Here is a 288,358-nt window from a genome sequence, read left to right on the forward strand (position 1 = left end):
CAGTCCTAGGATAGCAGCGTGTGGCAGGTCAGAGAGAAGGCGCCTTATGCGAGCTCTGTGAATGTCCCAGTCCTAGGATAGCAGCGTGTGGCAGGTCAGGGAGGAGGCGCCTTATACGAGCCCTGTGAATGTCCCAGTCCTAGGCTAGCAGCGTGTGGCAGGTCAGGGAGAAGGCGCCTTATGCGAGCCCTGTGAATGTCCCAGTCCTAGGATAGCAGCGTGTGGCAGGTCAGGGAGGAGGCGCCTTATACGAGCCCTGTGAATGTCCCAGTCCTAGGATAGCAGCGTGTGGCAGGTCAGGGCTGAGGCGCCTTATGCGAGCCCTGTGAATGTCCCAGTCCTAGGCTAGCAGCGTGTGGCAGGTCAGGGTGGAGGCGCCTTATGCGAGCCCTGTGAATGTCCCAGTCCTAGGATAGCAGCGTGTGGCAGGTCAGGGCGGAGGTGCCTGTTGCGAGCCCTGAGGCTCATTACACGTACAGTTGTGCATGGTGCAGGTTAGAATACAGGTGCATTGTGAGAGCACAAACAGAAGAAAGAGAAAGATAATGACAGTTTTCAGCAGAGTTTACCTTTAACACACACAAGTTGTAGATTTGTAGGGCACCCGGAGTACACATGCCCATCCCCACCATGGTGCTGCAGAAAGCAATACCTTTTTGGATACTAAGGACCTGATTCATAGAAAAGTGCACATTGATCCTGCATAGTCCCCGTGCCAAAATGACTTTGCAGGTCCCTGCGTGCCAAAGATTCTGTGCGCGCTCCGCGTGTTCATGGAACTTTGACCAAAGTAACTCTATGCACAAGTATCGGCGGGCACACTCACGACACGCCCCCACACAAAGCAAATCCAGCCATGTATAGCAACCCAGGAGCCCTCCTCGTCCGCAAAGTAATGCACCCCGGCAATACCGTGTGGGAACCCCCCACACAAGGCAGCACCCTGGCAACACTGCGTGGGGTCCCCTGTAATTATTCACAGCACCGCGTCAATATGCGTACCATGTATCATAAATGTAGTCAGTCCCTTGTAAATCTGTGTGCGAACCCTGCTAAACCATGCCTGCAGCCCCCTACTCTGCATATGTGCACCCCTAACTGTGATCGACACACCAACTGCATGCACGTACCCATAAATTCCAGATCAGGCCTTACCTTTGCGTGGTGATTCCTATGCGATTGGGGCCTTGCGCCTGCTTTCACGTGGAGGTGTGATTGGAATTTTGCATGCTGATTCCCCGATGTGATGTTGCGCAGTCAGATCCATGGATACGCTTGGTTTTGCGTGTTTCTGGGAGTGCGATGTCCTCGCGCAGGCCGTCCCTTGGCGGCACGCCCATGTAATGCCTTGTTCTTCATCATTCTGCGTGGAGAATGGGCAATATGCATGTTCCGCCCCCTATTTAAATCTATGTGCAGGCTCGACCCACACTCTGCGTGGAGTCTCACACAAGGTGCTCGACTGCTCGTAGACCCATGCCGGACCTGCGCGGAGTCCCGCAAGGTCCCAAAATTCCATGAATCAACAGAGGCGGGTTTTGCATGAAGAATGGCCAACAAAGTCCCTATTTTCCCCCAAAAGAATCCATGAATCGGGCCCCAAGTGTGAAAACGTCACATTTCGACTCAGTGCTTTAAGTGGTCCGGGGCTAGCAGACTTGTCCCAGCCACGCTGACACCTCAGGCAGTCCATGTAGCGGCTGCACAGTTACACAAGCTAATTGCAGGGATCAGCTCTTTGGATTAGCAAAAAAGAAAATACATTGCTTTTCTAAACCGAAGTGCTGACACCTGCACGCAGCAGGTGTAACTGTGCAGTATGGGCTGCCTGATGTCTATGTACTCTGAAACAGGAGGAGGGCTGGAGTAAATAATCATCACCCAGCCTGAGTACAAAGACATTAGCAGCGGGCAGCCCTATCATTCAAGGAGCCCGTGGTGAAAACGTTGAATGAAAGGGCTGCCTGCTAGCTGGGGCACACTGGTGTCAAGGTGTGCGCCCAGCCCCTTCTTTTTTGTTTGTCTCCATCGGATAGAACACATTCCCCATGTGCACTAAAATCGCGACATTCAATAATTGCACAAACAAACATAGCACTTGGCTTCGGATGAGGGGTACAGTCAGTCGGTTGTTATTAAATTATAGGCCACATTTAGGAGGAAATCCCCCTAAGAAGAAAACACTTATGTAGAGTTTACCTGCATTGACATGCCACCATGATGGACGCACACCATGACTGAGTGCAACACTGAACATTAATGGGTGGAGGGTTTGGAATAAATCGCAACCACTGGCATTGCTCTGGGCAACCTTCTGGACTATCACAGACTACATGCAAATCAGGCTTGGATACACCCCAAAAGAGCAGCACAAACCAAACTATTAGGTCACATACTTAATGCACGAAACCACAAGCAGCCACGTGCATGTTTCCGCCCTACTGGGCATCATCCGTGAAGTGTAGCTTGGGTCTCTAGGTGCAGTGTGTACAGAGCCCACTTCTGTGTATACTGTCCCACCTTGGGTGACACATGCATTGGTGAAGATTGACAGCTGCATGGCTTGCAATGAATCACCATAAGAAGGGTCCAAGGAGGTTATTGCCGGTGGCAGAACAACCCCTCTGCACCAGGTCTTCATCAGGTCCCACGCCATCCCCAACCCCTGACTTGCCTCTTTGGTATACACAGTGTCTGGGTTTACCATAGTAGGCAACCGGCCATGTTGATTAAATCAATGGATTTTGCAGTAGTAGGAGGGCAATAAAGGGCTTACCCAATTCCAGACACGTTTCTTTGATAGTTGAATCTTACTATTTCATAGGAAACCAACAAAGGGTTTCCCTGATTCAGGTGAAGTTGTTTTGCTCAATTGATCTTGCTACAGTAGGAAACCAACGAAGGGCTTGACCAAATCCAGCCAAGTTGCTTTGCTCAACGGATCTTAGGTAACCAATAACGGGCGTACCCGATTCTATCCAAGTTGGTTTGCTGAAAAGATCTTAGGAAACCAACAAAGGACTTACCCGATTCAGGCAAAGTTGTTTTGCTCAACGGATCGTACTATAGTAGAAAAGCAACCAAGTTCTTACCCAATTCCAGCCAAGTTGGTTTGCTGAACGGATCTTACGAGACCAATGAAGGTCTTACCCAATTCCAGCCAAGTTGTTTTGCTCAATGGATCTTGCTGTAGTTGGAAAACAACAAAGGGCTTAACTGAGTCCAGCCAAGTTGGTTTGCTCAATGGATCTTACAAAACCAACTAAGAGCTTACCCAATTATGGCCAAGTTGGTTTGCTCAACAGATCACACTGCAGTAGAACACCAACCAAGGGCCTACCTGATTCCAGCCAAGTTGTTTTGCTCAATGGATCTTGCTATAGTAGGAACCCAACAACAGACTTACCTAATTCCAGGCAAGTTGGTGTGCTCACCTGATCTTAGGAAACCAATAAAGTGCTTACCCAATTTCAGCCAAGTTGGTTTACTCAATAGATCTTAGAAAGCCAACAAAGAGTTTACCCAATTCCGGCAACTCAACGGATCGTACTACAGTAGAACACCAACCAAGGGCCTACCTGATTCCAGCCAAGTTGTTTTGCTCAATGGATCTTGCTATAGTAGGAACCCAACAACAGACTTACCTAATTCCAGGCAAGTTGGTGTGCTCACCTGATCTTAGGAAACCAATAAAGTGCTTACCCAATTTCAGCCAAGTTGGTTTACTCAATAGATCTTAGAAAGCCAACAAAGAGTTTACCCAATTCCGGCAACTCAACGGATCGTACTACAGTAGAACACCAACCAAGGGCCTACCTGATTCCAGCCAAGTTGTTTTGCTCAATGGATCTTGCTATAGTAGGAACCCAACAACAGACTTACCTAATTTCAGGCAAGTTGGTGTGCTCACCTGATCTTTGGAAACCAATAAAGGGCTTACCCAATACCAGCAAATTTGGTTTGCTCAACAGATCTTAGGTAACCAATAAAGGGCATACCCGATTCCAGACAAGTTGGTTCCCTGATTTTTGGGCAGCTCCTAAAACCTTGGTTAACCCACCTAAAAACTCCATTGGGGAGAATTAGAATGTGGTGGAAACTGCCCCCTGGCATCTCATGTGCGAACAGCTCGACCACAGAGATTCTGGTACATGTGTTCTTGGACTGCACATCCCCAAGGAGGAGAAGGTCGAAGGCCTGGGGGGGAGCGGTTGCCCAAACCCTGCTGACCCAGGGGCTAGTACTGGACTTTCCCAGGCTCCGCACTTCAACGAGCAGACCCCTTTCATAAGACGAGGCATGGAGCAGTGCCTAGTGAGGCACAGGTTGCTCATGCATGTTATAACTCCACAGAGATCTGCCCTATCCCCGGGGGATAGAACAGAACACTACCACCTAATTCTGCTCAGAGTTGTGTTGCACGCAGAAGTAACCAGTTCTTCAACAAGCTTGGCAATGGAGACTGCATAGAGAAACTGCCAAAGCCTCACATACAGTGTAGCAGCTGTCTAACTGATAAATGTGTCTTCCAATATACAGACATCTTTTTTATAAGGGTGAGTATTGTGACCAATCAAAACAGCAGAATTCAACTTCCATTATTCGCATAAAAGCGTTTCTTACTGAATCACTATAAGACATGTTTAACATTTAAAATTGTAAACATTATGATGTCCCATAATGCTCTTTGCTTTTATGCAAATGGTCAGGAGATACTGTGTTGCGCAACGTGGCCGGGGGCCAGGCACCTTGGCCCCACCCCATCCTCCCACAGCCACCATCAATGTTGGATTGGGGAGCAAGCACTTCCTTGAGCCTGCAAAAAAGTGCCCCCCCCTGCATCCTTCTCCTGTGCCACCCGCCACTGCCTTCATACCCCCGTGTGCTGAGACCATTGGCATTTCCAGAAATCACAATTTAGGGGGTGCCACCAAGGGGCACTAACCGAACTATGGACGGCAGAAACAAGTACGGGCAAACAGACCAAATTAGTTTAAGCAAGCATGTTAGTATAGGGTCTATGTAATTTCATTGTTTTTTTCTGTCCACAGTGGACAAAGAAAGAAGAACGCTGCAGCCGAACTACATTAAAACATATGGTATGTATACCTTACACCACCTCCGTGGACACAGGCTAACGGCATGGCCAAACATCCCTGCACCGTAGAATGCAGCTATAGCTATGCCATTCCGGTATAGCAGTGCACATAGCCGTCCACATTGAAACCCCTGACATACCTCAACACCTCTGCCACTAGCATACAGCGACCAACGAAAGAAATGTTGGAATAGCTGGGCACACATCGAATCTTCAACAATAGCGCTCTATCCTAAATCACCAACAGCGCCTGTCCACGTGCCAGACCTTTGGGCTGCTTAATGGAGCCTAGTCAGCCACCTAAGTCCTAAACCAGTGAAAAAGCACAGAAGCATCTCTTAATCTAAACGTTTAGAACCTCAACCACATTGACTGCAGTTGTCAAGGGCATTCCAGCCACAAAGTGCATTGAGGCCATACAAATGAGGAAAAAGCGCTATATAAATAACCAAATACAATACAATAGAATACAATACAAGGAGGAATTCATAGATTTTTTTTATTGGTAGGACATTTTACTGCAAGTGTCTGTGGGGGGAGACCCCACATGCCTCCCAATCAACCTACCTATATTATTATCCTAACCTACACCCCACATATATTTGTGGTAAAATGCCGTGGATACACACATTTTTCCTCGACGGAAAAGCCTGCGATGGAATCTTCCTTTCCCGTTAGTATATATTAAAAGGTTGACATTGTTTACAGAAAATTGGTCTTGCAAGTGTTGTACTGTGCCTTTTTCAGTCAACGCATATTTTGTCATCATGCATTGCTTTAGCTGTAAATGAATGAATGAAAAAGAATTAAAACAGAAATGAACACTCTTCTCCCCACACTCATCCCCTAAATCAGGTACTTTCACCCCACAGTATGCTGAAGTGCACCTCAGCCACACTTGCACATTACAACTTCAACAAGAGAGCGCAGCGCTCTTCATTAGAGTGCAAAGTGAGTGCTGAAGCAGCCTTGCCTTTCGGTATACACATCCCCTGTGACAATGTGTCCCAACAAAGCCTTCTCCACCATCACAAGCTTAACAGTGATGACAATGATAGTAATATCACATTTGTATCCAGTGCATTTAGGGAAATAACCCCACCACCCCCTCTAAGTAATGTAATAGGTGTTATTTCAACCCAATTAAATGGTAATGTAATGTTGTCGTAATGTGAAGTGGTGCTGTCTAGTGCATTTCTGTCCTTATGTGGCAGGCCGGTGGTGTGTGGTTCTGAACAAATAGGACTGTGTTGTTAGTGGGGTAGAGGGAGAGGCAGGTGGGAAACCTCTGGAGCTGATGAGCACCCCCACAAACACCCATGTCCTCAGTGCTGGTGCGAATGAATATGCCCTGATGCGGTCACACTTGGCTATACGTTTTATCCAGAACTTAAAACTCAATGGGCCTTTTTAAAAAAAAAATATATTTGCATTTATAAAGCGCACAAACAGCCCTTGGGCATTGTGACGCTGTTACAGAAGGCTTACTTAGTTACATAAGTGCTTATAAAACATACATGGTAGTTAGAAAGGTAAGTGAGGGTAGTTAAAGGTCTTCGTTACAGTCAGGTGCAACCACTAGCCCCCTGATGCAGGGCGGCTGCTCACAACAATGTAGAGAGTACATTCAGTGGGCACATTGGAGGATCCATACCAGCCTTATCACCAGTCAGGCGGTATTACTGCCGGGATACCGCCCGAAGCTAATAAGGTTACCGCTACTCGGTCTGACACAATTTGCACTGGATCGTGAGTTGCGCGGGGCAGTAAATCCCCATTCCCATTGGGGAGCACTATTACCACCAGCGGTAATTCTGCCGTTAGCAAAAAGCTGCAGGTAAAATGCCATTTTCCACCCAACTCGTGATTTGGCAAGCCTTTAAATGCAGCGGTAATACCGTCACCACTGCATTTATGGGCTCAGGCTAAACTTGTGATGAGGTCCAAAATGTGTTATATAAGTGGCGGCTGGCGACATTTTGAACTGAAGGAGCATAACTGCATGTGCTCATTACGAGGATGCAAGCGTGCACAGCTTGGGAACCCAAACCAAACAAAGCGGGTTTGGGAGGGAGGGGGGTGGCTATCCCCGAGCACATCTTTTAAATAGTAAATGAAAATGGTGTAATTTCCAGCACTTTCTGTGAAAAACTGGACAAAAAGCCAAACAGTTTGCAGTCACTTTTGTATGGTTGCACAAACGGGTCAAGTTCCCCAAAAAACAGTGTGTGGGGATTCATTAACATACCAATTGAATGTGGTGTCATGAGAAATTAGCATATCAAGGTGGCCTCTGAAAAAAGTGGGGGGAGCGTGTCCACCCGCGTGTACCCTCGATTTGAACCCTGGTTGCACATGAAAAAAAAAACAATAGATGCAAGTCACAAACATTGCACAGGAACATTTTGCAACACATATTCATGATGACTTTGCCCACAGAATATGCTAGTATATAACACCTTTTCATGCTGACTGTTCCCATACATGTCCATGCAGGCTGCACCAATATATGCCAGTATTACCATAAAAGGACTCCTAGACAGTAAAAATGCCATGCAACAGAAAGAAAGTATACCAGGATAGGCCACTTTTGCATGTCATTACACTTATGTTTGTGTTTACCCTTGATGCAAGGTACGAAATAAATATGACACAAAAAGAATATATGGGCAGACTGCAGCCACCAATGTAAGCCAGGCTAGCCACATAATAACACTCATTATGTTTGCTTTACCATTGATGTCAATTAAAACATTTCATGCCACTTTAAGAAAGTAAATGCAGTTTGGCATTCCTGATGTAGGCCTGTCTAGCCATTTAATAACACTTAATAAAGGTGACTGCTCTCCACAAAGCGAACATGCTGACTGCCAGGGGAAAACTCCTTTGCTGTCAGTCAGTGTGTTTATGCTGTATTTACAATAATGAGAGGGGATGGGGCCAGCCTTCTGACTCACCGCCTCAGATATGTGTCAATATGGTTTCCTCAATGGGTACCTTACTGTCCAGTTTTTCTTAGATGTCGGTACTTCAACAGGTGCTGTTCTTCTGATAGGTACTGGACAGAACCCAACTGCGGCTCTCTGCTGGTTTATTTGCTCATCATACGTCACATATTTCGGCGTGAATGTTCCTGGTACTTCAAAATGGGCGGTTGGAGTGTGAATCGAGCTTGGCACCTCCTCTACACCCGCCACCCCCACCTTGGTGATTCATCTATCACTTTCACTTCTTTCTTGGTATCCACCTTTATTTCATCCTTTGGATCCACTTTTATTTCGTCCTCTGGGCCCACACATAGAGGTTTGAAGAAATATATCTTTAGTGTCCATATCTTTATGACTCCCTTCAAGCTTCCTGCTGTTCTTACGTGCTCATCTTTGTCCCACGTCATTAGTTGACATTGTCCACTTGGACTACAATAGATCAATTTTCCCACATAATTTCTATGTTTCCTTGAATATCTAAACTTTGTTCCTTCTGGTGCATAAATGCTGGATTTCACAAAGTCTCTTATTTCTTCATCAGTCAGGTCTTTGGGTTTCCATCGTGGTTCGCCATCAATCATGATCTTCATCCCTATGGCCTTTTCTGGCACTGAGTGATTATTATCATGATAACACAGAATCCAAGCAATATCATCACTAGCAGGGCTCCTAGGAATTTGAATGCATCTGCCATCCATTGCGGAACCCATGAAAATAGTGATCCAAACCTACTGTCGTCATCCACTTCGTCAGTTTCATCAATCATCTGATTATGTAGTTTTGTCAGCATACCTATGGCCTCTGTCAATGTTCCATTTTTGTCATAGTGAGATGGTATGAATGTGCAACATGATTCTCCGATTTTTGCACAAACACCTCCATCCATAGCTGTGATCATGTCAAGGAAATGTCTGTTCTGGAGAGTCATGAGTTGAATCGCCCTTAACTCTTCCTTGATTGCATTTAATCCATTTATTGGCGTGTTGATGGTCTGCAGTAACTCCCATCTGGTTATCTGCAATAATTTAGTATTTGCTCCAACCTGAACTCTTGGCATAAGAATTGTCATGAACACTGATGAGGTCAAGCTGAACAGCCTGTGTTCATACGGGATTGCATGAAAAGCTTCTTCTGATTTGACAGAAAAGTAATTCTCTCTCTTCATTCGGCTGATCATTTCCACAGATCTCTTTTCCCTCAGGTGAGTGTCTGCTTTTGGGAAACTGTCAATATTCAGATCACTTTTTGGAATCACCAGATTCAGCAGCCTGATATTTGCTTTGGATCCACATGCCCAATAATGATCCATGATCACTGCTGTACCATGTACCATTCCTGGAGCGTCAAAAACTCATCCACATTTCTGATTCTCTCCCATTTAACTTGTGCCATTATTCGTGAAGCAGAATTTTGGACTCTCCAATGGCACTATCTGTAAGGGTCCTCCTCTGTCCTCGACCCATGTCAATAGTTTTGCAAGTCTTGGCCATAATGGTTTGCTTCCAATTCGTACTATGTCAATAGTGGGCTGGTAACAACCGATGGCCATCCATGCTCTCCAGATCACTACTCCTTTCTCCCATCTGTCTGGTGAAAGCACTGTTCCCCAGATGTGCACTTGGCCGCTGTTCTTCCAACTCTGAGCTTCTTCTGGAGTTTTTCCGTGAACATTCAGTTTTTGATTTGTCTCTCTTCTGATCTCTTCTCCTTTAACTCTAGGCTTCTCATATCTGATCACAATGTTCTTTGTTTTTCCATTGTTTCTAGTTTTTATGTCTTGGACATAATCGTCTTCATTTGGATCTGTTGCTTCAGCTGCCCATTTCAGTGAAGCAGTTCCCATGAACTGGCCTCTGGTCTTGCACATTGCTATGTGTGTGTAACGCTCACCTGATTCTCGCAGAGGCGCCGGTCTTGACTGGGCGACTACCGTATCTTCAAAGGTGATGTGTAGCACCCGGTTGGCTCTTTGGGCTGGACCTCTGTGCACTGTATGCCTGACGTGTAGAGTAAGATGTCTGCAGATAGAAAATATGGGGTTAATGAACTGGGGTTATTGGGGTGTCCCTATCTCTTTCCTCTTCTCCTCTCCTGTAGACCCCCAAAGGTTAACGCTCTCACCTTAGGTAAGTGAATGCCGAGCTCTCCATCTGCCTCGGGGCAGGGTGCTGTAACCAGTTTCTTCACTGGATAGGTAGCGCAGGCCTCTTGACCTCAGAGGTCTGCTGTCCGTCGTTTACTGCATGAACGGTAAGTTTCGAGTCATTCAAATGTCTTTAAAGTCTTTAGTAATGATGTCTCTTGTTTTGCAGGGTTCCGGCGATGGTGGATGACGGGCTGAAGTGAGTTGAAGATGGAGCCCGTGTGATGAATAGAAGCGCCTGGAAGCACGTAAGTAAGCGCTTGTTGCCTGCTTCACTATGCGCTCTAACTGTCTTTTTATTTTGCAGGTACGAGTTCGGAGCGGCTGCAGGGTGCCGGAATACCCACTGGATTAGATGTGGAAAGGAGTAATGGCACGTGAGTATTAAAGTTCGCCAATGTCTTTAAACGCACCTTGTTTTGTCTTTCAGATGCCGGATGCAGCGCCGAAGGCCTCCGGAGCGTACGAAGAGTTGGTAAGCTTTTGTCTTTCAGATGCCGGAATGCAGTATGAAGACCTCCGGAGCGCACGAAGAGTAGGTAAGCCTTTGCCTTTCCGATGCCGGAATGCTAACCTGTTCTTTCTTGTCTTTATAGGTGTTGCTGAAGACTGGATTCAGGATGGTAAGCCTTTGCCTTTCAGATGCCGGAATGCAGCGCGAGGCGTTGGTGACAGCCGATGGATCAGGTAAGTGAAGAGCTGTCACTGAAGACCGTAATGCTAACCTGTTCTTTCTTGTCTTTATAGGTGTTGCTGAAGACTGGATTCAGGATGGTAAGCCTTTTTCCTTAGGCCCAGGACCGGATGCAGAAGACACGATGAGCGTTCTGCTGCAGAGGTTGCAGAATAACGCAAAGCAAGATTCATCCACCGGGTGTGGTTTAAATAGCCTCCTGTAGTGCTTAGGTGTCTCCTTCCACAGCCACGCCTAAGTAAGAAAAGAGTTCCTGGTAAGAAAAGAGTTCCTGCCTTCCAGAAGAGTTCCAGTGTTCTGAATCTAGGGAGTGGCTCCAGCCCCACCCAACAGGAAAAGTAGTTCCAAACAGAAGAGGATCAGAGGCTCAACTGGCAGGCAAGTAAGCAGCATGGTCTGCTGAAGGTAAGTCCACCCAAGCATTATGAGCCCGGCGCTTCCAGCGCTGGGACTGGGCATATTTATGAGCCTGGTGCCACTGGCGCCAGGACTGGGTCCAAAAGGTCCCAATTGGGACTGGTTGGCACTCGGAACCTGGGTTATGGATCTGCTTCCAAGGGAGTTGGGAAAACCCTGACCTTTTGGAAGCAGAGATCATGACAGTACCCCCCCTCAAGGCCCCTCCCAAACCGGGCTTCTCCGGGGGTTTTGGCTTGTCAGGAAATGTTCGGTGAAATCTTTTGATTAGGCGAGGAGCGTGGACATATTCAGCAGGTTCCCAGGATCTCTCTTGGGGGCCGTAGCCTTTCCAGTCAATTAGGTAGAATAGTTTAGATTTGGAGATCTTGGAGTCCAGAATGCTTTTGACTTCAAACTCGAGTTCTCCATCCACTAGGATAGGTTTTGGAGATTTGGTTAGTCGGGTTTGAGGTTGCACGGGTTTTAATAGAGAGACGTGGAAGACCGGATGTATCTTCATGTGCGGGGGCAAGTCCAACTTGACCGCTACTGGGTTTACTATGGTAGTGATGGAATAGGGACCAAGGTATCTTGGGTTGAATGTGCGTGGCCCTTTTAGAGATAGATATTTGGTGGATAACCAGACTTGATCCCCTACTTGATAGTGAGGGGCTTCCTTCCGATGTTGATCTGCTCCTTTCTTGTATTGTTCTTTAGCCCTTTGAAGGTGAGAAACAGCTTCCTTAAAGGCTTGGGTGATTGTAGAATGTAGGTAGTCTACTGCTGGTGTTTCAAGATCTTGGAGGGGATCCAACTCCGAGGTTCGAGGGTGACTGCCGTACAAAAGAAAAAATGGGGTTTTCCCAGTTCCCGAATGGACAGAGTTATTGTAGGCATACTCGGCTATCCAAAGGATATCTTTCCAAGTTTTTTCAGTTTGTTGCAGCATGCAGCGTAAATACTGTTCCAGAGTTTGATTGGTCCTCTCGGTTTGTCCGTCGGTCTGAGGGTGGTGACTGGTCGATAGTCTCACATCAATTTGAGCCGACCGACAGCAACTTCGCCAAAAATGAGAAATAAATTGACTACCTCGATCCGAAATTAGAACCGAAGGAAAACCGTGCAGTCGGACGATGTTTTCGAGAAATTCTCGGGCCAGAGTTGCTGCTGTTGGCAAGCCTTTGAGCGGAATGAAATGCGCCATCTTGGAGAATAAGTCCACGATTACTAGAATCGTATTGTATCCGGAGCATGGAGGTAGATCGGTGATGAAGTCCATAGAAAGCGTATGCCAAGGGCGAGGCGGGATGTCAATAGGGCGTAAGAGGCCTGCTGGTCTTTCCTTTTGACTCTTGTTTTGGGCGCATACTCCACAGGACATTATAAAGTCTCTGATATCTTTTTTCCAAGACGGCCACCAGAAGTAGCGCTTGATCTTTTCTGAGGTCTTGGCTATACCGGGATGACCTTCCATTAAAGAGTCGTGATAACAAGAGATTACTTTTTTCTGTAAATCTGTGCTGGGTAGGTATAATCGTTCTTGGAAATACAATAAGTTGTCCTTTACTGCAAAGTCCTTTCCCTGCAGATGCCAATTCTGTATGTCTGCTGGAGTTACAAGTTGCCTGGCTTTATCCTTAACTTCCTCTATGGATTCTGTGGCGATTACACCCAGAATTCTTTGTTCGGGAATGATTGGTACAGGTTTAGGGTTGACCAAGTGTTCTTCCACTCCCATCCGAGAAAGGGCATCGGCTTTACCGTTCTTTGTACCAGGTCGATAGGTCATTATGAAGTCAAACTCGGCAAAGAAAAATGCCCAACGGAGTTGTCTAGAGGATTGGGCTTTTGCGGTCTTCAAATATTGCAGGTTTCGGTGATCCGTAATCACAGTAACAGTGTGTCGGGCCCCCAGCAGATAATGCCGCCAAGCCTTAAAGGCAGACTTGATAGCCAGAAGTTCCTTGTCAGTAATCGTGTAATTGATTTCAGGAGGCGAGAATTTGCGGGACCAAAATGCCACGGGATGCAACTGATTGGTTAGCGGGTCCTTTTGTGATAGAACTGCCCCCATGGCAAGGCTTGAAGCATCAGTTTCCACGATGTAGGGGAGTTCGGGGCGAGGGTGTTTTAAGATTGGTGCAGAGATAAATTTAGTCTTCAAATCCTGGAAAGCTTGTTCCGCCTCGGTAGACCATTCAAAACGTTTGTTTTTCTTTAACAAGGCAGTGATGGGCTGCACTATTCGAGAGAATTCGGGGATAAACCTGCGGTAAAAGTTAGCGAAGCCTAACATGCTTTGCACACCTTTTACGGAGGATGGTGATGGCCATTTGAGAACATCGACCTTCTTTGAATCCATACGCACTCCGCCAGGTGATAATATGAATCCCAAGAATTCAACTTCAGTCACGTTGAAAACACATTTTTCCAACTTAGCGAAAAGTTTGTGTTGACGCAATCTTTCGAGGACCATTTTCACGTGTTTCCGATGTTCAGATTCCGATGAAGAATAAACGAGGATGTCATCAATGTAAACAACAACACATACATCTATGAGCTCTCTGAGGACATCGTTCATAAAATATTGAAAGGCGGCCGGGGCATTACAAAGTCCGAAGGGCATGACCTGATATTCAAATAGCCCATACTTGGTGCGGAAGGCCGTCTTCCATTCATCGCCCTCTTTTACTCGTACCAAGTGGTAAGCTCCTCTAAGATCCAGCTTTGTATATATGCATGCTTTTCTGACTTGGTCCAGGAGTTCAGGGATCAAAGGTAACGGATATCTATTCTTAACGGTGATCTGGTTCAGGGAGCGATAATCGATACAAGTTCTAAGGTCTCCTTCCTTTTTTGGAACAAAGAACAAAGCTGAAGAAGCAGGGGACTTGGAAGGACGAATAAACCCATTTGCCAGGTATTGATCCAGGTATTGTCGAAGGTGAAGGTTCTCAGGCTCGGTGAGGGCATAAATTCTACTACAAGGAGGAGTAGATCCAGGTATCAGGTCTATCTGGCAGTCATAAGACCTATGAGGAGGTAGAGAGTTAGCCTGAACCTTCCGGAAAACATCTTGGTATTCTAGGTATTCGGGAGGTAACTGGGGAGTCTCTGAAGAAATTGCGGCCAGTGCAACACCAGGTGGAGGGTGACAAGTAGAGACACATTCTGGAAACTGGACCGTTCTTGCTCGCCAATCGATCAGAGGATTGTGTTTCTCTAACCAAGGTATTCCTAGAATAATCTGAAACTGAGGGGCCTTGATCACATCGAACACGATCTTCTCATGGTGTCCATCTTGACTTACTAGCGTCACCTCTTGAGTGGTATGCGTTACTGGCCCGGAGGCTATCTCCGTACCATCCACCGTAGTAATGACGTCCTTTACAGCCTTGGGACAAAGAGTTAGATTCATCCTCAAAACCATTTCATGATCCACATAATTGCCGATGGCACCGCTGTCGACGTAAGCTTCAATTGCATGTAATCGATCCGGATTATCAGGGCTAATGAGGACCATAGGTATCACGAAATGCGAGGTCACGGAACTGGTTTTCACGCTCGGCAAGAGGACCTCTATTCTTGTCGGGCGAGGTCGTTTCCCTGCTCAGAGTTTGTAACTTTGGTAACTGCAGCTCCTACTGCCTTCTTGGCAGGTTTCACCGGACAGTCTCGAAGAAAGTGCCCTGAGTTTCCGCAATATAGGCATAATTGCAACTGTTTCCTCCTTTCCCGCTCCCTTTGTGTTAGAGGACCTTTCAGACCCCCTATTTGCATGGGTTCCCCGGAGTCTACTCCTTTGGAAGGAGTTGGCGGTTTGGAAAATACTCGAGCATCAAACTTGGAACGATCGGCCTTCCTGTTCTGCAGCCTGTGATCTATTTGAACGACCAAGTCTATATAATCCGAACAGTCTTGTGGGGGATTCACTACTTGGGCTAAAACGTCTTTGAGCTCTCCACGTAGACCTCTATAAAACAGCGTAATCCTTTTGTCCTCAGGCCATTGAGTTTCCACTATTAGTCTATTGAAAGATGCAATATAAGCCAAAAGGTCTTGATTACCCTGTCGCAACGAAAGAAGCTCATTGTCCAAGGCCTGCCCCTGTGAATGTCTTGCGAACAGTTTTTCCATACTAAGCTGAAAGGCTTGAAAATCATGGAGAACCGGATCATCTTGATTAACTAGAGGGATCGACCAGTCTGCCGCATTGCCACTAAGGTACGAAAGTACAAAAGCTACTTTTGCTTGATCAGTTGGAAAGGCTGCTGGCCGGCATAAGAAGTGCAACCGGCACTGATTGATAAATACTGCAAACCTCTTTGGGTCACCAGAAAATCGTTCGGGCGGAGCCAGAGGTACATTCCCAGGTAGGTCGATCTGCACTGGATTCATAGAGGATGTTGAAGGAAGATTTGCCCCTGATGCGGGTAACGGGGTCTGTCCGGCTTGTGACTGTAGCACTTGTCTAGCAAGATTGTCTGTTCTCTCCTTGGAAATAATTAGTTCCCTTCTTAGAGCATTCGTTTCCTGACGAGCTGCATGCACTTCTGCCCTTAGTTCCCCAAGTAACCGGGCTAGGGGGTCAGCATCCGAGGTTTCCATAGCGCCTGGGCGAGAGTTTTGCGGTAGGCTTTGCGTTCTGTAACGCTCACCTGATTCTCGCAGAGGCGCCGGTCTTGACTGGGCGACTACCGTATCTTCAAAGGTGATGTGTAGCACCCGGTTGGCTCTTTGGGCTGGACCTCTGTGCACTGTATGCCTGACGTGTAGAGTAAGATGTCTGCAGATAGAAAATATGGGGTTAATGAACTGGGGTTATTGGGGTGTCCCTATCTCTTTCCTCTTCTCCTCTCCTGTAGACCCCCAAAGGTTAACGCTCTCACCTTAGGTAAGTGAATGCCGAGCTCTCCATCTGCCTCGGGGCAGGGTGCTGTAACCAGTTTCTTCACTGGATAGGTAGCGCAGGCCTCTTGACCTCAGAGGTCTGCTGTCCGTCGTTTACTGCACGAACGGTAAGTTTCGAGTCATTCAAATGTCTTTAAAGTCTTTAGTAATGATGTCTCTTGTTTTGCAGGGTTCCGGCGATGGCGGATGACGGGCTGAAGTGAGTTGAAGATGGAGCCCGTGTGATGAATAGAAGCGCCTGGAAGCACGTAAGTAAGCGCTTGTTGCCTGCTTCACTATGCGCTCTAACTGTCTTTTTATTTTGCAGGTACGAGTTCGGAGCGGCTGCAGGGTGCCGGAATACCCACTGGATTAGATGTGGAAAGGAGTAATGGCACGTGAGTATTAAAGTTCGCCAATGTCTTTAAACGCACCTTGTTTTGTCTTTCAGATGCCGGATGCAGCGCCGAAGGCCTCCGGAGCGTACGAAGAGTTGGTAAGCTTTTGTCTTTCAGATGCCGGAATGCAGTATGAAGACCTCCGGAGCGCACGAAGAGTAGGTAAGCCTTTGCCTTTCCGATGCCGGAATGCTAACCTGTTCTTTCTTGTCTTTATAGGTGTTGCTGAAGACTGGATTCAGGATGGTAAGCCTTTGCCTTTCAGATGCCGGAATGCAGCGCGAGGCGTTGGTGACAGCCGATGGATCAGGTAAGTGAAGAGCTGTCACTGAAGACCGTAATGCTAACCTGTTCTTTCTTGTCTTTATAGGTGTTGCTGAAGACTGGATTCAGGATGGTAAGCCTTTTTCCTTAGGCCCAGGACCGGATGCAGAAGACACGATGAGCGTTCTGCTGCAGAGGTTGCAGAATAACGCAAAGCAAGATTCATCCACCGGGTGTGGTTTAAATAGCCTCCTGTAGTGCTTAGGTGTCTCCTTCCACAGCCACGCCTAAGTAAGAAAAGAGTTCCTGGTAAGAAAAGAGTTCCTGCCTTCCAGAAGAGTTCCAGTGTTCTGAATCTAGGGAGTGGCTCCAGCCCCACCCAACAGGAAAAGTAGTTCCAAACAGAAGAGGATCAGAGGCTCAACTGGCAGGCAAGTAAGCAGCATGGTCTGCTGAAGGTAAGTCCACCCAAGCATTATGAGCCCGGCGCTTCCAGCACTGGGACTGGGCATATTTATGAGCCTGGTGCCACTGGCGCCAGGACTGGGTCCAAAAGGTCCCAATTGGGACTGGTTGGCACTCGGAACCTGGGTTATGGATCTGCTTCCAAGGGAGTTGGGAAAACCCTGACCTTTTGGAAGCAGAGATCATGACAGTGTGATAGTTCAACAGCTACAAAGATCTTTGACTTCCCCATGCTGTAAGGTAGGAGTGCACAAATAAAGCATTCTTCCTCAGAATTTTGTCTTCCAACTTCTTTCATATGTTGGTACCAGATGTTATTTCCCAATTGTGCGGTGCTGTCCAGGTAGTCGTCTAGTTCGTTATTATCTTATTGTGTGATTCTCTTTATTCTCAAGGGTTTCATGTAGTTTGCTATCATTATATCTTTAATTGCATCCATATAGCTTCTTCTTGCTGGAGGATTCTCAGGCATCTCCATCCATGGTCCAGGCATCTTCATATGTACCATTTGAGTAGGAGAAAGTCTGGAAATTCTTTCCTTATCCTCTTGCTTTTTCCTGGCTCCAGTTATGAATGGCCATATTGATTCTGCTATCATCTCTGCACGTGATAGTTTTTTAGGACTTGTACTTGTTCTCTTCATTGGATCAGAAGTGCTTGTCAATGCTGTCTCTGTTTGTTTGTTCCCCAACTCCTTTTGTCTCTTTAAAAGTTCAGCTTCCCCATTTGTCTTTTCACTTCTCTTGTGGTGGGACTTCTCATCGTTGATTGTCCAACCTTCTCCCATTCTTTGGATTGTGGTTCTGCAGTTATTGACACTAGACCAGGTATATGTGCACTCATCATTTGCGTGTGCGTGTCTTTCATTAATTTCTTCGTATGCTTACTCTGTCGACCCTGTCTCCGGCTTTTCAACTTGCTAGTTATCAAATGTGTGTGTGTGTCATTGTTAATCACATCCATTTCAAGTTCACTCACTCCTCTGTCAGACCTTCTAGTGACTGGAATGATTATGTAAGGTATGGGTGCCTTCGTGGGTGTCATGCGTACATTATGTGCACCAATAAAAAATGCAATTCGAATCGTCACTGACTGTAAAACAATGATGAATACAATGCATTGGTACATGATTCCCCTCTAGGTTAACCTACAACACTTAGCTCCAGAACAATGCATGTGTCTCTCCTCCTGAGGGATGACAACATTACTACTTTGGCTGCCCATCTTGATAATTTAAGGAAAGAAAACAAACGCTTTAATACATTCTAGGTAATATTATCTCAGGATTCTGCTGTCTCTGCTCATAGGTTGCAGGTACTGGAACAATTGTCCTTCTTTGCCTGAATAATAGATTGTCGCTTGTCTCTAACACAGTTCTCTTTTATGCATACGAAAATGTCAAAATAAGGTAATGAGTTCAGCAAGTCTCTAGTTTGCGTGTTCAAAATAGACAAGCTCCAAGTCAATGCCTCTTATCTGTTTCACTCCAGAAGACATGTTGTGTTTTTGTCAGCATAAACAAGAGTGAAGTCTTTGGCAACACCTTCTCGATCTGTCCATCAGCGGAAAGCTTACAATCTTCTTCGGAAATTCTGATGATGATTAGAAAGTTCAACCTGCCTCACAATACCATACATGAGCATGCTTATCTGTGTAGAGTTCGCTTGGTCTCTGATGAAAGTGAGGATGTCAACACCGGCAGGCCTACCCATAAGCTCTGGAAAGTCCTCAATCAGGCAGAAAAACACTTTGCTTGCTAGTCTGTATTTTCTGGTGACAGGGACATTTGTCTTATCTTCCCTGTAAAAAGTAACTGCTCAGCAATCACAATGAGCAGCTTCTGTGATTTCGTTGAGCTTGAAGAGCAACCTGAATTATGATTCCGTTCAGGATTATACTCAAACGTTCTGTGTTTGCTGGATCGCGAAGAAATGTCAAGACATCAGTGTGTCTCCCAACAAGAGCTGGACAATCTTCAATTAAGCGAAAGAATAGCACGCTGACAAGTCTATTCGCTGCTTCTTGTGCTTGGCACATTTGTCTTGCATTGCTGTATTCCTGAACCAAAAGGAACTGCTCGGCAATCACAATGAGCAACCTCCTTATTGTCTTTTCATTTTCAGGATCTTGAAGGAATTCAGTGATGTTAGTAAGTCTTCCCACTAACGACGGGTACAAACTGAATACTAACTCGAAATATGTTAAAACGTCCTTAGTGATGTCACTGCTGTGGGACACCATAAGTGAGTCCAAATAAGGCTCCTGCATGGGAAGAATCTGGATATTGTATTTTCTTCTAATTAGTGTGTTCTTGATCAAAATTTGGCATATCTTTTTCTCAACAAGGCTTCCGTGTGCCTCAGACCAAAGTTCAAAGTCAAAAGACTCTGTTATGGCTTATACATGCAATTGTCTTCTTCACCCTGCAACTAGGATGCACAGAGTGTCCATGTTTATGTACTTATCCCCTTATTTAGCTCAGAGGAAATGTCCAAATTGAAGCCACAACTTTGCACAAAAGTTCTTTGCCTTTGCTTTGTTGGTCATGCGTCCTTCTTCCTCGTCATGGATCTCGTATGCACGTGCTGTGGTTCTTCCCCGTCGTCTGTAGTCTCCACGCATTGGGGTACAGCAGAGGGCCTTCTCCGTTGTATGGCTTGATGTCACCCAGGATATCCAAGCTCTTCTTCCTTGTAGCTTGACTGCAGAGGGAGTGATGTCCTCCACTCTGAATGGTCTGTTGAACTTTGGCTCGTTCCACTTTTTTCTTGTGTGTTTTCTCAGCAGGACCGTGACCCCAGGGAACAGTTGTGGTAGACGTAAACCTTGAATTTGGTCTGTTGAAGTATCTCCTTCTGTGTTCTGTGCTGCCCTGCACCCTTTTTGGCGTTGCTGCAGCTGTCCTGAAATTACAGTAAGACAAGATGTCATGCAATTCAAGTAATTTTGCATTTCTGATCCTAAAACCTCCCCTGTCACCTGAGCATCACATCTAGCTCTGTCTAATGGTGTCAATGGTGTGTGCATCCTTCTGCCTGTTGCGATTTCAAGCGGCGTAAGATGGTGGTCAGAACCAGGCTGGTTTCTGAGCGCATACAGTGCCAGTGGAAGGCAGTGCAACCATCCCTTCTTTAGAGTATGCTTCAATTTGGCTATCCTTTCCTTTAACAAGCCATTTAGCCTCTCGCATATCCCATTACCTTGGGGATGATACATGGAAGAGTACTTGTGCTTTATACCAAGCAGCAAGCTAATCTGTTTGAATACTGCATTAACAAAGTGGGGAACATTATCTGACCTCATGACCTCACACACTCCCTATCTGGGAAATACCTCCCTCATGGTGTCAATGGTGTGTGCATCCTTCTGCCTGTTGCGATTTCAAGCGGCGTAAGATGGTGGTCAGAACCAGGCTGGTTTCTGAGCGCATACAGTGCCAGTGGAAGGCAGTGCAACCATCCCTTCTTTAGAGTATGCTTCAATTTGGCTATCCTTTCCTTTAACAAGCCGTTTAGCCTCTCGCATACCCCATTACCTTGGGGATGATACATGGAAGAGTACATGTGCTTTATACCAAGCAGCAAGCTAATCTGTTTGAATACTGCATTAACAAAGTGGGCAACATTATCTGACCTCATGACCTCACACACTCCCTATCTGGGAAATACCTCCCTCACCAGAAATGTGGCCACACAGGTAGAGTCTGGGTGTGTACATGGACCTGCTTCTATCCATCTAGAGAATGGCACACCACAACAATTAGATACCTGTATCCGCTACATACTTGAATCATATCGACATAATCGACATTGAAGTGCTGAAAAGGTCCATTGGGCCTTGCGATGACCCCTCTAATTACTCGTAGTGTATGGCCAGCCGTGAACTGTTGGCAGATTATACAGTTGCTAGATTCTCTTTTGTCATGTGCGCTGGATAATGCAACTGTGCCACTGCTATTTTCAATCGGGATATAGGCATCACCGGTTTACCAGTGCTGCCTTGTCGCCACAAGCTCTCAGAGGGGTTTAAAGAATACCATTGCCACTTCCAAAGATTTGTTTCTTCCTGTGGTGCCTCCCCTTGGAGTTCCATTAACTGGGTTTGCCCCATGCTACTATAACCTTCAGGTTAGCTTCGTGCAACAATCATTCTCTCATGCACATCAGTTATTTCCACATTCACTATCATTTCGTCCTTGGTCGCCACCCGCTTGGCTTCCATGTCTGCTGCTTGATTTCCGCGTGAGATAAAATTGGTCCCTTTCCTGCGGGCGGCACATTTCAAGACCACTATGCCCACTGGTAGTTGTAGTGCCTTAATGAGCCTATCCAATAAGGCTGCGTGCTGCACTGGCGTGCCATCCGCTCGGAGGTAGCCCCTCCTTTTCCAGCGCACAAGGCCTGCATGCACTGTTGATGTCACATAGGTGGAGTCACTGTACACCGTCACTTCCTGGTCTGCGTGATTCTCGATAGAGAGGCTCAACACCAACAATTCTTCAGTTTGTGCTGAATAATGAGCTGGTAATTGTGCACAAATGAGTGCTTGAAATTCTCCATTTTCCGTGTGCTTCATCACAGCGGTGCCTGCATATCTTCGCCCGTCATTTTGATCGATTCTCGAAGAACCTTCAACAAAGAAAATTTCTCCTTCTGCCAATGCATTTTGTTTCACTCTGGGAATCTCATCATAGAATTATGCATAGTTCGTGCAGTCATGGATTGGCTCTCCGTCAGTGACTTGCTCTGCTATAAACATAGCTGGGTTCACTATCTTACATCGAATTATCTTAATCGATGGATTTGATATGATCACTTCATAAGCAGAAGCTCTCTGAGATGTCAATGTGCCTTTCAGTTTCTCTAGGATTGCAAATAATGCATGCTCGATGAACAACGTCATTGAGCATCCCATCACAGTGGTTGTAGCCTTCTCTATGAAGAACACTGTGGCAGCCAAACTTTGTTCACACGGGAAGTGACTTCTCATTACTGGGTCTAAAACACTGTAGTATGCCAGGGGCTTGTACCCAAACGTGGTCCTCTGTGTGAGTACTTCTGTCATAACACTGCCATTTGTGTTTGAAAACAGGTAGAATTCCTCGGCATAATTGGGAATTCCTAGAACTGGTGCCATGCAAATGGCCTTTTTGGGTTCAACAAACCCTTCTTCCATGTTTGCAGTCCATTCAATTTTTCTTTCGTCACCTGTGCTTGCCTTAGGGCTTGTAATAAGGGCTTGGTATAGGAGCTGTAGTCAAAGACCCATGCCCTGACATAATTGCATGATCCTAGAAAGCTCTGCATCTGTTTTATCGTTTGTGGCTTGGCTGTGTTTAATAAGGCCTCAGTCCTTTCAGGGGTAACCCTTTTCCCCTCATGTGAGATTAGCTGGCCTATGTACAGCACTTCTTGTTGACAATATTGTAATTTCTCTTTGTCAACTTCATATCCTTTCTCAGCCAATATAGTCAATAGCTGAATAGAATCGTGTCTGCATGTTTCCTCTGTCATGCTGCAAATTAAGATGTCATCCACATATTGCAAAACAACACTTTTTTTTAATTTGATTTAATTGTATAAAACAATTTTTACGAAACAAAACAAAGCGAAACAACACTTTCTAATGCGATACTGCTTAAGTCGTCTGTAGGACTCTGTTTAAAATTGAAGGAGACTTACAGTACCCCTGAGGTAACATTGTGCTTTTCAAATGCATTTGCCTGAACGTGAATGACATCAAATCATCTGAGTCTTTGTGCAATGGGATTGAGAAAAATGCATTTTTCAAGTCAACCACCGTGAAATATTTTGCCTCAACTGGTATATTACATAGGATTGTGGACGGGTTAGGGACTAGGGGGAACTCGGCCTCTACAATATCATTTATTGGCCTTAGGTCCTGGATTAAACACCAAGACACTCCTTTTGATTTTTTGATAGGGACACTGCGGTATTGCATGACGACTCTGACGTCACTAAAATGCCCTGCTCCATCATAGCAGAAATTGTCTTGAAAATCCCTTCATCTGCTTCCCTAGACATGGGATACTGTTGTGCTTTTGGTAAAATTGCTCCTGGCTTCAATTTAATCTTTACTTCTCCGACTCCTTTCAACAAGCCTACATCATAAAGGCCTGTAGTCCACACTGAGACGAGTGCCTCTGAAATGTCGTCATCAACATATTCAGGACGTTTTTGTGCCAGCATCATTCTCTGGGGCACCTCCCTTTTGATCATTTTCACCCAGTAAATTAGATTAACCTCAACTGGTGTTTCATCTATTCCTGTATGCTCTTCAAACAGATCGTCATCAGTGACTTCAGTCAATCTGTATCCTTCCTCAATGGCGATTACTGCGCACCATTGTCTGCCTTCTTCATCACAACCATCAGTCAAAGTCACTTTTGCTTGTACTATAGCTGTGTGTATTGTCAAGGGAAACACTCTTCCCTTTTACTCATGCATAGGTATTCTTTGCCTGAATACAAACTCATTGGGGGTTCTCATGGTTTTGTCTGCAAGGCCTGGTAGCCCGCTATTAGTATGCATACCCCATATGGGAATATTTCGGGTTCCAATGGAACAGCTCTCATGGCCGTTTGTCCTGTGAATGCTCTAATCATTTCACATACGTTCAAATAATGCATTCCTGGAGTTGAATATACTATGCCCTTCTCCGTGAATGAGATTGTCATGTTTAACTTCGTCATTAGGTCTCGTCCCAATATATTTACTGGGGTCTGCCGTTAATACAGTAGGTGGCATGTTCATGTCACATTCTCCTATAGAAACTGGAAGTTCGTTTGAAAAAGGAACACAACTTGTTGCTCCTGTGAAGCCCTGAGTATTTATGGCATCGCCAGACAAGAAAAACTTTCCTGCACGTATACACAAGCGTGTTGCACCTGTGTCAACTAAGAAGGAATATTCGACATATATAACAACATCCACCCTTGGTTCCTCGTGAGGGTTTGGTGTCACTGATAGGATAGAACAAATCAGGTTTCCTAGTGAGCTGTCCTAATCCATATATAACTTTGTCCTATGCTGAGTGAATGGACTTCCTCCATCACCAGTGTTATTTCTCATTTCAGAATTCAGTACCTGTCCTGTACTTGTTGTCTGTGATAGTTGCATAGGCGACTGTTGGGACTGTCCTTGTGGAAAACTTGTCATATTCTGAGGTTGCAGGTTTTTCTGTGCTCTTGGCGCTTGCTGCTGCACCGTGTGATTTTGTGCAATTCCATTTCCACCCTGCTGTAAAAATGCAGGTGGATTCACATTCCCTACTCTTGTTACTTGGTAGTTTTGCACCATGCCTTGACTTCTGCATGTGTGTGCTATATGCCCTGTCATCCCACACGTCCAACATATTGGCGGTGGTCTGATTATTTGCCCATTTGACATATCCTGGTTGCCGTATTGCAGGTTTTGAAAACCTCCTGATTACTCTGGAAACCTCCCTGATTACTGTGCCACCCTCTTCCTCAAAAGCCTCTCCCTCTAGGGTAAAACCCGTTATTGCTTGGATCAACCTGCCTTTGGTTGTTGGCCTGCTGTATGCTCGATCCGTCTGCGCTAGTTATCATGGCCTCGTCAATGGCATATTTTGACAATTTTATCTTCACTAATTTTGCCTCTTCTGTTTTTCGTGCAGCCTCTTTTTTGCGATTTTTCTCTTGCAGCAGCCTGCAATAGTGAGCTATGGTCAACTGTATTTTAGACCACAGTTTGGCCTCAATTCCTACCAATTCCTTGAGCTGCACCTGTACCTGATATAGCAGCCCTTGGCATAATATATGGTAAAACACGGATATGGATTTCCCCCAAGATCCGCAAGTTTCCAGCACCCATGCGTCTTGAAAATTCTGAATGTAAAGCAAAGGGTCCTCTGACTCCTTCATTTTACATGTCATTATAGCTCCCATGTTTGAAGTATCCGGGTATAGCAATCGTAATGCTTTGCATACCGTGGCTCTGCAGTTGTTAAATGGCGCTCCATCATGTGCAGTATTAACTGTAATCACGCCTGGGTAACCTGCACGTGTCCACACATCATCAGCTCTATCACCAATTATGGCAATTAAAAGACCCTTAATATACCCTACAGCTAACGTGTTCCCTCCTGTCATTTTATCCAGCTCATATATCAATTTTCCGGTTCCCGAGGTTAACAATGGAAGCTTATGTTTCAAAATGTCTCTATCCATGTGTGGCCAAGGTATATATTGTGGCCTCATTCCCCCTTTTTCTAGCAACAGGAATTGTAACACATGGCACTCCTTTTCTTCCCTCATCATTTTCCTATCCACTGCAGGGGTAATATTCCTGCATCGCCGTCTACCTGGCAATGTCCTTAGTCTGCTCACATAGGGTAGTGGAGACACCCCGCTCTGACTATAAGATACTCCTTTGTGTCGGTCTGATTGTGTGGCTGACTCTGATGCCTTAGGTGCAGATCCACTAAAAGCATTTTTTGCATCTTCTCTCATCTTCCTTTTCCTCATAGTCCTCTCTTTCTGCATCTGATATTGTCTGTGCCCAACTCGTGCAACTCCTCTCATCTCCCTCGTTCCTATTTAGCGTCAACCTATCTAGGGACAGCTCTCTATTCCTGCTACTTTGGGATGTGTCCTCAGTGTCATACAAGTGAGTGCTCTCCAGACACTCGTCATCTCTTTTCCCTTGGGGTACTTGTTCTAACCCCATTTCATCATATATTCTATCGATCATCTCTCTGATGCTTCTGGTGTCGAAGTCATCTTCCAAATTTGCCCTAGACGTGCCTGGTACTGAGTCATGTTCAGAAAAGAATTCTTCTATGTCTTCCCAGTCTACTACTGGATTGGGATTTTTAACCTCCCTTTCCAGATTTCAAACGGGGCGGGTGGGGCAGAAGGGGTTTCACCCCCCTCTGTGCATATGTCAAGTATCCAATCTAACAGTGGCTCTTGCTCCTTTTCCTTTTGGTACATCTTCCAAAGCTCTAAACTAGCTAGGCGTTTGTCTAACTTTTTGCCAGTGTATGTGGTGTGCAAATATGTCGTCATGTGTTGCAGGACCGTATTAGATAGCGATCCGCCCCGGGGCCATGGCATAAACATTTTGTGGGCGGTTCCGTTAACCCATTCTGCACTGTACTTTTTCAGCTTAGGTGCATGTTTTGGCAACTGTGTGCACAAGCGTACTAACAGTGTAATGTCTTCCATGCTTAAATTTGTTTATCTCCTCCTCATATAACACTTTGTAATATTTTACGTTTCTCAACCAAAATCAACAAAATGAGCGAGCACCAATCGTCGCAAGCTCCAATCCCTTTTTTTCACAAAAAGTTTCTTTTTACCTTTTCAAAAAACAACCATCAATTCATGTCATACAACATCCTGGCTATATAATCGCACAATTTTCATGCTATTTCCCCCAAAAATGTTCTTACCTCGTGATGTCAGAGAAAAAGAAACACACAAGACAGACGTGAAAGACTAGACAGACTCCGGCCGGCTACATAAATCTCATGCCCCTATCATCATTCTGACATGGAATGTAAGCCCATTTATTTCGAAAATGCCTTTTTTAATCGTTTTGGTCTCCTATAGCGTCCTATTTTTTCAGGACTTTAAATGCAGGCTTCTTCTAGTGCTATAATAAAGCGTAGGTATCTGTGCGTATCCTCTGTCTCGGGTATCCTCTCGCTATCTCTCTCTAGCTCAGGTATCCTCCCGGTATCTCTCTCTCTAGCTCGGGTATCCTCCCGATATCTCTCTCTATGGCTCGGCCACCCTCGAGTCAATATTCCTTTCCCCTTATATATACATTATACTCTTGCTCTGACGTTATTTTTGTCCCACCTCCCTATACCTTCCCTTACTTGTTCTAATGCATGCACTTTTTGTCAAATTATTTAGTCATTTTCACTCACCGTTCGCATTTTTTCCTCTCTGAATGCTCGGGATCACCGCCTTCAATACCACCTCTCCTTGCTGTTCGTCTGATTAGCTGGCCATAGAAGTGGGAAGGGGTTTGTGGGGGAAGCTCAGGTTCCTTCAGACCTCAACCTGCAGGGTTTTCACTTAGACTATCCACTATCTATGGGGAGCCTCTTGTCTACTTAGCCGGATGGCAAAGGACTCGTGATATTGCAGAGGACCTAGAGTTACTTATGTCGACGGCCACTGGGTGTCTTAGCTAATTGATAATCGATAACCATCAATATCTTTTTTTATTTTTATTTTTTTATTTTTATTGTGCAATAGCCAACATTTGACTTCTAACACATTTACAACAATACAAAAGATAAATAGAAAAAAGAATAAAATAAAATTCTTCAAGCAATTTACAAAATCCACATCAATAATATCTTCATCTTAAAAGAAAAATGGAATAACAAACAGAACACAAACTAGAAAACAAAAGCAGACTGTTCTCCCAAAGAAATCAATCAATCTGTTGGTTTCACAGAAGGGAGTTCTCCCATATAAAAAGCAAGTTAATTACACAGAATCCATTAAGGACCCTCCATAACAGATTTGGCCAGAGTGACACTAGTTACTATGATCTTAATCCATATGTAGGCGAGACTGGATCACCGATTAGATTAATTTCTCTCAGAGCTCTAACAAGTTCCATGGAAAGAGCAGATTCATGGCAGGAGGATAATCTCCCCCAGAAAGCATCAGAATCAAGCCAGAATAACTGATGGACAAACCTGCTAAATCTTCTGACCCTCATATTCCAAGTACCCTGACAATTAGATAATAGATACTTTAAGGACTGTAAGACCTTGATTGAGCACTTATCACAATGTGGGTCGTTTTTTCCTTCTCTATCTCTAGAGGCCAAAATCTCTTGGGTAGGAAGTAGATTTAGGCATAATCTAAGAAGAGATAATCCAAAACTCAGATCGGGTGTTATTTTTAGATAAGCAGGAACCAAGGAAAGAGGCTTATCGACCATAGAGAACGAGGCAGATCTTGTTGTCCTCTTCATACTGTCAATTGTATCAATCCAGTCTCTTTGTTTCAACTTTCGTTTAACTCTGTCTGGATTTTGGAGCAATAAGGTCAAATCACAATCCTCTCTCTCTAGGATTTCCAGGCATCTTTGCTTGAATTTAGCAAAGAATAGATTTTTACCCTGATTTAATTCACCTGCAATTTCCTCAAAAAGTGAATTTTTAGGAGCATCTAGAGCTAATCTATATAGGTTTAGCCACTTCCATTGAATCTATGATCTAAAAGACAGCAGGCCCAATTCATACCGAAGAGAGACTATTGGAACGCAGTCCGGGAGTCACAGGGTACGTTTCCATAACCTGGCTTCCCAGGAATCCCACTCGAGGTCCAATGCTAATATGTTATATTCACGACCAAACAGAAGAATCAGGATAACTTTCCCTATATAGAATTTCACCAAAGGGAGAATAGAAAATTTGCAAAACTGGGATTTGATTTTTCTCATTTGTGCTCCCAATTTTACAACTTTCAACTCCAACAAGCGCACCAAGTTGCCTTTCGTTGGAAAGGAGCTGATTGAAGCTCCCAAGTACGTTAACTCCGAGACTACCTCAATTGGAAGTTGATCCAGGGTCCAGACATACTGTTTAATTATCTTTTTCGGATGTTTAAATCTGATTATCTTGGACTTAAGTGGATTAATAGTAAGGTTATTATTTCGGGCATAGTTTTCTAAGGCAAGCAAAAGACACTAGAGTCCTACTTGGGAATGATCAAGAACTACAACATCATCCGCATATGCCAACCAATTCAATTTTGTTTTTCCTAGTAGCGGAGATATTAGACCTATTCCATTCATTGCCTCAGCCAAATCTGTCATAAACAAGATAAACAATAGGGGAGCTAGAAGACAGACTTGACAAACCCCTCTCTTTGCAACAATCGGATTTGTCAAAAGGCCTGATCTACGAGCCTCACCTGCATGGAATTGTTGTGATGTAGTTCTCTCAGTATTGACAGGAGAGTAGGAGGCAAACCCCAGTCATCTAATTTTTTCCAAAGAAGATCCCGGTCTATCGTATCAAAGGCTTGGGGGAGATCTAACCAAGCACCAAAAAGTGGTGGGCCACCTCCTTGGACAGACGGGGAGATCAGGGTGCTCAAAACCAGCCCATTTAGAGAAGTAGATAAACCCTTCCTAAAACCCGATTGTTGTCTTGGGATGACACCCATTTATTTTGCCCATGATTCCAATTCCCCTAAGATGAGGCCTGTAAAAAATGTACTGTCTGCATCTAGGAGGAAAATTGGACGATAGTTGGCAGCTAGCTATCTATCCCCCTTTTTATAGATTGGTATAATTAGGGAATTTTTCCACCATCAATATCTGCTACCAAGTGTGTAGTAGGACCCCAGTTGGCCCATAGGATTGGGGGTTACCAACAGCACTTTAAGATGAGTAGCAGCACCCTTGAGATGGATGGGGATGCAGATTAATATTCTTGCATCAAATCAATAAAGACAACTCGATAGTTTGTCAAAGGGAGTCCGATTAAAGACAAGTACAAAAAACGGGGAGTTTATGAATATCAGCAATCGCTCGATCTTCCTTCTCTCTTCAACTCCAATTCATTTTATAAAAAGTACATCATTTATACCAAAAACACATCATCACTGACGTGTAACGCTTAAAACTTAGCATGCAACTTGATTGTTTCATGGAAGGTAACTTCAAAATAGGTACTATATCTGTATATGATAACGGGGAGTGAGGATTGGATAAACACTGTCAGGTGGGACATCTAAGACCTTCCTTCAAAATGGCTACTGTAGACATAATTAAAAGTACGATGTCTCATTGGTTCTGTTAACTACAGGACCCTAGATTACTTGGTCCACTATGATTGGGTTGGCATCGTCCCCACTCACACTTTACCACTTGCTTAGCAGCATGCAGAATAGCTGGCCAGGTCCAGGGAGTTTGTCTGCTACCCCCAGCTTCCCTCCAATTATTGCTACAATCAATCATCACCTCAGTGGTCGTGTGTCAATTATTTCTTTGTGGTTGGCCTTGAGACTGCTTATTGGTCTGGAAACGATAAGGCATCTGTGCATGGCACAGGTCCATGGGTAGGTGTGAAAGTTTCATCCCTTCTTGCTCGTCTGGTCACGTGATTTCGACACTGTGAAATCATCTTAATCTTCTTGCAATTTCATGTATTTGATTTAATTCTGCCAGCCGTCTGCCATCTGTGGCTTATCTTGACCTTTCTGAACAGGATACTCTGTTCGTCTTCTCATTAATTGTATCCACTGTTGGTCTATTTCAGCCGATACAACCTTGGCTTCTTGGCATGATTTACCTTCGTCTGAGTTTCTCTCCATCTTTAATTCTTGATTTGTTCACTGCAAAGCTATCCTCTTGAGACCTTTAGTAACCTTTGGTTGATTCTGCTCTATATGTGAGTCAGTCCGGGTTCTTGTGACGTCTTCCTTCAGTATCGTTTTAGCTTCTTCAGGGATTGCATTCTGACAATCATCATTCTGTCTCATGTGTCGATATGGTTTCCTCAATGGGTACCTTACTGTCCAGGTTTTCTTAGATGTTGGTACTTCAACAGAAGCTATTCTTCTGATAGGTACTGGACAGAGCCCAACTGCATCTCTCTGGTGTGAACATTCCTGGTACTTCAAAATGGGCGGCTGGAGTGTGAATCGAACTTGGCACCTCCTCTACACAATAATGGATTGTAGAGGAGCAGCTGAATGCCTCTGTAGTAAGTCCCGCCCCCATTCTTCCTATATGCTGCAAACCAGTGATTGTGCCAATTCAATGGAGAGCCTTCGAGAAAAGGTATCCATTAAGAAGAACCTAAATGATGTACCCCCGAAGAGATGACAATCTCCCGCAAGAAGTGCCCCAAGGAATATGAGAATGAGAGAAAGAAAAGCTGGGGACGTCACAAGAAGTAAGCGTGACACACTGAGAAGAGTGGTTGAAGAAGAAGATGCATAGACCCTATAGAATCTGATGACGAAATAAAGAATCAAGTAAGCTTTCATTTGCGCAATGAAGATTGCACATGCGGCGAGCACTGCAGAAAACACAAGTCATTTTATAATTGTACAGATGCAGCAAAGCAAGTAGACTAAGGGCCTCATTACACTATACATTATACCGGCACCGCCTTGGTGGAAAGGGGAATTACCGCCCTATTCCAAGGTTGGTGGGGCGGTAATCCCCCCTTCCCCCATTGCCCTTCCCCATTCCCATTTTTGCCCCATAGGGCATAATGGGAATGGGGAAGGTGCTAATTACGGCACCGCAAATTGCAGTACCGTAATTAGCTCCCTGGTCCCTTTGCAGGTTTGTTTTTAACACCTGCAAAAAGCAGGCATTAAATTCTCCAACCTGCAAAGGGACCTCGTAGTAAGTCGGTAAGGGTTTACCGGTACCGGTAAAATACCGGTACCGGTAAACCCTTACCGCCTACCGTGTAATGAGGCCCTAAGTAATCATAAGGCTGGCTATACGTAGTGAATAGACTGCAGCCGGTGCCGCCATTATATATAGATTCTGGACATTCAGAGTCACCACTTTAGTAAGTTCAAACTCACTGAGAATGAAGGATTAATGGCTATGTGTGTGTCGCAGCAAATAATTAGTTGAAGAACGAAGAGAGACAAAGAAGGGCTGTCTGACCTGGTATCAAAGGCTGAAGCAGCCAAGAACTGGTTATCTGTTCTTAAAAACATTAATTGTGTGTAGCTGAACCAAGGTACAGAGAAAGAACACCATGGTTGCCAAGTTCTTCATTTAATACAATTAAATGCTATAAAATGGGACGATTTCCGGTCTCCAGTCACGTGAGCTGTGGATGAAAATAGAAGGTGGGCATGCTGCTCCAGACAGAAGATAGCGTGTGCTCACACTCCCCTATATTCCCAGGAGGGAGAAGCTACTGCTAGGCCAAGTTCAAAGACAATTTTATGTCAGAAGGCATGAGCAATGAGAGATCTGGGCTAATTGGGTGGGGAGACACAGTCAAGTCCACCCACTGGCACCTCGGTTACCAGCATACATGCTCCTAGGGAATGTTCTAGAAGGGTACAAGTGTGCAAACCAATTGTAGAAAGCCATATAATGAAGGGACTTATAGTTTGAGAGCCGCCATTGCCATACCATGCATCTTATAACTGATAAAGAGGACTTGCACTAGGAGTGGGCATAAGTTGTCCACCTGACTATAGAGACCCAATCACAACCCGATCCCTTATAAAAAAAAGTATACTTAGACGTTTCCCTTAAACCAACCACAATTCCCCGTAGGTTTTTCTTAGTTTGGCACGTAGTATGATGTCACGTATGAAACATTTTTAATATATAAGAGTTGTTTTTCATGAAATGCGTTGAGCGAGCTTGTGCGACGTCTGTTGATGTCCGTTGTAATTCCCTGTTTTCGAAAATTGATAATAAAACAGTCGGGAGAGACTTTTTTGCCAACTTCCTTAGTTGGTTTTATTGTTTGGTGTTAGAGTTATTCTGCATCCCATCCATCATACGACGTGTTACCTAATTTAAGGACCGAAATGGTTCACTTGGCAGCATGTCGGTTGGGTGGAAATAAGATCTGTCAACCTGCACACTCCAGAGTTTCGGACGATCGAACATCCTTCGCCATCTAGCCAGAAGATTGCAGGGCTTCCTTTGGAAAGTGGCTGATATAGAATTCTTGCAAGAAAATTGAGACAGTGGGCTGGGTCCCTCTTTGACGAAATCCCTACCTGGTTTCCACGGTGCTTTGCAGACAGAAGGCGAAAGTGGTCTATTGAAGAAGTCGATACGGAAGCCCTCGAGCTAAACAAGCAAATGGTGAGTAGATTGAGGGGATGGAAAAATAAGGGAACAGGGTTTTGGTAATTTAGAAAGTAATGGAAAGTAACTGTCATGACTATCTGCGTTAATCCTAACGCGATGCCTGACCCCAACATTGTGGCTCCTGCAGTCCACTGCAGTGTGTGCAGCAGTCTAGTCGCCGCGCCCCAGAATGCTTTGCAACGTTTCCAGGCCGACACGCCGAAAGCTTATCTGCCTGCTTATCCCGGACAAGGAAGCGTTGCTACTCTCGAAGGAGCTTGCGAACGCTATGTGAGTCCGTGTCAGGGAATCCTTTTCTCCTTCTACTCAGACTTACCTTTGGGGCATATATTCTTATTGCCACTTTTCTATTGAAACTAATTGATCTTTGTTGTTGTTTATGTGTGTTTACTTTAGGACGCTTCATTGTCTTCCCTATCTGGGGTTCTATCAGAGCCACCCAAGCCACTCGCCTTGGGAGAATTTCTTTCCAACATCCGCCTTCGACCGGTGTGGGTTACTAGGGTTTCCTTTGGTAGGCATCCTTTTCTCCTGAAGCATTTATAAGAATTTTGGTTTCTTGTCTTGCGGGCTTATAGTTTGTTTTTGTCATCCAGACACAACACCCTGTACTCTCATCCCTCCTGAACCTCAGTCATTCATCAAGCTAGAAGGGGTCTCTGTTTATTCAGGGTAACTATTGTTCTCTACTCCCCTCTTGGAGGTTAGGTTGCTTCCAATTACTCTTGAGTGTTTGTTCATCATTTTTGTTGTTCTACACCCTCCAGTGTATCCAGTCTTTCAGTTCATACCGGATCGTCGGTTACTCTCATTTCTAAATCTTGCTACCATCAGATCCCTTGGTAAGGGTTTCGCTTCTAGAAATGTCTTTTCCAGTACTAGGCAGAATCATTTCTAATCACTTTGTTTCACTATTTCCCTTTAGCCAGTCTGATTCTTCTGCTCTGGATCCTATACTTTAAAGACACGCCTATTCATCACCACACTCCCTGGATAGCATAATCTACTTCTACGTGACGGTTTCAGGAGTCTACGCTCACTAGCAGCTCCATAGGGTTTTATTCCCCAAGAGGGTTTCCCTGGGAACCTCCCCTTGCCCTGGCCTTTGGGCCGGGTCTTTGGGTGTTTCTCGGAGGGAATTCTAATTGTCATCTGAAGCTAGATCATCCTTATCTGGGCACCCTTGTTTTCTACATCCGTAGCTGCTATTCTTGCTCCAAATCCCCAGGTGAGAGAACTTTGTTTCTATGTTTTCCTTACACAGGACACTTTTGATTGTTAAACAGTAAAGTATTGTGTTCATTCATAACAGTAACAGGAAGTAATTAAAGTAATGAGAAGTAACAAGAGATTTTCATTTGTGTAACGAGAGAGAGAAGTGCCCAAGATTCCTAACCCAAGGGGTTTTAGAAGAACTTGTCTCACACTCCCATCAGAGTAAAATAGGCTACATGCAGGACATGACCGCATAAGGAGGCAAGTTAAACTCTGTAATCAGGGTATTGATTAGGGGCAAGACTAGTCCGCCTGTTTATATGTCTGTGTTGAATTAATGTGCCGAGGAGCGACATGTAAAATTATGTGAAAATAGAAGTCAAGATAAGAAGTCATATTGTCTATCTAGGGAAATTGTCGGTACCGACCTAGAAGTAGAGTGAAATTATTGAAAATAGGGGTTTTGAGCTGCAATTGTTGGAGCACACTAAGTATTGACAGTCAATTGAGACTTGTCACAATGGGAGGCATTACCCATTTAATGCATTCATGTAAGACACTGCCAGAGCATATGCCCTAGCTCAAACTGTATAGTGCGGGATGGGTGAAAGGCACGGCAGACAAGATGTTCATGCCATGGTTGCAAGGGGGATCGCGGTCAAAAGCAGTATTGCAACACATGACCACATACCTGCATGCTGCGTACACAGGGAAGAAATTAGAGAAAATGATAGCTATTTTAGAGCTCTGGAAAATGTACCAGGAAGAAAGAGAGGATATGCCACCTGAGAAGTGGATGCTTAACCAATGTAAGGAGGAAGGCGCAGAGCCTTCTGCTCCACTTGCCTCGCTTGAAGTGAAAGTTGTTAGTACACAAGATGAAGGGTTGTACCCATTAAGGGAACTGAAAGCAGCGACAGGGTATAGTAATCCGATATACAAACCGCCTTCTTATAGCAGTAACGATAGCCCAGAGGAAGGCAAAAGAAAAGAGGAGATCTTTAAAACCACATGAGACAAAGCGGAGAAGAGTGAGATCTAATATATTGACAGAGATAGAACAAGAAATTAAGAGATGGAAAGGAGAAAAGGAGAAAGTTGACAAGGTAACGCTCATACAGAATAAATGGATGGGAGGGCAGAAATTACTCAAGTTAGAAGGAAAAAGCTTTGAGGAAGTTAGACAAAAGGAAGATAAGGATGAACAGGATCGAAAAGACAGGGATTGAGAAAAAAGATTAAAGGAAGATGAATACAAAAGAAAGAGCAGACAGAAGCAAGAACAGATGTATCTGGAAGAGCAACAAACAAAAGAGGAAAGGGCCAAAGATCAAAGAAAGTATGACAACAGTCAGAGAGCAATGGAAGAACAGGACAGACCAGAAAGGAAGAGAGAAGAAGAAGAAGCACTGAAATTAAGGGACAAGAGAGTGCAATGACGAAATGAAGAGGAAGAAAGGAGAGCAGGAATAAGAACGGAAGAGATAAGAAAAAAAGAAAAGGCGAGTGTCAGATGGGTAGTGAGAAAGCGGTAGTGAGAAAGCGAAGAGAATTAGATGAAGAATTAGAATTTAAGAGGAGACAGCAGAAGCAGGAGATTAATCTTACTCAAAAGAGTTGATGGAACCAAGTCCATAAATACAATAGGGCAGTATAGAAGAGTTTCTTCCATTAAAGGGAGCAATGTCAGGGTACCTAGGGTAGCCTTAGATGAGAACTTTGATAAAGGAAGCATTGGAGGTAAGATCGATAAGGCCTATCAAGAGTTAAGGGAGCGGAGCAAATCGGGAAGCCAAGGGAAGGGACATCAATCCCTAGCATTTCAGTTGCAAGGTGAGGGAGAAAATTCCTTTAGTTTCGAACATAGGGCCCTGTCCTTAAGCGGACTGACCTTAGACAAGGGTGAAGGGGATGGAAATCACACTAGTTGGGGACTAGACATATCAGATGAAGAGGGAGAATCCTTCCATGGGGAAGAGGGAGGAGGTGCATGTGCCCCCGAGGGAAGCCTGCAGATAGTAAGGAAGTGAGATGGTCCGATTTAGAGCAACCCAAGGATAGGACACCAGATCCCATAGCATATCCAGAGTGACTTAAAGGACAATCGTATAGCGAGAAGGGAGAGTCGTCACCATATGTGAGCAGGCTAATATCATTGCCAGGGAGGAGAAGATCAGGGACTATTGTCCCCACTATGGCTAGGCAGACGATGGGAGCCGATTGCGGATCAGGGTTTACGCAGTTTCCTTTATTGGAAAAAGGCAGAGCAAGACCACAGTATATTCCATGGCCACAGATGGATGCAATTATGTAAGAACCTGGATTTTTGATTATAGTACGTATACAAGACCCCTTTTGCAGGCTTTAAAGAAAGCACAGACAAACAATTAGAAAATAGAATGGACTGGGGAAATGGAGGCAGATTATGCTGAGGAGTTTTTCTTATTCTCGCACATGAATGGGACATTCATGACTGCAGTGCTTAGACAGAGGACTACATTGAGGTACAAACCCCTAACATAAATAGTGGGATTATAGACCCAGTTATGAAGGGACACTTTCCTTGCGAACAGTCATTGGCAACCACTGCGTTCACAATAGATACATCCACAAATATTGTAATGGGCTGCTCTATGATTGCTTTTTGTAAACCATACTTTGTTTGCCATTTTAGAGAAACCCAAATGCACACTGACATCTCAGAGAGCTTCTGCATACAAAGTGATAATTTCAAACCCAGCAATCAAAATTGTCAGGTGTAAAATACTGAATCCTGCCACATTTGTATCTGAGCCAGTGACTGAGGCAAGCATGTGCATGATTGCACGAATTATGTAGAGTTTTATGATGATACACTTCACGTAAAAGAGAATGCATTGTCAGGGGGGAGATTCTCTTTATTGATGGTTCTTCGAAAATTGATCAAACTAGTGGAGGAAGGCATTCTGGCACAGCTGTGATAAGGCATAGAGCGAATGGCGAGTTTGAGGTTGTAGCAAGTGCAAGACTACGTCTCACTTTTCATTGCAAGTGGCAGAATTAGTAGCACTCATTGTCACACTTGAAAATCACAAAGACCAGGAAGTGACAATGTACAGTGACTCCGCCTACATGACGCCAACCGTACATGCACGGCTAGTGTGTTGGAAAAGAAGGGGCTGCCTCAGAGCGGGCGGCACTCCAGTGCAGCACGCATCCTTATTGGACAAGCTTATTAAGGCACTACAGCTCCCAGTAGCCATAGCGGCCGTTAAATGTGCCACTCACAGATTTTATCTCTTGCGGGAACAAAGCCGCAGAAGCAAAAAAGGGTTGCCTATTCACAAGATATTTCAAGTTTTGATACTTCAGATGTAAAGGAAAAGGTAGTCATGACTATGGTAGTGAAAGAGGAATGTAATCATTTATCAAGAACTCAATTGATGGAAATTCAAGGAAGTGTACCACAGGAAGAACAGGAATAATGGAAACAAAGGCGGTGTTCTTGATCCCCCACTGTAGCATTATGGCGACAGGACAACACTCGAAATCTGGTGATGCCAGTTGCATTACTAAGTGTAGCACTTGAACAGCTGCACTATCCTCCGCATGTAACTAGCGAAAGTCTTGCTGCAACAATTGCGGAAGACCGGTTACCGACAAATTTGTTGCATTTTAAGTAGTAAATTGCATCGTATGTCAAATGTTTACTGCTGGGCATACACTGGGAATGATTAGAGGAGTGATTCCTCAACCAAATGGTCATTTTCAGCATTTATATATTGACCATGTTGATATGCTGCAAGTGTTTAGTGGATACAGGTATCTGATTGTGGTAGTGTGTCCCTTCTCTAGGTGGATCGGGGCAGGTCCGTGTAGACACCCTGACACCACTTGCTCAGTGAAGTTTTCAGTATGTGAGGTCTTTCCAAGATGGGGTGTGTGTGAGGTACTCAGATCCGATAATGGGCCACATTTTGTTAATTTAGTATTCAAACAGATAAGTCTGTTGTTAAACATTAAGCACAAGTTTTCTTCTGCTTATCACCCGCGAGGGAACAGAATAGGTGAGACACTCAATGGCCTTCTTAAAGAAAGGATTGCTAAGCTCAAGCTTACACTGAAAAAAGGTTGGCTATATTGCCTGACCTTAGCTTTATATGCCCTAAGGAATCAGCCTGGTTCGGACCACCACCTTAAACTCCATGAATTAGGGACAGGACGGCAGATGAGAACACCTTTAACTCCTCCATCGAGGAGTAGAAGTGATGCCCAGAATATAGTAGAAATGTTAGGAAATTAGCTACGTGTGTATTTGACATGTATGACCGCTAGTATCTCTGTCATTTCAGATCAACTCAAGCACCAGGAGGGTCGGTCTCAGAACACAGATGAAAATCATTCAGCAACCTGACCTATTGAACTTTTATCAACACTGAAAGGATCTGTTGGTGACACTGTTCCAATAAAAAACTTCACTAGGAAGTGTCACAAGCTGCGCTTTAACGGCCCATACATTGTGGAAAATGTTACTCCGTCAAAAGTAAAAGTCCAAGGCAGACGAGCGTGGATTGACCTGAACGACGTCAAGCTACACGCCAGCAAGACCGCAGTACCCCCAATGATAGATTCAGAAGCAAGACAAGAAGAAGAACTTCAGCGTGTGCAGACTAAATCAATGACAAAGAAGAAGGATGATAAAACGGATATTTGATAAATGTAGATTTGCAGTTGGACTGTAACTCCCCATGGACACTCTTTATAGATATTATAGCAGGAGTGCAGATCTTTGCCAGGAGTTACGGGAATCTTTGAAAATGAACTTCAGAGAAATAATGATATATCTCTATTATTCCTAAACAACAATATTTGGTTAACAATTGGAACCGTAAACAGTATCCTGATTTATTTTATTACTGAATACTTGTTTGGCTGAGTTTAATGGTCCTCCCAGAAAGTGATGTTCATCGTCTTGTATTTGCTGTTTTTGTGTTTATTCTTCAAGCTTATCCTGCTCTTGTCAGAACAGATGTGGACATCCACACTTTCATACAAGATCCCAAAAATGGCATTGCAATCAGATGATTGCTTATAGCAATAGAAGAGCAATTACTACAGTTACCAAATATATTACAGTTATCTGAGTAAGGTTTTTTTTCCTTCCATAAATTGCAGTAAAAATGAGAAATGTTGAAGCCAATGTAGTTTTGGAGAATGAACAAGCTCAAGAGATTCCAGAGTGGCATACGTGGTGGGGATTAATATGTTGGTCCGCAATAAACATATGCACAGTTCTGCTTTGTGTCCTTCTGTTTCTCAAGATTGACCTTTCTTTATTATTTTGATCCAGAAAAGGCAGAAGACCCTTTGAGTCTCCCCACTCCAGGGACTAATGTTGATTTATCCATTAGGAAGGAGTCAAAACTCTTTGTGTTGTCTCCCCACAGCAGAGCTACTTTAGAGTTGTTTCCATGGGCTGCTAACATTTAGAGTGGGAGATACAGGAGACGTATAGAGAAACCAACAATGGGATAGACACATATCTAGATAGTACAGCACACTTTGGTAATAACATGTGGTATCAGCACATAGAAAAGGTGGGAGAAAGATTGTCTAAGGAGAGTTGCTATGTTTGTACCCTCATACCTTATGCCATGGGGTCTTCCAAATTATTCATAGAATCTCGCACTTTGCCAGACAAGAGGACAGTTCCAAGGGAAAACAGCATCCTTGGTGTGGATAAATAAAGAAACATCGCCAAGAGAAGATAGTTATGTGCAAGGTCTAAAGACAAGAGGGAAAGCAGAAACAATGTATCGGATAATTAGATATGAACAGGCTGAGATGAGTGGAGCAGGGATCAGGTTGGAAGAAACCAAGATGCTAAATTGTAAAGGCAAGAATACAGAAGAAATACAGAGATGTTGGGAAAGACGTCAATTGCAAATCAGTGGAACAGTGCTGACTCCAGACAGATGGGCTGATTGTATGCAAAGCAGCAGCATTAACTTGACAGTACACACCAGTTATAGACACTGCAAAAAATGACTGCAAGAATCAATGGTAAAAAATTGTGAAGTTGCTGACATGGGTTGATGACAAAGGAGAACCATTACAAATACTACCTTTAAAAAGTCCATCCTTGTGTTTCAGAAATAATGGTACAAGGAAGGAAGGTTGGAGAGAATCACCAGTGTGGTTGAATTTCTGATGTGCCAGGCATGAAAGATGGAACAGTAGTCTTGATGGACTATTATTGGGAGTGTGGACCCAGAGCCTACATAAAGCTGCCCAAGGACTGGGGAGAGATGTGTTCCCTAGTGCTTATCCATGTTCCAGCATTAGTGATTCCAAAAAGTATCCTGAACATTGGAGAGTTTCCAAATGCAGATGCCCACTTAAGGAAGAGAGGATCACTCAAATTCCTCAATCAAACAAGGAGAGAGAATTATTTCTCTGCTAAATCGATAGAACCTTTTGATCCAATTCCATATGAGCACAGACTGTTCAGCAAAACTGCCTCAATCTTCACGACTATCTTTATGCCTGGGATCCAGACGATGGCCAATGCGAAGTGGTTGCTAATAACTAGCTGGGAGCACCTGAAGACTACCAATACCACCATGAAGGGATTCAATGCGATCAAGGAAGAATTAAGGGCCATAAGACTGATGACCTTCCAGAACAGATATGTCCTTGATATTATCACAGCAATGGATGGAGGAGTTTGTGCCAAAAACGGGCCATCATGTTGTGTGTTCATACCTTCTCACGATGACGAGGATGGGACCTTGACAGAGGCCATAACGTTGCTGGCGTATCTGCACGATCAGATGGAAGATGAGACAGAAGACATTGCGGATGATAGTTGGTTCGTGTCCATCTTCTCATGGGTTCCACAATGGATGGCAAACATTTTCAAGCTTCTTGGAGCAATACTGGTGATGATGATGTTTGGATTCTGTGTGATCGGGATAATAATTACAAAGTGCAAGAAGACCGCAAACAAAGCAGTAGGAATGAAGATTATGATCGATGTTGAGTCAGGGTTTTGACCCAAGGAATTGACAGATGAAAAGATCAGAAGATATATAAAGGCCAGCATCTTAGCACCTGAAGGAACAAAGTTCCTACATCCAAGAAACCACAAGAAGTATGTGGGACGATAGTTCTACTGCAATCCGAATGGCCAGTGCAGCTACATGACCTTGAGTGTTGATGAACATGTAAAATCATCAGGGTCCCTGAAGGGAGTGGTGAAAGTCTGGAATCCGAAGATGCACTTCATCATGAGAGGATGTCTGGACGTAAAGATCGATCAAGGTGTGGTTGATGGATCAACCAAAGGGGGGAGTATAGAGGAGCAGTTGAATGCCTCTGCAGGAAGTCCCACCCCCATTCTTTCTATATGCTGGAAACCAGTGATTGTGCCAATTCAATGGAGAGCCTTCGAGAAAAGGTATCCATTAAGAAGAGCCTAAATGATGTACCCCCGAAGAGATGACACTCTCCTGCAAGAAGTCCCTGTAGGAATATGAGAATGAGAGAAAGAAAAGCTGGTGACGTCACAAGAAGTAAGCGTGACACACTGAGAAGAGTGTTTGAAGAAGAAGATGCATAGACCTTATAGAATCTGATGACGAAATAAAGAATCGAGTAAGCTTTCATTTGCGCAATAATGATTGCACATGCGGCGAGCACTGCAGAAAACACAAGTCATTTTATAATTGTACAGATGCAGCAATGCAAGTAGACTAAGTAATCATAAGGCTGGCTATACGTAGTGAATAGATTCTGGACATTCGAGGTCACCGCTTTAGTAAGTTCAAACTCATGGAGAAAGAAGGATTAATGGCTATGTGTGTGTCGCAGCAAATAATTAGTTGAACAACAAAGAGAGACAGAGAAGGGTTGTCTAACCTGGTATCAAAGGCTAAAGCAGCCAAGAACTGGTTATCTATTCTTAAAAACAGTGATTGTGGGAAGCTGAACCAAGGTACAGAGAAAGAACACCATGGTTGCCAAGTTCTTCATTTAAGACAATTAAAAGCTATAAAATGGGCCGATTCATGGTCTCCAGTCATGTGAGCTGTGGATGAAAGTAGAAGATGGGCATGCTGCTCCAGACAGAAGATAGCGTGTGCTCACATCCCCCTCTATTCCCATGAGCAAGAAGCTGCTTCAAGGACACGTTCAAAGACAATTTATGGTAGAAGGCATGAGTGATGAGAGATCTGGGTCTAATTGGGTGGAGAGACATGGTCAAGCCCACCCACTGGCACCTGAGGTACCAGTTTACGTGCTGCTAGTGAGTCAAATGTTCTAGAAGAATACACACGTGCCAACCAATTGTAGAAGGCCATATAAAGAAGGGCCTTATAGTTTGAGAGCCAATGGCATACCGTGTATCTTATAACTGATGAAGATGACTTGCACTAGGGGTGGGCATATGTTGTCCACCTGACTATAGAGAACCAATCATAACCAGATCCCTTATAGAAAGCATACGTAGATCTTCCCCTTAAACCAAACACAATTCCCTGTAGGTTTTTCTTAATTTATCACATAGTATGATGTCACATATGACAAATCATTAGTATATAAGAGTTGTTTTTCAAGAAATGTGTTGAGCGAGCTTGTGCAATGTTTGTTGATGTCCGTTGTAACTCCCTGTTTTAGAAAATTGACAATAAAACAGTCGAGAGAGACTTTTTTGCCAACTTCCTGAGTCGGTCTTATTGTTTAGTGTTAGAGTTATTCTGCATCCCATCCATCGTACGATGTGTTACCTAAGTTAAGGACTAAAAGGGTTCAGGATCACCATATGCAATGTTAATATCAGGTTACATATCTTTATAACAATCCCTTTTATGTTGAATGCACATATACTGACACTTCCACTTTTTCTAACAGCAAAAAGAAGCACACATTATTTTTTTTTTTGGGCGGTTCCGCTCTCCAAACCCCCGCTTCCCAGGCCTAAAAACCCACCTCAACCATTTTGCAAAAAAATGTAACCCTTTACCTCACCCACACATATATTCTCATTATGTGTTTTCGTTATAAAAGTTTCAGTATAAAAGCATGTCTTCATAAAAGTTTCATTATAAAGACTGCATACCTAATATCGGTGTGTATAGGCCCATATTACCAAATTACTGTGAATGTAAGCAGACGTCCAACACAACAACCTGGACTATTGTACATCACTTGGGTTAAACTGTAAACAGGACATCTCGAAGAGTCCTAAACCCCAAAGTGCAGATATCCAGTGCTTGCCAAGTGTCTGGCCATAGACTGGAAACAGCAACTGCCCAAGACAAGTCCAACCAGAAGACAATCAGTGGCTGTACCACTTCATGCTTTTACACTTGGACAATATGCGCCGGGATCTTCACGTTAATAGTTCACTTTGAACCATTGTACAGCAACCCACGCCTGCCATTCACTCAGACCCTGAATATCCTCCAACCATTTTCACCACGGGCACATCACCATCCACTGCGAGTCGCTAAGGGCCCTCTGTCAACAGCTTTAAATGTCTGGAACCCACTCCTGCCCTCCAACACCTTACACCTCTCCAATGCCTTGCACCAACACCTTCATGTTTACACAGTGCCACCTTCCAGCAACTCAAGTCTCCAGCATTCTCCAACACCATCAACCTCAAGCAAACTAGCAACTTAAGTTTCAAGTACCCTCCTTCAGCACCCCAACAGTGTGAGTCTCAATAATCCTCCTCAAACATCTAATATCCGCATTCAATGCATTTCAACTCTCTAACAGCACATTATGGGCCTCATTACGAGAATGGAGGTAATGAAAAAAGGAAGGCGGAATGGTAATACCTGCATCGTTAACAGATCCGGGGCATTACGACTCGACAACCTGCCAATACCTCCACCGCCGTACCGTGCCCCCTCATACCGGCATGCGCGCATACACACACCCCTTAGTGGAGCAAATACCGGGATGCCGGTAATAGGAGGACATCACAACCCACGCGGGCATGCAATTACCGGAATCCCGAAGGTGGTAATTAGGGCCTGCAGGATGGCGGCCATACAGGCATTGTGGACCACCCGTAAACAGCAATCTGCAATCAAGCCGACTGCCACAAGTGCACACAATCACCACAGGTGGAGTCAATGGAGCCTGGCCCAGTATAAAAGGAGTACAACCACACACCATGCCCCTTCCTACACCAAAATGATACCACTAGCTGTTGCAATCATGGGGCTGGAGGACATGCCTATACTGCTACAACTACAGCAACAACAGCAACTACAACAACAACTACAGCAGCAAAACAGGCAGCACAGAGGAGACGCAGGAGGAGAAGGAGGGTGAGACAGGGCCAGCAATTACCACCAGTGCAGCCAGTAGTCCCTAGTAGGCAGCCACCAATCCCTCACATCAGACCCAGTCCATACAATCTAACCCCTGAGCAGATCCACACTCTGTACTGGTTGGACGGGACACCATCACCACCTTAGTGGACATGATACACAATGACATTGTCAGCCTCATAGAAATACGCACTGCCATCCCCCCGCTACTGAAGGTGGTGTCTGTGCTCCACTTCCTGGTCACAGGCACCTACCAGCACACAGTGGGGCAGCTGCATGGCATTTTACAACCAATATTTTCACGCATGCTGACCCAAGTGCAGGATGCCCTCCTGAAGCACGCTAGCACCCACATATCCCTACCACAGACTGCCCAGGAGATAGCCGACACCAAAGTAGGCTTCCATGCACTGGCAGGCATGCCCAATTGTGTTGGTGCCTTGGACTGCACCCATGTAGAATTGGTAGTCCCCCATGCCGTAGAGGCGGTGTACCGCAATCGCAAGCAATATCCCTCCATCAATGTGCAGATGGTATGTGACTCCAGCAAGATCATCACACATTGCTGCGCCTGACTTCCCGGATCAACACATGATGCCATGGTGCTGCGTAACTCCACGCTACCCCGTCACACGGAGCGACATGCTGGACGACGTGCCTGGCTGCTTGGTGAGTTTCCTAACTGGCCCATGGCAGTGCATGGGGGTAGTGATGTGTTGGGATGCATACTCCACCTGTGTGGGAATAGGGGGGATGCATACTCCACTGGGTGGGAATAGGGGGGGATGCATACTCCACCTGGGTGGGAATGGGGGGGATGCATACTCCACCTGGGTGGGAATGGATGGTGAGTGGAGAATGCATGCAGAGCTAAACACTCCTGACCTGAACCTCCCAACCCCAACATAACACATCACTGGCACACATTGGACCAATTACCTATATCAATGACAACATGTAAGACGCACAGCCTGGCCACCATGGGTATGTCAAGCAATGCATGACTAAATATGATTGCAACTGTGTCAATGTGGCTAGTGTGACCATGCACAGTGTAGTATACACAGCAAAATGGGAGGCAAAACATCATCATCCGCATCAGCATGCAAGAATTCACCCTGCATCATCTGTACTACACCATCCAGACTACCACACCATATTGCAGTATAGAATGCATCTAAATAATATTTGTGCTTACGTACAGGGACATGTGCATATCGACAGCAAATAGCTGCGGCCATGACTGAATCCTGAAGGTGGCAGCTCAGAGTGACTCACATAGACCTATTTGTATTCGCTTGCAGGTGATGGAGGACATCCCTTGAAGCCGTGGCTACTTACCCCTGTGCGGAACCCGCAGAACAGCCATGAGGAGGAGTACAATCCGTAACATACCCGTACCCGTGTTGTGATTGAGCAGACCTTTGGCCTGTTGAAGGCGCGGTTCCGCTGCCTAAGCAGGTCTGGTGGAGCACTACTTTATACGCCTGAGAAGGTGGCAAAGATCACCATGGCCTGTGTCATACTGCACAACATTTGCATCCGGAGACATGTACCACTGCCAACTGACATTGACATGCATGCACCGGGTGAGGATGATGAGGATGAAGACGGAGGAGAAGCAGCACCCCTGCCAGTACATGATGCGCAGGATGGCCGTGCAGTACGCCAATCACTGATTGACGAATACTTCTGACCCACAGGGACTTTGATAGATATGTGTCAGTGACACATTGTACACTGTGTCCATGAGGACATGCACACAGGGAATGTGGGGAGTTGGGCACTGTACACCATCATAAATTAAATGGATACACACAAAATGAACAATGTCCAGGCATTGAATGATTTTAAACACAACAGGTGCATTGATATCAACTGCAGAAAGTGCACCCCCCCAAACCCCCAGTGAACTCCCAAAACCCCCCCAGTGAACTCCCAAAACCCCACCGTGAACTACCAAAACCCCCCAGTGAACTCCCCCTAATACACCCATATGCCGAGGACACCATCTGACCCACTCCCATAGTTGTCCCACACAATTTCCTGGACTTCTTGATGTCCGGGCAGCATTTCTGAGTGCCTGGCACTCCGTCTTGTTAGACGCTAGGGCTGGAGGGTGCATAGGAAGTGGGTACAGAGGAAGTGGGTGTGGTGGATGGGGTGGAAGCCGTGGTGATTTGCACAGCTGGTGCGGGTTGTGGCTTCTGCATGTGCAGCAGGATGGAGGTGAAGACCAGACTGTCTCGCATCATCAATGCAGAGGCATTGACGGCGGCTGTGTTTGCCGCTATGGTGGCTGTGGTCGCCGCTGTGGCCTGGGCAATCTCACGCCTCGTGTCCTCCCCATCCACGACATATTGTCGGAGAAGGTCCACCATAGAGTCCTGCCTAGCCTCCATCCTCGCTAGCCGTGCCTCAAGGTTGGTGGTGGGAGCAGCAGTGGTCAAGGGAGCTGCAACCGGGCCTTCATTGGCAGTACTGTCCTTGGGGAGGCTGCTGAGGTCTGAATCATGCAACAAGGGATCTGCACTGCTGCAGGTGGGTGAGGGCTGAATGTGGGGTTCGGAGGGTGGACACAGGGCTTGGGGAGTGTGGACATGGCACATGGGTCAGTCCATCCTGGTCCACAAACTCCTCCACTGCAGTATCTATGTTGCTCTGTGGGGCAACAGCCTCGCCTTCCACTGGTGTAGCCAGCTCTGTGTCCACGGTGTCAGGGGTTGATGTGGGCCCCTCATGTGTGGCCATGGCCTGGCCACTCGCCCTGGGTGTTGGTGTGGGCTGCGAGGCTGCTTCGGAGGTGAATTTTTCAGTGGCCGTTGTCTTCGGCCGGGACGTGGATGCCCTTGTGGTTGGTTCCTCACTGGCATCTCCTCCATCGGTGCCTGGGGGGGTAGAAGAGATGCAGGGTATCAGTGATGGTGTTACATGCAAGATGCATCATGTGGTGCTGTGGAGTTTTTCATTTATCATGCATTCATATTTTACAGGTGTGTCACACAGGGTAGTATGAAGGGGCATTTTGGCATTTGCTGCATGGCAGGTGGCATGCCGTTGTATTGGGGTTTGTGTGATGTATTACATGGGCACGGTGTGTTGGCTGTGTGTTGGTAATGGGATTGGCACTCAGCATGCATTTCAGTGTGGCAGGGTTTGGCCCTCCATCTGGACAAGGATATGTTTATGTGTGTGTTGGGACATGCATTGCCTTGCCTGGGCTCTCTTCCACATCACTTGTGCTACGTCATGGTTTTCCCCTACTGGGATCTGCAGGGTCACTCACCTCCATCGCCAGATGTTGCGGCACCCGTCTCCATCTCCCCGAAGCCCTTGATCGACTCCATCTGTATAAACGTGCTGCACGTCTCCTCCCAGCGTGACAGTTTGGCAAGTGAGTGGGGACCCCCGCCTGTGGCCATGACCTCCCTCCTATTGCTGGCCAGGATATTCTGTACCGTGAAGCGGAGGTCATCCCACCTCTTTTTGCAGTCTTTCACTGTCCGTGGGGTGGTGCCCACTGCCGAGACCTTGCGAGCTACCTCCCCCCAGATCTCCTTTTTGCGCTGCTGCACCTCCCATTTCAGGTCCTGCAGGTTGATCTCCTCTGCATGGGCGGCAAGGGTGTCCACAAGCATGTTCAGTTCATCGTCTGAAAAACGCTTTTTGCGCAGACAGGGGATTGTTTTCCTAGTAGCCTTTGACATGTTGAAGGGATTGGCACTGGTCTCTCCTGAGCACAACTGGTGGTTTGGGAGGATTGCAATAGATTGTGTTTTTAAAGATGGCCGCTGGCGCATTTTCCGTTCCGACGCGATGACGTTACTTCCAGGTCCGGTATTACGAGCCTGGTATTAGCATGATGTTATTACCGGGTCGGAATTAAGGGGTGCCTCCTAGGCGGAGGCGTTATCGGCGGGTCCTGTGATGGCGCTATGGGGGGTTGGAGGGCCTTTAGCGCCATGGCAGTATGGCCATTACCGGCATGGGGGTTCGCGCGTGCTCACGCACTAGTAATCACCCGCTATTAGCGGCGTCATACGAGCACGGACCCGCTAGTTCCTCCATGCTGGTGATGACCCCGTTTTTACCGCACTTCTCGTAATGAGGCCCTATGTCTCCAACACTCTCTCCCAACATCTGTAAGTCACTAGTACAACATCTTAAGCCCCAGTACCAGCCTTCATAACATTGAGCCTCAAGCACACACCTCAAACCCAAAGCTGTGCCAGTGGTTATGAATTATTTGAAAACATCCAGCCATCATCTTTCTGCTTTGCTTATTTGGCAAGTAACCCCAAGTTATTGTTTTTGTTAGATGGGAGAAAGAGGGGAAGGATGTGTTACAAGTCAATTGTAGTTTTTTAAAAATGTTAGAACGTAAACAGCAGCAGCAGCTCCATGACATCACTCCTAGAAAAGGCCCATTTTATTATTTTATTTGGTCCTTTATATGTTGCTTAGTGCCAGCCTCCTCCAGCTTCTAAGCACTGCAACAGGAACTGAACCCATGTTGCACTGCATCCCCTTGTTCCCAAAACAAGTGTGTTGCCCCTGAGCTATCCTTCCAAATATATATTTTATTTGCTTGAGGAAGTAACAGATGGTTTACTTCAAAGAGGAGGGCGATTTCATGATCTCAGCTTGCGTCTATCTAAAATGTGCCCGTGATGCAGGTCTGGCAGATCTGGGACAGGTCACAAAGTGCCAAAGCAGGATTGGTGGCAGAAGCCACTGGGGGCACACCCCTCTCATCACAGGCCCGCTGGCTCACTGGATGTACAAAGTAGACAGCGAGAAACATTGATGAGATTTGCATTCCTGCTGTGCTTTCACTGAGTACTGCAGGCTGCTCTTACAGTGTTCAGTGCCTGGTGTGCTGAGATCACAGTAGATGCATGTTTGTCCCACTTAGTGAAACAGTGTTCCCCTCCTGGTGTGCTGGGAGCACAGTAGCTGCATGTTTGTTCCACTTAGGGAAACAGTGTTCCCCGTCTGGTGTGCTGAGAGCACAGTGGCTGCATGTTTGTCCCACTTAGTGAAACAGTGTTCAGTGCCTGGTGTGCTGAGATCACAGTAGATGCATGTTTGTCCCACTTAGTGAAACAGTGTTCAGCGCCTGTCGTGCTGAGATCACAGTAAATGCATGTTTGTCTCACTTAGTGAAACAGTGTTCCCCTCCTGGTGTGCTGGGAGCACAGTAGCTGCATGTTTGTCCCACTTAGTGAAACAGTGTTCAGCGCCTGGCGTGCTGAGATCACAGTAGATGCATGTTTGTCTCACTTAGTGAAACAGTGTTCCCCGCCTGGTGTGCTGAGAGCACAGTAGCTGCATGTTTGTCCCACGTAGTGAAACAGTGTTCAGCGCCTGGTGTGCTGACAGCACAGTAGATGCATGTTTGTCCCACTTAGTGAAACAGTGTTCCCCGCCTGGTGTGCTGAGAGCACAGTGGCTGCATGTTTGTCCCACTTAGTGAAACAGTGTTCAGCGCCTGGCGTGCTGAGATCACAGTAGATGCATGTTTGTCTCACTTAGTGAAACAGTGTTCCCCGCCTGGTGTGCTGAGAGCACAGTAGCTGCATGTTTGTCCCACGTAGTGAAACAGTGTTCAGCGCCTGGTGTGCTGAGAGCAAAGTAGATGCATGTTTGTCTCACTTAGTGAAACAGTGTTCCCCTCCTGGTGTACTGGGAGCACAGTAGCTGCATGTTTGTTCCACTTAGGGAAACAGTGTTCCCCGTCTGGTGTGCTGAGAGTACAGCAGATTCAGGTTTGTCCCATTTACTGAAACAGTGTTCCCAACTTGGTGTGCTGAGAGCACAGTAGATGCATGTTTGTCCCACTTAGCAAAACAGTGTTAAGCACCTGGTGTGCTTAGAGCACAGTAGCTGCATGTTTGTCCCACTTAGTGAAACAGTGTTCCCCGCCTGGTGTGCTGACAGCACAGTAGATGCATGTTTGTCCCACTTAGTGAAAGTGTTCCCCGCCTGGTGTGCTGAGAGCACAGTAGGTGCATGTTTGTCCCACTTAGTGAAACAGTGTTCCCCGCCTGGTGTGCTTAGAGCACAGTAGCTGCATGTTTGTCCCACTTAGTGAAACAGTGTTCCCCGCCTGGTGTGCTGAGAGCACAGTAGATGCATGTTTGCCCCACTTAGTGAAACAGTGTTCCCCGCCTGGTGTGCTTAGGGCACAGTAGCTGCATGTTTGTCCCATTTAGTGAAACAGTGTTCAGCGCCTGGTGTGCTGAGAGCACAGTGGCTGCATGTTTGTCTTCCCTTTTGTTCTGCAGGGTGGGCCCTGAAGGAGACATTACTTCGGGTGATGGAGAGAGGAGGAGGGAGAGGGCGCTGCTATCCCCATCAAAGGCTGCACAAGCTTGGTCCTTTCAGTTGCGATAAAGTGAAATGAAAAGCTATAATTTTCACCTCGCAACATAGTTTAGTGTTGGTACTCTCTTTCAGGTGTTGAGAAGTGCAGGTACTCAAATGCTAAAAAATAAGAAGTGCAGGTACTAAGGGCCGGGTAGGACCGGCCCATTTAAAGAGCTGGACACGATCCATAGTGAGCCACAATAACACCTCCACCCGCAACGACCAGCAAAGACGATGGCAGCAGCACTGGTGAAAGAAAGGGAGGTGGCGGCAAGCAATGCAAGCCTACATTCAGTGAGCTGGACCTCACAGTGCTTGGTCATAAGGTAGGAAAGGAGGCACCAAAGCTGAACATTGAGCTGGAGGGGTACATGGCCAGGGCTTTAAGTGGGCTGGAGCCAGCCAGGGTTGAGCCCCCCCCCCAGTCTCCAGAAAGGGCTCCCAAGCCAGGGAGCTGTCGGGGCCAACCCCAACTAGCCCCAGCCATGCCGACACCTCTGGCAGCCGTGTAGCTAAAGTAATGCACAGTTACACAGAGTGGCTGCAGGTGTCAGCACTTTGGAAGTACTTACATCTGCAGACAGCCGGTGTAAAAGTGGCTTCGGCTACACGGGCGCCAGATGACTCTGAACTCCTAAACAGGACGAGGGCTGGAGGGCCTTTTAAACGAGGCTTCATGATGCCTGACGATTCTTTACTCTGAAACAAAAGCGGATACCCCCCTATATCCTGCCTCATCCAGCAGGCAATGCCTTGTGACCAATCTACTAGTGGGCCCTCAGCAGGTCCAGCATCAGGCGGACCTGGTCCACTCATGCAGTCTCAATACCAGGCCATGCCAACTCCAGCGACAGGAGGGCATCTCCGAAGAGCACCAAGTAGTGTTCAAGGAGACCCAGAGAGCAATAGAAGCACACGCCAAAAAAGGTCAGCAACCGGCATGTTTGGCGTTAGGGTGGAGAGCCTTGCGGACGCCATTGCCATTTAGAGTCCAAGAATGCGAGGGAGCACAGAGGCCTCCACGCATGACTGCACCCGTCTACCTGACATTATGGAGAGGACCCTCTCGCACCTGCAGACATTGGCCTCTCGTCATCAGACACCCCTCCGCAGAGGAGTCCCCCAGGGGAAGCCCACCAGCGCATTCACATAGAATGTCCCAGCATCCAGTTGCGTGCCCGCCAGGCAATGGAATGCACCCCATGCACTCATCTGTCACTCTACATTGTGACATGAGTACTCCTGGGCTTTCTGGGAGTTGGGATGGAAGAGGGAGGGGATTGCTGGAGTGCAAGAGGGAGGCAGGGATGTTAGGGTTGTTGGGGTACAAGAGGAATGGGGTGTTTCAGTGGAAAAGGGGGAGTTTCTGTGGTAATGAAGGATGTGGATTGTTGGAGGAGGGAGGGGGTGTTGGGATGAAAGAGGAAGGGGTCATTGTTGGGGTGCACGGGTGATATCAACTGGTGGAAAAAGCCTTGACAAGTTGTGAAAGAGGGAGGGGGTGTTGGGATGAAAGAGGAAGGGGGCATTGTTGGGGTGCACACATGGGTGATGTCAACTGGTGAAAAAAGCCTTGAAATGTTTTCAACATGTATTTTTTTATTCCACTGCAAAGCATGTGAACCTTGTGGTCTCACATATCTATGACAATAGCAATGGTGAATCGCATTATACACGTGAAATCACGCTAGTGCCACTGCACTGCATGGTCATCACATGTGCTAAACATTGCTGTGTTTGTCTCCACCTTTTCCCCCCTCACCCTCCCACCTATGACTCTGCCCTCAGCGACCTCCACCTGTCCATCACCAACACTCTTGACATTCTTGCCCCAGTCATGAGGATAACACCTCGTACGACACAGAACTTGCGGCCCTGAAACGAAAGTACAAGGCGGCAGAACGGAAGTGGCTAACCTCAGGCTCTCTTCTGACAAACTGGCCTGCCGCCTGATCCAAATGCAATACAGACTGGCCCTCCGTGCAAAGAAAGAGCCCACATACAAGCACAGGTCTATGGCGCATCTAACAACATGGCTGAACTTTCCAAGATCTGCAGGGAACTAGCCAACCCTTCTGCAGTCTCCTACTCTCCTTCTTCCCAGGCCCTGTGCAATGCACTGGCCTCTGACTTTGCCACCAAAACCCAGGACATCCTGACCACCCTTTCTACACTCCCTCACAGCCCATCCCACACCCCTCACCTTCTCCCCCTCCCTTGTCCCTCCTCCTTCCTCCGTCTCTCCTGTCACACCTGAAGAAGTTACCAGAGTTGTCCGCTCCATGAAGGTCTCTTCTAAACAGATCTCCCCTTGCTCATCCAGGACCATCAAAGATATCATTGGCTCTCTTGCCCCTACTCTTGCTGATTTCTGCAATCACTCTTTTGCCACTGGATCTTTCCCCTCCCCCTTAAGCACTCCCTTGTGCGCCCACTCCTGAAAAAAACATCCTCAGACCCTACTTGTCCTGCAAGCTACTGCCCTATTTCCATCACCCCTTTCATGGGGAAGCTGCTTGAGAAGCTGGCCTTGCCCCAACTCAACTTTCACTCTGTACTTGATCTCCACGACCAAGATTCTGAGCATCGAGAGGCACGGAAACTGCTGTTCTGAACACCCGTGAAGAACTGCTCGCATCTCTGGACTCCAACTCCCAGCTGTCCTCATCCTTCTCGATCTCTCCTCTGCCTTTGACACAGTCAACCATTCCATCCTCATACAAAGGCTCCACGATACATGGTATCTCATGGACACGGGACTGGCTAATCTCCTTCCTCACTAACCGCTCTTCCAAAGTCACCCTGGGCACCTTCTCCTTTCCTCCTCCCCTCCCCACCTGTGGTGTCCCCACGGGTTCTATACTTTCTCCCTGACTCTTTAACATCTGCCTTGCTCTCCTTGCAAGCCTCATTGCCTCTTCTCCAAATTCCAGTGTTACGCAGATAACACACAGCTCTTCCTCAGACTCCCTGTTGACCCTCTTGCACCCTCCATCATCCCTGACTGTGTTCACTGGCTCCCAGTTGCTGCACGGGTTAAATTCAAATCCCTCTGCATTATCCACAAGTCTGTCTCTGGGCCTGGCGACCACACTATCTTCAACTTTATCTCACTAAATACTCTCCCTCCAGACCACCAAGTTCCTCTGGCACCATGTCTCCGTGTGTAAAGCGTTTTGCTAAACAGAGAGCAGGTGGTCGTTCACTTTCCTCAGCGGGCTCCCTCCTATGGAACAGCCTCTCCCTCGGCGCCTTGCGCAGGATCTTCTCAAATTGCAGAAGCTCCTTAAGACTTTCCTCCTTTCTTCCTCCTTCCCTTCTTCTCTCCACTGCTAATCCCACAGTTGCTGCAATCGGTGCCTTGGGCCCTTATGCATCCTCGGGGCCCTGAACTCCCACACCAATTCTGTCTAGCTCCTGTCTACCCACAGCACTTGCATCTCCACACCCTCTGTCCTGGAGGTTCATACTTAAACCTCCCACGGCTAAATTCTGTATAGCACTGAACATTACTAGCACTTCAACTGTGGTCACCCTTGGGCTCGGATTCCCCAGCACTTACCCACTCTTCCCTCTCCCTTGCTGCACTTGCACGTTCTGAATACTCATAATGCATAGTAGATTTGTCCTTTCTACCTATTTCCCCACTCTGCTCTTAAATGTTGTGTTCTAATGTTTTTTCCTTCCCTTGCTCCCTCCCTGCCCTGTGTGGGCTTTGAAACAGTATTTTCTTATTGTATAAGCGCCTAACAAGCAAACAATAAATAAATAAATAAATACATTGTAAATATACTTCAGGGTCCACAGGTGATGTGGATGGCCGGACGCTTCCTCCACTGCTCGCTGCCCCATAATCAGCATGTCTCTCACCTACCATCATCATCATCATCACTGTTCCGTCATATGACTGCATTGTGGGGCAGGGGCATATTGTTACGTATGCGTAAGTCATGCAGCATGCAACACACAATGATGACATGGCCAACCTACTGGGGGGAATACATGAGGCCCCCAGAAGTCCTCTATGGTCATCTGATGCAGGCTTTCAACATTCCAATGGCTCTCTCGATGAAGGCCTTGTGTGTCTGCATGCCGGAGTATATCCCCTACCCTCTGGATCTCGGGAGCGAGGGGGTACAGAATGGAGTCATCACTCATGGTAGGAGTACATAGCCTGCATCACTAGTATGCATGGGGTGACATGTAAGCATTAGTTCATGTCCGTCATCAGCCCTAGACAGACTTGCTGGTAATTCCTCATGGATCACGCCTTTCTCCCCACTACCCCCATGCGTTTGCTGACCTAACATGTCATCTGTGGCCATATAAGCGTTAAAGGCACTGTTACGCAGGACCATTGAGTCATGTGTCGATCCTGGGAAACATACAAAAGAATGTGCGATGGTCATGTCCACATCACAGGTGAGTTGCATGTTCAGTATGTGCTGCTGTTTCCTGTTACGGTACAAGTGTTTGGTGGCATTGGTTGGCGCCATCAGCACATGCGTGCAGTCTATGGCCCCATTGATATTGGGGAATTGGCTACACTGTAGAAGCGTCCCGTGATGGTGTAGGTTGCCTAGGGGTTTGCTTCCAGGACTATGTGTGCTACAGCATGACGTGGTAGGCCATTAGGACCTGTTTGAGGACAACTGTGGTTTGGAAGCTCCTGGGGGCTAGGAAATAGAGGACTGCAGCCAACTCCGGAAGAGGCGGGGTGGACATGTGTATGTTGATGTTGCTCTGAATGTTATCCTGAATGAGCTCCGCCGTGTGCATGATGGTGTGCCCGCTAAAAGGGGATGTTTGCATGACCTGCAAATCAGTTAAGGTCCATGGGGAGAGCCCGGGCCTGGGTGCTGGAGGCCTGTAGATTTTCCTGCCAGCATGCACTGCCCACTGCTGCATGACCCCTGCATTCTTCTGGGTAGTGCCCCCGCACCCCCAACCTGCATGGTGATGTGTGTTGGGAGTGGTTGGGAAAACAGGCTTTGTCTCCTTGCTGGTGACTGTTGGCGCCTGGGAGGGAATTTCCTTCACATGGTGCTAACTTACGCCTACTTTTGGTAATTGCCTGGCCTTACACATACATTATTTCATGCAGTATCAGTAGTTGTAATCATGCAGTGTTTTCCACATCCGTTAATGGTATGTCTCTGAATCTGATATTTACCGCAGACGTGCGCTTACACAGCATACAGGAATTCCAGACACTATCTACCTGTTAGGTATGCATGCGGTATTGTACGGGTTAAGGTTGTAAAGTGCTTTATTTTCCAGCCACCATGCTATGGTAGCCTGTGTGATAAACCTGTAATGCTGGAGATTTTTGCAAACATGTTCTTTCCTGCACGCTGTGGCTTGCCTCGCACATATATCTGCAGTCCGTTGTTTGCTTGCTTTTCCCTTAGCCAGTGTGTACTTGGTTGGACCAACAAATCAGCGGCTGTTGACTTAGCACTATACCTCCTCTGTGTTTGTGTGAGACAACCGTGCCAGCGATGTGCAAATACTCTGGGGCCGGAAGACGTATTCGTTTTCCACTCTACAAATGCACGTAAGGAGAAAAGAAAAAGAGAAACAGTTCAGAGAGAGTTGACAATCTCAAGCACCAACCGCATGTGTCTGTAGCCAAAATGCAGCAATGTTTCTTTCTCTCGTAAGTGTAATCACGTAACCAAATGTATACACCTTATTGAACAAAGTGTGGAGTTATCATCTTTCTGCCGGTAAGAAATGGAGCTTTCATGTTGTTTCTAGCAAACATGGCCTCTCAAAGACTCCAGAATAGCTATCTCAGGAAATACCCAGTGGACAAAATATGAAATGTCTTATTTTAAGGAAATTATACTTGCCTGCATCTTTCAACGGTGACAGCCCTGTACTTCGGAAACTTCTTTAAAACATCAGAAAAGATGCAATCGTGACCCGTGGTGTTTTTTTTGGGGGGGTACTTTTGACATGAGCACAATTGTTGAACTCAGCAGTGTGTAGAGCAAACGGAGTCTGAAACCTGGACTTGTCGAGCAGTGTTTACAAACCACGGCTAATGCAGAAGATTTTGCATATGAAAAAGAAATCCATGTCTAATGATTAAGCCATGCTTGTGTGTTTCTGCTCAATGCAAACCACCTCAGCATGCATAAGCTGCCCAACGGGTTCTCTCTACTATGGTGTAAGTGGGAGCTGGAGCGGATCCAATGGGCTCTCTCTACTATGGGGTAAGTAGGAGCAGAGAGTTCCCTTTGCTGGGATTCTTGTGTACAGGGCACTTCCAGGAATGGCGATTGTGTGGAGTTGTTGGCTAGTGGTGCTGCTGCTTCTGCCGTCTCTAAAAGTGGAAGCAAGCAACCCCAAATACCAATCCTGAGCTATGATTATCTAGCAACAAAAAGCACAATCCCAATACTTTCCAAACTGGTGTAATCAGAATTCATTTTAACCTCTGTCATTGCTCTGGGCAACCCTACCGATAATTGTTCTTCGTCCGCCAGGCCCTTTCAAAAGGGGACAGATCATATGCAAATCAGGCTTTGTCCCACCCCAAAAGGGGCAGTGAAGCCCAAACTACTTGGTGACATCCCTTCTGCACGAGACCACAAGAATCCCCAGACATGTTGTGAAAATATATTTTACATATTACCGCCTGATAGTAAATGTTGGCATAAGCATATTTGCATTGCAGTGTAATATGCATTGAATTAACCTGAAACAGGCTGACTATGCTGCCATTTTTGAGTTATCCGCCATTTTGATTGACTCCTGCTTTCTGTCCCATGTTCAGAATTTGTGTTGTTGGCTTCAGCAGAACAAAATGAACTTTGTGCTGTTTCATGATGTCAACATAGATAAGAATGTTGAAGCTGCTAAGGCGAATTGTTTATCCTACACTGAAGAACCTTGGAGCTAAACAAGAGCCGTGCTAATCAGTAATTTAGATGTCATCTGTCCCAACAGTGCCTTCCCTGCTCAAACAGCAAAGTAGAATAATGAATAGCTGCATGTGCTTTTCTGCAGAAATCCTTGTTTCTCTCCTTGGAACTAACTGACTTTAAGCTTAAGAAGAAATGGTAGACAAATATAAGCAAGTAAAATGATGAATGTTACCTTTGTGTCTTTTATTTGGAAACATGTGAATTGTTTGATGGAAAACAGCGAACTATACAAAGATGTTAAAGCATGAATTAGTTATGTAGTTAGGTCACAAACCCTAGGTAATGTATTACATAAATAGGGGGTGAACGATGTGGCCATGGCTGTGAAGAATTTGTATAAATATGTGCATTTGTGGAATGTTCAGCCTCTCTCATCTCACAGTGTCTGCTTGCACACGCTGCAGGGTGTTGAGAGCCAAGCAGCTGTTTGTTCATAAAAGTACAATTGTCACTTTGACCTTGTGACTGGCGTATTTCTATTATGTGGTAGTAAGCCTGGATATTCTTTAATATTTCAATGTTTTGGCCTTGTTGTGCCTCACCAGTGAGAAGTAGCTTCGGTCTCTAGGCCCAGCAGGCATGGGACCCACGTCTGGGCATACCCGTCCCACTCGAGGTAACTAAGAAAAATAAATGAGGTGATGGCTGGAAGGTTTCAAATTAATCTTAACCTCTGTTATTGCTCTTATAATTCAAACCACCCGCACTACGGATTTTGAATGCATGCCAAATATTTCTAAAGGTTGCTGTGAAGGTGGTGGTATGAGTACGGCTCCCCACTTAAAACAATGTTCAGAAAAATAAACTTTGGAATTTCTCTGACATAATTTGAAAATGTTTGCCTACAGACCAGTGGGGTTTAGAGACATTATTAAAGAAAGAGTGCATGAAAAATATCCCCCGATGTATTCCGGCCACGATACCCTAGCAATAAGGGGCCCTTAAGGAAGCTGTGTGCCTGGTGGAAACACAACATGCCGGGCAGAAAAATGCTTGCATAACAGAATCAACAAGCAGTGGCCATGGCAAAAGTTTGGGCGTTTGTGTAGGCATGGCAAAGGCACATGCAAGGTACTGTCATAGTCGTATTAACTGGCTATTGATGGTAGCAGGTGCAATAGGATGCAAGTACCTGGGCATCTAACACCATGCCTGGGAAATGCCTAATACTTCGGCAGAAGCTAAAACTGTTGGTTTTGCCAAAGCTTGTTTTTACAGGACTTCTGGGGAGGACATGCACAGTGCTTCTAAATTGAGTAGCTGAAGGCATACTGGGTTAAGCCATGTTTATTAAACCCGTAACACCTTAACAGCTCCAATTAAATCATTCGTAAAACCAGGCATCCTTAGCGGGTTCCGCGAGCGCACCTCGTAATGAGGCAGTAAGGGTTTAACGGGGCCGGCTCCTCTACCGGCCCTGTTAACCCCCTATCGCCAGGGTCGGAATGACCCCCATTACCTCTATGAAAAGACTGCTTTGAAAAAACACTGGCAGGCACTTTGAGTGCAAAATATGATCGTACGGCTTGATTAAAGCAAGCTCAGAAAAGTCCCATGAGGAGGTGTTTTGGGTGGAGAGGGGCAGCAACTCGGTGGGAATGGTTGTCGTGATTAGAATAGACATGCACATTCACTGAGTGGGCAAATAACCAAACAACACCAACAAGATATGCCCTTTCACCCTATGTGTGCGCTAATAAAATATCCATGCCAGGCACTATTAGGAACACTGAGCACATATGATATGATATGATATGGCATTTATAACGCGCCTATACACAAGTGTTTCAAGGCGCGACGAGGCAAGGGGGGAACAAAGGGAGGACAGACAACGATCCTACTAGGCCAGGTGTCATTCAGATCGCGCAAGTGCATGGGAAGGTGGGGGAAATGTGCACGGGGGAAGGGAGAGGGGAAAGTGCAGTACATGGGAAAGTGGAATAAATAAGATAAATTAGACAAATAAAACAGTCAGCTAGTGGCAAGTGCAAGGAAGTGCAGACATAAGTGCTGATAGGGGGACTGTAGGGATACAGAAAACGGTCCCCAGGTGCAGGGGTTGCCAGGGAAGCAGTGCAGGTGGGCAATTGACGGGGCCTGGGGCAGAGATCAGGAAGGGTGGCCAGGTAACCATTGCAATTTCAGTCAGGAATTCAGCAGGGGAGGGGAGGAGAGAAAGCAGAAGCAAAGAGGAAGGTTTTGAGGTGTTTCCAGAACCGGAGATGGTTCTTCTTGAGTTTCAGGGAGGCAGGAAGGCTGTTCCAGAGAGAGGCCCCTGCCGAAGAGAGTGAACTGCCACCAACTCGTTGCTTGGAGAAGCGACTGACCCTGAGAGAGTTGGAGGCAGATGAACGAAGAGCTCGAGAAGGAAAATATTTAGGAAGAGAGAGTTGAAGATATTGCAGCCCCAGACCCCAGAAAGCCTTGTGTTCAATGCAGAGGATTTTGAACTTAATCCTCATAGCCACTGGGAGATACGATCCCTGGGCTTGAGGCCAAGGACACGTCTCGCAGTCCTGTTCTGGATAAGTTGCAGAGGGCGGAGAGTGGAGGCAGGCAGATTTAGATAGAGGCTGTTACAGTAGTCCAGCCTGGAGAGGACCAGGGCTCTGGAGACAGTGAGCTTCTGGGGGAAGGAGAGGAAAGGAAGAATACCTCTAAGGAGGTGCAGCTAGTAGTGTGACTTCTTAGAGACGTCAGATATGTGAGGGGAGAAGGAGAGTGCAGAGTCGAAGATGACCCCAAGGTTTTTAGCCTTGCAGGTGGGAGTGGGAGGAGGGCCAAGCGAGGCCGGCCAGAGAGCTGCAGGGAAGGAGGGAGTGGGTGTGCCGATGAATAGAATGTCAGTCTTACTGGCATTAAGGCAGAGGTCGTTGGCGGCACACTATTCCTGGATAGCAGACAGACAGTCAGAGATGAGGAAAGGAGAGGAGGAGGAGGCTGAGGGTAGCCTGAAAATGTGCTAGGTATCATCCGCATAGCACTGAAAGTTGGGACAGAGAGCAGCGATGCGGTGGGCAAGGAGTGCCAGGTATTGGTTGAACAGCCAGGGAGAGAGGTTAGATCCTTGGGGGACACCACAGGTAGAGAAAAAGATGTCAGAGAGGAAGGACCCAAGTTGGACCTGGGTCGATCGGAGAGGAAAGAAGTCAGGGACGGTAGAGCCAGACCAGTGATAACCAGGTTGTCACGGAGACGGTTGAGCAGGATGGCATGGTTGACAGTGTCAAAGGCAGAAGAGAGATCAAGCAGGATAAGAACGCAAGGGGTGTTAGAGTCGAGGTTGGTGAGCAGGTCTTCATGGATGTTCAGGAGAGCATTTTCCGTGCTTCTGGCAGCTCTGAAGCCAGACTGATGGTCATGAAGACAACCAACAGATTCAGTGTGGAGATTGAGCAGGGAGATGGCCAGTTTCTCTAGGAGCTTGCCCAGGAAGGGAGTGATGAAGATTGGGCGATAGTTAGCTGGGCAGGAGGGGTCGGCAGAGGGCTTCTTAAGAAGAGGATGCACAAGGGAGTGCTTCAGGGGCGAAGGGAAGACTCCAGTGGTGAAGGAGTGATTGCAGAAATCTGCCAAGGCAGGAGCCAGGGAGTCAATGTGGTCCTTGATAGTTTTGGAGGAACAGGGGAGAACCTGTTTCGACAAGACTTTCATAGATCGGACGTGTCTAGAAACCTTGTCTGAAGAGAAAAGGGGAAAGGCAGAGAAGGAGGGAGGAGGGGTGGCTACACAAGGGCCAGAGGAAGAGCAGGGAGTAGCGGGAGGGGGACGAGAGGAGGAGTGTGAGGACAGGATGTCCTGAGTTTTTCAAATGAAGTGAGAAGCCAGTGCCGTGCAGAGGGCCTGGGAAGGGACAGGAGAGGTAGAGACTGTGGTAGGAATTGCCAGTTCCGTGGCAGATTTTAGTTGTTAGATGCCGAAGAGACGCAGTCTTGGATATGAGCTCTCTTCTTGGAGAGGACGGAGAGCCGTTATTGCCTTTGCAGCAGGACGGCAGGCCAGTTTGTCAGAGGATGAACTTGAAGCACTCAGTTTCCTCTCGGCAATCCTACACTTGCATTTTAGGGTGACGAGGTCTGAGTATTACCTGGAGTTACACTTGACTTTGGGCTTCAAGCGGATTCTCATGACATTCTCATGTTGGATTGAGCCAAAGATTTGGATTTAATATCTAATAGAAAGAACGCCCTGAAGAGGACCTCTGTGGGAGGTCGAAACACGTGTTGACAGTCAAATAAACAACTGTATACGCCAATCTTGGACTTTTTTTGTTATAGAGAAAATAATTTAGGGGGTGGCGCAAGTGATCCAGACCATTGGTTGTATTTACCTTAGATGCAGCCTTGTCCAGCTGTTTACATTTCTGCCAATTTCGTCATGCTAATAAAAAGCCTAGAACACAGGTGCTGCAAGCCTGGCGCTGTCACATTCTGACAAGGTGTGTGGTGGCCATTGTCAGCTCCACTTTGCCTCACTGCACAGGGACCACCGGCCCCACTCCTGCCATGCCTCCCCTGTCCTGTGTGTGGGTTGCCTGGTCCATGGCCCATGCCTGCCTCCACAGACTCCAAGTCCAGGAGGAAGCCACGGTACTGCCCCAGGGACCGGGCTCTGCAGTTGTGTCCAAGCTTCCTACCCGCACTGTGTTTTCATCTTCCAGCTACACCCTGCAGTACTGCCACCCAAAAGCAGCCACCAGCCACAAGCAGGTACTGCCGGTGCCTTGCAGGTGGACTAGAGGGACTCGTACATCAGAGAGCACTGGAGGGTGCAGCGCCTAATCTTCATTACGGAAGCGATAAAAACAATGTTTGGCGCCATCAGCTGGCCAGTGGCCTAGGCAGCTGCCTAGTCTGCTTAGTGCTTGCACCGGCCGCCGTCTGTGTGGGGAGGTCTCAAGGCTATTTCACTTCACCTGTCAGCCATCTTTTACAAGTATGAAAAGACAACCAATTAACGTCCTCCAAATCATTAAAGGCGGAGTCTGCCTGCCTAGCATGCAATATGTGCCCTGCAGGCTGGACACAGATGTCTGCAGTGTGCAGTTAACTGACTGAGCTATCTTACCGGATGGTCCAGTATCCTTCCCGAAACACAATCCCCTGCCTGCGGTACAGGCACCCTTCTGAAACGACACAAGGCAATCCCTGTGCTTGCCAGCCCAGCCCTTCTGATCCCAGCTGCTTTGAGGGGGGCCTGTGAGGACTGAGTGATGTCTTGGAGTCGCTAGCTCTCCCAAAGAAAGTTTCAACATGATCCATTGTTGGAGCTTCATTTCAAGGTGTCCTCAAAAGATTGCGGCAAGGCCATTGTGCTGTGTTCAGCAGAACAGGGCAGTGCGTCATGCATGTATGCGGTTGGCCATGGGTATTAGTTGTATGTCTATTTGCTGGGTTTTATAGCACAGGCCTAGCAGCGAAGCCTTGTGGCACAGTGTGCAGCAAAGGGCAACAGTAATGGGGGACAATATCAGGGACACCTTAGAAGGATAAACTATTAGGGGTACACGTGGAGGTCATGAAAAGTGGGGATAACAAGGGGGGGTACAGGGCAGGGCTACAGTAATGTGGCACAATATCAGGGACACCTTAGAAGGATAAACTGTTAGGGGTGCACGTGGGGGTCATGGAAAGTGGGGGTACTGAGGGTTACATGCAGTGGATACAGTAATGGGGTACCCTATGACACCTTAGAAGGATAGACTATTAGGGGTGCACGTGGGGGGTCATGGAAAGTAGGGGTACTGAGGGTTACATGCAGGGGATACAGTAACGTGGTACCCTATGACACCTTAGAAGGATAGACTATTAGGGGTGCACGTGGGGGTCATGGAAAGTGGGGATACTGAGGGTTACATGCAGGGGATACAGTAATGGGGTATCCTATGACACCTTAGAAGGATAGACTATTAGGGGTGCACGTGGGGGGTCATGGAAAGTGGGGTACTGAGGGTTACATGCAGGGGATACAGTAATGTGGTACCCTATGACACCTTAGAAGGATAGACTATTAGGGGTGCACGTGGGGGTCATGGAAAGTGGGGGTACTGAGGGTTACATGCAGGGGATACAGTAATGGGGTACCCTATGGCACCTTAGAAGGATAGACTATTAGGGGTGCACGTGGGGGGTCATGGAAAGTAGGGGTACTGAGGGTTACATGCAGGGGATACAGTAACGTGGTACCCTATGACACCTTAGAAGGATAGACTATTAGGGGTGCACGTGGGGGTCATGGAAAGTGGGGATACTGAGGGTTACATGCAGGGGATACAGTAATGGGGTATCCTATGACACCTTAGAAGGATAGACTATTAGGGGTGCACGTGGGGGGTCATGGAAAGTGGGGATACTGAGGGTTACATGCAGGGGATACAGGTTGGGCAGGGGAAGTGCTCAGTTGAATCCCTAGGTCTGCGTCACCGACCCCCCCCCCCCCCCTGCCCTTCGCGCCTTTGCTTCAAGTTGATAAGAACTGTGCCATTGTGGCAAAGGTGCATTCTCCCCGCGCTGTTTAATCGGGTTCCTTAAATGTTATCTTGAGCTGGTAGCCCTTAATGAAGTGGTACAGCCTGATCCAATTCACTGGAGGTTGGTGAGGCCAATTACCGGCTGAAACAGCTTGAACTTCTTGTAAGCAGGCACAGGGGAACAATCGTGTTCCATCTAAACACTGGAAAGTTCATTTCCACTGACGTGCCTTCCTCAGGTACAGCGAGTTTCCATTTAGACAGCATGGGGGAGTGTGAGGCGGCCTTGCCCCCCCCCCCCTCCTCCCTACCCACCCTTACAGTGTAATACAAGCATCACCATAATGTGGAGACACAAAATAGGTTCAACACAGACTCATATCAACACGCAGGGGCACTCGCCACCCTTCAACTACATTGCCTCACACGATAAACCGAACCCCCACGGCCCTCCATGGCATAGACGAGCCAGGCCGCCATCTCACTAGGACTGGATATCCACGCAGGCCTTTTCTTACTAGAGACCGTCTATTGACCGACATCTGAGGTCCGGATATGTTGGTGCTACCACGTGACAGTGGCAGATTTAAGGCACAGGGCCTAGAGGGCAAAAATGGCAGAGAGCTCCAGGTGGGTGTGTCATGGAGGCGGAGCCTAGAGTGGGCGGCGCTGCATAATGATGAACTTTAGGGAGAAATGCTACTTTTTTAAAGTTGTGTTTTTTTGCAGTTTCCTGTGTTGGGAGGTCTAGGTTTAGCTAGAGACGGCTGGGCCTCCTTGCTAGGTTCTGCTGTCACTGGTGGTAATATTGAAAGATCAAGCCTGAAGCTAATGTTGGAAATTATAGGGTTCAAGGCAATGGGAGGGGACATTACAGGAGGTGATATCCCAGGATCATTCCTACAGCACAGAGAACCATTTTGTGCATGGCCCAGGTGTTCTTACCCCAAACACTGGAATTGTCAGTGAACATCACAGACTTAAAGGAGTTCAACCTTTTAATCTCAAAACATTCCAGGGGTTACCTTTTTGTGGGTGTTGCGTGTGGCACTTGAAAGACCCCTTAATTCCAGCCCTCCATCTCCATATCTCCTCCAGATCCACAGGGCCCTGTTGCAGGGCAGTGAATGGAAATGGAGAGGGAATACGGGTATCTATGTGATCACCGCGCAGCCCATAATGTCGACTTTCAAAAAGCCGACTTCCATTACGGCGCGGCGCAGTTATCACATAGATCACTTTAACCTGCGGCCACAACCCGCCTCCTCCTCCCCTCCCTACTTACCTTTCGTGGCACACTTCTGTGTGTGCTGTCGACTCATCTCTGTCCCTGCGGCGTCCGTTCCTCCCACTTACGTGGGGTGGAGCTTGGGCTGCAGGGTCCTTTTTTAAAAAAAGCCTTTTTTTAAAAAGTTTTTTTAAAATAAACTTTCTTGTTCCCCACTCTCCATTTAATTTTAATGGAAGCGGGTGATGCCCACACAACCCCTAACCCCCAACCTCCTTTACCCCAAACAAGGAGAGTAAGGAGAGCGGGGGGGACCTGCAACCCCCGCTCTCCTTAATCGGTGTAATGGGGGTCAAGACTTTTGTTCTGCGCAAAGGCGCAGTATCAGTAATGTCGCCACAATCAACATTTTTAACCGATACTGGAATAAGGTCAGGATAGTGAGGAAGAAAAGTAGAGAAGGGGCAGGTAACTTGAACCGTGATTGGACAGGAGAGTGGAGAATGAAGGAGGTCAAAAGCATGAGGGAGAGATTGAGATTGAGGTAAGGTAGATGGCCTTATCAGGGCTTGGGTGGAGCAGTAAAAAATGCAGTAGTAAAAGCATTACTGACGCATTTTTACCTCTCTGCCCAATTTGTGCTGCGATAATTGTGCCGAAAATGTTCCATAGAGTCCTATGGACTCAAAATAAATGGGTATTTGCTGCGGTACCACAACATGAGAACCAGCGATAATAACGCTAATTGTGTTGGGCGGTATCCCAGTCAATTTTCTGCCGGGATACCGGCCAACTCATGAAAAGGCCAAAAGCAATTGAACTGAGCCAGGTGAGGATAAAGGGGTGAATGGGCACAGAGAATGAACGAGGGCAGGAGAATGGGGCAATAGTTAATAAGGCACAAGAGTGAGGGGATGTGCAGGGTGAAGAGGATGAAAGGGAGGGGAAATAGAGAGCGGGGGGTACAGGAGTGTAAGGAGGATGGGGAATAATGGAGGCCTAAATAGCCAGGGAGAAATGAAGAGTGATGGAGGGCAGGAGGAAGGGAGAGAAGGGAGGCAAGTGAGTGAGGAATGGGCAGTGGAGGGGCAGCAAGGTAAAGGAAACCTGTGTGAAATGGGAAAATGAGGGAGGAAAACATTGAGTGAAGGAGGGCAGGTGAGTAAGAGAGCGGTACCTTTATAACAAAGAACCTTTGGCAGAAATGGAGAAAGAAAAGGTGAGAGGAGAATTATGGAAATGAGGCAAGAACAGAGGATGACCTAGTGTTCAAAAAAGAGCAGGAAAGAGTGGGATAGTAGAGAAGAAATTGCTAGCAAGGAAACAAGGAGGGGGAAAAGACTGCTGTTTGGGAGAAAAGGGAAACAGAAGGGAAAGGAGTAAAGTGGGAGCAGATTTGTGATGTGAGGTGGGCAGGTGCTTGCCCTAACTGCCCACCTATGCGCAGTCACAGCTGCAATATATAAATGAACAGGTAAACAATTAAAATGCAGCCACTTAGATAAGAATGTATGCTCCACCAGCAGCCCTGGGTTCAGCTTTGTGTCACCCATTTCAATAAACAGTTTACAGGCTGATACTCCAGACACAGGGGTGCATGGGTAAGGACTGTTGTCCCTTAGACGGTGCAATTGGTAGGAGATAATAAATGGGAGGTGAGTATAACACTGCATGCTGTGTAAAATAATGGCTCAAATGGCTCAAGCAGATGACCTTATATTGAGTTCTCCTTTACTGTGAATACCTTTTTTCAAAGCCAATGGGCCTCATTCCGAGTATGGGGGTAAGGGATACCGGCCACCGCTAACGAGAGCGGTGGCGGTAATCCCTTACCGCCATACTCCGAGTTCCCTTTGCGCCATGGTGGTTTTAACACCTGCTTTTGGCAGGTGTTAAAAACCATGGCGCTAAGGGACCTTGATGTTAATTACGCCACTGTAATTTACGGTGGCGTAATTAACGCCTTCCCCACTCCCATTATGCCCTATGGGGCAAGAATGGGAATGGGGAAGGGCAAATGGGGATTGGGGAATTACCGCCCCGCCAACCTTGGAATGGGGCGGTAATTCCGCCATCCACCAAGGCGCTGCCGGTCCGGGTACGGCGTCAACCAAGGCGTTAATAGCGCCATTGGTTAGCGCCGTACTCGGAATGAGGCCCAATGATATTGTTTTTAGGTCCACATTCCTTTGCAGGCTGCTACCGCCATTGTGCCTTCCAGATGGTGAAAATAAAGCTACTCATGTCTTTTTGCTTGATCTATTTCTATAGCACTGTGTGTAATGCCAGTCTGGGTTTCTTATGTGATGTGTGTGCTTTTCAAGGCATTGATAGACAAACAAATATTTTGTTTTGGAAACCCAAACCTTAAACAAAAATGTATGTGACCTACCACTGGGATGATATGTAGTCAAGTGCTTAAATCATATCCTGGGTCCAAATACTGATTCCACCACTTTAATGAAAAGTGTGATCCTGGGCAAATCATTTAATCTCGCTATGCTTGACCTGCTGACATTGGGTGTTGCTAGAAGTGATTTAGTTCACAAGTCTTGCTTTAAAAAAAAAACCTCATGGTTTACTAAACTATTGAGTTGTTCTATATTTATAATAGTGAATATTTATATATTGCACAGCAGATTATTCTATTGGCTCAGACGTGAACATTTCTTTTAACGTCTTTAGCAAAGGTATCCTAGAGTACCGAAGACTGATGTCACTGCTTGTAATGTTATCTACTGTGATGTCACTGACAACCTTCCTGGGCCTAACATCGTGCCCCCTGCTCTTGAGGACCTGCAGAGCTGTATCCCTGAAGGCAGAGCCTTCTCCAGTATGGCTGCCATGTGAATCGCGAGTCAACATAAACTGTAATCCCGCCTGGCAGGGGATACAATTGGCTCTTCCCACCTTATCATTTGGAAGGGCCACGAGCCGGCAGGTGACACCAGCCCCCACAAAGGGCATCCTTTAAGAGCAGGTTCTTGCCTCCTGTCTGGCTCTGTCCGGGCCTGGAAGCGGTCTACATGCACCGCTCGATCCCTCTAATTGCAGCATGCGACTTGCCATACTGAGCTGGTAAAATACTCCTTCCCTCGCTGTCGACCCACGCCCACCTGCATTACTGTATTCGATCCTCCTGGTCCTCACCACTGTTCAGCCTGTGTTCTCTAATAATGTTTTCCCCCTGATGCGGTCTCACTGATTTATGCTCTTCCTAATCTCGGTTGCGTGCAAGCCTCCTTCAAGCGGCTCCTTCCACCTGGTGCTCCATTGTGCTCCCCGATCCTACACCTCTCCATAGGTGTCTTCCACCCTCTCCCATCCTTGTTTTCACTACTTTGTTACAGTGCACCTTTGGCACCGTCTTTACTGACTGTTCCTGTGATCTTTCTGTTGCAACCCTACCACTGCCTCTCCTTAAGTGACTCCCTGGATGTCTTCACCTCTCCATTCATATTTTCCTTCACTAATATCTGCATTTTTCTTTTGCCTGTTCATTGGCAATCAAATCTGTCTGTTGTGAACTTTTTAAGCCTGACTTAAACACTGCATTTTGCATGTATGCTGCAAATTTCAAACCTGGCTATTTGAATTGTGCTGGCCTTACTTAATTGCAGCATTTTACTTATATTTTACAGAACTCGATTCTGCCTGTTCTTAAATCTGTTTACCCTAGAATTATGTTCTGGTAGCATCCAACAGCACATCCTGCTGCTAATTTCCTCGATTTTGTTAAAATGCTACGTTTTTCACCTATTTGTGAGTTTAAAATATGAGCAATATTTGTTAAATACCGCAGCGTCAATTGCCGAGCCATTTTCCTTACCTGACTGTCCTTCCTGATGCCCACTTTACTGGATTTGCCCCCCTATCTCGCTCCCCGCTGCCTTTGTAACCGAGGCTGAATAACATTTGTTATACTGTTTCTGTGTTGCATATACTCCTCCTCACCTGACTTACTGCAGGGCCCCTGGTGAGTTCCTCGTGCATTGTGCATTCCCTCTATCGGCTCTCCATCTCCCCCTCCCTTCAACCATGGTTCTCTCCATCTCTCCCATCTATTCTAACTGTTTCTCTATTAGCTTTCCTACCTCTCTCTCAAAGCCTGGAAGGAAATCATTTACGAAAGCACTCCTGGTCTCCAATCCAGGACTTCCCATTGCTGACACCTATGTCAATGCTGCCTCCAGGCAGACTATCACTGACAACCTCTTTACTGTCCCTTCTCCTGACCTATGGACTCCCCATATGGTCTCTATCCTCTCCCCTTTTCCTTCCTCACCGATTAATGGTGGAACCAGATGGGAAGTTCTCATGGCACACTTATCATCATCTAGGTGCATCATAAGTGTTTACAAGAACGGCACTATCATGGCCCAGGATTCTCAGCCCAACCTCCTCCTTCTTGACAGGTGTCTTCTCTCTCTCAGTAACATCCTCCCTTTTCTTGCCACTCCTCCGTCTGCTATCCCTCTGGCCTCTTTGTCCCCCCGTACACCCGATGGATGTACCTCATCCCCGTACCTCGCCTCAGAAAACCTTTAAAGGTGGCAACCATCTTTACTTAGGTACTCTCAATTCTCGCTCTGCTGTCAAACACCCCTCTGACATCTGTCACCTCTCCTTCCTCTGGGCTACAAGATCCTCTCCAAGCCCAGGTCTAACCGGACTGGAGGTGGAGTAACCCTTCTCTTCCCTGAATGCATCCCTGCTTCCATCATACCTGCTCAATCCTTCTCTTCCTATGAATGTCTTGTCTGCAAGCTTTGCATCTCTCCTTCCCTCTCACTCACTCGTGCTACCATCTACAGGACTCCTGAGCCAACCTCTCCCTTCCTTTCAGAGTGGGCCAAACTTGCCTCATCCCTTCTGACCTCTAGCTCTAAGCTTCTCCTCCTCAGAGACTTCAATATTCACCTGGATTCTCCTGATGCAGCCCCTTTACTCTTCCACAACCTCTGCAACTGTTTCCCTCAGCATTCTTCCTTCTGGCCCAACCGACTCAGCCGGGCTCACCTTGGATTCGCTCATCTCAGCTGATATCGTCTCTAGCCCTTTCACTGCTCCTCTCTCCTGGTCTGACCACGCTCGCCTCTCCTCCCATCTGAAGCTTTTGGGCTCCCCGGTTAAGCCTTGGCCCGCACTGCCAGTCTCCTTCTCCATCATTCGACTGATGAAGTGAGTGTCAGTAGCTGCCTTTGTCGCTTCTTTCACTCCCCCCACTCCTACAATTCACTCTCACACTAACTCAGCTCTTGCTAACCTTCATCACTCCATCTCCAACACCCTTGATATCCTTGCCCCTGCCATGAGGATCTGCATGAAGCCGGCTTACAGTTGCAATAGTTGGTATGATTCTGAACTGGCCTGGCTGAAACGCAAGTGCAATGTTGCGGAACGGAAATGGTTGGCTTCTAGCACATCTTCTGACAAAGAGGACCGGCGCCTGCTCCAAAGGCATTACAGACACTCCATCCGCTGCAAGAAATGGGCCCATATCCAGGCCCGCATCTCTGGTGCCACAAACAACACGGCTGGACTTTTCAAAATCTTTGAGGAAATTGTCAATCCTACTGCATTCTCCACTTCTACTCTTCCTTCTGTAGCCCTCCGCATGGAGTTGGCTTCCCATTTTACAAACAAAACACAGGACATCCTGTCCTCTCGCTCCTCAACTCCCCTCCCACCTCGCCCCTCATCCAGGTCTTCCCTGGCACCCCTTTTCCCCCTCCTCTACTCTTTCTCACCCAAAGCACCGGATGAGGTCACCAAGACAATCTGCTCTGTGAAAGCCTCCTCTAAACCAGTGCTTCCCTGCTCCTTCAGAACTAGCAAGGACAACATTGCCACCTTCGCTCCCTCCTTGGCTGAGTTCTGTAACCACCATTTTGCCACTGCTCCTTCCCCTCACCCCTCAAGCACTCCCTTGTACATCCCCTCCTAAAAAAGCTGTCTGCGGACCCTTCCTGCCCAGCTAACTACCGCCCGATCTCCACTACCCCCTTCCTGAGCACACTCTTGCAGAAGTTGGTCATCTCCCAACTAATCCATCACACAGAATCTGTTGGCTGTCTCCACGACCATCAATCTGGCTTTAGAACAGCTAGAGACACGGAAACTACTCTCCGGAACACCTGTGATGACTTGGTCGCAAACCTCAACTCCAAATCTCCCTCTGTCCTCATCCTCCTCGATCTGTCCTCTGCATTTCACACGGTGAATCATTCCATCCTCATAAATTAATTCTGTGATACATTGGGCGTCATGGACCGAACACTGGATTGGCTGACTTTTTTCCTCTCCAATCGGCCCTCTCAGGTGCAACTGGACCCTTTTCCCCTTCCTACCTCACTCTTGGCTTGTGGCATCCCTCAGTAGTCTATCCTCTCTTTATGGCTTTTCAACATTTACCTTGCCCCTCTTGCCCACTTGATCTCCACTCTCTCCTCGTTTCCAGTGTTATGCTGATGACACACAACCTTCTTCTTCCTCCTCTCCTCCCTCTCTCATTCCAGACTGTGGGACTGCTATTCAGTCCTGGTGTGCTGCTAATGATCTCTGCCGTAATGCCAGTAAGACTGAAATCCATCTCATTTGGACACCTACCCCCTCCGTCCCACCTACACTCTGGCTGCCTTCCTTGGGCCCCCTCCCCTTACCCTCATGTGAGGCTAAAAACCTAGGTGTCATTTTCGACTCCTCTCTCCTTCTCACCTCATATTTCTGACCTTGCGAAGAAGGCCAACTTCAGCTTCACCCCCTCAGAGGCATTCTCCCTTTCCTCACCTTCCCCCAGAAACTCAATGTCTCCAGAGCTCTGGTTCTCTCCAGGCTGGACTACTGCAACATCCTCTTCCTTAATCTTCCTCGTTCCTCCCCCTGTCCTCTTCAACTAACCCAGAATAGGGCCGCAAGACTTATCCTTGGCCTCAAGCCCAGGGACCCCATCACTGCAGCCCTACATTCTCTCCACCGGCTCCCGGTGACTGCAAGGATCGAATTCAAGACCCTCTGCATCATCCACAAGGCTTTCTGCGGCCAGGGACCTCTCTACATCCAACTCTCCATTAATACCTCAGTGCTCGAGTCCTCCGGTCCTCTAGCTCCAACGCTCTGCAGATCAGACGTTTCTCCAAGCAGAGAGTGAGATAGGGGGGTAGATCTCTTTCTTCAGCAGGAGCCTCCCTCTGGAACAGCCTTCCTGCCCCTCTCTGGCTTCAGCCGGATCACCCTTAAGTTCCGGAAGCTTCTCAAGATATTCCTTTTCTCCTCCTCCTCCTTCCCTCTCCCCTCCCCTGCTAGTCTCCTCCTGCCGCTGCGACTGGTTTGACTGTTCCCTTATGAGTCTTACTGGGTTGAGGCCCTCCCTCGACAAGTATTCCCCAGCACTCCATTTTACCAGCACTTGCCCTTGGGCACTATTCCCTGACTAGCCTACTAAGGTTGGTCCACCCCCTTCTGAGGCACTAGCTGATCCCAAACCCTCTTTCCCCTGGCACTTGCCCTCCTGGGCTCTCCTCAGCACATGCCCTGCCCCTGGTCACCCTTCCTCTTGCACTTCTCCCTCTTCACCTTCTCCCTATCCCATCCTTTCATCCTAAACTCCACCTCCCACTGCACTTCTTGTTAATGCACTCGCATGATCCGAATGTCACAAGGCCTAGTAGCACTGTTAGTTTTGTTTTCCTCATCTGTCCCTCCCCTTTTGTCTTGTGGCGCATGGAAACACGTTTTGATGTATAGGCACCATACAACGTTCAATTAATAAATAAATACTGATCATGTCAATCCATATTGTTCAAATTGGGGTTCTGCATATCTTTTACTGGACAGGTCCAGAAGACAAATTTGAACATATCATTATTTTGGCTGTTTTACTACACAGCAACATATTTCTTTCATGGCATTAAATGTGCACTTTGTCTTGTGTGCATGTTACAGGCTGCCCTTTTCTGGATGCATATTCAAACCTTTTCATACCACCCCCCCTTGTAAAAAAAAAAAAGATTCTGATCCCCCTACCTAGCCTTTGGGCTGAGGCTCTTTAAAATATAAGCAGATTTTCTGCTTCATTTATATTCTATTAAAACAGTCTCATTCATCCTTTTTTATAGTAAAAACATTTATCTTAATCTTATTTGAAAGAGTCTGGGGGCCCCCCGTTGGACATCCTTTGGGCACCCTAGTTTGAAGACCATTGCCTTAACTGAAGACTTTACATGTGTGCTTGGCAGCACGTTACAGACTGGCTTTGATAGCCCCCAGCATCCAGCAGTGTTAGCACCTCTTTGCCTTTCACTATGGTTTCATCTGCATTAGTGCCTTGCTGAAAGAGCAATTACTAACTTTTCAGTGGCCGTTTAGTGTTTCAGCTCGCCTCTGGCTGCCTGCCCCGTGAGATCAAGGGCATTCCTTTGTATGTATTCTTATTTAAGCAACCCAATGGTGCCACAGACTGTGCACACCCCTCATGACTGTAGGGATGGGAGGGGTGCCCAGTCACATGGAAGGGGGCCCCCACAAGCCCTCACAAATGGTTAGCCGGACCTTGTGAGTGAGCACTAAAGCTACTTTTTGTTATTCCAATGTGCCTGACTGCCAGCAAGAAGGGTGGCGGGCGTGTGTGTTGTTCTGTTATGATGAGATGGGAAGGTGTCGGATCAGGAAACAGCAGGACCCACTCACTTTTTGCCTGTCAGCCTAGTGCTTAGTCTGCTATTGCTAAGTGACCCAAGCTATTACCACCCCAAATATACCCAGTTACGACTGCTGTCTAGCTCACAATGAAGGGTAGGTGGGTAGAAGCAACATATCCTGCTCAGGTCCTCCTGTGCTCTGCAAGACCGAGGCAGCTTGTGGGTTACCCTCCACAGGGCAAAGATAGAAGGTCTGCCACCTACCGCCCCATGCCACCTGCACAAAGAACACCTGTGCTCTATGCCCAGGGACAGGGGTTTATTAAGAAGGGAATGGGGAATGACAAGATGCTATGTCTCCCCTCCCGTTTTCTTCTTGCCTCAATCACATAATAAATGTGAGTTTAGAATTCACAATGGTTTATTTGTCGGGAGGACTTCTTAGTGCTGCTATTTCCACTTCAACAACTTCACTTCTACTGGATACACCATGAGAACAGTCACCTTTGTCTAACAGTACTACACCTCGTTTAGACTACTACAATGCTGCATCCACTGACAACCAGATACACCACCACAGCTTCGGTACTTTGGACTTCTAACAAAGCTTCAGTGTTTTGTACTTCTAGACAGGCTTCGACAAGATATACTTAAATGTATTTCAACACCTTCAGGTAGGCAAAGCACTCTTCCCCTGAATAACTTTCTTCCCCTGAATAACTCTCTTCAAAAGCGGCAGCCTTTTTGCCTCTATTGTCCGTCTGCCACAATAACAACCTGTGTTTGCCTTTAAGACTCACTTCTCTCCGTCTTCCACAGTTTCTGGCACTTCAGGTTGTGTCTACTTCAGAAATAGTCTTCACAAGTAGCCAGTTTCCTTTTCCCAACTTTAGCTTCACCTTTCTGCCAACTATCAGCCCAAGTAATTACCCAGAAGCCTTGGTGACACTCTCTTAGCTTCAGGTAATGTTTGCACACGAGTCTTGGGACAATTGACTGTTATTAACTTCACAGTAACAGTTAGATTGCTGTTAACTCTGACAAAGGCTGGTTTCACTGTTAATTGAATTTTATTCCCCTATGTTATTTGAACTTCCGAACAAATTGAAGTTTCAAAGTTACCAGCGCTCTAAAATGTTGATGCTTGCTACACAAGCTTGTGCCGTAAATCGGAAATGTGGTCATTTCTCTTTGAGCCCAGAACTAAAATTGTATAAGATCAAGGTGTTGCCATCTATCACCTAAAGGGGTTAGAACTGGGGTCTCCCTACATTCTTGGACTGCAATGCCTTGGAGGGCCTTTTTTGGAGGTAGCTTCTGCATTTACCGAATGGAGTTCCTGCAGCTGTTATCTGGTATGAGTTAGGGCTGTCTTCCATTAAATTCTATCTTAATTGGAAGAATTTCTCACTGTTGAAAAACATCCACTGTGCAAAGGTAGGTTTAAACTGGTGGTTGCTAAAAGAGCTGCTGCTTAAGAAATCATGCACTGCCTTAAACACATGGGAGACAGAGTGCTATGCGAGTTGTGAGAGGTACGGCATCTCGAAAGATACAGGTTTGCAAAGTCCAAGTACTTTAAAAGGAGACTTAAAGAATGGGACTGGATAGACACAATCAGTAAAGTCAGAATATATATTCTATAGGCTTACTGAATGATGTCAGGCCAGTCGGAACCTATCCCGAATACTTGAAAAAGTCAGCTGGTAGATCCTGGCAGTTTAGGGTGATGAGGCTGTGACTAAATTTGATTCAGACTAATGAAATTCTGGGTGCCAGGAAGAATGATCCGAGAATGTTGAGATTGTTTCGATTTTGTCCCTTGCTTGAAGAGGTGGAGACTCTGCAACATATCATACTCCATTGTAGAGCTTTGGAGGCAAGGTGCATTGTTTACTTTGGTCATCTTATTCAACACTATGTCCAGGTCTATACGGAAAGAGTGTGGCAGCTTATTATGAATTCTTATGGTCGTATCGACTGGATGGTTGCCACAATTCACTTTTTAAAAGAAGTTTTAGAACCATGCAAATCGATTACCTAATTTATTTTGTTCTCCATTCTTTTAGCTCTTTATGGTTTTCTTCTGTTTTTCTTCTAAAAAGTTTGTTTTAACCTGTATTCTTTGTATCTTTTGCATTTAAAAAAAAACTTTTTTATGTTTTCTATTCTTGTTAAAAGTTACTTTGTTAACCAAATAACAATAAATAAATAAATAAATTACTGTATGAAAGTGAAGGATATAGTTCATTCCTCATTTGGAAATCACAATTAGGCACACTCAACCACTTCTTGATATACTTATCACAAGTTAACGGTTTTAACAACTGTGTTATCAAAGTTAGGTATTCGGTAATGGTCTTCTCAATGTTCACTCTCCTTAATTACTGACACGCAACCACTCCTTCAAGCAGTAACAGTCTTTTAAAGATTGAACAATGGATTTAAGCAGTGTTTGCTTTCTACGCAAGTAAAAGGACTTTCTTTTATATATGTCAGTGCTACATTTCCATTATTCAGGTATTTCAGCTTCAAGGAACACCTTCCACTTGCTTCAAACGATACACGGGTGAATAGAGAACTGAATACTGTGGTCGGCAATGCTTGTGCAAGGTATTAGAATGCTGCGTTTCACTCACCGGCTTCTTTAACACTTGCTCTGCGGGTTGCACTGCTTTACCGACTTCTACTACAATGTCTACTACTTCTGGCTTCTTGGGGACTCACACCCTTCCTCTGTGAAGGAGTCTCCAGTCCAGCCACATGTTTATGGAGCCCCTGCTTCTCACCTCAGTCTCCAGCACGTTTGCTGCACAGCCACCCCGGCAAACAGGCTCACATAGGAAAAGACATCTCTCCTGCACGCCTTCCGCTGCACAGCCTGTGCATTTCAGAGTTTGGGGGAAGAGGACCCTATCAGAACAAGCAGTTGAAATCTGCTGTATCCACATTCCAGCGTCTCTCTTGTTTTCCCACTTCTGCTTGGTGTGCCAGCCTCCTGCCACCTTCTTTCTGCTACTACTGCTACAGCTCGCACTCCAGTCACAGTTCCAGCTCCTTCCAATTGCCCCCCCCCCCCAAGGGGGCCTTTTATGCCTCCCAGGTTCCTTCAGGTGTGGGCTGTTGGGCTTAACTGCCTGACTACTGCAACTGCATGCCTCTTCAGCCCTCTTCCTCATCCCAGTACTCCTGGGATTGTGGGACTTGTGGTCCCCTTCAGCAGAGTTAGCTCTTTTAACAATTGAGTTAATTTTAAGGGTAGATTTATTTCCCTTAAACTCTTTAAAAGATGGAATGTTACAATTGGTTCTTAAAGAGGAAGACATTGGATTCAAGGCACTTTCTCTAGATCCTTTTACATGATACCTATGGGAGTAAGGAGGGTGTTTGTCCTGAGATGCCTTGAAAGATATTTCTGTTAATAAGGTTTGCTCACATTTAACAGAATTCATACCCCGGATCACAGATCTTATATGTGGGTCAGGGACATTATAATGACAATATGCCATTCCCTGTTTTGGCAACCCAGAAAGGTACTTCCCTTCAGAAGAAAAATACGGTGCCTCATCCTACAGGATCTCCTCACTACCCTGGGCCGTGTCTCCTCACACGTGATCAACCCACAGTACACCACCCCAAAGATCAGGAAGCGTCGGCCTTTCCGTGGCCACCTGGGATGAACTTTAGGCAGGGTTTCAGTGAGGGATCCATAGGATTCTTTACAATACCAACAAGTGCCTCAGTTCCCAGTTCTCAGGGAGGGGGCACTGGAGAGCACTGGCGGGTTGCCGGTGAAAGGCATTTGTGGGCCGTAATGTGGCAGAGTTTTCACAATCAACATGGAGTTGATGAAGGTGGGAGAGTGACGGATATGAAGATGCTCCACAAGCGGAGAACCTGTCAGGACAGAAGAATAGATGCCAGCAGCAGGTAATGAAAATAGCCAACTCCTGCCAACAGTGGAAGAAGGAAAAGCGCATACCCGGTCTCAAAGACGAAGCTGCATTAAGGGAGAGATTAGATCGGGGACAGCATCAGGGCCTTGCAACACCCCAAGCCTCAGGAGGAACCCCAGAAGCTGCCCCCATGTAGGCAGTCAGGAGACCTATGAAACTGCAAAATGGTCTTTTCATTCTGAACTTTAAATGTGTGCTTTGCAGTGTGCACATTGCAAGCTGCATTGGCTAGAGCGCTTCAGGCTGTCACCTCCCTCAGACCTCTGCAGTATCCAACAATGCTCTTATCACCTCATTGCCCTTTTACTCAGGTTTCATCTATATTAGCCATTTGCTGACAAAGACTGGTTCAGTGGGCATTTAGTGTTTCAGCTTCCCGTAAGCTTCCCGTCACATGGTAATCTGCAACTATTAACTCCCGGCTGTATTTATTAATCTTCATTATAATGTAGCCACCCACTGGGGCCAGAGGCTGTTTCTATGGCTCTAGGCAAAGGGCCCCCAAAACGACATGTTGCAATGGGCCCCCGTGATCCAAAAGAGGAGCTTCCCAAATTTCGATGTCTGGAATCAGGAGAAGGGGTTTTGAAGCGACAATGTGGAGGGCTAAAAATGAGAGGTACTAAGAACTTGAAATAAGGGGTCTGAACCTGAGAACATTTGACCATACGGGTTCTGAGAACACTTGAACCTGAGAGGTGTTGGGATCTGAAAGCACCTAAACCTGAGATGTACAAAGAACCTGAGAACACATAAACCTTAGAGCTGCTTAGAACCAAAGGCACTTGAACCTGAAAGGAGCTGAGAACCTGAGAGCACTGAAATCTGTGTGGTGCTGAGAACCTGAGAGCACTTGAAAGTAAGAGGCGCTGTGAATCTGAGAGCAACTAAACCTAATGGTGCCGAGATCCTGAGACCTCTTGAATTAGATAGGTACTGCAAAAGTGAGAGCTCTAAACCTGAGAGGTACTGTGAACCTAAGAACACTTGAACCTAAGAGGCACTGCAGACCTTAGAACACTTGAACCATAGAAGTATTGAGAATGTGAGAACACTTGAACTTAAGAGGTACTGAGAACACTTGAACCTAAGAGCTACTGTGAACCTGAGAACACTTGATCCTGAGAGGTACTGTGAGCCTGAGAACACTTGAACCGCTTGAATTAGGTACTACAAAAGCGAGAGCACTAAACCTGAGAGGTACTGTGAACCTGAGAACACTTGATCCTGAGAGGTACTGTGAACCTGAGAACACTTGAACCTCTTGAATTAGGTACTACAAAAGCGAGAGCACTAAACCTGAGAGGTACTGAGAACCTAAGAAGACTTGGACCTGAGAGGTACTGTGAACCTGAGAACACTTGATCCTGAGAGGTACTGTGAACCTGAGAACACTTGAACCTAAGAGGTACTAAGAACCTGAGAACACTTGAACCTAAGAGGTACTGCGACCTTAGAACACTTTAATTGTAGAAGTACTGTGAATGTGAGAACCCTTGAACCTGAGAGGTACTGAGAACACTTGAACCTGAGAGGTACTGTGAACCTGAGAACACTTGAATCTGGGAGGTTCTGTGAACCTGAGAGGTACTGTGAACCCGAGAACAGTTGAATCTAAGAGGTACTGAGAACCTGTGAACACCTGAACCTAAGAGGTACTGCAGACCTTAGAACACTTGAACCGTAGAAGTATTGAGAATGTGAGAACACTTGAACTTAAGAGGTACTGAGAACACTTGAACCTAAGAGCTACTGTGAACCTGAGAACACTTGATCCTGAGAGGTACTGTGAACCTGAGAACACTTGAACCGCTTGAATTAGGTACTACAAAAGCGAGAGCACTAAAACTGAGAGGTACTGTGAACCTGAGAACACTTGATCCTGAGAGGTACTGTGAACCTGAGAACACTTGAACCTCTTGAATTAGGTACTACAAAAGCGAGAGCACTAAACCTGAGAGGTACTGAGAACCTAAGAACACTTGAACCTGAGAGGTACTGTGAACCTGAGAACACTTGATCCTGAGAGGTACTGTGAACCTGAGAACACTTGAACCTAAGAGGTACTGAGAACCTGAGAACACTTGAACCTAAGAGGTACTGCGACCTTAGAACACTTTAACTGTAGAAGTACTGTGAATGTGAGAACCCTTGAACCTGAGAGGTACTGAGAACACTTGAACCTGAGAGGTACTGTGAACCTAAGAACACTTGAATCTGGGAGGTTCTGTGAACCTGAGAGGTATTGTGAACCTGAGAACAGTTGAATCTAAGAGTTACTGAGAACCTGTGAAAACTTGAACCTAAGAGGTACTGCAGACCTTAGAACACTTGAACCGTAGAAGTATTGAGAATGTGAGAACACTTGAACTTAAGAGGTACTGAGAACACTTGAACCTAAGAGCTACTGTGAACCTGAGAACACTTGATCCTGAGAGGTACTGTGAACCTAAGAACACTTGAACCACTTGAATTAGGTACTACAAAAGCGAGAACACTAACCTGAGAGGTACTGTGAACCTGAGAACACTTGATCCTGAGAGGTACTGTGAACCTGAGAACACTTGATCCTGAGAGGTACTGTGAACCTTTGAACACTTGAACCTAAGAGGTACTGAGAACCTGAGAACACTTGAACCTAAGAGGCACTGCGGACCTTAGAACACTTTAACTGTGGAAGTACTGTGAATGTGAGAACACTTGAACCTGAGAGGCACTGAGAACCTCAGAACACTTGAACCTGAGAGTTACTGTGAACCTGAGAACACTTGAACCTGGGAGGTTCTGTGAACCTTAGCGATACTGTGAACCTGAGAACACTTGAATCTGAGAGGTACTGAGATTCTGAGTACACTTGAACCTAAGAGGTACTGCAGACTTTAGAACACTTGAACCGTAGAAATACTGAGAATGTGAGAACACTTGAACCTGAGAGACTGAGAACCTGAGAACACTTGAACCTGAGAGGTACTGGGAATGTGAGAACACTTGAACCTAAGAGGTACTGCAGACCTTAGAACACTTGAACCGTAGAACTACTGAGAATGTGAGAACACTTGAACCTGAGAGACTGAGAACCTGAGAACACTTGAACCTGAGAGGTGCTGAGAATCTGAGAACACTTGACCCTGAGAGGTGCTGCAAACCTGAAAAACACTTGAATCATGAGAGGCACTAAGACTTTGAAACCACTTGAACTCAGACAAATTGTAAGAATCTGAGAAAGTTTAAAACCAGGAAACCAGTATTGGGATTTGTGGCATCTGGTGGCAATACGTATATGACTCAGTTATCCAGTAAGACCGAATTGAGCATGGAGGCAAAGCTCCTGAAGCAGGACGTGGCTCATGGCCCTGCTAGGGATCAGCTTGGTCATGGATAGTCAATGGGTGGACAAATGACCCAAAAACACCCACAAGCTATGTATCCCTCCTCACATCTAGAATGCAATATTTTGTGCCTATAGATGGTGCCTAAGAGCCACCTAACAGCCAAAACTAAAAACACATTTCTACTATCAGAGAAACTCTGGGACAAGGGGAAGTGACCCAAAGGTGCATGAATGCAAAGCTTGGCCAGAAGAGGAAGTCCCGGATTAGAACAGAGACAAGGAACACAGTCATCCTCTGTGAACGACTGGGTTTGGAATAAACCGACCTGAAACTCTGACGGTTATGGACCCCGATAACAGAGAAGAAACTACACCTTGAAAATAAAAGTCCAATCGTTTGAACTTTTCTTGCTCTGTTCAGTTAAGTTAAGATGTTGAGTTCTAGTAGGGAAAATCTCTCAATACGTGGCTTTTTCAGCAACAGCTGACCAAGCACTAATCCCAATGGATGTACAGACCGATGCACAGACTGTGCTAATGTGCTACTGCGCTACAGTACTGCGCCACTGTTAAAAGACGCTGGCCGCTCATGAGCTACATCTGCACTTTAAACAATAAAATAAAAGGGCCATATTGTTAACATGGACCCAACACAACTGTTGTGTCAAAATTAAAACCAACAAGCATTGGCAAAGTCGATAATTTAGGCTGTTGTGTAGGCATGGCATTGGTATTGGCCAAGCACTGCCATAACAGTGCTACCTGCCCCTAAAATGGAAGCCGCTGGAAAATGGGGGTGATTACCCGGGCAACTGGTAGCAGTGGCTGGTAAATGCCCAATACCTAAACACAAGGCTGGCTTTGTCAATGCTACCTTTGAACAGGACTTTGGCGCAAGGAACATATATAAATAAAGTAACCGAAGGCACACTTGGCTAATACATTTTTATTACACCAGTAGCACATTTACAGATGCAATTATGCCATTAACTCTCCACAGGCTGATTAGAAATAACACTGGCAGACCCAAGCTTGATGTTTCTGTATAATAGAGCAAGCTTAACGAGATCCCAGAAGGATGAGGTTTGGGCAGAGAGGGCCAGATATTGGGAGAAACGGCCATAGGGATTAGCCATGGGAAGTGAATGGGTGGGTAAATTATCAAACAACATCCAACAGCTGTGCATCCTTCCTTGCATGTCATCTCCTCCCTAGCTGTTATGAAATGCAACATTTTCAGTTTATAGGTGGTGCTTAGTTTAGTTTAGTTTGTTTATTTGTATAGCGCGACCGAACCCTAGGGTAACTGGGCGATTTGTCTTTAGGATCAGCAATGGCTACAGAAGATTGCACATACAAGGTCAGGCACGTATGATCCAGTACAATAAATGGGGTGAGGGACCAGGTTACAGAACGGTCCGAAAAAAAAAGGGACCGGGTTACAGGTTGGTCTGCCGCAAATGTGGCATGCATTTGAGTACAAGAATACAAGTGTTGGAGTGGCGTACATAATGGCATGCATTTGAAGGTGGCACAGTTACGTACAGCTAAGTGCAGTAGATAGTCTATTGTTGCGTTATGAGCAGTTCCTTGACTTTGGCTCTGAACGACCAGAACGTTGTGTCAGCTCTAATTAAGCGCCACCTTACAGCTCATACAAAAGTGTATACTATTAAACGATTATCCGAGCAAACCTTTGCTTAAATAGCCCTTTAATAAGAAAAGGACAAGACATGCCTGTTTACTTAAAATTACAATTATACAACTGTTTAGAATATACACATTTTGGCAAACTATAGACTTTAGATCTGTGCTTTGGTGCAAATCTGTTGGTATCAAGACATTTAGCCCAACCAGTGGTGCAGATGTTGCGATGTGTTCTTCCCCCAGCAGCCCCTGAATCCTGAGACGAGCCTCGGCCAATGGAGACCTGGATGGCAACACAGTGGCTCAGACTACAGACCGACAGTGACCTGGGATGATGGATGCCCAATACACTGAGCCGGAGCAACTCCTCATGGGGGCCCCATTGTAGAACCCTCTCCAACATGGCGGCTGGGATACCCGCAGCCACATAGGCCTTTCTTTGCTGGGTTTCCCCAAGCACTCATGCATCTGACAGGAAAAGCTTGGATCATGTGGCCAGGCCTGAGCAGACTACCTCTGTTGCAGGGACTATTTCTTCCATTCACCTATGAGACAAACTCCATTTTACTGGCTTGCCCACACCATACGCCTGACCAAATAATTCTCCACTGCCCTCTCAAACATGGCGGCCAGGATACCCACAGCCTCCATCGGCTATCCTTGGTTTTCCGAGGCACCCACGTAGCTTATATTAAGAGCTTGGATCATGTGACCAAGCCGGAGCGCCAGTTGCTGTTGCAGGACATTTTTCTCTTATTCTCTTGTGAGACAATGGGGGTCATTACGAGTTGGGCGGTAGGGGCTGAACGGCACCGTTAGGGTTGGTGGTGCTGTTAAGCCCCTACCGCCCTATTCCGAGGTCCTTTAGTGGGTCCAGCAGGAACGTATTAGCGCCTTCCCCATTCCCATTGAGCCCTATGAGGGCTCAAATGGGAATGGGGAATGGTCTCTTGAATGGGGACTTACCGGGTCCTCCAAGGTCGGAATGACCCGGGAAGTCCCCATTCAGTCACACCGGACCCAGGTTTGGACGAAGCCAGCGCCATGGCTACGTCCAAACTCGTAATGACCCCCAATGTCCTTTCCACAGGTAGCATTGCTGACCTCTGTGCTCGCTCACTCAAACTATTGGCCAGATCATGGAAGTCCCCACGGCCCGTGAGAGCCCATCTAAGGAAAATGTCACTGATGTGCAGAAGGGATGTGAGCTAGCAGTTTGGGCTGGACAACACCTCTTTTGGGGTGGGACCCAGCCTGATTTGCATATGGTCTTTTGCTTTCTGTAATGGCTTGGCATGCGAAGAACGATGGTCTGGAGGATTGCCCAGAGTAATGCCAGAGGTTAAGATTAATTGTAAACCTTCCAGCTAGCAACCCTTTTGTTTTGCTTTAATCACCCCGAGTGGGACGGGTGTGCCCAGCCGTGGGTCCGAGCCTGCTGAGCTTAGAGACCCAAGTAACTTCTCACTGATGAGGCCCAATGAGGCCAAAACATGTCTGGGGATGCTTGTGGTCTCATACAGAAGGAATGTGACCTAGCAGTTCGGGCTGGACTGCCCCTTTTGGGTGGGACCAAGCATGATTTGCGTATGTTATGTTAGGCCTATTTATACAGCGCAACTACCACCAGCAAGGGCATCTTGGCACTAACTGAAAAAGGAAAGATGGTCAAGCAACCCAAAAACAAGCCAGACTAGAACAGCAAAGTTTTCAGCAGCCACCGAAAAAAAAGATGATGTTGGACAGCACACAGGAACACATGTCATTTATCCCATAGCCTGGCCGCGGTACCAGAAAAGGATTTAGTCCGATTAAACCTAGGAACTTGGAGCAAGAGTGCCTCAGACGAACGAAGCGAGCGAGATGGAATATAGTGACAGGTCTTTTCCTGCAGATAGTCCGTACCAACCTGATAGTAGCCACAGTGTACAGTACCGAGAACTTTATAGTCCACTAGTGGGGCAACTGGAAGCCAATGTAGGTGGTGATGTATAGGTGAGATATGGGCATGCAAAGGGGCTAAGTGGCAACTCTTGCAGCTGAGTATTTAAGTATCTGCAGTCGTTGCCGCAGATAAGCCGGTTGTGAGAGATATAGACAATTGCAATAGTCCAAAATACTGGACATAGAGGAAGAGATGACAGGTGCATGAAAACGATGGAGAATTTTCTGCAAAAGTTTAAACTTGTGCCTCCATAGATAAGGAGGCCAACACTCTAACACCAAGATTTTTCACAGTGACCAGCGGCGTTGGTAAGGTCTGGAGCGAATGGGGCCAGAAGTCGTCAATAGGGATGAAACCCTAGGTGACCCAGCCAAAAGAACTTCGGTTTTGGTACTGTTTAGACACAACCAGTTGTTGCTCGTCCATAAAATGGGCTGCCTGCAGACACGAACGACACCGAGCTGCAGTTTCCAGGTGCAAAAAATCAAGCCGCATGATGATCTGTGTGTCGTTAGCGTATGAATAGCACCGAAACTCAAAGGATTGAACAAGCAAAACCAAAGGATGAATGTAGACATTGAATATTGAAGGAGAAAGTGGGGAGCCTTGCAGGACACCCCAAGAAACAGCAGATGGGGCAGAATGAAACCAGGCCAGGTCAGAGCCAGAGAAACCTGCAGAAGATCGTGGAGAAAGAAGGATGGAATGATCGATGGTTTTTAATGCGGCTGAAAGATCTAAGAGAATCAGTGCGCTGACACCACCTTGACCAGCTACCAGGGTTAGACCATCTACTCCAGCCACAAGTACAGATTCGGTCCCCCGGCCTGGCAGGAATTAAATAAATGAGATTCTTCAAGAAAAGAACACATAAGAGGGGCATCCAAAGCTTCGATACATTTAATTAGAAACGGTATCCGCGAGATGCGCCGGACATTAGCTGGGATAGAAGGTTCCAGGGAGGGTTTCTTCACTAAAGGGATCACCAGCGAGTGCTTAAGACTTGGAGGCATAAAACCTAAGGAAAACAAGTGATCCACGGCATCTGTAACCCAGGAGACAATTTCGGGCATGACCATTTTAAGAACAGAGAGTGGAATAGCATCCAGCGGCGAAGCCGATTTCCATTTCTGTGCGGCACCCAGGATTTCAGAAGCAGTAAAACTAGGAAAGATGAACCACCAATCAGAAGGAGTTGGATCCACCTCTTCTGTCCCAGACATATCAGATTGTCCCTCAGAAATGGACATTTTATGGAGAATAGCTTCAATCTTTTCTACAAAAAACACTGCAAGGGAAGGCGGAACTAAGGATGTCGCAGAAGGATCAGAAGACAAAGCCCTAACTAGTCTAAGCGGCTCTCTAGGCTTATTGATGGCCTGCTCCATTCGGCTAGAATAGAAGAGGAGTTTAGCAGCAGTAATAGCCACTTGATATGCTGCTGTGGCTTTGCGTAAATTTAACGTAGCCAATGGGCAATAAGCCGGTTGCCATCTGCGTTCCACCTGCCTACGCAGAAGACGTCATTTTGTTAGCTCTGGGGTAAACCACGTGTCAGGTGGGCTTTTCCCGAGGATGAGCAATCTTTTTAGGAGCCAATAAGCTGGCTTTGGAGGTCAAGACTGAAGACAAGGCAGGCAGAGTAATCACAGGGAGAGTATCGCAACTCTCCTTGATATGAGCCGCAATCTGACGCCGAGGGAGGACGGGCACCACCGAAGACACAGGCAGTAGAAGGGGTTCAATTTGAAAAGGGAAAATCAAATGATCAGTCCAGATGACAGGAAATAGTGGGAAAGAGGTGAGCGGGGCAGGCGAAGCCTGTCCCCTTTCTGCAATGGCTTGGCAGGCTGTAGAACGATGGTCGCGAGCGTTGCCCAGAGCAATGCCAGAGGATAAGATCAATTCTAAACCTACCAGCCGTCACCTCTTTTGTTTTACTAATGTACACGTAAACTGCCCTCGCCAACATGGTGGCCAGAACACCTGCGGCCGCCAGAAGCCTTTCACCTTGTTTGGAGCCCCCAGAGCCCTCCCAGCCGATCATAGAATCTCTGACCATGTGGCCAGTCCATCCTCGCTTCCACTCCAACCGGGACAGGGCGGCTTCAGGAGCGGGCTGCGAACCAAGAGGCCCGGGGAATGTTTTTTAACGTATCCCCATATGACACTGTGGGGGCAACCCCAGGCCCTCTAAGTGGGGGGGTTTGAGGGGTTCTCCTGAAGGAACATTTTGAATAAAACGTGTCCCGATATAGGGATTACAAAGTAGCAATGCATAACAAAAAAAAAGAACCTATAGATTTTATTAAGTGTGAGTAATAACATACTGTAAGCTTTATAACAAATACTTAACTTCAAAGGGGTTTAGGGGTGACGTTGAAGAAAAGTATCAGGGAGTAAGAGGAACAAATAACATAATAGCCAGACAAATTAGGCCGAGGGTGTAGAGGCCCCGTGGGCAATCTCCAGAGTTCCCCAATAGGCCAGGCCACCTCTCGCAGGGTATAGAGGCCCCCTGGGCAATCTCCAGAATTCCCCATAGGCCAGTCCACCCCTCCCACGGTGTGGAGACCCCCTGGGCAATCTCCAGAGTTCCCCATAGCCAGTCACCCCCTCCCATGGTGTAGAGGCCCCCTGGGCAATCTCCAGAGTTCCCCATAGGCCAGTCCACCCCTCCCAGGGTGTAGAGGCCCCCTGGGAAATCTCCAGAGTTCCCCATAGCCAGTCCCCCCCTCCCAGGGTGTAGATACCCCCTGGGCAATCTCCAGAGTTCCCCATAGCCAGTCCCCCCCTCCCAGGGTGTAGAGGCCCCCTGGGCAATCTCCAGAGATCCCTATAGGCCAGTCCCCCACTGGGCGGGACCCCCATGCGTGTCAGCCAATGAAGGCTGCCAAAGACTATAGCTTCCTTGCAGCGCCATCCTGCCCTCCCCATTGGTCAGCTTCACTGATGCCCAAAATGGCAGCGACCGCAAAATGAGAGCTCGGATGCTGCATGTGAGTACTTTTCTGCACGTGCCTTCACTGCCGCGGAGCCCCACATCTTGTGTTTTTTCAAATTTGTATTCAAATTATTTTTGGGGGATTTCATAGAACAGCTATCAACACGGATACCTGTTACTTACAGTTCAACACTATTGAAGTTAGAAGCCAAATTCCAGGGAAAAGGGGAAAAGGAAAAGGAATGAGCAAGGAGAAGATTCCCCCAACCCCCTGGGGTGCAACCAGCTGTTTTCCTTTGTGGGGGGCCCTGGCCTATGCTGCTAATCGCCCATCCGCATCTAAAATACTTTTGTTTTGTATTCTTCCCATATCCCCCTCCCCTGACCTTCGTGTGACCTTTCCACCCTACCACCTTCCTCTCCTCCCTGAATCCCAGCCCTATTGGCAGTATGTGCCAACTCCCGGACCTCCTACCCCCTTGCTAGTCCTTCCTACCTCCTCTCTGCCTGACAGATGCTTGCGGGGACCTACAGGGGCCCTATGTCCCTGTCACTCCCTCTGCCTGTTAAGGGATTTTCAATTGAAATTGTGTGCATTATGAAGCACCTAAATAAAATGCATTATGGAATCCCATGGCATAGCCATGGGTAGAGAGCGTGAGGACCTCACAATAGAAGACATAACTCAGTAAGAGGCACCCAGAATGATGTGGCACTTGAATCATCAGCTACGCAATCATGTTTCCAGAGAGGTGCTCTAGAAGACCTGCCCCCGGTTTGGAAATGAGTAGTGGGGATAACACCCGGGTACATCCTTTATTCCAAAGAAACAAATGGAACACTGCATCTTGAGCTGAACAGAGTGTCCATGGCACTAGTACGATCTTTTCCTTGGGCTGCCATATGTTTTGAACTAGAACTCCCATGATCCTTCACCATTGACTATGCTAGCTGGGGCCGATGGGAGTGGAAGTCCCACACATCTGGAGGGCCACACAATGAGTTACCAATACAGACCAATACTGACCCTGCAACATTAGGAAGAAAAATGAGAAGGGAGGCCACGTAAAGACCAGACTCTCTGTAGGAAAAGTCACCTTGATGAGAAATTGAGGTTTACCGGGGGAATGACACCAACTCAGCGATTAATCTCACTCTAACCCAGGGACATTGATTCACCAAAATGCCTGGGGTAGTGGGAGTGACATAACAGGAAGTGATGTCACTTGAAGGTTGACCTGGATGGCGACCTCTTTAACCATGGTGATATCACCGGACGTGGCTTGCAGTGGTAAAACAAAGTAAACATTTTAAAATATCAAAAACGTACTGAAGCAGACAAGAATATTTTAGACACTAGCCACATTTGATCAAGGGTGCTGCACTCATATGCCATTGATGGGGTCATGATATGACCCAATAGAACTACATAGGCCAAGCCATTATTGGTTCCATAATCAGGTTTGCTATTTAAAGACTTGCATACATCTTTAAGCAATAATTATGACAAAGTCTGAAGTGGCCTCAGACAAACTTAAATTGATGGAAAGCCCAGTGAAGATGTACAACAAAAGGAATCATGTGAAATGGGGAAGGAAAAACAGCAAATCTCATTCTATAAGCTGCAAAGGGACATAACAGCACACCCGAGAACATATAAGGAGATGCAGTCCTCTGTGATGAGATTCGCAGGGCCAAAATATCCTTACATTTGTATGCGCTTTTGTCTTAACTTACTATGCTCCCTACAAAGGTGGGGTCCCATAAGAGGAATGCTTTGGCAAGAGATTGTCGGCTGTGTAAAAAGCCGGGGGAAGCAGAAACCCTAAAACATTGGCTGCTTGGCTGCAGCACAACACTAGCGCAGAGGAAAATGTGGTTGGGAAAGTACATAAGGAGATTAGAGCATTTAAACAGTGAGGTCAAGTGGGCTAGGCTGTTGTATGGATACACTATCTCAACGACCATTGCTTCAGGGAATATGTTAATAGTGATGCACATTAAGTCTGTTGGAATGTTTTTCTCGATTAGTCCACCAAAATGATGTAGGGAAGTAAGTAATTTGTTGTGTAGGTGGAAAATGTAATTGTCCGGGTTAGAAAGGGAAAGACTGATGGGTAAATAGTATATGGTATTATATTGCGTTGTGTTGAATGAATTCATGTCTGTAATGTCCGTTTTAGAATGTTGTGTCTGAAGTCATTTATTGCCATTTGTAATGAACGAAGCAGTTTTGAATTATATGATGAAAAATGTGTTCGTTTTTAATAAACTGGAAACAATAGGCAGAGGCAGTGCCATAGATATGCCACTTCAGCATTGTGTGGTTAGTTACTTCCATATCATGCCAGTTACAGGTGCATGCTGGTTATTGTGATTTCATGATAGGTCCCCAACACTGCCATTTGCTGCCATAATACAGTATGCAAAAGTGCAACAGATGCACGTCACTGCCAGTGCACTGGAGCACTCATGCTTTCAGTAATGATAATGATTTGTTATGTATGTAGTGCTTTTGCCAAAGTTCTGTACATAGCACATAGTTTCATACAATTAACATCCCGACTGAAGTTGCTACTTATTTATTTTATTTATTTAATGTGATTTAGTTTAAATAAATTAAACTTTACACATATCAAAACAAACATATACAATAAATCATCCAAAATGAAATAAAATAGAATACACAATACCACAATATATACTTCTTCACATCATTACTCAGTGATCTAAATATAAAATTAAGTACCTTCCTGTATCAACCACAGGAAATATTACTTATTTATCAACCTTGGAAGAATGAAAGGCTGAGTTGGCATTGCCAGTATTTCAACCTGCAACCTGCAGATCACAGCAGTGAGCACTCAACTCGCTGAGCTTGCTTACTGCTTTGCTACTAAAAATGTAATGGCACCCCAAGAAAGCATGTAAAAACTGGCTGCGCAATGTAGGCCTGACACGTAATAACACGTATGTTTGCTGTAGCCTTGATGATGCACAGTAATAAATACCATGACACAGTAAGACATACCTAGACGGGCAAAACCAACATGCCAATCTACGACATAATAACACTTAGCATGCTTACTTTATCATAGATGCCCCGAGAAATAGACAATACCGTAGCAAGGACTGGCTGCACCCAAAAGCCAGTCTAGCCAGGTAATTACACATATCATGATTGCTTTGTCAGAGATGCCCAGTACAAAATGTCAAGCCACTGTAATGAATGGCTAGTCCAGCTGCACCATAGTCTAGACACGCAACAACACTTATGATGCTTACTTCAGTATAGATACCCAGAAAAATATGCCATGACGCAGTAAGAAACAGGGGCGAACATGTCTTTTTTATCAGCCTTTCACTGAGACATGCCTTTTCAAACTTTCGATAAGCTTCAGGATCAGCATGAGATAGGGTAGGGCACCAAAGCAGTAACAGGGGATCAGGGACAAATTGCTCTGTTACAACATTGATGCGTGCAGAAAAAGGTGGCACTCTGCGCAGTGTCCATTTTAGATATTCTGTGAGCTGTCTGTATCTATGGTTAATATGGGCTCCATGTTGCTACGGTACTTATTTGTGTGGTTGTGTGAGTGCATTAGGGAGCTGCCTAAGGAGTGTGGAGAGTTGTGCTGGTGTATTTGTGGTGGCTTCGTTTGGTGTTTAGGGACATTTAGTGCAGACAAGTGCCTTCAGATGGCGCATGCTCTATTGTGTATCCTGTGTTTTAGATGGTTTTTGAAGTGGTTATTGTTGCCATATCCTTCTCCAATCAATGTTTGTATTTTATTTATTGGGTATTTATAATGCGCCTATACACAATGTGTTTCAAGCCGCAATCAATGCCAGATTTTATTGCATGGGAACACCATGCAAGAGACGGCAGCTCACCAGAGAACCAAAGACCAAAGGAGCCATGGAGCAGAGAAGCAACTCACAAGGAGGCAAAGGACCAGGGGAGAGTGACTCACCAAAGCAGCCAAGGAGCAGAGGCAACTCACAAGGAGGGAAAGGACCACAGGAGAGTGACTCACCAAAGCAGCCAAGGAGCAAAGGGCAACTCAAAAGGAGGCAAAGGACCACTGGATAGTGACTCACCAAAGCAGCCAAGGAGCAGAGGGCAACTCACAAGGAAGCAAAGGACCACAGGAGAGTGACTCACCAAAGCAGCCAAGGAGCAAAGGGCAACTCACAAGGAGGCAAAGGACCACAGGAGAGTGACTCACCAAAGCAGCCAAGGAGCAAAGGGCAACTCACAAGGAGGCAAAGGACCACAGGAGAGCGGCTCACCAAAGCAGCCAAGGAGCAGAGGGCAACTCACAAGGAAGCAAAGGACCACAGGAGAGCGACTCACCAAAGCAGCCAAGGAGCAAAGGGCAACTCACAAGGAGGCAAAGGACCACAGGAGAGCGACTCACAAAAGCAGCCAAGGGGCAGAGGGCAACTCACAAGGAAGCAAAGGACCACAGGAGAGCGGCTCACCAAAGCAGCCAAGGAGCAAAGGGCAACTCACAAGGAGGCAAAGGACCACAGGAGAGCGGCTCACCAAAGCAGCCAAGGAGCAGAGGGCAACTCACAAGGAGGCAAAGGACCAAAGGAGAACGACTCACCAAAGCAGCCAAGGGGCAGAGGGCAACTCACAAGTAGGCAAAGGACCACAGGGGAGCGACTCACCAAAGCAGCCAAGGAGCAAAGGGCAACTCACAAGGAGGCAAAGGACCACAGGAGAGCGACTCGCCAAAGCAGCCAAGGAGCAAAGGGCAACTCACAAGGAGGCAAAGGACCACAGGAGAGCGACTCGCCAAACAGACAAGTGGCAGAGAGATTTAAAGGCCCGAATCTCCAAAGGGAGACTTTTCCATAACTTTAGCCCGTACACTCCGAATCTGCGGTCCCCCTTAGACACACAGTCCGAGAGGGGAATTTGCAGCAATGGTTTGTCTCTTGACCGCAGCCGACGGGTTGGTCGGTAACAACAGATTTTTTTAAAGATAAAAAGGGCAGGGCTAGGTTGTTTACACATTTGAAAATTAGACACAGGACTTTGAAGTCAATTGGATCCTTTATGGTGAGCCAATGTAAAGATCGCCATCAACTTGAAAACGGAGAGGACTTCCTTACTCCAAAGATCAGCCTGTGTGCTTTTTGCAGGCGCTGTACTTGTGTAAGTGTATTGCCTGCGAGCAGACCAGTGTAATAGCCAAGACGAGAGTTCACCAAGACTCCCACCACCACTGGATGATCCTCAGCCGGAATAAATGGAAGAGCCGGTCGCAAGTGGCACCAGGTGCCAAACACTGACTGCACCTTGGCACGCACCTGGGCTTCGCTCCCCAGATTTTCCTGCCAGATGCAGCCTAGATTTGTTATTTTAGGGGCAAACAATAGGTCAGAGCCTAAGGAGCATGGTGGACCAGGGCGCCTACTATGATCATTAAGATGTTCAAGCCCGAACAGTGCTACTTCCGTTTTACTGGCATTGAGTAGAAGCCAGTTAGTGGACATCCACACCCTAACTTCTTCCAGACATCGTTCGTTCGATCGTCCGAAACGCCTCTTACACAGACCCTCTTTTGATGAACACCTGGATGTCATCCGCATAGGAGTGGAAGTTAACTTCATGCCTCCTAAGTATGTCCATAAGAGAGTGCAGGTATACATTGAAAAGAAGAGGGGAAGTGAGGAACCCTGAGGGACTCTTCACTCCTGTGGGAGAGAGTCAGAGGTGAACCCACCCATTCCCACCTGTTGCTGCCGATCTGAGAGAAAAGAATCAAAACATTTTATGGCTTGGTCAGGGATGTTTTCGGTCTCCCTGAGGCATCTAAGTCGGATACTGTTATCCAACATATCAAAGGCCGTAGAGAGATCCATCATAACCAATAAGGATCATTCTCCTTGGTCTTCCACCTCATGGAGATCACCCCACACAGCCATCAACGCGGTCTCAGTCCCAAACCCTGGGCGGAAACCAGAGTGCAGCTAAGAGGGAGATGAAATGTGAGGAGGGACCCACAACTTGTGGGTGTTGTCCAGTTATGTACTCACACATTGACTGCCCATGGCCATGCTAATACCTACACCATTCCCATCTGCCATCTGCCCCTCCATGCCCAAAACCCATCCTCCCAAGATTTCTTTTAGGTAGCTCTATCAAGCAGTCACATAAAACTGTGGCCTGTCAGTGTTTTTTCTGTTGATAGTCAGTGGCTTAATTGCAGCTGTTAATTGAACTACCAATGTAATACAAATGTCTTAACCAAGTGTGCCTCCAAACACTTCATTTATATCTGTTCCTTGAACTAAGATCCTGTTTAAACAAGAATTGACAAAGATTTGTATTCATGAATATATATTGCTTTGCTATTTGTCGGGGACAAACCTATTGTGATAACATTTCCTGGCAATGTTGTGCCTAGCCACAAAGCAACAGGAGCCATTGTAGATTGCACATCAAAGGGCAAGCCCCGCCTTGCACTGTCCTGTCTATCCTAGCCCCTGCTTCGTCTCTCCACGAGCCCTCTCACCATGCCAAGCAAGGTGCCCAAATAAACAAAGCCAGTTTAGCGCCTGCAGGATGGCCAGTATGGTAGGGGCACCAGAGTGTTACACGCAGGGCACACTTTTGAATCCCCTGTATAGAAGTGAAGGGAACTGCGCCCTTCCCTGCCATCCTGGAATGGTACCAGGGGTCACATAAAGTAGGGGAACGATGGTGGATTTCCCCAAACATTAAGGGAACGCCATAGCTTTTAGTTCCCAACCACTTTGACCTCTGTCAGACATTCCCTCACAGTGTCTGCAACAATGACTGACAGATAAAACCTTGTTCGCTCCTCTGCGCTTTGTTCCATCAGGCAAATTTAACTTCAGCAAAGTGCTGATCTGAGCTTATCACCTTCAAGGGCAAGTCTTTCAAATGTTTCAGTTGAAATGGATCTCGAGCTTCCAAGAGGCACTGAGCTGCTGGCCCCCTCATCAGAAGGCAAAATACTTCTTTGATCAATACTTTGAAAGTATCACTCGGGAGGATAGCTCAGGGGCAACGTGCTCGCATTGGAAACAAGACGACACGGAGCAACACAGGTGTGATCCCCGGGCCGCGCTTAGAAACCTCTGGGTATTAAGCGCGTTATAAATAACCAATTAAAATTTAATGAAACATTAAAATGTTACGGGATGCTATCGGGAACCATGGACAGCAGCTATATTAGGCCAATGTAAAGTGAACATTTGGCTTTTTGGCAAATTTTAAGGATACTTTTAGAGGCAGACATTCTGATTGGCTCTGGTTTGTGAGTTAAAAATCATCTCGAGTAATGTGTTGAGTACTTTTGTATATGAAAGAGGCAATCGGGTACTAAATCAGTGTTAAGGGAGACGTTTTATTATTGTTCTTGAATTCATATGTGACTGCGCAAAAACCTTCCGGATCCGAAACTATTTCTGGCTGTGCCTGGGAAGTCAACAGTTAAGCGGTAGCTTGAAAAGACGGTGTTACAAAGCATATATGAGCTTGTGTCCAGGAACTAAAGTGTCATTGTTGCAGGGAAATAAGATGACAAACTGTTGAGCCATTTAGAGGGAAATGACGGGGTGGGCTGGTCCAAATGTGTGTGGAGACGAGTCAGGAGTTCAGTAACTGTTCGTGGTTGCTAAGCAACTACTGAAGTTCCAGAACTCTTGAAAGCATGAGAGGAGACCCAGTGGCGCCTGCAGCCATGGAGCTTCCTTTTGTTTTCCCATTTGTCTGCAATAGTGGTCGCAGGGGGCATGCCAGGGGTCGCAAGGGAGACAGCAGGGGTCGCAGCTGCGACTCCTAGCGACCCCCAAATGACGTCCCTGTTCCTACCCTAAATAAGGTCTAGAAATAGGAGTGTCAGCAGAAAGGGGGAAATAGCCACCTAAGGCGAGCTTAAGGTATGTGTAGGCGTGGCCAAAAATATATGGCAATAGGTGAAGCGGGTATGAAAAATGAATTGTCTTCATAGCGGATGTGTAGCTTCTCAATAGCATACGGGGTGGCCCGGCAGACTTCATCTGCCTTCCTATGCAGAGGCCTGTTTAATCTCATATATGGAAAGAAAAGATTTCCACGTAAACTCTCAAGCTTCTCTATAGACCAGCGCTGGAATGGCTACATAGTTCTCACTCTAGTGGTACACACTATCCGTGCTGGGACCTCATGGGCATAGTATAGGATGCACACCCCAATGTTCAGGGATTTCCTTGCGGGTCCATGCCACTCGTGTCTTGCTCGTCCATGGCCTGGACTTCGGACTTCAGGTCTGCCACGCTGGCATAGCAGGTCTTCTTCTCGGCATCCTCCTCAGTCCTTCCCACCGCATCGCTGCCATCTTTTGTTGCAAGGTTCTGGAGCGAAGCGTACTGCAGGCTTATCTCGCCGTCATCGCCCTAGGTAGGCAACACAGTACATTAAGGCATTAGTACCGTGACCCCGAAACTAAAAAGCAAAAAGCCTCAACAAACACCAGACATGAACATTTGGTTGCTGCCAACATGTTTTGCCTCCTAAGTTACTCTACACTTGTCCCCGTCGGAACACAATGACCTCAACGTATTAGAATATAATAAGACCTTGTTTAAGGCTGCGGGCCGTTGCCGGCCATGTACACCCCACGGCTAGGGCGTGATAGCTATTTGCACCCCGAGGTTTTCCCAGGTGCAAAAAGTGTATTTCTTTTCTTCTTATGAGGTGGGCTTTGCTCGTGCGTGAGCGCAATTTCTAGAGGAAAACAAATAAATAAAGGTTCCCGCCACAATATGAAAAGGTACTTAGTCCCTTTTCCATTTCCATGGAGGCCACGGGCGGGAGGAGCGCCGGGACCGGAGCACAAAGCTCCAGTCCGGCAGGTAAGTGGCTCGGGTGGGGGTGGAGAAAGGGTTCTAATGTCATTGGGGTGGTGGCAGGGGGGAGGGGGTACCCATAGGTTGATTGGGGGTAATCAATAAGCAAATGTATTGACCCTTTCATGCCCAAAGCATCCAAGAGGGACCTTAAAAAAGTCAGATCCATCGGGAAAAGACAAAGAAACATTTATGATATAGTGGGTATGAGCACATGCTCACAAGCTGTGCCGTGGTTGACGGTCACGTGACCACCATGTGTTGTTGGCACGCTGGTGTACTGAACCATGCCAGTGCTTAGGAGCAGGTGCACCCAAGCACCACTGTGTGGCATCAGGTGCATTTCTTTAAGTACACCCACACTCTTTTCAAAATATAAAAAAGTGTTTTTTGTCTGCATGCGGCCACTTCTTCTGCGGTTTTTACATTTTTCCAAATCTCTTACCCTGGCCTAAATGTACGGAGTTTTGAACTGCGCACACTTTCGATTTTTCAGATACTAAATGAAGTCAAGTAAAACAGTTTATTTTCCAAAAAAGGTACAGTTCAAAGAAAATATCTGTACCGATGCCCTCATACAATGCAATAATTGTAATATATATTTCCCAAATCAAAGAATTATTCGGTCATTTTTCGCCACAAACAAAAGTGAATTCTGAGAATGTTGTGCTTGTGCGGGGAAGGGGGCGTAGAGGGAGGGTTTGACTCTGTTGTGGTTTATGTTAACAATATGCCAGTTTTGGCTACAGAAAGTGCTGAGGTGGTAAAATACCTTTTTTTATAATATATATATATATATATATATATATATATATATATATATACGGAAAAGCACATAGCAAAGAGCAGTGCATGCTTACTAAGGCTTCCCCCAAATATGCTGTTCTAGCTGCGGCACTGTTCAATACGGACATGTTTCGACCTGAATTCAAACACTTTCTTTTGTCTTTTTCAGGAGTACATAACAGTAGTTAAGTTACTTTTTCTATTCTTTTTGAGATGGTTAGTCCATGTGATTAAATAAATGCTTTCTTGCTGTAAAGAACTTTAGATGCCTCACACCCAAGTTAAAAACAATTGTAATAAATCTATTTTTGTTTAATATGTTTACCTTGTATTTAATGCTCATTCATTGTATTAACTCACCTCTGTCTCCTTTTTCTTTTTACCTGTAAAACAAGGACATTTGCATTAAGGTTTTCCAATATACCGAGCTTGATGGCAGGTATCTGATTTGTGCTTTCCCGACATAGGGCATGAGAGATTTGGTATTTGAAGAGTTGCGGCCAACCCAGCTTGGCGCACGACAGAATACATAACTTTATAGGTGACTCATATCCGCCCTCCCTCGAATTCCCAGTGGTGGGAAAATATTGCAATGCCGCTAGGACTCAGACACTACTGCCCTGCTGCTGGAGGCCAGGACAGAAACCTGCAGCCAATCACCACCAGTATTGCATCTCTACTTCTCCAACCCAACTGGAGCAAGTAGATTATGCTTCAGTAGAGGACACTAGGGTGACCAGGCGTCCTGGTTTTCCCGAGACAGTCCCGGAAATCGCCCTCCATACCGGGATAGGAAGGGTGGGTGGCTACAGTCCTGGTTTTTGCCAGTACCCGATTTCGAAATTCCGTAATCGGGCACGGTACAATTCATGCTGCGCGTGAATGGTGGCGTGAATGCTTTTAATGCCCCATTTTCTCCCCCTTCCAATCCCCAGCTGCTCTCCTCCAATGAGAGGAGTGTGCCTGTGAGCACCCCCCCAACCCTCCGCAATAGTCCAGCAACATAGAAGTATTACTTGTTTTATTTGTGTTTACTTTAGTCCTACATTTATGTCTATGGCCTGTCCCATTTTTTTTTTTATTTTTTTGATCTGGTCACCCTAGTAGAGGTCGGCCATGGGACGATCAAGGAAAATGCCAGGAAGGACCACATCAATGTTATGTTTAAGCAGTAATACCCTCAGGAACGGGCCAAGGCCTGAGCTATCGTGGTTAACGGCTGGCCCTGCCACCATTACTGGCCGATGAGGCCTAGAACCGCAGGTAATATTGCTGTTAGCACCCCGAGGCTAAGCTTTTTTTTAAATAAATCCAAATCCAAATGTATAAAAAGAAGTTTAGCACATGAAAGCTCTTTACTGCTGGTCAATTTTCTGCTTGTCTTTCCTAGCTCCATTTACACCTGCAGATTGGTAATGTGCACCCCAGGAACTATTTTACTAGCCTCACAGTCTACTGAGGCTAGGCTCAAGACCAGAGGGTTACACGCACTGTCACAACGCCTGAAATTTGGGACAGCTAGGGTTTAGAGGTGCACCACTCTCGTCCATCCCATGCTGGGTATGATATGATATGATAGGTTATTTATAATGCACTTAATACCCAGAGGTTTCTAAGCGCAGACCCGAGGATCGAACCTGTGGTGCTCCATGTCATCTTGCTTCCAAGGCGAGCACGTTTCCGCTGAGCTATCCTCCCAAGACAAAGGGTGATAATGAAGGCTAATCTGCATGTCCTCTAGGCACCCACATCATTTGTTGCAGTAGTTATTGTCTAGGCTGGATGCATTTGTGTATATATCATGGTACCCATTGCAGGGAATGGGCTCGAACAAGATCGGGTGGTCACCGCTCCATCCCCGGGCGCTCAGGTCCAAGGGCTCCCAGACCGGGTGTCTCATCAAACAGACCGCTTTCAGTAGACTCAGCACAAAGGTTGTAGAGCTGCACAACCCATTCTTCAACTAACGTTCAGGACAATCATTAGTGGAGACTGCATACAGAAACTGCCAAAGCCTCACATACAGTTTTGCAGTTGTCCAAACGTGTATATATATCCTGCAATTTGCAGACATCTTTATTAGGGTGAATATTGTAACCGCTCAAAACAGAAAAGTCTGTTATACGCTTAAAAGGTTTTCTTACTGAATCACTATAAAACATGTTGTTCCCATAATGCTATTTGCTTTTATGCAAATTTTCAGGATTGTGTTCTATATAGAGATACTGTGGTGCTCAACCTGACCAGGGGCCATGCCCCCCTTCCCAAAGCCCCGCCCCTCCTAAGAAGTGACGGTTCCCCCAATTAATGTTTTCCATGTCTAGCACTGCTGGTATCATGCATTTATCTGTGAACTCAAGGGACCTCACTTACCTGAACGAGATTGGCTCACTGCTACCGCTTTCGGGGCTCAGCCCCCCCCCCACAGATTTTCCTAATTAACCCCATGAATGGAAACCCAAGCTTAACTAGGTTTCCATGCCTACTATCGCTTCATGTGGTTAATCCTCACTGATTTTCAGCGAGTGTCCACGTGGCGGAGATCAGCAAAGAGGCCACCGTGAACAATGGCTACCGTTGTGGTGATGGATTACTTTCTTTCTGGTGCACAAACCGTACACAGAATCTGTGGGACCGCTGCTGCGGCCTCAGATTACTGACGCTGCACAAATGCATGCGGATTCCCTGCACGGAGTGGGAAATCCTACGGGAAAGATTTCCTGCTAGGGTTCCGGCTCCATGCAGTGCCGCGGGCAGTGAGACCAATCCAAAATGGCGCAGAAGCCGGGAACTCCACAGAAACACTGCTTCCTTGAGTCTGCTCCCTTCCAAAGAATGAGGGTGCATGTGAACTGCCTCAGGAAAAATGTAAACCCATAACACAGAGCAGCTGTTTTCAAACTGGGGGGACCGCCCCCACAGGGTGGTTAGAAGCTCTTTAAATCAGGATTACAGTGACTGTTTTTAATAGAAAATATAAACATTTAATAGAAAATATAAGTATTTATGGCTTGTAGGGGGCACAGAAACAAAATGTTTACTTAAGGGGGGCTCAGCTTGAAAATGTTTGACTACCACTGCCGTAGAGAGTGAGCCCCGCCGCACCGCCCCCCCTCTCTTAACTCAATGTGTCAAAATGCTGTCACTACCACCTCCAACTTCTCAGATGCATCTTTTCCTAACTCTCCTTCCCGAACAGACTTGCTGCAGTTATTTCCATTGTGATGTCAAGACTGGACTATGCCAACTCCCTATACCTTGGAGCCCTGGCATACCAACTCAACAAACTCCAAAGAGCCCAAAACGCTGCCGCAAAACTGCTCCTCGCCCTGGGACAAAGAGACCACATCTTGCATGCTCTCCGAACCCTCCACTGGATACCAGTCGAACGAAGGGCCACCTTTCTGCCCCCCACATATTCGACACATCCAAGACTATATGACTTTCTGCAAAGCTCTAAAAACCCTGCTCTTTCCATAATGCCGACCACGAACATTTGAGGCGACTGAGTCCTTGCAACCCGATAACTAATGCTCAATGAGATCCCGAGCACTGACGCCACTGAATACGCTTATTAAGTCATTATTAAGCAAACGCACGCTCGAAATCCGGAATATCAAACTCCTTAGATCATAACACCACCCAAACACTCACCTGCCATATCACTATGCTTGCTCTCTACACCAACACTCATTACAATACAACTACACCCCTTGATCAATTTCAGCCTATCTGCTCACATACGAACATTGCCCCATGAACACCTCATCATTCTAATAAAACGCAGCTATATCCCATGACAAACCAGCCTATCTTCACACATAAGCGTCCTACAGGCCTAACGCAGCCTGAACCGAGTCTCGGAGTCCACCCTCCAGTCTGCACACATTCAACTGATATCAATTCCACCTCACCTACTTTTAGCCTGCAGCTACCATCAGGCATTTGCATGGGCTGCGCACATAACCGGTGCACCCATGCACCCTATGACACCTTACTCTCTCAACTGACATTGACTACGGTCCCCGAGGGCGTTCAATCTACCAGCGCTTTGAGGTCATACAAATGACATATAGAGGGCTATATAAATGCCAAATAACATAAATCCATGCCTCCTGCCATTGGTCTATTGATGAGCCATCCAGTCAGATGTCTCCACTGCTAATATTGGGTTATCAAAGTCTTCTAAACACAGGAACTCTACTCTCTAAGGTTACTAGATAATGGTATGTCAGTAGGAGCTCAATGCCCCAGTCCTGGGCTAACATTTAACAACCTAATGCATTCTGCGATCTGTAGTCTAAGTTGACATCATTTCAACCAACAGGGCTAGAGTCCCAAAAACCATGGACACGCCCTGGACTGAGTCAATGTGACGCCCCCTCCCACCACCAGTATGAGTATCATTTGAATAACTACCCACAACCATGAACCCACACACAGAGTCGCCTCTAGTGAAAATAGAACATGAAAAATGAGTGTTCAGTACCTTGGCAGACCTTAAAGAAGCAGACGGTGATATGGCAGGAGAGCAGGGCTGACACCACACAGATACCCAGGGCACCAGCGATCAGGTAGTACTTGTTGAGGCAAAAGACACCTGTAAAGACAGAGCACACTGCAATGAGAGTCCTAGACAATGCCATGTCCAGCTCCAGTGAGAATGGGACCAGAGGGGCTGCGAAACGGGGGAGAGAGCAGTGAAACAAGCAGGGCAGGTGGAGAGACAGAGGGACACAGGGGCAGAGAGATGCACCGATAGAGAGATGGACTGATAGATGGATGCCCAGACACGGGCAGATAGCTAGCATGATTTATAGATCAATCGATAGCTACTTGGAAAGAGAGAGAGAGGGGAAAGCAGGCGGACTGAGATGGGAATTGAAATATAACCAAAGGTACGACCACATTGCAAGAGCATCTTCTCCTTCTTCTTGTTAGGATGACTCCAGAAATCGGAAGCCAGCGATTTCCATCTCTTAAGATGATATTCGCCAAAAAGAGCACCAACCAGCCATCGACCTCCACTAGATCGCATCCCACTTCCCCGCTTCCCGCACAAACCAAAGCAGGAACCTACACTGTTCATTCACCACCCTTCTTTTCCAACTGAACAGATCAGATAACCCATGTACCACTACCCCAGTGCCACTCATCCGGACTCTGAGTAATTCCCGCTGCACATCAAACCTCACACAGTCCAACATATAATGATGCACAGTCTCTGGGCACCCGCAAGCCTCACACGCCATGGATGTAACTCTGCCCATCAAACACTTCCATTACGCCAACCCTGCATGACCCACCCTAAGGCGATTCAAAATAGTTTCCTCAATTTGTGTCAACTCCACCCCCCCTCAAACGCCCGAACCCGCAGTTCCCTGCACACTGAATACAACTGTCGTCCCTTTGAACTCATATCCCATTGATCCTGCCACATATCCTTAATTTGTCCACGCTCCATCCTCTGTATCTCAGCCACACTCAATGGACTTTCACATCCACCTCCCCCCGCAACGTGGCCCCATATGCAGCCCGATCCACCAACTCATTACCACCACGGTACCCCCAGCAACACACTCCTCTAATCGCTGTCTAATGAGCACAACTATATCCCTCCTATCATAATTTCCCTCCTTGATAGCCAACAACGCACTCATCGAATCCACAAACACCACCACCCTAGCCAACTGTTTCCCTATAATCCGAAGCACCACCATATTAAGAGCCATTAACTACGCCGTGCAGACGGATACATCATCCGACAACCTAGCCACCCAAAACTCCTCATCTGCCCGAAAATAGTATGCCATACCAACCCTGTTCCTCTCCAGATCCCTGAAACCATCCGTATATACTTGAGCGCCAACTTTCCCCTCCACATACTGCACTGCCAACCTCTTAATCACCCCTCTATCACCACCCTTCTTGATCACTACCTTGGCCAGATCCAAACAGACAATTGGATCATCCTGCATTCAAATCTGTCCTACAACACTATCCACATCTTCCACCATACACAACCCCTCCACCCCCAATCGTTTCACCAGCCTGTCCGCATGGAATCCAGAAGTCTCCCAACTCTCACTATTATAAGCATGCATCCAATTAACCTCCAGACACTTCTTCACAGGATGCCACACACTAAGGGACTTACAACGCAGCCAATACCTAGCACTCATCTCCTCCCTTCTCACATCCATTGGCAACATCCCTGCCAACACTTGCACGGCCTCTGTGGGGGATGACCGAACAGTCCCAGTCACAATTCTCATTGCCCTTGCCTAGACACCATCCAACACATTAAGCTGAGTCCTACTTTAACTGCACTGCAGCTCAATTTCGAACTCCAGCACACTCCTGACCAACCCCACACACAACATCCTCATACTCCTCTGCCCTCCACGCCACTCCTGACCCGACCCCACCTTCAACAAATTAAGACGCTGTTTACACTTTGCCACTGTCTTTTCCACTTGCAACTTCCATCCAAGAGCATACCAAGATACCGGAATTCTGTCACCCGAACCAACTCATCCCTGCTGTACTTGAGATCCATACTGACCCCACTACGTCGTCTGTTGAACAACATACACACCATTTTAGAGGAGGACACCCCAAAGCCCCGATCCTGACACCACCTTTCCATTGCAAGAGCAGCAAGATGGCCAACAGCCCAACTTCCATTTTGGGGCCATCAACGATTTCGACACCGCCACCGACTGTTCGCTGATGTGTACTGCAAACTGCCCAGCCTAAAATGGCTGGTGTGAAACCCAGGGAGGTGAAGTGCAGACAGTGACGCCAGAGACTGTGCTGTACCTTCAGGGCAGGTGTCGTTGCTCTGGTGGAGGGCAGAATCTGTAGTCGGTGAGAGCGATATGAATGGACTGTCGCCAGAAACCACTGGAAGGAGTAATAAAAGGCAGTTCAGTTTTAATAGTTAATTTAATATATATATTATTGATAATCACAATGCAAATAATATTCAGCACATTGATCAATTGATAGTATTATTATTTCTAGAAAGAGTATAGTACTACTATTATTAAAACCTATTAATAATTTTGAAACATAGTATCATTCTTACTGTAATTGTATTTAACACATACATTATTATATTAATTATTATTATTATTATTGGTTTAATAAATATAATATATGTTGAATGCTTCACTATACTTTATATTATTAGCACTTTTCATATTGCATTTATTAAACACCAACTAAGGATGTCATTTCAAGCATAACTGACACACATAGGAGGCGATACAGATGATAGGCAACGCTTGCAAAGGTGCCTTTACAATGCACGGCGGGTGTGTGAATGAGAGTAGACCAGGTCATGTGGGGGCGGTGTGTGAATGGGAGTAGGCCAGGTGATGGTGTGTGTGAATGAGAGTAGACCAGGTCATGTGGGGGCGGTGTGTGAATGGGAGTAGGCCAGGTGATGGTGTGTGTGAATGAGAGTAGACCAGGTCATGTGGGGGCGGTGTGTGAATGGGAGTAGACCAGGTGATGGTGTGTGTGAATGAGAGGAGACCAGGTCATGTGGGGGGAGTGTGTATGGGAGTAAACCAGGTGATGGTGTGTGTGAATGAGAGTAGACCAGGTCATGTGGGGGGTTAAATGAGAGTAGACCAAGTCACGTGTCACGTGGTTGTGTGTGAATGAGAGTAGGCTCGGTCTTGTGGGGGGTTGAATGAGAGTAGACCAGGTGATGTGGGTGTGTGTGTGAATGAGAATAGCCCAGGTGATGTGGGGTGTGTGAATGACAGTAGATCAGGTGATGTGGGGGATGTGAATGACAGTAGACCAGGTGATGTGGGGATATGGGAATGAGAGTAGACCAGGTGGTGAGCGGGGAGATGAATGAGAGTAGACCAGTTGCTGTGGGGCGGGTAAATGACAATAGGTCAGGTAATGTGGGTGTGTCTGAATGAGAGTAGACCGGCTGATGTGGGGTGTGTAAATGAGAGTAGACCAGGTGATATGGGTGTGTGTGAATGAGAATAGACCAGGTCATGTGGGGGCGGTGTGTGAATGGGAGTAGACCAGGTGATGCTGTGTGTGAATGAGAGTAGACCAGGTCATGTGGGGGGTTAAATGAGAGTAGACCAAGTCACATGTCACGTGGTTGTGTGTGAATGAGAGTAGGCTCGGTCCTGTGGGGGGTTGAATGAGAGGAGACGAGGTGATGTGCATGTGTGTGTGAATGAGAGTAGGTCAGGTCATGTGGGGTGTGTGAATAAAGTAGATCAGGTGATGTGGGTGGGTGTGAATGAGAATAGCCCAGGTGATGTGGGGTGTGTGAATGACAGTAGATCAGGTGATGAGGGGGATGTGAATGACAGTAGATCAGGCGATGTGGGGGGTGTGAATGACAGTAGATCAGATGATGTGGGGGATGTGAATGACAGTAGATCAGGTGATGTGGTGGGTGTGAATGACAGTAGACCAGGTGATGTGGGAATATGGGAATGAGAGTAGACCAGGTGGTGAGCGGGGAGATGAATGCGAGTAGACCAGTTGCTGTGGGGCGGGTAAATGACAATAGGTCAGGTGATGTGGATGTGTCTGAATGAGAGTAGACCAGGTGATATGGGTGTGTGTGAATGAGAGTAGACCAGGTGATATGGGTGTGTGTGAATGAGAGTAGGCCAGGTGATATGGGTGTGTGTGAATGAGAGTAGGCCAGGTGATGTGGTGGGGAGTGAATGAGAGTGACCAGGTGACGTCAGTGTATGTGAACGAGAGTAGACCGGGTGTTGTGGGGGGGTGAATGAGAGTATGCTAGTTGATTTGGGGGGGTGGATGAGAGTAGCGCAGGTGATGTGGGGGTAGCAAATGAGAGTAGATCAAGTGATGTGGGTGTGTGTGAATGAGGGTAGACAATGTGATGTCAGGCTGTGTGGATGAGTACAGACCAGGTGATTATGGGGTGTGTGAATGAGAGTAGACAAGGGGATGAGGGTGTGTGTGTGTGAATCAGAGTAGACCAGGTGATGTGGGGGTGGGAATGAGAGTAGACCAGGTCATGTGGCAGGTTGGGGGTGATCAGAGTAGACCAGGTCATGTGGAGGTTGGAGGGGGGTGTATGAGAGTAGACCAGTTTATGTGGGTGTGTGAATGACAGCAGATCAGGTGATGTGGGGGTCTGGCGGGTGAATGACAGTAGATCAGGTGATGTGTGTATGAATGAGAGTAGATCACGTGATGTGGGGTGGGTGAATTACAGTAGATCTGGTGATGTGGGGGTGTGTGCATGAGAGTTAACCAGGTGATGTGGGTGTGTGTGAATGAGAGTAGATCAGGTGATGTGGTTGAGGTGTGTGAATGAGATTAGACCAGGTGATGTGGGGGTGTGTGAATGAGAGTAGATCAGGTGATGTGAGTCAGGTGAGTGAATGAGATTAGACCAGGTGATGTGGGGGTGTGTGAATGAAAGCAGACCAGGCAATGTGCTGTGTGTGAATGAGAGTAGACCAGGTAATGAGGGTGTCTGAATGAGAGTCGACCAGGTGATGTGGGTGTGTGTGAATGAGAGTAGACCGGGTGATGGTGGGAGGTGGGAGTGAATGAGAGTAGACCAGATTTTATGGGTGTGTGTGAATGAAAATATACCAGGTGATGTGGGGTGTGAATGAGAGTAGACCAGGTGACATGAGTTTGTGTGAATGAGAGTAGACCAGGTGACGTGAGTTCGTGTGAATGAGAGTAGACCAGGTGACGTGAGTTTGTGTGAATGAGAGTAGGCCAGGGGATGTGGGGGAGATGAGGTGAATGAGAATAGACCAGGTGATTTCGGTTTGTGTGGATGAGAGTAGATCAAGTGATATGGGTGGTGTAAATGAGAGTGCACCAGGTGATGTGGGGTAGCAAATGAGAGTAGACCAGGCCATGTGCGTGTGTGTGATTGAGAGTAGACCAGGTGATGTGGGCACGTGTGAATGAGAGTAGACCAGGGGACGCGGGTGTGTTTGTGAATTAGAATAGACCATGTGAAATGGGGGGGGATGAATGAGTGTATACCAGGTGATGTGGGTGGCGGGGTGAATGAGAGTAGAACAGGTCGCGGGGGTGTGCATAAGAGTAGACCATGTGATGATGGGGTGTGAATGAGAGTAGACCAGGTTATGTGGCGGGGTTGGGGTGATGACAGCAGATCAGATCATGTGAGGTGTGTGTGAATGAGAGTAGACCACATGATGTGGGGGGGTGAATGACAGTAGACCAGGTTATGTGGCGGGGTTGGGCTGATGACAGCAGATCAGGTCATGTGGGGATGTGTGAATGACAGTAGATCAGGTGGTGTGGGTGTGTGTGTGAATGAGAGTAGACCACATGATGTGGGGGGGTGAATGACAGTAGATCAGGTGATATGATATGGCATTTATAACGCGCCTATAGACAAGTGTTTCGAGGTGTGATGAGGCAAGGGAGGCCGAACAGAGGGAAGACAGGCAGCGATCCTACTAGGTCAGGTATCATTCAGATCGTGCAAGTGCATGGGCAGGGGAAGGAGGAGAAGTGCAGGGGGGAAGTGGGAGAGGACAGTGCAGTACATGGGATAAGACAATAATAAAAAAAATAAGCAAAAGTACGGCCGGCAGGTGGCAAGTGAAAGGGTATGTACAGACGTCCGGTGTCAAGTGCTGGAAGTGGGACCGTAAGGATACAGAAAACAGTCACCAAGTGCAGGGGTTGCCAGGAAGGCAGTGCAGGAGTGTGACTGTTGGGGGAGTGGACCTGGGCCCGAGATCAGAGGGTGGCCAGGTAATCATTGCAGTTTCAGTGTCAGCCAGGAAATCAGCAATGGAGAGGAGGATGAAAAAGTGGACACAAAGAGAAAGGTTTTGAGGTTCTTCCGGAACCAAAGATAATTCTCCTCAAGTTTCAGGGAGGCTGTTCCAGAGGGCGGCCCTAGCCGAAGAAAGATCTACCACCAACTCGTTGCTTGGAGAAGCGACTGACCCTGAGGGAATTGGAGGCAGATGAGCGAAAAGCTCGAGAAGGAAGATATTTAGGAAGAGAGAGTTGAAGGTATTGATGCCCCAGGCCTCAGAAGGCCTTGTGGACGATGCAGAGGGTTTTGAACTTAATCCTCGCAGCCACTGGGAGCAAGTGCAGATATTTCAGTCCTGGAGATATACAATCATTAGGCTTGAGGCCAAGGAAAATTCTCGCAGTCCTGTTCTGGATAAGTTGCAGAGGACGGAAAGTAGAAGCAGGCAGATTTAGAAAGAGGCTGCTGCAATAGTCCAGCCTGGAGAGAACTAGAGCTCTAGAGACAGTGAGCTTCTGGGGGAAGGAGAGGAACGGAAGAATACCTCTGAGGAGGTGCAGCTGGTAGTGTGACTTCTTAGAGATGTCAGAGATGTGAGGAGAGAAGGAGAGTGTAGAGTCGAAGATGACCCCGAGATTTTTTGCCTTGCAGGTGGGAGCAGGAAGGGGGCCAAGAGAGGCCGGCCAGAGAGCTACAGGAAAGGAGGGAGTGGGTGTGCCGATGAGGAGAATCCCAGTCTTACTGGCATTAAGGCAGAGGTCATTGGCGGCACACCACTCCAGGATGGCAGACAGATAGTCAGAGATGAGGGAAGTAGAGGTGGAGGCTGAGGGTAGCCTGAAGATGAGCTGTGTGTCATCCGCGTAGCACTGGAAGTTGGGGCAGAGAGCAGCTATCCGGTTGGCCAGGAGTGCCAGGTCTTGGTTGAACAGCCAGGGAGAGAGGTTAGTCCCCTGGGGGACACCACAAGTAGAGAAAAAGATAGCAGAGAGGAAGGACCCAAGTTGAACATGGGAGGGTCGATCGGAGAGGAAAGAAGTCAGCCACGCCAAAGCCTGACCAGTGATACCGAGGTTATCACAGAGACGGTTGAGCAGGATGGCATGGTTGACAGTATCAAAGGCAAACAAGAGATCAAGCAGGATGAGGACGCATGTGTGACACATGTGGGGGTATTAATGAAAGTAGACCATGTGATGTGGGTGTGTGTGAATGAAAGTAGACCAGGAGATGTGGGTGTGTGTGAATGAGAGTAGATCAGGTGATGTGGCAGAGGTGTGCGTGTGAGATTAGACAAGGTGATGTGGGGATGAGTGAATGAGAGTAGACCAGGTAATTAGGGTGTGTGAATGAGAGCAGACCCAGTGATGTGGGTGTGTGTGAGTGAGAGTAGACCAAGTGATGTGGGTGTGTGTGTGTGAGAGTAGACCTGGTAATGTGGGGATGGGGTGAATGAGAGTAGACTAGGCGATGTGCGGTGTGTGAATGAGAGTGGACCATGTCATTTGGGGGCTGTGAATGAGAGTAGGCCAGGTCAGAAGGAGCTCTGTTATGATGAGCTGCAGTTCTGATCTCACTCTCTATATAAGTGGAAGGAGCTCTGTTATGATGAGCTGCAGTTCTCATCTCTTTACTATAGGCAAAAGGAGCCTTGTTATCATGAGCTGCAGTTCTGATCTCACACGAGCTGGGGGCAGATCTCTGTCCTCGGCTGGGGCCTCCCTTTGGAACAGCCTCCCGGCCACCCTGAAACTTGAGGAGAACCATCTCCGGTTGCGGAAGCACCTCAAGACCCTCCTCTTCGCTTCTGCCTTTGCCCTTCCTCACCCACCCTCTGTCCTTCGGGCCCAGGTACCTGCGCACCCTGCCTCCCTCCTGCACTGCCTCTGGCCACCCTTGGCACTATCTGTACCCATACAGTCCCCCACTCTTCCTCTGCACTTATCAGATATACCCCATCTGGCTAATCATGCACCTACCACGTGTCTGGCTGCGCCACCTTTTTGTCTGCACTTATTTATTTATTTATTTATCCCACTTATTATTTATTCTGTTCTCTCCTCTGTCCGCACTTTCCACTTCTCCCCCTCCAAGCACTTTCCCCCCTTTTCCCTTTTCCATGCACTTGTGCGTTCTTAATGTCAGTGGGCCTAGTAAGATTGTATTTTGTTCTCCCCTGTTCCACTCCCTTTCCTTGTTCGCGCTGTGAAACATTTGTGTATGAGCGCAATATAAATAAAATATCATATCATATCATAACATATCACTCTATATAGAAACAGAAGGAACTCTGATATCATGAGCTGCAGTTCTGATCTCACTCTATGCATAAGCGGAAGGAGCTCTATTATCATGATCTGCCGTTCTGATCTCTGTGTATAAGCAGAAGGAGCTCTGTTATCATGAGCTGAAGTTCTGATCTCTGTGTATAAGCAGAAGGAGCTCTGTTATCATGAGCTGAAGTTCTGATCTCTGTGTATAAGCAGAAGGAGCTCTGTATTCATGAGCTGAAGTTCTGATCTCACTCTATGCATAAGCGGAAGGCGCTCTGTTATCATGAGCTGCAGTTCTGATCTCACTCTATGCAGAAGCGGAAGGCGCTCTGTTATCATGAGCTGCAGTTCCACTTCAGAGTTATGCACCGTCATCTTTTTCAACATTGCAGCTGGCTGCTATCTGATGTGTCCTTCAGAGTTCTCAACAGAAAATGGACAAAGAGTGAGAAAGCAAGTAAGGTGAGGTCCAGACAGTGTTAGCCACATCACTACAATACCTTCAGGGCAGCCGGTGTTGCAGCAGCAACGGGTAAGGCCAGGTGTAGACCCTGCAACTGAAAACAGAGAAATCCATTGAAAGCTGGGCAAGGAGTGAGGCAGCAAGCGAGAGGCGCCCAGGCAGTGATTATAAAATCAGTACTATACCTTCATTAGTAGAGGGGCTACTGCTGGGGGCGCTGGAATGGCCGGAAGTAGAATCTGAAATGTACAAAAGAGAGATCAATAGGAGACCAATAAGGACCATAACACCTGTTCATTAAAGCAATTAATTCTGTGGTTGATGTGGTAATGTGGTGTTAACACCTTCCTACCACAGGGTGCACGCGGCGTCCCGTTGTATGTGGGAAAATCCTTTGCCAACATGGCCACCATGGAAAGGGAAGGCAGGCCCCTGTTCCCTTTCCTTTGGCGGCCGTTGTGAGCATAGAGGAAGGTACGGTTGCAGCGGTGAGTTCCGCCACAGTCGCAATAAGGTAAATTTGGTAAATTTTTGGGCAGGGGGGATTAAAAACAAAATTAAAAACAAAAAAAGGGGGTTGGGAGTGGGGGGAATATGACAGCAGGGGAGCCGGTCGTCAGGATTACGCCAGCAGTTCAAACAGTGTTCCTAGCCACCTGATTGGCTGGCTCCCCCATGCCGGGTGCTAATGGTTATTATAATTATCCTGTATTTATAAGTCAGTAAGGATGTCTGTGCATTGGGGCTGGCATGTGTGCGCACGCTCCAGACGTATTGCCCAGACATCCTCGCCGCCAATGGACTCAAAGCAGTGCATACAGTACCCCTCGCCCTTGTGGCTACAAAGCTGGCATCCTCACTCAGCCCCTCGGTGCGATTCACGGAACCAACTCCACCCCCACCCGCCCTCCACTTCTCACGCCCAGCACCTCCTTCCCACAAACCACACTGACTGAGAGTCACACACAGGAAGATGGGGAGGGAGAGGGGGGAGATGACGAGAGAGACAGACATCAAGAGACAGAAAGAGGGAGAGAAGGGGAAAGGAAGGTAGGGAGAGGGGAGACAAATACAGAGAGGGAGTGGGATGGACAGCAGTGAGAGAAAAACGGAGTTCACTGATGCAGAGAGACAGAGCATAGATGCAAGACGAGGGAGAGAGAGAGTGAGCACCTCAAAACCCAGGTCTCGCACGTTAAGAGAGAGGAGAGGGAGAAGGAGAGAGAGACACAAATCAAGAGACAGGGAGAGGGAGAGCAGGAGAAAGGAAGGGAGAGGGGAGATAAATACACAAAGAGCAAGTGGGACAGACAGCAGAGAGATAATCAGACTGCACTGATGCAGAGAGAGAGCACATGCAAGACAAGAGAGAGAGACATAAATCAAGAGACGGAGAGGGAGAGAAGGGGAAAGGAAGGGAGAGGGGAGAGAAATACAAAGCGAGCGAGTGGGATGGACAGCAGAGAGAAAATCAGACTGCACTGATGCAGAGAGAGAGGGGGACATAAGAGCAGAGAGATAATCAGACTGCACTGATGCAGAGAGAGAGACAGACAGCAGAGAGATAATCAGACTGCACTGATGCAGAGAGAGAGAGAGGGACAGACAGCAGAGAGATAATCAGACTGCACTGATGCAGAGAGAGAGAGAGGGACAGACAGCAGAGAGATAATCAGACTGCACTGATGCAGAGAGAGAGGGGGACATAAGAGCAGAGAGATAATCAGACTGCACTGATGCAGAGAGAGAGACAGACAGCAGAGAGATAATCAGACTGCACTGATGCAGAGAGAGAGAGAGGGACAGACAGCAGAGAGATAATCAGACTGCACTGATGCAGAGAGAGAGAGGGGGACAGACAGCAGAGAGATAATCAGACTGCACTGATGCAGAGAGAGAGAGAGAGGGACAGACAGCAGAGAGATAATCAGACTGCACTGACGCAGAGAGAGAGAGGGACAGACAGCAGAGAGATAATCAGATGCACTGATGCAGAGAGAGAGAGGGACAGACAGCAGAGAGATAATCAGACTGCACTGATGCAGAGAGAGATAGGGACAGACAGCAGAGAGATAATCAGATGCACTGATGCAGAGAGAGAGAGAGAGAGGGAGAAACAGCAGAGAGATAATCAGACTGCACTGATGCAGAGAGAGAGAGGGACAGACAGCAGAGAGATAATCAGATGCACTGATGCAGAGAGAGAGATAGGGACAGACAGCAGAGAGATAATCAGACTGCACTGATGCAGAAAGAGAGAGAGGGACAGACAGCAGAGAGATAATCAGACTGCACTGATGCAGAGAGAGAGAGAGGGACAGACAGCAGAGAGATAATCAGACTGCACTGATGCCGAGAGAGAAAGGGACAGACAGCAGAGAGATAATCAGACTGCACTGATGCAGAGAGAGAGAGAGGGACAGACAGCAGAGAGATAATCAGACTGCACCGATGCAGAGAGAGAGAGGGACAGACAGCAGAGAGATAATCAGATGCACTGATGCAGAGAGAGAGAGAGGGACAGACAGCAGAGAGATAATCAGACTGCACTGATGCAGAGAGAGAGAGGGACAGACAGCAGAGAGATAATCAGATGCACTGATGCAGAGAGAGAGAGAGAGGGACAGACAGCAGAGAGATAATCAGACTGCACTGATGCAGAGAGAGAGAGGGACAGACAGCAGAGAGATAATCAGATGCACTGATGCAGAGAGAGAGAGAGGGACAGACAGCAGAGAGATAATCAGACTGCACTGATGCAGAGACAAAGAGAGAGAGAGAGAGCATGCAAGACAAGATAGAGAGAGCCAGAGAGGGAGGGAGGGAGAGAGAGAGAGCACCTCACAGCTCTCGCTCATTGAGTGATGGGAGAGAGACAGCGAGAGGGGTGGGGGGGGGGGGCTGGAAAAAGAGCCTCGGGCCCTAATTCTGAGGTGGTGCAAACGTTGGAAAGAGTTATACCATGAAGGAGGAACACTTTACCTACACACACCCCATTCTGATAATGAAAGACTGTGGTGCAGGGACATGAAAGCCATTGCTTTTGCATGGGCCTGATTTACGGCTTGACAACAGCCCTAGCAACCATGAGGAGTGCAGGGCAGCCCTAGCAACCATCAGGAATGCAGGGCAACCCTAGTAATAATCAGGAATGCAAGGCAGCCCTAGCAATCATCAGGAATGCCAGGCAGCCCTAGTAATAATCAGGAATGCAGGGCAGCCCTAGCAACCATCAGGAATGCAGGGCAGCCCTAGCAACCATCAGGAATGCAGGGCAGCCTATGCAATCATCAGGAATGCCGGGCAGCCCTAGGAACCATCAGGAATGCAGGGCATCCCTAGGAACCATGAGGAATGCAGGGCAGCCCTAGCAACCATCAGGAATGCAGGGCAGCCCTAGCAATCATCAGGAATGCCGGGCAGCCCTAGGAACCATCAGGAATGCAGGGCATCCCTAGGAACCATGAGGAATGCAGGGCAGCCCTAGCAACCATCAGGAATGCAGGGCAGCCCTCGTAATAATCAGGAATGCAGGGCAGCCCTAGCAATCATCAGGAATGTCGGGCAGCCCTAGGAACCATCAGGAATGCAGGGCATCCCTAGGAACCATGAGGAATGCAGGGCAGCCCTAGCAACCATCAGGAATGCAGGGCATCCCTCGTAATAATCAGGAATGCAGGGCAGCCCTAAGAAACATGAGGAGTGCAGGGCAGCCCTAGGAACCATGAGGAATGCAGGGCCGCCACATGAAGGGGACTCTCCTCCCAGCAGCACTGGTTTAGCATGACAAAAAATGAACCTAAAATAGGACACATCTGAGGTGCCGTTAAACTCCACTGCACACTTTTCCCCTTTATAAATATAGCATTTCTTAGACTGCAGCGCCACTTTTTTAGTTTAATGAAAGTTTAAGAAAACGTTCTTACATTTTTAAAGTGGCAGTATTTTAACAAATGCTCGCAACTGGAGTCTATATTTCCCCCACAACGAGATATTTTAGCAGCTTTTGCTGCTGGAAAGCTCAGAATGGTGGGGCTGGAAACTGGCGGGGAGAATGTCGTATTTCCACACTCTTTTTATCATGAGCTCAGAATGGGGCCATGAGAGACAGAAAGAGTGCCAGAGACAGCGAATGTTTCCAGCCCCTCAATAGCTAGTTTGTCATACACCACTGATGTGTACATTACTTTGACTTTTCCAGTGTGCTCAGCAGTTGGGTTGGTACCTAAAGTAAAACGTGTAGCGTGTAGGTGTGTTAGACATGTGGTATGATTTGTCTATAGCTATCTGGCAATTCTTGAAGCTATTAAACATGTCAAACATTAATACTTTTTGCATCGAGGATAGTGATGGGGCCAGATTGGCTCGCACTGCAGCCAGTGCTTGCCCGGCTGCACTGTCTGCCCATTCCTGCCGGCATCCATTAAGCAGAAGGTGCTCTGTTATCATGAGCTGCAGTTCTGCTCTCTCTATTTACATAATCAGAAGGAGCTCTGTTATCATGAGCTGCAGTTCTGATCTCTAAATATACATAATCAGAAGGAGCTCTGTTATCATGAGCTGCAGTTCTGCTCTCTCTATATACATAATCAGAAGGAGCTCTGTTATCATGAGCTGCAGTTCTGCTCTCTCTATATACATAATCAGAAGGAGATCTGTTATCATGAGCTGCAGTTGTGATCTCTCTATATACATGAGCAAAAGGAGCTCTGTTATCATGAGCTGCAGTTCTGATCTCTCTATGTACATAATCAGAAGGAGCTCTGTTATAATGAGCTGCACTACAACATTGCATTTGCATACATTCATTTACATACACATGTACTCAGGTCAGAGGTCTTACATGTTTTAGGTAGTTGCAGGCATCTTAGGTACATCTTAGGCTTCATATTTCCCAGTTAACATTGGTCAAGGGTGACTTGGGCGGAGGCATGGGAGTGGCAGAACAGGTGGTGACTTCCGCATAGGCCGAGGGGGAGATGTTGTTGGCAGTAGGTAATGTAGAGTAAGGTAGGCTGTCTTACACGATTTACTATGGATATTTGTTGAATAGCCAGGTTTTAAGTTCTTTCTCAACTTTTGGAAGTAAGTTTTGTTGCTGAGGTGGGAGGGGAGCGAGTTCCAGATGCGAGGAGCTGCTGTGGGGAAACTGGCCTCGCCTGCTCTGGTAGTGGTGAAACGTGGTACATGGAGGAGTGTGTTGGCCTAGATCTGAGTACTCTGGGTGTGGTTTTACGAAAGATGCTTCGATTGAGGTAACTGGGGGCATTGTTGGAGATGCATTTATGGGTAATGGGGAGAGTTTTATGGAGAATTCTCGCTTGTACTGGGAGCCAGTGAGCGTCTCTTCTGTGTTGAGGGATGTGCTCTTTTTTGTTTATGCCCAGAGCTGCTCTGAGGGCTTTATTTTGGAGGAGTTGAAGTTTAGCTAAGTTGTTTTTTGAGGTGCCTAGTAATAGTACATTGCAGTAATCCATTTTTGTTAGGATGAGGGCTCTGGCGAGAGTCAGACAGTTTTCAGTGGAGAGGAAGGGTCTGCTTAGTGTGATGAGTTTGGCTGTGTAAACCGTGGAGGAGGCAAGCGCGCTAATATGGTTGTTCATGGTGAGATTGGAGTCAAGGTATACTCCTAAGGTTTTGACTTTGTGAGAAATGGGGATAGGGGTGCCATCTATCACTATGGAGGAGTAGTTCGGGTGGAGTTTGCTTAGTCTGGCTGGTGTGCCGACTATGAGGATCTCCGTTTTTTCTCCATTAAGGCAGAGACTATTGTTGGCCATCCAGATTTGGATGAGGGAGTAGACTTTATTTATGCACGCTTTGTCATGTTCGAGGTTGCCTGTGATGGGGACAAGAATGTGCGTGTCATCAGCGAAGTTGGTATAAATTACTCCCATGGCATCAAGTGCCGCCAAGAGTAGTTTTGTGTAGGCGTTGTAAAGCGTAGGGGAGACGCAAGATCCTTGCGGTACTCCTAGAGGTACAGGGATGGGGTCGGCTGCTTCTTCCCTTAGGGTGACTCTAGATGTGCGGTCGGATAGGAATGATTTTATCCAGGTGGTGGCTTTTATATATATTTTTTTTTTTCCAGACTTTTTTAATTGGGCTTCGTAAAGCCAGATGAAAATTAGATACAAGAATTCCGTAGTCAATTCAATACAGCAATGAAAAATACGTTCTTCCAGTAAAAAATAAAAAGGACATCTAACATTAAACCTTCAAAAGGGTTGTCTGCTGAGCAGTCCTGCAGTAAGTGAACAGAGGCCAACTCTTAGTGTGCATCAAGGCAGGGCAAGCCCTTTTTATTTACAAGCGGCTGGCTACACCCAAGCCTTAAAGCACAAGTTTATAAAACTGATAAATTAAATAGCTAGTTTCCAACCTTAGAACTGTAACAAAAATAAAAATAATCCTGATCGAGAAAACGAAAAAGTGGCCTTAACTTAAAACTGGCGCTCATGAATACTGTAAAACAATGAACTGAGTCGATATAAACTATTGCAGTTGTACTACAAGAACGAAATCAGCGAGGCTCCAAAAATCTTTATAAATACGGCCATTTGGAAGGACGATCTTGATTCAGGAAGGATTTTTTAATCGTTGCGAGCTTAACTATCATAGCTGTCTCTGTAGGATCCACCTGAGCGATCATATCCACCTTGACTCCTGCCACTGCTGTAATAATCTCTGGATCCACCATATCCGCCACCCCCGTAGCCTCCAGTCCGGGACTCAAAGCGACTGCTACCATAGCTATCGCCACCTCGACCTCTGCCTCCGCGAAAACCTCTGCCGCCGGAAGACCCGCCTCTGTAGCCCCCGCGACCACCTCGCTCCGATTTTCCTGCCTGGTCAACTCTAATTTGACGACCATCCAGAGTCTTTCCGTTCATGGCCTGCAGCGCATCTTTAGTGTCTTCTAGGTTCTCAAACGTGACGAAGCCGAAGCCCCGGGAACGCTGCATCTCTCGGTCCTTCACCACCACAACTTCTGAAATCTGCCCATACTTGGCAAAGTGTTGTTCCAAGTCCGGGACTCAAAGCGACTGCTACCATAGCTATCGCCACCTCGACCTCTGCCTCCGCGAAAACCTCTGCCGCCGGAAGACCCGCCTCTGTAGCCCCCGCGACCACCTCGCTCCGATTTTCCTGCCTGGTCAACTCTAATTTGACGACCATCCAGAGTCTTTCCGTTCATGGCCTGCAGCGCATCTTTAGCGTCTTCTAGGTTCTCAAACGTGACGAAGCCGAAGCCCCGGGAACGCTGCATCTCTCGGTCCTTCACCACCACAACTTCTGAAATCTGCCCATACTTGGCAAAGTGTTGTTCCAAGTTCTGCTCGTCCGTCTCAAAGCTCAGACCACCAACGAAGAGTTTGCCATCATCAGAAGACATGATAATATCTTTTCTGTGTTCTTGCCGCTGCTGTAACTTCAAGTCTGTGGTGAAGGTCCGGTGCAAGATGGTCCAGGTGGTGGCTTTGATGGAGAAGTGGAAATTGGTCGCAAGGGTTTGGCATAAATTGTCATGGTTGACTAAGTCAAACGCCGCAGAGAGGTGAAGGAGTAGTAGTATGCCCAAGTTACCGGATTCCCTAATAGAGTCCATCTGGTTTTTTAGGTCTAGGAGGGCAGTCTTGGTACTATGACTAGGGCAAATCCAGATTGTCTGTCTCAGAACAGATTGTTCTGTTCCAGGTGGTTTGGGCTTGGGTGTATGATAATTTGTCGATGATATTGAGGAGAAATGGCACAGTGGTTATAGGCCTGTAGTTCGTAGGGATTGTTGGTTCTAGTGAGGGTTTTTTGAGTAGGGGGTTACCCAAGCTCCTTTAATGGATGCTGGTATTTGACTAGATTTGAAAGACCCATTTACACATTTGGTAATAGTAGGTGCTAGAGTGGTGACGCAGTCTTTGACTACTTTAGCTGGGAAGCTGTCTCCTTTACAGTTGGATGGCTTGAGAGAGGCTATTGTTTTGAGGACCTGGTCCTCTGTGACTTGTGCGAAATGAAATTCGGTAATATCAGGTCTTGTAGTGGTGTCTAGAGTGTGAGGTGGAGAAGTTGTAAGCTCAAGGAGTTTGTTTTGCGAGGCTATTTTACTTTGGAGTGTGTTCACTCTGCAGGATAGAGCATCCTGGATAGTGGTACACCAGGCTTTGCTAATAGTCGTGGGGCTGGTGGGTTAGATGGGATATTCTAGTTCTCTAATGATAGTGAATAATTCTTCTGTATTAGAAGCGATGTTGGAGATGCGATTATTGAGTGATTTGGCTTTATGGGAATATTCGCTCGATTTGTACTGTTTGGATAGTTGTTGTAGTTTGAAGCAGAGTTCGGGAGAATTAGTTTTTCTGGATAAATGTTCCAGGGCTCTTTGTTGCCTTCTGAGCTCTATGAGTTCATCATTGAACGAGGGGGATCTGTGTTTGGGCTTGGGCAATTTGGTTGTAAGAGGGGCTACTTTGTCTATTGCAGTTTTAAGACATTGGTGGAAAGGAGTTGCAACTCTCTCTGTGCTGCTGTTGACTAGAGGTTTGGTATTTAGCAAGTTGTTGAGTAATGGGTTTAAGTTCTCGGGGGTGAGTTTGCGTGTGTTTTTAACCTGGATGGGAACTGGTTACATGATTTGGCTGTTGGGTCTGTGTCTAAATTTATGTTGAATTTGATTAAATGGTGGACAGTCCATTGCATTTTGAGGATGTCTACTAATGTTAGTGCGGTATTCAAGGTAAGTATCCAGTCGAGGATTCTACTTTTAGAGTGGGCAGGAGAGTTCACTATTTGGGAGAATTGCATCTCACAGAATGCCTTGCGACAGGCTGTTGCTTTGATGTCCATGGGGTCATTGTAACCTAGGTTAAGGTTGTAACCTAGGTTAAGGTCTCCTAGGAGGATATACTTGGTTTTAGGTTTGAACAAAGGCGTAATGAGTAGAGGCAGGTCTATATCTGGGTTATTAGACGCACTTAGTGCTCTGTATACTATTAGGAAGTTGATTGTTGCCTTGGGACTGATGGCTAATTTAAGAGCGAGGGCTTCCTAGCAAGAGGTGATTCCATTTTACATGCTCTGTATTTTAGTGAGGTTTTGTGGATAATAGCTACTCCTCCACCTATTGCATCTGAGCGGTCCACTCTGAGGAGAGTGTATTCTGACGGGATGACTAGTGCAATCTGTGGGCCTGAAGCAGTATGCAGCCATGTTTCGGTGATTACTCGGAAATCAAGTTTAGATTCTACTATGCAATCATGTATGTCTAATGCATGTGCTCCAAGGGATCTGACATTAAGTAGGGCTCCTAGGAGAGGCTGACTAGGTTTGGGTGAGTTTAATGTCAATGTTGAGTGAGTCCGAGAGGGGGTCAGGGTACATAGATAAAAGGAAGGAGCTTTGTAATCATGAGCTGCAGTTCTGATCTCTCTCTACATATATAAGCAGAGTGAGCACTGTTATGATGAGCTGCAGTTCTGATCTTACTCTATATATAAGAGGAAGGAGCTTTATTATCATGAGCTGCAGTTCTTGATCTCTTACTCTCTTTCTGTATAAGCAGACGGAGTTTGATTACCATGAGCTGCCTCCATGATTTTTCTCTCTCTATAAGCAGAAGGAGCTCTGTTATCATGAGCTGCAATTCTGATATCTCCATATATATATGAGCAGATGGAGCTCTGTTACCATGACCTGCAGTTCTGATCTCTCTCTGTATATAAACAGAAGGGTCTCTGTTAGGATGAGCTACAGTTATGATCTCATTCTATATATAAGCGGAAGGAGCTTTGTTATCATGAGCTGCAGTTCTGAACTCTTACTCTCTTTCTATATAAGCAGAAGGATCTTGGTTACCATGAGCTGCATTCATGAACTTTCTCTCTCTATGCGCAGAACGAGCTCTGTTATCATGAGCTGCAGTTCGTTCTGATCTCTCTCTATATATGAGCAGAATGAGCTGTTACGATCAGCTGCATTTTCTATAGTGTGCAGTTATAAAGTTGAAAACATTTGGTCGAATTCCAAAAATGTTGCAAAAAGAATGTCAATTTTTTTTTTTTCAAATGCTTTATTCGAATGCTTTATTTTTTTATTTATATATTTTTTGGGTTCCGGAAGTAAAGAAAAGGTTTAAAAAAATAATAAAAAAGGAGGGTTGGGGGGAACCCCCTCATTTCGAACAAAAAACAAAGAAAAAAGACATTCGAATTTTGTTTTCGAAATTATCACTATAAACCATTTTTTATCCCTCTATATATAAGCAAAAGGAGCTCTGTCACCGTGAGCTGCAGTGCCAAGCTCACTCTATATAAGCAGAAGGAGCTCTGTTATCATGAGCTGCAGTTCTGATCTCACTCTATTTATTATCAGAAGGGGCTCTGTTACCATGAGCTGCAGTCTTGATCTCTCTATATATATATAAGTAGAGGAAGCTCTGTTACCATGAGCTGCAGTTCTGATCTCACTCTATATAAAGTAGAAGGGGCTCTGATATCATGAGCTGAAGTTCTCACCTCTTTACTATAAGCAGAAGGAGCTCTGTTATCATGTGTTGCAGTTCTGACCTCACTCTATATACCAGCAGCGGGAGCTCTGTTATCACGAGCTGCAGTTCCAATCCCTCTACATATATAAACAGAAGGAGCTCTGTTAACATGAGCTGCAGTTCTGATCTCATACTGATTCTCTATCTAAGCAGAATTTGCTAGGTTACCATGAGCTTCATTCATGACCGTTATCTCTTGATATGCATACAGAGCTCTGTTATTGTGAGCTGCATTTTTGATCTCTAAATATAAGCAGAGGGAGCTCTGTTAACACGACCTGCAGTTCTGATCTCTCTACATATATAAGCAGAAGGAGCTCTGTTGCCTTGAGCTGAAGTTCTGCTCTCTCTACATAGATAAGAAGGAGCTCTATTGACATGAGCTGAAGTCCTGATCTATCCCTATATATATATAAGCAGAATGAGCTCTGTTATCATGAGCTGCAGTTCTGCTCTCTCTATATTTAGAATCAGAAGGAGCTCTGTTATCATAAGATGCAGTTCTGCTCTCTCTCTGTATATAAGCAGAAGGAGCTCTGTAACCATGAGCTGCAGTTCTGATCTCGGGGCTCTGTTAGGATGGACTACCATTCCGATCTCTCTCTATAAGCAGAAGGGGCTCTTTTATACGCTGAAGTTCTGATCTCATTCTATATATAAGCAGAAGGAGCGTTGTTATCATGAGCTGCAGTTCTGATATGTTACTCTCTTTCTGTATAAGCAGAAGGAGCTTGGTTACGATGAGCTGCATCCATGATCTGTCTCTCTCTATAAGCAGAAGGAGCTCTGTTATCACGAGCTTTAGTTCTGATCTCTCTCTATGTATAAGCAGAAGGAGCTCTGTTATCATGAGCTGCAGTTCCGATCTCTCTCTATGATTAAGCGGAGGGATCACCGTCATCATGAGCTGCAGTGCTTATCTCACTTTACAAAACTAAAAGGGGCTCTGCTATCATGAGCTGCAGTTCTGATCTCTCTTTACATATGTAAGCAAAAGGAGCTGTTACAATAAGTTGCATTTCTGATCCCTCTCTAGATATAAGCAGAAGGATCTCTGTTATCATGAGCTGCAGTTCTTATCTCTCTCTATATATAAGCAGAAGAAACTCTGTTATCATGAGCTGCAGTCTTGATCTCTCTATATATATAAGTAGAGGAAGCTCTGTTACCATGAGCTGCAGTTCTGATCTCACTCTATATAAAGTAGAAGGGGCTCTGATATCATGAGCTGAAGTTCTCACCTCTTTACTATAAGCAGAAGGAGCTCTGTTATCATGTGTTGCAGTTCTGACCTCACTCTATATACCAGCAGCGGGAGCTCTGTTATCACGAGCTGCAGTTCCAATCCCTCTACATATATAAACAGAAGGAGCTCTGTTAACATGAGCTGCAGTTCTGATCTCATACTGATTCTCTATCTAAGCAGAATTTGCTAGGTTACCATGAGCTTCATTCATGACCGTTATCTCTTGATATGCATACAGAGCTCTGTTATTGTGAGCTGCATTTTTTATCTCTAAATATAAGCAGAGGGAGCTCTGTTAACACGACCTGCAGTTCTGATCTCTCTACATATATAAGCAGAAGGAGCTCTGTTGCCATGAGCTGAAGTTCTGCTCTCTCTACATAGATAAGAAGGAGCTCTATTGACATGAGCTGAAGTCCTGATCTATCCCTATATATATATAAGCAGAAGGAGCTCTGTTATCATGAGCTGCAGTTCTGCTCTCTCTATATTTAGAATCAGAAGGAGCTCTATTATCATAAGATGCAGTTCTGCTCTCTCTCTGTATATAAGCAGAAGGAGCTCTGTAACCATGAGCTGCAGTTCTGATCTCGGGGCTCTGTTAGGATGGACTACCATTCCGATCTCTCTCTATAAGCAGAAGGGGCTCTTTTATACGCTGAAGTTCTGATCTCATTCTATATATAAGCAGAAGGAGCGTTGTTATCATGAGCTGCAGTTCTGATATGTTACTCTCTTTCTGTATAAGCAGAAGGAGCTTGGTTACGATGAGCTGCATCCATGATCTGTCTCTCTCTATAAGCAGAAGGAGCTCTGTTATCACAAGCTTTAGTTCTGATCTCTCTCTATGTATAAGCAGAAGGAGCTCTGTTATCATGAGCTGCAGTTCCGATCTCTCTCTATGATTAAGCGGAGGGATCACCGTCATCATGAGCTGCAGTGCTTATCTCACTTTACATAACTAAAAGGGGCTCTGTTATCATGAGCTGCAGTTCTGATCTCTCTTTACATATGTAAGCAAAAGGAGCTGTTACAATAAGTTGCATTTCTGATCCCTCTCTAGATATAAGCAGAAGGATCTCTGTTATCATGAGCTGCAGTTCTTATCTCTCTCTATATATAAGCAGAAGAAACTCTGTTATCATGAGCTGCAGTGCTGATCTCACTCTCTATATAAGCCGAAGCGACTCTGTTATCATGAGCCGCAGTTCTGATCTCAGTCTATAATTAAGCGGAACAAGCTCTGTTATCATGAGCGACAGTGCCGATCTCACTCTCTATATAAGCAGAAGGGGCTCTGTTATCATGAGCTGCAGTTCTGATCTCATGCTCACACTGCATATAAGCAGAAGATTGATTACCATGAGCTGCATTGATGATCTTTCTCTCTCCATAAGCATATAGAACTCTGTTATCATGAGCTCCAGTTATGTTCTGATCTCTAAATATAAGCAGAGGGAGCTCTGTTACCACCACCTGCAGTTCTGATCACTCTACATATATATGCAGAAGGAGCTATGTTATCATGAGCTACATTTCTGATCTCACTCTTTAATTAAGCCGGTAGGAGCTCCATTATCATGAGCTTCAGTTTGCATCTCTTTGCTATAAGCAGAAGGGGCTCTGTTATCATGAGCTGCAGTTTGTATCTCTCTCTATATATAAGCAGAAGGAACTCTGTTATCATGAGCTGCAGTGCTGATCTCACTCTCTATATAAGCCAAAGCGACTCTGTTATCATGAGCCGCAGTTCTGATCTCAGTCTATAATTAAGCGGAACAAGCTCTGTTATCATGAGCGACAGTGCCGATCTCACTCTCTATATAAGCAGAAAGGGCTCTGTTATCATGAGCTGCAGTTCTGATCTCATACTCTCACTACATATAAGCAGAATAAGATTGATTACCATGAGCTGCATTGATGATCTTTCTCTCTCCATAAGCATATAGAGCTCTGTTATCATGAGCTGCAGTTCTGTTCTGATCTCTAAATATAAGCAGAGGGAGCTCTGTTATCACGACCTGCAGTTCTGATCACTCTACATATATATGCAGAAGGAGCTCTGTTATCATGAACTACATTTCTGATCTCACTCTTTAATTAAGCCGGAAGGAGCTCTATTATCATGAGCTGCAGTTTGCATCTCTTTGCTATAAGCAGAAGGGGCTCTGTTATCATGAGCTGCAGTTCTTATTTCTTTACCATAAGCAGAAAGGGCTCTGTTATCATGAGCTGCAATTGCTATCTCACTCTATAATTAAGCAGACGGGGCTCTGCTATGATGAGCTGCAGTACGTATCTCTTTACTATAAGCAGAAGGGGCTCTGTTATCGTGAGCTGCAGTTCTCATTTCTTTATTATAAGCAGAAAGCCGGGCAGGGAGTGAGACAGCAAGTGAGAGGCGGTCAGTGAATGTAAAATCAGTACTATACCTTCATTAGTAGAGGGGCTACTGCTGGGGGCGCCGGAATGGCTGGAAGTAGAATCTGAAATGTACAAAAGAGAGATCAATAGGAGACCAATAAGGACCATAACACCTGTTTATTAGTGCAATTAATTATGTGGGTGGTATATTAATAGTAATTATTATCCTGTATTTATAAGTCAGTAAGGATGTCTGTGCATTGGGGGCTGGGCATGTGCCCGCACGCTCCAGACATATTGCCCAGACATCCTCACTGCCAATGGACTTAAAGCAGTGCATACAGTATCCCTCGCCTTTGTGGCTACAAAGCTGGCTTCCACACTCAGCCCCTCGATTCGCTTCACAAAACCATTTCCTGTGCCCCCCCCCCACCTCCCAGTAGCAAAGGCAGCTTTTGGTACCAGAGGGGTCGCGGATAATAGGGCACCAGTAGGAGGCTGGGGGGGCACACAAGGCAAGCACTGGGTAAAGAGGTATCTAGGGGGGGAGGGACGTGGGGTGGCCGGCCTCTTGAAAGATCAAAAGGAAGATTGAGGCTTAATACCATTAAAAATGAAATACGCCAGTCATGAGTTCAAAACTACATGTACAGTTTATTGGTCAGATAGCTATCTGGCTCCCAACGCCTCACAGTGTGTACCAGCAGACACCATGAGGGGAGAGAGTGCTGGACATCTCAAAAACATCAGTATTTATACATTTTTGCAACAATCCCGGTTACATCGTCCAGCCCCTCTCCAGGTTACTTATTCATTAAGGGATCGTAGCCAGTTCACATAACTAATACTGATTCAAATAACTATACATTGTTCGATGTTTACCTCAAACACTAGACATGTTTTTCTATACATTAAACACAATGGAAACAACCTTTGCTTCGCTCGGTCATGTTGGTTTTCCGTTTGTTCTCGTGCTTAAAGTTAGTCCAGTTTCAAGGAACGTACACAAGGATTTCTGCAAAGGTACACGGTTTCAGCTATTCAACATTCTGTTCCACTGTTTGAATGAGGATGACGCTATTGATACAGACAACATCTAAATTACTGTTCAGTTCAACTCTAGTTTAGCTCCAAGGTTTCTTAGTGCAGGACAAGCAATCCACTTTCAGCAACCTCAACATGTTTATCTACGTTGACACAGTACAAAGTTCATTTTTCTCTGCTGGAGCCAAAAACACAAAGTTTAACATCAGACAGAGAGCAGGAGTTAATCAAAATGGTGTATTACTTTAAAATGGCGGCATAGTCAGCCTTATTCAGGTTAATTCAAATGCGATTTTCAATACGATGCAAATGTGCTTAGGCCAATGTTCATTTCTAGTTGGTATTATGTGAAATATACTTACACCTTGTTCCCCCACCCTAGCTCCCCCACATTGGACCTCTCACAACCAGCCCCCCATTCCCACAAACTACAGTGACCGAGAGAGAGGCACACGCAGAAAAATGGCGAGGCTCAGGGGGGAGATGGGAGAGAGGCAGAAATCAAGAGACAGGGAGAGAAATACAGGGAGGTGGTGTGATGGACAGCAGTGTGAGAAAATCACACTGCACTGACGCAGAGAGAGAGCACGAGTGCACATACAAGACGAGAGAGAGACCTGACAACCTGGCCCTCACTCATCGAGAGAGAGGAAAGAAAGCGAGAGTGAGAGAGAGAGAGAGACAGAAATCAAGAGACATGGAGAAGGAGAGAAGCGGAAAGGAAGGGAGAGGAGAGATTCAGAGAGAGTGAGTGGGACAGACAGTGGAGAGAAATCAGAATGCACTGATGCAATGAGAGTGTGAGAGAGAGAGAGCACACATACAAGACAAGAGAGAGAGAAAGAGAGGGAGAGAGAGAGAGAGAGAGAGAGAGAGAGAGAGAGAGAGCACTTCACAATCCAGCTTTCACTCATCGTGAGGAGACAGAGAGGGCCAGACAGAGAGAGCCAGAAAGAGAGAGCCAGAAAGAGAGCCTGAGAGACAGAAAGAGTGCAGAGAGACAGAAAAAGTGCAGAGAGAGTGCAAGATGCAGCTAGTTATCATTATAATTAGATGCTTGTATTATTATTTTGTGTGAGTAATATGTCTAGAAGTGGTTCTGGAAATTCTATGATAATTAACATTGATTTAATTGTATACATTGTAATTTGTATTAGTAATAATAATACATTAATGTTATATTAATTATCATTATTATTATCCTTACCGTTACGTTTTACTGTATTAGAGGCATTATTGTAATTATTTTTATTTTGCGTATCATGTTCTTTTATTAAAGGGATCAATTTCATTAAGATTATTAGTAGTATTAGAATGAATTCCGTGAAGCTAAGTTGCTCGCCCTCTTTTGTGTATCCCGCCACTGGTGTCCTTAGTGACTGACGTGTACATTACTTTGTCTTTTACAGTGTGGTCTGCAATTGGGTTGGTCCCTAAACTGAAACTCGCAGCATGTAGGTATGTTACACATGTGGTATGATTGGTCTATATCTATCTGGCAATTCCTGGTGCTGTTAACCCCTTAACTGCCAGGATATTATTCAAGTCTATGCAAAAAGGACAAGCATACTCGTCCTTGGCACTTAACATGTAAAATATTAAAACTTGCATCAAGGATGGTGATGGGGGTCAGAAGGTTTGCTTGCACTGCACCGTGTCCAGCTGGCATCCATTACTTGTTATCCTGCTTCACATGTGAAGCCATGCATTTTGGGGTCATGAAATTTCTTTAATGGGAAATGCCACTGTCAGGGTGGAGTCGAGGCTTACGTAGTACGGAGATCTCAGAGTTGGAGGTAGGGAATTTTACAAACCCATACATTAAGAATTGTTTTATTCCTGCCTGTGCTGATAGATGCGGGGAGAAGGAAGCATAGTGAGAGGCAGAACACACAAAATAGCAATCTGTACTGCTGCCAATGCATGCGAATATTTTTGCCAGTGGTCATGCCAGCCAAATATTCTGCATCCAAACCCTCTTTCCCTTCCCTCTCCTCTCTGCAGCATTATTTTGGGCACACCATGCTGTGCCACCGTATGTATCCAGTAATATTTCCCCATATAAATGGTTGTTATACATAATGTCCCTGGGAAAAGGTTGTAGTGACATTATATATGGTGACCATATATATGGGGTCAAGAGGAGCGGGGGTCAAGGGGATGTCCCCTGCTCCCCTTGAAAAAAAAAATGCTCAATGTAATGATGGACCTGCAAAAAACTTCCATTTTTTGGCAACTTTTTTTCCAGGTGACATTTTTGCTGGGACATTATTACATGGAACCCTTTTTCCCTTTCAATAATGCCTCCACCAGGAATAATTTCAGAGAAACTGTGAGAAGATCCTTCATATGTTGCTTCTGGAAGTGAAATAAACACCTGGCTTTTTGTGAGAGATCCTAGTGCAACAGAATGTCATCAGGTGAGCACAGGAATATTCAAATGAATTAAGTAATTCTGCCTCTCAAAGTGAGTGCTGCAAATCAGGCTCTTTTTTAAATAAATGTTCCATGCCCAAAAGTATAGACATGCCAGCTGCTTCAGGTAGCCATTTACCTGAAGCAGCTGCAGTTTAGTGGTAAAAGAGCAGGTTCAAAAGTCACATGTCATTCCTTCCCACAACTGCTGGAAACCAAAGTTCCAAAAGGTGGAGGTGGCTTGTTAACTGTAAGCACCCCTTGTTTTAAAATATCATAATTGTGTTTCCCCAAAGAGCCTGGTGGCAGTCAATTAACACCTAAATACAAGGCAAGTTTTTTGTTTTTTTATGTGGTGCCAACTGGAATCACACAATTATACATCCACATGAATTTATGGAATTGCTTGTCATCTTGGTGGATAGTGACTCATTCTCAACAGGGACTGGAGTGTATTCAGGTTGTCTGGGCTGGCTGTGCTCAAAACAAACATGTGGTGTGGGACCCACGCAGGAAACCTTCGCTTTGATCCTCTGGGAAGGCTTGCCACATCCTCCAGAGAACAACAACGCTCTCTTGGGTTAATCTGGCAATCAGTGCTTCAGAGACTCTTCTTCTATCACACTGGTCACCAGGGTGCTGATTAATGTAGTCTTTTGAAGTAGGCAGACAGACGAAAGTGTGGAGGTAGACTATGCCAGGGGAGAGCTCATTGCAGAAAGTGGTCCCACCATCTTGGAATTTGCTAGGCCTCCCAAACTTCCTGTTCCTGTACTCACTTTTTGTAGACAAAGTACTTTGGGTGCGTTCTCACCATGCAAAAGACGCTGCACGTAGCAGCCTGGATTGCACTCCTTACAGAAGGCTAAAAAGGAAGCAACCTACTGTCGCCTTTTGCCTATTAAAGGGAGGCCATCCCTTAGTTTATTCATGTTTGGACTTCAAGGCAAGAAGGACTCACCTGGAAATCTGTAGAGGATACGTTATATTCCCAATTCCTCTGCCATAGAGGTGCAGGCAGAAAGCTCCAATGAATAGGCAACTACGCCATCCCAAGGGCGCATTTTGGAAGACACTGCTGTGTGCCAAGGCCTCTCTGTTACCAGTGCAGTAGAACCAGTAACCTGCCCACTAGAGGTAAAGGACCCCTGCAGATTCTGAGTTGCCGAGAGGCTCATAGCAGGGTCTCCAGGAACCAGGTGAGACCTTTTATCTGGACACCTGCATTGAATCATTACTTTGGCAGCAATAGACAGGTTCTGCCTCCTCTGCCCCCACACACAAAATACACTGGCAGACTATGTTGAAGGGATGGTAATCATCTGTGGACAAAGAAAGACAGAGGGCCCCCAGTTAGTATAGTTGTGAACCTAACACAGAACTGTCTTGTATTTATCCCATTTTGATTTATGGTTTTATGATTTCTATATTTTTATGTTGTAATATTTTTGGTTTTTATCCTTTCTTCATGTGTTTCTGTTTTTTCTGTTTATATTGTCTGTTTCTCTATTCTGTGTTTTTCATGTTTTTTATGATGACTTTGGTCCTTTGGGCTGTCCCCCTTCCTACATACAACACCCACTTGGCATCCTGGCTTTCTCAATTTATGTTCTTGAGTCATCTGGGTAGCTTTGTTAAAGGGGTAACCCTTTCTTAGGAGAACAAGAGAAGGGGGAAAACTGGAGCAACCAGACCCTGGCAGATTACAAGGCTGGCAGATACCACTCCACACCCATTATCACTGAATTCCCAGCTGATCCTGACACTGATGCATGGCAATTGTTAGGCAGAATTGTATGCAGTACCCTTTGGGAACACCACACACAATTAAGACTAAAAGTGACAGTACAATTTCACCTTTGGTACAAGCCTATACTACACAGTTCAAGTGGTAGAGGTAGCGGAGCAGCCAGACTTATCTCAAGAGTAAGTGAACAGTAATAGGAATTACACAAAGGACAGCAATTACTATGATTCAGGCAAACACTGACTCAAGGTTTTCAAGTAAAAGAATATACATTTATTTCACTCTTCAGTTGTATAACATTACACTATTATAAGCAAGTCAAAAATCCCAATCTTAATACACCACACCACTTCCCTTAAATTCCAGACAAGTTAAGCTCACAAAATGAAGTGGGAGCAAAATGGCACTCAAGCAATTTAAAAGGGAGGGAAAAACAAAAGTAATTTGAAATTAGATCAAACCAACAGGTAAGTACGCAGGGCAGTTGAACAAGAGGGACTTCAATGAGAAAAGGCTTAGGGCCAAAGTCAATGGGTCAAAAGTCTTTTTCTCAAGATCACACAGTTCAGGGTAGTTCGCGGTAAAGTTTGTGGCAAAGATTCCGGACAAGGTTGGTTGATAGAAAAGTTAGTTCAAAGAGAAGAGAAGGACAAGCCCTCGGATTGGAGAAAGATATCAAACACTTTCACCGCGGTTGAATGAAACGGACAAACAGATTTGCAGAGTACCTTAAAACGGAAAGGGAGCTGTAGCTGAGGCGGCCATTACTGGTGGTTCCTGCAGGCTCACGGTTCCTGAAGCGACTGTCGGTCTGACACGAAGTGGGAAGACTGTGTCAGTCTAGAAATCCAATTTGAGACCGCAAATGCATTTTGGTGGCCGTGGGCCAACCGTCTCATGCACGATACGACAGAATATAGGTTTTCGAGTTTTCCAATGAACGGCCATTTTGATGTAACAAGAATCGCCATTTTGTTTTCTAACCATTGCTCATTGCTTTCTGTTCCTATTGCTTCGCAGTATATTTTCTGCTTACACTGCTCGACTGTGGAACATTGTTGTCTGTATATGAAAAGGACAAGGCCACAGGGCCGTAAGGATAACAAGAGTTTCGCTGAAACACAAACGTAGGCAGCGCCAGGAAGAATACCTGGCTCCCTCCTTAATGTAGCCTTGAAGCAGAGCCGCAGGGCATTTAATCATTTCACAGCTGCCAGCCAGTCTCGTTATATGATAGAATATGTTAGAATAATACCGCTGAAGGCTTCAATTATGCTTTTCTAACGGCCCCCCGTTTGCTGAGCCGGCTAAGAGCATGTCGCTCCCAGGACACGAATAGCACCTAATAGATAGCAAGGTCCGGAATGCAACTCCCCCTTGTATGTAGTTCGCTTCGAAGAACAGAAGCGCCGTGTTCTACTCAATAACCGAAAGATGCCTACGCACTCACAAATTGCAAATTGTTACTAGAATAGATGTTTGAAGGTGTCATAGTGGTCGGAGATGTCCATCATCACACCAAGTTCAAAGAAACCCAATGAAGAGGGGTGTTATACATGTCATAGCTGATTGTTTGATATGCATTTTGTATATATGTAACTGATGTATGTAATTCACTCTCTTGCGTCCCTCGAGGTCTAGAGATACACGTTGCGGGGTGTGAGACCGAGTTGGCCAACTAAGACTTTTGCATTTAAATAAAAACCCTAGCTTTGGGAATACAACCTCATGTCTGGCGTCTCTATCGTGTGTGGTGACCCGCCTTGTTTCCATAGATGTCAGGGAACCCTAGGGGCCCCTTTCAAGATGGCGCCCGAATAGGGACCCTCCCCCACTTGTTCCTTCGCGTAACGTTGTAATTGAGAAAGGCAGAGAATGGCGAGGACGGGAAAATCGAGCTGGGATCAAGAGGTGTTCGGGGCGCCCTGTAAAAGTGATGAGAGACTCCTTTGCAGATCTGCACACATATGATCCCTGATCGACGTGCCTGGCTAGAGGACAAGGAGGCGAGGGTCCCGAAACGAGGCGGAAGCCAAGAAACGCAGACACGACATCCTTTAGTGCGTCAGTATACAGACGACTCGATTTATCAGGTGAGTCATTCCCTGATTCAAAGCATCCTGATATTGGTTGAGAGTTGACTTTGCAAAATCAAACGCCCTAGGTAAGGTTGATTAACCAAGGGGAAGGTTGAAACATGCCTGGGGTATTGTCCACCTTAGCTGGGTTTTTCCGCTGTGGTAGACAATCTTTGGAAAATGGCCAAATTGTACCACCTGGGGGAACGCCGGCATATGAGATGTATGTGAAGTATGGAGTGGGTGCGATAATATTTTGTGAGACTTGGCATAGGCAAACCAGAAAGCAACAAGACCATCAGTGGCCAATTAATGGTAGTTTTGAGATGGCGAGAATAGATAACTTGGAAAGGGTGTTAATAAGAAAGAAAGCGCGTCCTGCAGCATTTGAAACTATTAAAGACTGGAGAAAGGAAGCAATGCTCCGATTTAAAAGCAGAGCAAAGCATGCGCGCAGGAATAAATCAAAAGGTGAGGTAGCGGAAGAAAAAGAAGAGGAGGAGTGGACTGAGAGTCTAAGAAGGGCAGGCAGGCGTGACCAGTTGAATATAGAAAAGATATACCCACAACGAGAATTACACATGACAGATGAATTGATAGAAAATATATTGACCCATACAAAACAAGGCCCAAGATCAGAAGAAAGACCAGATACATCAGTAGCTATTTCCCAGACCCCGCCGTAGCTCAATCTCCCCCTCCGGTAGCTCAAGCCCTCCCACAGCCACAGGCCACGCACGTAACACTTCCTACTAGCCAACCAGGCCCACAACAGACACTCGCTGTTCCCATTGTCCCATCCGCACCTCCCGCTCTAGACACAGACTCGGTACCGTCCGTTCCTCCCGGGGTTGAAGTTGAAACCACGGGGGCAAGAGGCGAGACTGACCAACGGCAGTGCACGAGGGTAACCCGCAGCGCAATCAGCAAGGAAAGGAAGGTGGAATTGCAGCAACAGGCAGAGATGTATATAGACGGGAATGATGGGGCGGCAACATTGGCTTCGATATATGACTTTCGTATAAGCAACGAAAGACAGGTAGTGTTGGAATGCATGGGTGAATATTTGGTGGAAAGATGGAAACAGCTAATTGGGAAATTACCACCGCAGTGATTGTTAGATTTGAATGCATTAGCACGCTGTAGGGAAAGGGATGAAGAAGTAAGAGAACATGTGTATAGACTTTTTGAGCTTAAAGATGAATTAGATAATGACTATGCCGAAATGTTTACTGCACCTGGGTACAGGAGTAAAGATATCGGGAGAAATAGAAAGGAAACTGTAGAGCCATATATACAGCGACGACATTCGATGTCATCAGTACAAAGGGGCGACAAGTTAAAAGTATGTATGCAAGAAGTGTCTAGATGGATGTCAGATCCTAGTATTCCCACAATGGAGATACACGAGATATTTGATGAATATTCCATGCCTATGAAAAGAAAAGCGCTACAATCAATGGTTGAACATTTATTAGATAAAGATATAAAAAACGAGAAGGCCAGCCCGCCTAAAATAATATATAGGAGAGCATTAGAACGAGGGACAGGAGAAACAGCCCTATCATTGGATCTGGGAATATTGTTGCATCTAAGAGAAGGGGGCGGGACGGTAAGTGGGGCATTTCCTATGAGAGAGGTCCCACCTACCTTTGTGCCCAAAGTGGAGGTTCCCGCAGCGGGCAATGTAGCGGCGCAAGTAACACCAGCCCATTACACCGCCCAATACATGCATGTCCCCTTTTCCAGACAAGAGGTGAACAACATAAAGCAGACGATACCGGATATAAGAAAGAATCATGCAGGGTTTTACTAGGAAGTATAGTCCTGCCTACAGTCATCCGTGCTTACCATGGGTGATATAGACCTAATATTCCCGGTGATTCTGCCAGCAGATATATGGAAACAAATAAGGAAGGTAGATGATGCAACGGCCTTTGGTGCCACATGGGCGGACTTGGTAATGGAAGACAGGAATAAAGCGGTTGGAGGAACACCAGGACCGAACCTGGCGGCATTACCAGCACATATAGTACAGAAGCTAAAAACAATTGTTCCAGAGAAGAGAATCCAATGGGACAAATTGACTGCATGTGTACAAGGCAAAGATGAGTTGGCTACAGATTATTTTAATAGATTTGAAGAAGTATTCACAGACTTCAGCGGGCAGGATGTGGGTTCAGAAGCAGGGAAGAGGTTATTTGTTGACAAATATGTGAGGGGGTTAAAACATCCAATTCAGGATCTAATAATGGCATCAGAGAGTGCATGGCAAGCAAAAACGGTGGGCGAAGTACTGCATATGGCCCAATATTATGAGCGCAGAGTGACTGCAGGAAAAGAAAAAGAAGAGAGGGATAGGGTAAATCTAAAGACAAGGGTATTAATGCAGCAAGTAGTAGGACATAATAGAGGGCGAGGGAACGCAAAAGTAACGGGTAGTTCGAATATGCATGGGGGAACAGTGGGGCTGAATCAGTGTGCATATTGTAAAGAGGAAGGACATTGGCGAGCGCGATGTCCGCATCTACAGAACAGAAATCGGTCTGGTCAGAGGAGACAGCATAGAGGACACCCAGGAGTGAATGGACCAAACAGGAATAATATGCAGCAGCATCATAATAACAGAGGTAATCAAAACCAAGGCCAAAACCAAAATGCCCCAAACCAGAGTCAGGGACAGCAAAATCAACAATATGGAAATCCGAGTGGGGGAAATAGAGGGAAGAGTGGAAATGTTTTTGATACACAGCCAAAACGTATTACAGTAATAGTAATGATTACACATCGGACAATGTGCTATTTCCCCAATAGGACAGCCCAGGACAGGGGTCGGAACCAGTGTCTATTCCCGTGAATCAGAGAGGACCCTACGTAGAAATGAGAGTCGGGAATGAGGAACACCGCTTTCTTGTAGATACAGGACCACAGAAGTGTTCAATAGACCATCACTTGGTTCCGAATATACCACTGTCAGGGCAAAAGAATATTTCCATAGGGTTCACAGGTACACCAGTCATAAACCCAGTGTCCAAATCAGTCCCAGTTACCATAGGACCATTTACCGAACATTGTCCTTTCCTTCTAACAGAAAATTGTGGAGAACATTTGTTGGGATTAAATTTGTTGAAAAAACTAGGTTCTGTTATACATGGCATGGCAGACAGAGTGTTTCTAACGATATGGCCACACGATGCCCCTGTGTCAGAATTTATGTCCGAAGCATTACCAGGGGAACTAAGTAGAGTACCAACCTGTATATGGGCAAGGCATGACAACGATGTGGGATGTTTAAAGATAGAGCCAGTAAAGATTATTTTAAAAGAAGGTGTTACCCTACCGCAAATACCCCAATACAAAATTTCGGTTGAAGGTGAGAAAAGATTGAAGAGTATTGTTACCGATTTGGTGAAATTAGGGGTAATAGAGGAAATCACAGGCAGTACATGTAACAGCCCGATCCTTCCGGTTTATAAAAAAGGAGGTAATGAGGTACCATACCGTTTCATAATTGATCTACGCGCATTAAATAAGGTAGTACTTCCGCAATTTCCTCTAGTGCCAGACGTCACTACAATATTGACAATGATACCTGTTTCAGCAGAATATTTTAGTGTAATAGATTTGAAGAACGCATTCTTTAGTATTCCAGTGGACAAGGACAGTAGATACTTGTTCGCGTTCACATTAGGAGGACGATCATTTACATTTACGCGGATTCCGCAAGATTATATGGAATGTCCAAGTATTTACAGTATAGCATTAAAAGAACAGCTAGACATGCTGGAATTAACCATGGGTTGTGTACTTTTGCAATACATAGATGATTTATTGCTAGCTGCAGACACAGAGGAGATTTGTAAAGAAAGCACTGTATTACTACTGTCACACCTAGCGGCACATGGCCATAAAGCTAGTTTGAAGAAATGTCAGTATAATCGAAAGGAGGTAGTTTACTTGGGCTACCTACTTTCGAAAGGAGGGAGAAGACTAACGCCAAAACGCATTGAAAGTATTTTTTGTATGCGAATTCCAAAGACACAAAAAGGAGTCAGGGCCATAATAGGCATGGCTTCATATTGCCGACAATGGATTGGTTATTTTGCGTTGATTGTGAAACAATTAGTGAATTTGACTAGAAAAGATGTGGTTATGCCTTTGCAGTGGGATGAGGAATGTCAGAGAGCATTTGATGGATTGAAAACTGCATTATGCTTGGCTCCAGTTTTGGGTATGCCGAACTATAAGAACATTTTTAGACTATTTGTGTGTGAAAGTGAAGGATGTGCATTGGAAGTTTTGACACAGGAACAAGGTGGAAGAAATAGACTGTGCGGCTATTTTTCTTCTGCGCTGGACCCTGTAGCGCGTGCACTACCACAATGTTTGCGATCTGTCGCGGCGGCTGCTGCGTCAGTGAAACAAACGGAAGGGATGGTATTGGGGCACACTTTAATTCTGATGGTGCCACATGCCATAGACGTTCTGTTAAATAGGACACAGACGCAACACCTCACCTCTGCTAGACTGACAAGATATGAGATTATCTTGTTCACGCCCCATATCCAAATTATGAGGTGTAGCGCTTTGAATCCTGCAGAATTAATGCCATTAACCATAAAAGAAATTGGGAAGAATGAATCACCCCCCCCCACGATTGCTTAATGATCACTGAGGAAGAAACCAAGGGGAGAGTTGATTTAAGTGACACCCCACAGAAAGAGCCAGATGGAGAGTTATTTTGTGACGGCTCATGTTTTAAATTACCAGATGGCACGACAACTGCCACATACGCCATCACTACCCTAGAGAGAGTTGTAGAAAGTAAAAGAATCCCCTATAATTCAGCACAAGCCGCAGAAATAATAGCAGTAACCAGAGCCTGCGAGATTTCTGAAAATTTGAATGTGAATATATATATACTGATAGTCAGTACACGTTTGGAGTGGTTCATAACTTTGGACGACTCTGGGCTGAGAGAGGGTTTCTGACATCACATGGTGCCAGAATTCAACATGGCCCTTTGATTGTACGATTGCTGTCTGCACTCACGTTTCCAAAGTGCCTAGCAATAGTGAAATACGAGGCACATAAAAAAGTAACATGCAAAATAGGAGAGGGAAACGCGTTTGCAGACAGGATTGCGAAACAAACTGCCACTGATTTGAATACCAAGATGATGACGGTTCAGACAGAGGAAGTACCCTGTATGATAGAAGATGGAGTTGCGACTGTCAAAGAAATGCAGGCCGAGGGTACGGCCGATGAAATACAGGGATGGGCAGAGGGATCTGCTGAGTTGGATTTGGAGGGTTGTTGGGTGGATAAGGGAACTAGAAGCTGGATGTTGCCAAAGTCATATGTGACTGCAATGGTCACAATGGCCCACAGCCCTACGCACATATGTGCCAAGACAATGATACAGCACCTTTCTCCAGTATGGCAGAATGCAAACATAAAAAAGAATGCAGAGAGGTTGCTGCAGAACTGTATCACGTGTTTACAACACAATGTAGGAAATGGAACAGTGACACCAACAGGCAGTTTTGGCCCGCCCTCCATGCCGTTTGAGGTAGTTCATTTGATTTCATAGAGATGGAAAGGTGCCAAAACTTGAAATACGTCTTGGTGGTAATCTGTGCATTCAGTAGGTGGAGGCATATCCTTTAAAAGACTGCACAGCGATGACTACGGCAAAAGTAATGTTGAAAGAGTATTTTTCCAGATTTGGCTTGCCCCATGTCCTATGGTCCGATAATGGACCACATTTTGTGGGTGCAGTGGTGTTACAGATATGTGCAGGTCTCCAGATTGATAAGAGATTCCATAGTTCAAGGCATCCGAGTTCTGCCGGTCTTGTGGAGAGGCACAACGGGATTCTTAAATCAAAGATTAGCAAGATTTGTGCGGGAAGCAAGTTGAGTTGGGTGGATGCATTACCAATAGTACTATTATGCATGCGTACGTCTGTGCAGGCTAAAACTGGGCTCTCCCCATACGAGATCATAATGGGGAGGCCGGCAAATGTATGGTGCGCACCTCAGCCAAAACGACTCAGTGTGATAGAACATCCTGTGCTTAGTACTTATTGTGGCCTTTTAATGCAGAAATTGCGTTTGATTCATCAGCAGGTGCAGGGGGCATTACCCATGCGGTATACCGGTCCAGGGCACGCGTTGGAGCCAGGAGACTGGGTGCTGCTAAAAAACTTTGAAAGAAAGTCATCATTAGCACCCAGGTGGTGCGGGCCCCATCAAGTACTTTTGACGACGCAGACGGCAATACGGGTGGATGGAAGGAAGTCGTGGATCCATGCCACCCATGCCAAAAAGATTCCAACTGCACTGAAAGTCTTGCCTGACACTGATGACCGGGAAGAGACAGCGGTCCCAGAAACGAAAGAAACTGTTGCCAGTGTGCAGCCACCTGATCTGCAAAAACTTGAAGTGAAACTCGAAACAAAGCCTGAGACGATTGCCAAAGAGGGGAAAGGGCAAAGAGTGCCCCAACGTTGCCCAGCAGAATCGACATCACTGCTGACCGACATGAAATCTGCCTTGCAGATACCAGCAAAACCAAATCGTGTACCCCTTTGGCGCCCACCAGCACTTGCCAGCACGACAAAGACCGAATCTGCATCATTGGCGCGGCGCACACCAGCACCTGCAGTAGCGCCACAGGCTGACTTCAAGCCTGAATCTGAAAGTGCAACGGCACTGTTCACGGATAATACAATACCAGGAGCAAGGCGATACAACCTGCGGCCTTGGAAGCCAAAGTGATCCGCATTCTTTTTCTTTTGGTGTTCATGTCAACCTCTGGTTCAGCTCATGGACGGAGAAGGAACCAGGGGTGTAGAGGAGAGAAGCGTGAGAATTGTGCAAGTCGGACAATTCAAGACTCGCGGCTCCTCGGTGTGATCATAAAAGTACATGTGTCCGGAACCAGAGCGGACAAGCTGGGCGCACATGGTACTATGACAAGTGAGATAATTGATTAACAGTACATGTGTCCGGAACCAGAGCGGACAAGCTGGGTGCACATGATACTGAGGCGATAACTGATCAAAGGTCCTCTGAGCAGTATAAGAAGGGACAAGTGATCTTGCCTAAAAATGAATAATCGAATCCAGGCTAAAAAAAAAAGGACAGGCAAAACTGAATTGTGAAAATTCCATTGAACTTATAGACATCAGAGCAAGCACGACTAAGAGAGATATCCACAATGAACTATGATAAGGAAGAAGAAGGATGACGAGAAACATGCCGGGACCGGTTCCAGCCTCCTCCTGCACCACCACCGCTGAGAATGAGTCAGTTATAAAGACTATAAGTTTAAGAAAAACGCATGGAAAACAAATTGTATGCTGACACTAACGATAATGATGTGCTTTATGAGCATGGTAGCACCAATATCGACAGCCCTAATATTATGGTGGGTAGAAACAATACACCCATTAGAAATGTTTTTACCGATAATTAATATATCCACTACTGAAAGCCCGGTTCAGGTGATCACTTATACCCTACCCCCAATGGAAGAAAAACACAGGGAAGGTTTTACGAATAACACCTTACTTCTGATAATGAACATGACACATGCAATCCTGAAGAAAACAAACTGCTGGGTATGTGCCCATTTACCACAGCATGCTGGGAAAGGAATAGGGTGGTATGTGCAGCCATTACCATTAATTTCTGCATGTAGTGCATCTTTAGGTGCAATGTTCTATGGGAAGTGGAATAAGAGTGATACGGGTCAATTAGACAGAACCAATATGAATGAGTTTGAGGAGGTAATAATGAAGCCTGTGGGTTGTTCCATTTTCCATAAAGCACAAGTAATGGCCCCAGAGCCCACGAGAAAAAGCACACGAAAGATAAGACGACAAAATAGACGAGATAGATTGTCCCAGCCAGAAAAAACATCTGTAATGATGTTTCGTGTAAGAACAGAAGGGAACAAAGATACGATTCCCCCATCTTACACAGTGAATTATAGCCCAAGAACTGTCCCTTTTTGCCGAAAAAAGAAAGGATCTTTTTCAGTCGGAACATATACTGGTTGTATGAATACAGTGGTACTAAAATGGGAAATAGAACCAGTATACGTAGGTGATCCAGTTTATTTTATATGTGGAGAGAAATCATACCCATGGTTGCCCAGAAACTGGGGAGGTACATGTTATCTCGGGCTATTGTTCCCAGGAGTATTCCTCTTGGAAACAGCAGCCATGGCCAAATTATCCAGAACTAGACTCAAGAGGACTGACGAAGGTGTTTTAATAGTAACTGATGTAGCGAAATCATTCATTCCATTTTTAGGACAGATAGTGAACACCTATAATATAAGGCAACTGTCCAGAATCCTAAAGAATACAATAAACACAACAACAGATATATTATTTAACATGACGTTGGAAGAAAGAGGATTCAGGTTAATAACACTGAAAAATAGAATGGCTCTCGATGTAATCCTGGTTGATCGTGGGGGAATTTGCAAAATAGTGGGATCAGCATGTTGCGTTTATGTCGATGACTATTCCCCCACGATCTTTGAAGTAATAAAGAAAATTCACGTTCTAAGCTCTGAACTCCCCACGGGAGAAGGGAGCTGGGAAATAGGATCTTGATTTTGGGGAATACTACGATCTTGGGGATGGAAGCTGATCTCAATACTAGTAGTGGTGTTTGGAATATTCCTAACGTGTTGTTGTTGTATACATTGTGTACCCATAGTTTGTGCAGAGGTAACTGAGGGATGTATGGAAGGATGCATGCAAATGATAACAAAGAAAAAACAACCTCATGATCGAACTAGCCCAGACCCAAATGAGATGAGAGTAATGAGAGAGTTGATGGCAATAGATATTAATGAAGACAATGATGTCCACGATAGCATGTAGGACTCAGACATAAGTACTTCAAATTCATCATCACTAGAGGAGGTTTCAATAAATAGATGAGACGTTTGGCACACGGCCAAAGGAGGGTTTGTCAGTCTAGAAATCCAATTTGAGACCGCAAACGCATTTTGGTGGCCGTGGGCCAACCGTCTCATGCACGATACGACAGAATATAGGTTTTCGAGTTTTCCAATGAACGCCCATTTTGATGTAACAAGAATCGCCATTTTGTTTTCTAACCATTGCTCATTGCTTTCTGTTCCTATTGCTTCGCAGTATATTTTTCGCTTACACTGCTCGACTGTGGAACATTGTTGTCTGTATATGAAAAGGACAAGGCCACAGGGCCGAGAGGATAACAAGAGTTTAGCTGAAACACAAACGTAGGCAGCGCCAGGAAGAATGCCCGGCTCCCTCCTTAATGTAGCCTTGAAGCAGAGCCGCAGGACATTTAATCATTTCAAAGCTGCCAGCCAGTCTCGTTATATGGTAGAATATGTTAGAATAATACCGCTGAAGGCTTGAATTATGCTTTTCTAACGGCCCCTGTTTGCTGAGCCCGCTAAGAGCATGTCGGCTCCCAGGACACAAATAGCACCTAATAGATAGCAAGGTCCGGAATGCAACTCCCCCCTGTATGTAGTTCGCTTCCAAGAACAGAAGCGCCATGTTCTATTCAATAACCAAAAGATGCCTACGCACTCACAAATTGCCAATTGTTACTGGAATAGATGTTTGAAGGTGTCATAGTGGTCGGAGATGTCCATCATCACACCAAGTTCAAAGAAACCCAATGAAGAGGGGTGTTATACATGTCATAGCTGATTTTTTTATATGCATTTTGTATATATGTAACTGATGTACGTAATTCACCCTCTTGCGTCCCTCGAGGTCTAGAGATACACGTCGCGGGGCGTGAGACTGAGTTGGCCAACTGAGACTTTTGCTTTGCAATAAAACCCTAGCTTTGGGAATACAACCTCGTGTCTGGCGTCTCTATCGTGTGTGGTGACCCGCCTTGTTTCCATAGACGTCAGGTTCCCCTAGGGGCCCCTTTCAACGTGAGGGCCTTGCAACACCCAGGGAAGACCAGCAGACGAGCAAAACAACAAATTAAAGGTGCACTCCTTAAAACCCAAGCAGGGTCCGACCTTCCTGGCTATCCGGCCCACTGTAGCTCTGTACCACGAATTTGACCGGAGGAGGGGTCCTGGCTTGCAGTTTGGGCGAACTGGTTGGTCCCACCAGCTCAAGGGAAGAAGTTTCCTGGAGGATCTTCTCTGTTGTCGGATTCTGAAGATTCTGACCTGCAGCAGGGCTTCAGATTGACCATTTTAGAAATTTTGGGTTCTCCCCTTTCATTTAAATGAACCATCTGAAGGGTTGGTGGTCAGTTTGAATTGCAAAAGTAGATCCATACAAGTTTGGTCTAATCTTCTTCAAAGACCACACAATGGAAAAACATTCACGCTCTATGGTTGCCCACCTTGTTTATGGTTCCTTCAGTTTCCTACTGATGAAGTAAATGGCGTGCTCCCTACCTTCTCATCCAGTTGACTAAGGACCGCACCTATACCTGTATTGGATGCATCTGTCTGCACAATGAAGGGTTGTAATCAGGAGCTCTTAGGACTGGAGCTTGACGAAGGGCTTTCTTCAGGCTTTCAAAGGCTTGAGTGCACTACACATTCCATCTAACCTTTTTAGGGAATTTTGGAGAGGATATCACATTCAAGGGAGAAGCTATGGTTCCATAGTCTCTATGAAATTCCTGTAGTACCAAGTAAGACCTAGAAAAGCTCTCACAGGGTTTGACTAGTAGGGGTGGCCCAGTTTTGTACAGCTTGTACTTTGCTAGGCAATGGGCTTATTTCACCTCCTCCTACCTCATGACCAAGGTAGACTACTTTACTCTGACCAATTTGCTTGCCTTTATGGTCAGATGGGCCTGCTCAAGAGCCTGCAAAACATATCCCAGGTGGTCAATATGTTCTTTCTATGTAGGGCTGAACACTGCAATGTCATCCAAGTATGCCATGCAGATGTCCTCCATCCCATTCAGAACTTGATTAACCATCCTTTGAAATGTAGCAGGTGCATTCTTTAGTCCAAAAGGCATAACCTTAAACTGGTAGAGGCCCGCTGGGGTAGAGAATGCAGTTTTCTCCTTGGCATGGTCTCTCAGTGCTATCTTCCAATAGCCTGAGGTTAGATCAAATGTACTGAGGTACTTGGCTGAACCAAGTATATCCATAACTTCATCTGTCCTTGCCAAAGGATGGGCATCAGTCTTGGTGACTGCATTTAGAGCTCTATAGTGCACACATAATCTCAACTCCTTGGATCCTGCCTTTGGTACTAGAACAACTGGACTAGACCATAGACTTGCAGAGGGCTCTATAACCCCGAGATCAAGCATCTTGTTCACCTCTCCTTTGATGTGGGATCTCACATGTTCTCACATTCTGTAACCTCTGCTTTTTACAGGTAAACAGTCACCAGTGAGACTATCATGCTGGCCCCAAGGGGTCAAGCCTGGTGATAGTGAAAACAGGGAGGCAAACTGATTCATCAGAACTTTGCACTCCTCCTGTTGTTCAGAAGTCAGCTGAGAAGAGAGATTAACTCCTTCTATCTGTTCATCTAAAGTTGGCCTCTGAGAATGTCAGGTAGAGGTTTACTCTCCTCTTCCTCTTGAGCTGAAGCTAGAAGCAAAGCTCCTACTTCTGGTCTCGAGAAATAAGTCTTTAAACGGTTGGTGTGAAAGACTCTGGGAGCCTCCTTAGGTCTGCCTAAGTCCACCAAATAGTTCACCTCTCCAAGTTTGCCCACAACCTTGAAGGGTCCTATCCATTTATTCTGCAAGGCCCTCTGCCTTGTCGGCACCATAACTAATTCCAACTGGTCTTGAGTAAACGCAACCTTGTTGGCCTTCTTGTCATGCCAATGTTTGACCAGAGCCTGACCTGCTTTTAAGTTATCACTTGCTTCTGCCATCATGTGTGACATTCTCCTCTGGAGACCTATCACATAGTCAGTCACTCTGGCTTGGGGGAAGGAACATTCTCCAACCCTTCCTTGATCAGGGCCAAGGGACCTCTGACGGGATGGCCAGTTCAAAGGGACTGTAACCAACTCCCTCCTGAGGGACTTCTCTATATGCAAAGAGAAGGCATGGCAGTAGAAGGTCCCACTTTCTTTTAAGGGGGTCTTCTAAAGCACCTATCATGCTCTTCATAGTTTGATTAAACCTCTCTACCAGTCCATTTGTCTGTGGATGGTAGGGTGTAGAGAACCTGTAAGTGACACCACAGTTTTTCCACATGGCTTGCAGGTAGTGGGACATAAAGTTGGATCCCCTGTCAGATATCACTTCCTTAGGAAACCCTACTCTGGTAAAAAATACCAAGTAGAGCCTTAGCCACAGCCTGAGCCGTAACAGTTCTCATAGGTATGGCTTCTGGGTAGCTTGTATCATGGTCTACTACAACCAGGATAAACCTGTTCCCTGAAGATGTGGGAGGGTCAAGGGGACCGACAATGTCAATACCCACCCTCTCAAAAGGAACTCCCACCACTGGGAGAGGCACCAAGGGTGCCACATTCTTGGCTCCACTCTTGCCAGAGGTTTGGCAAGTGTGACAGCTCCTACAGAATTTGTCAACTTCTGAACCAATGTTAGGCCAGTAGAAGTATAGAGAGAGCCTTTCCTTGGTCTTCTTGAAACTCAAGTGACCAGCCAAAGGTATCTCATGGGCTAACTGTAGGAACTGGAGTCTGTTAGCAAGGGGTACTACAATTCTTTTGCAGTCCCCAGAGATTGACTCAGTTGGTTCACTGTAGAAGAGGCCATCTTCCCAGCTCAACCCGTGCTTCCCAACTTCTTGCCCATCAAGTTGGTTAGCAGCCTGTTGTCGAAGACCTTCAAGAGTAGGACACTCTCTCTGTCCTTTGCTAAAGTCTGCCCTGTTGGGTCCACCTTCTGCCAGTAAATACTGCAGCTCAGGATGGACAACAGGGTCAAGATCTCCAACTAAGACAGTGTCTTCTTCCAGATCTGACTCTTCAGATGCTGGCTCAAGCACACAAGGTTGCACCTCACACTCTGCCTCTGCAGGTGGGGTAGTCACAGGTGTGAATTTGGACAATCTTGGTGATGTCCTTGTTGGGAGCACAGGGGTGCTGTCTGACTTTTTCCTGGAGGTCTTGGGTTTCCCCTTTGCCTCATCCTTCCTAGAAATAGCAGTGAGCAACTCCTGTGGAGTGGGAGTGATCGTTTCCTCTATCAACTCCTCTGGAGAGCCTCTCAAGGTTCTCTCTCTTGCATACCTAGTGAGCTCCTGTTTCCTTTTACTGGGAGGCCTGGGGTGCTTGACACAACTCCAAGAGTTTTAAGGTCATTACACAACAGGACTTCCCCAGGCACTTCACTCTGCACACTAACAGGTATCTTGACAATCATATCATTACACTTGACGAGAGCTGGTAACTGGGGAATCATTTGCACAGGGCCTTCAGCTAACTTGGTGAGGCATTTGGGTGCCTTAGCAACATCCTCCACCTTGAAAAATGATTCATCTGCCACAGTTATGCTGGCTCCAGTGTCTCTGATGGCAGGGGTTTCCTGACCATTCACAAGAACACTATCTTTATAGTACTCTTTAGTATTATCTGGGATGGAATTATAGATATCTAAATTCTGTTGCTCCCACAAGCCCAGGGACACTAAAGAAACACTGGCGGAGACTCTCATGGGATCATCAGCCAGTAGGTGAAAGTTTCCACTTGCCATAGGTACTTCTTCCTCTGGGGAGAAGGTTAAGGAGACAGTGTGGACCCCTGAAGGTTTACCCTTACATCTGGGATCCCCTTTCACATGGTCAGTTGACCCACAAACATAACATTTCCCATTTGTTCTAGCCTCCATCTGGTTTGGGGCCAGATGGTGCACTACCCTGATTTGGTTTCCCTTGTGGTTTACCCTTATGTTTTTGTTTGTGACCCTCTTTTGGATTGGAGATAATAGAATTCGCTTTGTTATCTTTCTTTGGCTGTTTCCCCTCATCCTTTTTCTGAGTAGCCCCAGAATCCTTGTGAGTAGCCCTGTTGGCAACCCACAAGTCACCAGCCTTAGCTAGCTTCTTTGGATCTATCTCCTTAGAATCAGCCAAGTGCTGTCTGAGCTCAGGAAAGCAGACATCAAAAATAGACTCCAAGATAACAAGATTTCTCATTCCTTCATAAGTATTTACTCTCTAACCCTTAATCCAATCTTCTAAGTTCTTCAAACACTCACACACCCAGGTAGCCCAAACATTACCATCATGCTTTTTGAGGGTCCTAAACCTCTTAAGGTACTGGGAAGGGGTCTTCCCAAATCTAGCAATTAAAGCTAGCTTCACACACTCATAATCCATCCTATCCACCTCCCCCAACTCCATCACAATATCAGATGCAACAGTGGTTAGCCTAGGGAAGAGCCAGGGAAGCAATTGATTCCCTGTGAGACCTTGAATACCATGGTTATATTCAATCATTGCCAACCAATCTAAAATATCAAGCTTAACCTCATACATACCCACAATTTCTTTAGGCATACGGGATCTCTTAGGACTGGTAGACCACAAAGACTCTGAAAGAGAAGCATTTTCAAGAGACAATCTTTTCATTTCTAGTTCATGATTCAACTCCATTTCTCTGAGCTTAAGTTCTTGTTTTTTTTGTTCAGTTTGAGCATTTAAACGTTTGAATTCCAGTTCAAGTCTCATTTTCTCTAGAGCAATGAATTCAGGACTGGGTGTAGGACCTGTAGGGGTCCCAGTGGACAAGGGTTGTGGTTGCTGAGTAGGCAAGGGGGCAGAGAGGCCTACATTAAGAGACACATCTAAAATTTCATCATTAACAGACATATTATCAAATTCAATACTTTCCACATTTGATAGAGAGTCAGGCATTTCAGACCCACTCCCCAGACTTTGGCTCTTTAACAACTTTTTAACTAATTAAATTTGTTTGCCTTTGGCAGAGAGTTTCCTAAATAATCAGTAGTGTAACTCAGGAGGGTCTCCTGACTGTGGCTTTCAATATCAGACATGATTAATATTACGTTTTAGTGATGTTAGCCTTGTGGTTAGTTGATCCAAGGTAATAGCAGCACTCTAAGTGTAATTACTATACTTTTATCCTCACCGCTGTACACCAGTGTTAGGCAGAATTATGTGCAGTACCCTTTGGGAACACCACACACAATTAAGACTAAAAGTGACAGTACAATTTTACCTTTGGTACAAAGCAAAAACAAAGAGATGATGCCTAAAAGGTTTAGAATGAATCTTAACCACTGGAATTGCTCTGGGTACCCTCCAGACCATCGTTCTTCGCCTTCACCATATGCAAATCAGGCTTGGTCCCACCCCAAAAGGGGCAGTCCAGCCCGAACTGCTAGGTCACATCCCTTCTGCACGAGACCACAAGCATCCCCAAACATGTTTCGGCCTTGTTGGGCCTCATCAGTGAGGAGTAGCTTGGGTCTCTAGGTCTCTAGGCACCTTTGGTACAAGCCTGTACTACACAGTTAAAGTAGTAGCGATGGCTGAGCAGCCAGACTTATCTCAAGAGTAAGTGAGCAGTATCAAACAGTTACACAAAGGACAGCAATTACTATGATTCCTGCAAACACTGACTCAAGGTTTTCAAGTAAAAGAATGTGCATTTATTTCACTCTTCAGTTGTATAACATTGCACTATTATAAGAAAGTCAAAAATCACAATCTTAATACACCACACCACTTCCCTTAAATTCCAGACAAGTTAAGCTCACAAAATGAAGTAGGAGCAAAATGGCACTCCAGCAATTTAAAAAGGAGGGGAAAAACAAAATTATTAGAAATTAGATCAAACCAACAGGTACGTACTCAGGGCAGTTGAACCAGAGGAACTTCAATGAGGAGATCAGATAGAAAAGGCTTAGGGCCAAAGTCAATGGGTCAAAAGTCTTTTTCTCAAGGTCACACAGTTCAGGGTAGTTTGCGGTAAAGTTCGTGTCACAGATTCCGGACGAGGTTGGTTGATAGAAATGTTAGTTCAAAGGGAAGAGAAGGACACACCCTCAGATTGGAGAAAGATTTGAAACACTTTCACTGCGGTTGAACTAAACGGACAACCAGATTTGCACAGTACCTTAAAATGGAGAGGGAGCTGTAGCTGAGGCAGACGTTCCTCATGGTTCCTGCAGGCTCACGGTTCCTGAAGCGACTGTCGGACTGACACGAAGTAGGAGGACTGGAGAATCTTGCGCCACCCATGGAAGAAACCAGCAGCAGAGCAAAACAACGAATAAAAGGGTGCGCTGCTTAAAACCCAAGCAGGGTCCGACCTTCCTGGCTATCCGGCTCACTGTAGCTCTGTACAGCAAATTCGACCAGAGGAGGGGGTCTTGGCTTGCAGTTTGGGTGAACTGTTTGGTCCCACCAGCTCAAGGGAAGAGGTTTCCTGGAGGATCTTCTCTGTCATCGGATTCTGAAGATTCGGACCTGCAGCAGGGCTTCACCGGGCGGTTCAGCCGTTGTAGGGGTCCTCTTCTGTCAGCTCCTTGTTGGTTCTTGCTTTCCAGTGGCGACTCTCCCTTTCCAGTCCCAGAGACCTGCTTTTTATGCATTTTTCCTCCATTCATAAAAGCCTGACTGTCAATCACACAGTAGGGTGGCTGTCCTGGCAAGGACAGTCCCTTCAGCCAATCAAACAGGAGTGTGACTTGGGTTACCAAGGGAACCCATGGCAGGGGGTCTGAAGACCCCTCCCTCACATTCTGCCTACTTAGACTTTCAGGCTCCTTAAGGAGGGCTTCTGTGCAGAAGCCTGCCAAAAGACAGCAAACAAAGGAATCATCCCCGGTTTGGCGCGCAGAGAAAACACGAGAAAGACTTTAACAAAAAGAAATGGCAAATAAACCCAGCCAGAGCCAAAATAAAATGTATTTGGTCAAGCGGGTTTATGTTCGAGGCTAATATAATAGCCTACAACAATACCACGTTTATAAAAGATAATCGCGGTAGAAAAGTTAGGGTAGATACCACTGCCACCAGCCAAGTCTTGAGGTAAAGTGAGCAAAACAAGGCTGCAAGAGGCACAGACAGAAATTGATAAGAATTAACCCTTTCCAGTACTCCAAGTAAGATGGGGTGTACTGGGTCTTTGGTTTAATGTGACTAAAGTAAAGTTAATGGCAACTTTACCTTTTCTGGGGGACAGTAGTCAGCCCCAGAAAAATGGAGTCAGTGGGAAGTCTAAAAGACAACCCTGTGTCACTGCACTGAAGGTGCTGTGTAACACATATAAAAATATGAGGCCATGGAGTAGGTGAGGATCCAGTGCTCAAGATCACACAAAAAGTGAAAACACACACAGCAAAACACAGGTAAGAGCGGGAAAAAGGCTCACACTCTTACCAAGTGAAAAACATAAATCCTAGAAATCCAGCAAAGCTGGTGAGGGACTCATTAGGTAAGAGAAATCAGCCATTTATGAGAATTCTCCCTAACAGCAGTACATGGGCGTAAGCACAAGCAGGGTCCTGATATTCAGACCTTACGTTTGTCAGAAACCAGACAATCAAAAACAAAGCAAGCGAGCAGAGTGACCCAAGAATGTAAGCTCCCAGGACCTACCAACAACTGAGAAATGTCTAACAATATAACAAAAGGCCAGATGTATGTTTGTCCGATGCAGTAGCTTCACCTGTTGTGACCGCTAGAGGGAGCTGTAGGCTTAGGATATATAGTGGTCCTACTGTGTTAACGAAAACCTGCACTTTGGTTGTGTACACAGGCCTTATCACTGGTTCCCAATAAAACACATATGGGCCTCATTACAGGTCTGGCGGTCCAGAAATAAGGGTGCAGGTAGAAATGTGCTGGTACCCTTTCCAGAGTGCCAGCCTACAAGATTGCCTGCAGGGGCCGGATCTCCCGGCAGGTACAGGCTCCTGCAGGCATGGTTTTCACAGAATGTACTCCAAGGGAATTGGGACTTAAACTTTCCGCGTCCTGACATTCCGGCCTGTCGCCACGTGTAATATTCCAGTGTCGCCGGGATATCAGGCTACAGAAACGGTGTTACAAGGTCGGCGGCAACCCACATGTGGCACCAGCGGTTTACCGCCGACCTCGCAATGAGGCCCACAATGTGTAGGGGTGCAAACAATTAGACCAGGAAAAGTACAAGACAGCTGTATTTCCTATATAATAAACATACAAGCATGAACCTTCTCCGGCAACTGAAAGAAATCCCAAAAACTCTGGGGTGCGTACCATATAAATGTTATAAGAAAACTAAGCAAGAGCGAGCTGGTGGGCGCAAGACTGGAACCCCACAGGTTTTAGCAAGTTCAAGTGCATCCAGCTATTGGAGCGCTCTCCGAAATTAGAGCTAGCTGACTCCACCAGTGGTTGAAGTGTACGAAAAGAAGTAATGGAACTATGTTCCCTGTTGGCCTGCCCATGCACCCAACAAACCCCACCGCCATGCACCCTAACACGCACAATCCAAACCCCTAAACACATGCGCCTGCTGTTTAAGGGAACATTCAGTGCAGTTTCAACTTCTTCCTACACTTTTATTTCAAAATGAAACCATTCCGGAACAGTTTCTTCTGAAATTAAAAGCATCGCTCCCAACGTTCCCACCCACTTAAACCACTGGGTTCAACCGATCCCGCACTCGCTTTCATTGAAACAAGCACGCGTCGAACAGAGCGCTAGACAGGGAAGGAGATTTGACTAGTTAGGGGGTAGTGGAGAACGGCAGCGCAGGGTAGAGGACGTTGAAATTGATAGTGGGGCCCGGCTAGAGTTATGTAATCAGAGAAGGATTTTGGCTGATGGGGGTTGGAGATTGGAGTGCATTTGTGTCAGTGGATGAGGGGCGCATCCACTCCAAAGCATTCTTAGGCACACATGCAGTGGAGTAACTTGACTGAAAATGTCCTCTAAATGAGTGGGACAAAATGGTGTGCCACAAAAGTTGGAGGGACAAACACCCTTGCCCCCCTACCCCCCCTAATATTATGGCCATGGACACATTTGCATTTTGAAGGTGGGGGAAACCATATCAAAACTATTCTTAGGCACACTTTCTTTTTGTAGATGGAGAAATGCACACAAAAGCATTCTAGACACATGTTCATTTTGTAGGCGGAAGAAAGAACACCAAAACATTCTTAGCCACACGTCATTTGTTTAGATGAAAAAAGAATACGCCAAAACATTCTTAGGCACATATCATTTTTGTACGCATGTAAGAGGCCATGCAAATCATTTCTAGAGACATGCCCATTTTATAGGCGAGGGAGAGAGCACACCAAAGCATCTTAGGTGTCCATCATTTTAAAGGCAGAGGAAGGCACCCAAAACATTCTTAGGCAGACGCCATTTTTGCAGGTGGGAAGAGAACCCTCCAAAGCATTCTTAGTCACACATTCATTTTGTAGGTGGGGAGAGCATGCCAAAAGCATTCTTAGGCAGACTTGATATTTGTAGATGAAAGAAAGCACACCAAAGCATTCTTAGGCATGCACACTTTATGTTCGGGGCATTCTTATTCTCAAATTAATGTTGTAGGCAGAGAAGAGCACACCAAACCATTTCTTATGTTTGTGCTCATTTAAATGGCAGAGGAGAGAGCACTCCAAAGCATTCTTAGATAGAGAACCCAGAGATACTGCTTCCCCGGTGGTTCAGCCTCACTCTATTTGGCTTCACTCAGAAGTGGTGTCTAATTTCTCTCCTATTTGTTATTAGGCCCAGTTACTGCTGCCATAGTGCCTAGATACCTCTGGGTATTGTGCGCTATATAAGTGATCAAATAAATAAAAAAATGGTACTCCATGCAGTGTCTGCCTCAGTCAAGGGCCAGCCCTTACTAAGACTCCCATGGTCAGATTCACCCTCAAAACTCCATGGCTCAGCCCAATGCAAAGATTCTTCACCCCTGGTTGTTGTTGCAATGTCTGTTTGCTCTACCTAGCAGCAGTGTCAATTCCTCCACTTAAAAGGGGGCCCAAACAAAGAGACTGAGGCAGAACATTAGGTAGTCCACTTATTTGTGACCAAGCTGTTCAGAGGATTTGCATCTGGTTTCATTCTTCATGGCACGCAGTGGCGACAGCCACAGGAACAATACCTATAGCAAGGTAGTAAGCCCTAGGAGTACCCACTAGCTACACAGAAAACTACTAACATGACAGAGGAAAGAGTCCTAGCGTACAGTGATGGCTACGCCATGGCCCTTATGAAAGCAATCTCCATTATTAATAGCAGCGACCTGGAAACAAACCAACAACCCAATAACTGGGACGAAGTAGTCCAACTTAAAAACTGGCTCATTCAAACAGAACTCCACGGTCCATCATACTGGAGTACCTTAAAAACAAAGCACAACCACAGGGCCTAGTAGTCCACAATGAACCTCATCTATTCCTTGACAATGAGAAATTCCGCATTCAATGGAATTACATCAGAAACCGTTGCGGACGTGACTGGTTGATACTCATTATTGACACGGCAAAAGAAACCTGCGAGAAAATTGAGATTGATCTAAAGAAAACAGAGGATGACATCAAGAAACTAGCCTCATTGGACACTTACAAAAAGAGAATTGAGGAAATTGAAAAAGAAATGAAGGAGTTAAAAATTACCAACACACAAGAAAGAATACAGAGACTCAAAAAGGACCTGGCCCGTTTCAGCCATGAATGGGTTTTCCCATATGTAAAGGACGACCACAAGACTAACTTCCAACAACAAGCTGGACCCAGTAGACCCAATACATGCGTACGACTTAGGGGTACCTCGTACAGCACGAGTAATGATTCCAACGATCCAGATGACCCAGGAGAAGGGACATCAACCAACAAAACCCCAATGCGAGTTAGAGGCCAACCCAACAGACATCAAGTGAACAACAGCCGAAAACAATAAACTTGATTTTTTTGATACCAGGGCCAGCCCAGAGGCAACTGAGATCAAGACAAACGCTTTTAGTCAACATCTCCAATTACATCCCCACGTAAATGGAAGAACGGATCCTTAAAAAAGAGTTAGGATTCGTCCTAACAAAAGAACACGATCCCTTCGAGTTCTGAATAGAGTTCAATAAACTAATGAGGACCATCAATTTGAAAGAATACTTCACGAGCAACGAATTGGAATCCACACAAAATGTGACAATCAACCATACATGCCTACGGAATCCTTCTACATTCTGTGCACTGGCTAGCAGCTACTCTCCTGAATCTCATGTGTTTCAACAAAGATTATTGGCTGACCTGGCGAAACTAGAATGTGACATACCTAAACTATTCCAGAATATGTCCAGACTAGAAAAGGAAGCCGTTGAGTCACAGGCTAGGAACCAGAAAACCATCATTAAAAAAGCGTATAAGGGAGGTGGCATTGTCATTCTCAACCACGGAGACTATATGAATGAATGCCTAACCCAATTTAGCAACACCATCTACTACACCCAGCTGTGAGAAGACCCTACTAAAAACCTACAGGGTATCATCGAGATAAAAGTTTTCAAGGCAAGAGACAGGGGATGGATTTTGAAACAAGAAGCTGAATTCCTCATAACCAAAAAATCTACAACCCCGACCTTCTACTGCCTGCCCAAGATACACAAAACACTGGAGAAACCCCCGAGGAGACCAATGTGTCCGGCATTAATTCAGTCCTGGAGCCACTATCCAAATTCGCGGACTATTACATTAAAGGGCATGTCAAAGCAATGAAGTCTTACTTGAAAGACACTACCAAAGCTATCAACCATTTTGAAAATCTGGACTTTAACACTGAAACCTCGCTGCTAGTAGGTTTGGACATAGAGGCAATATATACCAACATTCCTCAACAAGCCACCATCGAGACAGTGGAAGAAATCCTGCTCAACAGAACCGATACCGATCCCATTTCATTGTCATTCATCCTCTGGTGCATAGAGAGTAAGATTTTTTTTTTACCTTCTACCAACAAACTGAAGGCACCACGATGGGGGCAACAATGGCTGCTAGCAGAGCCAATTTTATATGTAGAAACTTTCGAGAAGACGCATATCTACAGTAACACTAATCCCTTCAAAAAGAACATTATAAAGCGGACACGATACATAGACAATATCCTCATTATATGGGAAGGTTCCACAGAAACCACCACTGCTTTCTTCAATTGGATCAACTCCCTTAATCCTCACCTCATATTTACCATGACAGTGAATAACCAAACCACCAACTTTTTGGATTTCACCATTTTCCATCAAGAAGGCATACTTCTAGTGAAACCTTTCACTAACCAATGGACACAAATTCTCTCCTTGACTACACAAGCCATCACGTCAAGCACCTTCGTGATAATCAGCCATTTGGACAGTTCCTTAGGTTAAAGAAAAACAGCTCTCTGAACTTCATTTTTGAAGAAGCAGCTCAAACACTGGCCTCCAAACTCTGGAAAAGAGGATACCCAGAAATATTATTAGGAGAGGCATCCAAAAGGGCAAGTAACAACAACAGGGAAGCCCTCCTCAAAGAAAAGCAAGCCAAACCACCAGAGGAGAGATTGGTGGTGGATAGTACTTTCCCTGATCTGAGCCTAAAAATCAGAAATGTCATTCAGATACATTGGAGGGTCTTCAACACCTCCAAGTAGCCACTAGCCAGCCCCCTCTTTGCGTACAAAAAAAGCATCTCGATTGGTAATAAAGTGAGCTGTAGCAAACTCAGAACGACAAGTCACTCCAGCCAGAACAGCACCACTCTGTGGGGTATGGACAAACTAAAAGGACACCACCCATGCAGGACATGCAGGGTATGTAAAATGACCAAAAAAAGCAATGGCTTCGACATCGGCACTAATACAAAATGGATACAAAGAACCTTCTCCAATTGTAACACAGGCCATGTGATCTATCCTATCAAATCTCCCTGTGGACTGCCCTACTTGGGAAAAACAAACCGAAAAGTAAAAACTAGAATAATGGAACATCGGAGTTGCCTTAAGAACAAAGTAGACAAGGCTCCTAAGGTTAAGCACTTCATGGAAAAGAACCATGGTAATGAAGATTTCACTTGGACAGTCCTGCAGTCCTTAAGGGCGACAGATCCATACATTGGGAAAATCTTTTGTTGAAGAAAGAACAAGAAATGATCTATATTCTAAGCAGCGACACACACAGACTGAACAAGGCCATTGAATGGCACAAAATAAAGGATTGACGAGACGAGTGACTACATATAGGCACAGTGTCTTTCCTCTTTTACCACAATTGAAAGGACTGCCGTATCCAGATTTACCTGAATAAGTGCCCACAGACATGAGGTTCACCCTTATAGAGAATCCCCCATCAATAAATAATAAATAACCCTTATGCATGACTCTGTGCTCGAGAGAACTACTTGTTGGTACCTAAAGTGCGGCAACATATATGCTTTTCATCCACAAGACGACAGTTCCAAGATTGCGCCCACTTTGGGATCACTGTCATGAACAGCGATGTAGGACGTAACACGTCTGAAACGAAGGAGCGGTTACTTAGCAACTGATGCTAAACACGCAAGATCTTTGCAATCAGAACTCTGCTGCAGCCGGACCTGTCTACTGGACATTCAAGCCCATCACGCGTTCAAGATCAAGCAGAATTTGAAATACCAAAGAATACCCTCAATTAGCAACCTAGTGCTCACGAACCTTGATAATGCACGCTGACATTTTTTTTCTATACTTTCAGCACCGACGCTGATGCGCGAATGCTCCCTGATCTACACAAGACTCAAATATATCTACGCTCCTACCATGCACACTTGAACAAACCGTAAGAAAGGATGCTCACCCCCACTATAAACGGTGGCCGCACGACTGCATAATAGGCAGAAAGTGATTTAATGTACTCCCACCTTTGTACATTTGTCTAGGAGGATTTATAAAATCCAACACCCATCGAGAATGGAGAATCACATATGTATCTAGACGTTTTGACTAGCCACACCACATCATAAGGCTGTGCTGCTACACCAACCACCTAAGAAAAGCCACACACGCATTACATGCGAGTTGGGTCACCTTACGTTTTTTAAGTAAACTTTATTATAGGTTTCTGTATTACTATGAGGGTTTAACCCTATGTGGCTTACTTAAGCGACATTTAAAGCATATTGTTATGCTTTTTCCCACCTATTAGGCACCGAGAAAGACACAACCGAGTCCCTACCACTGCTAATCCCAGTGGTCTCACCCTCAAGAAAACTGATGCAGGTAATCATTTATTCACATAGGTTTCATTCTCACATATTGAGCAATAATAGAGAGAAAGGATCAATAGCTTACTCTATTCTATGTTTGTGTTTTGTCTGACAGGTTAAGAAAATTGGTTAGAGAAAACACGTATGAACCACTAAAAACACCATAGCGTACCTACGTGTTTTTAAATGCTGGGTTATCTACTCCTGATGAATGTTCTACATTAATGTACCCATGAACTGAAACATGTTGAGAATACAAACTGTTAACTAACATACAGTGTCAAAGAGATCAAGAAGAGCACTTTGGCCCATATGTTATGTTACCCAGGTCATCCCTGCGGAAATTGTAAATGAACAGGACCAGTGAATAGTCCCTGGTGTTTGTTTTTTTTAGAATATCATGTTTTGATTTTTGTATGAATTATTGTGTTGATTATTAAATAGTTTTAATGTTACTGAAAGATTAATTTGGATAAACCTTTCAGTGTTTCAACCTGCCAGATGAGTCTCTATCTCATGATTGTAAAACAAATGTATAAGACCCCGAGGGCGTAATGGGCAGAGAAGAAATTGGTCCTCTAAGTGTGGAAAACATGTTGGGTATAGGGAGGGTGGTTCAGTAATGCACTGCAGGGGACAGGAGAGAAGTTGAGTAACCAAATGTAAGTTAAAATTCTTTGTTTCATCATGAATCTATGACAACATGCAAAGCATAGAATACATTATTCTGTTTCATTTTTATTTTTTTATTGTTTAAAGTGCAAACCTAGCTCGAGAGCAGTGGAGCGCTGGGTAGAGTGTGGGTAGCCCGCATTTGGGCAGGCATCTTTTAACAATAGTGAAGTACTATGTGTTGGGGTCAGTGAGCCGGTATGTGTGTCCATTGGGATTAGTCCTTGGAGAAGTGTTGTTGGAAAAGCCATGTTTTGAGAGATTTGCAAAATTGGAAAATTGTGGGTGCGTTCTGAGCCACCACTGGTATCAAGTTCCAGAGGGTGAGTGCATGACAAGAGAAGGATTGTTTGTGGGTCTGCTCTTTGCGGACGAGTTGTTATTCCAGCCGGTTGGTCGATTTGCTGCACGAGGAGCATGTGCTCCAGTTATGAGGAGCTTAGCCGCCAGGTACGCTGGTGTGCTACTTGTGACGGATCTGTAGGTGGGGGCGATTCGGTCACATTGCTGTGCACCCCCAATAAGACGTGCAGCAGTGTGGTGGGTTGATTTTAGGGTAGCCAAGTGAGCGGCTGGAAGCCCAGTCAACAGGGTGTTTTCCCCATCAATCTGTGAGACCACAAGTGCCTGCACTATGGTCGGAAGTCCTGCAGCGGGATGAAGGGTTTGATTTTTTAAGGGTGGTGATTCGGGGCCAAGCTGTTTGGGCTTTCTTGGAAATGTGTTTCTGGAAGGACAGGCTGATGTCAATGGTGAAGCCATTACTCCTTGATCTAGACATTCCATTTTTACTAGTATCAAATTAAGTTAATTTAAATGTCAAGTGAAATGAACAAGAAATATCATCACTACCTTTTTGTGTGCTTTTGCTTTTTAATTTTTATTTCAATATTACATTTTATATATCAGGACGTTAGGTTGCCAAATAACCAAGTATCTATACAAATATAGGCACAGAAGATGGAGCAAACAGGCAAAGTGTTCTTCCATCAAGGGATGACACTTTTCATAGTTTACAAGCAGCTTAGAATCAGGCCCCAAGTCTTATGCAACGATACTATGAAGACAACACAATGCCATGTGCAACAATACATGTCAGAATCACATAGGAAGGAACACGTGTGTGGTAGTTTGGACCATAATACAGTAATCATGCCAGTTACACTGGAATAAAACATCGCATTGCTGGTGCCTCGTTCACTCCTCCCCTCCCTTCCTAAGTCATTAGCCCTATTTCTCCCCCCCCCTCGCACCAGTACGCACGCTACACATACTCACTTTGCTCTCACTCACAACTAGCCTGTCCTGTACTCTCACACACACACACACAACATGCATGTAGACAAACCCCATGCATAGACGCGCAGGGCTCATGTCGAGGGAACACGCAGGTGGACAGCGTCTACTTTTTTCAGAGGGTGGACGCCGTCCTCCCTCTGTGTTTTCAATTAATTAAAACAGCTGCCAAAAATGGAGCAGTGTTTGGGATTCGAACTCAGGTCCTGCGATTGAAGGACAAGAAATCTAGCAGTGAGATCACAGGAACCTCTAAGCAGATGATTATCTAACACTCCTATTGATTCTTTGCTGAACAGGATACATTTTCTTCCAGGTGGACTCCCTGTCTATTTAGCAAGCATTGCTTTATGATAACATGTTATCTTGGCAAATGCTCATTTGTCTTCAGCTGGCAAAGACATTCTAAAATATAAATATGCACATTTCTTTCAATGTAGGTTCACTTCCTGTGATGCCATGTCCCACTGCTTACGTCAGAGTCCCCCCACTTTTCTATTAGGACTCAAGCCCTGGCACACACCCTAGCGCGTGCGCGCGCACACACACGTATGTACTTACATCCTTGCATACCTGCTCTCCGCGGCCACGCATCCTCGGATGGCCCACTGCACATCTCCTGTCCGGGTCCAGCACAGTGCAGCATTGACTGAATGCTGATTGTGTACAATGAGAGGCGGTGTGGTCATACTTCCTACACAGTACCGGGCTTTTAATTGTCCAAACTAAGCTGTCTGGGTGGAGCCTTTTGAGCTCCATTTCAAAATGAAAGAAAGACTTTCGTAATGGGTAGGTGCAAATATTAAGGGCCGAAATAAAAAGACTTGCGTAATAGATGTAGATATGTAAATGAAATCTAAGATTACATCTTTTAGTCTAAAACAAGAGGGGTGGTGCCCTTAAACAGCAGCCTACACTGCTCATCTCCTTTTATAAATGTTGGCAGGTGAAGGGAAGTAGACACTCTCTCTCTCTGGTGACAGACAGGTGAATATGGCATTTAGGGCCCATGTCCCACCCTCCGGACTAAACATTATAAAAGTCCGAAGCATTGTCTTTCGAGACAGCCAGGCTGCCCTTATTCTAGCCAGAAACATTAGAAAATAGGTACAGAGTAAACTGAAGATGACAAGAATAGGTGACACTGCACACATTTATTTAGGAAAAAAACAAAACATAAGGTAATGCTTACATAGCGCACAACATACATAATACAGAAAATAGCTCCTTGACATAAGAAATATTACTCACACTCAATGGACATTAGAAAAACAAAGAAGAATAAGGCCCAGAACAACAGCAAAGGAATTTATTCCTTTCAAAATGAATACCCTGGTTTGTATTATAGATTGCTACAGGCCTCAAAGCCCCATTAAGATTCAAAGTGCTGAAAATTCCAGAAATATAGGGCTGTGTGGAAGCTCAGAAAAGCCAGCAGTACAAGTCAAGGTTACAGGCCGAGGCCCACAATTTGGCAGTGTTAAATAGCAGAATATATTAATTTCAATGGTGTTTCTTACAAATGAAACTGCCATAAAGTCAGGATAAAGAGAAGCTGAGCGAGATGACCCATAACAATTCGGCAGCTAATTTCTTTCTTTGAGAGAGTGTGCTAGAAGTCTGAAGCAATGCGTCATTCTCAGAACTGCTTTTTCCCAGTTTTTAAAGTTGCAAAAACATGTCTTTGTGATTTAGTAAATGTGGAAAGCAGCCAGTCATGCCACTTAGCATAATTTGGGATCATTGAATTACTGTGCAATGCTTTATTTTCTGTAAAAGTGTTTTCAAAATGGACAAGCTCTGAGCCTTTGCTGTGCTAACTGACATCTGGCGCATTGGTATATGCTCCCAGTCGGCTATGAAATAAATGTTTTTGCTGTCTGCACCGTCTTTGAATGGCTTTTCATTGAGTTTTGACTGAGAAGAGACTTCCTCAACATATGGTGACCACGAAGTGATGCTTCAAATCTTTGACAGATTAAAGCAACAAGAGACCGAGGGGCTTTGCTGATGAGGGCTGATGTGAGAGCTGCAAAGCACCGAGAGGTTGCAAGAACCAAATGGGAGGAGAGAGGGAAGACACAGTTTGACCCCATTCAATCAAAACAGACGTCTGGTGCTGTACCCTTTTCATGCTCTGAAGCGCAGAGCAGAAGTCAGATTCTTGTGAAGTATGAAATTGTGCAAACAACAAATACTAAGGGGGAAGATTGCATTATAAATAGATATATAATTGGGGCAACTGGAGTAAAGGGGAGCCAGTGTATTGCATGTATATATAAATAGGAAAGTCTACCAAAGATTTGTTTAAGGGAAGAATACCTCTGGATATTCATATTAAGTAATATGAAGGTGATGTGTCGTCCCCTGTGAAGGGGCAAATATTTTAGTTGAGTCTTCCTCAAGTAAGACTTGAGATGGACACATTTCAAATCTCCAAAGGGGATGGATATGAGAGATGAGTTACCTCCATTAGAGGAGAATGGGAGAGGAGAAGATGGCCATAGGATTATTGTGCACGTTTCTATTTTGGGGTTTATTTGTGCTAATTTGAAACATATACATATTTCTTAAGCGTTTTGTCATGTGTCACTGACGGCTGAGTTATGTGTTTTTTTAATTGATTTATTGTGCATTAGCCATAATTTTTGACTTTTTACACATATTCCATATAAAAGAAAACACACAATATTAAAATACATACATTTACATCAAAGTTCACAAAACGGGAAAAGCCAGAGGAAAATCAGGAACGGAAAAGAGAAATACAATTACACCTATCGGCCAGGTTCTTTTCTCAGTGACCATCTAATTTTAGATCTCGTAGCAATCTCACAGTTTCTGCAGTTAGGAAAATTTCATGTCTGGATGAAGCTCTGGACCAAAATTCCTCCGTATCTAACCAGTTAATATCATGGACAAATCTTCCTAACCTAGCGACTCCCAAGTCCTTTGTGCCTGTACATTTAGAAATCAGATGTTTCAGTGTTTGTATTTCATTAATCTCGCAATTAAAACACCTGTCATCAAGTGAATCTATACCTCTGGCTGATTGAATTTCCCTAGTCGGGAGTAAATTAAGCCTGAACCTTAAAAATAGGTCCCTAGAGCTTGGATCTGGATATTTTCCTAGATATGTGGGCAAAATCGTTCTTTTTTTCCCCAAAATAGAGAAGGATTGTGACAATTTTGTCATCTTCATCTTATCTCCTGTGTTCGCCCAATCCCGCATTTTCAGCCGCTCCTTCACTTTCATCGGATTTTGGACTAATATGTCCAATGTACAATCTGCATTAACCAACAGTTCCACACATTTTTGCTTCAATTTTCCCAAAAACCTGTTTGTATTGCATAAGAGTAGAGCAGACAGATCCTCGTACAGAGAACCCTTAACAGGAGCCAGAAGGGACCTGTACAAGGAGATCCATTTCCACTCAAGCCAGGATCTTAAGGACGAGAGACCCAACTCATATCTTAAAGCAACAATGGGTACACAATTTGGAAGGGACAATGACTTTTTCCAAAGTTTTGATTCCATCACATCCCAGTTAACCTCCATTGCAAGGGGATTTGTGTCCATACTGAAAAGAATTGTTGGCACCACCTTTCCTAGATAGAATTTTACCATAGGTAATATAGAGAATTTGCAATATTTCATTTTTTTCCTCTTCATCTGGGCCCCCAATTTGATAGTTTTTAAATGGAGGGTTTCTAATAGGTGGATTTTTGTTGGATATGATTTAATAATCGATCCTAAGTGAGCGAACTCGGACACAATTTCTATACTTCGATGGTCCATTTCCCATGAACAATTCCTCACTATTTTTTTGGGATCTTTGAAAATAAGAATCCTTGATTTATCTGGATTAATCTTCAGATTGTTTTTTGGGCATACTTTTCCAAAGAACTCAGCAGTCTCTGCAGGCCCACCTGGGAATGATCCAAAATCACCATGTCATCGGCGTAAGCCAACCAGTTGATTTTAGTTAAGCCGAGACGCGGTGAAATTAGACCGGTATCCCTCAAGTCTATTCCCAGGTTGGCCATAAATAGTATGAACAGAAGCTGTGCCATCAGGCAACCCTTACGTACCCCTCTGCTCACCTCTATTGGCTCTGTTAAAAAGCCTGCTTTAGAGAGTCTAATTCTCATCTTGGTATTTTAGTGTATTCAATCAGGATTGAGAGTAGATTTGAAGGCACTCCCCATGGATATAGTTTTTTCCATAGAAGAACCCAATTGACCATATCAAACGCTTGTGTAAGATCAATCCAGGCCCCGAAAAGGGGGTGACCATTTTTCTTTACCTGATCTCCCGTCAAGCAGCTCAAGACCAGACCATTTAGGGAAGTAGATAGTCCCTTTCTGAAACCCCTTTGTTGTTTCGGGATAATATTCATTAAACTCGCCCAGTCTTCCAACTCTCTTAAAATCAGGCCAACAAGATTTTTCTGTCAGCATCCAATAATGAGATTGGTCTGTAGTTCACTGCTAGGAGTCTATCTCCTTTGTTGAAGATCGGGAGGCATTTCAATTTCATTATTTGATCAAACAATAACTTAAGTATATAGGCCCATATTGTTGGATTTGTTTTTAGGGTCCAATTACTCAAGCCATTTGGACCCGCAGCTCTGGAGCTAGATGACCGTTTGATTAGTAACTCAATGTCCGCCTCAGTGTACGTGAGGGACCATTGAGAAGTATCCCAGTCTTCCAGAGCCAATGTACCCACTGAACCATAAACCTGGAAGAAATGCTCCACCCAAGTCTGTTCTTGGATAAGGACATCTTGATTGTCCATTTTCGGTTCTGGTTTGCCTCCCAATATTGCCCAGAAATGTCTCGAGTTTCTCTGGCCTAGAGAGCTTAACATACATTCCCCATCTTGTTGATACAAAGATGACTTCATCGATCCATTCCAATTTCTTTGACGGTTATTAATGAGGGCAAGCCCTGTCTTATATGAATCACTATCCAAATTAGCTCTTCTTAAATCTGCTTTCTGCAATCTAAACTTCCTCTTCTGTTCCATGACATGGCTTTAAGAGTGCCTATGCAACAATTTACATATTTGGGTATTCTGTTTTTGAGGATCCAAATCCAGCAATAACCAATGAAAATTGGGTGGATAACAAGATTCATTTATTTGATCTTCCGGGACGTTAGCCACCCAATTTTGCAATGTCATAGTCAAGCTTTCCCCTCTCCTATGAAATTTTTTAATGCGGTTACCCGCCATATTCACCGAGAGTTTACATATATACGAGGAAACAGATGAGGCCAGATTAACATTAATTACTAATGTAACCATTGCATGGTCATCCACGTTCCCTTCTTCTATAGTGACCATCCTGTAGTTTTTCACAATTTCCCCAGAGGCAAAGAAATAGTCAATCGTGGATGATGACACTCCCCTATGCCATGTTGGATTACTCGGGATACCCGCCCTGATATTTCCATTCAGCATCCACAAATCCCATCCCTTCATGAAATGTTTCCATTTTAGACCATTTTGTGTTATCTGGCGTAATATCCCTGTTACTTGACCTTTGGACATCACACATTGGGAATTTAAATCTCCTGCTATTAACACTTCGTCCGTAGGATAGAGGGAAAGTAAATCCACCAGCAAATCTGACAATTTTGATAGGAACCCCAAAAGTTCCTCCCCCCCGAGAATTCCAATACAGATTGATCAGGATCCAACTATGACTAATGTTAGATGCTTTAAACTCCAATCTCACTATCAAGATACCTTGAGTCTCATTCGATAGTAGTCTGGAATCATACATGGGACTATTTTTGCACACAGTCAGCAGTCCCCTTGAGGGTCTACCCCCTTCCGACCCCACTGCCAGTTGCTGAAACATGGTGAATTCATTTATTCCAATCAGGGATGTTAACCACGTTTCCTGTAATAGGATCAAATCAAATGTTCCAAAGATGTAAGATTTTCTTGGCTCTAAGCAGAAGGAGTTATAGCCCCTTGAATTCCATGACAATATGGAGAGTTGATTTTTTACTAGAGGTTCTGCTGTTGTATACCCATCCTAAGGAGTACTTGTGTGACTATTTCTGGCATCATCTCCCAGGCGGGCGTTGAGACAGAACCTCCACAATGTGCCTTGATGTGGGGCAAATTATGATATTGATTTCCTGAGGCCTGAGATTGTGTATTTCTTTGCAATGGGCATGTTGTAGATAACTTGAAGCCCCTTTCTTCCCAGGCTTCAGTTTCCCGCAGAACCAGATCTAGACCCAGATTTGATTTTAGCAAAAGTTCCACAGTAGTTGTATCTGGAAAAAAGGGAATTTTATCACGTCAATATCCTCTGAGGAAAAATATTTTAAGCCCGGGATTGATTCCATTTCTTGTAAGATCTTCGATCGATTCAGTGGTACTCCAACTTGCCGCCTTACTGACAATCTTGACACATAAACTCTTAACTCTTTATTCCTTTTTAAGTTCTTTTGACTTTTATTGGCCAGATGTAACTTAACCTCTGTCTGTAACTGTATCGGAATATTTATATTTAAGTCAAAAACCTCACCCACCAGACCTGTGGTTTTGACTGAGTCTTTCGTGCAGCCTGATTGTAGGATTTTAACAGGAAACATCTGAGAGCCTCCATCGACTCCTGATACTGACGGCCCACTTTTATCGGCCATGTCTGAGCCCCTGTCTCCAAGTCCCACGTCTTGGGACTGCTTTTTTAACAGGAAAATTGGGGCAATCTTAATTGTCGGGTTCTCCACTTTTGCTTTTTTCCTTGGAATAAGAAAAATTGGCGCAATTCTTTTTGGTGGTTCGATTGCATCTGTTTGAATGCCCACAGTTTTTTTCTTTAACTCCTCCTCAGGCATCTCCTTTGATTTTTTCTTTTCTTTTTCTTTGTTCTGTTTTTTCTGTTTTTTTCCCTTTCCACTCTTTGATACTGACTCTTTTTCTTCTCTTAATGCCTGTCCTGCTTTCGCCTTGAGACTCTTCACGAAGCGATTTATTTCTGCCGTTAGATATTTCTTCTTTGCTTTGCATTTCCCTTTTGCATCCCCTTGTACTTTTTCCACCTCCTCCAAAGCCATTTTTTGCTTTTTCTTTCTTGCTTTCCCAGTAATGTGTTTGTTTTGTGATGCATCATGATGTGTTGAACCTAAAGAAAGTGATTTTTTCTTTTGTCATGGGAGCTCATTTTTTTTTTTTAAACAAGGAAATGCAGTTTTGGTCATGACTGACCTACCCAATAGGGCCACACCAGTGAAGACAGTTTTAAATAAATAATCTAGGCAATAGTTTGGTTTTGTGTTTTTAGAAATTTATGTTGCAGATGAAGGAGTTTTGAAAGAGACAGTGTTTTTTCCATGCAGAAATGCAGTTGTTTTGTCAAAATGAACAGTCGTCTGGCAGAGGCAGGGCTAACATTGCAAACTTCAAAGAAGAACTTTGGGAAACAAAAAAAGCAGGGATTGCATTTCTCATTTTGTTTGCAGGCTGCTATTTGAAAGGATGTGGGTTTTTTATGTGTGCAAAAGACAGATAACAGAGTATGGCACATTCCTTAAATAATTACAGTGGCGGAACCTGGGATAAGCTCAGTTAGTATGCTGATGAGTGTTTAGTACCTCACATTGAAGAGACAGGAGGTATGGATTTGTAGAAATGTATTATGTCAAAAAGCTCCCAGAAAGGAAGAGGAGCTAGGTATTGCATGTACAATGTAGTATAAACTAAGTAGTGGAGTTTAAGTTGAGGCCAGTTCCTTAAGGAGCCATTGAGTCACAGATGCCAGTAGGGCTGGTGAAGCTACAGTCGAAGGGCAGGGAAAGTTAAAAATAGATTGGGAAACTATGGGATTTGGACTATAAGAGCTTAGAATGGGTAGGGCTAGAGATGATATATATGTATGTGCCTGTATAGTGTACATTTTTTTTTTTAGCAAAGATAGCCTTTTAAGATTTGTACATTTTTTTGTTTTCTTTAAAATGAAGCAATATGCTGTATATAGTAGCACCATGATTTTGGACTAACATTGTCAGTATAGAGGGTATTAGAACGGTGTGAAAATATATTTTGAAAACTTTTCTTTTAATCCAGAGCTTTAAGTGAACTAGGGGCTCAGTGCCACTCTCCTTGAAAACATATTTTAGAGTGAGGATTCATTGAAATGACCTTTCTTTTTATGTTTTTCTATCAGATATATTAGTGAGAAAGGTGTTTATTGATTGGGGGATATCATGTTTAAGTTAAGAGAGCATCCTCAGTTGAAGGAATTTGAGATTGTGTTTTTTTTAAGAACTTAAACTGAAATTGTGTGCTACAAATTATAAGAAAGCAATCATCCAAGCTAAAAAAGAAGTCTATAACGACCGAATTTCCAAAGCACGCTCCAATACAAAGGAACGATTCGTAATCTTGCGACAACTCGAATCCCCCATATCACCACCTGATAACATACCCAAAGGCAAGCAATGGTGTACCAATATCCAAAATGCCTTTGCAAATAAAGTTAACACACTACAATCAAAAATTGCTATAAAAAAAGCTTTGCTCCCTCTTAGTGAAATTCCCAGCACGCCCACGCCCACGCTCAAACCTAGCCTAACACCCTTCAAATTCTCTAAAGTTTCCACTCATGAAACTGAAAAAATCATTGCCTCACTAAAACCATCCAATTGCAAAGGCGATTACTGCCCGGCCCAGATAATTAAGAATGCCGCCAGAGACTGTGCCCCCTTCGTCACTAAACTCATCAATGCCTCCTTCTCATCTAGCACCATCCCAAGTAGCTTAAAAGAGTCCTGGGTTCTTCCACTGCTTAAAAAACAAACCTTAGACCCCTCCATCCCCACCAACTATAGGCCCATCACTACTGTCCCTTTCCTCCTGAAGATAATTGACAGGGAGGCCTATCTCCAAATCCAAAAATACCTAGAGACCAACCAACTCCTCGGCACTCGTCAATCGGGCTTCAGCCCGCAACACGGCACTGAGACCGCCCTTATAGATCTCAAAGCCCAAATTGACGAGCTCAACGATAAAGGAAACACAGCTATGCTACTCCTCCTTGATCTGTCGGTGGCTTTTGACCTAGTGGACCATGCAGTACTCTGCAAACTCCTAGCGTCAGCCGCCCACTTCTCAAGTGAAGCCATAGCCTGGATCCAATCCTTTCTCGACAACAGAAGCATGCGAGTCTTCTCCACTTTAGACTCTGCAGACCCTATCCAGACAACATGTGGAGTCCCACAGGGCTCCTGTGTCTCGCCAACGATGTACAATATCTTTACTAAACCTCTATTCGACAAATTGGACAGACTGGGTGTCACCTACACAAATTATGCAGACGACACCCAGCTCCTCATCCCCCTTTCGGGCAATTTCACTACGGATACAGCTTTAGTAAACAAAATGTACACCCTCATTCAGGCATGGATGGCAACCCATGGCCTCTGCCTGAATGATGAAAAAACAGAGATCCTCATTCTAGGCTCACCCAACAACCTAAAAAAACTTGATTCCAACTACAGCTCCTTCAATATCGATGGCAATATAATCCCCGTCGCCAAAGAGGTGAAACTCCCTCGGTTTCTATTTGGACTCCACTTTGTCCCTAAGGAAACAAGTGAACTCCCTGGCCTCATCCACAGCCTATACCAGTAAACTTATTAAAGCATGCAGACCCTTCCTCTCACCAGCTAGCTGCATTATCCTAGCCAATGCACTAATCCTCTCAAAACTGGATTACTGCAATGCACTTTATGCAGGCACACATAAATACATCATCAATAAACTTCAAACCCTACAAAACAACGCGCTCAGAACGGCCCTGAACCTCCCAGCTAGAGAGCACATCTCGAATGTGTGGAGAAAATACAACTGGCTAAAAATTAGCGATAGGATCACCTTCAAAATTGTCACACTAACATTCAAATGTCTGAACAATGCAGCCCCCCCATACCTTAGGGATAGAATAATAAGAAAAAACACTGCTCGACCAACCAGAACAGCCAACTCTTTCTGCCTCCAAACCCCTAGATTCCGACTAAAAAAAACAGGAGGTAATAGCTTCCCTGGGCAAGCAGCCCAGTACTGGAATGCCCTACCAGTTGAACTAAGAAGGGACCAGCCCTACAACAGCTTCAGGCACCATACCCGCACCTGGCTTCGACGCAATGACCTCTGAAACCGGTGACCCTGAGCATTGTGACCTGATGACACACGTACCCCTCCACTCTTACATGTAAAATGTACATAATGTATTTACTGTATATAATTTGTTACCTTTCCACCCTTACATGTAAAGAATGTACATAATGTAATTACTGTATACAATTTATGTTACCAACAACCTGTAATATGCAACCTGTAACCAAGTTCTAAGCATTCTTGTTATTCTGTGCGCCCAGCTACCCAAGGGTTTTCTGGCGCCCTAGAAATAAACAAACAAACAAACAAACAAACAAACAAGAAAAGGATTGTATTTTTTTGTTATATGTTTTGTTGAGACGGCTTAGGCCACAATTTATGTCTGATTGACCATATTTTCAGCAAATTTTTTCACACTAGAATGTGTCCCCTTTCATTACCCATACATGGATCAGATTGACCTCATTAGATCATTTGTAAAATTACACAAGCCACTTCCCATTTTGAGGTTTTATTAGCTATTTTGAATTTTTTGGGGATATGCCAGATACCTTTTTAGGACCTGATTATAAATATTATATTAGCACACATCAAAGCCTCTCCGATTTTTAGAATCCCATTTAAACATTGTAGGTACCTTTATCAGTAATACTTGGGGCATTTTTAAAAAGGCATATACTGTAAGTGTGCACAAGGTAGTCCCACCGATAAGGGAGAAAGACATGTTGAGAAATGGAAAGAAACCATTTTTAAAGTTTAGGCACATTGTTGAAAAGTAATTTGGAAAAGGGAAAGGAGCCTTGCCCAATGGTTTTCAAAACACACAATGAATGAGCACAGGGTGGTTCCTCACACCCTTGTGTTAAGTAGCATAGAAATTACTGTAATAACTGGAAGGGCTCTTAGATGTATTGGTACATTACCAAAAGGAAGAGCAGATGCATGTACGTCACAAGAGGGAAATGGGAAAGTGATTGAGGAAGGAGAGGGAGAGAAACGGCAGTGAGGAAAGAAGTGAGATACAGATTGCAATGGTGCATGAGAATGTTACAAATAACCAAACAATGAGGACACTGATCAGAAAAGTATTAAGGACAGAAAGAGGGGGGACAGCATATCCCCCAATGCATAGCACAGAACCACTGAAATAAGATACCCAAGATCAAACACTTTGCCAGATATGCGCCAAGAATAAAAGTACAATTATAAATACGAATTACACAACAGAGAAGGTTAATGCAATAGCAAGTGGCACCAGATCAGGGCCAGCAAACTCTTACATGAGTACAGCAGTGTTAACGACATTGTATGCACTTTTTGCAGTAGCACCATGAAATGTGCATGCACTGACACAGCCACTTATATTCAGAATAGGGGAAGTAATAGTAATGGGGGGGAGCATTCTCACCAGCACAAGACTGAACATATAGACACTATAGGATAGGGGAGCCTGATCATTTTATACTATTACTGTATGTTTTGCAAAAATGTCAGCAAACATATTGGGGAGAAATTTGAGTAAACTGACTATGGGATAATATGCACTATTTTAGGGGTTAATTATGTAAATACACACACATTTGCATTGGCACTTTAAGGCCAGAATGGAGCCCACACCCTGATTATCACGGCTTTCAAGAATAAAGTGTAGATTGTTAAGAGTACCCACAGAGTGTTTATTCAGATAAAAGGTACCAATGGATGAGAAAGAAGGGCCAATGAGTGCAAGCAATCTGGGACCTGCAGAAATGTGGGAATACACTGAAGGAACAGGGATGGCCCTCAGTGAAGAACGCAGATAGATTCATTTGATAAGCAAAGGCTTGTGTAATGGAAGTTTACTTAGCAGTTAAGGATTGCAAACAGAAACAAGGAGGATTTGGCACAAGTACTGAGCATGTTATGGATCAGTAGTACCTATGACAAGTGATTGATTAGAATACATGACGAGAAGGAAAACCTCTCGTCAGTATGAGGGCAGTATGCATAAGAAATGGAAAACAATGGGATATTATGTTGTGGCCACAGAGAGGGGGAATAACACAGACATACTGAACCTATATACCCTCCCACAATAGTAGACACTATTCCCACAATGCAAGCATAATATTAACTTAAGTAACAGTAACCCTGTGTCCTGCTAACACAACATAAGAGAACAGAGAGTGCATATCATTTCTGCAGTATATTTAGAGCATTTTTCAAATGACACGGGAGGGATTACAAGACATTAAGGGACACACAGTAACATGCAGCTGTGAGGGCCAAGAATGAGGGGCTGTGAGGAAAAACCTAATGAGAGAACTACTGCCAGCATTATGAGCAACGTATAAGGCTAAGTAATAAGATCATTATTTTATGTGTATGTGTGAGTAAAATATATTGATTTTTTTACAGAGGAAGATATGGCGATTTTTGGAGCGCAAGAGGTATTTGTATATGGCTTCAGTAGAGAATAAGTGGAGCAATACAGTTGGAAGGAATATCATAAGAAAAGGTAAGTACAAGAAGATGAAAGGAGGAGATGAATAAAGCAATAAAGGTAAGCACCTATGGACACAGGGACAGTGTGAATCTCCTCATTGGTTATTATCAAAGGAAAGAGGACCCAGGTGAAAGATAGCGAGGGATACTGTGGTTTCAAATGGATAGCATTTCTCCAAAGCGGAGTGTAGTAGGCGTAGCTAACGTATAGTATATGTATAAGTATGGCCATATCTAGTAAAGAAGGTAGAGAAGACTCCTGGATGTAAGGAGGTAGAGTAACCCTTTTATGATTATATAAATATAAAGTATTGAAAATGTATGTATGTTTAGTATGTGGTATGTTTCAGTAAAGAAACAAAGAAATATTGGGATATGAAACTGGAGTAATAGGCAAAAATTGTATGCATATATGTCACACTTGCCTGCCCTTAAATAGAACATGTGCTCATCTTCAGCGTCAAGGGTAGGTATACAAGAGTAGGAAGGGCAACAATAAGTGTTAATTATATCGCACCAGGATAAACACATTTTAAAAAAAACAGACCGAGGTCTGGTGACATCAGAAGAAGGAGTACAAAAAGAAGAGTACAGAGAAGATTTTCAGCAAAACAAAGCATGCTACGAGCAGACCTGCCAACACATATATACCAAAAGGATAAATCGTAGTGCACCATCGCCTCTACTTTAAAAAAAAAGAGACTGCACTCCACCTGGCCATGTATACAAAGAGATTGAAAGGGGCCCTTAGGGGTCCCTCGCGATATGGAAACAAGGCAATAACCATACACGAAAGGATGCGCCAGACACGAGGTTCAAATTCCCAATGCTAGGGTTTATGCAAGCAAAATAGTCCCAATTGGCCAACTGTGGTCTCACGCCCCGCGATGTGTATTCTCTAGACCTCGAGGGACGCAAGAGAGCGAATTACGTACATCAGTTACATATATACAAAATGCATATCATGCAATCAGCTATGACATGTTTAACACCCCCCTTTTATTGAGATTCTTTGAACTCGGGATGATGATGGACATTTCCAACGAGTATGACAATTATGACACTTTCGATGTCTATTCTAGTAACAATGTGCAATTTAGAAAGTGCGGAGGCATCTTCTAGTTGTTGAACAGAATACGGTGCTTCTGTTCTTGGAAGCAAGCTGCACACGGGGAAGAGTCACATTCCAAGCTTTGCTATCTATGAGGTGCTATTCGTGTCCTGGGAGCCGACACGCTCTAAAGGGTTTTGTGAAGGGGGGCCATAAGAAGAGCATAATTCAAGCCTGTAGCTGCTTTATTCTAACATATTCTACCACAGTACGAGACTGGCTGGCAGCTGTAAAATGATTAAATGCCCTGCAGCTCTCCCTCAAGGCTACAGAGAGGGAGCGTGAACATTCCTTTCTATCGAGAACAGAGTAGAAATGTTCCCTTTTTCCATTAAAAGAAGCATTTGGAAATGACATTTGAGCTCAATGATGTCACTGAGAAGGACAAAATGGGTTGTGAACCTATGAAAGGTGTGGGGGCAAGTGAACGCAAGACAACATGTGTGTGCACTTTTTGGTCCCACGTCACAGGCATACCCAGGTATATGCATAAAAACATGTGAAACTAAAATATGCACAAGAGGGGGGAGAAGCAGCCATTTAATTAAATTAAAGAAGACATTTAGTAACACATATTTTAGGAGGTAGGGGAGGTTTAAAGAAACAGAAGCATTGAAGTAGTAATGTTTCAATTTTCGGCGCAAGTGGTGATAATAAAATGCACTTATTTTTCAAGAAACGTACCCAGTTATTTATATTTCAGATGGACAGAGAATGCCTGCACTTCAAGTGACCAATGCACCCGAGACTGCGAGCAGGGAGGAAAGTCCTAACCGTCATAAAAAAGGGTTTAGGGGACCCAGCCAGATGCAATTACCATAAAACTGAAAAACCAGCAACAATCCTCTTCATGGACTCCCCCATCCATGTGTCCTCTATTATGACAATGTCCCCTTGACTGACTATCTTGCTCAAAGAAGACAGCACCTTTTGAAGCATGGCCTTTATATGAACTAAAGGGCCCCTGAACCTGCTGCAACGCAGCTAAAAAAGCAATGATAGAATGAAGAAAGATCCTTGGACCTGATATAGAGAAGAACAGAGAACCCGATGGAAGATGTTCTAACAGAAGTTAAGCAAGTTGACGGTCAGGAAATGAATTCCAAGCTTCTGGTGAATGGGACATGGACAAAGCAAATGCAGCGGGGTGGAGAAGAGGAAAAATGTGGATGTACTTAACAACCTACTACCTACAGAAAAAAGAGACATGTATTGGGACATGTCAGCCCTTTACCTGACATGTCCCAATACAAGGGTAAGGCAAAGTCAGACAATTGACCAGAATCACAAACACCTGAACACCCTTTCCCTTCCCCACAGGGATAAAAGGTGGAGCACGAGAGCACAGGTCGAGCAAGGCAGACCGCACAGTGTCAGAGCTAACTCAGCAAGGCAGTTCAAGAGGAGGAGAAAGACGGCGCATACCAAGAGGGTGACAAGGAGAGAAGCAACCATGCCCTTTCCGATTAATGCCTGTGAAAACTCTACAGAAAGAATCATAAGACCGCGAACAATAGCCAGCGTGTATTGCAGCAGATGTCAACAGTACACAAGACCCTCCTCCGCTGATTACCAAGCCAGGGAGAGACGCTTGTCTCAGAGGTACCAACCTTGACTCCAAAGAGAAGGAAAGCAAAGTGGTTCATTACAGCCGGTGAGTTGAGGGGAGAGTCGATAAGAAACTGAACTGTGTTGAACGAAAAGTAGCAAACAGCTAATTTGAACTGTTAAAAGCTTAAAGAGCTATTAATAGAAAAGGGGGGAAACCAGCAAAAGAGGAGTCTGGCACCACGTGGGTGCTCACGCATGAAACTCTGGGCGATTACCCGATGGTAGAAATTACCGTAACCAGAAGGCCTTAGTAAAAGGTGAAAGGGGCTCAAAGTGGTCATACAGGGGTCTTGTAAAATCCTCTGTACAGTCGAAAGTCTTTGGCCGACAGATTTGTGTGAAGCGAAGGGAAGTGAGTTCCGCATGACAAGTTGGCAAGAGTGAACCCGGCATAGGGATGCTAACAAGAAGGGACGAAGCCTGAAGTGCCATGAACAGTGTGTTGACAGAAGTGAACCCGATCGAGAGGTGTCCACAGTGAATTGTTTGAAAAGACATTAAGATTTACGAATGCAAGGAGTATTGTAAAACCAGGGGAAGTGGATTGTCCCCCTTGGCATTTGGATCCCAGCCCGACCAAGGGAGATCCAGGGGTGAAAAGACATCAGCCAAAGTCGATTTGGAAAGCAACTTTTTGTTTGTCTGTTTTGTTGAACACATCAGGCCCTTGAAGGCAAGAGACTTTTCATTGAAAGGAGACTTGACCATCGAAGAACCTGATAGCTGAGACAGAACTGTCAGCTCGCGCTGGGAAGACTTAAGCGTGCCCTGTGGTCAGGAGGAGAGCCACCTTGTCCCGTGCTCAAAACCTAGGGAAGAGAGATCCCTGGCAACCCCATCCTGACTTATTATTTGTGAACACTTCTTTCTTTATTGAAAACCCTATCCCACACTCTTTTTTGTAATTAGTTGTAAGGATTTGGCAATACGTTTTTTAGTATTTGCCTTTTACTTTGACAAGACGCCACAAGGACTGCCTTATTTTTCATTTGATGGTTGAAGCTTGCTCCCATCTTAGGCTTAGCTTTAGGTTTAGATTAGATGTTTTTCCACCCTGCATTTACAGTTCAATAAACACCCTTGAACTGTGATCACTTGTGTCTGTCTTTACTGTTACCACCATAAATTCATTACAATGTGTGTATGAGATGTATATAGCTGGGAGGCAGCTGAGTGCTGTACAAAGGGTGCGCATCTCATCTACTAGGGGGCCACATCCATTCCTCATGTCAAACGACAGGCTGTTTCCTTATCTGGAATGTCCTGTGCTCTGCCTGAGCCAGAACGCTATTAATATTAAATATTAAAATATGTATTTGTAAGTGCTCATTTGGAAAACACATTCTATTGATTATAGCCTACAATCTATCTCTTATCAAGTCCATTAACTCCCCGGGATGACCAGAGCAAGAAGATAATTGATAGAGCAATGTAGGAAAAGGCAGAGAGAACAGAAGCAAAGTGGGTGAGTAGCCAAGCAGATTACCAGAGGACTATGGATGGATGGATGGATGAATTATTGAATTCATGAATGGATATGGTTGGGATGGGTGGTATATATATATATATATATATATATATATATATTAGTTAACCAGATTTAGTGCAACAAAACCCGTGAAATGCAGCGGATGTGAGAAGTCATGACTGGCTTAACTTGGCGCATTCCCATTGATATCCCCCTTAATACCATTTTGTATGTCATTTTGACGCCCTTCACTTATAATGTGTATATGCTCATGGGCTTTGCAGGGGGAACGTGCGTCTTATGGCCGCGTTACATAGACGATCTATTTGTAATTTGGGATGGACTACTGACGAATGGCTGGAGTTTGTCAAGTCACTAAACATAAATTCATATAATCTTCAGTTCACTGAGTGCCACAGTAAGACCACTATTGTCTATCTAGACATACTTGTAACTGTGGCTCAGGAAAGTCTAGTGACTGAATTGTACCGAAAACCTACAAGCTCCAACACACCACTGCATGCTAAAAGCAACCACCCGACATCATTAAAGTGGAGCATTCCCTACGTTGAATTTATCCGCATTAGGCGGAACTGTTCCCAACTGGAAACCTGTGACAAGGAATATAGAATAATGGCCCTGAGGTTTCAACAAAGAGGTTACCCAAAAAAAGTGTTGGAGAGAGCTTATCTCAAAGCACGACAAAAGGATTGCTCTATTCTCCTTATGCCCAAGGTTCAAATTGAAAAGGAAATGGAAGAAACAGACACACGACTCATCTTGACATTCAGTAAAGCCTCCAAGCACATTCACCACATAATACACAAACATTGGCATGTACTTAAGCAAGAAGAGCATTTGGGGCAGACCTTGGGGGCAAACATTAATATTACCTATAGACATTCTACCTCTTTGAAAGATAGCCTTGTGTCAAGCTACATGAGTCCCAGAACCACACTAGTGGTCCCAAGCTGGTTAGGTGTCAATCCAGAAGGCTTTCATAAATGTACAAAGTGTAAGGCTTGCAAGTTTGCAAAAAATATCAAAAACTACCAACATCCAGTATTAAAAAACAATGTAATCATAAAATCTAGGATTACATGTGAAACAGAGTATGTTGTGTATGTCCTTACCTGCCCGTGCAATAAGTGGTATGTTGGGAGTACGATCGGCAAGTTAAAACTCAGAATTTTACAACATATAGGAGCTATTAGAAATGTCGATCCAACATATCCTATGGCCCTACATTTCCAAGAGAAGCACGGAGGGAAACTTGAAGGTTTCAGCTACTTTGGAATACATACTATCCAAAAAACAGCAAGGGGTGGTAATCGGGAACTCTTTTTGAGAAAAATGGAAACTAGATACATTTTGGACTATGAGACTAAGAAACCACAGGGCTAAAACCTCGATGAAGAACTATATACATTCCTAGGTACTTGACTTCTCCTAGTAGCACCTTCAGAAATGTTATGCATGGACTGTTTGAGAAGATCCCAGATTCCAGCGTGGCCTGTTAAGTTCCTGCCCTTTCAATAACATGTGTTTTTAAGACTTTTTTCACGACAAATTGTATTACCAGCCTTGCGCCAATGTAAATACAAATGCTTTTTGTTGTTATTAGAAGTTTGTTTGCAGCATCTTCAGGCGATATGTTTCTCACAAGTATTAAGGTTAGAAGGTCCATCAAATCTATATATTTTTTTTTCTCTAAATTGAGGACTGTATGCATTTTAGACCTTCCCTTTCCTATCTTTTTTTTTCATTATTTCATATATATTTTTTCATCTCTTTCTCTTGTCAGGATGAGCAACGTATTTTTTGTTGAAATATTAACGAACACAAGTAAACAAGTAGTTGCACGCACATTCCTTCCTTTTCGTCTTTCTCCATCTTTGGTTCAAATAATTCTCAGGTCAGTAATACCATTTGTGGTCTGTTTTACAATTGAGGTTTTATTTTGCGTAGGAAATTGATTTAATGTCTGTCTAACATTTTAAACTCATGCAGTAACCAATAATTCATGTGTATTTTCAAAGTACAGAATCTTTATGCACTAAGCACTTTATTTTATTCTAATATAGAGAACAATATTGTGAGGCTGCTAAATGCACGTAGCACTTTATTAACTGCGAGTTGTACTTTGTGGCTGCTAATTGCACATAGCACTTTAACAACATTTTGTTGTATATTGCATATTTTGCACAGCTAGTGAAGATAAGTATTTGTACTTGAATAGGTAATCTCAATACACATGATTTTTAGAACAAAAATATTACGTGCACTATGCACTTAATTTTAACACTGCATTGGTTTGTTTATATTAATATATACCTTACATGAAGTGATTTTCATTCTGAAATATCTCTTTGCCTACCGTTTATAATGCCCGATTTACAAGCATGTTCTGTTTTGCCATTATGTTTGGCTTAGCTGTTGAACCCAATCAAAGATGGTAGACTCGAGCATTAGACCAAAAGGAAGTGTGTGCGACTCGCTATACTACAACCATAGAGTCTATGTTAGAATAAATAGTCCTTTTTTTGTGTTCTCCACCCATAACGTGAACAAGCGGTTTGTTACCGCGAAATGCGTCATTTTTTGTGTTGTTTTTTCCTGTCCTGGACATTGGATTTATTAAAGTACATTTTTTTGGCTGACATATAATGGTTTCCTGCCTCAGTGTTTTGCCGAGATTTTCGCATGCAAGACCACTTCCTGGAATGCCTTCCGCCTTCCTTGCACTTTTGTACAGGGTTCACTACATATATATATATATATATATATATATATATATATATATATATATATATATATATATATATATATATTTATTAGTTAACCAGATTTAGTGCAACAAAACCCGTGAAATGCAACGGATGTGAGAAGTCATGACTGGCTTAACTTGGCACATTCCCATTGATGTCCCCCATAATACCATTGTGTATGTCATTTTGAAGCCCTTCTCTTATAATGTGTATATGCTCATGGGCTTTGCAGAGGGAACGTGCCAAATTAAACCAGTCATGACTTCCCACATCTGCTGATTTTGAAGGGTTTTGTTGTGATAAATCTGGCCAACTTAACTAGACTTTAACGTTTTTTCAGTGAATTTCGAGGCATATACTATTGTTTTTATATGTGCTGCTGGCCATGGCCTTTGGCCATGTCCATTATATATTTTCCCGCGATATGTTTCTTTTACACCCTCTAGGTAGCCACATCCTTTGGCCGTGCCACATTCCATGTCTTTCAGGCCCTCTAGCACAGCCTTCAGAGGTGCCCGCTCTATATTTAAAAACAGTACCAGGCCACTAGCCATGGCTTTCGGCCATGGCCACTGCTCATGTTCCCCCTCTCTTTTGGAGCCACTAGCCAGGGCCTTCGGCCGTGCCCACTGTACATTTTACAACACTACCAAGCCACAAGCCATGTGGTCTCTCAATAGGTTTCTTTTACAACCACTAGGTGGCCACAGCCTTCAACCATGGACACTTTCCTTGTCTTTCAGACTCCTCTCCTCCTCTCCTCCCATCTCTCCCTCTCTACCCCCCAGGCCAAGCCAACCCCAACACTGCCACCTACCTTCTCGGACATCTGGCCATTGAGGCGTGTGTCAGTTGAGGCTTTCACTGCCACCTTCTCTCCCTAACCCTCCGCCCCGGCTGACTCACATCCTGACAGTGCCCTTTACATGGTCTACTCTTCTATCTCCGATACTCTTGATGCTCTTGCCCCTGTCATGAGTATCCGCTTGAAGCCCAAAGCCAAGTGCAATACTTGGTATGACTCCGACCTCGCTACCCTTAAAGTTAAGTGCAGGGTGGCTGAGAGGAAACGGAGGGCTGCTTGTTGATCCTCTGACAAAATGGCCTGCTGCCTGCTCCAAAGGCAATACTGACTCTGTCCATACTAAAAAGAGAGCCAACATCCAAGCCTGTGTCTCTGCGGTATCTAATAACTTGGCCAAACTCTTCAAAATCTGCAAGGTTCTGCCCAACCCTGCTGCAGTCTCTACCTCTCATGTTGCCTCACAGGCCCTTTGCACGACCCTTGCCTCTCACTTCATCTCTAACACCCAGGACATCCTGTCCACCTTGTCGTCCCCTCCCCCTATTCTCCCTTCTCCTTCTGTGAACTCTTGACCCTCCTGCAGCTGCCCCCCACCCTCTTTCTTGTCCTTTCCCTGTTTTCTCCCCTGACGAGGTCTCCAGACACGTCCGATCTATGAAAGGCTTGTCAACACAGGTTCTTTTCTGTTCCTCCAAAACCATCAAGGACCACATTGACACCCCGGCTCCTGTTTTGGCTGATTTCTGCAACCAGTCCTTCACCACTGGAGTCTTCCCTTCCCCCTGAAGCACTCCCTTGTGCACCCTCTTCTCAAAAAACCCACAGCTGACCATTCTTGCCCGGAAAACTATTGCCCGATCTCCATCTCTCCATTCCTGGGCAAACTCCTGGAAATGTTGGCCATCATGCAGTTTAATCTTCACTCTGATTCTGTTGGTTGTATTCATGACCATCAGTCTGGCTTCAGAGCTGCAGAAGCATGGAAACTGCTCTCATGAACATCTGTGAAGACCTGCTCTCCAACCATGATTCCAATACCCACTGTGTCCTCATGTTACTTTATCTCTCTTCTGCCTTTGACACAGTCAACCATGCCATCGAGCTCAACCATCTCTGTGATAACCTGGGTATCACCGATCAGGACCTAGTTTGGCTGACCTCTTTCCTCAACCCTCCTAGGTCCAACTTGGGTCATTCCTCTCCTCTATCTCTATCTCTACCTGTGGTGTTCCCCAGGGGTCTAACCTCTCTCCCTGTCTGTTAAACCAATACCTGGCACTTCTTGCCCACCGTATTGCTTATCTCTGCCCCAACTTTCGGTGCTATGCAGATGACACTCTGCCTGCTATCCAGGAGTTGTGTGCCACCAATGATCTCTGCCTTAATGCCAGTCAGATTGAGATTCTCCTCATTGGCACACCTGCTGCCTCCTTTCCTTTCGTTCTCTGGCCAGCCTCTCTTGGCCCTCTTCATGCCCTCTTCCTACTCCCATCTGTGAGGCTAAAACCCTCGGGGTCATCTTCGACACTGCACTCTCCTTCTCTCCTCACATCTCTGACATCTCTAAGAAGTCACACTAAGAGCTGCACCTCCTCAGAGGTATTCTTCCTTTCCTCTCCTTCCCCCAGAAGCTCACTGTCTCCAGAGCTATGGTTCTCTCTAGGCTGGACTGCTGCAACAGCCTCTTTCTAAATATGCATGCTTCTACTCTCTGCCCTCCGCAACTCATCCAGAACAGGGCTGCCGTCAACTCTCTCTTCCTAAATATCTTCCTTCTCGAGATCTTTGCTCATACGCCTCCAGCTCCCTCAGGGTCAGTCGCTTCTCCAAGCAACGAGTTGGTAATAGATCTCTATCTTCGGCTGGGGCCTCCCTCTGGAACAGCCTCCCTGCCTCCCTGAAACTTGAGGAGAAACATCTCCAGTTCCGGAAGCACCTCAATACCTTCCTCTTTGCTTCTGCTTTCTCTCCTCCTCTCCCCTGCTGAACTCCTAACTGTAACTGCACTGGTCACCTGGCTACCCTCTGATCTCGGGCCCAGGACCCCTCCCCCACCAGTTGCACACCTGCACTGCCTCCCGGGCAACACCTGCTCTTGTTTTTTTCTTTATCCCTACAGTCCCCTACCAGCTCTTGTCACTTGATGTCTGCACTTACACCTGCACTTGCCACAAGCTGGCCGCACTTTTGACCTATTGTTCTTATCTATATATTTATTTTACTGTTGATCCTATGTATTGCACTGCCCCTTTCACCCTTCCCCTCAACTTTTCCCTTTCCCACCTCCCCTGCACTTGCAAAATCTCAATGTCGCCTGGCCTAGTAAGATCGTTGTTGTCTTCCCTCTGTTCCCCCTCCCTTGTCTCGTTGCGCCTTGAAACACCTGTGCATAGGGGCGTTATAAATGCCATACTATATAATATCATACCATGGGGAGAGCGGACCGACAGGCATTGGCAGTGTTGGGGAAGGCGGGGGGTGTCCTAAAACATTTTGGAATGGCGGCCTCGAGCAGAGTAGGAAAGAAACCTGAGGGTGGAGGGAGGGGGTGGTACGGTGGAGGGGCTTAAGTAGGTTGTAAGAAAAATGCTCGGATGCCACTGAGGTATTGCAGGAGAGTAAGGGAAGGCATGGGAAGGAGACAGTGGATGCCAGAGATAGGATATATATACACGTTTTGTTTTTCTACAGAGCAAATGATATTAACAACTGGCATTTAATACAATTCACCCCTCAAAATGAATTGTCTCTTGGCACTTAAATACCCAACTGAACTTCCCTCGGGTATGTATATCTTTGCAGTAAGCACACTGATCTTCTGAGTTATCTTGCTGACTTATCAGATATGCAAAGCAAGAAGGATTGTTGTCCAGTGCCCATCTTTGCACACTTCTCAAATGGTGAAGTTTCCCAAATGTTGAGGTGACACATTTTGGGTACAGAATTTGGATGTCTGAACTTTTCTAACCTTCTAGACTCCATGAATATCCTCTCGGTGGAGTAAGTGGGAATACTCTGAGGGGTTTTAACAAAAATGCATTTGAGACTCCTGGCATAAATGTTATCTACCCATGGCAGAGTGCAGTACACACGCCAACCCCAAGATCATGTGAAACAAAATAACGCTCTCCAAGATGGTCAGTCTGGATTAAGGTGGCTAAGGTCACTTGATACGCTCTAGTCAGGGTCTCTGGGGACATCCAAACATCCTTCCACTGAAGACAGCCTGAACCTTCTTAACCTATCCAGGCCCGGGGACATCCTATCATCCTTCCACTCAAGACCGCCTGATCCATCTCAACCTCTCCGGGGACATCCTATCATCCTTCCACTCAAGACAGCCTGATCTTTCTCAATCTCTCCGGGGACATCTTTCATCCTTCCTCCAAGACAGCCTGATCCTTCTCAACCTCTCCGGGGACATCTTATCATCCTTCCACTCAAGACACCCTGATCCATCTCAACATGTATGGGGACATCCTATCATCCTTCCACTCAAGACTGCCTGATCCTTCTCAATCTCTCTGGGGAAATCCTGTCATCCTTCCTCTCAAGACAGCCTAATCCTTCTCAACCTCTCCGGGGACATCTTATCATCCTTCCACTCAAGACACCCTGATCCATCTCAACATGTATGGGGACATCCTATCATCCTTCCACTCAAGACCGCCTGATCCATCTCAACCTCTCCGGGGACATCCTATCATCCTTATACTGAAAACAGCCTGATCCTTCTCAACCTCTCCGGGCCTGGGGACATCTATCATCCTTCCACTCAAGACTGCCTGATCCTTCTGAACCTCTCCAGGGATAGCCTTCCACTCAAGACAGCCTTCTCCTTCTTAACCTGTCCCGGCCCGGGGACATCCTATCATCCTTCCACTCAAGACAGCATGATCCTCCTCACCCTCTCCGGGGACATCTTATCATCCTTCCACTCAAGACAGCCAGATCCTTCTCAAACTCTCTGGGGACATCCTATCATCCTTCCATGAAAGACAGCCTGATCCCTCTCAACCTCTCTGGGGAGGACACCCTATCATTCTTCCACTGAAGACAGACTGATCCTTCTTAACCTCTCCGGGGACATCTCTCATCCTTCCTTTCAAGACAGCCTGATCCTTCTCAACCTCCATGGGGACATCTTATCATCCTTCCACTCAAGACAGTCTGATCCTTCTCAACCTCTCCAGGGAGGACACCCTGTCATTCTTCCACTCAAGATTGCCTGATCCTTCTTAACCTCTCTGGGCCCAGGGACATCCTATAATTCTTCCAACCAAGACAGCCTGATCCTTCTCAACTTCTCCGGTGACATCCTAACATCCTTCCACTCAAGACTGCTTGATTGTTCTCAATCTCTCCGGGCGCATCCTATCATCCTTCCACTGAAGACAGCCTGATCCATCTCAATCTCTATGGGGACATCCTATCATCCTTCAACTCAAGACTGCCTGATCCTTCTCAACCTCCCCGGGGACATCCTATCATCCTTCCACGAAAGACAGCCTGATCCTTACCACACTCTCTGGGGAGGACGCCCTATCATTCTTCCACTCAAGACAGCCTGATCCATCTCAACCTCTCCGGGGACATCCTATCATCCTTCCACTCAAGACAGCCTGATCTTTCTCAATCTCTCCGGGGACATCCTTTCATCCTTCCTCCAAGACAGCCTGATCCTTCTCAACCTCTCCGGGGACATCTTATCATCCTTCCACTCAAGACACCCTGATCCATCTCAACATGTATGGGGACATCCTATCATCCTTCCACTCAAGACTGCCTGATCCTTCTCAATCTCTCTGGGGACATCCTGTCATCCTTCCTCTCAAGACAGCCTGATCCTTCTTAACCTGGGGACATCCTATAATCCTTCCACTCAAGACAGCCTGATCCTTCCCAACCTGTCCACGGACATCCTATAATTCTTCCACTCAAGACTACCTGATCCTTCTCAACCTCTCTGGGGACATCCTATCATCCTTCCACTCAAGACTGCTTGATCCTTCTCAACCTCTCCGGGGACATCCTATCATCCTTCCACTCAAGACTGCTTGATCCTTCTCAACCTCTCCGGGGACATCTTTCATCCTTCCACTCAAGACAGCCTGATCCGTCTTAACCTCTGCGGGCCTGTGGACATCCTATCATCCTTCCACTGAAGACAGCCTGATCCTTCCGAACCTCTCTGGGGACATCTATCATCCTTCCACTCAAGACTGCTTGATCCTTCTCAACCTCTCCGGGGACATCCTATCATCCTTCCACTCAAGACTGCTTGATCCTTCTCAACCTCTCCGGGGACATCTTTCATCCTTCCACTCAAGACAGCCTGATCCGTCTTAACCTCTGCGGGCCTGTGGACATCCTATCATCCTTACACTGAAAACAGCCTGATCCTTCTGAAACTCTCCAGGGATATCCTTCCACTCAAGACAGCCTTGTCCTTCTTAACCTGTCCGGGTCCGGGGACATCCTATTATCCTTCCACTCAAGACAGCATGATCCTCCTCACCCTCTCCGGGGACATCTTATCATCCTTCCACACAAGACAGCCAGATCCTTCTCAAACTCTCTGGGGACATCCTATCATCCTTCCATGAAAGACAGTTTGATCCTTCTCAACCTCTCTGGGGAGGACACCCTATCATTCTTCCACTGAAGACAGACTGATCCTTCTTAACCTCTCCGGGGACATCTCTCATCCTTCCTTTCAAGACAGCCTGATCCTTCTCAACCTCCATGGGGACATCTTATCATCCTTCCACTCAAGACAGTCTGATCTTTCTCAATCTCTCCAGGGAGGACAGCCTATCATTCTTCCACTCAAGATTGCCTGATCCTTCTTAACGTCTCTGGGCCCAGGGACATCCTATAATTCTTCAAACCAAGACAGCCTGATCCTTCTCAACCTCTCCGGGGACATCCTATCATCCTTCCACTCAAGACTGCCTGATCCTTCTCAAACTCCCCGGGGACATCCTATCATCCTTCCACTCAAGACTGCCTGATCCTTCTCAACCTCTCCGGGGACATCCTATCATCCTTCCACTCAAGATTGACTGATCCTTTTGAACCTCTCAGGGGACATCCTATCATCCCTATACTCAAGACAGCCTAATCCTTCTGAACCTCACTGGGACATCCTATCCTCCTTCCACTCAAGACTGCCTGATCCTTCTCAACCTCTCTGAGGACATCCATTCATCCTTCTACTCAAGACAGCCTGATCCTTTTTAACCTCTCTGGGCCCAGGGACATCCTATCATCCTTCCACTCAAGACTGCTAGATCCTTCTCAACCTCTCCGGGGACATCCTATCATCCTTCCACTCAAGACTGCTAGATCCTTCTCAACCTCTCCGGGGACATCCTATCATCCTTCCACTCAAGACTGCTTGATCCTTCTTGACCGCTCCTGGGACATCTCTCATCCTTCCACTCAAGACATCTTGATCCTTCTCAACCTCTCTGGGGACATCCTATCATCCTTCCACTCAAGACTACATGATCCTTCTCAGCCTCTCCGGGGGCATCCTATAATCCTTCCACTCAAGACAGCCTGATCCTTCTCAACCTGTCCAAGGGCATCCTATCATTCTTCCACTCAAGACTGCATGATCCTTCACAACCTCTCTGGGGACATCCTATCATCCTTCCACTCAAGAAAGCCTGATCCTTCTCAACCTCTCCGGGGAGGACACCCTATCATTCTTCCATTCAAGACTGCCTGATCCTTCTAAACCTCTCCGGTCCCAGGGACATCCTATAATTCTTTCACCCAAGGCAGCTTGATCCTTCTCAACTTCTCCGGTGACATCCTATCATCCTTCCACTCAAGACAGCCTGAATCCTCTCGACCTCTCCGGGGACATCCTATGCTCCCTCCACTCAAGACAGCCTGATCTATCTTAACCTCTCCGGGCCCGGGAACATCCTATCATCCTTCCACTCAAGACAGCCTGTTCCTTCTCAACCTCTCTGGGGACATCTGTCATCATTCCACTCAAGACAGCTTGATCCTTCTCAACTTCTCCTGGGAGGATACCCTATCATTCCTCCACTGAAGACAACCTGATCCTTCTCCCCCTCTCTGGGGACATCTATCATCCTTCCACTCAAGACCGCCTGATCCATATCAATCTCTCCGGGGACATCCTATCATCCTTATCCTGAAAACAGCCTGATCCTTCTCAGCCTCTCTGGGCCCGGGGACATCTATCATCCTTCCATTCAAGACAGCCTGATCCTTCTTAACCTCTCCGGGCCCAGGGACATTCTAACATCCTTTCACTCAAGACAGCCTGATCCCTCTCAACTTCCCCAGGGACATCCTATCATTCTTCCACTGAAGACAGGTTGATCCTTCTTAACCTCTGAGGGCCCGAGGACATCCTATCATCCTTCCACTCAAGACATCATGATCCTTCTCAACCTCTCCGGGGACATCCTATCATCCTTCCACTCAAGACAGCCTTATCCTTCTCAACCACTCTGGGGAGAATACCCTATCATTCTTCCACTCAAGACAGCCTGATCCTTCTCAACCTCTCCAGGCACATCCTATCATCCTTCTACTCAAGACAGACTGATCCTTCTCAACCTCTATGGGGACATCCTATCATCCTTCCACTCAAGACTGCCTGATCCTTCTCAATCTCGCCAGGGACATCCTATCATCCTTCCTCTCAAGAAAGCCTAATACTTCTTAACCTCTCCGGGGACATCTATCACCCTTCCACTCAAGACTGCATGATCCTTCACAACCTGTTTAAGGACATCCTGTCATCCTTTCACTCAAGACAGCCTGATCCTTCTCAACCTCTATGGGACATCTCTCATCCTTCCACTCAAGACAGCCTGATCCTTCTTAAGCTCTCCGTGGACATCCTACCATCCTTCCTCTCAAGACAGCCTGATCCTTCTCAACCTGTTTAAGGACATCCTGTCATCCTTTCACTCAAGACAGCCTGATCCTTCTCAACCTCTACCGGACATCTCTCATCCTTACACTCAAGACAGCCTGATCCTTCTTAAGCTCTCCGTGGACATCCTACCATCCTTCCTCTCAAGACAGCCTGATCCTTCTCAACCTGTTTAAGGACATCCTGTCATCCTTTCACTCAAGACAGCCTGATCCTTCTCAACCTCTACGGGACATCTCTCATCCTTCCACTCAAGACAGCCTGATCCTTCTTAAGCTCTCCGGGGACATCCTACCATCCTTCCTCTCAAGACAGCCTGATCCTTCACAACCTCTCTGGGGACATCCTATCATCCTTCCACCACACTGCTCGATCTGTCTGCAATGGGCGGCATATTCGATTGCGAGAATCTTACAGCGAGCCGGGGAAATGGCTCAAAGTATCTGACCCGGCCGTAAAATGCATCTGTGACTTACTGTCGGACTTCAGCCAAGTTAAAATTTTCCTCCCCAGCGAAACCATCAGAAATGTCTCTTGCCATGGACGAGTATTCTTGTAATAGCCTGGCACTTAAAGGGTTAAAGCCTCCTGCAGTACGGACAACATCAAAATGTTTCATGAAATGTACAAAGAAAGTTAGTGATTGGCCCGGTTCATCGAACTTTCAAACAGATAATCTGCTTGTTATTAGAAGGTAACCGACACTCTTTCCTTTGCAGAGTAAGGGCCTCATTACGAGTCGGCCGGGAAATCCGGCACAATTACCGGCATGGCGGGAAGTGCGTGTCCGTGCCCTCGAGAACCCGCTACCAGCGGCCGATCACGAGTGTGCGAGCACACGCGTCCCCCCATGCCAGTAGTGGAAAAACCGCCATCCCGGTAACGTCCCACCAACCCCCCTATACCGGCATTGTGGCTTGCATCCACTCCGTAACCGCCTTCAATGAACCCCTAAACACCGGCACGGTAACTCCGGCACAGAATAACCGTGTTCGCAAAACCGGACCCGGAAATTACGTCATCGCGCTGGAACGGGAAATGGGCCGGCGGCCATCTTTAAAAACACAATCCATTGCAATCCTCCACAACCAACACTCCTCCCGTGTTGTAGTGAGTCAGAGGAGCATCATCATGTCCAAGGCCAGCAGGAAATCCACACAGAGGAAGAGGAAGCAGCGTTTCTCGGACGCTGAGCTCACCATGCTCGCCAACACCCTGGAAGAGCATGCGGATGTAATACGCAGCACAGACCTAAAGCATGCGGCCCAAACCCACAAAAAAGAGGTCTGGCTTGAGGTAGCTCAGAGGGTGACAGCAGTGGGGTGCGCCCCAAGGAGTGTGCGCGACTGCCGGAAGTGGTGGGACGACCTCCGCCTCCGTGTCCGGAGGATCATGTCTGAGAACCGGAGAGCCGCAATGGCGACAGGTGGTGGACCACACTCCCCAGTCCAATTGATGCCATGGGAGGAGACGGCAAGTGGCTTCATTGACCCTGAAACCATTGAGGGGATCGGAGATCAGGAGGTCGGCGCAGCAATCACCACAGAGGAAGGTGAGTGTACCATCACAACCACGTATCACGACAAATGACGTGGCCCAACTGGGGAAGTTAGAGTGGGCAAGGTGATTCATTAATATATCCATAGAATAATCATTGTTACTCCCTGCACCACATGGAGGCTGAGTGACGACCCCAATCCCAACAGAGGTTCCACATGACCCAACCATGCCCATGCACCCACCACACAGAGACCAAACTAATGCTACCCCACCAGCCATGCATTGATTCCCCACATACCCCCTCAGTACACCTAAAGCAACAAACCAGAAATGAAATGATGGCTGAATGCATGAACATATCCCACCGCAATTCAACATAGCTGCCATTTCACAACATCACTGATGACCTGCATCTCTTCTATCCCCCAGGCACCGATGATGAAGGTGGACCACTGGACAGGGGTGCGAGCACATCCAGTGCACGCAAGGGGACCAGGGACTCCCCAACACAACCGGCCAAGGAAAAGACACCTGCCAAAGCCAGTGTGCCACGCAAGGCACCAACCCTGCAGGGGACACCTGCACCCACTGCCCAACAACAAAGAACCACAACAGTGGTAGCCCTGCCGCCAGCCAACAGGGACGTTGTGTCCACAGAGGTGGAAGAAGAATCAGACATGATGCCTGGCACACCCACCCCAAGCCACATTGCCAGCCCCCAACCTCTAGCGGAGTCTGAGTGCCTCGAGGATCCGTGTCTACATGATTCCGACCTCGGGGAATCAGACAATGCGCTGTTTGAGGACAGTGCCCCGGAGGATGGCTCCGCACAGGCCCCTTCCTCCACTCTGCCTTCCTCCACTCTGCCTTCCTCCACTCTGCCTTCCTCCACCCTGCCACCAACCTGCAGACCTGCGGACGACACCTCATTTGATGCCCGCCTGACAAGGGTCGAGGCCCGGCAGGAGTACATGCTCCAGATCATGCGCCAGCAGGTGGAAGCAGGCAATGAGGCTATGAGTGCCATCGAAAGGGCAATAGCAGCCAATACTGCAGCAGTGGAGGCATCCACGCGTGCCTTCCGGGAGTGCATGGGAACACTCACGGAGGCCATCCTTGCAGGTAACGCTCCGATGCAGCGGCCACACCTTCACACAGACAGTCGATTGACAATAGACTCCTCCGCAACTACTAGCCCTACCACCTCGGCGCAATCCAGTACGGTGCGTCACATAAGGAGGACCGCACGACAGTCGGCCATGGCACCACCCGACACTAAAGTCCGAAAGAAGTGAATGCACGGACAATGACATTGTGGCAAAACACATTGTGGAAGGGAGCACTGTCCGTTGCACACATGGGGATACTTTGCATCTGTGGGATGGGAGAGGGAGTTAACAGGGGTGTTTTGAGGGTTTGTGGGGTGGGAGAGGGAGTTTGTTGGGGGATTGTGGGAGGGGGGAGTGGGCATAGTTTTGCACTTTCATATAATACACAAGTTTTCTGTAGAACAATCCATGGCTGGACATTGTTATTTTTGGTGTGCATCCATTTAATATGTTACGGTGTTCAATGTCCAAATTACAACATTCCCTTTGTGCATGTTCACATTGGCCCAGTGTCTGACTGACACAAGTCATTCATGGTTCCTGTATCTTAAAAGTATTCATCAATTAGTGCTTGGCGTACAGCATGGCCGTCCCGTGCATCACGTATTGGCAGGGGGGCTCCTTCACCTCCGTCTCCATCCCCTTCATCCTCACCCGGGCCATGCTTGTCAATGTCAGGTGGCAGTGGTACATTCCTTCGGACGCACATGTTGTGCAGCATGACACAGGCCATGGTGATCTTTGCCACCTTCTCAGGCCTATATAGGAGTGCCCCACCAGACCTGCTTAGGCAGCGGAACCGCGCCTTCAACAGGCCAAAGGCCTGCTCAATCACAACACGAGTACGAGTGTGCACACGATTGTACTCCTCTTCATGGCTGTTCTGCGGGATCCGCACAGGGGTAAGTAGCCATGGCCTCAAGGGATATCCTCCATCACCTGCAAGCAGATACAAATAGGTGTGTGTCACTCTGAACTGACACCTTCAGGGAGCACGGTCATGGCAGCAGCTATTAGGTGTGAGCATGCACATGTCCCTGTACGTGTACCAAATAGTCACCAATATGGAATGTAGACTGTAAAGAGGTGTGGAACACTGGATGGGGTTGACTAGATGATGCAGGGTGTAATCATGCATGCTGAGGCAGATGTGCTGTGGCAGTGCGACAATGTTTAGCCTCCAATTCATGCTGTATACTCTTTACTATGCATGGTCACACAGGCCGCATTGGCACAGTTGCCATCCTATTCAGTCATGCATTGCTTGCCATCACCATGGTGCCCCGGTTGTGCCTCTTACTTGTTGTCTTCCATTTGCATTATTTGTGATATGTGGCCCAGTGATGTGTCATTTTCCGTTTGGCTGTGTCAGGTGAGGAGTGTTTAGCTCTGCATTCATTCTCCACTCACTGGCTATTGCCACCCAGGTAAACTATCCCCCCCCTTTCCCACCCAGGTGTACTATCCCACCCCTTCTGCATCCACACACATAAGTACCCCACAGCAAGGCCATGGGCCTGTTGTGCAACTCACCAAGCAGCCCGGCACGTGGTCCAGCATGTCGCTCCATGTGACAGGGTAGCGTGGAGTTGCGCAGTACCATGGCATCATGTGTGGATCCAGGAAATCGGGCGCAGCAATGTGTGATGATCTTGCTGGAGTCACATACCATTTGCACATTGATGGAGTGGTATTGCTTGCGATTGCGGTACACCACCTCTATGGCATGGGGGACTACCAATTCCACATGGGTGCAGTCGATGGCACCGACACAATTGGGTATGCCTGCCAGTGCATGGAAGCCTACTTTGGTTTCGGCTATCTCCTGGGCAGTCCGTGGTAGGGATATGTGGGTGCTTGCGTGCTTCAAGAGGGCATCCAGCACTTGGTTCAGCATGCGTGAGAATAGTGGTTGTGAAATGCCATGCAGCTGGCCCACTGTGTGTTGGTAGGTGCCTGTGGCCAGGAAGTGTAGCACAGACACCACCTTCAGTAGTGGGGGGATGGCAGTGCGTATTTGTATGTGGCTGGCAATGTCGTTGTGTATCATGTCCACTATGGTGGTGATGGTGTCAAGGTCCAACCGGTACAGGGTGTGGATCTGCTCAGGGGTTAGTTTGAATGGGCTGGGTCTGGTGCGAGGGATTGGTGGCTGCCTACGAGGCGCTGGTGGCTGGGCTGGTGGTAATTGCTGTGCCTGTCTCACCCTCCTTCTCCTCCTGCGTCTCCTCTGTGCTGCCTGTTCTTGCTGCTGTAGTTGTTGTTGTTGTTGCTGTTGTTGTTGTAGTTGTAGCAGTATAGGCATGTCCTCCAGCACCATGATTGCAAATGCTAGTGGTAGCATTTTGGTGTAGGAAGGGGTGTGGTGTGTGGGTGTGCTCCTTTTCTACTGGGCCACTCTGCATTGCCTACACCTGTGGGGGGGGGGGTGTGCTCAGTTCATACTGGCACAGCCTCCTTTGACTCCACCTGTGGGGATTGTGTGCACCTGTGGCAGCTGCCTTGTATCTTGGCTGCTGTTTGCGGGTGGTCCACGATGCCTGTTTTTCCGGCATCATGCAGCCCGTTATTTCCGTGTTCGCGATGCCGGTATTTGCATGTTTGCGTGGGTTGTGATTGCCCCCTATTAGCGGCATGCCGGTATTTACTACCCGAAGAGGCGCGTGTACGCGCCTATGCCACTATTAACGGCACCGTAGATAACGGTGCCGTTAATGCCAGGTTTGCGGGTCAGAATGCTATGGGACGTTAAATGATGCCAGTATTTACATACCGGCATCATTTTTCCCTTACCGGCATGACTCGTAATGAGGCCCTAAGAGTTAAAATACCGACAGGGGCCACATCCCGCAGAGTTACCTCACACAGGGAAAATCAAAGACCCCCAAGGGGCCACATCCCGCAGAGTTACCTCACACAGGGAAAATCAGTAAAGACCCCAGGGGCCCCAGCCCGCAGAGTTACCTTACACAGGGAAAATCAGTAAAGACCCCCGGGGCCACGGCAGCCAGAGTTACCTCACACAGGGAAAATCAGTAAAGACCCCCCAGGGGCCACAACCAGCAGAGTTACCCCACACAGGGAAAATTAGTAATGGCCCCCAGGGGCCACAGCCCGCAGAGTTACCTCACACAGGGAAAATCAGTAAAGACCCCAGGGGCCACAGCCCGCAGAGTTACCTTACACAGGGAAAATCAGTAAAGACCCCTGTGGGCCACGGCAGCCAGAGTTACCTCACACAGGGAAAAACAGTAAAGTCCCCCGGGGGCCACAGCAGCCAGAGTTACCTCACACAGGGGAAATCAGTAAAGACCCCCAGGGGCCACAGCCCACAGAGTTACCTCACACAGGGAAAATCAGTAAAGACCCCAGGGGCCACAGCCCGCAGAGTTACCTTACACAGGGAAAATCAGTAAAGACCCCTGGGGGCCATGGCAGCCAGAGTTACCTCACACAGGGAAAAACAGTAAAGTCCCCGGGGGCCACAGCAGCCAGAGTTACCTCACACAGGGGAAATCAGTAAAGACCCCCAGGGGCCACAGCCCACAGAGTTACCTCACACAGGGAAAATCAGTAAAGACCCCAGGGGCCACAGCCCGCAGAGTTACCTTACACAGGGAAAATCAGTAAAGACCCCTGGGGGCCACGGCAGCCAGAGTTACCTCACACAGGGAAAAACAGTAAAGTCCCCCGGGGGCCACGGCAGCCAGAGTTACCTCACACAGGGGAAATCAGTAAAGACCCCCAGGGGCCACAGCAGCCAGAGTTAGCCCACATAGGGGAAATCAGTAAAGACCCCCAGGGGCCACAGCAGCCAGAGTTACCCCACACAGGGGAAATCAGTAAAGACCCCCAGGGGGCACAGCAGCCAGAGCTACCCCACATAGGGGAAATCAGTAAAGACCCTCAGTGAAGAGAACGCATCAGATTACATTTCTGAGTGGTCTTGTACTGGAGAAACCTTGCCCACCTTAAACCCACCATAATGTCATTGGTGTTTGGTAAAGGTGGTCCAACACCTCAATCACTCCACCACACTGGTGATTCCCACGGAGGTGAAACATCCACACGATTGCTGCAGCCTGGTTGAGGTCTTCGACTGGTGCAGCTGAGCATAAAATAGTGCTTTCTTACAAGACAACTGGCCTCATTCCAAGTGTGGCAGTGTTAGAAAATAGTGGAGCAGAAAAAATCCGAATTACCACCGTTTTTCCCACACCACCAGATTATAATTTTGTGTGGATTTAACCCCCCTCCCTCCCACGGGCGGTATTACTGCATGGTAAATCCAACGATTTTTGGAGGAAATGTGGCAGATTCACCTGCTGCTTGTAGCTGGAGCTAAATCCTCCATGTTGCCTCCAAAAACTGGCGTATTTACCATGCAGTAATTTAGCCAGTAGTAAATCTGCCAAAAGTCCCCATGGTCTCCAAAACGGAGGCATTACACTGCTCTACCACTTACCACCACTTGTAATCCGTTGGTAGCCTCGAGGGACAAAGTAGCGGTAACAGTAACTGATTTGTTTGGTCATTCGATGGATTTACGGCCGAATTGGCACGAAACATGGAATGAGGTCCATTGGCATTAGTCTGGTATGAGTTTAATGTAATGGGTGCATCTCATAGGAGTTTGCTCTGTGCCTCTGAACTAAAGGTGGTCTCCAGGTTAGGGCTACAAGGGGCCCACAATGTGGCTACAAGGCGGCCCTGTGACCCGTGTGGCTCCTAACTGAAAGAGTCTATTCTACTCTCACATTGTATGGTGAAGAGTTTTTATTGCATGTTTTCAACCCACCCTATAATTGATGGTGTTTAGTAAAATGGCCCACTGTTCGAGTCAAAATACTGGCGGCTGCGCTGACTGCACCAATGCAGGGCACACCTATATATATGTTTGTTATTATTATTATTATTATTATTATTATGGTATTTATTGAGCGCAGACCTAGCTTCAAGAAGCAGCGGATACAGATACCTAACAGAGCGCTTTACAAAGGTAACAACAGAACAGATATACAGCAGGGGTGGGATACAGAGGGGCACAGAGAAGGGGGACAGCTGTATCAGGAAGGGGGGAGGAGAGGGCCGTGCGGCGTCTAGCGAGTCTGGTGGTGCGTAGGACCACTGGACGGCCTAGGTGTTGAGGAGGAGAGACTTCTTGAAGAGGTGGGTCTTGAGTTCTTTTCTGAATTGTAGGAACATGGGGACGGGTCTAAGGCTGAGGAGGAGGAGGATCCATAGTTTTGGGGCGCAGGCTTGTTTTCTGGTCCTTTCTTTTTGACAGCAGTGGATTTCAAGTCCCCACGTGTCTTGGCGTCTGGTGGTGCTCTGTCTGCCAGAGATGCTGAGTTTCCCCGCTAGGTAGCTGGGTGACTAGAGGCCGACTGCCTTATAGATGATGCAGCAAGACTTGAAGGTGATTTGTGTGTGCAGTGGGCGCCAGTGAAGCTCCATGAGGGCCAGGGTGATGTGGTCATATCTGTGTAGACCCTTGATGAGGCAAGCAGCTGTGTTTAGGACATGTCTCAGGAGCACAACGGAGGACGACAGGAGGTCTTCGAGGAGTGTATTGCCCCATCCAGCTGAGATAGGACCAGTGCTTGAACTGTGGCTCTGAAGCTGTCCGGGGGAGTAGCAGCTTGACTTTCCGCAAGAGGGAGAGCTGATACCAAGCTGTCTGAGTTTTCTTAGCTATGGGTGTCGTGAAGGAGAGGTGTTTATCGACGTGGAACCAGAGGGACTTGTTGCAGGAGGTGAGCACAGGTGCAAGGCCCTCAGAGTTCATGGTTGACAGCCAGGTCTGTATGTCTGGGTGCTCGGTGTTTTTGGTGAGGAGTAGGAATTCGGTCTTGGAAGGATTGAGCTTCATGTATGCACTGGACATCCAAGACTGGATCAGCCGAGAGGAAGGTTTTGAGCCTATGGATGTCCTTGATGGAGTCGATCTTGAGGTATAACTGTGTGTCATCGGCGTATTGGTGCAGGTGGATGTTGTGTGTGGCTAGGAGGGCTCCCAGCGGGTCCATGTATAGATTGAAGATCACTGGGGAGAGGATGGAACCCTGTGGGAATCCACAGGTGACGGGTACCATTGGCGTTTTTTGCATCCTTGAGAGCTGTCACTTTTGGGCTGATAACGCTGTGTATGAAATAGCACTGCTCCAAAGACTATGACATTCATCTTGTATGGGGAAAATACAAAGCTTTCAAATAAATGACTGCCTACCCACAGTGCTTTGCTCTATGATACTAAAATGGAGGTGAACTACCAGTGATGGCTACTAGCTGGTGCTGTGGCACGTGGTTTGTTAACTGAAAGGCCCTATTCTATTGAAGCATATGGTAGAAGGAAATAAATAAATATACATGGTATGGTAGAAGCTATATATATATATATATATATATATATATATATATATATATATATATAAATGTGAGCAAGCAGCCACGTAGGACTCCAGTTGGGGGTGCTGCTGTAACGCTCACCTGATTCCCACGGAGGCGCCGACCTGTTCTGGACTGCTATGACCTCTTTTAAGGTGATGCGCAGGACTCTGAAGACGGACTGGACCGAAACCCCAAACCTCGCCTGTCTGGCCCGTAGAAGAATCCTTCTGTAGATGGAAAAGGGGATTAACTGTCTGCTGGATAATGTGTCGGATTCCCCCCCTTCCCCCTCTCACACTCCTCGAACCCCCTCCGCGATTCCCCGTAGAGTCTCACCTTAGAGTCTGAAAGGACGAGCTCTCCATCCTGCTTCCGATGCAGGGGCGCATTGATTTCCAGTTACTTCACTGGATCTCGGGTTTGGTGAGTATTCAACTCCGCTTGACTTTTCCGATATGAGGCCGTAAGTATTCAGTTGCAAAAGTTCAAGCCTTAATTGTCCGTTGTCCTTTTCTCTATTTCAGATGCAGGATAAAGAATCCACTTTGAGGAATGGACGCCAAAGGTAAACTCTGGTGAGTCTTTTTGATGGATGGTTCCCTTAGTGATCTTGCTTTCACCCACTAATGCGTGTGTCTTTTTCCCCTTAGGGGCCGGGGTACGGAAGTGCCAAAGAAGCGGCGCCGACCCGAGGTGAGGAAAGATTGTCCCAACAATAATCAGGTAAGTCTTAAGGTGGAAGAATCAGGCCTTCCTCAATCTGTTCCTTCGCTCACCTTTGTTTTGTCTCTTATTCTCCTTAGGCGCTGAAAGGCGACGGATAGTGCCAATGGTCGCTGAAGAGCCCGAGGGCGCCTCGTGAAGGTGAGTGGAACGCGGCGCTGCAGCGAGCGATGCGATGCGCTTCTAAAAATAATGTCTTTTCTCAGGATCGTTGGAGTGATGGTTCCGGACTCCGGATGGAGGTAGGGAAAGTTCAATTATTCACCTTTCTCTCCTTTCCTTCCTTTTCAGGTGTTCCAGGTTGCAGGCGGGCGTGGCTGGAGCCAGGATGCAGGAGCAGACACGGTGAGCGTCCAGCTGCTAGATGCAGAACAACGCGAAGCGTGAGGTCCTGTCTGGGCGTGGTTTAAATAGCCCCCAAAGTAGTTCCAGGTAGGTATTCTTCCTCAGCCACGCCCGAGTGGTAAAATAGTCCCATAGGTAAAATAGTCCCTTTCAGACCTCAAGGAGGTCTGGATCCGGCAGCATGGTCTGCATCAGGTAAGTCCATCCAAGCACTCCCATAATGAGCCTGGCGCCTATGGTGCCAGGACTGATGCCTTCTATGAGCCTGGCGCCAAAGGTGCCAGGACAATGTCCAAAGAGCCCCTATAAGGGGTTGCTGGGTCCCTCCCTGGGGACATGATGTCTGCTTTCGGGGACGCTGGTCCTGAACTGGCTTCCCGGGAGTAGGCATCATGACAGCTGCAGAAATTAGACCTCCATTTCTCACTGCCCCATCCTTCTTCCTCTCCTGCTCTTTATTCTTAGGATCAAAGGCTGTGGATCCCACATCATGTATCGATCCTAAGACCGTATGAAAGCTCAGTGGGTTGAGCGCCCTACAAAGAGATTGGAGTGTCACCTGTGGGTCACAGGTCCAAGCATTGGCCGGGCCTACTTTGACTCTCAACTTATTGACGGCAGTAAAAATGTGCCACTGAGCTAAGTAATCAGAAAGCCTAATGTTTGAAATACATTTGGTTGTGCAGCCTAAACTATTTGTCAACGATATCATGAACATACCACCGACAAGACGAGGCATGTAAAATTGCTTGTCAGTTGAAAGGAAGGGAGGGCAAAACGTGTAAAGTCTCTGTGAATTTTAACTGGGGTGTGCTTGACAATAAGACAGTTGTGACGCAGTGGTGGCAGGTCAGCTTTGTAGAGGAGAAGCATAAAAATTTCCTCCGAACTGGTGTCTGAAACCAAGTGTGTCACCGGAGCCTAAATCAACCTGCACGGTTCTGGGAGATTCTCTGAGACATACATTTTTTTAAGTAGTATTTGAATTTGGTTCTTTTTTCTGAGCTTATGGGCCTTTGGAACGTGCATATACAATGGATGGGATTACAACAGAAAAAATCTGAGTCCAAATACCCGGACAAACTCAAGAAGATGACATGTTACTGTTTTATTAACAATCACCTAAAACAGGGAGGTTACAATGAACATCAGCGGACATACGCTCAGTCTCTCAATGATCTCCACACAAAATACAATTCTTATATTCAATAATACATCAGAGTGACGTCATACTACGTGGCAATAGTGAAAAAGCTATCAAGGGTCAGGATTGATTAAGGGAAACATCTAGATATACAATCATATAGGAGCTGGGATTGTTATTGGGTGTCCTTTATCAGGTGGTCAACGTATGCCTACCTCTTCAAATATGTCATTTAAGCAACATTAGATACACAGTTTCTCATTGGCCTTCTAAGCTATAAGGTACTTTGTTATACTGACTAATACAATTGGATGGCATGCTTGTGCCATGTCTGGAACATTTGGTTCATTTAGCTGCACTTAAGCCCAGGTGCAGGGAGATAGGACAAGAAGCTACCTCACCACCCAATTAGCCCAGCATCTCTCATCGCCTATGCCTTCTGCCATGAAATTGTCTTTGTACTTGGGCTTGCAGAGTATCGTTCTCTTTAAGAATGCACGGGAGTAAGGGCACTCGCTAGTGTGTCTGGAACTCCAAGTACAAGGTTTATTTCCTTCCTTGGCTCACATGACGGGAAACCATGATCTGGTCCTTTTTGCAGCTTTTAAATACTGTAAATGAATTAAAACCTGGCATCCTTTGTATCTGTCTTGCACCTTAACGTGAGAAGATTCATCCTCTGCACACTCGTTCTTCTTCAGAGTAGATAGCTGAACTCGATTTCTACGAGCTTGACTTCAGGCCAGACAGCCTCGCCACGCAGTTCCACTAGCCTGCTATTCTGCTGCGACACAGCTTTTAATTCCCCCTTAATGGTTTCTGGCTTATTTATTGCATGATACCAATGTCCACTTCGCCTGCGTTCTATTTACTACTTATAGTTAGCCTATACGATGACTTAATCTACCTTGCGTTTCAGCGTCTGTACATTCATTGAACTTCTGTTTTCTGCAGCACTTTGTTAACGTCTAATCTTCTGTTCCACATTTCTCAGTTCACTCAATTCTTTACTTCGTTATTCATCCTCTAAGATCCATTTATTGGGCCTCATTACAAGTATGGCGGTAGCCGCGCCTGTAGTACAGGCACGGCTGCTGCCGGTATTGATTTTTATCTGGCGTCCAGAAAAGGGCAATTACCGGGTCATTACGACCTTGGCGGACCCGGTAATTGCCCTTTTCTGGACACCGGAAAAAATGTATCCCCATTCCCATTTGAGCCCCATAGGGCTCAATGGGAATGGAGAGGGTGGTAGCAACGGTACCGTTATTAACAGTACCGTTGCTACTATCAAGTTCTGCTTGTGGGTGCCGGTACGGCCACCCAGTAGAATCTGGTGGCTGTAAATGCACCTGCGAGCAGAACTCTTAGTATGGTGGTACGGTAACAACGGTGCCAGTAGCGATACCGGCACCGTTGTTGCCTTACCACCATACTCAGTATCTCGGGACGTTGTGCACACTTTCTTTTGACATCATCAGTTAATTAACTTAGTTCCTTCTCATATTCCTTCAGAGAGTTCCTCCTGCAGGTTGTCATCACTTCAGGGGGACATTCCATAGGCTTGTCTCTCGCTGTGGTATTGGTACGATAGCTGTTGTCAGGCAAGACACGGTCTCAGGTCTCCAATACAGGGGAATTAGGGGCCGGCGGGATCTCCTGCTTATGTATACAGCTGCTCCTCTACATTTCCAATGTATACTTCCCAGAAAATTGGATCCAACACACTATAGTTTACAATCAGTTCTTTAAGGTAACATAAAAAAATCCATATGGCAGAAGAAACACTGTAAAGCACATCTTCATGATGCTGGTTCCAACAGAATATTTCATCATTGCCTCTGTAAAACACGTTCTTGACACTGATGCCACCGTGTAGATCAATAATACCACTGAAAAACACTTTTTTGACACTGGTGTCTTCTTGATATATGTTAGAATTGCCTGTGTAAAGCACTGTAAAAAAACGGTTTCCAAAATATGTCATCTGTTCCACTGTAAAGTACTTTAATGAAGTGTGTGTTCACAATATGCCTTTGTTGCCACTGTAAAGTATGATGAGCTGTGTGCCCACGGAATGAGCCTGCATTGCCTGAGCCCATCATGCCAGATGCCATTTAATTCCCTTCCAAACGCCCTGTCTGCACACACGGAGTCAAATAAAAAAAACACAAATACAACCGATTGGTGCACCCACAGACAATACCCTTGTGTGAACAGCATATAGACACACATAAATGTATAATTATTTCTTAACTTACCTGCTCAAGCAGTCTGCATGTCACTGCCATCTCTCCGTCAGGACAAGCCTTCAAGCAGAAAATGGGAGGCAGGGAGTGGTGTCTCTCAACACCACTCCTTGACTCCTGATGCCAGTGCATGCTCGGGTCCCTTAAAGTTGCCCCACCTTGAGGACTGAGCAAAAGCAAAGGGCAGAAGTGCCCTCCCTGCAAAAAGGTGCCCGAAGCACTCCAACCAAAAGGCCCAATGGGTCATGCCAGGCCGCAGAAGAGAAATGGCAAACTCAATACCAGTTATCCTGAAACGCCAGCCTGCAGCTGAAGCGGCACTCAGACTTCACTGGGCTTCCTCTGGCAACACCCTGTTGCCCATTGAGGAAGAGGTGCCACTGTTCTAAGGTGCCACCAGGAACCGAGACATGGAATTTCATGCACGGTTCAAAGTGACTTTGCACTGCCGACACAAACCCTGATTCATGGAAGTGTGCGAAGTGTATTTTTGCAGTGCAAAGCCTGTGCAAATTCAGTACAAAGTCATGTTTGCAGTACAAAATGACTTTGCACTGACTTTGCACTGCAAAAATACACTTTGCACAGTTCCGTGAATCAGGGTTTGTGTCGGCAGTACAAACTCACTTTTCAGAAGTGCAAACTCACTTTTTAAAAGTGCAAACTCACTTTTCAGCAGTGCAAAGTCACTTTGAACCGTGCACAAAATCCCATGAATCGGGTCCCAGGGCGTGATCTTTTGCACCCAAAAACATAATGGTCCTCATTTTGAGTTTCCCGGATTTGACTCTGGTAAAACAAGGCAACTCATTTACGATTCGCAGTAAAGCCTCGGTTTTTCTGGAGTCAAGACTTCCACACAAGAGCTGGGGTTTTCCACCACTGCTGTTACTGCAATGGCATACTCATAATGAGGTCCAAAACCTGCCCCCTTGCAAATGAGGGCATCATAGTAACACTTTGCCATTCCCCCCCCCTCTCTCTTGCCCGAATTGCAAGCATTCCAACTCTAATATCTTAATGACCACTCGGGGGTGCCAACCCAATATTTCATTTTCCTCCAAAATGTGTTGGTGCCATACATCAACTCAAGTGTTCTATGCCCTATCCCAAATTGGCATTTCTCAGGCCCACAAAAGCTGCTTTTTATTTCCCTACCCCCACTCGACCCCCCGCCCCACAACCCAGGGCAGGGGGTGGTCATTAAACACATAGGGCAAGGACCTACCCCCCAGGCTGCAGCATCAGAGTCTTCAAGCTGGCACCCTGCTGGGTGCCTTAGGCGTTGCAAGGGGGAGCTGAGGGGGCTATAGCCCCAGGTGTTTTGGTTGTAGCCCCAAATAGAAGCTCAGAGGTTACAACAGAAAGGCTAGCTAGCCCCGAGTCCCGACAGTCCTGACATTAGTGTAGCCCCGGATCTTTTCCAGACCTAGCAACACCCAAGCCACATCACTGCGTGTGTTCGCAAAACTTCCTAACTTCCCATCCAGCCCCAGAGTGTCTCAGCATGAAACTTCATGGATCACTGCAAGGCCGCAACTCAGCAACACAAGTTCACGTGCGGATGAGCTAGCTCAATGAGTTGAGTGCATGCAGCTCAAATTCGTGTTGACAGGCGGGCCACTTCTTTAAGTCCCAGAAGGACCAGCTGCATACTTTTGGGTGAACAGATTGTGGGCCATGCAGGGCTCTCGATAAGATTTTGAAGTAGGAGTATTGTACTCCCGATTCTAAGCTGGGCGTCAAACGATTTTTAGGGAGTAAAAAAGTAATTCCAAATGCAATTAGTTTTCAGGCAATTAAAAATAAATGTGAACTCCTTTTTTTGCAACTAGCAGGTAATGCACATTAAAAGATGCCATTTAGCTTAACGTTCCCCTTCAGATCAGGCAGCAATCATGTTATAGCCCCTGCCTGCTGCACTGTTTCGATGGTACCACCCATGTGACCATGCCCCAGGGCTGGGAGGGTGGAAGCAGGCCACGCAGGGACGTCATTTAGGGGTCGCCAGAGGTCGCAACTGCGACCTCTGAGGTCTCCCTTGCGACCTCTAAAAAAACAAACCAAAAAAAAAAGTAGTTTTTTTGTAATTCTTATTTTTTTGTAATGCAAGCTCTTGGGCTGTGGCCAGCACCATGTGGCTCTTTACTTCTGGAGTGGCTAGCTTTCTTGTTCAGGCCCCTTAAAAAAAAAAGAAAAATAAGAACATGACGGCCACAAGTCTAACACTTCCAGCACTGAAACTAAATAAGAACGAATAGGAATGCCAAGTAATGTGTCTTTCTGGAATTCTATATAATAATTGCTAGACTCATTAAAGGTTTATTTCATTTAGTCTGTTCTTAAACGCCTCCTCTCAGCCTTTCATCTTTCTGAGGTCGATAAATGAGTACCAACATAGGTTGGGTGATAATAATAATAATAATAATAATAATAATAATAATAATAATAATAATAATAATAATAATAATAATAATAATAGTGATATTGTATGTATATTTGTTCTATATAAATCACTTAAGCGTAAGTGCTATATAATAACACATCATTATCATTTGGTCATGGACGTCTGCTTGCATTCACAGTAATTTGGTAATATGGGCCTATACACACTGATCGTAATGATACATGTGGCGATCCATTCTTGTATGAAATGTACATCACATTATAGTGATATCGTAACCATATTTTTCGTAGTGTACAATGCTATGTGATGCCACTTCCTGTTTGGTCAATGGGTGAAAGGTTGTGTTCCATCGCTTGCTGTGATATCACTTTGGGGTGGGGTCGAATGACATCACTTCCTGTGATGTCATCAGGGGGTCAAGAGTCGTGTGATGTCACTTCCGCTACCCCTGGCATTTTGGTGAAATGACATCCCTGAGGCCACTGAGGGATCCCGCGAACTACTGCCCTATCCGCCTGCTCTCTGGATTATCGAAGCTCCTGGAGAAGGTCCTCCTCGCTCGACTCAGCGACTTCGCCTCCGAAAGAAATCTACTAGCAAAGGAACAGTTTGGATTTCGAAAGGAGCATGCAGCAACTCATCAGCTACTGAGAGTGGGGGACACCATCAGCCACTGATTCAACATCAAGAAGTCTTCCTGGATGTCGCCAAAGCATTCGACCGAGTCTGGCACAAGGGACTGCTGCACAAGATGATTGACCTGGGATTTCCGAACTACCTGGTGAAGACGATTGCAAGCTACCTGGGAGGCCGCACCTTCCATGTCGCCATACAGTCTGAGATGTCCTCATCACATCACATCCGAGCAGGCGTGCCACAGGGATCAAACCTCGGACCCTTCCTGTTCAACCTCTTCACCAACGACATCCGAACAGATCTCCACAAGACTGACCTGGCGCTGCCTGTGGATGATGTTGCAGTCATCTCCCAGTCATTCAGCGAAAAGGAAGTGGCGAAGAACCTGCAAGCTTCATTGGATAGAATCGGAAAGTTGTACCGTGACTGGCGGATAGAACTCAACACCAGCAAGACAACTGCAACGCTGTTCACCAGAAAGAAGATCAATGAGCTCCCAAACATCAGCCTCAACAGGGAGACCATCAAATGGGAGAGCAGCAGCCGCTACCTCGGTGTGACCCTGGACAACAAACTCAACTGGGGAAGCCACATCGAGAATACTCAGCAGAAGGCAACAGGAAAGATGGCAGCGCTGTACCCACTCATGAAGACCAAGTCCATGCCCCTCAAAGATCAATGTCTATAAGGCGATCATCAGACCAACCCTGACGTATGCCTCCCCAGCATGGATGACCTGCCATGAGCGACACCAGAAGAGTCTGCAGATAGTCCAGAACAAGGCCCTGCAGATATCATCTGGAGCTCCAATCTTCACAAGGATAGCAGACCTTCACAGAGAGCTGGACATCGAGATGTTGGACGAACATCTAGCGAAGCTGAGTAAGAACTTCTGCCAAGGACTGGATTAGAACCCGAACCCTCTGATCAGAAGACTCACTGCCACCACTGCAAACCCCTTCAACCGCTACCCACAGCCCATCACTGCGAAGACCCTGTGAAACCAGCCCTACTGTGACAAGTACACACAGACCATGAAGCAGCCCAACCCACGACTACACGCTCAACCCGAGGAGATGGAGTAATGAGTCTGAAGCCTCGGTATCAAATAATCACACCTGATGGGTAAAATCTATCAGCAAGAAGAAGAAGAAGCTCGGGGCGGGCTCCTGTGTCTCTGTGTGTGGCCCTGGAACAGCCATCAGGCAGTGAAGGCAAGAGGCCATGGCATTAAGCTGGCGAGGCAGGAAGACTAAAGGTCGTTCAGCTGCCACCAGGCAAATCAAACTCGCAATGACATTCACGTGTCATGAAAAAGAAGGTGCGGGGGTTTGGCACTCCGTCCTTACATGGCAACATCAAAGGGAGATAACAAAAGCACAGGAAGAGGAAGGAACAGGTGGGGGGAGGGGCATAGAATTAATAGAACCAGGTCCTCGCGGGTCCCCTAATACACATTTGGCGTCCAAAGGCATTGCCCCGGGCGCTCTTCCTAATATAAAAGTAGATACAGACCTACCCCCCACACCACCCTCTTGAGCAATTGTGCCACCTAGCGGAGGCAGGTTGCGAGAGAAGGCTGAAAACACGTGCCCGCCCATTCACTCCAGAGAGCGATACCAGAGAAGGGTGGTAAGAAGAAAAAGGAAAGGTTGCAGACAAAACAATGGTAGAAAGTGTAAAAAGTGGTTATTGCCTTCGGCAGCAATTGCCGCTCTAACATTTTCACATTATAGGCACGCGCCTAACCTCGCCTAGTGATAGCACCGGCCCTGGCGGCACTGTCCTGGCAGAGGCAGTGTACAGACACCCCCAGACTGTTTCATTTAGTCTCAGGTAGCACTTTAGCACCCCCATTGTGATTGGCTTATTGGGACCACTTTATCCCCACCATTAGTTTTGGTTCAGGGGTGGCACTTTAGTGCTACCATTAGCTTTTGCCCACAGGTGGCGCTTGAGCAACACCATTGGTTTTGTGTTAGAGGTAGCACTTTCATGACACCATTAGTTTGCGGGCATTGGCGAAGCTCGGCCCTAGATTGTTCTGACCCACGTGGCACTCCAGCAACTACATAGGTTTTGCCTAAAATGGGGCATTTTCTCACAACAGTTAGTTTTGGCTCATGGGTACCTCTTAAGCACTACCTAGTGAGGTTACAGAGATTTGGCTCAAAGGTGATGCTATACCTCCACCGTTAGTTTGGGTTTATAGAGGCCATTTTGCCACCACCTACTGAGGCTACTTAGATGTGTCTCACTGATGCCCCCTACAGTCCCACACCTAACACCATCAGCAAAGCCACTGTTTTCTAGCCATGGCTGGAGCATTCTCCTCTGATGCACAGTGTTGCCTAATGGGCAGCAAAAGGTGCTGATCCGTGCATCTCTTAACTAAAGGGATGCCTGCCAGGGGTTTTGCGCCACTCGTTTTCTTTCTTAATGGTGGTGCTGACTCCTCCCAGGCATCCCTTTAAGTAAGAGATGCAGCAATGAGCCCCCGATGATCACAGCATCTCTTAGTAAAACAAAAAGTGCCTAGTGAAGTCAGCCCCAACATCATGGAAGGAAAGGCAGGCCACTAGAGGCTCATGCTCTTGCGTTCATCTGCAAGAGCTTCAAAGGCTTAAGAGAAAAAAGGCCTTGTCTTCTAGATGCCTCACCTTTTCTTCCATAATTGTGGCGCCGGTGCCTGCCAGGCACGGGTCCCGGTACCACAATCATGGAAGAAAAGGCTTTTTTTTCATGAGAGCTTTAAGCTTTAGAAAAAGGTCTTGGCCTCTAGCAGTGTCATCAGCTAGGGCTACTGGGGACTTTAGGGAGACCAGGCAGCAACCCATCTCAAAGGCATTTTGTGAAGACTGCTGGGGCTCTGTCCCGGCTAGCCCTGTCCCAATTAAAGCCCCCAATCCCTGCATTCATCATATCACCTATTTCAATAGCACCAACCCCACTCCATACAGTTGGCCAGTGACTCATTACTCAGTACAGGAAAACCGACCCTTTCCCGGAAGAAAGGAAATTCAGAGCTGTTCACAGTGCAGGGCAAAATCAGACTGCCATCTAGAGTTTCACCAGCAGAGGGTGCTGCAGATTGGCCCTACATGCAACAAAGTTTGTGCCTGAGCCAAAGGGGTCAGTGGGACGGAGACAAAAGTGTACCCAACAGAAATGTCAGTTTTTGTAGGTCAACAAAAATGCAAGTGCAGGTCCTAAGGCAATGGAATGCAAGGCCGGCCCTAGGATTTGCGGGTCCCTGGTTGGAACATAAGTGTGGGGCCCCCCTTCAACTTTCACATGTGGTGACATCATAGGAAGGGACGCAAGAGCGAGCAACTTAAAAGAAAAAGTCCCAGATGTCCATGGCTTGAGAGAACAGTTTGCACTTTGCTCTACTTTTTGCTTAAATATGTGCCCCTATTTTATATTATTAACTTTATTGGTTGTTATAAGTTATAATGGTGCAAATATTCCTCTTCTATGATTGCCTATTACCCCAAGCAACCCCACGCCCCCACTCACCAACACCCCTCCCACTAAACAATTCCCCATCACAACTTGCACTCCCAAGCCTCTCACACTACCAGTCATGTGCATACTCACTTGCTCTGTCACACTGCCAAATCGCGACTCGCAGGCCCCAGTCTTTGCCACGCTCCCAACAGTGCTCTCCCAACTCACACCTTGCGCTCTGTAGTTCCTCCTGCAATCTGCAGTCTTTCTTTCTTTGTATCTCCTCCCAATCTGCAGCTCACAATCTTTTTCCAGCCCACCACTCCCCCCCTGCTTTCTGACCCACAAGTCCATTGCTGGACTACTGTTCCCCCTCCCTGATTTCCTGCCCTTCCACTGTCCTCTCTGGCCCACGGCTACCCCTCTAAACCGAACTATGCGGATGACACACCCAGATACTCATCCCCATCACTGGTGACTACACTGTAGACAGTAAGACGCTCAATGATATTTACCTTACAATACAAGCATGGATGGCGAAGCACGGGCTCTGTCTTAATGGGTGCGACGTTCTTTCATCGTCAGGCATTTCAAAGCCTGCAGTTTAAACGTGTTTGCCAGTTCATTGAATTATTGGGGGGTGGGAAAGGGCAGATAAGTGGTTGGGGGGGTTGGATATAGGTAAAAATAGGTGCAGGAGTTGGAGATTGGGGGGTACCCCCCAAACCAAACCAAAAATTTGATGAACTGTCAAACACGTTTAAATTGCAGGCTTTGAAATGCCTGACGATGAACTTACATATTAATGATGATAAGACAGAGCTGCTCCTCCTGGGATCACTAGACCAGGTAAACACATGGACATGCTATTCACTTACTTCAATATCGACGGCAACATAATTAAAGTCTCCAAGGTTGGGAAAACCTTAGGAATCTACATTGCTTCCGCCTTAACCTTAACAAGACTAACTAACTATCTGCCTTCCTCATCTGCCTACACCTGTAAACTCATCATTGCCTGCCGCCCCTACCTGACAACAGCCAACGGTATCACAATAGCAAGAGCACTTGTCCTCTCCAAGCTCGGCTATTGTAATGCGCTCTATCTTGGCACTTCACAACAAAACCTCAATAAAATGCAAGTCCTGCAAAATAATGCCATTAGAGCTGCCCTGAACCTCCCTAGAAATCAACACATCTGGGAAAGCAGACGCACATTAGAATGGCTTAACATCAACCAAAGAATTGCTTTCAAAACATTGGGCCTCATTACACGGAAGGTGGTAAGGGTTAACGGTCACCGGTAATGCTACCGGTGACCGTTAACCCTTACCGCCTTACTACGAGTTCCCTTTGCGGGACCCGACTTTAACGGCTGGTTTTACCAGCCGTTAAAGTAGGGTGCCGCAAAGGGACCTTGGTGCTAATTACGTACCGCGATTTGCGGTAACGTAATTAGCGCCTTCCTCATTCCCATTATGCCCTATGGGGGCAAAAAGGGGAATGGGGAAGGGCCTTGGTGAATGGGGAATTACCGCCACCGCTCACCTTGGAGTAGGGCAGTAATTCCGCCGTCCACCAAGGCGGACACGGTAAAATACCGGCGGCAACCATGGCGCTAATAGCGCCATGGTTACCGCCTACCGTGCAATGAGGCCCATTGTCCCTTACTCATAAGTGCTTATCCAATCAGGCTCCCATTTACTTGACCAATACTATCTCCCGCCACACTTCTACACGGCCTACTAGAATAGCCCAGACACACTGTGTCAACCTCCCACGCTTCAAACAACAACGAGCAGGCGGGGTTAGGTTCCCAGTCCTCGCTGCAAAGAAATGGAACGCCCTACCTCTATCTCCAGGGGAGTTGCTAGGTCTGGAAAAGACCCGGGCTAAACTGATGTCGGAACTGTTGGGACTGGGGGCTAGCTAGTCTTTTGGCTGTAGCTCCTCAGATTCTATCCAGGGCTACAACCAAAAGATCAGGGGCTATAGCCCCCTTAGCCCCCCCCCTAGCAACGGCCCTGTCTATCTCTAAGAGAGGAACCTTCAAACCTCCTTCCCGGAAAAAGGTCAAAGTATGGCTCCATGAGCTCGACCTCATCTCGGTCGCATAATCACGACCCGCCTTGTACTTATGTAAAGTCTTAACTCAGTCATTTCTGGTCTGCTGTATAATTGTTGTATATTCTGGTTCACCTCTATAATTGTAACGATGTGTCATACTACGACTCATGTATATATGTAACCCTTTTGTATCATTCTACTGTATTCTTTGTTATTATACTTTGCTGGAACTTGTTAGCATAGCGACCAGATTCCTCCGGGCTTGGTGCGCGTTACAAATAAATAAACTAAACTAAACTCTACCTTCTTGCTCACCACTCCTCTTCTGGCCCACCCTCCTCCTCTGGCCCACCACTCCCTCTATGACCCCCCTCCCCACTTCTCTGCTTTTTTCCCCACCTGGTCCACTGCTCCCCATCTGGCCCACTGCGTCCACTTGTGCGCACCACCGTTCCCCCCCATGGACCCAACATTCCCCCTCTCTTTCTCTTTTTCCCCATCTGGTGGGCACAAGTCCAGCGACCCCTGACGCAGCAGAGCTGGAGAGAAACTGACCAAGTGACTCATCATGCCCTGCAAACAGCTGCTTTATGAAGCCAGCACCTGCATTTCGCGGGCATTTTCAGTGAAAGGGGTCCTCTTGATTTTGATTCACAGTGGCCTGACCCTCAGAATTGAATGTTGAGCAATGGCTGCTGGTGATTGAAGATCGATTGGCGCTTAACTGCGTGAATGGGGAGATTGTGGCTTCCACGCTCCGGCTGGGGGGCGGACATGGCGTTTAGCAGTCCGCCAGCCCTAGCTTTGTAGGCCCGAGCGGCGGCCATTTGTATTGACTGTTTTCTTCACCGAGGGTGGATTGTGATTGGTCAATCTGCATTTCCCGGGTGCAGAGTTTCCTGCCCAAGCATTGTTTCTTCCTGAATAGAGGGAGATGTGCTGACAGGGGGTTCCCAGGCATTCAGAGATGTGACAGCCCGTGATGCTCTAGGAGTTGGGACAGCAGGGAGCCCATGATGCATTAATGAGGTGAAGCTGCACTCTTTTGTTCTCAGCCAGAGCCTGCACAAAGATGCTTTAGAAAGTGACTGCCTGCGGCTGCATATGGCTGAGATGCCGCTGCCTCTCCTCCCCCCCCCCCCCCCGCTGCAGGGCCCTGTGCCACCGCCCAGCCTTCCCATGGCTAGGGCCGGCTCTGATTGGTTGTCAAAGGGTGGCGAAGAGTACCACCTTCCCAGCCCTGGGCTTTCTTTGAGCAGACAGATGCTGTCTGGGAGCTGTAGTTTTGACTCACGGGAATCTGTGAAAGGAATCTTAGGGGGGTATCCGGGGGCATGGGCTCACCCAGTCGCCCTAGGCAAGTCTTAGGGGGTGCTGCTCGGAGCCCACGGGCGGGGGTGGAGGGCGCAGTTGCGCAAAGGACGCGCGAAGGCCTCACCTGTGGGAGCGGACTCCATGGCAGTCAGGCTCATCAGGAGCGCCAGCAGCAGGCCCCCTCGTGGCATCCTTGCCAGCAGCAGACACCTTCCCCGACTGGCACGCTAACCACTACTCGCCCGATAAAATGTGGCAAGCACCTCTGACGCGCAAAGGCTGCCATTCGATTTCAGGAAGTTGTACTTTTTTTTTTTTTGGAGACACATTTAGAAATCGGAAGGTAGTGACACGGTAGTGGAGTTTCGTAGCGTGGTTCTCAGTTTTGAGCATGAAACTGGCAGCTCTCCCATGCGTGCAGAGGTTCTCCATTTTAAATGTCATAACCCTGGCATCTGTTCATTCGTATCCGACATAAACAAAGCTCATTCCCCCCTTTCCCCCAGAAAAGTGTGGAATGAGACCTGTTTGTTTTCTGGCATAAAAAGGCAGCAGATTTATTCCACAATAACACCAAAGCCAAAACTACACTGCACACTTTTGCGGAACAATTAGTCATAAGATGCGGTGACTGCTCCGTGTCCAAAATAAACTGCTTCCCCCTTTCTTCCCCAAGCGTCCAGAATAGGCCCAACTCTCCCAACCTTTGCGTCCGAGCCTCTCCTGCCCCTGCAGGCACTCCTGGGCAGGGTGAGTGCCGTTTTCCTTGGGGGAAGCTGAGCCCTAGTTGTTCCTCCCAGATGCCCCTGCCGCTTAGACTCCCAAGGGGTGCTGGGTCTGAGAAGAGCGAAAACCCTTCTTGCTTTCTCCTGGCTCATCCGGAGTCTGTCTCATGTGTTTGTCCGGCCAAACACCGCCATGACGAGTGGGTTACCGCCCACCGTGGCTCCCCCCTTCTTCCTACATTTCAAGGATCTTTGTGCAGATATTCCAAAAGAAAAGAAACATGCCCAAAGCGGTTAAGTGTACCCCATCCTTGCAGAAGTATTCCGGGGATTTCAGATTGATCAATCCATGCCTGATCTGTCCAAAGCCCCTGCAGAACTTTGCCATTGCGCAGTTCAGCTTCCTCCTGGATTTCTCCACCGCTGCGTGGTTATCCGCGCCTCTCCATTCCATCCTTGGAATGATCGCAGATCAGACAATTTCTGTTTCCCCCAGTTCTCCTGCCAGTTCCTGCAATGAGCCCATCATTGCCCGCATGAGTGCCCCCCTCCCCAAGCTCGTCAGGTCATTACCCCCCAAGTGAATAACCAGTATGTCAGGCTTTTGCTCCATGCTCATTAACCTGTGCACCTGCTTCTGCAACTGTGCCCATTTCATAGCTGGCACCTTGTGCCAACCTATCCTGATTTCGCCCGCTGTCAGCTTTTATTGTTCTTCTGTCCAACTTGCCCCTGCTCTAGACACAAAAGAGTGTCCTACCACCCACACCCATCTCCTCCTTCTTCGAGCAGGTGCTGGTGACAAAAGAGGACAAAACTTAAAAACTTCACAACTTCTCCGGCCTGATATACCTTTTGAAGCAACCAGATTTCCACCTCCCAATCTGCTTGATTGCCACTTTCTGCTGCGGATGTGGCTGCCCCTATCCGGAATGAGTGGGTCCCAAAGACCCCTTGCGTCTCCCCCATTCCTTCCAATGCCAGCTCCATCACTCTTCTAAACTGGAAGCGACTTAGCGCTGAACCATCCTGGTGGATGAGTAGTGGAGCCTCCTTTACTGACGGAGGTCTGAGCTTGAGATAAACGGACACTGCCTTAACTGGGCATATCGTGCTCCCTGTACTGCGCTGCAATGACACCAATGCACCCTTTGCCCTCCTGGTCAGTTTTTGAGTCTTTTAGCCATATAGTCACTTGGAGCTCTGAACAGTGTACATCCTGTCTTTGTAAAAATCTCGGCCCCTTTGCACGCTTGTTCTCTGGTACCAGTTCACCTATCCTGAATGTCCCAAAGAAAGCTAAGGTAAAAGCAGCTCTGAATAGTGCCGCCTCGTATTCCCCGTGGCAGATATGCCCTAGACAAAACACCAACTTCTGCAGCTTGACCACGTCAATGGGCCTCCTTTTATCCCCTCCAGCTTTTACTTGTCTAGCCCATCCTTTCATCGCCATACCAATATAGTGTTCTTTAGTAGGGTCGTTCTCCCCCCTCAGTTTACAGTGATGAGCGATCGCTGCTAGGTGATGCGCCATCCAAGACCTAGTTTTCCAGTCACGCCAGCCCCAACCAACAAAGGCCCTCACCGGCGTTTCTTGTTGGTTTCCCCCCCAGCACCTCCTGTTTGAAATTCAGGTACCGCTCCCAACAAGCCTTATACCTCCTTGTTGTGCCTGGTGCCAGAGCCGTCTGGATGAGAGTACTCAGATTACCCCAATCATGTCCCACCACTGAGTTTTGAATGGAGACATCGCCTTCTCTGCTCCCGGGCAGCTCTCTCGGAATTTCTCCCACTGTAAACGAGAGAGAGCATCAGCTGCCGTGTTCTGTACCCCTGGAATGTGCCTGGCTCGTACCTCTATATTCCTCTCTAGCATGCATCCCTGAAGCTTCCTCAACAGCGGCAAAACCCTTCTGCCACTGGCAGCACCTTGGTTAATGATTTGGACCACCACTAAGTTGTCCGACCAGAGCATGGTTTTGCTGTTCGCCAGCTGTTCCCCCCACAGTTTAAATGCTACCACAATGGGGAAGAGCTCCAAGAGAGTGATGTCCTTAGTGACCCCCTTCCAATGCCATTCCCTAGGCCATGCCACACCACACCATTTGCTGTCAAGAATTGCCCCGAAACCCAATGCACCAGATGAATCAGTGAACAATCTGCGCCTGTCCTCACTGTTCGCCATATTAACACCCCATTAAAGTCCTCCAAAAAGGTGTCCCACATGGCCAGATCGTCCCGTACCTCAGACCCTAGTCTGACGTGTTGACCAGCATGCTGCAGGCCGACCGTTTTCAGTTCCACACCCCTTGTGAATGCTTTGCCAACCGGGATGACTTTGCCTGCACACTTGAGAGAGCCGGCCAGAACGTGGAGCTCCCTCAGGGCTGCTTTCTTCTTCCCTCTTAGACCCGTGATGATCCCTTTCAGTTTTGCCACCTTGTCCTGTGGCAGCCTGCATTCCCCTTTCACAGAATCAATCTCTATCCCCAAAAAGGTAAGACAGGTCACCGGGCCCACTGTTTTTTCCTTGGCTAGAGGTACCCCCATTACCTTCACCAGCCTCTCAAATGTGCTCATGAGGTTTTCACATTCTTTGGACCCCTCCCCGCGATAAACATAAAATCATCGAGGTAATGGACCGCTGCCCCCTTTGGACATTCCTGCTTCACTGTGAACTCCATAAAAGTGCTAAATGCTTCAAAGTAGGCACAGGAGATGGCGCACCCCATCGGTAAACACTTGTCATAGTAGTAAAGCTTTTGCACCTTAAAACCCAACAAATGTTGACTTTCTGCATGAATGAGTAGTAACCAAAACGCTGATTCAATGTCAGCCTTCCCCATAAGGGCTCCCCTCACAGCCGCTTTCACCACTTCCACTGCTTCTTCGAAAGAAGTATAATGCACTTGTCATGATGGCTGCCCCCGGAAGACCAGACCAGGCCCAGCAGCCCCAGAAGCAGGCATCATGCCACTTGGAGCATGCCCAAAAGCCCCAGTTAGGGGCTGTTTGGGTGCAGTCCTGGCGCCTATGGCGCCAGGCTCATAAAGATAAAGTCAGTCCTGGCGCCATGGGCGTCAGGCTCATTATTGATAACTTACCTGAAGCAGACCATGCTGCATACTCACCTGAGGCAGACGATGCTGCATGAAGACTCAAGCCAAATGAGGCTTAGGAGGGACTATTTTACTGAAGGGACTATTTTGTTACTTGGGTGGGGCTGTGGAAGAAAACTTACCTGGATCTTCTTCCAAGGCTATTTAAACCACGCCCGGACAGCCACACGTGCTTCGCGTTATTCTGCTTGCTGCAGCGTAACGCTCACCGTGTTTTCAGCAGCTCCAGTCTTCAGCCACGCCCGCTTCAGTCCTGGGACTCCTGAAACAAGAAGAAAAGAAGGATAAAGGTTAGAACAGGAGTTTTAACTTTAATCCTTACCTGAATCCTGATCCATTTCGCCACGGAACTGAAAGACAGAAGTCTTTGAAGCATCGCTTTGCATTCCTACGGTGCCGCGCTGAACTCACCTGCTTGGCGGTACTTCAGCATTCCATCACGCTCTCTCCATCTCGCGGCCGCCCTCCGACACCTAAGGAGACAAAGACAGCAAGGTGAGCAAGGGGACTCTCTAAGGCCATACAAGCTACCCCAAGGACTTACCTGATTTACCACGGGGGGTACTCACCTCATCTCGGGTCGGCTCAGTCAACTCTGCTTCATCGCCGTACCCCGGCCCCTAAGGGGAAAACCACAATAGACTTACCTGAATCTTACCAATTGCCATTTGGAAATCTTCGAGTGGATTAATCGGCAACCTGCAAGGAATCGGAGTGAAGATCAGACATTTGAACTCTTATGAACAACTGGACTTTAGAGTCAATACTGGAACTCACCAATTCCTCTACACCAGTGAAGTAACTGGTCATCAACGCGCCCCTGCGGTCGACGCAGGATGGAGAGCTCATCCTTCCAAACCATCAGGTGAGACTAAGGAGGGGACATCAAGATCTGTGGGAAGACAACGGGAGTGGGGAAGGTGGGTTGACACTCAATTCCACGGGTGGTTAATTCCTCTTCTCCTTTGCAGAAGAAAATTTCTGCTAGCCAGACAAACTAGGCTGAGCGGGCCAGTGCAGTCAGTCATCTCGGCGCTACACGTCACGCTGGTGGAAACAACAGCGGCCCAGTTCCGGTCGACGCCCCCGTGGGAACCAGGTGAGCGTAACAGAATGCGAAGCCTACCCACAAATACCCACCTGGGCGTCATGGAGACCTCGGAAACTGATCAGTTGGCCCAATTATTAGGGGAATTAAGGGCCAAAGTGCATTCCGCCCGCCAAGAAACCAATGCCCTCAGGAGGGAACTGATAGTGTCAAAAGAACGAACTAATGAGTTGGCCAGACAACTATTACAGAGCCAGGCTGGACAAACACCTCTACCAGGACTTGGGGCAAGTCCAGCTCCTGTACCATCGAGTAACCCGGTGCAGATACATTTACCTGGAGCCGTTCCTTTGGCTCCGCCTGAACGCTTTGCCGGAGACCCAAAAGGGTTTGCAACATTCATGAATCAATGCCGCTTGCAGCACTTTTTATGTAGACCTGGAGCTTTCCCAAACGATCAGGCCAAGGTAGCCTTTGTACTGTCATATCTCAGCGGCAGTGCGGCGGATTGGTCCATTCCACTAGTTAACCAGGATGACCCGATTCTTCGAGATTTCCAGGGTTTTCGAACAAGCATGGAAAGACTATTCGCCCGACACTCCCGAGGACAGGCTTTGGACAACGAACTTTTATCCCTACGCCAAGGTAACCAGGATCTTTTATATTACATTGCAACTTTCAATAGATTAGTAGTGGAAACCGAATGGCCTGAAGCCAAGCGAATCACATTATTCCATCGAGGACTTCGGGGAGAACTCAAAGATGTTTTGGCCCAAATCGTGAACCCGCCTCAAGACTTTGCTGAATATATAGATCTAGTGGTCCAGCTCGATCACAGACTTCAAACCAGGAAGGCTGACCGAACCAAGTTTGAGAACAGGGTGTTGGTTAAAACCCACGTAAGCTCCAAGGGAGTAGATGTCTCAGAACCTATGCAAATCGGGGGCTTAAAGGACCCTTAACCCAGAAGGAAAGAGATAGAAGACGGCAACTGGAATTATGTTTATATTGCGGAACTACTGGTCATTTTCTTTGGAACTGCCCTGTAAAACCACCCAAGAAAATTATAGGAGCAGCAGACGAAAACCATGTGAAATCTGACTCGGGAAACGACCACGCCCAGCAAGCGTAGAGGTCCGCTTGCCGAGCTTAAAGAAGGACGCTCTGACCTCGCATTTCACCATACCCATGGTCCTTGTAGATCCAGAGCAGCCATCACGCATGCACGCGGTTAAGGCGTACGTAGACAGTGGAGCCATAGGAAATTACTTGGACTGGGAATTGGCTACCAGACTGAATCTATCTCTCACCCGCAAGACCACAGCCAATGTTGTCACCACTGTAGATGGAACGGAAATTGCCTCTGGACCCGTAACTCATTCCACTGCAGAGATGACATTGCTGAGTCAAGATGGGCATCGACAGGCTATGGTGTTTGACTTAATCAAGGCCCCACAGTTTCAGCTGATACTGGGAAACCTTGGTTGGAAAAACATAATCCCTGTATTGAATGGCGAGAGAAGAGACTAAGCTTCCCAGAATGTGCACACACCTGCTACCCAAGGAAAACTCAAAACTCAGTGATGGCCCCAGTAATTCCAGTAGCCATACAATTACCTGTTGAATACCAAGACTTTCAGGATGTCTTCCAAAAGGAACAGGCAAACACCTTACCACCTCACAGATCGTATGATTGTCAAATAGATCTTGTACCTGGAGCACAACCACCTTGCAGCAGAATCTATGCCCTTACGGAACCCGAAAATCTCCATTTGCGCCAGTACCTAGACCAGTACCTTGCTAATGGCTTCATTCGCCCGTCCAAGTCCCCTGCATCTTCAGCTTTGTTCTTCGTACCGAAAAAGGAAGGCGACCTTAGAACATGTATAGACTACCGCGCACTGAATCAGATAACCATCAAGAATCGTTACCCACTGCTTTGATCCCAGAACTACTAGACCAGGTGAAGGACGCTTGTATATACACGGAACTAGACCTTCGGGGGGCATATCATCTGGTCAAAGAGGGTGACGAATGGAAGACTGCTTTTCGCACCAAGTACGGACTATTTGGGTACCAGGTGATGCCCTTCGGACTATGCAATGCACCAGCAGCCTTCCAGTTCTTCATGAATGATGTCCTCCGAGAGCTTATCGACGTTTGTGTGGTCGTTTACATCGACGACATCTTAGTATACTCTTTATCAGAATCTGAGCATGTAAAACACGTCCGAGCAGTCCTAGAGAAGTTACGCCAGCATAAATTATATGCTACACTGGAAAAGTGCATCTTCCACACTACGGAAGTGGAATTCCTTGGATTTATTCTGACCCCGAGAGGAATCCGGATGGATACACGAAAAGTGGATGCCATTCTTAATTGGCCTTCGCCAAGTTCAATCAAAGGAGTTCAAAGCATGCTTGGCTTTGCCAATTTCTACCGCAGGTTTATCCCGGACTTCTCGCACATTGTACATCCCATTACAACGCTATTGCGAAGAAACAAACGCTTTGTGTGGACAGAGGAAGCTGAGAACGCCTTCCAAGAGTTAAAAGCTAAATTCACATCTGCTCCCATATTAAGACACCCGCGCCCCGAGCTTCCCTACATAGTGGAAACAGATGCATCCAGTTCAGCCATGGGAGCAGTCCTTTCCCAAAAGGATCCCGAAACTAACCAGCTTCACCCAGTAGCGCTTTGGTCAAGAAAATGTTCAACCCCTAAATTAAACTATGCCATAACCGACAAGGAGCTGCTGGCCATCAAGTCCGCCTTCAAGGCTTGGCGGCACTATCTACTGGGTGCCAGACATACCATCACGGTCATCACCGATCACCGCAACTTACAATACCTAAAAACAGCCAAAGCCCAATCTTCGTGCCAACTCCGTTGGGCATTGTTCTTCGCCGAGTTTGATTTTATAATAACCTATCGACCAGGTTGTAAGAATGGTAAAGCAGACGCCTTGTCCCAGATTAGAATGGGAGAAGCAGAAATAACTTTAGAACCCGTACCCATAATTCCGGAACAGAGAATCCTTGGCCTGACATCCATACAGACACTGGAGGACATTCAAAACAAGATCCACCAACTCTTTGATTCCGTTGCCCTACAGGACTGGGCAAAGAAAGGTCCAGAGTACTCTGTCATCGATGATTTACCTTATTACCAAGGCTGGCTATTTTTACCGCAAAAAGAACTACAGGAACTTGTCATTTCCCATTACCATGACACCTTAATAGAAGGGCATCCAGGTTTGCAAAAAAACGAAGCTAAAATTAGGAAGCAATTTTGGTGGCCCATCTGGCGAAAGGATGTCAAGTCATTTGTCATGTCTTGTGGCATTTGCGCACAAAATAAAGGGCAAAAGAAAAAACCTGCTGGATTATTGCAACCATTAGGCATACCACCTACTCCTTGGCATACCTTGTCATTAGACTTTATTACGGATTTACCCCCGTACCAAGGTTACAATACCATTCTAATTATTGTAGATCTTTTTTCTAAAATGGCCCACTTCATTCCTTTAAAAGGGATACCTTCAGCTTCAATCCTGGCCAAGGAATTCCTTGAAAATGTTGTCCGCCTGCATGGCTTTCCTTCAGTGTTAATTTCAGATCGGGGCAGTCAATTCATTTCGCATTTTTGGAGGAAATGCTGCCAACTGGCACAAATTTATGTTAGGCTTTCGACCAGTCACCACCCTCAGACCGACGGTCAAACGGAGAGGACCAACCAGACTCTTGAACAGTACCTCCGTTGTATGCTACATCAGTCTGAGGGGAATTGGAAAGACATTCTGTGGATCGCAGAGTATGAGTACAATAATTCCGTACACTCAGGAACTGGACAAAGTCCTTTTTTTACCATTTATGGGCACCATCCTCGAACCTCGGATTTGGACTCACCTCAGCATTTAGAGATGCCCGCAGTGGACCATCTGCACGCTGTTATTACACAAGCCTTTAAAGAAGCAACCATCCATTTGCAAAAGGCTAAGGAAAAATACAAAAAGGATGCGGATCAGCACAGAAGTGAAGCTACTCAATACCAAATAGGGGACCAAGTATGGTTAGCCACTAAGCACTTACCACTCAAGGGGACTCGGACCTTTAACCCCAGGTATTTGGGACCTTTTTCTGTCAAGGCAATTATTAACCCAGTGGCCGTCAAGTTGGACCTACCTGCTCATATGCGAATCCATCCCGTCTTCCATGTGTCTCTTTTGAAGCCAGTGCAACCAGGAACTAGGCTAACCACTCCACCTGAACCTATCCTCATAGACTGGGAGCCCGAGTTCGAAGTCAAGAATATTTTGGACTCAAAAAGAGTGAGATCAAAACTCTTTTACCTAATTGACTGGAAAGGTTATGGTCCGCAGGAAAGGTCTTGGGAACCTAGTGACCACGTGCATGCACCTCGTTTAGTGAAGAGGTTCCATCGGGAATTTCCAGACAAACCACGGCCAAGGGGGAGAACGACTTTAGGAGGGGCCTTGAGGGGGAGTGCTGTCATGATGCCTGCCCACGGAAGACCAGACCAGGCCCAGCAGCCCCGGAAGCAGGCATCATGCCACTTGGAGCATGCCAAAAAGCCCCAGTTAGGGGCTGTTTGGGTGCAGTCCTGGCACCTATGGCGCCAGGCTCATAAAGATAAAGTCAGTCTAGGCGCCATGGGCGCCAGGCTCATTATTGATAACTTACCTGAAGCAGACCATGCTGCATACTCACCTGAGGCAGACCATGCTGCATGAAGACTCAAGCCAAATGAGGCTTAGGAGGGACTATTTTACTGAAGGGACTATTTTGTTACTTGGGTGGGGCTGTGGAAGAATACTTACCTGGAACTTCTTCCAAGGCTATTTAAACCACACCCGGACAGCCACACGTGCTTCACTTTATTCTGCTTGCTGCAGCGTAACACTCACCGTGTTTTCAGCAGCTTCAGTCTTCAGCCACACCCGCTTCAGTCCTGGGACTCCTGAAACAAGAAGAAAAGAAGGTTAAAGGTTAGAACAGGAGTTTTAACTTTAATCCTTACCTGAATCCTGATCCATTTCGCCACGGAGCTGAAAGACAGAAGTCTTTGAAGCATCGCTTTGCATTCCTACGGCGCTGCTCTGAACTCACCTGCTTGGCGGTACTTCAGCATTCCATCACGCTCTCTGCATCTCGCGGCCGCCCTCCGACACCTAAGGAGACAAAGACAGTAAGGTGAGCAAGGGAACTCTCTAAGGCTATACAAGCTACCCCAAGGACTTACCTGATTTACCACGTGGGGTACTCACCTCATCTCAGGTCGGCGCAGTCAACTCTGCTTCATCGCCGTACCCCGGCCCCTTACCTGAATCTTACCAATTGCCATTTGGAAATCTTCGAGTGGATTAATCGGCAACCTGCAAGGAATCGGACAGAGTGAAGATCAGACATTTGAACTCTTATGAACAATTGGACTTTAGAGTCAATACTGGAACTCATCAATTCCTCTACGCCAGTGAAGTAACTGGTCATCAACGCGCCCCTGCGGTCGACGCAGGATGGAGAGCTCATCCTTCCAAACCATCAGGTGAGACTAAGGAGGGGACATCAAGAGTGATCTGTGGGAAGACAACGGGAGTGGGGAAGGTGGGTTGACACTCAATTCCACGGGTGGTTAATTCCCCTTCACCTTTGCAGAAGAATATTCCTGTGAGCCAGACAAACTAAGCTGAGCGGGCCAGTGCAGTCAGTCATCTCGGCGCTACACGTCACGCTGGTGGAAACAACAGCGGCCCAGTTCCGGTCGACACCCCCGTGGGAACCAGGTGAGCGTAACAGCACTCTGGACCTTTCTTCGCTAATCCCATCATTGACTGACTCCCCTTCCGGAAATGAGAGGTGATGGATCAACCGATATTGCTCCCTCCTTCTTGGGTACCAGCCCTAGTGGTGATACTACTAAGTTTGGCAATGGTGGCTGCCTGAAAGGCCCGCCACTCTGCCCAGAGCCACTTCTTTGGCCACTTTTTGAGCCACCACTTCCGGCATCCCCAATGCTGAGCGCAGGTCGCTCGCCTCTGTGCCAGTATTTACAATTGTACATGGGATCCTGACCCCCCACCTGAAACCTTCCCACAACATTTTGGCATCATTACATTTGTGATAAACATTTAACCACAGAGTCATTGCTTGCAAATTAATTGGGGTTGGCAGCCCAATTTTAATCACACCATTACAGTTTTGTTTTGGGGGTGTTCTAGACATGCTTTCTACTTCACTCTTTTTTGACCTTTTCTTTCCCTTTTGGACTACTTCTGCGTTTCCCCTCGCTAGAGGCGGTGCTGCGTTCCTTGCCGCTGCCTTCGCGAGGGTGCCTAAATCGGCACGATTTTCCAAAAGGGCAACCCTCTTCTGAATTGACCCTCCAGCATTCAGCTTGCTCCCCCTAGTAGCTGCCTCTACTGTTCCAGGAGGAGTGCCCGCGAAAGGATGCGCTCCCCCGCCGGGTGAAACCTCCCCTGCCCCTCCAAACCTGGGGCTTCCCAACCGTGGCTTGGTCACTTCCTTCTCCCGTGAGCACTAATTTATCCAAAAACCCGCCCACATCCATTTCGTCCCACGATAAAGCTGGCCATACCTGCATTTTTAAGCGGAATGCACGATCATACTGTAGCCAACCCTCGCCCCCTCGCTTCAAGTAAATATCCTGGATGTAATGGCCATATGCCAGCATTGCTAAAGCGTCCTGGGGGTATTTCTCTATCATTATTGAAGTATATACCAAAAAAGCCTTTAACCAATTATGCATGGTAGCCTCAGTCTTGGGTGTTTCCTTTTCCCTCTTCTCTTTCTCTTTTTCAGGTAGTTTTTTAAACCATTCCCCAGAGGCTCCATGCCTACCAGCTCAAGGATCTCTATGAATTCCTTCCTCCAAACCCTCTCTTTGATTGATAACGACATGTGCCAAGATAAAGAATTGACTGCCACCCTAACCGGGGCGTACCCCAGCATTGCTCTCCCATACTGTGTCATTGTACCCCACACTCCGTCTTGTCCGACCATGGAGCTAGGACCCGGAGGCAACCCTGCGTTAGCCACACCTTGCCCCCACCATGTGGTTGGCTGAGTTGCCCGAACTGTAGCTGACCTCAAATGAGTCCCCAGGCCACCCCCAATTATTGAGCCTGTGCCGGTTACCGGTATGGGCTGTTGCACTTGCGGAACTTGCTCAGAAATGGGGCCCCCAGCCTTGCCATTAGATACCGCTCCGCCCCCTTGAATGAGTGGCTGTTGCACTCGCCCACACAAAGTTGGTGGCGAGGGCCATACTCCCGGCCCTTGGTACTCTGACCCTGGAGCCCCCATGCACTGCTGGTAACCCCCAGGGCCCCCAAGACCAGTTGCCAAACCTCTTTGCTATAATACCGCTGCCCCACTTCCCACATGGTTAAATGCATTGATGTTCCCGCTCAACAATTGACCATTACCCCCACCCCCCCAAGCTTGCATACATTACATCACCATACCTTGCACCGTTTCCAAGGATGTAGGGCCTTCTTCGCCACCACCAGTCTGGTTGCAGGCGTGCTGGGTGCTCCCTGTCTCCTTGATAGTTCCACAGGTTCAGGCGCCGGCACGGCCACAGCCTCCTGCGTCCTTCCTTAGTTTCTAACTCTGACCACTCTAGCTTTTTTGGTCTTGGTCGCCTGCTCCTTGCTCGCCAAGGCTCTTTGAGTCATCACTCTCCTCCTCTTTCCATTTGGCTCCTCTTCCTCGTGCCCCTCTTCTTCTTGTTCCTGTATGACCTCCTCATTGTGGAACATCAATGGAGATTCTGGGCACTCGCTTGCCCCTGGTTGCTCTTCAACCGGTTGTGCCGCAAGCGCCTCCATTCAATTGCAGCCGTGCTTGGCTACCACCAGTTTTGCCATTGCCACAAAAGCATCCAGATCCATGCTTGCTGCTGTGTGTTTTGCCACGGGTCGCTGCTCAAGTAAGGATTGCCTGCTTCTCTTGGCTGCCCGGGGTTATGCGCTCCGTTCACCCCTGTGTCTCCTGTTCCCCAAAGGAAGCGAGTTTGCCTGTGTGCAGCTACCCTCGCCACATATGTGCTGCTGCCCTTGCCGTGCAAGTGCTTTTCCAGACACACGGGTCTGGTGAAATGTCAGCCTAAATCCTCTCTGTTGCCCTTTTGGTGCTCCAACAAAAGAGCTTGCCACGTGCCCCTGGCAATGCTAGGTTGTCTCTACACCCACACCGGTGTTTAGAAGATGAGGCCTCTCTGCAGCGTGCAGCTGTGGCTTCACAGCACGGTTCCGTATTGGCACGTGAAACCGCTGTGATCCGCTGGTTTTACGAGAGGTTCTCCCACTCGCCCCACCTCCCGCCGGTGTTCCCCGGCTCGTCTCACCTGCAACAGCGGTCCCAGGCTATGCATCCGCGCTGCGAGGTGCTCAGCCAGCTTCGGGGTGAGTGGCGAGGTTTCGCGACTCCTCACCCCTTTTCGCTGTGGTTCCGTGGCTATGCGCTCCATCTGTCGGGTGCTCGGCCGGCTTTAGTGAGATTCTCCCGCTCGTCACGGCTCTCGTCGGTGTTCCGCAGCTCCTCACCCCTGCATCAGCAGTTCCCGGGCTCTCTGCTCCAGCAGCGCAGCGACCCTGACTGTTCCAACTGAAAATCAGCAGCCCGCGCTTTCTCTTCTCCTCCCGGCGTCGATGTTGACCTCAACTGATCCTCCGTCTGGCAGTCCTTCTTCTGTCGTCGCGGCGCCTGCTGCAACTGCAAAATGAAAAGTTCCTTCCGCGATTCCTGGCGGGTGCCTTCGCGGAGGCTGGATGCTGTTCCCTTGCAGCTCCAGCCTGCTTATGAAGGGCGAGACCCCTCCCCTTTCTTTTGTCAGCCCTTTGTGGGCTTTCCTTGGGATTTGCCGCGCTTCCTTGATTTCGCGGGCTTTGCCTGCGTTTTGTCGTGCTCGGTACGACACCTCCCCCTTCTCCAGAGAGGGGGAGGCCAAGAGGGGAACACTGCCCGGGTTATCGGGGGTGCCTCCTCCATTTTTTGGTGACTTCGTCGTCACCTTCAGTTTCTATTAAGTGCTTAAAATACGGGCAACCTGCATCTAGGAGCTGCAGGTTTTAACAGAGAAGGTGGTTTGGTGTATTTAAAGTGAGACAATTTTCCCAGGATCAACCTGAGGGACCATGCGGCCAGGAGTGCAGGCATGGGGATCTGGATCCATTGAGGTCATTTCACTCAACAGCTCACACCCCAACGACTAGCTGATGCCCCAGACGGCAATCACCGACAGGCACAGTGTGGGTCCCTCATTAAGTTTTGCGACAGCGGGCAAGTGCACTGGAATAGCCCCCTTACTGCCAGTGTTGTCTGTTCTCACAGTTTAGCGTGCCCATGCCCTTTAAAGGCACAGCTGCTGCTACAATAAGAACCAATGAAGAAAGAAGTCCCTACGAGTGACTCTACCTTACTGCTCGAGTGGACCATTGAACTCACGATGAAGTTAGAATGAGTGACTGTGCATTACTCCTGAGGGGGCTATTCCATTCTATTTACGAAGAATCGACAGGGAGTAACTCTGAGAGGGTTGTTCTATTTAGAAAGAAGTGACTGTGAGTGACTCTGCATTACTCCCTGTGGGTGCTATTACATTTACAAACAATTGAGTATGAGTGACTCTGGGTTACTCATGGAAAGGCTTGTTGCATTCAGAAAGAAGTTTCTCTGAGTGACTCTAAGTTACTCGTGGAGAGGATTTTTCCAGTCGCAAAGAAGTGAGTATGAGTGACACTTCATTAGTCCTGCAGAGGACTGTTCCATGCAGAAAGAAGTTACTATGTATTACTCTGAGTTACTCCGAGTATTCCAATCATAAAGAAGTTGCTATGAGTGACTCTTCAAAACTCCTGGAGAGGTTGTTCCATTCACAAAGATGTTACTATGAGTGACTCCTCATTACTCCTTTAGAGAATTATTCCGATCATAAGTGGATGTCACTGGTTGCTATGAGTGACTCTGAGGAACTCATACAGAGGGATGTTCCATTCAGAAAGAAATTACTATTTGTACTCGTGAAGGGTGGTATTCCATTCAGAAATAAGTTACGCTGCATGACTCCGAGTTACTCCTGAAGGAGCCTACTCCATTCAGAAAGAAGTTGCTATGAGTGTCTCTTAGTTATGTCAGGACATTAATATTCCTATCACAAAGAATTTGCCAGAAGTAACTCTGGTCTACTCATGGTGAGGACAAGTCTAACTAGAAAGACGTTGCTATAAGTGACTTCAAGTTACTCCTGAAGAGGGTTGTTCTATTCAGAAAGCAGCTACTATGAGTGACTCTTGGGTTATTTCTGGACAGGAAGGACTATTTCATTCATAAACAACTTGCCAGGAGTGATTCTGTCTTACTCCCTTCATGAAGAGGTTTCTATGAGTGACTCTGAGTTACTCTTACCTACCAAATAGTACGTCAGAGTAATTCCTCTCTGGGAGCAAGTCTAGTACTCATAGCAACTGCTCAGTGAATCGGTCCTTATTTTATTTTATTTTAGTATTTGTAGAGCGCACTACAGCCCGGAGGCAACGAGGCGCTAAAAAGGAGATTTAAAGAAGGCTTGCTTGAGGGTTACAATAAGCGGCCCCAGAAGGTATACTTAAGTAGATTCAATTAGATCCAGTTACATGGTTACAGAGGATATACAGTGATAGTTACATTTAGTTACTCATATTCTTTTCTAGGTAGCAAGAGGCAAAACAGCATGGTGCTACTGTGGATGTGTATACCTGAAATGAAGGGCTCTTTATACAAAGAGCTGGGTGTTTAAGGCCTTACGGAAGGCTGTGTAAGAATCAATTGATCTAATCTGCGCTGGGAGGTTGTTCCATAAAGTCGCCGCCATAGTGGGGAAGCTAGTGCCTCCTGCACGCACTCTGCGCATGTGCAGGACAGTGATGCGGTTAGCATAGGCTACTCTTGACGGTCTGGTGACTGTTTGTCTGGTTATCCTCTGATAAAGTGTCTTTCCCCTGCACGGAAGCTGCTTGTGAATTAGATGTGTCTGGTTTGTAGGGCAGTCTGTGTTTGTGGGGAGAGTGTCTTTCTCCTGCATGGAAGCTGCTTGTATAGTGGATGTGTCTGGTTTCCGGGGCAGTCTGTGTTGTGGGGAGAGTGTCTTTCTCCTGCACGGAAACTGCTTGTTGGATGCCTGGTTTCCAGGGCAGTTGGTGTTGTGCAGAGAGTGTCTGTGTTGTGGGGAGAGTGTCTTTCTCCTGCACTGAGGCTTCTTGTGAACTGGAGGTGTCTGGATTTCAGGACAGCCTGTATTGTGGGGAAAGTTTTTCTAGGGCAGTTTGTGTTGTGGGAAGAGCGTCTTTCTCCTGCCCAGAAGATGCTTGTGAATTGGATGTGCCTGGTTTCTGGCGAAGTCTGTATTTTGGAGAGAGTCTCTTTCTCCTGCACAGAAGCTACTTGTGAATTGGATGTGCCTGTTTTCCAGGGCAGTCTGTGTTGTGTGGAGAGAGTGTTTCTCCTGCATGTTAGCTGCGTGTGAATTGGATGTGCCTGGTTTCTGGAGAAGTCTGTGTTATGGGGAGAGTGTTTTTCTCCTGCACAGATGCGGCTTGTGAATTGGATGTGTCTGGTTTCCATGTCAGTCTGTGTTGTGGGTAGAGTGTCATTCTCCAGCACGGAAGCTGCTTGTGAAATGGATGTGTCTGGTATCCAGTCTAGTCTGTGTTGTGGGGAAAGTGTGTTTCTCCTGCCCAGAAGATGCTTGTGAATTGGATGTGCCTGGATTCCAGGGTAGTGTCTGTTGTGGGGGGGGGGGTGTCTTTCTCCTGCACAGAGGCTGCTTGTGAATTGGGTGTGCTTGGTTTCCAATCTAGTTTGTGTTGTGGGGAAAGTTTGTTTCCCCTGCACGAAAGATGCCTTTGGCTTGGATGTGCCTGGATTCCAGGGCTATCTCAGTTGTGGGAAGAGTGTTTTTCTCCTGCACGGAGGCTGCTTGTGAATTGGGTGTGCCTGGTTTCCAGTTTAGTCTGTGTTGTGGGGGAGGTGTGTTTCTCCGCCGTGGAAGATGCTTGTGAATTGGATGTGGCTGGTTTCTGGGGAAGTCTGTTTTACGGGGAGAGTGTCTTTCTCCTGCACGGAAGCTGCTTGTGAATTGGATGTGCCTGTTTTCCAGGGCAGTCTCAGTTGTGGGAGTGTCTTTCTCCTGCACGGAAGCTGCTTGTGAATTAGATGTGCCTGGTTTCCAGGGAAGTATGTGTTGTGGGCAGAGTGTGTTTCTCCTACACGGCAGCTGCTTGTGAATTAGATGTGCCTGGTTTCCAGGGAAGTATGTGTTGTGGGCAGAGTGTGTTTCTCCTACACGGAAGCTGCTTGTGAATTAGATGTGCCTGGTTTCCAGGGAAGTATGTGTTGTGGGCAGAGTGTGTTTCTCCTACACGGTAGCTGCTTGTGAATTAGATGTGCCTGGTTTCCAGGGAAGTATGTGTTGTGGGCAGAGTGTGTTTCTCCTACACGGAAGATGCTTGTGAATTGGATGTGTCAGTTTTCCAGGGCAGTCTGTGTTGTGGGCAGAGTGTGTTTCTCCTACACGGTAGCTGCTTGTGAATTAGATGTGCCTGGTTTCCAGTCTAGTCTGCGTTGTAGGGAGAGTGTCTTTCTCCACAGAAGCTGCTTGGGAATTGCATGTGCCTGGTTTCCAGGGCCGTCTGTGTTGCTGGGAGAGTGTCTTTATCTTGCATGGAAGCTACTTGTGAATTAGATGTGTCTGGATGCCAGAGCAGTCTGTGTTGTCGGCAGGATGCCAGAGGCGGTCTTCAGTCCTGAAGCCCACCAAAGGCATGGAAACCAAGGGACCAAACCTGGTTTGGCGCGCAGAGTCAAACACTAGAAGGACCTTTCCAAAAAGAAATGGTAAAAAAAGAAGACCTGGACCCGTTTAAACAAAGGGGCTTAAGGTGCCATCTTGAAAAACATGGCTCCCGTGATTTTTAGCTACCGGTGTTCGCGGTCGGGAAAAATCATGGTAGTTCGTTGTAAAACCACTGCCACCAGCCATTTCGATAGAAAAGGGTAGCATTTGACTGCTACTTTCTAGACACAGGGGATACTAGGTAGCTCCTCCAGCACTCTATAGGAAGATGGTATGTGCTGGGTCTAGCAATTTAAAAAGACCAGCAAAGTCAATTTAACCTTACATTCTCTGGGAAACAGTAGTTTATCCCAGAGAAGGTATTTAACATTTTGGGAAGTTTAAAAAGACATCCATGTGTCACTGCACTGAAGGTGCGGTGTAACACACATGAAAAGATGATGCCTATGGAGTTTTCTAAAACTCCATAACCAAAAGAAATAAACTCAGAAAACAAACAGAATTAAAAAGTACAGAGTCGCAAAGTTCAGCAAAAGAGCTGGGGGTCTCTAAGGTAGAGAGGAATTAGCACATTTTGAGAATTCTCCCTAACATCCTGCACGGAAGCTGCTTGTGAATTAGATGTGCCCCAATTCCAAACTAGTCTGTGTTGTGGCTGAAGTGTTTCTGCAGCAGTCTGTGTTCTAGGGAACGTGTCTTTCTTTTGCGCAGAAGCTGCTTGTCAATTGCATTGCCTGGTTTACAGTCTGGTCTGTGTTGTGGGGAGAGTGTGTTTCTCCTGCATGGAAGGTGCTTGTGAATTGGATGCCTGGTTTCCAGGGCAGTCTGTGTTGTGGGGAGAGTGTCTTTCTACTGCATGGAAGCTGCTTGTGATTTGGATGTGTCTGGTTTCCAGGGAAACCTGTGTTGTGGGGAGAGTTCTTGCTCCTGCACGGAAGCTGCTTGTGAATTAGATGTCTGGTTTCCAGGGCAACTTGTGTTGTGGAGAGAGTGTGTTTCTCCTGCACGGAAGCTGCTTGTGAATTGGATGACTGGTTTCCAGGGCAGTCTATGTCGTGGGGAGAGTGTCTTTCTCCTCCATGGAAGCTGCACGTGAATTAGATGTGTCTGGTTTCCAGGGCATGTGTGTGTATGGAATGGCCTGTATGTATGGGGTGGCCAGTGTGTATGGGGTGGCCAGTGTGTGGGGGGAATGTGTGTGTGTGTGGGTGTGTGTGGGTGTGTGGGTGATGGTGTGTGTGTGTGTGTGTGTGACGGTGTGTGTGTAAGTGTGTGTGTGTGTGTGTGTGTGTGTGTGTGTGTGTGACAGTGTGTGTGTGTGTGACGGTGTGTGTGTAAGTGTGTGTGTGTGTGTGTGTGTGTGTGTGTGTGTGTGACGGTGTGCCTGTTGGGGGCTGTGTGGCATGATTTGTGGTGAAGCGTTGTTCTTTATGCAATTCCACACCGTTTCACCAATCTGCACCACATTCTGCATAGTTACCTTTTAGGACCCTCCAGACATTACTGGCTACATGACATTTGGACACCACACCTTTCCCCACATTTCAGCAAAAGTCAACATTTGGGGGTTTGTGGCTTGGCAAAGCATTGTTCCAAATACGATTCCACACTGTTTCACCAATCTACACCACAATTACCTGGAAGGACCCTCTGGACATTACTAGCTACATGACTTTGGGCCACCCCACCCTGTTCCCTGGATTTCAGCAAAAGGCATAATTTGTTTGTGTGTTTGTGACTTGGCGAAGCGTTGTTCCAAATACAATTCCACACTGTTTCACAAATCTGCACCAAATTTTGCATAGTTACCTGTTAGGACCCTCTAGACATTACTAGCTCCATAACATTTGGACACCCCACCCTATTCCCCGGATTTCAGCACAAGCCATTGTTTGTAAATGGGTTTGTAGTTTGGCAAAGTGTTGTTCATTATACAATTACACACCGTTTCACCAATCTGCACCACATTTTGCATAGTTACCAGTTAGAACCCTATGGACATTACTAGCTACATGACATTTGGATACACCACACCGGTCCCTGGATTTCAGCACAAGTCATAATTTGCTTGTGGTTTGGCGAAGCATTTCTCCTTATATAATTCCATACCGTTTCAACAATGTGCACCACAGTTTGCATAATTAACTGTTAGGACTCGCCGGACATTCTTATCTACATGACATTTGGACACCCAAACCCTTTCCCCGGATTCTAGCACCTTTACGCATGAGAGGGTTGCCTGAAATCGGTGAAACATCAATGTGGTTGTAGAAGGACCGGTCCTAACCAAAGGAACAAATCTCGAGGTCCAGGCCCTAGGATGCACAGTTTCCAAGATATATGCATCGCGATGCACTGCAACGAACTGCACCACGCAAGGGTGAGGTGACGGGTTGGGAAAGAGCACAGAATGTCCCAGCATGCAGCAGCACACCAACTCTTGCCTCCCCCCAATGTCTGCTCTGGGGTATGTCAGCCAGCCACACACGCCCTTTCTCAGTGCAGTTTACTTCAGGGTGCAAAGCACATCAAGCGATAAGGGAATTGGAACAGCGACCTACAGGATCAGTGTTATCATGTCTGTCTATAGAACCCATTCGGAGAGCAAGTACTTTTTGCTGGTGTTAAATAAAGAACATGAATACATGTATTACATACACCTTCATGTTAGCTACAGATCACAAGTTACAGCCCCTGGCGGATTTGAACATGTGCTTTACCACACTGCACTGCAATTTGAGTGCACCCTTCATGTTACAGGTGTCAAACCGAGCAAGATACCTCAGGAGAATGTTACATTTGCTGCTGAGATCAATGAAGGTTACAGGTTCACATTTTGATGGGCAAGTGAATGTACATGAATACACCTATTGGATAGATGTTGGTAACCTGCAGGTAACTGGTGGCAGTAACAATAAGAAAGCTCACTCAGTTAGTGTTCCTGTGACATAAATCTGTGTTTGACCTACTTGTCACTGGTTCCAACCTCAATAAAAAGAAACGCATAATGGCAATTCCCCTGTTGAAAACTATGTTACCTTCAGGCCACAGGTACCTATCCAACCAGTGTTATAAAATACAGCCATCATTATAAAGAGGAGCCTATACAGACAGGAATGTAAAGGCTACGGGGACAGCTTTTTTACCACGGAAATTACGGAGAGGAATATTCATTGCAGTCCACTTGGCTGCCCCTTGCAATATTTCCTAGGTAAGTTTGTAATTTATTTTAAAGTCTGTTTATTGACATTTGTGGTTATCACATTACATCAGGATTTAAATGTGCCTCATTCCACATAAACAAAACTAATACAAACCGTGATTTTGGAAAGAGCCCCTTGCCCCAGACGGGACAATGTTAGAGAGGTCCAGTGAATCGCATCACCCGGGAAGTGTTTGAGAATCGGTTCGAGATTTTCTCTGAGGGAATCCTCATGGGTTCTGCAGATTTGGATGGCTAAATATTTGAAAGAGTTTGGCTTGACCCAGTAGCCATCAGGCATATTGCGTGCCTCCTCCCATATCGGAAAGAGGACGGTCTTATTCCATTTCACCCATAGGCCGCTACAGTCCTCAAAGACCCCTAGAATCTCTGTAGTCCATGGTATAGAGCTTTCCAGCTCCCCAATAAATAAAAGTAAGTTGTCAGCATACAAAGCCTCCCGTTCTTCATTACCATTGGGCCACGCCAAGCACAACAAACCTGGGTCTGAACAAAGCCACTGTCCCAGAGGTTCGATTGCTAATGTAAAGAGTAGGGGGGAGAGAGGGCACACGTGTCTTGTGCTTCTTCCAAATGGGAAAGCCAGAGAGGAGCTGCCGTTTACTCTGAACTGTGCCATTCTCCCGTGATAGAGGAACTTCACCCACCCCATATATTCTTCATCGAATCCCATTCCCGACATTACCTCCTATAGGAACTGCCAGGAGATCGAGACAAACGCTTTGTTGAAGTTGACTGATAGGATAGCTGTTGGGGACTCTATCAAATTGGCCCTGTCTTTGGAATGTGTACCCGACGAATGTTCATTCTAGTGGAGCGCCTTGGCATGAAACCACACTGCTCCATATGCGCTGGCATCGCCATGAGCAGGCAATTTGCTAATGCCTTTGCAAGGATCTTTGCTTCACTGTGAATCAGCGATATTGGCCTGTACGATTCCCTATATATGGGAGGTCTATCATGCATTTTCCATTCTTAATGGGAGACTACAACTCAGGGTGACATAAATCCTCACAGACAGGACTAAAACACTCAACTTCCCACATCTCTCTCTTGGGCTAAACCCACATATCACCTGAGAAGTGCCACATGGATCACGCCCATCTCCACTCCATGTCCACATCCAACTCCTCTACTAAAGCCCACAAGCAAGCATAGCCTCACATACAATTAGACAGATGACACACGCATAGTGCCTCATTGCAGGTTTGGTGGTATCTCCAGTAAATCCGCCGAGATACCACCTGTGATGCTGGAAATGCCTTATAGAGGGACATGGCCCCCTAGTCTTTGTCCTACCACTTCTCTGTGTGTGTTCTTTCTGTTTTCTACCACTGAGGTCCAGCCTGGTGAACAACACCCATGGGATACCCTTGTTGCACCCATGGGTGGGGGTACACCCTTGTACCACCTATGTGTGTTTTGGGGCACCTGTGTGTTGCCCGCAGAGCAGGGTATGGGCTGGTGGCAGCTGCATGCTGACTTTACAGTGAATCAGAGTATCCTCCATGTTGGGATACCCAGGCCCTGCCATAGGAATCAGTCGATTCCTGACAGAAGGCAAAATGGCCCCTGTGGCCTCTTGGTTTCTTTATTGCCTTTTACTTGGTAAACACCTGGAAAGCCCTAACCCTGTCCCTTCCCCCCGAATGGCTGTTGGGGGAAACGCCATGTATGTCTCTGTTGTCTCCCCCCCCGACTGTCTGATGGGTGGAAATACCATATATGGCTCTGGGGCTGCCTCCTGTCAGACAGACCAGACAGACAGAGCCTTCCCAGGTATTGTGGGTGAACCCTAGGGGTGGGACCTGTGTGAATGGAGTTGGGAGTCAACTCACATTCTCTGTTCTGGGTGTCTGGTTTCTGTATGTGTGACACAATGAATGAAACAGGCCTGCAGAAACTGACCTAAATTCAGTGTAGTGTGCTGAAAGGCTGGGAACCCGCCCCAATCCACACTGATTTGTTATGGGTGTCTGGGTGGAGTGAATGGCCTGAATTGCTGAATGCCAGTGAGCCTGATTGGCTGCCTGCCTACATGAATGCCCTACTCTGTGATTGGCTGACTGAGCCTGGCTCAGCCAGACTAAATGAGTGACAGATGTGTATATCTGAGGACCTCTCACATACATTTGTTCAGCAGCTGAAGTGGAAGCTTAGCAAGGAAAACACTGCTCCTTGAAGCCCAGCTGGAAGAGAAGTCTGCTGATGTATTTCTTCAACTAATTGTCGTGTCTGCCAAGGACTGCAAAGGAGACCTCTCCCTGAGCTACGAGGGACCACCGTGCAAACCTGCTGCTTTTAATCAAAGTATCCTGGAAGCCAGTCCTGTGTGCCTGCCATCCGGAGAAGGGGTCTTCGAAGTCCAGAAGAGGAGTGCCAGAGATCATGAGCTAGAGAAGTCCATTGGTGTCGCCCAGGGTCCAGATGTGCGTTTTGTGATTGCTGGAAGCCATTGCTGTCTACTGCCCAGTAGAGGGGGTACCCTGGCATAGTGGTGTTGGACACCCAGAGCTATGAAAGTTCCAAACTGCCTAAGAACATTTCAAAGAACATCCTTGCAGTCTCCACTGATCACTTTTACCCGCTGGAGAGAGCCCAGAGATGCTGGGAGCAGTGGAAGGTCCGCCGGTGGGCTTCCCCCCACCAGAAGCCAACAAGGATGTCCAGAGGGTCCAGACTTGATGAGGGTCCGAGGTCCACTCGAGTCCAGGTTGCCAGAAGCCATCCACACATCCATGCTTCAAATGCAGCACCGAAGAACCGAAAGTCAGAAAACTGTGATATTCCAAAACCAGACACCAAACGTTACCTATGCACCCGTCACCACAAGAAGTCGTTGAGGGTCCCCAGGGGTATTATCTTCATCCAACAAGCCTTTAAGGTCCATCAACAGAGGGAATCGTCGAGAGAAACCAAGAAACTCTGCCACTTTGTATGCCAATGCACCAAAGGTACTGTGATGAGGTAGAGCCTCTTCTAGCCTCAGGAGTCGTCCAGGGGTCCCAGAGTCATCTTGGATCCTGTTTGCCTGCGCCCTCTCAGGTACTTTGGGGTTGTAGAACCTTTTAAAGAAAGCACAATGTTATTGAACAATATTGGACTGGGCTGTAAAAGACAACGTAAGTTACTCCCTAACTTATCCATTACAGGTTGCCCAGTGGGGATATCCTCACTCAGAATTACTTGTCTAGTTTAAGGAAAGCATTCTGCCACTGTTCATAACTAACCTCCCTTTCTTTCCTATTCTACGCTGTCACAAAAAACCTAAGAATCTGCCTGTATATTTAAAACTGTCTGCAGTTAGTGAAGCTATTACTACAGTAAAGTCTAGTATGGAGGCCACCAGGGGGCGCGCAGGCAATGGCTGCCTGAACGTGCTGCTCTCCCCGAAGCCAGGCGTCTAGAGGGAATTGAGCCTCCCCCGAGACCCTCCCGGCAGGCCCAACACGGCGAACGGGACGAGTGAACCCTCGGGGCGCCCCGTGGGAGAAAGAGCAGAGCCCGACGACCCGGGGGTTCCCGAGAAAGGCCCCAGCGGAAGAAGACGTGGCCTGAACACGTGAACGCGGCCGAACGGACTCCGCACCAGAGGCCCCCTCGCCGTGACGAGAAGCCGGAGGTTCAGCGAGCCCGGCGGCGGCTCGGGAGACGAGCTCCCCCCTCCCCACCCCCCCACCGCCCGGACCAGAGAAGCAGTGAACAGCGCCCCGGCCTGGGAGACCGTCCCGGAGCGCTCGCGGCTGGATCCGCTCGAGCGGAGGGGACCGGCGCTCGGACGCCTCCGCCCCCACCGGGAGTCCCCTGGGCGGGCGGCCGCGGCCCTCGGGGTCCCGGAGGAGGGGGGCGAGGAGAGCGAGCGGCAGCGACGCGGGGAGACCAGGGCCCGCCCCTCCGCTGGCGCGGGTGGGGATATCTCCCCGCACTCCCGGATTAATCGCGGGGAGGACCCCCGGAACACATCGACTCCATCCAGGGAGGTCCAGTCTTGGGCACCCTGCCCCCCCCTACAGACAGAAGAACTTGGGGTGGTCGGGTGTGAGGCCCCCACCCACTGTTGGTGGGGCGTGTGCCCGCCCCCCCACACCACGAGAGCCCTCGGGCAGGGCGTCGGGGCCGTGGTGCCCTCCGCTCCCGCCGGCCCAGGCCACACGCGACACCCTTCTACGGGGCGGCCAGAAGAAACCCCGGAGCACTGCGGCAGACATCGAGCGGGGTGTGAGGCCCCCACCTAGGGACAGGTGGGGCGTGTGCCCGCCCCCCCCAGAAAAGACTAACCCCCAGGAAACAGCCAAGACCCATCTGTGTCGCGGAGGGAGATCGAGTACTGACCCGGAGCGGGTGGGGGTCGATACTGCTAGATGCAGGTAATTACCAGATGAACTGGTAAGAAGCCTTACAGGGATACCATTTCCAGGAGACCCCCAGAGGCAACATGAGCACGAACCCCAGGGAAACTATGGCCCAACAGGAAGATGCGGCCCCCTCGTCGGCAGCAATGAAAAGAGGCTTTGCCTCGATTTTGCAGGAAATCAGGGACATGCGTTCCGATATAGCCCAGAAGTTTGAAAAAATGGACCAGAGGGTCGAAGATAGACTATTACAAGTGGAGGCCAATCAATCATCAACAGCAGCCCAGGGCATATAACTATGTATGAGGCTGGAGGCCCTGGAGAAGAGGTACGAGGAAAGGGCCCGACAGATGGACGACTTTGAAAACAGAGAGAGGCGGAACAACCTCAGAATTTTCGGAGTGCCTGAAGCGGAGGGGGAGACGGAGAGGGACGTCACTCGAATAGTGAAGGACATCATCACCCTCCTATTCGCAGAGGAGATGACAACCGAGCCCACATTCGACAGAGTGCATAGGGCAGGGGGCAGAGCGGGGGCCCCCCGGTCAATCTTGGTCCGGTTCCACTATTACTCGGAAAAGACAAAGGTGCTGGAGGAGGCCCGGAAGACCAGAGAAATCACCTACAACAATGCTCAGGTCTCAATATATCAGGATCTCTCCTCCTACACGCTGGCCAAGCGCAGACTGTGCCGAACCCTAACGCTACTATTCAAAGAAAAGGGCATGCGTTATAGATGGGGCTACCCCTTCTCCCTGAACTTTGAATACATGGGCCAACGCTCAACCCTGATCACGGAAGAAGACATCCGGAGTGCTATTCAAGAGTACACAGTGGATCCGCATCCCCGGAGGGGTCCAGTGGGACCAGAGAACCTCAGAACGAACAGCCCCGGCCCGTACGGAGAGAGGAGAAGGCGCACCGGTGCAAGGAAATTTCGGAAAATGAACACCCCATCCCCAGCAAAAGCGGGAGAAACGATACGACTCTGAGGACTGAGAACGGGGGTGACCCACCGAATCCGGGACGGATATGCGCAGATTCGGAGAATCTACCACCACTACCGTCCCCATGAACAGCAAGTACAGGGGACACATGGTCGGGTTACGGCCGGGGGGGAACATTGGGGGCTCGAGGGGATGAGCTTTATGTGTGAAATGCCTGGCCGAGGTGGGCAGGCTGGTGGTTCGGCCAAAAGCCAGCAATGGCAGAACTAATTGGCTGGACGCCGGGGAGGGGGATGGGGGTGTATTCGGGAGTTGGGGTTGTTCAGACATGGTTGGGATACGGGGGGCAGTTGGGGTGTTTCAGGCCCACCGGGGGGGAGGGGAAGGGAACAGAGGGGACCACAAAGCAGAACCAAGGGAGCACGTGAAGAAAAGAGATACGAGGGTAATGACCGAGAGGGAGGGAATCTGGGACTATGGCTGATAGTCTACCTGCCCTGGGAGTGGGCTCCCTCAACGTACGGGGCTTAAACACACCCACAAAGAGACCCCTGGTCTGTAGAGAGTTCAGAAGGGCCAACCTCGACATCCTCTTCTTGCAGGAAACCCACTGGCCACGGGGGAAGGAACCCAAAATCCAGGGAGGAGGTATTGGGGAGGTCTTCAGTGCATCCCACAAAAATAAAAAGAGAGGGGTGGCCATCTTGGTAGCGAGGTACGTGGGGCTCGAGAAAGAGGCCGTGCTGAAGGACCCAGAGGGTCGCTACCTGATGGTGCGGGGATCCCTGCAGGGAGCCCCACTTACCCTAGCCGTTGTCTACAGCCCAAATGAAGGCCAAATCCAGTTCTGGGAGGAGGTGAGGGACATACTCAAAGGCTTTGTCCATGGGACGGTGGTGGTGGGGGGGGACTTTAACATGGTCCTGGACCCAACCCGGGACAGGAAATGAGCTGGTCCCCAGGCCCCCAGGGCACCCGATGAGATCATGGCACGGGGCTTCCAGAGGGTCAACTTGGAGCTGGGCCTGGTGGACACGGTCCCGATCCCTAGAAGGGACACACCCTTATTCACTTACTACTCATCCGTACACACATCATTTTCCCGGATAGATTATGTCCTGGTGGACGAGACCTTGTACCCATTTGTCACTGGCCATAGGGTGGATCCAGTCCCCTGGTCTGACCACGACCTGGTCTGAGTCACCATAGCAAGAGGGGGCCTTAATGAACACAGGGGAAGATGGAAGTGTAACGATTCCCTCCTGAAGGACGAGGTCCTAGCCCAGGAGGTCCTTGACGCCACTACAGAATTTTTTTAACTTAATGACAACAGTGAGGTGCGAACACACACCCTGTGGGACGCTTTTAAGGCAACCCTGCGGGGAGTCATGATCCAATTGGGAGCCCAGAGGAAAAGAGAAAGGGAAGCCCAGGAGCGGCATCTGAGGGGAAAAATTGCTCAACTCCAACCGGGAGGCCCCCCTACGGAGCCCCTAAATCGGGACCGGGTGGCCGCCCTGGACGACTACAGGCTCCAACTAAAAGAGCTCCTCCTCCACAAAACAGAGAGAAGCCTCCACCGGGTTAAACAAAAGTATTACGAAAAAGGGGACAGGGCGGACAGGATCCTAGCTTGGAGGCTGAGGGAGATACAGAGGAGTAGAATGGTGAAGGCAGTGAAGAACGAGGTGGGGGAGCTGGGACATGATACTTCCCACATTGGAGAGGCCTTCCACCGATACTACGAAAGGCTATACTCGTCCGAATACAAGGGGGATGGGGGGGAGATCGAGGAATTCCTAAACTCCATACAGGTCCCGTCTCTGACTAGGGAGATGGCGGAGGGATTGGAGGGTCCGGTGACCGAGGAGGAGGTGGAACATGCGATCAGTGGCATGAAGGTGGGAACTTCCCTGGGCGAAGATGGCTACTCAGTCTACTTTTACAAAAGGTTCCGGTCGGCCCTCGCCCCTCACCTGGTCAGGGTGTTCAATGCGGTTCTGGAGGGGGGCCCTCTCCCGGACTCCATGATGGAGGCAATCATTGTAGTGCTCCCCAAGGACGGTAGAGACCCCTCGGAGTGCTCCTCCTACCGCCCGATCTCCCTGCTGAATATTGATGTTAAGATCCTGGCCAAGGTCATCGGGAGCCGGGTGGAGGGGGTCCTACCGAAGCTGGTACACGGTGACCAGGTGGGGTTTGTTAGGGGGAGACAGGGCTCAGATAATATTCGCAAGACCATAGACTTGTTTCACTACGCCCAGGTGTCGGACCTAGACGCGAGCGTCCTTTCCCTGGACTCAGAAAAGGCATTCGACAGGGTCGAGTGGAGGTTCATGGAACTCACCCTTCAGAAGATGGGCTTCGGGACACACATCAGGGACTGGGTGGCCGCATTATACAGGGCCCCAAAGGCCAGAGTCCAAGTGAATGGTAGATTATCGGGCCCACTCCCCCTATCACGAGGAACAAGACAGGGATGCCCACTCTCCCCGTTGATCTATGTCCTAACTATGGAACCCCTGGCAATAGCAATCAGATCACACCCAGACATCAAGGGGATCAGGAGAGGCGATGTAGAATTCAAGCTCTCCCTGTTTGCAGATGACATCCTGGCCTATCTGGTGGACCCAAAATGATCACTCCCCCCCTCCTGTCCCTGTTGTCCGCATTTGGGCTCTTCTCAGGCCTAAAGATCAACACATCTAAATCAGTCCTCCTCCCCATGAGAACTCGGGACCCAGGCCCACACTCCCGGGACAGTCTGGGGGGAATAGAGGTGGGGAAGACCTCAATCCGATACCTGGGGATCTTTCTGACCAGGGACCTGTCTAATCTCGCCCCCGCCAACTATGACCCTGTTATGTCACAGGTCACCGCCGATTTAAGGAGCTGGGGCTCCATGATCCTGTCCTGGTACGGCCGCATGACGGCAGTGAAAATGAACATACTCCCGCGCTTACTATACCTCTTCACCGCTCTCCCTACCAGCGTCCCCGACCTAACATTCAGGGTCCTCCAGAACGCGGTGCGCGAGTTTGTATGGCAGGGCAGGACCCCGAGAACCACGAAGGCCATTCTTACCTTACCTAGAGAGGAGGGGGGGTTCGGGCTGCCTGACTTCCACCTTTACTTCCGCGCCGCCCAATTGCGCGTCCTCCTGGAACACATGAGGGAAGGGATGGGCACATACTGGTCGTACCTGGAGGACATGGATGCGCACCCACTCAAGGTACGCGACCTCCTATGGGCCCCACCCAAATTCATCCCGAACAGGCTCAAATCCCACCCAACACTGGGAGTTCTCTGGGCAATCTGGAGGGAGGGCCCTCAAACGGCACATCTGACATCATGGCCGTCCCCGATGTCATCCCTTTGGGGTCACCCACTTAGACTGGGAAACAGGGGGTTCCGTAATGCACAGTCCTGGTCAGATTCAGGGATGGAATGGGCTGGACAACTGTTTAAAGAGGGAGAATTCCTACCATACGAAGACTTGAGGGTCACCCTCGGCCCGGAGTCAATCTCCATATTCGAGTACCTCCGCCTGAAGGGTATCCTGTGCGATCAAACATGGGGCCAGAGTCTAAAGAGACAGATGACCCCCTTTGAGAAACTACTCAATACTGCAACCTCCAGGAAGGGGGCGGTATCTGCAATGTATAAAATCCTTAACACGGTTGACCTGGGGAGAAGGAGGGGGTTCCGCACTTTTTGGAACGACCTGGCCGGGGAAGAAATTTCGGAGGACTCCTGGTCGAGGATATTTAAAATAGCATTCCACGGGAACCTGTTCACAGCGGACATGGAGCACAACTTTAAAAACCTACAGGGGTGGCACAGAGACCCCGTCAAACTGTCAAAAATGTTCACAGGAACATCCCCCGCCTGCCCGAGGGGATGTGACCAGGCAGGCACGAGGGGCCACATGTGGTGGCACTGTCCGAAAGCGCAAACATACTGGGAGAGGGTAAGGGGTTGGAACGCTGAAGTCACGAAGGAACTGCTCCCCCATAATCCCCTGACAGTGCTGCTGGGCCTTCCCCCAGAGGATACGGAGGTATACAGATACCCGAGAATGTGGGAAACAATGCTGAGGGCCGGGAGGGTGGCCTTGGCCCAGAAATGGAAGAGCAGGGAGACGCCCGCAAAGGAGGACTGGCTACACAAGGTTAAAAACATGTTCTTGATGGACAAATTAACAGCGATGATGAACAATGTCATGAACTCTTTCCAGACTAACTGGTACGGGGTACAGCAGATCTGGGGATGGGAGGTCCACTGATGCTCGGGGAGGGAACGTGGATGGAAAAGGGCGCCCACGGCCCGGGGGACAGAGGATGACACGCAGCCAAACACGCAGTTGAAATTCTTGCTCTTTCCCGAACTCCGGTCACACAAAGTTTACAACGCGTCTCCCTGTGAAGGGGGTTCTACTGGATCCAAGTTAATGGGGGGGAGGGTTCGTCTTTTTGGGAATATGTGGGGGGGGGGCTCTTTTTCTTTCCTTTTTTTTGGGCTTGTGACTTGTCTATTCCATGGTAAAGCTTCCAGACTGTTTGTTATATTACGAAAATGTTAATAAAATAAAGTTAAAAAAAATAAATAAATAAAGTCTAGTGTGGTACCACATAGAGCGTATATATTTGCCATTCTTTGAATAAGTATTCCAAGTACGAAGTGTTATTATTTATATGTGTATATATTCTGGTAGCAGCCTTTTTATAGATAAAGAAGTTGTGTTATCACCTAACATGGTGGGTGGACATTCCTTTGTGAATGCTTTGGGGAAACACTGTACTTAACAATCTACCTGCATCACCTCCAGAAAACTTAAGCCTGGCTGCTCTCCACAATCCACCAAATTGAGAGCCTTGCTGGGGTTGTTCTGTGCCTTTACCCTACCATATAGGCGGCAGAAGTACAGAAACCCCCCTCCAGTCGTTACACCACCTAATGGATTTACTCTTACCGCCAAAGCCGCTTGCTCCGGAAGAATTACCACAGGATTACAAGTGGCGGTATGGCGATGTGTGTGCCCATTAATTACAATATATATGCCTGCTTTGCTGTATCCCAGCTGGAGAGTGAGCCTCATTGTTTGGTGACATAATTTAGCAGGAGATGTTTTGGAGGTTGTCTAGAGCAGCGTGAATGCAGAGACCACTGAATAAAGTGGAGGGGGATACAGTACTGCACGCATGACGAATGGCAATGGAGGTCTGTGTCCACCAGAGATGTTCTTGTACAGTGACACCTCCTGCATGTCCCCTAAAAGGTAACCATGGACACCATCATCTGTCATCTGCCATAATGAACCCCATAGCCAAGCCAATATTGGATGGAAGTGCCATTGTCCTTTGATCTTTGTTAGAAGATGGACGTATGTTAAGTATATCATGGAATCCACAGGTTACAAATGCCATACATTTATTGACCATCAAAGAGAAGGCAGTGTTGCAAAGCTCCCATCAGATAAGTAACATTTCCTTCTAACACTTTTCCTCATTTAAATTACTACGTCTGAATGTCCCATGCAGCTGCACAGTGCAAAACTTGTTTGTATTTGTGTTTCCTACAGGTTAAATAGAAGACCAGCCAGACAGAAGACACTCTTGTTGACCCTCACATCTTTGGTATGTTTAAAATAATGTATCTTTTCCCGTGTGCAAATACTGTGGGCATTACAATTAAATGTTGATGTAGGTACTTAACTTAGCATCCCTTATCACAGACCGACCTGTTCATATACATGCATGATTGTGTCTTTCATCCATACAACCCATGTAATTCTACCACTGTTCTGCGCACTGATAAACAGTCACTCATCCACACATTCACCCATCCTGGGGCAGGAGAAGTAGATTGGTGCCATGGGGCTGTTTTTGTGCCTGCATGTGCACTGTGTGGTGTGTGTACATTATTTGTTTGTGTGTGCCATTATTTGGTCATGTATGCATGTACGTATTATCTGTATTTTTAGATATCAGGCACTCTGTGTGTGTACGTCTCTATTACCAAATTCTAATTATTATTTGCTTTCATAATTGGTAACAATGGTGTTTGCTTGGTATTTGCGTCAGGCTGTGTCAATGAAGCTGTGGTTTGGTGTGGCACCAGGAACAAAACAGTGTGAGGACAACCACAAAATGAGTGGTCTGAGCCTCGCACAGTTAATCTTGGCAACTGGTGAAGATTTGTATATGCACACTGGTCACATGTAATGTAACAAGAGTGGGGGAGGGAATGTGCACAGATAGTCCACTGATAGCAGTGGAATATGTATTTTGCATTGTGGAAAGTGCAAAGCTCTGGGCAATATGAAAAATGTTGGTACTGTGTGCAAGACTGAACGTTTTGTTCTCTTTTGTGCTCCTCAAATGGAATACAGGAAGTAAAATTGCTGGGAGCTATTTATCTGATGCTTGTAGATTCAAAGTGCCCAGTTACCTTGACACCAAGCAAAACCAGGAGCTATATTTGACTCGCTAGTGAAACTGGTGCCAAACAAATATACCTATGAGAAAATAATCTATTTTGGGAATGTGTATAAAGGAGCATTATGACACATATATAAGACATTTTAAAGTATAACGCAGCATATTAATAATAAAACATCACGCATAGCTTAAAATAAACTTTCCACAAAACAATTGCACCACAATAAAAAGAAAAACATTATCAAACAAACTTCCAATTACATACAAATTACAATGGCCCTCATTACGACCCTGGCGGAATTCGGAAAACGATGGCGGAAATGCAATACCGCCATCGAATAGCGCTCGGTGCGACTATGACCCGTCACCGCAAAGTACGAAGCCATTAGCGACACCGTAGTGAACGCCAACGCTAACTGCACCAAGCACGCGCGCACGCGCCATGCCAAACCGCAAACACCACCATGGCGCAAGGGTACGCCAATTCCGACCCTAGCGGACATGTACCTAACGCCATCAAGCATGGCGGAATGTACCATTCCGCCATGGTGAGAAGTACGGCATCGCGAATCAACCGTAAACGGCCCCACTGAGTGCCTGTACACCGCTCCCTGCCCACAAAGTACAACTCCCCGTAGGTGCAATGAAGTCACAATGCAACCATTGAAATGTACAAGTCACCCATGCATGCCAACGAACAAAAGAAACACAACAGGGGCCAATGGGAGCTGCAGGGCACAGATGGCACGAATACAGAAGCCATCCCAATGGACATGACCACAGTCCCCCACCAAGAAACGCACGCAAACACAGGCACCTGTGACCAGCAATATTCCGAGAATCACATCATTCCACCAGTCCACCTGGCTGACCGGCATCTGTCACACAAAACCCAATCCCCCGCCCCTGAGCATGACAACATTCAAACTGTCATATTGGCAGCCCCCATCCCTGACCTCACGGGCTTCGTAGGCAAACGCGCCCAGTACAGTACCACGCAACTAAACTCCGAAGCTGGAACCCAATGCAGATCTCCCCACAATACATCGCCCCCCAAATAGGCATATGCCACATCACTTGCAAAGAAAAACGCTACACGGGCCAAATCAGAATAGAAATTTAATGCACATCAAAATCACCAAGCCCATACAGCCATCAGGCCATGAACTCCAAAACACTTTTCACCATTGTGGGCTGCATCCGCAAGAAATGACCAGCCACTACTTGTGTGACGCCCTGTTCCCTCATGGTACACAGAGCCACATTCACGTACGAAAAGGCAACATGGAAGCGCACAGAACCGCAGGGCCGTCCCAATGGGGAGGCACTAGTCCAGCTGAAAGGCCGAAATGTTGCTCCGAGCCACCAGTACTGCGTAAGGGCATGTGGGCCATTGGCGATCGTCCCATAAGATCGTAATGCTGCTCCACTGATTAACACGAAGCAGCAGGTGTCGGGAGTAAAACCCATCTGCAGGAGTGGCATACAGATGGCAGTGGCAAAAGGGGAGGAGATACCTGTCAACCAAAAGAAAAGAAAAAGAACAGAATGGCCATCAGAACTACATTCCAACAACTCACTTCAACGATCACACTAAATCCACAGCCATATGCATGCTAGCCCACTCCAAAGGATCATCACCACCCCAAAACCACTTGCGACTCATAACCATCTATATCGAGGTGCAAACACCATCACAAACGAGTGTACCTGTGCATGCGTCTGTCAAAACAGATTCCATCAGATGGGAATGTTAACGTGCATGGACACAAGTGTCTGAGGGCGCGTTGAGACAGGGAGGGCTCAACAAGGCCAGATAGACGATGGTCCCACTATGGCAGCCCTGCATCACATAGCGTAGGGGAGGCGGATAGATCCCAAGAAGCCCTGTACATGGCAAACTCTGTATCAAATCACCTGCCCATGCATCCATCCATCATTCCCTCATCCCGGGATCAAAACGCCTGAATAATTACTCACATGACATTAGAAACATCCATTGAGTCTGTGCGTTATGCAGCCTGCAAAATCCACAGTGCCCCAGCCCGTAATTCCATTGTCGTGAAGTAACATGTATTTGGGAACGGCCGGCCTCATCGGCCACGTAGCTATTGCGCATCCCAAACTATTCATATCAATCATTGCTTCCTCGCCATGGCCCCTGTCTCAAGGACATTGAACAATAGAACGTTATATTTGCAGTCAGACCTGTGGGCATCTCCTCGCCGCTAGCTGGAAACCGAAAGCGCCGCCCTTCGAATTCCTCATTTGCAACATCACGTCGAAAAGGCATCTGTGGCCGTTTGAAATCACTAATTATTCCATCGAGTGCGGCTGTGTGTGAAAATGGCAACTGCCTTCACCCACAAATGGGACGCCCCGCCCGTCGTTGCAACTCGGTACAGTGATGCATGAGGGCCCACCGTTACTCGAGTACTACGTTCCACTGACCCTTCACAAGTCTGTTCGCGACTGCACAGATAGTATGGGAAACAATGGGACCACAGCAGAATGAACATATCAACCAATCTTACACGGCCATCGGGTACAAATACATGATTGCAATAGCAAGATGCCATTCCCCAAATTGCAGCGTTGTGCGCGGGACGTGCCCGGCCAAAGGGGAGAGCAGTTTGCACAGGTGGAATTAATCACCACAGGTGGAGGCCATACAGCCTGAAAACACATAAATTGCACACCCAGTCTCCTCCCACAACCACACCGAAATGCTACCGGCAGGACTCGTGATGTTGGCCCTGGGGGACCTGATAGCACTGCAAGTACTCCAACTCCAAGAAGAAGACGAACACCAACTACAACCGGCCGCACGGAGGAGACGCAGGAGGAGGAGGAGGCCAAGGCAGGGCCAGCAAGGGCCGCCAGCACAGCCACTACCACCACGCAGGCAGCCCGCAATCCCACGCCTCCGAGCACATCCGTTCAACCTCACTGATGAGCAGATCCACACCCTCTACCGTCTGGACCGGGACACCATAGCCGCCATTGTGGACATGACACAGGCTGACCTTGTCAGCATGATAGATAGCCCAACCGCCATCCCACCCCTACTGAAGGTGGTGTCTGTACTCCACTTCCTGGCCACAGGCACCTACCAGCACACAGTCGGACAGTTGCATGGCATTTCTCAGCCACTGTTCTCACGGACACTATTGCAAGTGCTCGATGCCCTCCTGCAGCACGCAGACGACTACATCTCTCTACCACGCTCGGAGCAGGAAATTACCAACACAAAAGTGGGATTCCATGCACTTGCCGGCATACCGGGTTGCATTGGTGCCATCGACTGCACCCATGTTGAATTGGTCGTCCCACATGCCATGGAGGCCCAGTACCGCAACCGAAAACAATTTCATTCCCTGAATGTACAAATGGTGTGTGACTCCAACAGGATCATTACACATTGTTGTGCCCGATTCCCTGGATCAACCCATGATTCTATGGTCTTGAGGAACTCTACAATACCACGCTACATGGAGCGACACGCAGGGAACAGATCCTGGCTACTCGGTGAGTCTCATTACATGCATGATTATGTGGGGTATGTGATTTGGCAATGACCTGGCAGGAAGGGGGGGGGTGTGCGTACGTAGCAATGGCATTCCACATCATGCGTTTCTCGTCCACATACAGGTGATGCTGGATATCCACTGAAGAGATGGCTCCTCACACCAGTCCGGAACCCACGGGACCAGCATGAGGAGGACTACAACCATGCCCACTCACGTACCCGTGTAGTCATTGAACAGGCATTCGGCCTACTGAAGACTCGTTTCCGCTGCCTCAGCAGGTCTGGCGGGGCACTCCTGTACCGCCATGAGAAGGTTGCAAAGATGGTCATGGCATGTGTCATGCTCCACAACATGTGCGTACGTAGAAATGTGCCCATGCCCCCTGACGCAGAACTGCAAGCACCTGATGATGGTCATGATGAGGGTGGGGATGTGGCAGCACCTCAGGGAGTCTGCGAGGCACCGGAGGCCCGTGACATTCGTCAGCATCTCATTGATGCATGCTTCTAGCACTCACGCCTGGTGGCTGATACATGGACACGGGACTCGTGGCACTGTGTGTGTCTGGGACATGCACAATATGGACTGTACTCCTATGATGGCCTAGTACACAAAGATCAATGTCCACACATCTCATTGGTTGATCGTGCACTGTTTATGGCATATGTGATATCATGTTGAACACCCTATCGACCCGCCACCCAAGTGAGCCCAACACACCCCCTCCACCCTCCTACCTCCCCCCCGAACACCAGTGTCCAAAGATGCTCATTGTCAGTGGGCAGTCGCTATTGCAAGCCCCCTCTGCGGGTATCAGGGGCACCCCTGCCTGTGGAGCGCAGGTTCCTCCCAGATCTACGTTGGGGGCTGCCCTGGACGGAACTTGCAACGGATGATGTGTCTGCCTGCTCACGTCCATGCATGTCCCTAAGGGTTTGCGAGAGCTCAGTGAGCACACGACGCACTGCGGCAAGTTCGGCACATACGTCTTTGGACGTCGCATGCAGTTCCCCCCTCAGGCTCTCGGTGCTTCTCTCCATTTGGACTCTCAGGCTCTCGGTGCTACTCTCCATTTGTGCCCTTAGCGTCTCTGTACCTCTCTCCATTTCTGCCCTAAGTGTCTCAGTTGATGTTTCTATGTCTGCCTTAGTGCCCCCACATTCATCGGCATGGTCCTTGAGGAGCGTGGCCATTTGCTGCTGTTGCACGATTAACTGGTCGAGGGACTGTTGCCTCTGCTGGGCCATGGCCATTTGCGGGGGTGTCACAGAGGGGCTGTTGTCCTCATGTTGCCTTCCCACAGGGCTTGTGGGGGATGGCCAGTCGTCGTCTTGTGGGTGCCCCTGCGTGGTATCCTCATGTTGTACGGGATGGGACAGACAGGGGGATTGGGACAGGTCATGGATGGATCTGACTTCGACATCCCCGTCTTCGGTGTCCGAGCATGCTGCCATCAATGGGGTGTCACCTATGGTGCTGCTGCCACCAGAGGCAGTGCCTTCTGTGGCATCCATTGGGGGGACCTGTGGTGGTGGTGGTGTGGGCATGCTGGCTGCTGGGGTGCCTGTTGATGTTCCCTCCTCTGTGCTGCCACCTGATTTGTGCTGCTGCCGTGTCTTGATGCGTGCAGCTGAGGTGGAGGGTCTCTGGCCGTTGGTCTTGGCCCTCTTTGCAGGTGTGCTGGTAGGGGTGTCCTGAAGCTCGTCGTTTGGATCGGACCCTGTGGTGGAGTAAAGGAGGGCGAGGGTTATTGATGGGTCTGTGGGAATTGGAATGGCATTGTATCACATGCATTGGAGTGGTACCTGAGGGTGATTTGGGTCGGGGCCTTGGAGGTGCTTTCATTTGTGTGTGGAGTGAGGGTGCAGTTGTTTGGCAGCCTGCAGTTAGGGTGTGCCTGCTGCACGTGTAGTGCGTGTTTTAGGGGTTTTTAATTATTTATGTATTTATTGTGGGTTTTAACGTGCGCTATCAGGCCGATGTGTGTGGACGTTCTCCTGGACATGTGTTTCTGTTGCACTATGTGGACGCATGGTACTTCACATGGATGGACTGTGTGGATTTGGCATTGTTTTATTTGGCCCACCTACCTGAATCTTCGGATGTCTGCACTCCTTTCTCCATCCCTCCGACTCCCTCTATGCTCTCCATTCCGATGGTGGACGCACAGATTTCTTCCCAGGGGGTCAACTTGATGGGTGATTCAGGGCCTCCCCCGGTGGCTGTGGCAATGTTGCGGTTGGCAGAGAGTATGCTGCGGACGCGTATCCGCAGGTTGTCCCATCGCTTGCGGCATTGCTGTGGGGTGCGGGGTGCGGTCCCCACCGCACTTACCCGCTGTGCCACCAGAGCCCATATGGCCTTCTTGTTTGCAAGTGCCGTTCTGGTCATTTGCGTGGAGAAGACGACGGCAGCATTCTCCTGGAGGGTCTCTGTTAGCACGGTGAGTTCCTCACGGGAGAAGTGGACCTGCCGCTTGCGGTCGCACGCTTTCTTCGCTACTTTTCCCATTTTTCTTGGTTTCGCTAGGGTGGATGACGGGTTGGGGTGTGTTTCAGGGTAGTGATTTTAGTGGTTGTGTGGTTTTAGTGGTTTTATAGGTGTACGGCGGGATGTTTCCCGTTCCGGGGCCATGTTTTAACTTCCGTTTCCGTATATTTCCGGTCACCGTACTTTCCGGTAGGCGCACACTGCGGTGACCGCTAAGAGGGGTGGCGGTATTGCACCTAGGGCGCCGTACGGCGGCGGTGTGGGCCGTTTTGGGGTCATTTCCGCCATCGCGGACTTTGCACTTCCGCCATGGCGTGGTGCTCGTGCCCGATGGGTCGGAATGGGCCGCACTTTGCTCCTTCGTGCAATGGCGGAAACGCTATTTACGCTGTGGCGGTCCGGTCAGTCACTTTCCGCCAGGGTCGTAATGAGGGCCAATGAGGCAAATATAATGGACACTAGTTTGGATCTCAAATGAAAGTTACATTTGTGGCATGCCACGTACTAGCTGCTAGTTATCCAGATCCTGCTCATCAAATCTTTATTTTGTTTAGTTGGAACATGTCCCCACTCACAATCTCATGACCTAATTGCTGGTAATATCCGCCAGCATACCGCCCAATGCAAATTGTGTTACCGGAACTCAGTCCGGCGCTATTAGTGCCGCATGCCAAGTTGTGGGGGAGGGTGTGTTGGTAAGTCCCCCAATGGGCATTCTGGACACTATTATAGCAGCAGTAATAGCACCGAAAATGGGCAGAAAGTGCTCAATGCTAGAGGTAGTTCTCCCACTTACTGCCCAAACTCAGGATTGGGTGGAGTGGTAATGCGTTAGTAATATCGTTACCCCCGCTTTTTTACCACTCTGCCCAACCCGTGATGAGGCCCTTAGTGATGAAAACTGCACCACTGTCCCACAATTGTGAACATTTTTAGACCAGGTTTGGACCAGCATTTAAAGCTTGGGCTTGTTTGTGCCCTCCTTGTACAATTCTTTCTCAACCCCAGCTTGGGATTCTCTGTTCTGCCCTCCACTCCATTTTGATCCTTAGTACAAATCTGTCTCTAAGCAGTCTCACACTGTTCTAATGGTCCTCTTCTTCCTTTCTTTGAATCAGAGGCACTGTGGATGCGCTCGCTCTAAGCGGTCTGCCACTCATTGCTAATGGTTAGCCTACTTTCTTGCAATCTGCCATGGAGGAGGCGCTCGCTATAAGCGGTCTGCCACTTTGTGCTAATGGTTATCATTCTCTTTCTCCCTCTCTCTTTCTCTCTCTCTTCCTTCCTTCCTTTTCATTATAAGCAGTAAGTCACAATTAACTAATCATCCTCGTTTTTGCAGTTTTAGAATTTTAATTATGCATGTGTATGTGGTCAGTCACACCATGCTAATTCCATACCCATGTTCACAAGGGTGATACAGGGCTTCACAAAAGTGGCTAAGTGAATGATAGTTCCATAATGAGGGCACAGATCAGAAAGACTTTCACAATGGGGGGACCAAACCTTACAAAGTGGGTATAGGGAACACATTGCTGTGGACAACTGGTTCAAAAGGAGAAGTGTCTCAATAAACTGGAGAATTAGCAGACTTTATTTTTAAGTCCTCCACCACTTGACAAAACTCTGATCTTGGCCAAATCACTATTAGCTTCTAATGCCTTTTATGTCACAAACATGTTGCTTTCCAACGGGAAATATTAATCTGAAAAACTATTGAATATTCTGAACACTTTAAGACTCAAGATGGAATTCTTAGTTATTTTTGCTTTGTAAGTGCTCAATACTACTATTTTATTAACTCTGTCAAGCATTCTGTGGCTGATGTAGAAGCTAAGAGAATTATGTTGTTGCCACAGCCAGGAATTGGCAGAGCAGATGTGTCACGCTGGCCATAGGTTTGTTTCTATATTTCTAATGACCACATTCAACATGCCCCAATACTTGGAAGGCTCATTTGTGTGACTACTTGACCACAGTCAAATTGCCATTTTTTCTGTTTTGAACGCCCGTGCCTTGTATTTTTATCTGATTTCCCTACTCCAATCATGGGTTGTGAATTCATGTTGGATACTGTCTGGGATAAGATTTGCGATTTTGATGAAACCTCTGGGAGTTTGGTGCTCTGTATCAAAGCAGGTTTGAGGTGCACACCAGTAATTTAGCAGGCTAGGGAATGCATATGTTGGGCTTCTCTAAATATAGGACCTTGTATTTCATAATACTTTTATTGTGGGTTTCCAATACAGCGTACGTTAGCTTCACCTGCAGTTCTCAGTGTTTTTTTAAATTATATTTGCCAGTGGCCACTATATGGCTAATGTTCAGCATACACATTTGTTTTAACTTTTAAACCCACTAACTTATTGGTTCACATCTCGCTGTAAACAGGTCATGTAGCTGTTGCTTACACTAGTTTGCCCTCTGGAAGTTAATTTTGGTACTCAGGGACACTGAGGACATTTATGACGTTTGACCGACTGGTTCATTTAGATTAAAGAGCCATACCTGGAGGATTAATCAACAATTCATAATAAATGTAGGTGATGTAGCTGTGGTGTAGCAAGAGATTAGCGTCCTAGAGAAAATCAGTGGTTACTATTACAAGGGTTGAAGTTAGGATTTGTTGACCAGGAGCAAAATTAAGCTCCTGGGTATCAGGCATCACCAATTAGGTCAGCGCTATGCTGGGGGAACCCGGAGCTAGTACATAGAGCACAGCAAATGCAACGTTTACATAAGACGCAAACTAAGTTTTTGTACATTTTTATTTTATCCAATATGCTTTAAATATCTCTTAAAGGTGTCCATGATTCTCTTTTATACACACACCTAAACCTACATGTTAATATTACATAGCTGTGTTTGTATAGCATACTTGCCTTGGATGCCAGAAGGAGCTCCTGGTAGCTCTTGGTTTCGAGGTAAGCAGGCTCTCCTTGGCTATAACCAGGAGTTAAATTGCTTCCAGGTCCTGGCAATTTCAAACCCTGCTATTGTTTTGCATGTTTTTATATGGATCTCCATCTTATGTAATGTGTGCAATGTACTGTTGGCATGCAATTACATGGCCAAGAGACTTTAAATATTTGTATAAACTTCTTTTTTTCGGTGTACTGCCAGTTATGCACGATCCATCTGTTTTCTTCAAATCGTATTTGTGTTTTGTAAGTCACTGCAGAGAGGGGAGAACAGCTACTGCAGTAGATTCCAGGTCTGTATTGACAAGGTTTCATTAGTAAACTGTCACGACCCTCGCCCAAAACCCCCTCTGGCAAACCCATTGGCCAGGTGGAGTCAGGACTCAGGCCTCTAGAGCCTAGCATCCTCTTCAAAAGCCCTTGTGGGGCCAGTGCTGGCCCTATGGCACCAGGCTCATACACAATGAACAACAATGTGCTTGGGAACTACTTTATTGTATTGTCAGCCAACATGGAGGCATCCACATAGCTTGGTTCCTAAGAACCGAGCTATGCGGTCTAGTGTTTTGGGTGTGGCAGGCCTGGAACTACTTTCCCTGGTACTACTTTACCTGGGCTATATAAACCACACCCTGACTGCAGAACATGCTTTGTGTTACTTTGCAGCTTGCAACGTGACGCTCACTGTGTCCAGCTATTCCCTCGAACCTCGGAGAAGCAGAACCTGCAAGGACACAAAAGAAACATCATTAGCAGCAGCATCTTACCTGCAGTCTTCATCTTTAAACACTCGCAGCTACTGAGAACAGCTTCCTCGAATCTGGACACCTCCCGGACAGAACGACCTGAAAGAGGAAGCTAGAGGCAACATTAAAGAAAGCTGTAGAGACATTTACAAATTACGAACTGCTCAAAAGGCTTACCTGGCTGGTCGCCTCTCGGCTGGCACCACTCCGGACATTCCACTCGCGCTGAAGAACACCACGAGCTACAAGGAAGGAAAACACAGGTTAGCAAAGGCAAGACTTTTGAAGGCAAGCGTCCCCAAACAGCACGATCCTCCCCGCAATGAGAGACAATGAAGGACTCTCCCAAGATGGGAATAAGGCCAAGACAGAGTGCGGGTGAGCGTAAATGGGAGTTTATCAATCAGAATAGGGCATGCAAAGAACTCTGCAAACTCCGAGAGCGCTCTGTCTGACAATAGCAAAGACAGGCGTATATATTTACAAAAAACGTCATAAGAACCTACACACTATAGGGGGCACAAGTTCATGGGGATTGGGTGGCGACGACTAACTATAGGTGCTGCTGTGATGTGGTTGGCTTTGGCTGGAAGACGTCATTGGGCAGCCTCGTGGGTTGGGCTGGGCCTGGCCGGGTGGCGGAGTTCATCCAGGCGGTGTTGTGGGGCCATCGTGGCCAGTGGCAGGGATGAATGTCTCTTCCTGACTTATTAGCCCTATGCCATGCACACCGCAGTCATTCGAGCATTTTTAGCATTATCTTCTTCAGTAAATCTTACAATAGGTTATACAACAGGTTAATGCAACACAGGAGGAATGCACCTTGTGAGGGGACTGGAGGCAATACGTCAGGGCATGGTTACCAGTGTCCTGTTGACTGGGGCCATAGGTCGAGGGGCTAAGCTTCAGGGCCTGGCACGGGCGGTACATGTCTTTCTGCCTTGTTAGAAGTTGTTATGGATGTTCCGCTGTGTGTTGTCAAAGTGTTGGGTGTCTTGATTGCACAGGGCCATAAGTCTGAGGTGGTCCGGTGGGTTGTGAGGTTTACGAGGGGGCGCGTGTGTTCAGGCAGAGGTTTACTGCTGTGCTGTAAATAATGCAGGTGGCGGGTGGTGGCCTTGGGTGCTACAGAGGGGGTTACAAATCTTTGAAGCGGCTCCAGTCTGGTTGGGGGAGGTAAAGCAGCGCGGCGCGGTCTCTGCTCTCATGCCTTTGGCAGCCTTCACAGGGTGGGAGGGGGAATGGCCTTGCAAGTATTTCACAAAGGTATCTCCCTCGTGTGTTGCTGAGTTAGGTATAAACATCAAACATTTGAACATTCTATAATACTTATTCAAATCCTTTTAAAACATGCATTTCAACTTTGCTGGATGTGTCTCGATTATACCCAGTCTGAACACCGTATTCGTACACTATGTTTTAACAACTACAGTATTTAATTATATGCATATATATTTGCAGTAAGTGAGGTAGTAGTCGGGTTGGTGGAATACATAGGAAATGACTCGCCACTGTACGTGACGGTGGTGGCACATAAGAAGCTTAGACATACACACATAACAAGTGCATTTCTTGCGCATCCTTCACATGAGTTCCACAGTCTGGTTACATTCGTTTTCTCGTGTATTCTAGCAGCATTAGTTCAGTTATGGCGCGAGCCCATGGGGTGTAAGTTTCTCAGTAATACACGTAACAAATAGATTCCTGGTGCGTTCCTTTATTATTAGCATCCAACTGCAATGGTATATGCTCATCATTGCTTATATCATGGGGGCATGATCTCTTTTAATTATACATCTTACAGGCTTTTATAATATAAGGGATTTTATGAGAGGAAAGCATCCTTTGCAAGTAGTCTAAACATTAATATACGAGGATTGTCAGGCCTGTGACGACCATTTTACTGTTCATTTCATTTTGCCTAGGCCTGCTGGCCGGGTCATGCTGGGAGCGATGATACGATACACTGCGGGAGGTGAACTGTTACAATGTTAGTGTATTACACTAGCTCATATCCTTCTGGTTCGTGGGAACGGGCTCGCAGCGGATCTACCAGGGTGCTGCGGCAACAAGGATGACTGAAACCCTCCAAGGGTGGGGGCCGCGCTACAGTGCGCTGAGCTCACACCATCTTTACCAGACAAAATGGTGTCTAGGCCTAGCTAAATTTTAATACGTGTGGGCAATTAATACGTGCGGGCAATGTCTCCAGTGGGTGAGCCCTCCACCACCTGGGCCCGGGTGGCATGAGGGGACGCCCAAGAGAGCCATAGTCCTCACCTGGGGAGAAAGTGCAGGCGAGGGGGGTCGTCTAGGACCAGTCCTCCCCTACACTTTGCAGCGCTGCGCATAGCGCTTACTTATCGCATCATAGCGCTCTTAATGCGCCATTATTTACCAGCGGGGCTCAACCAAGCCAGTTCGCTGCGCTGAAGCTCCGCATACCTAAGGGAGACGAAAGAGACATTTTAAACAAAGAAAGGCATGAAGGATAACAACAAAACCAAAGAACAGCAATAAGACCTATCTGAACAATATCAAACAGGCCGGCATCAGTGAAGTAACTGGACTGCACTCGCCCATGAAAGACAACGTGCCCCTGCAAAGAAGGCAGGACGGAGAGCACACCTAATTCTACCACAAGGCAGAACCTTCCCTGCAGACCACATCAGGGCAAAGCTGAGAAGCATACCAACGAGTAACCCAGCTGGGTGGCATCCCTGTGGATACCAGGTGAGCGAAACATAAACCCCCTAATTCACAATCTTTAAAACATTGGGCCTCATTACGGGTCTGGCGGTAACACTGCCGGTGCTACCAGTGGGTTGCCGTCGGACCCGTGAATAATTAACAGCGCCTGACTTCCCGATGCCACTGAGCTATTCCAAGTCCGGTGGCCTTGGAAGTCAGGCGCCGGTAATTTTGTTAGTCCCCATTCCCATGGAGTCTGGGAATGGAGACACGGGAACAGCGGCACCGTGAACAACGGTGCCAGTGCTCCCGTGAGAACTCTGCAAGCGCGTGCCGTCCCGCCCGTCAGGTCTGAACCTGGTGGGCGGGACTGCAGAGTTTTAGTGTGCCGGTGCAGAAACAATGGTGCCGGTAGGCTTACCGGCCATGTTGTTTCTGGACGGGCACTTTTGTAATGAGGCCCATTGTGTTTTAAAGAGTATACAACATTATTATTTAATAAAGTAAGTGGACTCGACAGACTGAACTGAATACTATTTGCAAAGGTTTACAAACATTGTAATTGCTGTAAACCAAATGTTTACTAATGACAATTTTGAGGTGTACACTAGGTTTGCAGAGGTTCACAAATAATAGTAAATGCTGTAAAACAAATGTTTACTAATGTTGACAAATTTGCGGTGTACACTAGGTTTGCAAAGGTTTACAAATAAGTTTTCTTTGTAAATTAAATGTTCAATTGTGCATGAAACATTAAGTGTACATTAGGTTTACAAAGTATTCATGATTTGTAAACCATTGCAAACTTAGGGTTTACAAAGCTCTGGAACGTTGAGTCCAAATGGACTTGCATAACTACATGATTTGCTTATGTGTAAACGCAATCTAAACCAAAGTTTTACAAAAAGGTTTCAAACACTTGTAAACCTTTGTGAACTTATAACTTATAACTTACCAAGTACAGGACAAGTACTGTTTGCTGTTGCTGCCTCGTCTCTCTATTCGTGACTTCTTTTCAGCTTTGACCCTTTTGGATCGTGCACGACGGATTTGTCTATCATCTCTGTCACGGACCGGAGGACGTCTTTCAAGGGTGCACTAACGTGCCTGGCCTAAAGGTCTTTCCTGTTGTAGAGGCCACGCCTCCCATATCGTGTCACGCCCTACAACCTGCGTCCTCAAGTACCAGTTGCCTCGCGCACCTGCGCCGCGCACCAAGTACAGGACAAGTACTGTTTGCTGTTGCTGCCTCGTCTCTCTATTCGTGACTTCTTTTCAGCTTTGACCCTTTTGGATCGTGCACGACGGATTTGTCTATCATCTCTGTCACGGACCGGAGGACGTCTTTCAAGGGTGCACTAACGTGCCTGGCCTAAAGGTGACTGTTTAACCAACTAATGCTACACACAGAGGGCTCTCTGTGTACTTAACAACTCGAGCATTGACAACTTGACAACTCGAGCATTGCACAACTGTGCCTTTCACAACTGTGCCCCTTTTAAATTGTGTGTCATAAGCAGTGTTGTTTTTTTCCTTCGTGCTCCTTTACTAAAAATCACTTTTTCTGCCTTCTTCTGCAAAGGTCTTTCCTGTTGTAGAGGCCATGCCTCCCATATCGTGTCACGCCCTACAACCTGCGTCCTCAAGTACCAGTTGCCTCGCGCACCTGCGCCGCGCACCAAGTACAGGACAAGTACTGTTTGCTGTTGCTGCCTCGTCTCTCTATTCGTGACTTCTTTTCAGCTTTGACCCTTTTGGATCGTGCACGACGGATTTGTCTATCATCTCTGTCACGGACCGGAGGACGTCTTTCAAGGGTGCACTAACGTGCCTGGCCTAAAGGTGACTGTTTAACCAACTAATGCTACACACAGAGGGCTCTCTGTGTACTTAACAACTCGAGCATTGACAACTTGACAACTCGAGCATTGCACAACTGTGCCTTTCACAACTGTGCCCCTTTTAAATTGTGTGTCATAAGCAGTGTTGTTTTTTTCCTTCGTGCTCCTTTACTAAAAATCACTTTTTCTGCCTTCTTCTGCAAAGGTCTTTCCTGTTGTAGAGGCCACGCCTCCCATATCGTGTCACGCCCTACAACCTGCGTCCTCAAGTACCAGTTGCCTCGCGCACCAAGTACAGGACAAGTACTGTTTGCTGTTCGCGGTGCGTGGCGCGGGGCCTCCTGATTCTGGTTTTCTTGTTGACAAAGGTAAACTATCTACTGTGTGGTGTAGGCTTTATAATGGTGGTTAGCCTGCGTAGCAGTAAGAGCCTCGCTGAAGGTAATTCTCACGTAGGGATGCATGACATTAATCCAGTGTTATTACATGACTCCGATTTGGATTTAAATCCACTTGCTGTGATTGGCGAAGATGGGTTCAATGATATAAACAACATCCCGTATAGTCTGCAACCATTAGCAGTAGAACCTAATGATGATGAATGCAATCAATTACAATCTTGTATATCTATTGCTCCGTTTGCAGATGGTGAATCATTTAAAAAACCCTCCATTAGCAATAAGGATGATATAGCGAATTCAGAGGAGCCAGTAGGGAATTTGGCAGCTACTAAGAAAGTTGTCAAAACTTATGCGGCATCTAATATTATTTCGGATGTTTCTTATCTGGGCCCCGCATTGATTGGCGAATGGGAGAAACGCTGCCGGATTGCAATGACACCGAATTCACCTGTTGTATTTTTGCCTTCGGAGGTTGAACGCATTTGTTTGCATAATATTCATGATGGGCCTTCTATCAATTCATCTGCGTGTATTGTTCCTTACCATCATGATCATGTAAAGCGACCCTCCTGCAGCTCGCCTATATTGTGTAAAACCTATACTGATCCAGGTCCCATTTCAGCCCCTAAACAAATGGTGAATGAGTCCTTTGATGAAGATTTGTGCTACGAGATGGGGGCACGAGCATCACCAGTTAAACCTCAACAATCTAATCCCAAGGATTTAAGTAAAGATGAAGATCTAAGTAATTTTCCGGTGATTTCTTCTCTCTTAAATCTTTTGGATAAGGGTCATGACTTAACTCACATGCAAATAAACTCCCTAAAAGAAATAGTGTTAACTCTTACTAATAAGGTTTCAAAAATTGAGGGCATGTTGATTTCGCAATCTGCTGTTCAATCAGAGAAACAGGCTCTTATTGATGCATGCCTCCTGAAAGCCTTGTCAATCAACAACCTAACGCGCGCGAATCAATTTACACAAACTGATGATTCTTCTGTAACTGTGGTATTTGAGCCACGCACGTATGCAAGTGCTGTAGTCGAAGGGCCAAAAAAGGTATGCTCCTCTGCGACTGTTGCTGGCTCTACTGACTTAGTGGATGAAGTGAAAAAGAACTCTCGGATATTAGATGAGTTAGTTCGTTTAGTAACAATGCAAAAATTAGACTTAAAATTTGGTGGGGGACGTCTTGATGAGCATGCTGTTGATATGGGTTCCCTGTCAATTATAAAAGAGAACACACCTAATAGTCCCTCTCCCCTGGTAAATGTCATAATTGAAGCCGAAGAAGAACAACGAAGAAACGAAACCATTCTCGCCGAAAATTTGGTGAAATTTAGTGAGAAGGGAGCTACAGTGAGTACTGAGTGTGAAGACTTTGACCCTGAAGGGTCACAGATTCCCTTTATGTCACGCAAAATGAAGCGAGCACATATTAGGGCAATCAAAAGAGAAAATAAACTGAAAAAAAAGTTATCAACACTGGATGTAAAAAAAACGAGCCAGGTTGATAGCAAAAAAAATAAAAAAAACAAAAAGAGAGAGGCTATCACCGCCGACTTGGATGAGTTGCAGTCCTCAAACTCAATCGAAGGCTCAACAAATGTCTCGAAGATTGACTTGACTCAACTGAACGAGGAATCAAAGTTAGTCCTAAATGTGGCTCCTGCAACTACCTCCCATTCTAATTTAAAAAAAATGAGAACTTCTGTAAAGCCGTCTGTGGTAGAGATGGGATTGGCTGATTCAGGACAGATGGCACAAGGCAGGCTTTCGACCTTTTATCCTATAATTGAAAAAAAAACCACGTTTAAGGGTCATATGAAGGATTGTGCCCCAGATAAGCTTACCGGGGCAGTCACTAACCAAAAAAAGGCTTGCGCTATGTTGACGGAAAAAAGCTCGGCAAGGAACACAGATAATCCCCGATCTGACGAGGAATCTGTAAATAACGACAACTGTCCAGAAAGCCAAATCAACTCAAATGATGTTGAGGGGGCATTTAGAAATGCAGTAATGGATGTTACTGATACTAGAGATTCGGTTGAGAACAAGCCTCTGCCGTTAGGCAGTAATGATAAAGAAGAAATTAAATATGTATTTGAAAGAAATGTTAGATACTTTCTAGGTTGGTCTAGTGATCAGGCAATTAATGGAAAGCAAAGGTTGAACAGATCGTTTTTGTTTAACATCTTTAGAGAGTGTCCCAATTTAAGAACCCTCCACATGGATGATATTGAGTGGCTAAGGCTAGCAAACCATAATAATCTCAGAATGATTTGTGCCCCACACTCGGCGATGATACTCCGGTTATTGTGGGACCATAGAGAAGACTTCAAATCCAGTGGGTTAACCCTATATTTATTTAGAACGATTGAAGAAGCTGAGTTATTTCTGAATGAAATGTTAGAACCTGAGGTTGTGAGTGGTACCAATCGAGCAAACGCACCAGCTGGCTCCGAACAAACTGTTGAATTAATTACAAAAATTTCTGAGCTGATGGCAACCACTTCGAATATTTCCTGGCTAGCTCCCCTTATGTCCTCCATTCTTGATTTTTCTAACAAACAAAATAAACAATAGACAAATAATGTCATAGCTCAGAAGGTTCAGAATCTCAAAATAATATCTTGGAATTGTTGTGGGAAAAGTAACCTAGAGAAATGGTCACCCCATTTTGCTTCAATGGGTCCGCACACTATTATATTCTTACAAGAAACCATGTGTGTCGACAAATTGAATATTGAGGGTTATTCAAACTTCTGTGTACCTGCTGTGAGAGGTGTAATTGGTCGACCGCTTGGAGGTATTGGTATCCTCATTAACAACAATATAAATCACATTTCAAAGGTTATGTATGCAAAACACGGAGTGTTGGCAGTTGAGTCTATCTTTTCAGGCGTAATGTCAAATATTATGTTATTTGTATGTGTGTACCACAACCCAGCCAATGTAGCGCTTGAGGCTGCATTGGATAACATGGATGAGCTACTTGAGGAAGCCATGGTTAGAAACCCAAAATACACGATTATATTTGGGGGCGACTTTAATGCCTTCTGTCTATCAACATCATCTAAGCTACTTCATAAGTGTAAGTCTTCCTCGAGAGATTCGGCAGCTATGGGGAAGCGTTGGGTCTCATATTTTAAAGATTGGAATATCCAATTACTGGAATTTCTTACTGGCGACCACAAAGGTACTTGGAAGAGGGGGATCCACTCCACTTACATAGACTATTTTTTTGTCTCATCCGCATGCATGCCTCTGGTAAACCATGTCCTAATTCACAACCAAACTATGAGTGACCATTATCCAATAAGCACAAGTATCAGATGTGACCTGGCATCTTTAAATAAAGAAGCAGCACTGGGATTGGTGTCTCTCCATCGACCACAGAATTCTGTAGGCTGGTCTCCCAAAATGTGTAGAGAGCTTTCCTTTTTGGTTCACAGAGATGTGATTCGGGTTTATAACGGGGCTGAATTGTTTTTTGATGCATGTAGAAGAGAGGATTGGAACTCCTTCGTAATTAAAACACATATTGACTATCTAGTCGAAAAAGTTCAATCGCGTAACCCATCTTGTGAGAGTGGTTACAATTTGGAAATAGCAGCAATCAAGAGGGAAAAAAATCGATCTATTCGCGCTTTAAAGAAAAAAAATCTACAATCCTATTTGTTTCACTCCACAAAGATGAGTATCTTAAACGAATATAGGCATAAAATTGCATCTATAAAGTTTAATGCAAAACTATCGGCCAATCGGCAAATGATGAAGTATATTATCACTCGTGATACCAGGAACATATGGGCAATACTTAACAATAAAAAGGGGGCGTTGTTGCATGACTTTGCCTCCCCTATTGCTGCAAGTACATGGATCGACTATTTCAAATGCAAATATAGTTTGCCTGTCCAATTTAAGATACATAACTCTGGTATACTTGAGCAACATTGTAAGGATCTTTTATTATTCTCTATGAATGAAATTGTTGAGGCCATCAATCTGCTCAATTATTCCAAAGCTGCCGGGCCTGATGGTCTACCTGCCTGTATTCTAAAAGATGACCCATATTTTTGGGGTGCGATTCTCTACACTAAATTTGTATATATTCTATCTACCAACCTCATCCCAAAATCTTGGCTTAATGCCATCATAATTCCTCTATACAAGAAAGGGAATCCAAATTTACCCTCGAATTTTAGACCAATTGCATTAATGGATGCCTCTGAAAAGGTTTTTTCTATAATTCTACTCCAACGGCTCCAAAGTTTTATTAAGAATAAGAATATATTCTCTAAGTTTCAAACAGGGTTTCGTAAGTACATGGGGACTTCGTTAAACGCTCTAATTATTTCCCACATATTTGCTCAAACCAAAATATCAGATTCTGGCTCAGTCTATATGGCTGCACTTGATATGAGCAGTGCTTTTGACTCAGTCATAAGAGAGGTTTTATGGTCAAAACTTTTAAAACTTGGTTTCCCAAAAAGATTGATTCAACTGATTGCAATGCTACACAACCACACGACGTATCAAATTAGGGTAACCAGAGATGGCGCCTTAACTGCTCCTATTATGACTATGACAGGCGTCAAACAAGGCTGCAATATGGCTGCCACCTTATTCAATTTATACCTTTGTGATATGGATATGTTGTGGAATGAAGCTGGTATGTTTCCTGTGAAACTAGGGGAATTGAAAATTTCATGGTTATGTTTTGCAGACGATATTTTACTATTTGATCGCACTCCTAGTGGTCTTCAGTTAAAATTGAATAGTTTTGCTAAATATGCAGCCTCTCACAATCTATCTCCCAATTCTTCAAAGTCACAAATTGTGATTTTCCGAAATTTCAGGAAAATTAAATCGTACAAGTGGCAACTTAATGGCATTGTTATCGAATGTGAAAATTCGATTCGTTATCTGGGGTATCCCCTAAATGTCCAGTATTCTCTCACATTTTGGCAGAAATACCTAAAAATGAAGGTTCGTCCACTCGTGTCGATGATGAAGGTCATGCTGAGAACAATCTGTGAATTTTCATTGCAACCATTGATTGATTTTTATCTATTGAAAGTGGAACCGATTCTTTTATATGGGTTAGATATATGTCTTCATGATGTCGGGGTCATATTGAATCAAATTCAGGGTAGTGTGTGGAAAAGTGTATTGGGGCTATCCACCTCAGTTCCCAATTCCATAATTAGGCACGAACTTGGTCTAGTATCTCTAGCAGCTAGATGGGTTTGGCGAAAACTATCACGCTATGCTGATATTATGGCACCTCAAAAGTACTCCCTATATATGGATGTACATGGGTTGGTTGTGCGGTCAGAATTAAAATCCATGTGTGCCTTTGTTAATCAAATGAATTCAATTCTCGTTGATTGTGACTGCACAATTTCTGACTTAGTAATGAAACTTCCAAAAGTCAAAAGAAATCTTTTTGATCGGGACTGGTCAACCACTTTAGATTGTAACAACTCATATCGTCTGTATGCGGAATATGCCAAAAGGCCACGCAGGAGAGATATGAGATCGTCGTATTTGGTGTTATGTCCTTCAAGTAAGATACGGAGAGCATATTTAAGGTTTAAACTAAACCAATATCATACACTTGAAAGAATCTACATGTGGAGCATATATAAAGGTGCTTTTTCAACTCAACACTGTCGCTTTTGTGAATGTGACACTATTGAAACCATGAAACATCTTGTTATTGAATGCATTTTTTTTGATCAGGATAGGAAAAATCTATTGGGGAAATTTGCTCCGAAAGATTCTGACATCTCCAAAACATCATTATGGGACAGTTGTATGTATGGAGGGTCCTTGGTACTTATCATTTCGCTAACTCGTTTGTTGAGTAAAATTGAAAATGCGTTAGAAAATGTAAATGTATATTTTAACCCCACAAGCTAAATCTGTGCATTTTAATGCGTGTTTTATCAAAATCTTTGGTATGTCTTGTGCAGGCCAATCTTAATATGGGCATGAGAAGGTCGCGTGTAGTTACAAATGACAATGCTACAATGTAATCTTCTGAATTAACAAATGCCAAATTTTAAGTTGTAAAAGAAACGGCTGATGATCTATTTGTCTGTTATCTGTAATTTTAATGAATAACTTATGAAATTTCGAAAGTTTTGTAAAAGTTTGCTTTTTGTAAAACTATAAACAAAACGTAAATAAAAAAAAAAATAAAAAAAAATAGGTTTGCATGCAGTTTAACAAATTTGTAAACCATGATTTTCATGCAGTTGCAGTCTGTGTTGTGGGGAGAGTGTCTTTCTACTGCATGGAAGCTACTTGTGAATTAGATGTGCCTGATTTGCAGGGCAGTCTGTGTTGTGGGGAGAGTATCTTTCTCCTCCATGGAAGCTACTTGTGAATTGGATGTGCCTGGTTTCCAAGGCAGCCTGTGTTGTGGGGAGACTGTGTTTCTCCTGCAGGGAAGCTGCTTGTGAATGGGATGCCTGGTTTCCAGGGCAGTCTGTGTTGTGGGGAGAGTGTGTTTCTCCTGCACGGGAGCTGCTTGTGAATTAGATGTGTCTGGTTTCCAGGGCAGTCTGTGTTGTGGGGAGAGTGTTTTTCTCCTGCATGGAAGCTGCTTGTGAATGAGATGTACGTGCTTTCTGGGGCAGTCTGTGTTGTGAGGCGAGTGTGTTGCTCCTGCACGGAAGCCTCTTGTTGGATGCCTGGTTTCTGGGGCAGTCTGTGAATTTGGGAGAGGGTCTTTCTCCTGCTCAGAAGCTGCTTGTGGATTGGGTGCCTGGTTTCCAGGGCAGTCTGTGTACTTGGGAAAGTGTCTTTCAGGCTGGATTTAAATAGAGCAAAGTTGTCTCTGACTCCCTTTGTGACTCAGAGAGGCACTTCCTGTCAGCAGCTCTTGTTAATTAAAGGTAGTCACCGTGATGCAGCGGAGACACAGCGGGGACACCTGGAGGCTGAATCGCAAATGTGTTTTTAGCAAGTGATGAGATGTGCCAGCGCACATCATCTCCTGTGCAACACAAAAAGGGATGTGGCCTATTAGGAGAGCCTACCAGCTAAGAGTGGCAAAGGGGTGGGAAAGGCATCACAGATGCGCACATTCGATGCCCTTTGCCACCCCTCTGTGCATTTGCAGAAATCAGGAATCATGAGGCGCTTCTGCATGTTTCAAAGCGCATCATGGATTTACAAACGGGAAGCACTTTGAAATACTCATAGAACAAATACATTGGCGGTTTGCAGTGCACGCTAGAGCCATTCCTGGCCCTGTCGTAGAAGAGCAGAGGCACGCAGGGGTGTTGCTAGGTTTGTAAAAGATCCGGGGCTACACTAACGTCGGGACTATCGGGACTCGGGGCTAGCTAGCCTTTTGGTTGTAACCCCTGAGCTTCTATCTGGGGCTGCAACCAAGCAAGATAGGGCTCTAGCAACCCCCCAAACAACCCCTCTGGCGGCATGACACCTCAAACAGTAGCTAGTAGTGCTGAAGAGAGTGCGGGTACGCAGTCGACCATCACAAATGCATTGACCACATCTGCTATTTCATGAAGGTGGGGGGCGGCTTGTCTGATTAATGAGAAAGCAGAAATGCAAGTTCAGTGTAGTTTTCACTTCTGCCCAAACGCCCTTGCTCGCTAAGACTTTGACTCTGCCCCAAAACCAATAACCAGCCACGATGCGCGCTTTACTCCTGGGTCGCCCCGGCAAGGGCAGGTGTGATTTACACCTGCCACCGGCAGAGGCTCATTGCCAAGCGACAAACAACACAAAATCAATCGATGTGAAAATTGCGATGACCGGAAACCCACCTTAAGTTTATTTCACTGCCTCCCACTCAATACCACGATGGAGTTCAAAGTGCTATGCACCATGTGTAGGTACTCATTTCACAGTAATTCCATGGAATTAGCACCACACTAATTTACTACTCAGTGGAGGAACAGAAACTAACCAGGATTCCCTTAGTAACGCCTCTTCCCCTCACTTCCCTCCCACCCTAGCATTCTCCCTTACGCCCCACCCGCTCCCCCAGAACTTCTTGTTACTGCACTTGGACGACCCGAATCACACAAGGCCTAGTAGGACCGTCATTTTTGTTTTCTTCCCTGCCCCCACTCTTTTCTGTTTTGTAGGACCTTGAAACATATGCTCAATGAATCCTATGACCTGTCCTTATTATATTAATAAAGTAAGATGTTACAATAAAAATAAAAAAATACACAATAAATAAATAAAATACTGACACTCAGGGCCCAATTCTGACCTCATGTTAAATGTGGCGTGGAAAGCCAGCATTCTTCCCTCCAGGTTCCAGCACCTCCATTCTGAAGTGGGTTGAAATGTTGGAGGGCAAATGTGCGTTCCAGCAACAGTAGCTGCTAAAACCTCTCGTTTATGTGTTTATTGGTCATTTGTTAGGCGCTTATACAATTAGCAAAACTGTTTTAAAGTGCCCACGTGGGGACAGGGGAGGTAGAGAATGAATTACATCAAAGACAATATAATAATTGAATTAATAGAACAAACACATAGTGAGACTAACGGAGAGGGGAGACAAACCTACTATGCCTTGTGAGTGTCCAGAACATGCAAGTGCAGGGGGCAGGGGGTAAGTGATTGGTGCTGTGGTGCTTGAGAAGAAGTGCTCGGGTGAAGTGCTAAGAGGAGACGAAAATAAGTGCAACCTCCCGTGGAAGGGAGAGCCAAGTAAGTGCAGTGAGTAGGCAGTGGCTGGGATGGGAGATGTGAGAGGACCAGGGCCCCAAGGGTACACAAGGGCCCATCACATCAGTCATGCTACTGTGTGATTAGCAGGGGAGAGAGGAGGAGAAGGAAGAGGTAAAGAGAAAGGTTCTGAGGCTTTTCCAGAACGTAAGGAGGTCCTGCTCAAGCCGCAGCGGAAGAAGAATGCTGTTCCAAAGGAGGGAGCCCCTCCGAGGAAAGTGATCGCCCACCAGCTCTCTGTTTAGCAAACCACTTCACACGCAGGGAGTTGGTGCCAGAGGAATGCAGGGGACTAGAAGGGGAGTATTTAGTCAGGAAGCGCTGAAGATAGAGTGGTCCCCAACCCAGAAGGCCTTGTGGATGATACAGAGGGATTTGAATTTAATCTGTGCTGAAACTGGGAGCCAGTGGAGGCTTTGCAGGGCAGGAGAGATGCAGTGCCTGGGCTTGAGGCTAACGATAAGTATTGCTACCCTATTCTGGGTTAGCTGGAGAGGTCGCAGGGTGGGCGCAGGAAGATTAGAAGGAGGCTATTGCAGTAGTCTAGCCTGGAGAGAACCAGAGCACGGGTAACATTGAGTCTCTGGGGGAAGGCGAGGAAGGGTTCCTTTGAGAAGCAAGAGCTGAAAGTGGAACTTCTTGACAGTGTCCTGAATATGCAGGATGAAGGAGAGGGAGGGATTGAAGATGACTCAGAAGTTCCTGGCTACCGACGAGGGAGCAGGGTGGAAGCCCATGGAGGAAGGCCATAAAGTTATTGCGGGGTAAACATATGCTCCAGTGGCAGTGCAAGCATTTCTTAAAATACTGCCACTTTTCTAATTTAAGAACGTTTTCTAAAACTTTTAATAAACTAGAAAAGTGGTGCTGCAGTCTAGGAAATGCTTTATATATAAAGGCAAAAAGTGTGCAATGTAGTTTAACGGCACCTCAAAGGTACTGTATTTGTACTCCTTTTCTTGTCGTGCTAAACCAGTGCTGCTTGGAGGAGAGTCCCCTTCATGTGGCTGCCCTGCATTCCTCATGGTTGCTAGGGCTGTTGTCAAGCCGTTAGTCAGGCTCATGCAAAAGCCGAGGCGTTCATATCCCTGCACCATATTCTTTCATTATCAGAATAGGGTGCTTGCAAGAAAAGTTTGCCTCCTTCATGGAAGAACACTTTCCTATTTTTGCACGCACCTCAGAATCGGCCCCTCCATTCTAAGAATTGCCTGCAGGGTTAAGAATGGTTGTAATGTGAGGTTTGTCCCCAAAGAAATCTTGCGCAGTGATCCCCCAAGCTGCGCAGTACTTGTAAAGTCAATTTTTCTAATTGAGGGTCATGACATGATAGAGGAAAAGGGACTTTAGAAGTACTGCACGGCTTGAGGGATCACCGGGTGATATATATATATATATACATTTATTTATTCTAAAGAGCCTTTAGCACCCTCCTGTGATCTCCGCGGGTGCTAAGGCAGGTTGTGGAAGGGGGCGAGGAGGGAGAGGTGATGGGGTGGGGGGGTGGGGTCGCAAGCCAAGCTAAAATCAGGCCGCTCAGAAGACAGACTTATGCCTGAGAATGCAGCGCGAATTTCGAGTATCCTGATTGCCAGCACTCCCTCACAGTCACCAGGGAACTAATATGATCTGTTTTCGTTGCATACAGCTCCCTGGAGTGAACAAAAAGTGACATATTGGGTGCTATATGGAACTCTGACCTATATTTAGCAAAAAGTGACATATTGGGTGCTATATGGAACTCTGACCTATATTTAGCAAAAAGTGACATATTGGGTGCTATATAGAACTCTGTCCTATATTTAGCAGTAGGTGCTACTCAGATCAGAGACGAGATGTGCCCTAGATGCATCACAGTGACTACCTTGAAGTAACCCAGAGATGCTGACAGGATGTGCGCTCTCTGAACCTAAAAGGGCTTCAAAGACGTCTTTGCTCTATTTAAATTCAGCCTGAAAGCAGACTGCCCTGGAAACCAGGCCCATTCAATTCACAAGCAGCTTCCGTGCAGGAGAAACACACCCTCCCCACAACACAGACTGCCCTGGAAAACGGACACATCCAATTCACAAGCATCTTCCGTGCAGGAAGACACTCTCCCCAAAATGCAGACTGCTCTGGAAACCAGACACATCCAATTCACAAGCAGCATCTCCGCAGGAGAAATACACTCTCCCTGCAACACAGACTGCTCTGGAAACCAGACACATCCAATTCACAAGCAGCTTCTGTGCAGGAGAAAGACACTCTCCCCACAACTCAGACTTCCCTGGAAACCAGGCCCATTCAACTCACAAGCAGCTTCCGTGCAGGAGAAACACACCCTCCCCACAACACAGACTGCCCTGGAAAACGGACACATCCAATTCACAAGCATCTTCCGTGCAGGAAGACACTCTCCCCAAAATACAGACTGCTCTGGAAACCAGACACATCCAATTCACAAGCAGCATCTCCGCAGGAGAAATGAACTCTCCCTGCAACACAGACTGCTCTGGAAGCCAGACACATCCAATTCACAAGCAGCATCTCCGCAGGAGAAATACACTCACCCTGCAACACAGACTGCTCTGGAAGCCAGACACATCCAATTCACAAGCAGCTTCCGTGCAGGAGAATGACACTATCCCCACAACACAGACTGCTCTGGAAGCCAGACACATCCAATTCACAAGCAGCTTCCATGCAGGAGAAAGACACTATCCCCACAACACAGACTGCCCTCGAAACCAGACACATCCAATTCACAAGCAGCTTCCGTGCAGGAGAAAGACACTCTCCCCACAACTCAGACTTCCCTGGAAACCAGGCCCATTCAACTCACAAGCAGCTTCCGTGCAGGAGAAAGACACTCTCCCCACAACACAGACTGCTCTGGAAGCCAGACACATCCAATTCACAAGCAGCTTCCATGCAGGAGAAACCCCCCCCCCCCCCACAACACAGACTGCCCTGGAAAACGGACACATCCAATTCACAAGCATCTTCCGTGCAGGAAGACACTCTCCCCAAAATAAAGACCGCTCTGGAAACCAGACACATCCAATTCACAAGCAGCATCTCCGCAGGAGAAATACACTCTCCCTGCAACACAGACTGCTCTGGAAGCCAGACACATCCAATTCACAAGCAGCATTTCCGCAGGAGAAATACACTCTCCCTGCAACACAGACTGCTCTGGAAGCCAGACACATCCAATTCACAAGCAGCTTCCGTGCAGGAGAAAGACACTATCCCCACAACACAGACTGCTCTGGAAACCAGACACATCCAATTCACAAGCAGCATCTCCGCAGGAGAAATACACTCTCCCTGCAACACAGACTGCTCTGGAAGCCAGACACATCCAATTCACAAGCAGCTTCCATGCAGGAGAAAGACACTATCCCCACAACACAGACTGCCCTCGAAACCAGACACATCCAATTCACAAGCAGCTTCCGTGCAGGAGAAAGACACTCTCCCCACAACTCAGACTTCCCTGGAAACCAGGCCCATTCAACTCACAAGCAGCTTCCGTGCAGGAGAAAGACACTCTCCCCACAACACAGACTGCTCTGGAAGCCAGACACATCCAATTCACAAGCAGCTTCCGTGCAGGAGAAACCCCCCCCCCACACAACACAGACTGCCCTGGAAAACGGACACATCAAATTCACAAGCATCTTCCGTGCAGGAAGACACTCTCCCCAAAATACAGACTGCTCTGGAAACCAGACACATCCAATTCACAAGCAGCATCTGCGCAGGAGAACTACACTCTCCCTGCAACACAGACTGCTCTGGAAACCAGACACATCCAATTCACAAGTTGCTTCCATGCAAGAGAAACACACTCTCCCCACAACACAGACTGCCCTGGAAAACTGACACATCCAATTCACAAGCAGCTTCCATGCAGGAGAAAGACGCTCTCCCCACAACACAGACTGCTCTTGAAGCAGGACACATCAAATTCACAAGCAGCTTCCGTGCAGGAGAAACACACTCTCCCCACAACACAGACTGCCCTGGAAAACTGACACATCCAATTCACAAGCATCTTCCGTGCAGGAGAAAGACGCTCTCCCCACAACACAGACTGCCCTTGAAACCGGACACATCCAATTCACAAGCAGCTTCCATGCAGGAGAAAGATGCTCTCCCCACAACACAGACTGCCCTGGAAAGCTGACACATCATATTCACAAGCAGCTTCCACACAGGAGAAAGCACAGACTGCTATGGAAGCCAGACACATCCAATTCACAAGCAGCTTCAGTTCAGATACCAGGAACCCTTATTTTAACATTCATGGCTATATTAAGGAAATTATAATTTTGCATCTGAACCGATCTAAAATAAAATAGTGCTCTCCAGAGACAAACCAGCCCGTCTTCCTTGAAAAACGGAAACTAAAGAAACAGTCCCAAGTGCGATGTAAAGATAAACCAGCCATTCCCCTGAATGGAGACTGCAGCTCAACACAGGGCAGGGAAGCAGCCATTCCCCTGAATGGGGACTGCGGCTCCAACACAGGGCAGGGAAGCAGCCATTCCCCTGAATGGGGACTGTGGCTCCAACACAGTACAGGGAAGCAGCCATTCCCTTGAATGCACACAGCAGCTCCAACTCTGGGCAGGGAAGCACCCATTCCCCTGAATGCACACAGCAGCTCCAACTCTGGGCAGGGAAGCAGCCATTCCGCCGAATGGAGACTGCATCTCCAACACAGGGCAGGGAAGCAGCCATTTCCCTGAATGGGGACTGCAGCTCCAACACAGGGCAGGGAAGCAGCCATTCCCCTAAATGGAGACTGCAGCCCCAACACAGGGCAGGGAAGCAGCCATTCCCCCAAATGGAGACTGCAGCCCCAACACAGGGCAGGGAAGCAGCCATTCCCCCAAATGGAGACTGCAGCCCCAACACAAGGCAGGGAAGCAGCCATTCCCCCGAATGGGGACTGCAGCCCCAACACAGTACAGGGAAGCAGCCATTCCCCTGAATGCACACAGCAGCTCCAACACAGGACAAGGAAGCACCCATTCACCCGAATGGAGACAGTAACTCCAACAATGGGCAGGAAAGCACCAATTCCCCCGAATGGAGACAGTTGCTCCAACACAGGGCAGGGAAGCAGCCATTCCCCTGAATGGAGACTGCAGCTCCAACACAGGACAGGGGAGCAGCCATTCCCCCGAATGGAGAGTGCAGCTCCAACACCGGGCAGGGAAGCAGCCATTCCCCCGAATGGAGACAGTAGCTCCAACAGAGGGCAGGGAAGCAGCCATTCCCAGAATGGAGACTGCAGCTCCAACACAGGACAAGGAAGCACTCATTCACCCGAATGGAGACAGTAACTCCAACAATGGGCAGGAAAGCACCAATTCCCCCGAATGGAGACAGTTGCTCCAACACAGGGCTGGGAAGCAGCCATTCCCCTTAATGGAGACTGCAATCCAACACAGGGCAGGGAAGCACCCATTCCCCCGAATGGAGACAGTAGCTCCAACACAGGGCAGGGAATCAGCCATTCCCCCGAATGGAGACAGTAGCTCCAACACAGGGCAGGGAAGCAGCCATCCTTTTCCTAACCCAATCCACTTACACACCATCCCAGCTTACACACCCCTGTGGGGTTCACACAGCTGTAGAATCCTAAAACCTGCCAGGCTTAGTACAACTCACAGGGACTAAAGAGTGAAACTGGGCAGCCCTTGATAACAGGGACTACTGGCTATTAAACTACCAAACCAGGCCCACAGCCACCCCAGAATACTGCTCATGTAACAGTCCATGGCAACAGACACAGGTATCAGAGGGGTTCTGTGGCATTCTTGGACACAGCCACTCCATGCATACTAGACTAGACTAGAGTCTGATGCGCGGACAGGATGAGCCGCACGCTCCTTGCATTAAAGCTGCACGCTTCTCTCTGACCATGGGCCAGGGTCGGCAAATCAAAGAGCCGTGCTTTTACTGCTTTCTTGACCATTAGGTGGTCCTCTACTGTGACTATTTCCTTGCGAAGCGAGTTTGAGAGTTTCGTTGAGATGTTTGAAAAGGCTGATCCACTGTATTTCCTTTCTGAGCATTATTTGGGTTCAAGACATTTGCCATTGCTAGACCTCAGGGTTCTGTTTGGTCTATAGATGGAGATTTTTTCCTTCCCGGAATTCTGCTCCTTAGCCGTGAATTGCTCTGTGGACTATGCATAATGTCTTAAAATAGATCCTTTTCTTGACTGGTAGCCAGTGTAGCGATTCTAGTGCTGGAGTGATGTGTCCAGTGCAGTGTTGTGGAGCCTTAGGAGGAGTGTTGCTGCTGCGCTCTGGATCCGTTGAAGTGTTTGGGTGAGATAGTTGGGCATTCCCAGGTAGATGCTGTTGGCATAGTCTATTCTTGACATGACAAGAGAGATGATTGCGAGTGTTCGTGATGGAAGGTGAGAAAGGGTAATATCCACTTGTTGGTGCGTAGATGGAAGAATTATTTCTTTACTAGTGCGCTGACTTGAGGTTCTAGTGTTAGGCCATTGTCCATCAGAATTCTGAAATGTTTCACTATTTTGGGTAACTCGGGTGGGTTTCCCATTTCGGTAGGCCACAGTATGTGCTGTTGGATCTGGAGTTATTCGGTTTGATCATGATTTCTGTTTGTCAGGGTTGAGTTTCAGGCTGTTGTTGCTCATCCATCCGTTAGTTTGTGGGAGGCTGTTGACAAGAGTTTGGTCCATAACCTCGATGGTATTGAGTAGGTAGATTATATGAGTGTCCTCTGCATCGTTGTAGCATGGGAGCCTGTGTCGGTTGATGAGTTTTATGAGTGGGGGAATCTTGTAAATATTGAACAGTAGCGGTGAGAGGGATGAGCCTTGTGGAACCCCACAAGTGAGTGGGCGTGATGTTGAGCCAAAGGGTGGTAGCCTGGTGGTTTCCGATATTTCGGCCAGGAAGGATTCCATCAATGTTGCTCCTCCCTGCTTCTTGTATCCTTTTAATGAGGGTGTTAAACGGGATAGCATATTATGCCTCCTTTATTGTATATATTGGTCTAAGCCCAGTCGCTCTGCGAAGAAATCCGCGTTGCAAGGTTCCGACCTTAGATCGACCTAGCCGCCATTTTGGGAACATCTGCCATTTTGATTTCCACCTCAAAGTCACTCTGTATTCTAAAATGGTGGACAGTGTTCTCCTGCTCGTAACCTTAGCCGTCCTGACCTTTACACAGGTTGATGCCTAAACTGCCTGTAGGCTAAATGTTTGGGTCGTGTAATAAGACCATGTCGAATGTTTGACCTGAAGATCAAAGGATTACTCGCGCCAACAAGTCTGATCCGCGGGCATACATTGAATACAATGTTGTTTAAATACTGAATGTGAGCACTTGTTGAACTACATTGTATAAAACATGTACTAAGGCTAAATGTCAAATTCTAAGATACATTGCTGCCATTGTGACTTGTTTTATAAGCTAGACGTAATCCACATACATATAGTCGGACTAACTAGAGGCGAACTCGGCGCGAACCCTAGTCCAAAAAAAATTAACTTGCAGAGTGGCTGGACATTGCGATTGAGAATTGTATAAAAGGTGAGGATATGTAGACGTCCAGTACCTCTCACTTCTCACACCGAAAGTGCTGGTATTCGTGGTGATGTACTGAGGGTCAGATAGCTATTTGATACTTTGTTCCTTTGTAAACTGTACAGTTATTTGAATAAAGATCTGAGAATCTGTATAAGCCTGTTTTTGGTGTATTTCCTTTTGTGGTACTCAGCCTCAATATTTTTCTTTTGCTTTTACAGATGGTGCCCAAATAGGGACCCTCAAGATTGATGGCAGCTCGTTGAAGGTTGAGGCAGCTATCGGACCGGGATCAGACGGTGTAAAAGGGGGCCCCTTTCTTGAATGAGACTCAACACCTCAGCAGCACTGCACGACCCAATCCCTAGACGATGAGCCCGTGGTGCGAGTCGGCATCTTGATGAGGGTCTATATATCGAGGCGGGCAGATTTGCCGAAATCACCACCCACGAGGCACCTTAGTTAAAAAAATGTGTATTCCGATCGGACATCCTTAGGATTTGATCAGGTGAGTAGTGACCTGATTCTTAAGTATCCTGATAATTTGTTTTGGCGCATTACACTTGCAAGTGCAATTATTGACCAGGTAACACCAGTATTCTGATATGCCTGGGAAATTGTCTGCCTGTTTCAGGGCGTTATTCCGCAGTGACAGACAATCTTTGGAATTTGTCCGACTGGCACAATGCAGGGGTCGCCGGCGTGTACTATGTACTGTAAGCACGGTTATTCCTCCTCATGTTGCTCCTCCTGCTCCTCCTATTGCTCCTCTTAATGTTCCTCTTCCTCCCGTTGTTCCTCCGCTTGTCGCCGCACCTCCACCTGCTCCTCCACCTTTGCCTACCGCTACGGGTCTGGGGCTTGCCTGCCGCGCCAGCGATAGTACCTTTGTATCCGGATGTTCAAAATGTGCCTACTCTCCCTCTTCCAAGTGGTTCTACACTGCTTGTAGTAGATCAGGGAGCAGGCTCGAGGGTTGTAACTCATAATACTGTATCTTCAGAGAAAAAGCTTGAGTTAACTGCATGGGCTAAGCATTGCATGGAGAAGGGTGGCCAAGCTGATATTCTTGCCACACTTTAATTTAGACAATTTTCCTGAGAAAAACGTTTTTATTGAGGGATTAGGAATTCATTTATGAGTAATGTGGAACAGACTAAGTGATACAGATCTCCCACAAGGGTTAAGGGATCTGAATACTTTAGCGTTTTCTAGAGATACTGCGGAGAAGGTACAAGAGCATGTTGAGAGGGTTTTTGGGTATAGAAGGGAATTGGAAGGGCTAAAGAATGAAGATGTAGATGGTGATAGCTTGGATGTTATGTTCGTACAGAAACGGTTTTCTCCTTGTTGAAATCGATAACTGAGGAAGCACGAATTTGTACAAAAGATGCGATTAGGTGGGTCTCAGATACATCAATAACTCCTGTTGAAGTGTATGACACTTATAGTCATTATGCGCCAGAAATGCAGAGGAAAGTGATACAGGTAATGATAGAGTACCTAAAGGATGAGTGTGTAAAAAGAAAGATTTGTTGTCCCGCAGAGTTATTGAGTATTTATAAGAGGGCTTGTTTGTTTGACACTTCTTCAGCTGCTTTACCACTCGATTTAGCTCTGTTGCTCAGTAAGTGTTCGGAGTTGCCTACTTCTCAGTTGCCAATGAGAGAGGTCCCTCCGACATTCGTCCCAAAAGAAGAGATTCCAGCTAATGCTGTAGCAGGTACTGCTGCTCAAGAAATTCCTGCACATTATGTGTCGCAGTTCGTTCACGTCCCATTCTGAAGACAGGAAGTGAACACCATTAAACAGTCTATTCCCGATATTAGGAAGAAATTGACGGGGTTCTACAAAGAAATAGAGTCTGTTTTACAATCCTCAGTATTCACCTTAAGTGATATTGATCTGTTGTTTCCCATACTCCTGCCCATTGATTTGTGGAAACAGATTAGGACTATAGATGATGTACCAGGGTGTTAAGTGACTTCAATTCAGCACTCCAACAAAGTCAATGCCTAGTCTGGGATGCCCAAGGGAAGCCCTTATTTATATATTTTTATGACAAGTTCATAAACCTGGATGAAAAACCCTTATATAACGCCCCTCTCTTTGAATCCCCCCTGACCTCACTGAGCCAAGAAGTAGGTTTGTTTTGCAAATTAAAAGATTTATTGAAAAATTAAACAAGATATATATTACACTTTTATAAATAAATTAATATTTGATAGCACACTTATGAATATGGCAGTGTTCAACAATGGATAATATTACACTAGCACACTTCTTTAATTACTTAGGAGTTGGTATAGAAAGGATAAGGTAGCAGAGAATATTTTTATGGTTTCAAGGAAAAGCAATAATGGAAAGAATGCAGCACAGAAATGAACTGATATGGTTTCAACAAGAGATAATATGATCACTTGTTCCCCTTGTGGCAATTCACTCCCCCCCTGATGCCATATAAGGAGATGGAAAGGAGAGCACACAGTTCTCAGGAATACAATCAAATTGCAATTCAAATTTCCGTTCCCCCCTCGCAAGCCTAGAGCAACCGGTATGCTTTTAAACAGGCACAAATACTTTTAAATGTGATTTGCAATGAAGTGAAAAATATGCTAAAAATGATTTTAATTCCCTATAGGAGATTCAGGGTAGGTGATAGCTACTTAAGATTGGTTCAGGTCAACACTATCAGTGATTCATGCATGATTATCAGGTTGAAAACGGAGTTCAGCAGTTGCAAGCAAAAGGACAGCTATTTTTGACAGGTGGAGAAATTGAGTCAAATTGCAATTCGCAGCACTTTTTCCCAGTGCGTCGATCGCGATTACGGAAAAACTATAAGGAATAGAAAGGACGATTTAGTGGTGGTAGATTCTCAGAAATAGAGTAAGATTCAAATGGCAAATGACACTTTTACAGGATTGAAATCACAGAATGGACACACAATTTCTATGCAGTTCTAAATAGGTTGAAATGGATGGGATGAGATTATTTTAGACTAAGAGATTGGTTCTGCACAGTTCTGGCTGGATACTCACACTATAAATTTGAAATAGGCCGTCAAGATCTGGTCAACAGGTTTAGACTGGACTTCTAGCGGGTGGTTCTGAAGTCACAGCTATCTGGGTCAGCTCTGCTCTGCTGGTCTGAATCTCTGGTTCTGGCAAAAGTTCTTGGCACTGCACAGTGGTCTGGTCTGGTCTGGTATGCGGTTCTGGATACAGCTCTGCTTTCTGGGTCTGGTTCTGGTTCTAGCCAGAATTAAACAGCTCGCCCGGCTGTTGAATAGTTTGGTTAGGTGGCTGGATTCTGAGGCCTGCGGAGAAGGATTCAGCTTTTGGTACAGGCCTCTCGGCTTCAAGTTCTGGAGTCTATCTGGAGTCTATGGTCCTTCTGGATATTGTCTGGTCCGGCAAAGTGCTGCGCAAGAAAGTGGAAAGAGCAGTCCCTACCTGGGTCTCAGTGGCTCTTTTTATGTCTTTTGAAAATGGGTGGGAAGGCTAACATTCTATGCCCAACCCTCTGAGGATCCTGATAGGCTAGAGGATTCTCTGTCCTTTAACTGGATAACTGAGTTGTGAGTCAGAGTGATGCTACCTTTTTACAATCTATTGAAGAAACGCCCCATTGCTTTTACTTAGAAAAATAATTTTTCATAACAAACAGGTTTCCCAGATACACACGTGGTTCATAATACATATACACATCACAGATGACTTAAGACAGGTCTCTGTTCAAGCCCCATGTTCCTGTGAGCTTGGGTTCAGAAACGACAACATTTTGCGCTTGTAGTGGGTTTTTCCCTGGTCGGTTCGGCATCAAATCTTCCCCGGAGGTACACCCCCTCTCTGGGCACATTACAATAAGTTTTCAATTTTCTGAGATAACCACAGTGTCTGTAATATTAATAATCGTGGGGTTAGGTCTCAGAGCATCACATAGAGTTGAGCTTAGTCTCAAATTGTGGGTACATTTTTCATATTAAGAATCTCCAAATCGTACATTTCTGTCAGCTTGATACAATATTTTATAAGCAATTTAATAAAACATATATTTGCTGGGCTCTCTGAATCCACAATGGTTTGTCTCCCCCCCTAGCTGGCTGAGTCAGATGTCACATGGCCTGTCTCTCCCAAAGCAGTTGTTGTTGACAGTTCACACCCAAAATCAGCATACCCCATTCAGCTGAAGGCATCTTTTGTCTGGTTTTTCCTGCTAGCAGGGCATCAGTCCAGGGTGCCACTCTCCATTTGATAAACAGAAACGTGTGATTTCCTGCCTTCTGGTGTGGAGTTCTGAGGTGTGACAGCTTCCCATGGACAGAGGCCTCTTGAACTTTTAATTAAATCAGACTGCCTTCTGGTATAGGGCCTGGGAACAGTAGGTGTGAAGATTTCTCATTGACCAGCAAGGCTTTGAAGTCCCAGCTGACTCAGGTTCCTTTTCAGCTCCTGAAATACAGGTCTCCTGTCAGAGTTTAGATCGCTAGCGCCGGTCAGTGTCAAACACCGGTACTGCACCCATTTTTTTGGCAGCTGTCTTGAATTAATGCATTTCAAAAAGGGGATTTTACTTGATGGCATATGATCCTTGCTAACATTGTATTGATGTAGATTCTGCAGTAGAGTACTGTAGAACACCCAACCAGAAGTTGGATTTTTGTTTGGTGGTTTTGTGCCCATGATTTGAGCAATTTTTGACATCAATTAAAACAAATTTTGAACAGCACCATATTCCTTTGCACTGATTTCGCTATGTGTGCAGCCAAAGGATAGGGTCTGGCAATGGTCTCCTGTATTAACTATCTTGCAATGTTTGAAATATGCATTTTGAGCTTGCATTCAGAGAAACAAAGGTGATTTCAAAGCACTTTTTTGAGCTAACAGGCACTGCTGTTTTTCCTTCGGCACCACATTTCACTCATGGCGCTTCTGGCCCATCATGCTCGCACTGGTGGGTGGCAGGTCAGGCGACCATTTTGGTGTGCGCAAAATTGCGCAGTTTTTCTGGATTCTGGCGCCAAGTTAGGCTTTTCGGCGATCTTGGATTTTCTAAGCCCACAGCACCATACGTTGCAGCATAATAACTCGAACATGGGTCAATACACCTGACAAGCCCCCCTGCCCGACTGTTTTTTGATTTTGAGTCGAGGGGGAGTCGGGTGTAAAGGATGTTTTGATCCACGCGCTGGGATGTCCGCATCATCTTCTTCCGATTCCGCAGATGGCACAGTTCAGCATCTTTTCCTCCATCAGGGTGGATCGGTTGGTTCTCCTCGCCGGTCCTGATGGGAGTTGTGGGCGGTACCCCGGGCCCCTCGGATCTTTGCTCCCAGTCCCTGGGTCGACCTCCTTGGTCAGTCTCCATGCTTTATCTCTCCTAGGATGACAAAGCAAAGCAGCAGAAACATATTTGTGGACATTTCCCCACCACTATTAATGGTGGGGCGAACATATACGTTTTATACATCAGGAGACATTTGCATTCTTATCATAATATTTTAGAGACTATATGTGGGATATTTTAGGGTTGGAAATGTATTACTCTGGAGCGGCCACCTCTGGGATTGCAGAGGACTCCTCCAGTTGCTGCAGAGTGTGCCTGGGATGGCAACACTTTAGCTGATTAATATGGACCCACTTGTCTTCCCCTTCCGCCAAACTACCCTTGGGGATGCGGCTCTTGTAGGCGACTGGTGAGATCTTGTCTACAATTTCAAAAGGTCCCTTCCATGTAGCCAGAAATTTCCGCTGTTTGTCCTGGTTCCTTTGGAAATTGTATAGATAGACCCGGTCTCCCACATTGTATTATTTCCTAGTAGTCTTCAGATCATAATGAGTCTTCATGCTATCGGCTGATCTTTCTAGGTTTCGCTGAGCATAGGCAAAAGCATGTTGAAGGTGTTTCCTTAAATTTTCAATATACACGTGAGTTGTGGAGGGATTGATCAATGTTAGCTCTTGGGTCCTGTAGAGCAAATGCTGGGGAAGCACCATCCTGCGTTCAGTCATCAGCTCAAACGGTGACATTTTAGTTGCAGATGAAGGGGTAGATCTGATGGCCATTAGGACAAGAGGTAATCGGATATCCAAACTTGGCCCAGAATCTGCCACAAACTTTTTTAAGATGCTCAAAATGGTTTGGTTGTAACGTTCTACTACCCCAGAAGAAGCTGGTCGGTAAGCAATGTGTAGCTTCCTTTTAACCCCCAGTATCTCCCACATCTTTGTCATTACTTTGCTGGTGAAATGGCTACCTCTGCCTGACTCAATCCTTTGGGGTAGACCAAAACTGGAAAAGATGTAGTTGATCATCAGGACAGCTGCTGTTTCTGCCTTGCAGTTTGGGCCCGGGAGACATTCCACCCATTTAGTAAATAAGCATGTCACCGTCAACATGTACTTATTCCCCCTAGAGGAGCGAATCACAGGCCCTATGTAGTCGACTTGCAAATCTGACCATGGCAGTGCCATCCCCCTCTTTTGGAGAGGCGCATGGTGTGTGAGTGATGTTGGCTGAAATTGTTCACACTCACACACAAGACACCCCTTCAAGTATTGGTCGAGGCCCTGCCCCATGTGTGGCCAGTATGCAACCTCTCTTAAGATCTCAAGTGTTGTATGAAACCCCCTATGACCGGCTGTGGCCGCATCATGGGCGAGACTTAACATCAGGCTTCGGAATGAGGTAGGAACCACCCACTGATCATGGCCAGCTTGGGATTTCCTTACCAACAAACCGTCTAGGATTCAGAACATTTTTGGACATTTCATCAACACTCTAAGGTCCTCTTTCCCAATGTAATCGGTATCCGTCAGGTGAAAGTTCTCAGGGTCCTCAATGTGTTGGTAAAACTTACCATTTATTGGATCCCCCTTCTGAGCCGTAATCAAGTCAGCATCTGGGGTCCCCTTACTCCATTGTGTAGTTGAAAAATCATGTGGGCATTTGTCTGGGACCAAGTGATAGCAGTGACCTGGATTTCCCCCAACAGGGACTCGATCTTTATTAGATCCCCTTGGATGGCCCCGGTTTTGGCTAGCAGATCAGCTAAGTCATTTCCAGTTTTGTCTGGTCCCTCTACTTTGGAATGACCCTTGATCTTCTTCCAGTAGATGGTCATCCCATTCACGGTGACCAGATCATCAATGTTTTGAATTAACTTCCCATGTTTCAAGGGTTTGTTATTAGCACATAACATGCCTCTGGTTTTCCAATTAACCAGGTGCTCCATGAACCCATTCCGTACATAGTCTGAATCTGTGATTATGACCAGTTTGTGGAGTTGATGTTGGACAGCAGTGAGGATGGCTTGATACACAGCCATCAACTCTGCCACCTGACTACTTCGGGGACCAATCTTGTATCCAGCGGAGGGTTCTAGGAACTCATTCACCCATGCATTCCCTCCGCCGGCCACCAGTTCTTTCTCCCCGTTGTTGTCAACATGATAAGAGCATCCATCCACATAGACAGTGGGCATTCCCTCACACTTGTCTTCTTCAAAGACTTGGCGTGGGGAATTAAGGTATGCCTCCATGTTGTCCTTGATTTTTAGACTTTCGTCCTCGAGACAGTTTTCTCTGGCACAATCATGCAAGTCAGCCAGACCTTGTGCGAGGGGACTCTTCTTGTTTTGGCCATATCTGACCTCCACAGGAAAGCCTTGCATTGACAGAATCCAGGAAGTAATTCGGGAATAACTCACATTTCCGGCCCGGATTCTGTCACTTTGGAGATATTGCAGAGGCTGGTGTGGAGTCTCCACTATGATGTGTTCCCCCTGGATAAACCGGTGGTAATTCTTCAACGCCCACACCGTTGCCAGGAGTGCCTTCTCACAATCGTTGAATTTTTCCTCCACAGAGGATAAAGTTTTGCTCACATAGGAGATTACTTTATTGACTGTGTCATGCTTTTGATATAATACTGCAGTCAAGCATGTATTAGAGAACCCTGTCTCCAAGAAAAACTCCTTGTTTCTGACAGGGTAAGCTAGGCAAGGCGCTTGTGAGAGGCTTCTTTTGAGCTGTCTTACTGCCTCGGATTGTTCTGGACCCCATTCCCACTTGACCCCCCCTTCAGGAGATGAATCAGGGGTCTGGTGATCTCTGCGTAGCCCTCAATGAACTTTCTGCTGTAATTAGTCAGTCCAAGGAGGCTCCTTAGTTCCCGCAGACTTGTGGGGTCTTTCAGTTTCTGAAGTGCTTCCACTTTCTTTTCCTGGGGACAGAGACCCCGACGAGTAATCTCATGCCCCAAGAAATTAACACGGGTTCTACACCACTGTGCTTTCTGAAAGGAAAGTTTTGCTCCGGCAGCCCTCAGCTGTGTCAGAACATAACGGATCTCTGCTATGTGTTCTTCCACAGATGAACTTTTGATGAGGACATCATCTACATAAACCAGGTTATCCCTCGCACCCAGGTCGGCATGGCCTTGTGTAGGAAAATGTTGAATTCATTGCCAGATTTGAGGTATCCGAAGGGAGTCCGGGTCCAAGTGTACTGCTGGCCCCCAAAGGTAAAAGCCAGTTTGTATTGATCCTCTCTACTGACAGGCACAGTCCAGTATCCATTGGTCAGGTCTATTGCAGTGAATACCTGTGACCCCTGGGTCTGGGCCAGCCCTTGGTCAATGTAGGGAAGAGGCCATCGGGAAGTATGGACCCGTTTGTTGAGCTCCCTAAGGTCCACGCAGATTCTCCACTGGCCTTTTGGCTTCAATATTCCCAGCACTGGATTATTGAAGGTGCTGTGTACTTGACTGATTATTCCCCGGGACTTAAGGTTCTTAATTATTTCAGTAAGGGACTCAATGGATGCGAGAGGCAAGCGATATTGCTTCACAAACACTGGAGTCATGCCAGGGTTCGTGGGAATTGTTGTTGTGTGGATGTCGGTGCAACCACAGTCACATGAGTCCTCCGCAAAGAGATGTTGGAAATCCAAGAAAACTTGTTTCAACTTTTGCTTCTGTTCCAGAGTCACACAGGCATCAGCTAGGTTGACTCTCTCTTCCACCATCTGTCTGAAGCCTGGAAAGACTTCTGGTGTTGCTATCTCAGTGGCCTCCTCCAGCTGGGTGGAGAAGTCCCTGGTCAGAGTGCTGATTTGGATTGGAGGCTTCAGGTGGGAAAGGCAACCCTCATGGACCTGGAAAATCACTTTATCCCTCCTGAAGTCACAAGTGACATCTTCCTTACCATAAAGGCAGGAAGTGTACACCAGGAAGTTCCCCCCATGCCGGGTAAATATCCTGTCTGGTGTTGTATTGTCATGACTGTCACTGTCAAAACAGTCCTTGGGGATTGGTCCTAACAGTTCATTTCCTAAATCAATGGAAAAATGTCGGTCATCAACCGCCATTCCAATAATGGTGCCTGCGGCTAGAGTAATACTCTTTAAGTCGCTGTTATCCACCTCTATTGGAATGGTGTCATGTTCTATGTTGACTAATGGTGTTGGGTTTACCCCCAACCCTTGCTGTTGGAGAGAAGCATTTAGATGAATGTAAGCATCAGGGTTTTTCAATTTTTGTCCTCTTTTCCCTTAACTTCCAGGGAGAATTGTTGGGTCCTTTCTGGGATGGTGACTTCCTCTTTAATCTGACTTTCAACTGCATAAGGTAGCAATTGAGCTGACCTAAATGCTTTTTCTGGATCATCAAAGCCCATGGGATTATCCGCTAATCGGGACCACGCTTTGAAGTTTATTCAGTCCAAACTAATGGCAAAGCGATTGAGAATGTCACTGCCTAAGTAAAAGGCGGCAGTGACGTCTCGCACGACCCAACAATTATGGACTATGCTCTTGTTGCCAATGGAGATTTTGAGCATACACCCACTTGGCAGGAGATGTTTGGACTTGGGTGTTTTCAGATCCATTTCCCATTTGTCTATCAGTTTGAATATGGGAATGGCTGGATCTTTTGGGAGTTGGCGGAACATGGCTTCGCTGATGAAGCTCTTACCATTGTTCACACACACTCGGGCAAGGACAGAGTCCTTCCCATCATTTAACTGAACAGGGATGAACAACTGCTCTCCAATTTGCTGAATATCAGCCAGGCTCTGAGCTGATTTCACATCTTTCTGGACTATTAGAGTGGGAATGTCTGATTGTGGATTAGTAAAGAATTTCAGAGTGTTTCCTTCCAGTGTGGAATACCACCTTAAACTGGAAGGAAGGTTGATTTGCAGAAATAGAGAGGACTCCCCATCACCGGTCTGTTGTCCTACTGCTATTAATGTCACGTCTGGAATTTGGTTGTTCTGGAAGTGAAATTCTACTTGGTCAGATTTTCTTCAACCATGTGGCATGTGCCGTTTAAACTAACATGGTTGACACTCTGTTTTAATTTTATTGGTCGGCTAGTCTGGGTCCAGAGGACCTTGTTTACGCAATCGATTTGGGGGAACAACCTTGTCAGGAGGTCATTCCCTAGTAAACAAGGGGTGCCCTCTGGAGTCACTACTATGACCGGGTGTTTCACCTTGTGTCGCCCAATTTTAATGTCCAAATCTGCAGTCCCCTCGATGGGAATTTCCTTCCCGTCAAACTTCTGAAGTTGTCCAGGAAGTGAGGTGAGAAGAATTTGGTAATTCTCCTCCCTCCCTGCATTTAGTTCGTCAAAGGCTCTTTTGGACAGAAGGGTAGCTTGGGATCCAGTGCCACCAGTGCCAAAATTGTACCCTGCCCCTATACTTGTACCGGGGCATAGTATCTTCCCTCCTTCTCCTCAAGGGGGCACAGATAATGCACATTTCTGGACAACTGGTGGGCCAATTTTTTATTTTTTAGTTTTGGACATTGCGAGAGAAGAGATCTGGGCAGAATTCTGTGGAGAGTCATGGGAATCTGCAAGAAAAAGTCGGCAACTGGAAATCAGAGCCGTTGTGGGTTCCCCTGGTTCCGGTTCTGGGCCGCCCCCCTTTTTGGAGGCAGTCACCAGAATGGGTTTGAACCAGGGGATTTTGATGCTGTTGGTTCTGGGATGAGATGATGGGCGGCGCTAGCTCAGTCCCCACATCTACCCAGTCTGGATGTGGATTCGTGGGGACCCATCTTTCTTTGGGAGGAGTTCCCCCATCTCTGAAGGAGAAGATCCTTTTCCCAGGATCTGCTGAGGATCCCTCTCCCTCAAATTGGAAGATCTGTACCTCCTCCACAAAATGGGTCTGTTTGGGTCCTTTGTTTCTCCTACCTCCTCTCTGCTCCTTGGGTGTCAAACTTTCAGGGGTAGGAGATTTTGTTTCCGGTTCCTGGGTTTCCAGGGGCTGTTTACAAGTGGGGAAGGGAGCTTCCTCCAAGGCTTTACACCCCCCTTCCCCTTGTGCCTCCTCCCTGGGAACCGTTGAGTTATCGGGGTGCTGCCCCCGTCATTGTTCTGGAGCACCAGGCCCAGAGTTTGGGGCATTCTGCACTGGCATGCTCATCTGAGGGTTCTGTTGAGCCCTCAGCATGTGACCCAGATCCCATGCCATATTTTGGACCTAGCGCTCTAACTGTGAAACCCGCTCAGGCTGATACGGGGTTTGGTTTTCTCCCCTGGGCTGATCCCGGGAAGGGTAGCTATCCCTTCTCTGGTAGTACCCTGGGTTGGGAAGATTTGGGTACCCCTCCACCCTTGGCCTCCCCTCTCCCGGATTAAGTGGTCTGGGCTCAAGGAATTGGGGAAAGAAGGATGAATGATTTTGGGGTTGGAAGTTGGGTGGATACCTGGGAAAAAAGTTCTGCCCAGAGTTTGGTGAATTTCTGCCCTCCTGTGGGAGGTTAGGAGGGAAGTTCCCCAGGTTAGGCGCTTGGCTGGACCCCCCCCTTGGGCTAGAGGAGTCCACAAATAACCCAGGATGGGACGGTTTCCCTTGTAGCGGGGACTTACATAATCAGGGGAGTGATGGATCCCATTTGTGGGACTACCTCCTTGACTCCCTGTTTGTGACTGGCCCGACGGACTTCTGGGCTTAGAATTATTCAGTGCAGGCAGGTTTTTAGGCCCCCCATCTCCAAATCTAAAATAGGGGCAACCTTTACCTCTGCCACCTTAGCAGCAGCAGGGGTGCTGGTTGATTTGGGGCTTTTCTGGGCGTTATTTTTATTTTCTATGGGCTTCTGCACCTCATAGATCCGGGTAGCCTGTTCAATGACCCAGTCTAGTGACCTTTTCTCGTGAAAATCTCTCACTAGCTGGGTCATTATGTATTTGGATAAGGCATGGAAAAACGTATTTACAAACTCTTTACTGCCCGTGTGCACCCTTTTGGTATTCTGCGCAAAGGCACGCTTTAATTCCTGCACAAATTCTTGTGGGGCCTGATCCTCCCCACATTGCAAATTGTAGGCTGCCTTGCAAACCTCTTGGGGATTCCGGTGAACAGAAAAATGTTTCAAGATGGCCGCCCTATATGTGGACCATCTTGAATGGTTTTGGTCCTCCAGCCCCGCAAAGAAACTGGAGTATTCTGGGAGAAAGTCCATTTTACATACTGGATGCAGCTACTGCTGTCCTTCAAATGGAAAGTCTCCATCATTTGCTCAAAGAGCTCCAAGTGTTCCCACACAGAATACTTGGCGTTCTTGTGATAAGGCGTGATGACACTCCTTATTGCCTTAATTTGTTTTGAGGGGTCCTTAAGCAAGGCCATTTTTGCCTTATTGGCCTTCTTGGTTTGGGTAACCCTGGTCCATTCATCCTCTGACTCAGAAGCACTGCTCCCAGAGGTGCCCGTCTGATCTTCCAGGTTTTCCCGAATTCTGCGAGCCTGGGAATGGCCGGCAGAATGTGGGGACCTAGTCTCTTGTGTCCAGGGGCGCGGAGGAGTCTTCAGATTCCTCCTTGCTGCCCGGATTAGGTGAGTATCTCTCCACTGACCTAACTGGCCAGAGGTTTTTAGGATGCCCTTAGTGGGCCTACTCTCCTGGGGTTCCCCACTAAATTGCACTGTACTTGGGTGCCCATACCCGGATGCCCGCCCATCCATTCCTGGGTGGTACTGGCCTATGAGCCCCATACTTTTGGCTGGATAGTAATCTGCCATCCCTGTGCTCATGTGCGCCAGGGGACATCGGGTGGCAGAGTCCATGGACTGGGAGAGATGAAGGCCTCTGGTACTAGGGCTCCTGAGGTTATGCTCAGGTGCTTCCCTTTCCCAGTGAACCTCATCTCTATCAGCCCCTGCTCCCTGTTGTCATGCAAGAGGCTGTGCTTTCAGTTCCTCAGTCAAGGCCTTACTAGACTCTATCAGTCTCTCCTGCATGGCTACCTATTGCTGGAGCCTATCATTGTCCTGGCAGAGAGCCTCATTCTCTCTCTGTGCTTCCTGGTTAGTCTTGGAGTACTTGGCCAGTCTTTGCTGCAGGAGGATTACCTCCTGAGTCCCATCCCTACTGCCTGCTCCTTTCTTGCCAGAGCATCTTCCACGCTCCTGGTGTGCTCCAACAAGTTTTGATGCTCTTTTTGGAGGGTACCCAGTCCCTTGCGGGCCAGGTGATTTTCTTCCATTTATCTCTTTAAGTGGCAGACTTCCTGTCCTAAGGTGTCCCTTTCCTGACTAAGAGCCTGCCTCTGTGCCACCCGGTCATCCCTCTGCCTTTGAAGGGCACCAGCTTTCTGGCGCTCTTCTTCAAATTCTGTCTGGGTATCCAGGTCTTTCAGAATCAGTTTGTTGCTCTCTGCCTTCTCCCTATCTAGGTGGCTTTGCAGGGTGACTACCTGCTCTGCGCATGCCCTATTGAAGTCCAGTTGTTGCTCCAGCTTTTTCTGGCTCTGCAGTAGGGCGTACAAACCTTCTTGGTACTCCCTCTGCAAGGCCAGAAATCTGGTATCCTGGTCAGACTTTTCCTGTTGCAGGATACCCATATCCTCTTTGATTTTAATGAGATACTGTCTACTCTCATTTTCTGACTCCTGGCTCCTGTGCAGCCTCTGCTCAGATTGGGCCTTCTCTAATGCCATCTGTTGCCTATTTGCCAGATCTTGGCCTTCAGCACATTTGTCCTGTATGGCTCCCATATATGAATATAAATATGCCGCTATCCTGACAATCTTGTCGTGCTCATCTTTGGCTTTAGGGGCCATATATAGTTCACTCAGGGCCACATGTAATGGACCCT

General features: G+C 46.7%; 1 protein-coding gene and 1 pseudogene across 4 annotated transcripts; both read right to left on the reverse strand.

Moving 5' to 3' along the window:
• Positions 1-56,362: 56,362 nt before the first annotated feature.
• Positions 56,363-210,860, reverse strand: LOC138521903 (uncharacterized). 4 transcript variants are annotated; one of them, XM_069635064.1, is made up of 9 exons: positions 210,729-210,860; positions 125,578-125,631; positions 111,542-111,595; positions 111,394-111,450; positions 104,657-104,740; positions 102,324-102,434; positions 98,195-98,217; positions 96,390-96,595; positions 56,493-56,628 (listed from the first exon to the last, which is right to left on the reverse strand). In XM_069635064.1, exons 1-8 carry the CDS (start codon positions 210,793-210,795, stop codon positions 96,398-96,400), a joined length of 648 nt encoding a protein of 215 aa, XP_069491165.1. In that variant the 5' UTR covers positions 210,796-210,860; the 3' UTR covers positions 56,493-56,628; positions 96,390-96,397. The 4 variants fall into 4 exon arrangements, with proteins under 4 accessions (XP_069491163.1, XP_069491166.1, XP_069491165.1 ...); XM_069635063.1 differs by lacking the exon at positions 56,493-56,628 and having other exon boundaries at positions 90,744-96,595; XM_069635062.1 differs by lacking the exons at positions 96,390-96,595; positions 98,195-98,217 and having other exon boundaries at positions 56,363-56,628.
• On the reverse strand, positions 117,628-118,831 carry LOC138521905 (cold-inducible RNA-binding protein B-like; annotated as a pseudogene).
• Positions 210,861-288,358: the final 77,498 nt, after the last annotated feature.

This window comes from Ambystoma mexicanum, chromosome 13 (genome assembly GCF_040938575.1).
Source record: "Ambystoma mexicanum isolate Mex_15411 chromosome 13, UKY_AmexF1_1, whole genome shotgun sequence".
NCBI classification, from domain to species: domain Eukaryota; kingdom Metazoa; phylum Chordata; class Amphibia; order Caudata; family Ambystomatidae; genus Ambystoma; species Ambystoma mexicanum.

Excerpts from the sequence above, each read along its gene's own strand:
- LOC138521903 (XM_069635062.1), bottom strand. The coding sequence starts at position 210,795 with ATGCCACGAGGGGGCCTGCTGCTGGCGCTCCTGATGAGCCTGACTGCC. Across the intron at positions 104,741-111,393 it reads CAACACCGGCTGCCCTGAAG|TGGTTTCTGGCGACAGTCCA; the intron begins GTATTGTAGTGA and ends TACTCCTTCCAG. Across the intron at positions 56,629-102,323 it reads CTTCTTTAAGGTCTGCCAAG|AGTGGAAAACGAATACGTCT; the intron begins GTACTGAACACT and ends GTGCATTTGTAG.